This window comes from Drosophila nasuta, chromosome 2R (genome assembly GCF_023558535.2).
Source record: "Drosophila nasuta strain 15112-1781.00 chromosome 2R, ASM2355853v1, whole genome shotgun sequence".
In the NCBI taxonomy this organism is placed as follows: domain Eukaryota; kingdom Metazoa; phylum Arthropoda; class Insecta; order Diptera; family Drosophilidae; genus Drosophila; species Drosophila nasuta.
The window spans coordinates 20050099-20313667 of record NC_083456.1 but is presented as its reverse complement, the minus strand read 5'-3'; the positions used below and the strand labels follow the sequence as shown (position 1 = coordinate 20313667).

Here is a 263569-nt window from a genome sequence, read left to right as displayed (position 1 = left end):
CTCTTTATACATTGTTCTCTTCTTCGATTATTTTCAACGTTATTGGTTATTGACTTTTTACGCCGTTTGTTGTTTCAAAAATTGCTCATTTCATGCACATGAGCGATCACACGTACCCCATTTGATTTTTTTCTCAACCACTCGACTATGCCCATACACAACACACCCTTACACACACACACACACACACACACTCGCACCACACACACTTGTCAACAAAGGGCGCCACTTGAGAGGGGCATGACAGCCCTTTGACTGCTCTGCTCTGCTCAGCTCTGTTCTGTCTGTATTGCAGTTGACTTTTGAAGTGTTTTTTATAAAATGGACAGCGAGCTGATTACAAAATTGTGGCCATCGGGGTCGACAGGCTACTTGGCTATGCAGGAGACAGCACAAAGGCGCTAAGTGCAGGCCATGGTCGTGGCATATAGATGAGGCATGCGGCATGCGGAAGTGGCAAGCGGCTCGATTACGTGCCGTCGCAGGTGCATGAAATTGCACATGAAATTGAGTTATGACACATGTCTCATTGCGTGGAAGGCGTTGAGGCATTGCTTCGTGTTGATTGCGTGTAAATGATGCTGTCCAAAAAGCATAACATAGTGAATGAGCTCTGCTGCTCAGGTGCTCTGCTCAGCGAACGGTTAAATCAACGGCTAAATCACAGCTGCATGAGGTTGCATGATTAACGGCTCAACTGACACAACACAGACACCCGAAAAAAAAAGGAAAACAACTTTTAAGTTAACAACTTGCAATTTGATTGGCAAGTATATTAAAGGAGTCTGAGCCTGGAACGTATCTCACTCACTTGCTTCACCACGCAGAAGGGGCTTTTGTTTCATCAACTATGGAATTTAATTAATGAGCACAATTTACCTTCTAATTAGTGCAACCATTCGCAAGGCACCTTGGCGATATTTGTGATTGATATGCCAACATTCAAGTGTAAATTTCGTTATTTAAATCCCGGACGTTTGCTGAAGTTTCCTCCTCCTCCTACTCCTCCACCTCCACCAACCCAACGCCAGGCCGAAACCTCTTTTGCTCGGTAAATTAATTCAAGTGCGTAAATTACTTGGAGCTACCTCAGGTGATTGCCACTCGACGCGTGTGCCAAAGTGTGAGAAGGTCGGGCATAATGGTAAATTGGAGGTTTGCCTGGCGTAAGAGTGAGTGAGAGTGTGTTGATGATTTGCGGTAGACGAGTAGATGGCAAGCTCTCAATCCTAGCTGAACTCTGAACTTGGAAGTTGGGGAAATTATTCTCCAACATCGCAACAGCTGCGCCGCCTTTTGCAAGTAAAGTTGTTTTGTTGTCTGCAAAAGGAAATGGAATCGTAATTTTTTGTGGAAAACAAACAATGCTTTTTATTAGCGACACAATATAACTTGAGTTGCATCTTGAGTCAAAAGCACTTGCAGTCAGACTATTAAAACACGATTTCGTGTACCGAAAACAATGAAGCTTTGTCCAGAAAGAAGAACACTTGCATTCGCATTCGCATTCCCTTAACATTCCGCATTGCACATTCCGTTTGTAATGCATTTCTCGGATTCCTTTGCTTTTCACTTTGTAAACTGCAATCAACTCAAATATTTATTAATCAACTCAGACTCTGTATATATGTGTTTGTCATAATTTTTCCAGTACACATTCAAGTATACAAATATACAAATATGTAATGTAATTCATTAAATGAATGTGGGATCACTTCATTTTCATGACAAAGGGTACTTCAAATATTTGTCATTTGTATTACAATTTATGCTATTCCTTTGACAAATTCTTTGCACTAAAATGCAAGATATACAAGAGTTTTCTTTTTATTTGTAATGAAAATTGTGTGTTGTGACTTCTTAAGGGTCTTAAATGAAGCTTAGAAAATATTTTCAACAGTTGCTTAAAATTTAAAATCGATTTAATTTTTTAATATTCGTTATCGTTTTAAAGCAGTTTTGGTTACGCGAGCAATCGCCGATAACCGATAATTTCGCAATTCGCCGCTGATATTTTTAGTCGAAGCCGCCGGCGAATTGGGAAGTCAGTTGTATTTGATGCATTTTCTGCAGCGTCGTCGCGAGATTGCAGTTGCGTCAAAAATTGTTTAAATTAGCTGTTTGTGTTTATTAGTTTTAAAATATAAACATTGTTGTTGATAAAGATTATACAAATTGATGGAGCTGCGCGTTTAATTCGTTCGTTTTATTTGTGATTACTTACGATCGTCATAAATACGATGAGAGCTCAAGTAAAATGGAAAAGAGAGTGAGACAACGATTGTTGTTTTTGGAGAGTGGCGTCCAAAAAGGCGAAAATGTAAGAGAGTGAGAGTGAAAGAAAATGTGCGATTTTTAGAGAAGCTGAAGCTGCTGTTTGCGTATAATGTGTTTTGTTTTTGTTTTTTATTTTTGCGCCTTGCTTGTGCCTAATTCTTCGTCAACTGCTGCGATTGAAATGGTGAGTAAGAGAAGAATTACGAATATGAAACAAAATAGAGTAAAGTTAGGTTAAATAAATCACTACTCTCCAACTAACTTTTATTAATCTATGTATCAGCTATTACGTTGAATAGACTTGCGGACAATTGCGCTCACTTTGCTGCACTTTTGCCCAAACAATGTGTGCTGGGATTAAGGGAAGGCTTACAAAATGTGAAGATGGCTAACATATGTTGCCGTTGGCAGCAGCTCTTACAAAGAGGTGAAGAGGGGAGGGCAAAAGGTTATTTTATTTATTGCATTAGCCGGACATAACGGACAACTCTGATGCCGTCAATGTTGACCCTGGGGCTGCTGCTGCTGCTGCTGCAGCATGCACCATTGAACCTTTGCCACATTCACACTGACATGTTAACCTTTCGCTTTTGCTTGTTGCACGTTTGTGTGTTGCACGTTGCTCGTTGCTTGTTGCGCGAGTCGACTATGAATTAACTGCGCTGTCCACACTCGAATGCATCCTGATGATGGCTGCAGGCGGCATGAACAGCATGAAATTATGAATGGGGGGCAAATTGACAACATGATTCAAGTATTATGACAACAATTGAGTCTTTTGTTGGCTTGTCTGCATTGCATTTTAATTAACTGGCTGCCCGCAAAAAGTGTATAACAAATTAGTTGGCCTTAAAATGTTGCTAATTAATTATGAATGTATTTGGAAAATTATTTTAAATGCACTACTCTCATTGGAAATGCAAATTCATAACATAGACAAAGTTCATTTCGGCATTAATTTATTAATATAATACTAATATGCTCATGCATTATTTATGCATATCTATGCGAGAACTGCAAAATTAGCATCACATATTATATTTATCACAATAATATAGTAAAATAAATGCAAAATATATTAGTTTAATTAGCTCAAATATTATGCACATTTAATAGAGTATTATAAAGTCGTGCATTCCTTACGCCAAGTTGCTAATTACTAAACAACAGCACACAGAAAAAAAGGTGTATTAAATATGCAATTTTCAATATGTTCATGTTGTTTTCTAGCTAATTGTTGTAAAGTAGTAAAAGTATTTAAATATTCCGTTTGTTTGTTAAATGCTGCAATTAAAAATACAAGCATGAATTAAAATGGCTTACACAATGCCCAGACCAGACAGAACAAAAAGGGAAGCGAGCATCAAAATGCATACATATATACACCATACATATATGTTTATATATAAAACAAAATCGGCGCCCGGCTGACTGAAGCACCCACTGATATTGTGCGAGAGAGAGGGGGAAGGGACTGGTGGTGAGGGGGTGAGGAGTCGTAGCCGGATTTGGTGGCGGCAACAAACGTAAATACAAACTGATTAAATATGCACTTTGCAGCATGGAAAACGCGGAATAAATTAAAGTGTTAATTTAACATGACACATTAGTGTTGCCCATCCTCACACACACACAGAGAGAAGTACACGAACTCACACAAACACATGCTCAGTCGCAGATAAACACACACACAACACATACTTAGAGAAGAGTCAGCTTTAGCTTTTGGCTTGGATTTTAGCATTGGTCCGTCTACGTTTGCTAGTTGATTTTTGTGTGTCTGTGTCTGTGTGTGTGGGAGTGTGCTCAGGTGGATTTGTGTGCGTGTGTTTTTGGGGATTCGTATGCGCTGCTAATGAGCTCCACTGTTGCTTCTGGTTTGAGGCTGCGTGGCATGGTTGTGACTACACAACTACAGTTACAGCTACAGCATAGGGATTAAGCACACAAACGAGCAGCATCCCTTTGCCGCCCACTTGTGTGGCAAGGTGTTTGAAGTAATTACGCGTACGCTGATGTATTAGCATTTTCAAGCGTAATTATTGTTACTGCATTTTAAACTGAAAAACTAGAGTGGCATGAAGCAAACACAACAACAACAAAAACAACAACAACAGCAGCACGAGAAAAAAATGAAATTAAATAAAAAACAAATGAAAACAACTTTGAAGTTGTTTTAATTGAATTAGCGGTTGTTTTAACTGCCACTTGTAACTCTGCAACTGTGTTTAAGTGTACGAGTGTGTGGGTGTTGTGTGTGTGTGTGTTGACGTGTGTGTATCAGTGTGGTCGCTGATTACATAATGCGTTTAGTGGTGTACTACGAATCATTATGTCGCTATGGATGACATGTCTGCCTTGTTGAAATGTGTAATTCTTGTATTTAAATTACAGTATTATCAACTATTTTCGAAATATAATGAAATGCTTCTATCAAATTATAAATTCATTAAGTATTTTAGGTGAAAAAATTTATGAAAAATAATATAAAAAAAAGATATTTACATATATTTTTTATTTGACTTTTTATCAGCATTGAAAATACTTTTCTATGTTTGTGTTATGAGAGATAATTTTGCTAAGTATGGAATTTATTTATGTATATATATATATATATATATATAAATATATATATATATATATATATATGTATTAATTCGAAGCTTTTAAGTAATATATAATATTTATTTTATGCTTATTTGACATACTTTAAATATACTGTGTAATTAAGTATTTGAAGACAATTTATCTATCAATTTGAAATGAGTATTTAAGCATTCATAACAAGTAAGAAAGCTACAGTCGAGTGTACTCGACTGTGAGATACCCGCTACCCATTTTGAATTAAAGCAATATATTTTGCGGTATTATTCTCAAATTATACCAAATACATATACTACAAAAATACTAAAAAATATACCAAGTGGTATATGTAGTATATACCGCATTCAAAATATACCATAGACGGCAAAATATACCAGATTGCCAGCCAAAGCAAGTAAGACTTCTGGTAAGTTGGCGTTTTTGCCCATACAAAAGTATTTCTTTAATAACTTCGACAATTTTTATCTGATCGCAACCAAATTTTCAGGAATCATAACTACTATAGTTATTACTGTATATACCGAAATTCGCTCTAGCTTTAAAATTACGCTTGTTATTCGATTTTTTTGATTTGCGGGGGCGGAAGTGGGCGTGGCAAAAATTTTAAACAAACTTGATCTGCGTGCAAACATAACAAATGCTGTCGAAAAAAAATTATAGCTCTATCACTTATAGTCTTTGAGATCTAGGTGTTCATACGGACAGACGGACAGACGGACATGGCTAGATCGTCTCGGCTGTTGACGCTGATGAAGAATATATATATACTTTATAGGGTTACACACATTTCCTGCCGGCACAAAGTTATAATACCCTTCAATAGCAGGTATAAAAATAATTAAAAACTGCAAAATATGACTTGCAATATTTGAGTTATTAAATTTCTTTTGAGTATTCAAATAAAATAATAAAAATATTGATATGTGTTTGTGAGTTTTGCGAAATAATTGAGTTGAGTATGAAATGGTAATATGAATGCCTATTTTTAGTAAACAATTCGCAGCATTGAAATATTAAATTTGCTGTTTGAATTACATTGAAATTTCCATTATAATTAATTTCATGTATTTAATTAAAATACCATTCATAATAATAATAATAATGTATTTGAAGGTAATTTTCCTATGTATAAAACACGGAGTATAAACTAAGTAAATAATACTATTTAAATCATTCATTGCTTCCAAGTAGTATGTTTTATGTTTCAACATTTTAACTCTTTTCTCAGCGCAGATATTATTTTAAATTACAGTACTTAAGCTCTAAGCTGTAAACTGATAACTGATATCCAACTGCAGCTCGTATTTCGAACACTCTCAATTACTGTCCGGATGGTAAATCGCACTGCTAAACTACGGATGGCTATAATCTCGGCTTTTGACTGCAATGGCTAGTAATTTATGAAGTTGTCAATGCAAGTATAGTATTGTGCGAGCAGAGAAAGTAAAGTCTAGAAAATCCTAACGGGAATGTGTGTGTGTGTGTGTGTATTTAAACTGGGGCGTGATTAAATGTCAGCGCTATCGTTTTATGTGCACTGCGCGCTCTCTCTCTCTGGTTCGATGCTATAAACATGTGCGAGTGAAAAGTGCTAGAGCAATTGGTCACGCTTAATCACCTGGTCGAAGGACAGAAGAAGCAGAAGCTGTGATTGTCAGAGAAGCAGCGAGAGCAATGGCAGGAACATCAAGTATACGCGTCGTGTACATAATTCTACGCAGAGGCAGCGACACTAAATTTGCAGGCGACCAGGGACTGAAAAGCGTGAAAGGGAACCAAACAAACTTGCATCGTGCTGTGCCACACACACACATACAGACTGCTGCTCTGCGACAGTTCAATGAAAATAATGAAAAGCAAAAGCACCCTGGGAGTTTTATTACAATTGATCACCTGTTACGTTCATTGGTAATTGCACCCAGAGCCATACTAAATATACACACACACACACATGGATGCAGAAAGAAAAGCACATGTCGGAACGGTTGTCCGATCAGAGTGAGTGAACCAACGAAGCGCATGATGCGCAGCACCCAAACCAATCCACCATTTCTAGCCCCGTAGCGAACAACTCTGTTGTTGGCTTTGGATTTTGTGCATGAGGTCAGCTTTTGTGTGTGTGTGCTCTCTCCTCTGACTGCCTGCCTGGCAAATTGCTAGGTGGCAGAGATGCTGCCTGGGAATGGGAATGAAGTGCGGTCGAGAGCAGAGCCGAGGCAATTGAGCGCCGTGCCACCTCAGCTGCTGCTGCTGTTGCATGTTGTTGTGCCACAATACAGTCATCGCCAGTAGTTGCCGTGTGTGCTCCCAATATAGCCCCAGGACATTTGTTACAGTTGAAATGCGCTCGTAAAATGTTTTTGGACCGCTCTGCTCAGCTCTGTTCTGGTCTGTTCTGTTCGGTGTGCTGTTTGGTTCCCCTCCACGGGGTTAAATGCAAGGTGACTGGCGAGCGAAGCTTGTTTTGCGATTGCCAACAAGTAAAATAAATTGTTGCATTTTAATGTGTTGGCTCTGCCCGCCCCTGGATTTATTGAATTTTTAATTTTAATTTGCTATTCAAAAAGAGAGCTAAACGAAACAATTGGCGCAAACGTTAACGAATTCCCTTCAGTTTCCATTGAGAAAGTTGCAATTACGTTTGTTTTTTTTTCAATAACAAATAATGCTTTAATATGCAACACATGAATTAACTTTAACTACTGTTATCAACGATATCAAATTACAGTACTCAAGTTATTCCTTTTGCTGTTGGGTGTCACGGCCAGAAGGCAGCCTTACAGTTGATGTGTAGTGGCGCACAGCAAGCAGTGTTGCAACAGCTGCAACGTCGTTGTCAGTTGTCAAACGTGTTGCACTGCTTTGTGGTCCGACCTGGCGTTAGAGGCATTTAGTGGCAATGACAGGCAGAGGTTTAGAATCGCAGTTGGGAGTCAGTGCCTGAGTCAGAGTCTTACTTATTATGCGATTATGATTTACTTGTTGTGCACAGAGCTAATCTCAACTGTCGCCTAAAAGCATGCTACAACAAACTTTTGTTGCAAGCGCGCTGCAGAAAAACAAAAGCAGCAAGCAGCAAGCAGCGAGGACATGCTACATAACTTTTAATGAAATCCAAGCAACCCAACGCATTTGCTTGTTAATAATGAAATGCGACAGCAAAGAGCATGAAAATTATGTTTATTATTTTATATTACTCGGCCTGGAATTTTTCTTATTACTGCAAAGGAGTCGCACCTTTTGCCAGCCAAGCAAAGCCAAAGCAAGCAGGCAGGCAAATCAAAGCCCGGCGGGCAAGCGAATGCCAAATGCTTGTCAACATCCCTCTCCGAAGCTTCAACAACGTATTCTTGCAGTTAAAAAAAAAAAAAAAACTTGTGCCAACCCCCTCGGCACATTGTATTATTCTTTTATGCGTTTCTAATTTCATTTAGCGACATTCGACATTCCTGTTCCCTGGCGTCTCGTGCAGGTAGCTTTCAAAACTTTGATAAACATTTCTTTGCCTGCCTGCATTGTTGTTTTTTTCTTCTTCTGTGCTCACTGTATTTTCTTTTTATATGTTGTATTTTTTTTTTTTTTGCTTTCTGTATTCAGAGTATTTTCTTTTAATTTTTTTTTCCCCATTACCTAAGAGGACTTTGGCAAAATTAGATTAGAAATATTGCTACCAGCATTTTGCTTGGCTCTTTTCTTTTTGTGTGTGTGCTTTATTAATACGCATGTTATACTTTTTGCTGTTTTGCATGCGCCACCGCCACCGCCACCGCCAAACACAACAGCAACTACGATAACAACAATAATAACAGCGGTAGCGGCTGCTGCCACGAAATGGAAAATAAAAATTGTTTTTATGTTTGTTTAATAATTGAGATTTCTCTCGGGGTGGCACAAAATGTCCATGGATGCTGCTGTTGCTACTGCGGGTTCAAATCGTATTTTAATTTAGTTGGCCGTCTTAATGTTTTATTTTGCTGCAGGCTGAAAACGCTAAACGCTTGACAGCAATTGGTCTGATCAGCTGCAGCTGCTGCAAAATGAAATTTCTTTCAATTTGTCTTTAAGAATCGCAAAATTTAAACTACTATTGAGCTGAAACTAAATATTCGAAAGCATAATTAAGCAAATGATAGTCATCTGCTTGAATTACAATTTGCGTTAAATAACGCCCCCCAAAATGGGGGCAAAGGAACACATGAACAAAAGCAGACATGAAAATTCGCTGCCTTTAACCCTTGAAGGACTAAAGTTACCCATTACAAAATTATTTGAATCGCAATTTAGTGATCAATATTTTTGGATTTTTTGTTCAACTGTTCTATTGACTGCATTTTCATACTATTTTAACTACAACATCAAATTTCCTAAAGTCCCGAATTTAAATTCAGTTCTGAAAAGGTTAAGCGTTAAGTTGCCTTACTTAATGCACAACAATTTGTATTTGAAAGGGTATTCTAAGTAATTGATATATCAATTAAAATTTAAATATGAGTAAATTTTGCATATAAGCAATGCAAACTGGAAATATATTTCTCTGATATGAGTGAGACAAGTTGGAGGCCATCATTAACGTATGCATCTACTCGATATTCATTATCTTTCGAATTTGAGTATCGATTGCAGTCAAGGGGAGATGCTTAGGTCATTATGCAATTTCACTGAGAAGGGCTGTTTTGTTCATGGTTAATTTCGACCATCTTTGAAGGCATACACAAATACAAATACACACACACACACATAGCAAATGGCATAGACAGATGGCAATGCATGTGGCTTTATTTGGCTGCATTCATGACTAATATACTTACCAAAGGAGACTTTGAGCATTGTATGCAATCTGTTGGTTACTTGCTTGCTTGTTGGGTGCTTCGCTAACTTCGTCGATTCGGATTTCAGATTTCGGATTTGTTGTCCGATGTCGATGTCTTCGAGGCTTTATGCCAGTTGGGCTGTAGCTGTGGCAGCGACTCTGTGGTTGCGTAATGAATGTGTTTTGCGGAGCTTAACATTTGTAGGCTGTTTAACAGCTCATATTGATGCCATTATGTGTGCCCCTCTTGTGGTCCTTGCGGTCATCCTTTCGCAGCCAGCTTTGTCTGTCACTCCATCTCTCACTTTCACGATTTGCAGCTTTGTTTGTTACATTCTAATTAATCCGAATACCTGATGTTGTTGTTGTTGTTGTTGCTTCTGCTGCTTAGGTTTGGATTACATTTAAAACTTAAACTGATTAATGTGTATCATTTTTCAGCTGCATGTAAATTACATAGTCATTTGTATATTTACGTATTTTGCGAGTATTTTGGGTGAATTGCTATAAGGCATTTGCATTTGCGAATTAGTCACGCCATGAGCAATACTCAAATCAACAACGATGTGTGATTATCTATAATTATTTTGAAATAATTGAGAGGGAATTATTTGAGTTTGAGATAACAAATAGTTGGTGAGATATTAAGTATACGAATAGATACATTTAAGTATACAGCATTTCATTTGTTGCCCAGTTATTACCATAACCATAATTGTTTGCCCCTTTGTGTCAGATCCCTTTCAACATTAATGCTGACCGAATGCATTAAACATCATTTAAAATGCTCACATTTATATAAATTAATTAAGAACTTTTCTGTAATCCGTCAAGTGTGAAAAAAGCAAACTCTAGGCCTCAATTAATTCTCATCATAGAAAAAGCCGTAATCAATTTAAAATAAAAGTCTTAAAACACTTTTGCCAGACCCTCACAAAAAGGTTTATAATTTTGTGCGTGTAATTTTCAATTTTAAAAGGAAATAAATTCACACACATACGCTCACATGGAAACAAGGAAAGAAAAAAGAATTGAAAAAATGGAGAACGAAAACGTAACAATGCAAATTGAATAGAGGGTCAGGTTTTTCCTTTTGCTTTTTATTTCCTTGTGCGGATGCATGAAGCAACCACACACAAAAATACACACATAAAAAAGTATTAATTAAAAGTAAAATTATAAGGCAAACACACAGATGCACACGCACATATTTTGTATACATATGTTTAAATGAAAGTTCATAAATAAAAACACATTCAGAGAAATGTTACAGTAGCGCACAAAGAGATTGAAGAGTGAGGAGGCAAGAGGTGAAGGGAATGGGAATGGGAATGGAGCTTAAAATCCAAAACCCATCCCCAGTTTTGGCTGCTGCCCATTTGGCAAATTGAACTCGTGTCCAAGTTTTAAGCAGATTACAGACCATTAAGCATTTTTTCATATATAATTTGCCCTCTTTGCGAGGGGTGAACAATTTCTGCGTTTAACATATGCGAAGTCATATAAATATTTTGATAAGGGTTGCCCTGGCCCTGGCCCTGGCTTTGGTTTTGGCTTTGGCCAAAGGCCTGTGAACATGTTTTCCTCTCGGCGATATGAGCACGTGTGTGTCCGAGTGTGTGTGTGTATATGTGTGGACGAAGGGTTGGCTGTTTAATACACATCATGACTTTTAAGTTATCTCTTTTAAAATTAAAAAAATGAAATAAAAAACGAAAGTTGCCAAAGATAATGTGACGACCCACAACAGAAACAGTAAAAAACAAACTTCAAAGTGTATTCCCTACTTATAAGTGTACTAAATACATCGTGGGTGCATATAGTTCGGACCTTTTTTTTTTTTGTGAGTGAAAATCCCTAAAGTGCCTGCCAAAAAACGTTGTCATATTTTTGTCTGTTGACAAATTGAATGGCTAGGAAAATGAGAGCCCAAAGAGCTGAGAAGACAGCAGAAGCAAACTGTCAGTCGCACTTTTATGCTAATTCGCTTCATTAAAATACGCAAAACAAATGGAACAAAATGTGACACACATTTTTGTGTGAGCCTTTTCACTTGAAACATATTTTGCATTTTAAAGTGAAATTTTAATGGGCTGCGAATTAGCAGCAAGCTTTTTAAAACAGCTTTGACAGACGACGGTTGATACTACAAAAACTTTAAGTGCGCGTTTGCTTAAGAGACTGAGACTTAATTCACTGATAGAGTGGGGAAAAGAACGATGCCCAAACCTTGTCTCATCATGGTAAATTGCATATGTCAGTTACAAAAGTTGCGAATTTCATTTCTGTGCGTCGAAAAAAAAAACGAGAAAATCCAAAACGCAAGCAAATAAACAGAATTCGGTTTATGTTTGCCAAATGGGGTCAGTGACGGGGGGGAAGGGGAACAGGGAGAAGAGGAGTTGTTGTTCTCTGTGGTTGGCAAATCACAGTTGCAAAAACTGTTGGAAATTCCATTAAACTTCGCGCAAATAACCGAAGGCGTTCAATTCTAGTCGACGTCGTTTATATAATTTTGTTGTTTGCCATAACAAAAACAACAACAACAACAGCAAAAACAATTGCAAGGGCAGCAGATTCCAAGCTAGGAGTTGGGTTGGGTTGTTGGGCTACCCAAAGCCATGTAGTTTCTCTCTCAGTTTTTGGGGTAGGCAAAAAAGTTTTACACGAAACTTAAAACAAGCTAGGCGGGAGTCTCGTCATCGTCATCGTCGTCGTCTCCTCTTGGTAAAAGTTGAACATGTCTGACGTGCGTCGCGCGCTTTTTTCACCATGTTCCGTCAGCGCTGCCAAATTCCTTGTTAAATTAACTAGAGCGCATACTTAATAATAATGCCATAGCCATGACTCACGTCTTGAGCTGTCGCTTCATCTTCAGCTCTGGCGTCTGACGTATCTTGCCCAGAACATAAACGATGTTCATATACTTTCTACTTATTCCACCTCAAAAGGGAAAAACACATCACACAACCGAATGCACCGCACTGTTTGAGGAGAGCTTGTTGCACATTTGCTGTTATCGTTGTTACTGTTGCTGCTGCTGCTACAACTCACATGTTGCTCATGTTGTCTTCAAGGCATCCTTCTTGCTTTCTTTCTTTTTCTTGGTTGCTTGGTTGCTGCAACTGACTTGCTTCATACGAACATATATACTACATATATGTGGTACTTATTGTTTCAAGAATCCCCCAAAAACTTGCGAAATAATTTCATAATATTTCTTAAATTAAAGTTTTCATAAAGTTCTCTCACCCGAATGTTGCTGTCTGTCTTACCAGCTTGTCTGCCTGCCTGCCTGGCATTTAAATTAACAAAAACTTGTGCACTTAGCCAACTTTGGGCCAAAATAGTTGACTGGGTAGCCAGCTTTTATTGTTGTTCTTGCTGCTGTTGTTGTTGTGTTTATTCTTTGTTATGGCAGCTCTTGTAATTCACTTCATTAAGAAGTTTATAATCAGATATTTTCTATGCTTATTTTATTGCCACTTTTTTTTTTGAAGTTTTTCCGATTCAGGTACTTCAACACAATGAGTACAAAATCTATTTGCTAAGGGCGAGAAATAATTTACAACTTTAGCTTTTGACTTTTTATAGAGTTGGAAATATTAATTCTCAAATATAGATAAGTATTTTTCTAGTTTTTTCAAATTGCATCATCATCATACATTACATATGATTCTTATAACTATTATTTATAAATTCGAATTGTTAAATTGTTTTAAAAAGTAAATTTATTCAAATGCTCAGTTCATGTGTAACTTCTTCAAGCTTGCGCATTGTTATAAGAAATATAATGAAGTAACATTTAAATAAATTGGAATTGTCAAATTGAGAACCGAAATACATATAATAAAAGTCTTTACCAATTTAGACTAACTTTTGCACATTGTTTAAGTGTAAGAATATTGAATAAAGACCTGACAATATTAATTAAGTGTTATAAGAATATTCACTGTATTTTCTACGCCTTAAAATTTAGTCGAACTTTGCTTAAACTATAGAATATTAAAATGGAAGAATATTGAATAAGCCTTTGACAATATTAATTAAGTAACATTTAAATAAATTTGAATTGTCAAATAAGAATCCTCACATTTACGCCTTGTAATTTAGCTTAATTTTATGCGTTGTTTCAACGAAATAATATTGATATTATATATTTTGCGAATTAACATTTTTATAGACCTGACAATATATAATCTTTTCCCCATTTAAATAAATTTAAATTGTCAAATTGAAATCACCGCCATTTTCTACAATTTCAAATTTAAGCTTAACTTGAGCTCAAAATCGACTTTGCATATTCAAATTGCGCAGAATTTTGTATTAATTAAGTGTTGGCCAAGGTCTGTAAAGGTCTATTGAAGTATTGGTTATTAACAAATGCATAGTACTTTAGCATTGATTCGAATTGCTAATTCAATTCAAACATCTTTGGCTTACAGCACAAGTGGCGAGGCTCGCAAACTCGATTAAAACTAATAAAATGTCTGCATAATTTTGTGTCTTAATAGAGCAAGCATTGGAGCAAGTATTGGGCTGCTTTATCTAGTTCAATTCAATATGCTTTATAATATGGGATGTTAAGTGTATGTTGTCTTAACACGAAGAACCTCATTATGAAATAAGATTGTGGACAGTTTTGTGGCTATGTATACACTCACTTTTGAGGGGGGTGAATGGGGGGGATGCTGTCATAAATTTCGCCTCTATGCAAATTGTAATTTCAATTGAATGATAATTAATTGCGTACTGTTGTTGTGCGTGTGTGTGCGTGAATGTGTGTGTTGTGTACATATACACACACTTATATATACAATTGCTAATACGGCAAAACCGATAATCAACAGAACAACAAGCAAATACAAAGCATGCACAGCCTCTGATCTGAAGGGCAATACAAGGATTAGTTGCTCTTCAAATGCATAGCGTGTACTCACTGCATATGTATTTGTGCATAAACTTATACTGCATATGTTGGTGTATGTGTGTGAAGTGTATGCTGAATGGCAGCTTTAATTCAAAAGCATGTCCAATTATGTGCATATAAGTATACAAGAACTTATCAATATCTTAATATCTTCATATATATCTTGCGGGCAGCATCTGCAACAGAAACAGAAACAACTTTTTCAATTAGTTCTGACAATTATATATGGCAGTGAAGTGCACTAGAAACTTTTGTTTGTTCTTTCGTTCTCGTTCTCGCTCTCAATCTCACTCTTTTGCTTTTGCTTTTGTCTGTGGCATACAATTAAGACTGTTTAATTGTTAAGTTATGCAACAACACAGCGCGCACAGCACCTGATGAGCTTTGCATTTAATTTAGTTATTGCAACACATTTAAATACACTTATTTATCTTTTGTTTCTTTCGGTTTGCTTTCGTTCTTGGCTTTAGTTTGTGAGTTACGCAAAATGTCTTCGTATTATTTCATCATTTTACGCTTCTCTGCACTTCATCAAATGCTTAATTTCATTTTGCGCTCCTAATTGTCATTTCATTCTTATTGTTTTAACATTTTTTTGTCGAACAGTTTGCTGCGTAACAGTTTGCTTCTTCAGCTTCAACAAACTTGAGCATCTGCTGCTCCTTTTGGACGCTGCGCCTTGGGGGCGAAACGTTTTATAGCGCAGCGCTGTAATTGAAATAAAATGTTTCAAATCAAATATTATTCTAATTATCCACAAAGAAAATAATGGCAAAATCTTTTGTAGTCTCCCCTCAACAAGACAATGTCGAATAGCATTTAGAGCAGAAACAAAATGAGCCACAAGCCACAAGGTGCACGTCTTGCATAGTTTCATGTGAAATTCCTCTTGCTTCTTTTCATACCCGGTACACATGGGGTAGAGGGGTATTATAAGTTTGTGCCGCCAGCGGCTGTTTAAGTCTAAGTTGCTTTGATTGACCAACTGGTATATTTATAAATTTATCGATATACCAAATATTGACTTTGGTATATTTTAGTATATTTCCAGCATATTATCTTATTAACAATAAATTGGACCAATTGGTATTTAATGTACTTTGAATCTAATAGTATATCGATATACCAAATATAGCCATCGGTATATTTTAGTATTTTTCCCTCATATTACTTTAAAATTAGACCAGCTAATAATATATTTTGTAATCTATGGTATATTTGGAATATGATAGTACATCGATATACCAAATATAGACATCGGCATGATTTAGTTTTTTACCAGCTAGTATATTTTTTATTCTATAGTATATTCTGAATTAAAATATTCCCTTCGGTTTTTTTTTTATATTAGTTTGACATTTTTTAAGAAAAATACCTCATTTTTTTACTTTCATTGAAATTGGGTAGCTGGTATTTGAAAGTCGAGCACACTCGACTGTAGCTTTCTTACTTGTCTTTTGTGTGCCAGTGCCCAAATAATCTTTTTGTGATTTACTTACTGCGGTTGCAAACTGTGGTTAAATTATAACAAAGTGATATTTCTTTTCATAACCACAAGATTGATTTACTAATTGTTCATATGACATTGCAATTTATAAATATTGCTTGCAATTATTCAAAACTTCCATTAGACATATTTTAAAAGCTTGTCAGGCTTTTAGTGTATGCAACTCACGTCCGCTGTATTAGCTGACAATTACTTAGCCATATTCGAAGTACAAAGCGTGCCATTCTAAGGGCACAAAATAAAATTGAATTTTCGCACACTTTACGACTCTTTCGCTTGCGTTTTGCACTTAAAGCAAATTAAAAAAATTCACACTTTGCCACGCCTTCCATTGGCATGCCAAATATGCCATTAACTTTAATTCAATTACAATTTTTATATAAGAAAACATTTTTTGTGTGTGTGTGTATGAGTGTGTGTATGAGTGTGTGTATGAGTGTGTGTCTGTGTTGAAGACGCATCTTCAACGTGTTCACGTGTCTCTCAGTGTTCAGGATGTGGATGTGCGGACCGGGCCAGGCTATTCAATTGAATTCAATTTGCCATTAACCCATTATGGTTGAGCGCGCAATAATAAGCGATGGCATTGCTTAGGCAGAGGCGTGAATGAAGCGGAGGCGTGGCATATGTGGAACGAATATGCAATAACACATAAAATGCTTTTTTGCCAGAAACTTGGCCAACTATTGAATACTAATACACGCCCGTACGCGTACACACAAAGCAGTCCTTTGAGCGCTTCTTCCTCGTCATGTCGTTGTTGTCATCAGCCTGGCAGGTGCCGTGGGGGAAATTGCCAGAGAAGCAGCGGCGGCAGCGGCAACAGTAACAGCAACAACAACGATGGAGAATAACATCAACAGCAACAACACCAACAACGAAATCGACATCGACAGTGTAGAGAGCATGAAAGGTGTGACGCGCATTAAAAAAGGGGTCGAGGGAGAGGAAGGTGGTGCAGAATTTTTCAATTTTCCAGCTTTTGTGTGTCAATAAACGTTCAATTCACGAGCATCCGCAAAGTGCCTACAACTGCCAAAGCACACAACACAGTTTTGCCCCCTCGCCTCATATGCAATGCCAACGTACAACGTTTTTGCCCGCTAACGTTGCTTTATAATCATTGCATCATCTCTGTTGCCACCCCCCAACAGCAACAGCAGCAGCAGCAGCGGCAGCAGCAGCAACTACCAACAATGCCAACAAAAAGCAGCATCGTTAGTGGCTTTGCGCTATTTTTTGCTTGACATTCGTAGAGGCTTCGTTTTTCCATAATCCTTTTTTTTTTTGCCTCTCGCTTGCTTTGCCAACGCCCTGCCATTTTTCTTCTTCTTCTATGTTGCTCGGGCTCTTCTCATACTCATCCTTGATGCTTTGTAGATGTCGAGCGTTGAGTGTCGCTGTCGAATGTACCTAATAAGCTGCTTTCAAGGCGTGAGCCGAGTGGCTAAAAAACAAAGCGAAATTGTAATTGCTGCACTGCAGGCGTTGTTGCCACACACACACTTGCCACACTTGCCACACTAGCCTTGGCCAGCAACGTCATCAGATGGTCAACTTCAACGACGTTTTACGTGCGCCTTCACAACCACCACAAAAGTTAATCAATTTTCGCCTTTTTGTCGTGCTTCAAAGTAGTATCAACTATGTGTCGTCGTACACCTTTCACACGATTGGCTTTCAAATTCTGTGACCTCAAAGCGAGTCTTGAGCTCGTTTAACTGCAAGACAAAGTCTTTGTATGCTTTTTTTATGAAAAGGAAAAGGGTTTTAGATGAAGAGTTTCCGTATTTATTCAACTGTAATACTAGTTTATTTAATTTTCTTACATATTTATTAATAAAGTGAAACTAATTTATGCTATTACATTAGACATATTATTAATGCTCTTTATTTCTTACTACATTATAATTATTTAACATAGAATGTTAATAAACAAACAAACTGAGAAAATCACAGAGTATTTTTTTGATATTTCAAACTAAATTACTTAACTATTAACGAATAGATCGACACCTAAGTCATACACATTTAATTGTTTATAAATCTTAAAATGTACACAGAAAAAATGTGCTTCAATATAGAAATAATTGTTGTAATATAATAATGGAAAAATGGAGGAAGGAAAAATACATTTTTGAGTAATTTTAGAATAGTTTTTTTTTAAGGAATACTTTATTTAAAAGTGAAGAAACAGTAGAACAGAATATATACCTTAACAACACAAGGAAGAACATCTGTTTGAAGGCCAAACCATGTACAAAGAATATGTCCTTAGAATAGCTTTTCCTTAAATTCAAAAATATATTTTGAACTCTAGAATATCCAAAATTCAACCCATAAATTTACATAGACTGTTTTAAAACAATATTTCTGAATCTTCTTGAAAATCGAATTCGTTTAAAGAATTCAGCAATTTGGATTTCGTGTTTCAAGAATTGTTCAATGTTTTTTTTATCCTTTTTATCTCTTTCTATAGTAGCATGAAGTCGTAAGTGCTTTCCTAAGAACCTAATAACCCTTCCCTTCTATTTAACGAAAGAAATTATGACACTTTTTTTTCGTAGCAGAGTTATAACTCCCATTTGCATTTTTACAGAGAAGAGATACGCCATCTCTTGCAAATCGACTGCAGTCTTTTTTGTATATCTTACAGTCTCGCTTCACGCATTTGCAACATTTTTCCCCCATGCACATGCTTTGCCAAAGGCATAAAGAGGAAGGGAAATAGTGCACTTTTGTGCACAATACGTGGGACACACAACTTCCGCTTTTGAGTAAAATGAAACAATAATTTTGTTTTGCAGCTACTGAAAGCAAAGCTGAAAGTGGGTATGTGGCATTTGATCCAACGCTGACATATCAATCAGGATTTAACAAGTAAATTTATGCACTTGAGTTACAAACACTAACACACACTCACACACACACATATGAGTAGTGTGTAGTGTGTAAGTAAGTAGCTATCACGCTGCTGGCGTATGCTGCATTTTGAATTGTGTTTTGCATATTTGAATAGTTTTTATTTACTTGAACTCACAATTGCACTTTTGCCATTACTTTGGCTATTACACTGACGCTTTTAACGACAATATACCAGGCGAGTGTGCGTGTGTTGAGGGTGTGTGTATGCTCATTATTTATGCATAGGTGGGTGGCTTTCTCAGCACAGCTCTTGTGTCTGCCGTGTGTGTGTTTGTGTGTATGTGAAGCTTTTCCTTTGCATATTTAAGCAACTGGAACCTGCTGCTGCTGCTGCTTGTGCTCTTGTCTTTTGCTGTGAGTGCGATGAGCTTGTGAGTGTGTGCTTGGGCTATATTATAGTTGATGCTATTTATCCTCCCTTTGCATGCAACAAAGAGTTAACAGCAACAGCAGCACAACTGAAATATAGAGACTACAGTGTACAACACTACGTATACGTAATGCAATTTTAATATGTTTTGTGTTGCATTGCCTCATCTATTATTTAGTCTTTACACACTCGCTGTGAAAATATTATTTTAGTGTACGTTTTTTTGACCCGCCCCTAAATTGAATAATGCAATAAAATCTGTTGACCGCACATATAGTATATGAGAGCTGTAGATGCATTTGTTAGTTCACTACGCTGGGGTCATAACTCAGTGAGACACGCTAATTGCAAACTATGGCAAACTAAAGCGCAACTTTTTTAATTAAACGCTGCAGCCAGCAAAAGATTAACAAACATCCCCGGCTATAGGTTGCCACAAATCTTGGTTAATGTCAGTCTGACACTTGCCACAAGTCTTGACAAATATCCAGCATCGTTTCGCCCCAGCACTTTACATTTCCTAAGCAATTTATATGAGTAGCCGCCATGCACTTGGCCGTTATCTTGCGTAATTACGCTTTTGCCTCCGCAAGAAGAGGTGCAAAGAAAAAAATTGTTTATTGTTGCTGCATGCGGCCACAGAGCATCATAGAAGCAGCAAAAAGTTAATTGAGTTTACTTTGGCTAAGGGTAAAAACGTTGACAAAGTTGTAAAATTACAGTACGTGGCAGCGTTTTACTGTTGCAAACCCAGCAGGAGCACAAAACTCTGTTAATTTATATGAAAAAGTGCAGGAAAAAAGCGACTCTCGAGCCATCAAGCAAATCGTTCCCCGTTATCCCCTCTCTCTCAGATTCGTTTCGATTTTCATTTAGAAAACGCACAAAAAAAAAGATTTGCTGCAAATTGGCTGCCATTTTAATGATATTGTGCAAAGCTCTGTGTATACTTATTTTGTTGCCTGTCGCTTGTTGTTTGACGAACAGCAGCAGCTCCATTGCAACTGATGTTACTGTTGCCATTCGCCAATGCCTGCCAACGCCACAGGGGCAGAATAATCGAACTATAGTCGCAAAATAATTAAAATGCTATAAGGAAAACCACTGACGAGCCCCCACCATCTGCCTATCAACGCCACAGCCACTCGATGTTTCAGCTAATTGCGGTTTACGTTTGTGTGTGTGGGGCCTTGAAGGCCATTTACCTTTTGCCTTTCATGTTTGCAAAGTTCGAAACAAAAAAAAAATAGTTACCATTCTGCATACGCTAATAGAATGCACATTTTTGGTGAAACACAATTAACGTAAGTACTAAGTGTAGAGTATATTGCGTTTTTCCTTTGAGCGTGAATAAACCTAATTTCTGCCTCTGCTCGGAAAATAGTAATGCATTTATAGCACACATATGCCAATAATATTTTTAATCAACTGCCAATCAAAATTATATTTTTGGCGCACACCAAATTTATTTTTAAAATTTTGGCATTGCCTTGGGCTAAATACCTCAGTAAAATTGATAAATGCGCCAAGTAAAAGTTAAAAAGTAAACCACCAAAATATGATGCACAAATATAAATTTTACTGGGTTAGATATGAATGAATTTTTGGCTAATTCTGAATTTAAATGTAGCTGATAGACAACCGAAAAACTACGTATTGCTGATTAACATACGAAAAGCATGTGCACTGCTTGTTTTGAAGTGCAACTGAACTGCTTGCTATGCTAACTACACTCTGAAAGCAGTGTTCTTTTGGCTCTGCTATTTTTGGCATCAGTTTAATTTTAAAAGAAGTTATGTTTCTCTGTACATAAATTGAACTTTCTGATCATTTAAAGCTAAAATCAAAAAAAGCCATTATATTCATACTCTTAAAAGTGTGTACTCGTATTTTTTGAGTGGGTAAAGACATAAAAATGCTTTTACTGATGCCCCACTTGTTAGTTTTAATGTGAAGTAAGCCGCTTCCGAATATCGTTTCACATTGAAAAATGGCAAAATATTCTTCCTAAGCGCCTTTCAATATTTTCGTTTTTCTCAAATATGCAATTGATTGCATTTCACATGCTGTCATGCAATGCAATGCTGCTGCTTCTGACTGCAGGCAGGCTCCACATCAATTGAATGGAATTCGTAAAATGCGCATTTAATAAAGGTGCAGCATAATGAAGTCAAGGCTAACAGGGAGAAATGCTTCAAAACGAGTACGTTCCATTCATCTGGCCATCTTGGTGTGTGTGTATTCAAGCATTTGCAGGACTTCCTGTGGTGTGCCAATCGCATCTCTTTGATGACGCACGACGAGGCTTTGTGCTTAACACTGACTGCAAATCAATAAGCGAATTGCATGTAGGTTTTTTATTAATCTTTAATAAAGACAATGGAACAGCTTGAGAGAGAATTAATTAAAAAGTCAGGTCACCTACACAGAATACAATGCTATCATACGTTTTATTTGCAAATATTTTCACTCGCACATGCAGCAGACTTGGTTAGCATATGTGTGTGTGTGTGTGTGTGTGTGGCGTGTGGCAAGTGGAGGCAGCAACCAAGGCAACGGTAAAAGCAACAGCAACAACAACAACTGCTTCAATAATAATAACAATAACAATAACAACAGCATCGTCTATAGCAACAGTCACGTAAATCCTGAAAATCGTTTGCCACACAAAGTCTTCACAGGCATCTTTAGCAAGCTCTAGTTGTGTGTGTGTATTTGTTTGTGTTTATCTATTTCTTTGCACTGCTTAGTAGTGTTGTTATTGTTATTACTGTGTGTGTGTGTGTGTGCTTTTTTATTTTGCTTTGGGCTTTGCGTTTGCTTTTTTGCTTGGCTGTTTTAAGGAATTTTGTTTTGCAATTTTAGTTTTCTTGCTATGTGGCTTATGCCATGTGCCAATGGCATCTGATTGTTTTTCTTTGCTCAATTTGATTATTGTTGTTGCTGTTGTTGTTACTGTTATGGGTATTGCTCAAGAAGCCATGGAGTAATTTATGTAGCGAGAAGCACTACTGACACTTGGTCGACACTCAGCTGAGATAAAGAGGATAACAAATTGCGCTCATGCAACAGATTTCCATGCCAAAATGGTAACACACGACGCACACACACATACTCACACACACCCACGCACAATTTTACAAACATTCACTCGCTCTCAGACAGCTGTGCGAGAGAATGAAAGCTGAGCTGAGCAAAAGCAAGAGCGAGAAATGTCGAGCGAGAGCGTCTCGCAGTGAGCGTGCGCAAATCCAAATGTTAATTTTGACTCTCGAGTGTGTCATCATTTTTGGCATTTAGAAGCAAACGTGGCCCAAAAACTTGTACAAAACTATAGTGTGAATACTTGATTAATGCATTAGCTACACAAATTGCCAGTTATTGCCGTTAATTGGCAGCTTGTGGCGCCACAATGTCGCCAGACATCGTCGCAGACATTCAAATTGTGCCCAAATGCCGCCAACAGCTGTTTGTGTGTGTCCTGCGACTGGCGCAGTCGAAAAACGTCAAAGGACACCAATTCACCACACGACGATTGAGCAAAATCAGCGAGTATGCGCTGCGTTCAAACACACAGAGACCGAGAGAGAGAGCGAGAGCGAGAGAGAGAACGCAAGAGCCTGTGTGGGCAACTCTCGCTGTGAGTTGGGTTTAGTAACGAATAGTCAAGGTGCGAACAAATCAACGCGGTTTGCACGCTGCACGCTGCGTGCCATTGAAAATAAATTCTAAAAAATTAACAAATTCGCCGTTAAATGTGCAAAACTATTGCCAACGTGTGACGTTAAGTGCGGCGCATCCAAGTGTCTACGCCAAAAGTGTTTGCAAACGTGTCAAAAGCTGTCAACGTACACAGCAAATTACGGCATCGGCCAGGACATACGGCCAAGGAACGCGTCCAACGCCACAAAACACACACACACACACACACATACAGACACACGTATAGTGTAAGGTGTGCGTGTATATGTGTATTGGTGTGTTCTCTCTGTGTGACAGAGAGAGAGAGAGCGTCGTTGTACGTTGCATTGGTGTTGGTGGCAAGCGACAACGTGCTACATGGCGCGTGGCACAACACTGCGAGTGCTTAAATAAATAATTTCATTATTAAGTCAAACTATAAACAACAACAACCACTGTCAACAACAACAACAACAACAACAGACACAAGCAGAAGCAGAGCAACAAATAATAATAATAACAATAAGTAAAACAGTAAATTGGTCAAGCGTGCGTTAATTGGGCAGTCGGAAATCCCCCGACAATACACACAGGCAACAAGGCATTAATCCCTCCCCTCGCTTCATCGCTCCCTCGTTCCACCCATAGGCGTAACTCTATAAAGCGCGCGATATTACTCATACGCCGTCGCGGCCGCGCTGTCGAAATGTTAGCATGTGGCGTCGTCGCCGTCGTCGACGTCATCGTTGTAACGGTTTAGTGCCGCAGCCGTCGCCGTCGTCGTCGTCGTCGTCTCCGTTGTCAGCATATGTGAGTGCATGCATAATTTAGCATTTATTATCAAGCTATGCAAATATGCAAATGCATTTAACGCCGCCAACTGAACTTAATTACTTGCCCGAAACGCGCCCAAAACTTAGCACAAGCAAGCATACAAAATAATTATAAACATAATAATAATAGAGAAGACTTTGCCTCGCTTCTTCTTCATCTTCTTCTTCCACTTCCACTTCTGCTTGTGCCTCGTGGAACATCATCGACTGAGTCATATGCTGTCAAGGCTATAAGTCATTGCCGCTTATCTGTATGTGTGCAGCAGCAGCCAGTGCCAGCTAAAATTCATACTAACAACGCAAAAGCAACGCAACGAGCCAAGTGCCACTTGGCAGGTAAGAACAACAACGTCAACGTCGTCGTCAACTACTGCAGGGGAGGAAGGCGCAACGCGCACGTGCAACGTGTGCAGCACGCAGCAGCAGCAGCCCAAAAAGGAAAGTGAAAACACTCGAAAGTGACTTTTCAGCACGTCAAGCGTCTGACTAGTGAAGCGTAGGTAAGCCACGACGTTGCTGTTGCTGCTCCTACGATATCCTTACACGGCCAACGACATTACCAGCAATCAGGACGAACGCCCACAAAACACACGCCCAACCCAACACACACACACACACATACACAACCCACCTGACCCACTAGCCAGGCACTGAGTTAACCGCCAACTGACGTCGCCAAGCACACGTGCATCTCGGAATACGGCCACAAGCGACAACAATAGCAACAGCAACTGAAACTGCAACTGTAACAGCAACTGCAACTGCAACTGCTGCAACACTCTCGAAGCAACAACAATCCGCATATAGCGAGCAAAACAAAGAGGTGAGTGAGCTGAAGCTGAGACTGAGGCTGAGCCATAACGAGTATTTCAACAGTATATTGAACAGCGTCTGCATAATTGTATGCGCACAGTGAGTGCGAATAGTGTATGCACACGCATCAAATTATCATTTGCTAATGTTGCGCTAATTAACACGCAAATCTTTGGCTTATCTTCTAGACATGGTAAATGTAATTCCTTCACTCACTGTAGGCAACAAAAGGAAAAAAAAAAGAAAACTACTTTGGTCAAGGCATTTTTTGTGTGTGTGCGTTGGCGTGAATGTTCATGTCCGTGTCCTACTATTCATTTCCGTTTCCGAGTGCTACATCCGGTCGCCCATTGTTATGCTAGTCGTGCTTTTTGCTGCTCGCTGTGGCATCTATCTTCATTATATTGGGCTCAGTTCTCAGTTCTGTTGAAGGCTTGCGGTTACTTGCACTTGCCAACAGCAGCAGCATCAGCAGCAATGACATCCACAGATGGAACATAGAGGGGGCGGGGGCAAGAAGCAGTCGTGGCATTTCTTCAGCTTCACTTCACTCGAGATGCGTCTTGTGACTAGCTAGCTGATGTTCTCTCTGTGCTGATGCTTTGGCTGGCAGGCTACCCAAATGTCATGTCTTGCTGTCAAATCAAATCAACTGTCGTGGTCTGGGGGACTGCCTCCGTCTGTCTCTCTGTCTGTCACTCTGTCTGTCCGTCTATCCGTCTGTCTGTCTGCCTGCCTGCTTTGCTGGCTTGCCAGTCAACGACCACTTGTTAGTCTGTAATTTACGCTCACATACTCAACCAAATAACCAACCCCAAAGCACATTCTCTCTCGTGCATGTGGCGTCAAACACAGACACAGTCACTGAGGCACAAAGCGCTTACGCTTTTTGCTTTTTGCTTGCCTGCCATCCCAGCAGCTGTAAGCAGCTTCGCCTCTCTCTTTCTCTTCGCTACCCATTCTCTATCGCTGTCTGTCGCTGTTGTCGTCGTGGCTTCTGTCATTTGTTGAATCTTCGCGCACTTTGCCTTAGTCATTCAAGGCGCATAGCTCGCGTTATTATTATTTTATTCTGCTTTCCCCCTTCTTTATTTTTTTTTTTTTGTCATATTTTTCAACGAGTTTTTGTGGCTCACCCGCATGGATTTCTTTGTTTTGATGTCGACTCTCGCTCTCTGGTGTGCGGTGTGCTCAACATTTGCCATTTAGCATTTGCCTTCGCTTCGCCTTTCGCCTGGGAAATTCACCACAGCCCAACAGCCCAAGAGCTGAGCAACAACTAACTCTGCCAACAGTTGAGTTCAGTTCAGCTGAGCACAGCTCAACTCAGTTCAGTTCAGTTGAGTTCAGTTGAGTTCGCTTTGGGCCAAAAGCATTTGGCGATTGCCATTGCGATTGCATGGTAAATTCAATTTTGATTTTTTTCCCTTTTTGCAGCTTGAGCATTTGATAATGTGTCATGCAGCTGTAGCAACTGCTAATGGCATGTTCTGTCCTCCCTTCCCTTCCCTTCCCTTGTCCACTACTTAGATCGGTGAGTGTGTATGCGTGTGTGTGTGTGATTAGTGTGTCACTGTGTGCACGTGACTGGAATTTGAAATTTGCTTTTGCATTTGCGTTTAAAGTGCTCTTACAGTTTTTAGCAGCTCATTGGCAAACAATTCTAATGACAATTTCATCTCAGCCAGCAATTCAATCAACGCACAGCCAAGACTTAGACAGATAGAGAGAGAGAGTGGGTGGGGGAGAGAGAGAGAGAGAGAGGTGCTTTTAATTTGTGTGTGGCACTGTCAAAAGGCGTCGCAAACTATTTGGACAAGGACACGCCACATGCCACATGGCGTATACGTCATGCCGAGCCGAAAGCAATATCAATGCTGGCGGGGATGCGTTCTGGCGCCTTCCAAATGGCCAACAGTCAGTCTCTCTCCTCTCGTTGTTGTCTATATTGTTTTTTTTGCACACACACATTCCATTTGTCTCTTTTGCCTTCTGTGTGTGTCTGTTGCTGGCGTCGCCTCCTGTTGCGCCTTATGCTGTCGCGCCTCTGGCCGACGCCACACGTAGGCATCGCATCCGCAACGAAAAATGGCGCGCAACAAGCATTTTTATTGTAGTGGCAACAGCAACACTACTTGCCACGGCTGCTGACTCTTATCTCTGCACGCTGCTCTGTGGCAACTTCAATTCGAAATGAATTTTATGTGGGTCGTTGTCTGGCCAAAAAAAAAAAAGAGAAAAGAGAGGAGAGAAGCGAAGAAAGCAAAAAGTTTCACTGCGTTTGTCTGACATTTCAATTGTGGTTTCATTTCAATTCGATTTTGATGACACAGTCAAGACGTCCTCGTCAGCGGCGTTGTTGCCACAAGCCACAACAACTACACTACACTACAGCGGCAATAATAACAACAATACGCTGGTGTCGTTCGTAATATGGTAGCAATTTCGTTATGCTGCAGTTGGCGGCAACAACAACAACAACAACACCAACAATAACAACTACGGCAGCAAACAACAACGACGACTTCATTGCAAATTGAGTTAAGTGCCATGCCACATGCAACGGGGGCCTGCCTGCCTGCCTGCCAAATGGCAGGGCTCATGTTTTAGTTGTTCCTCGTTGTTGTTCGTTGTTGTTTGTGTCGTTGTTGTTGCGCCTCCTTCTAAGTGGGTCATATTTTTTGGCGCCAGCGGCACTTGAGCACTGTGAACTGTAAGCGCTTTCCTGTCGCTCAACTGCCTTGACAGTTGCTTCTGACTCGGATTTTCTTTCATGCAGCATATCAATAAACTCGGACCAAGGCCAAACGCCCATGACGCTATACACGCAGTGACTTAATTAAATCGCCCTCAATGCGGTCAAAAGTGCTAAGAAAAATAACACAAAAGGCGACCCGTCTATAAAGACCATCCATATACATACATACTATAGAAACCATGCTTATGCGCTTAAACCCATTCGGAATTACCTGACGCCGGGTGGTAAGACCAATAAACTAGCACCATGGAAACAGAACGAATTACGCTCATAAAATTCACTCTCCTTAAAGTTGTAAACTATTTATAAACTTTTATTAAATAGTTGCAGATATGAATTTATATGCCACACAATAAAACACTGGTTGAGAACATGATTTTTATTTCTTAAAATTCTGAAAATTATTTTATAACTACATAGTACTCTAATAAATCTTTAATTTAGTATATTTTTGATATTCAGTATATTAAATATACAACAAATTTAAAATTTTAACGAAAAAAATATAGTTAAAGAATACGTAAATTTAAATATAAAATATATACAGTATATTTTCATTTTTTAGTATATTAAATATACCATACATTTTAAAATAGTCTGCAAAATAAATTCCTCAAAGCTTGGCTCTCTTAGTAACATTTGGAAAATGTAGGACTAATGCGAAAATTCTTTATTAGCTTTTATGTTTATCTTATGTATACAAAATATATAGTATATTTTCGATATTCAGTATATTAAATATGCATAAAATTTTAATAAAAACTACAAATGAGCAGAAATTCTTTATAAGCTTGTATCTTCAGCTTATGTATACAAAATATATAGTATATTTTCGATATTCAGTATATTATATACAAAATACATTTTAATATATACTACGTAATAATTTGCTGGAAGCCTCCCTTAGATATATCTGAAATATCTAAAATTACTATGTATTAAAAATTCTCTATTAGCTTTCATCATTTTCGAACATTCCTTACAGTCCTTAGCTTTATCGTATGCAAAAGCAAATCATTTTAATAGTTATTCTGGTAACTCTCATAAATCTGCATAAATATGTATTTTTGCTTGTTCAAATTGCTATGGCAAATATAATTCTGTTTTACTGCTGCTGCTGACAACGACTCAAAATTTTTTTGTGAATTCCAAATGGCAAGTGAAAGTTGCAACAAGGCCTGAATAAATATGCGGCATAAAGTCCACGCTTATTGGCAATCGAAAGAGAGCAAAAATGCAAATGATGCTCATCTTGCCAGTGATGATAAAGTTTTGCATTTTAAGCCGTTTTTATTGTAACTCATCCATTGTGCTTCGCTAGCTTGCCACTTTCATTACAATGCGCTGTCGCTGCCACAGCCATTGCTGCTGCCACTGCTATTTGCCCCTGCTGCTGCTGCTGCTCTTGCTGTTGCTGATGTGGCTGATGCTGATGCTGATGATGAGCGCCCGCTGCGTTTTAGCATTTTGGCGCAAAAATTCTAGCAGCCAACCGAACATACATATCCATTCATGGCGCCCCAGTTGTGTGGCGCCAAACCAAGTGTGGCACAGAGCGGCAGAGAAGGCCAGAGAAGGTTGCACATCCAGCTGCTGCTGTTGCTGTGGCTGGCAATAGCTCATTATATGTGTGCAGCAAGCGATTCGCCTTCTCCGGCTGCTGTGCTCGCTGCTTGTGCCTCAGTGTGTTTTGTGAAGCGGCGCAGCAAAGTATGCAACAAATTTGGTTAACTTTGACTAGTGTTAACTTTTTAAACGCCTCCCACGCCACAACACGCCGACTGGCAACGCAACGCAAAGTCACGCTACAACAAGCCTCTTGTCGTCCTGTTGTCGTCCCATCACCATCATCATTGCTGCTGCTGCTGCTGCTGCTGGCAACTGAAACTTATGTTTTCCATAACAAGTTACTGCCGAGGTAAGTTTTGGCAGCCCATTCGCAAACACTCTCTGTCTCTCTTTCTCTTTCCTTCTCCCTCTCTGTCTGCAATAAAACAAACAACTCGTTGTCGCTGCAAGTCAATTCTATTCTCTGCAGTTGACATTTACAGGCGTCTGACACATTTTAAACCACAATTACCGTGCGCCTAATTAATTTGTTGTCACCTGTTTGTCAGGGTTAATCATAAAAACTTCGTGGCATTTGCACTGACATATGTTGCTCACATGCGTTTCACTTCAGAAATATGAGTAAAGACAGATTACTATGAAAAGGTTGTAAACCAGAATGAGTTTAAGATATTATTTTAAATGGTTATAAACTATAATGTGTTTTAGAGATTGTTTTTCAGCTAATCAAGTTGAAATATATCAAAATATGAATGACCTATGTTTTCTTTTCGCGTTCAATAAATAAAGAATATTATTATATATATCAGAATATGAACGATCTATGTCTTCATTTCGTCTTCAAAAAATAAAGATTATTTTAATCTAATATTATTTATAAATTCCATTTCAGTTTTTAAGATATTTATTTGTTTTTTCAAAATACATTTCCTTTTTGTGGAAGTCAGTTTGCTTAACAAATTGTATTGTATATTTTATTTGGCATTTTATTTTTATAATATTGCTTTTACTCGTAAGATTCTGTTGGCTTGTTAAGCATTTAATTGAATTATAAAATAGAAATGTTATCTATGCCATATACCCAATTTCATATAAAAGTACACTTTCATTATTTGTGCAATGTTTCTAAATAACTTTTACCTGAAGTCGCCAATTGTCATTAAGTTAAACAAAACAAAATTTAAAAGAAATTTATCTTCAGTATTTTTGTATTCTGTATTTATACATTGACAGTTAGCTTATAAATACAATTGAGAAGTTTATTTATTGTTACAATAGCAGGTATCTCTGTCATTATCCAATTACTTTTTCTTGTAGCTCTATCTCTCCCTGACTACTTCCCGCGTTGAACACGTTAAACAAAGAACAGTCATTATCGTTAGTTACTTTAAAATTGGCCAAGGGGTATGTCTGGGTCGATATTGAGCCCACGGCTTTCCCATTTGTCGCGTAATGAATTCATTAAGCCGCAAGGCGTTACAAACAGGCAGTCACGACGCAGCACGCAAATGGTTTTCAACACTAATCAGTTGCAGTTCAACTGCCGCAGACAAGGTGGGAATGGGACGGGGGTGTCGAGGGGGGGACTGCGGAGTGTTGAAAAGTGTACAAAAGAATGGAGGGAGTTCTCACAGTCTCGGACCTATCAAAACAGTTAACCAACGTGGCATGTCAATTTGGGTTTTTCAACTGTTTCGTTTTGCGTGTCCGCGCACTTTGACTATTGTTTGTGTGTGTGTGTGTGTGCGGTTGCAAGTGTTCCTTCAACTTGACACTATACCACTCTGGTCAATAGCTCTGCTCCCTTCTTGCTCTCGCTCTCTAGGGTTAGCTTAACAAAGGGATATTGCACACAATTTCCGTTACGCGAACGGATGTAATGGTAATCAATTGATTGTTTTATTGTGAATTAATTGTGGGCATGCACATGAGCAATGTTACGGCCCCAAAGTGTACTATACGAGTACGCTCTGCTTTGTATATGTGTACTATATATATATATACCATATTTGATCCCTCATGTTGCCTGGCTCCACAGTCAACCCAATCAGCAGAGCTGGTTGTTCTTGATTGTTGTGTTGTGCTGCTGCCAGCATTGTTTATTGTTTTTACGCAATTGTTTGTCTGTTGGCCTGAGCGGCCTCTGTTGCTGTTGATTTAAAACAACCAAAATGCGAAATGAGTTTTCAAACGGAAATTGAGTTTTTGGTTACCGTTGCCAAAGCCGGTTATTTGTACAGTTTTTTATTCTCTCTCTACTCTCCTCTCCTCTCTTTTCTCTCTCTCTCTCACTCCTCACCTTTGCAGCAGCTGCGTAAAGTTTCCTTAGTCAGCTAGAGGCCAAATAGGTTTTTATCAAGTTGAAAGTTGAAAGTAGTAGAGAGCGAGCAAAATTTTACTGCCACAGACAGCAGTGAAGCGTACAATCAGCAGGAGTCTGTAAGCATTCAAAAACTGAACTATGAAAAGAATTACACATACACAGAGAAAATATACTTGCATACAAATTACAATCGCATACGAAGCAGTAAAGAAAACTCAACTCTCTCTCTCTCTATCTCTCGCTCTGATTGAAAACGCATAGTTTTACTGCTGTTAATTATGGCCTGGGAATTTGTCCTTGGACATGTCACACAAAATCTTCTGCTCATTCATAATGCATTTATGCTGTTTTATGGACACATTTCCCAGAGCTCCAATCAAGCATTTATCATAATTATCTGTGAATCTTTTTCGGGGCCAGTTACTTATGGGTCATTTTGTGTTGTTGTTCGATAAACATGATTTTTATGAAGCATAAGCCAAAACGCAATGAGCCTCCTTCTTTCATCTATGTTCAGTTAATAACGCAACAAAAGTTCTTAAAACGAACTTTGGCTCTGCTTGACTTAATTTTTGGCATATCCAATGTCTATCCCATGACAAATGACAAAGTCGTTGCGAACTTTGGCCATAAAAGAGATGAAGACTGGGAGACTAAGAGACTGAGAGACTGGGAGACTGGGAGTCACCACCATCTAGAAAGTTAACAAGCAGCTCATCTCGTTGCGCGAAAGCGTTTGACATTTTGTTTGTCCTCCAACTGAGTGTGAGTGTGTCTGTGTATGTGTGTGTGTGTATTTTCGCCATCATCATTAACTCATCAATGTCAAAGTTTATCAATGAAGTCCTGCGGCTGGCTGAAGTAAAACAGATTTAGCGTAAAATTAACACAATCTAACGTGGCACGCTGCTTATTGGAAATCAATTTCGTGCCTGCCTGCCTGTCGCCTCTGACTGTCTGACTGTCAGCTGACAAGCTCTACTGTCACATGGTGCTCTCCGTGAATCATCCTATCCATCTACATACAGCAAACGTGTCAAGGTGTGTGTGTGTATGTGTGAGCTGTGTATTATGCTTAAATCAATTATATGCTCAGTTTACCTTAAGCGCTTGCTTCTCTCTGTCACTCGCTTTCTGTTGCCAATTTTTCTTGGCTGCTTAATTATATTAGTCGATTTATCAACAGAAAATATATATATTTGTTTATAGGTTTATTTTAATGAAGAAATTGAACTATAACATATTTACATCTAATATATAAAGGAAAGCTTCCGAAAGTCATTTTCCAAAATTCTTTCATTGCACTATAATTAAAGTTTTACTAATATAAATTATATAATAATAGTTAAAGTTATACTTAAATATAATATATTTCTGACAATAAAACTTCTTATATATTGAACTAATAAGATATATATTAAATGAGCGCAAGCTTATAGAAAATGTATTTATATTCACTTTTTTTACAATTTAAATAAAACTTGTTATTTTGATGATTATACAAATTTGAATTTTTTTAAATAAAAATTATAGAGTTTCAACTTGAATGCCCAAAATCTATGCAACAAATATTATATGGCATATTTAACCTTCAAGTGCATTTAAAATTCTATTGGAAATATAACTTGCTGTAACTATTGAACCTTGCGATATCTTTGCAGTCAATCACTTTTGTCTAGCGCATTTCTTTGTTTAATGGGTTTATTCATGCATTCTTGAATGTGTTGTACGTGTGTGGGTGAATACTTATTTGTAACACTGTCACTGTGGCTTGTGTGCCCCATTGACAGCTGCTCCTGTCACGTGCGCACCGCGATGTGTGCTACATTTTTACACTGTGCTGTTTACTTTTGCGTTGCATTTACAGTTGCATAAACACGCACACAAAGACATGCACACACACACACACACACACTCAGTAGACTCACACATACATATTCATATATTTAGATATGGCACACAGCTGTTTCGCATTGGCAATACACAATTGTATTTGTCATCGATTTTTTAACGTTATTGTTTTACTTGTCGAACTGAAAACGACACGTGTTATGCCTTCTGCCTTTGCAACTGTATCACTTATATACCACATATATATATATCTAAATATCTGTATATATATGTGTGTGTATATCTGATAAACATGCCTAACAGTTGCAGTTGTTTTCGCATTTCTCGTTTTACGAATGCGCTGCATTACTTTTGGTCTGCTGCTGTTCATGACATAAGAATTGCAACAATTGTAATTGCATTTAATTGAAATTTAAACGCTTACAGGCAAATTGAAAAGCCAATTGCCAAATGACGCCTGCAGATGTGTAATGATACCTATAAATTTCTATGTATACATATATTATTTTTACCTTTCTGCATTATGACATTGCATGTTTTTATTGCCTTCAAACTGTTGTCATTAAAAAGACACATGAAAGAGCGAAACTTTGCTAGCCATAAATCAAATTGAGTAGCCGACTTAAAAACATATAAAACAACTAAGAAAGTGGAGTGAACTCGAATGTAAGATACCCGATACTATAAAAAACAAAGCAGTGCGGTATTATACTTAAAATATACAAAATTAATATACCGCAAAAATACTAAAATATACAAAAGGTATGCCAAATACGACATTTGATGTATTTTAGTATTTTCTGTATACGCAAAAATACAAAAATATACCAAAGGTATGCCAAATACTACATTTGATGTATTTTAGTATTTTCAGTATACTAAAATAACCCAAAGGCAGGCCTTCGGTATATTTTAGTATTTTGCGGTATATTAATTTGGTATATTGCAAGAATACATAATTCAAAATATATAAACGATATAGTACTATTTTCAAAATATACCTCAGAGTACAAAATATACCATATTGTCAGCCAAAGCAACCATACAAAAGTATCTCTTAAATAACTTTTTACATTTTTATCTAATCGCAACCAAACCAGGAATATTCAATACTCTAGTTATTATTGTATGTACTTAGCTTGAAAACTACGCTTGTTACAAAACATTTCCTGCAGCCACAAAGTTATAATACCCATCTATCCCATGGGTAGCGGGTATAAAACTAAAATGCATTTCAAAGTTTTCTCAGTGGAATAATCATATGTAGCTTAAAGAAATTTTTGACAGTTGAGTCTTATCTTTTATGTGAGCCAAACAAAGACATTATTTCAAAGGACATTATTTCTAATAATCAGTTGATTTTATCGATAATATTTATTTGATTGCTTTCGACTATTATGCATTTGACCCAGTTAGCTGAAAATCCTTGAAAATATCAATTTCGATTGCATTTGGCATTGCTTAAACATTGGATTGACTTAATTGGTAAGCTTATCAATGCGGCTTTCAATCATCCAAAAATTATCGCAATTAATCTATGCGGTGTGTGGTCTGTTAAGCTGCTCAATTGCTTGCGCTAAAATAAATTCATAAATAAAATGCAAATGCGCAAATCAATTTTTAATTAAAATATGCGCACACAATGCCTACAAACCTGAGCTGGGCTAATTAGCAATGTTCAATTGCACAAACACACACACACATACACACACATAAAATATATATTCGTATACATACAAACGGATATCCGCTTATCAGATTAGAAGCGGAACGCCATTAACAGCTGCGACGTCGTCGTCGTCGTCGTCAGTCGCTTCGTCATCAGCAGGCTCAATAATATTGGGCATAATTGTTTGAATATATCGGAGGCTGCTTAGGCTTAAGCCGCAAATTGGCCAAGACCACCAGATGGCCAAAACGCGGCTGCTTATTACCGCTGACAACACACGATATTTGGAGGGGGAGAACAGGAAGCAAGTCATCAGTTGCCAAAGCGACGCAGATTTTGTGTGTGTGTGTGTGTACTATTGACGTCAGTTTTGTTTTGAACGTTAATTAATTAAATTGGCATCAAACACGACCAAAAAAACTGAGGGGAGAAGAAGAAACTCAAGTACATAGCTTGCCCCATCATCATTGCTCAGTTGCTATTCTCTTCACCCCTTTTTGGACAAGCGTTAATTACCAATTTTTTTTAGTTCGCTTTTGTGTTTTGTGATTTGCGCTTTGGCACTCGACTTGTAAATAGAATGGAAAAACTGATTAACATTTGGTTTGCAGCTGCTCCGGCTGCTGCTTAATGAACATTGAGCGCAGCAGCTTGGAGTTTGCGGTGAAGCCAAGTGGTGCTCATATTTCGCTTGTAATTCATTTAAATGAAATGCACTCAACTGCAGTAAATGCGCCAACAGCAGGACAGGACAGAGCAGAGCAGAGCAGGGCAAGGCGATTAGCATGAAATGCGTTCTTAATTGGTCAGACGAAACTCTCTGGGAGTCGCTGCTGAAGTGGCAGCTACAAGCTAACTGAGCTCTAACAGCTCTGTTGGGATTAGAATTTCGTGGTCATTGGCCAAAACCGAGTTAGCTAAAACATCTCCTCCACCAGCATCATCATCTACATTCACATCATCAGCACTTTGCTTGGCAACTGTAATTGTTGCACTCAACTCTCTCTCTCTCTCTCTCTTGAAATCAACTCTCGGGTCGCAGAACTGCTTTAACTTGGGCGCTAAGCGCATTATTTGTTAAGTTGTTAAAGTTAATGTGCTTAACAGTCGAGCTTATGGTTGGTTTTACCGGCCCATTGGTGAAGTGCGTGCAACTTGGCGTATACTTGATCAACCTGAGTGCATTAATCAATTGCATTAATAAATTAACAGCCAGCAATGTGTGTGTGTATGTCTGCTGTTTGGCAACATAACATGCAAGTTTGTCCACTCTGTCTCGCTCTCTTTATCTATCTGTGACTGTGTCTCACTGTTTGTTGTACACACATATATCAATTAATTATTACTGTGCGGTTAATGTGTGCCATGGCAGCTGCAATAACATCAGTAACAGCGACAGTGTCCCCACATTGTGTGTGTCTGTGTCTGTGTTGTCTGCCACATTTTAATTACACATTACATATTGTGCGCAACGACCCACAAAAATGGCAAACAAAACTAACATTTTGTTCTCTGTGGTTTAACAAATGTGATAGCCACGCTAACTGCACGCAACTAAAATACAAAACTGACAATCGTCTAAGCCAACACCGAGATTTGTTTGCTCTAACAAAAAAGTTGTTTAAAAAAATGTGGAAAATATGTTTCAATATTTATATCACCTATTTGTATTTACTCTTTGAAAGAATTCTTTAAAGAATTCTATAAGAATAAGCTTAAAAATTCTAAATAAATTTATTACTTTACTCTTAGAAATATCTCTTTATATGATAAATGCAAAAATACAAAACTGACAATTGTCTAAACCAACACCTAGATTTGTTTGCTCTTACAAATAGTTGTTTAACAAAAAGGTAGAAAAAAATGCTATATTTTGTTATTCTCTCTTAGAATTCTTTAAAAAATTTATTTTAAAAAATATGTTTAAATATTCAAAATAAATTTATTCTTTTACTCTTAGAAATATCTCTTTATATGATAAATGCAAAAATACAAAACTGACAATTGTCTAAGCCAACACCAAGATTTGTTTTTTAAAAAAAAATGAAAAATATATTTCAATATTTATATCTCATATTTGTATTTACTCTTGGAAAGAATTCTGTAAAGAATTTTATAAAAATAAACTTCAAAAATCTAAATAAATTTATTACTTTACTCTTAAAACTACGATATCTCTTTAAAACTGCAAAAATACAAAACTTACAATGGTCTAAGTCAACACTGAGATTTATTTGCTCTTACAAATATTTGTAGAAAAACAAATCTACCAAAATATGCTACAGTATTTATATTACAACTATTAATTCACTTAATATTCATTAAAAAAAAAAAAATTATAAAAATATGCTTAAATATTTAAATAAAATTTATCAGTTTACTTTTAGATAAATCTCTTTAAAAATGCTGAAATATAATGCTGAAATATATTCGAATATGAAAAGGGATATTTAAAAGTCTACTGTTAAAAAAAAAACAATATAAGAAATAACTAGTTGATCATTATTTTGGAAACAAAAACTTTACCTTTTATTAAATACTTTTAAAATGTTTCATAAATGGTCAAAAACGTATTGTGTGTAAAAATTGTCATACCCCGTTTGGTTAGTTTTTTAAATACAATTAAACATGTTTTCAACTTTTGCTGACGCTGTGGGCAAACAGAAAAAGTTTTGTTATTTCATTTAACAAACACGGCGAGAGTATAAAATAAATTAAATAATTAATATAATACAGTGCGGAGCGCTTGTAATTGGTTGAGCATTTGCGTAAAATGTTATCTTAATTAACTGCGACACAGCGGAAGTCAAATGTAAACCCATTTGAATTAATTCATCAATACGTGCATAATCATTTCGACTAATTATGACAATGCAGCGGTTGTGTAATCATTATTCGATACTTGTAAAATGTGGCGATAAAATTGTTAAGTCGCAATGTAATTCGGGAATTTATCAATTTTATTTTTATTCATCTCTAAATTGTGGCGTTAAAATTGATAAGTCAAAATGTAAAGAAGGAATTGGATCAATTTTTGTATCATTAATTTTCTTCATTGATTTTCTTCTGCTTTTATTCTGTTCATCTCCATTTGCATAAATTGGGACGATCAAATTGATAAGTCGAAATATAATGAAGGTATTGGATCAATTGTTTTATTATTAATATATTTAAACATTGATTTTCTTCTGCTCTTATTTTTGTCATCTCTAAATTGTTTGAATTGTGGCGATAAAACTGATAGGTCGAAATGTAATAAACGAATTGGAAGGATTGTTTTATTAATGTACTAAAAACTTTTATTAAGGAATTCGATCATTTATTTTATCATGAATGTATTAAAAACTTTTATTTTGTTCTGCTCTTTTTTCTGTGCATCTATATTTGCATAAATTGTGACGATCAAATTGATAAGTCGAAGTATATGTTAATAAACGAATTGGATGGATTGTTTTATTAATGTACTAAAAACTTTTATTTTCTTCTGCTCTTTTTTCTGTTCATCTCTCTTTGCTTAGCTCAGGAATTCGATCATTTGTTTTTATCATGAATGTACTAAAAACTTTTATTTTCTTCTGCTCTTTTTTCTGTTCATCTCTGTTTGCTCAGCTTGTACATTAAACATATAAAATAAAAGTGTGCTTTAACCACCTCGAGACAAGGCACAACTATTTTTATGTGCATACTTAATGGGTTTCGACAGTGCCTGCTAATGAATATGTTACATTCACACATGTTGTGAGTAAAGGGTAAAAATAGGATATTTGGCCAGCGAGCATATACATAAATAAGAGAAGCATAAACACAAAGGTATGCAAAAGGTTCAGAGTGCCTTTTGGGCATCCAGCATCGGGCATCGAGCTGTGCTTGTTGCTGTGTTGGCGCACATGTCGTATGCTTAATATGCCCTTCGCATTGAAATGCAAGCACTTAATTATTTTTTATTCGCTTTATAATGATTTTCATTTCGTTTGGTTTGGTTTGCTTCGGTTTGGTTTGGTTTGGCGCTGCGCACGCAAATAGTTTATGGGCGGTTTTTAAAAGTTTCACCGCCTGTTTGTTTGCATTGGTAATGAGTTTACTTTGGCTGTAAGTTGCGCAAACAGAGCGCGGCAAGCGGCAACGACAAGGCGACGGCTGCAAAGGGGTAAGGGAAGGGGACGGGACGCTGCCCCTCAAAGCTAAGCCCGCAAAACGTCGGGGCCAAAAACTTGTGCATTAAACTTTCGTTTTATTGTAAACTTCTGTCAACAAAATCTTTCTGCCCGCAAAAATATGTGTGCGTCCGGATGTTGTGCACATGCGTTTGCTTTGCCGCATATGTTTTTAGTTTTCGGTTATTTCGGCAAATTGCTTTGCCCTCTGCTGTCACGCTCTAACTTTGATAAATATACAATTTTTAATTAGTATCAAAAAAAACAAAAAATGCTAGCGCAAATATGAGCCTGGGACTCGACTTCAACAACTGCAACAACAAACATACAATTTTTTTTATGACTGAACATAAAAGTCAGCAGAATTTTCAACTGTTTGTTTTTACGGTTGAGCACTTTAAAATGCGCTTTAAAAGCCAAATAAATCACAGTCTCCACAACATAAGTCAACTGTTATTCTTCGCTTATCAAAAGGTTTTCATCACTACGTTTCAGTTTTGCTTGGGCCAGCAAAATATCAAGAGCTGTCGATAAGCTACTTTCCGCCTTACCTTCAGCTGCAGATAAACATCGACATCAACATCAACATCAGCATCGAAAGTCACATAAATTATTTGGCCACTGTGCCAGCGGGTCAACAAATTCATTTGATGAATTTCAATTCTGAAAACAATATCAATTCATTAGTTTGCTGAGTGCAAAACCTAATGAGATTAGCAACGACCACTCAAAAATATTTCAAAACTCTCCCTCACTATGCAGAGTAGGGGAGAACACACACACACACTCACACGCATGCAAACACACACACCTATTTACAAAATTCAAAGAACTTCAAACAGGTCTCGGCCCCCTTGGCTTCTGGTCTGTGCCATGGGACTTAATGCATTACCTGAGCGAGAGCCCTTGGGTCAGAACGTTTGCTATAAAAACAAAATCCGCCACTAAGTAGCGGTGCTTATTACATAATAGCTTTCACTCACCGTCGCATAGAGAAACATAAATTTACGGTATAATAAGTAACCAAGCAAATTTTCAAATTCGATTTTTTTATGACATTATTACCAGGTATTATATTGATTCTGTATTTTGTACATTCTATACATATATTATAAATTTATTTGCAAAGCACTTATGCATAGTCTATTGTAATTACAAAATTGTACTGATTCGCATTTAAACATTATTGAAAACATTTCGATTTGAGTTGCTATTATTTTTGTTTGTAATTTAATAATGTAATATGTTCCTAAAATTTATTTATTTATTATATTAAATCTAGTATTTAATACTACATTTAAATAAAAAAATTATATTATTATTATATTATTATATTATTATTATTATTATTATTATTATTATATTATTATTATTATATTATTATTATTATTATTATTATTATTATATTATTATTATTAAAATTATATTGATATACATATGTATGTATGTCGATTGCAAATATTAATTCCAATTCTTTCATTTATTTAACTCTTGACTACACGATACTTTTAATTTGTTCCTAAAACAATTACCGAGTATTAATTAGATTTGTTAATATTTTTGATAATATTTAAAATGAAATGGCGTTCAATTCGCTTTTCTTTAGCCTCACTATAATTTAAATATTTTCCACTGTTATTTCAATGATTATTCTATGACCCCACAAATTATGTGCAAATCAAGTGCTTCACGCCCACAGTGCTTCGATTTGTGTCATGTCGTCAAAGCTACCCAAACTCAATGCCTCCCGCCCACAACTGCTGTGCATGTAGCGTGGCTATTTTGTTTTGGTCATAATAATGCTGGTAGTTGGAAGTAGTAGCAAAGTCTGTTTATGTGTTGGCAGCATTTTAGGTAAATTAAAAAATAACATTATTATTGGAGTGTGTGTGTGGGTCAGACATCTTGGGCATGTTAATATTTATTTATTTTTATTTTGAAGAATGACAAATTTTGAAGCAAGCTTGTAAATTACTAAAAAAAACGAAAATGATTTATAGGGGGCGCAATTTGTGTAATAGCTTTGGCCCTTGGCCAAGTGTCAATAAGCCAAATAGCTTAGACGACGTTGTGTCCAATCAGAGGCAGGACACACTGTACTCTCGACCTCTACATATCATTATCAATGGTAATTGTTGACAATGGAGCCGTAAGAACCTGCAAACTGTTGTTGTGCGTTGATCTGACACTGACAAAGCAAATGTCAAATTAATTTGATGCTTTACTTACACTCGAACACCTTTCGACCAGATGTGACTCCCAACCCCTCCCTGCCCACTCCCCACTCCACACTCCTGCCTAACCGATGACCACCGCAAACTTCAAAGCGAACCCAAATGCTAGAATGTGAGCGAAGGAGGTGGAGGAAAGGTGGAGTCAGGCAACGGTGGCTGGACACCTGGCATGCTGGCTGTCAATTTCATTTATGTTTTCAATCGATTGTGCCCGACGATAGCAACGACAGCCACGCCCCCTCTTCACATAGACGTGCACATATACGCATCCAATATTGGTTAGATTTTTGACAGCTCAAATTGAATTTGCCTTTGCCTGCTTTCACCACTATTCCAACTGGCGTGTCCGTTTCCGTGTCCGTGTCCTTTTGGCAGTCAGTCCAACACATCGCATTGAGGCTGCACAAAGTGAAATTTTGTTTGCTTGACCAACTCCTCCCTCCCCACACACAACTCTCCTTCCCTCCCGTCCTGCTAGCTAGCTAGCTGTCTGTCACGGTGCGAACACATTTGGCTTTTGTTTATTGTACAACGACAGTCACACGATGATTTGTCTAATTTTTTGATCGATTGTTTATCTCGTGTTTGCCCGGCGTCAACATCTTGACTGCCAGCCACACAGCACACAGCACACCGAACCACACCGCACACAAAGCATATTTGTCACCTGACTTGTATCTTGACATGATTGGCTCAAGACCAATCCAAGGCATTTATTTGCTTATATTTATTGTTTGCTTAGCTTCCGTCGTCGACGACTGTTTGACAATTGTTGTGACCGTCATGTGACGTCTGTAAATCGCAGAGAGCATTCGGTATTCATCACGAAAGTTCTCCTTGCGATACGGTTTTGGAAATGCGGCCGCAAAGCGTTGCATTAGCTGCTTTGCCTTGTTTCGCACTATCTCCACAACCATTTGATTTTTCGACCCAGGGTTGACAAAGCGACACAACTTCCCAATGGACTCCACAGCCTTGGGACTGCGTACGAGCATCAGCTGACTTTGGGGCATCTCGAGTAACTCTGCAAACGCCTGCAATGCCATATTATAATTTTGACTTGTCTTTGTGAGAGAGCTGCGCAGTTTGTTGATCTCTGCAATGAATTGCGGCTCCACCGACAAAGTGTCGTGTTGCTGTAGCATTTGGTGCAGCAAACGCAGATCATCATAGATGGGGAAAGTGTTGAGCTGACGTTCGGTGTAATAAATCGCTTTTGCGAATGCTTCATAGCTCAGATTTTCTTTGGTGATAAACTGTTTTTTGTTCGCATCGTTATACAGCCAAATATTCTTGTAAAGCACATCAGATTTCTCCTCTGTAAGAATGTATTCGACGCGTGCCACGGTTTTGTTGACTCTGCCGATCATTTTGGCGGGCCAGGCTATATGACCACGTGACTTGGCAAACACAATGTCACCCACTTTGAGTTCATCTAAAAAAAGAGCAAATAAAGCAAACTAATTAGAATTGAAAATAATATTTAATATTTATAATGCCTTCGATCCATATCTATCTATATATATAAAAGAATAATGTGAAAATCGCCAAAAAAAACGCCAAAATTTTGGAAATTAAAAAATTTTAAAATCGGCAAAATTTTGGAAATTGAAAAAAAATAAAAATCGGAAATATTTGGAAACTGAAAAAAAATGTAAAAATCGACAAAATTTTGGAAATGGAAAAATCGTAAAGTCGGCAAATTTTTGAAAATTAAAAAAGTGTAAAAACCGCCAAATTTTCGGAAATTGAATAAATGTAAAAATCGGTAATAATGAATGAAATAATAAAAAAAGGACGGAACAAAGTTCGCCGGGTCGACTAGTAGTAACATAGTTTTTCTTGAAGTTCTTTTATAAACTTATGTATGTACATTTTTTTGTATTTTAATTCCTTTCAAATTCAATGGAATATTATCAAAATCAATATGATAAAACTTGTAGTCAGTTTACGCTAGTGTTCTTTTTTTTTATTGCAGTCTCTCTCTCGGATTATTTAAAAGCGTGAAAATAAGAATAAAGTTTAAGTTTTTCGAAGTCACTTAAATCAGTAAATAAAATATAGATCATCTCGGCTGTTTATCATCATTAAGACTCTCGAATTATTTACGGTTTACATACAGAATATTACTGATATAATTAATTAACTAAAAACATTTTCTTTTCTTTGCAGCTTAATTTGATACTTTTGTAAACGGTAAGTTTTGCATGCTGCTTAAGAAGATTTTCATGGTTTTTTTTGTTCAATGAGTTGTTTGGCACACAGTATGTTAAAAGTAGCTTCAACGCCTTCATTAGCATTTATTAAATAACTGTCTCTGCTCGAATTAAACTGCTTTAAATGTCGCTTTAGTTAAGTGCTTGTTTATATTGTCCTAGCTGAAGAAGATGGAGACCGTCACGTTGACCAAATGGCCGTGCAACATGTGGCTGCTGTTGCTTTGGGTTTGGGTTTGGAGTGTTGTGTGCTTCTAATTTGATTTATATTTATAAAGCCGGAATCATTTGCTTTCGATTGCCGTAATAATAAAGCGTCGTTACATTTAAATAATGACCGGATGGCCGACGACAAGAAACGAAACGATGAGAAGGACGATGAGTAGCGTCGCCAACATCGTCATCGTCGTCGTCGTCATCATCGTCGACGTCTGGTAATGGCTATGAAAATTCAATTATAACCCAGCCGCAGCATGATGGCCACAGCGTTTGGATGGCTTGGCCATTCGTTTCAGAGTGGCAGTTGCTGCCACTCGAAGAAGAAAGCAGCAGCAGAAGTAGTAGAAGAAGAAGGCACATAAAACACGTTGCAAGATTAATTGTGCACGCTGTCGTACATTACGACGCGCATACGCCGTGTTGTACATGTGTAAATAAGAGAACACTGAAAGGCCTCACAACATTGTCGACTGCTTTTGCTGCTGCTGCTGCTGCGACTGCTTTTTTGGTCATCATATTTAATTCAAGCATAAATTTTTGCACGCATATAAAAAAGGACGCGAAGCGAGGCGAGTTGAAGTGAGGTGTGAGACGGGACTGAGAAATAAAAAGAATTAATACGTTTCGGTTAATTTATGTGGGCCGAGGACGAGGACGCGCCACGGATGGCGCCCATGAAAAATTACCCAGCTCTTGCCACGTTCAACGTTCAACGTGAACCAATGAGCCACAAACGGCCGTGACGAACGCACCCCCAACCTCAACCTCATCTCAATCTGAATCCCCATTTGGCATGTCCATGTTCATAACCATTACTATGGCTGACGATGCCAGGCGAACAACAACAAAAACAACAACAACACGCCGCGTGCTTTTGTCTCGTCACCCTTTTTGGGCCACCATTTGGCTGCCTTTTGTTATTGCACTGGTCATGGGTAATTACGGACGTGTGCGCATGTGTTGGCATCGCAGCCATCGCGCCATCGCCTTCTCCCAGTGTCCACTGGCCACCTGCCATTGTTATACACGTCGTACCTCGTCCCTCTTTCAACCCTGCTGCATTTTAATTTGTCATAATTTTGCTCGTTCGCTGGCTAATTAGCTAGTCAGCAGAGCCCTTCCACTCCCTCTCTCTTTCGCATCCTTCACTTTACTTACCAGCTGGCGTCGCTTGGGCCATTTGGGATGCTTTTCACAATACACTCGACGCTCGTCCTTCGATCAGCTACTGAGATTAAATGTTGAGCAGAACTTGTTTCGGTATCGTCTTCTTAATCCAAATGCGATCAACTGCAATGTTATGGAAATTTAATACAATTCTCAACAGTCTTAATGTTTATGTCACAGCATCGAATTACGTTTGTTTACTTGGCGTCAAGCTATCAATATGACAAATTGAATTTTTGTTGTCGTTGCTTGCAGACAATCGATATGCTTACTTTTCTCTTATTGTAGTGATCAAAATATCACTTAAAGTGATTCTTTAAAACGACTTCTTCTTTGATTATTTAACAAGATTATTTATACGACCCATACAATTTAAGTGGAGCTCAATTAGTTAAGCATGTGCTTATTGTGAAAAACTTGTTGCCAAAAGTCACTTCAATTGCCAAAACCAGGGTTGCGTAATCATCAGCTTCTTACAGTTGCTAATAAAATATCGATAATTGATAGTTGCAAACAATTAATAAATCGCCAAAAATCCAATTTTAAATTTATAATCATTATTATATGTAATTATATTACTTATTCTAAATTATATATAATATATATATTTAATATATTATTCTTCTAAATTTGAATGATCAGGTTAAGCTTTTCTTCTGTGAATCGAAAGTAAGTTACATATGCCTATCGATAACAGAAAATGTCGATGACTAAAAGCTGATTTGATTCTATGCATAGCTGTGCAATAAATTTATTTGAATCAAAATACAAATTCAGACAAGTTAAGAAATATGAAGATCAGATGTATTAGTTTTCAAATAAGATTAACAATTAGTAATTTAATAACAATTCAAGTTTAATTTGAAGTTCTTCATGAATACAGAAACAAACCTAAATGATTACTTCTTTAACAGTGAATTAAAGTTAAATTCCAATTCGTTATAGTTAGATGGTACTTACCCGACTCAGTTGAGTAAATTAAAAGATATGTAACTTTAATGAGTGTTTTGTGTTTAATTTTAGAGCAGTTGATCTTACTCTGCTCCTGAACTGCTCGATTAGCTAGTGTAGCTTGTGTGTGCATTGCAACTGATGAGCTATTAGCATCATTTTGGCATTCCATGAAAACTTGACTGTGCAAACACATCAGAGAATGAGAGAGAGAATGCGGAACTAGGAAACCATCATCTTGATGCCTCATCACTTCCGGCCGGCACATTCAACACTTGCCACTACCGACTTAATTTTTCAGCCAATAAACGAAGCAACCGACAACACACACAACACACTCACGAACACAACAAATAAACTCAGTCCCAAGAAGAGCTGAAACCACATAAATCAATGTCTGAAGAAACCGAACTACCCACAATAAACCGGAGTCGAATCAACTCAACTCAACTCGACATGGGTTGGCTTTGGCCATGCCCAAATGCCATTTCCATTTCCCATTCTCTGTTACCCATTCCCATTGGCAATTCTATTTTCATTTTCACATCCACACATAGCCCGGCAATGGCATGCAGTGACAGAAATTGCAAAATATTTGATTTGTGCTTATTTAATTTGAAATCTTCTACACGAATGCGAAACCCAGAGACAGAGAGACAGAGGCAGAGACACAGATGAAGAGACAGTGCCACAGGCAATGGAGTGGAGTGGAGTCAAAGTTAAACCCAAAACCGCACGCCACACATATGTCATATAGATATGGTGTGTGTGGTGGGTGGATGAGTGGGTTGGAGGCAGAGTTTTGCACTGATTTAGATGGATGACACCGACACTGGATTGCTGAATGCTCGGATGCTCGAATGCCGTAGCTGGAGCTGGAGCTAAGATTGCCATGCCTAAGGCGCAACATGCAGCTCTTCAAGTGCGTTGTGCAGTTTTCAAGTGCTGTCAGCTGCACTTAGACTGCATCACAATTCGTGCTGATGAATTTTTGGGGCACAAAGAGAGAGAGAGAGGCACAGAGAGAGAGGGAGAAGTGCAGCACGATTAGCTACCACGATGCTGTTGAGCACAAGGATGAGGTACAAGGCATTGCTATGCCGTTTCATGTTCAATTAGTGCACAGCACACACACACACACACACACACACGCACAGCTCTGGACTCTCTCTCTCTCTTCATATAAAATGCCTGCGAGTCTAATTAATTACGATGCGGCAGCAACAACGGGCAGCAGCAGCAACGGTATCTTGCAGCGTGCTCCGTTTGTGGTTTCGGACTGTACTTGTCCACTTGACCAATCCATTCAGCACTCCCCCCGCCGTTGCTTCCCCACGGTAAAAGGCCATCAACAACATTATTATCAATGTCAAGCCGTTTGCAATTGAAGCTGTGCGGTTGCCACGCTGCCATGTTGCAATGCCCCAAACCCAAACTAATGACAAAATATGTTGATGCCCCCCCCATCCAAATGGATTTTGGTTAGCGGCGCAATATTAGCGATATGACATCCCATAACAACTATCCATAATCAGCAGCTGGAATCCTGGCAAGCAGTTGCCACATCCTCTTGGATGTTGCATTGCAAATTTGATGTGGGGGAAAACAGCGACGAGGAAAAAGTAGAAAATTGTTGTCAACAATTTGCATATTGAATTACATTCATTGTTGATGCTCGCTTGTGTTAAATCCTTCAACTACATATAGTACAATGCACCCCTCTCTCTCTCTCTCAGATCCTTGCTTACATTTTGTGTTGCCTTTGAGTGACGCTGACAATGCTGACAATGCCGCCAATTGGCAGCCGCCTCTCCATGCCACGCCAAATGGCAAATGTTATAAAATATTCAGTTATAATAACAAGAGGAAACACGAGACCCCTTTCCTGTAGCAGTGTTTTTTATTTGAGTTCATGAATGCCACAAATATTCCTTTCATTTCAAACTCAAATAAAATTGGCAGAAAATTGCAGGCCTCAAAAAGGATGTGGCACAATTTTCCTGCCACTAATCAGTTTTCCTTGTTTATGTCAATGCTTGATATGTTGTTAAAATTTAACTAGACTTTACAAAAATATATATCTTATATATTTACTAGAGGTGGAGAACTATCGATAGTCTGCGCCATCGATAGTGATTGATAGTTTCGACGATAGCAACGAAAATCTAGTTGTCGATAGTGCAGTAAAAGAAAATAATTATAATTAGTTTTTAAAATAATCCATATTTGTTTAAAGTATGAGAGTTTGAAATTGGTTCCCCAATCTTTATCTAAAAATAATAAATAATTATTATTATTTAAATAATTATTTATTTTTTAGGTTTACCTTAACTGCTATTTATATATTTATTTTAACCAATAATTTTGTACGCCTATTTGAAATGGTATCTATATAAAGAAATTTCAAAAAAATATCGACCACTATCAACGATAGCGATGGACCACTATCGAGAGTGCGCGCCGCTATCGAGAGCGTGTCGATAGTGGCCAACCATCGATATTTCCGAAGGTGCCATCGATAATTCTCCACCTCTACTACCTACAACAATTTGCAAATTTAAAACAAGAATTTCCTTTAAAACAATTTGTTTACTTGACTGTAAAAAGGCAGTAAACTTAAAAGTATGCATTAAAAAAAAGTTACGCAATTCGGCAAAAAATATATTTTAATTAATATTTCTTGATGGCAACTGTTTAATTGCTGCTGAGAAAGCAGTTTTCACCTTGCTTCTTTTAATTATTACACATTGTTTGCTGTTGTTAAAAAGGCAGTGAAGAGTATGGAAAAATTGCGTATATATCAACATTAAAATCATATTAAATTGGCATTTTAATTTCCATAAAAATGTGAGCATTTTTTAATGTTATTATAATTCGAAATATGTTATTCAAAATTGTATTTATTGGCGAATTAAATTGGTTGTTTAAATCAATTATATATTGTAATTTATTTTTATTTATATAAAAAATCGTTTTTGAAATGAAACGTTTCAAGGAGATTATAATAACATTAACATTTTATTTATTTGAAACAATTATTTAATGTGAAATTTTCAATTCATTTCAAAAAATATGTAAGATTTGTTTTAATTATAAATCTTAATATATTACATTTTTAAAATTTCATTTTTTTACTTCAATTACTTTTCTATTTCAAATAAATTTTATTACAAAATAAAAAAAACACACTTTACATCTATAATTTCACTTGCATAATTGGAATTTATATAATTTTTAATATAAAGTCATATAAACACTTTTCAATTATATTAGATTAGATATTAAATTATTTTTTTAAATTGCATTTATTTGAATTTACTACATAACATTATAATATTTTGTTTCAATTTAATTTTAATAAAAACATTTGCACTTATTATTATTTTAATTGTTATAGGAATTTAATTATTATTTGTTTATATTAATTACATAAAATTGAAATTTAAATATAATTTCATGAAAAACATGCATTACTACTTAAATTATTATACTAAAATATTTAATGAATTTTTTATTATCTTTAAAATTAATTTACCTAATATTGAATTTTCAATTTATTTTCATTAAAATATGCACACTTTCCTGCAAAAATATATATTTGAAAATAATATAAAATCAATTTATAATTTATTGTAATTAAATCTAATTACTTTTATATATTTTTGTGAAATGCATATTTCCATTTAATTCAAAAGTGTTAAATTGACTGAAGCAAGTCAAACGAATTTCTCCAATTGACTATTTAGAAATTAATTGAATCAAGTTAAGTTCATTTGAGAGGCAAGTCAGCTTAATGAGTTTAACATTTATGCAGTTTGCTTGGCAAATCGGATTAGGCCAAAGTTTTGTGCCCAAAGATGCTGTGAAGCATTTGTCGAGGAGTGTTGTTGGCCAAGTTGCTTGATGTGCATTTCTGGCCAATTGGCCAATAACGAAGCAGTTAAAACAATTAAAATTTCATTTACAACTTTTTCTGATTCACATTTCCGGTTCACGCCCCCCACACCCCCAAGAAGACATTTTCACAGTTTGCCTTTTTGGTTTTTTGGTCAAAAACGTATTACAGTGATTTCATTTAAAAGTTTATACGAAGAGAGACAGACAGAGAGAGAGAGAGAGAGAGAGAGAAAAGAGTTGCAGCAATTCAAGTCAAAGCACATGCAGTAAATGAAATTTTTTAACTTAATATAGAAAACGATTCTCATTGCCGGCTGAGATTTTTTTTTGATTGGCAGCAGCAAAACAGAGAGAGAGAGAGGGAGGGGGAGATGTTGGCTGTGTTGGCCAAATTGCCAAGCATTTTTGGCATTTGTGTTTCATTTTACCTTTTTAGTCGCAGCCAGCACCACTTTTACCTTGGCATCGCCGTGTTGCAACTGTTGTTGCAGTGCAAACTTTTGAGCGCACATTAATTAGAAGCTGCCACGGTCGGCAAGCACGCGTCGTGCAGAGAGCAAGAGAGATGGAGAACCCCAGCCAAAAAGTTGCATGCCCCCTTTCAAAAAAAAAAGTGCAACATGTACGAGAGTGTGCCCAAGTTCGTTTGAGTTGCGTTGCAGTTTGAATTCAAGTTAAAGTTAAAGTTCGCTTCTGCTTCTGTTTCTTTTTTGGTAAGAGGCGATGCCCAAAGTTTATTTTTTTCCCTGTTGTTGTTGGAGTGTGGGGCTTGCTTTTAATTAAGGCCGCCGACAGCGTCATGCAACCATGCACCCATGCAGCATGCAGCATGGCGGGGGCGTGGCATTATGCAGGCACTCGCAAACGTTCAACGCTGCCGTCAACAAGGTGTTAACATTTTAAAGTTCTCTTTAATTTTGTTAAAAGCATCGGCAAACATATGCCAGGAGAAGAGAGGAGAGGTGAGGTGGGGACAGAGGGTCGAGAGACTGCCGCCTCTGTCTGTTATAAATAACGCAATCTTCACGCACGTAACTCAAACGCCAGCTAATGGGGCAGCTGTTAGTGTGTGGCATTGGACGGGGGCATGGGGCACAGTGTCAGTGGGGCGGGGCAGTGGGGCGCAACACTGCGTCGCGTCTCATTTAGCGCACGTAACCAAATAATGACCCAAAATGATGGCGTTTAATTCAAATGAAGCTCGCAATGCTGCGGCTGCTGTTGCTGCTACTGATGATGACCAACGCGAAGCGTTTACATAACGCCAAATAAAAAACGCATGCACATTACAAACAAGCTTTTAGTCGACTACGGAGTACCCTGTAAATGGGAGTTAAGCAATTGAAATTGAATTGATCTAATCAAAATGAAAAATCTTGTCTTATGTTATTACAGATGCAAAGGTAAAAACAACAACAAATTGGATTTCTTTTATTAACGTTAAAGATAAAAAACATTTTTTAAGCTTTAATTTTTTAGATTAATAAATTTTAAACAACTTGGTACAACTTTTTCAGGAGATTAACAAATTAAATTTAAAGCACAGTGCCTTAAAATGGAAACATTTTCATTTTTATTTTTGAAAACTTTTAAATGGTTTGATATCCTTTTAATTTTATAAATGAATTTTTTTTTTGGTTGAAATCAAAGTGTGAATTACACTTCAAATTATTTATAATTTCCAATTCTACGCAATTGCTTTAAAAACATTATTTTCTTTTTAATTTTACATATTTATTCTATAATTTCTTATATTTATGCACTTTTACGTGACTAAAAATTCTATAAAGTTTTTAAAGATTTTTAAAATTATTTTAAATTTAAATTTCTTAATAAATATTGTTTTATTTATTCATTTAGTAAATAAGATTTAATAAATAATAAATTTATTAAATGTTTCAAATCAATGTAATTTAATTTGTTTTATGAGACACAATAAAACACTTTTTTATCATTTTAAATATTTTATTTATGTATTATTTTAAATATTTATTGATATTGTAATGTTTTTATACAAATTGTAGTATAGTGTTTTCTACTATTTTTACAATAATCTTTCATCTTCTTCATCTTCACCGATCTTCTCTTTTCTTGGCATTGCTCCTCAATTAATTTTGCGGCCGCCCTAAAAGTATGCTGCAATTTTTTTTGTCGCTTTAGTTATTTTGGGAGTTCACTTACAGCCTGTAAGTTACAGGGTATGCGGCGACACTGCGTGCGTTTTGTAAATAAAAAGAAATGAAATGAAATGTTTTATCAACGTGCCGAGCGCACTAAGCAGACAGACTGAGAGACAGAGATAGCGACATCTCTTGCCTGCTCGGCTGCCTGGCTGAGTGATGGGCTCTCTTTGACCACGTGTACGAGTATATGCTGCGAGGGCTGTTATTATCGCTTTCCCATCCCCATCCCCATCATTCTCCCCGCCTCCCCCTTCGAAAAGTACATCCACCTTTCCACTCATTTGATATTTGTTGTTGTAATTGTTTTGTTGTCGTAAATGCGGAGATAGATTGCAATTGCCACAGGCCATTACCAATGGAAATTACGACAACGAGCGTACGAAAACGAATACGAATACAAATACAAAACGAATGCGAATGCGATTGTGAGTGTTGCGAGTACTCAGAGTCGTAGAGATAGAGACGGATGGGGACTAGGTCCATTCTACACACTGGAAGCGCGCACAAATTTCTTGTCATTAAATTAAAAATAAACGACAATATTTTATGCGCCTATAAATATGCAACGCACCAAATGACCGCCTCCCCCTCTCCACTGCTCATCCCCTTGCTGCTCTAACGGAAAGTGAGCAGCTGTTATTTTATTTTATTGTTGTTGTTGCTGTTTTAGTTATTGTCTCAGATTGTTTGAGAGCGAGCACAGCTTCAATACTCTATCGTATAATATTCTTTAATTTGTCATGAATTATGGAGCATCTAGATTCGATATCATAAGGAGAGACAAATCTCCCTTTATTAATAATCATTTATCAAATTGAATTGTAATTCATAAGCATTGTTTAATAAGTCATGAATTATAAAGTAGATTATTTGTTTGGAAAATCTGAAATATTGAATCGATATCATTAGGTTATTATTGGGGAAAAATCCAATTTCTTAAAACACTATTAAAATTATAGTGTTTTCTTCAGACATATGAATTGTAATAATAAATAAATTGATATATTTTGATATTTAATATAACATAATAACTATCCTTATGTCTGAAGAAAAAGTATAATTATATATTTTATGATCGTATAATATAACAACAATGTTATACTTTATTAATATAATTAAAATCCGAAAATCCGAAATATTCGTGAAATATTTCCATTCTTGTGGAAAGTTAATAATCGAAAAGCTTTTCAAAGATAAAGAATAGTTTCCTTAAGTCTAAAGGCAATAAAAAAATAAATAAATTAATACCTTAATACCTTATAATCTAAGATAGTGAATTGTTCTATTTTAACCCGAAATTCCTTAAAATCCAGTATATTTACGTTATATTTGGAATATTCAAAAAAACCTTTGCAAAAGCTTATCTTTCTATAGTAAAGTTAATAATCGAAAAGCTTCTTAAAAATAAAGAACAGCTTTCTTAAGTCTACAGAAAAATAAAAAATACTACTACAAAAATAAATAAATTCTTAATGCTCAATAATCTAAGTGTACTTTTCTATTTTCAATTTTCACCTCGAATTTCCTTAAAATATGGTATATTTACAGTAACTTTGGTATATTAAGAAAAACCCTTGCCAAAGTTAATCGAAAACTCTGTCTCAAAGACAAAGAGCATTAAGACTTCCACTTTGTCCAAGCGAAATCAATTGTTTCGAGTTTTTTTTATGTCTTCTTTATGCAAGCATCGTTAGAGTTGAAGTTGTTGCCACAGGAGGCAGAACAACGCAGGTGTGACCAGAGTAGAGATTGAGTGCCACTAAAATGAATGGCCGCCCAAGTGATTTGCCTAAGCCTTGTTGTCCTTGCTTGTTGTTGTTGTTGCTGCACTGCTTGCTGCCTGAGCTTAACGTGCTTACAGCATCTCAGTTTTCTCTCGTATATCTTGCAGATGCATAAATAAAATGCAAAGCCATAAATTGTGATTAAAAACCTTGCAAAACATATATTTGTAGTCACTTGTGCAAAAGTATCTACGACTTCATAAATAAAAATAAAATATTTATATTCATTTGCCTAATGCTTACACTCAAAGAAAACATGCCAAGAAGTCTTCCCCACAAATCCTGTTAAATTCGAAATAAAACAAGGATTAAAACATTTTCTAAACACAAGTTTGTTATTTATTTTTCCGAGTATTTCGACAAAGCCAATATTTTATTAAGAATTTGCCGAAAAAAATATTAAATAGAATAACAAAAGAAATTCTTTTACTTAGTTCGGTAAATAAAAAGGAAATTCAATAAATGATTGGCTTTGGATTTCAGCGAAAACAAGCCAAAGATTTATATTCACAGCAAGTTCAAAGTAAATGAAATAAATGTGTGTCGTTTTTTTCTGAAAATATCTTTTATTTAAAAAAACGTTATTAATTAAATACTATTAGGAAACAGCATAACTTGAGCAACAAAAGGTGTTAGAGAAGTAAAAAAAAGAATTGCAAAAAATGCAATCAAAAAAAGATGAATAATTTGTTATTTGGCATTCAGTTCTTCGCAGCGTTAACTATAAATCTGACCTAACTCACATTATAAATTAATGTATATTAAGTTAAATCGAACACACACACATATACAAATTTAATTAAGTATTTTATTTGCATTTGTATTGGCATTCGCATGGCCATCAATCTCAAGTTTGGCATCCTCAAAGTCCAACGATTCCCGCCTCGATTCGCTGTCATTCCATGGCTGCGTCTCCGCCGTGCCCCAAATGAGATAGATCACGTTGCCACCAAAGAGCACAGTGGCCACAATGGTGAACACAACTTGCCACTCGCTGCGCTCCGTTTGATCTGTGACCAAAACGCCGACCACCAGCGGCGTCAGCATTGCCACCAGATTGGTGAAGGTGCACAGAATCCCCGAAAGAATGCTCGCATGCACTGGCGACAAATCAATTGTGTTCAGTTCGCTGCCAATTGTCGCTGCACTGCTGACGCCCACACTGAGAGTGACCAGGGCCAAAGCCAGAGGCTTTTGTGTCTTGTCCACAAAGCCCAAGGCCAACATGATGGCAGCCGGTGTCCAGAGTGCAATGCTGTTGTACGTCTTGCGGAGCGCTGTCAAGCTGAGGCAACGACGTCGCAGCAATAAGTCCGCAATCAACAGATACACATAACACATGCCCCACATCAGCAGAAAAGGCAGCGCCGAGAACAGAGCATTCTTTTGCATCTCCAGTCCCAGAACGCCGCTCAAATAAGACGGCAACTCCGTCTGCATGGTGGCCAAGCCCCAAGTGTCCGCACAGCGGGCACAGAGCAGGGCATAGAAGGGCGGCGATGTGAAGATGCCTCGCCATGGAATCGCCAGGCGACGTTCTCGACGCGCACATCGTTGATTGTCCCCGATGATGTAGAGCTTCTCTGCCTCGCCTATGCATGGCGCCTCGTTCGCTCGATTGGCGCCAAAGATCAGCCAGAGCAGACACCAGGTCAACGCCATGCCACCGGATACATAACTGATCCCTGGCCAACCCCAGCCGGAGCTGGCCAACATCCCCGCTCCGTACATGGCCATCACATTGCCCCAATCGAAGCCGGTGTAGGCAAAGGCCCCAAGACGTGTTCGCTCCACGGCCGGTGCCCAATTGGCCAGATGCTGATGGATGCAGGGCCATGTGACGCCTTGGCACAGACCCTGCACAAAGCGGATGCCGCAATATGCTCGCCAGCTGGCCACGTAAATGCTTTGGGGTGTCCACAAGGTCAGCAGCGCCGAGCCGATGACGCCCCAGAAGAGCACGAGCTTGGCCCCGAAACGCTTGCAGAGGTAACCGCCGGGAAATTGCGTCAGTGCAGAGCCCCAGTAGAAGCTCGAGAGGATGTACGATTTCTCTGCTTCCGTCCAGTTGTAGTGCTGTGGGAGAAGGGAAAGTCAGCGAGAGATATGGAGTAGGATTTAAAGGAATTAAAGGATTCTTAGGAACAAAAATTCTTAAAGTATTCAAAGAAGCGTTGTTAAGAAGAAAGGAATTAAAAGAATTATAGGATTTTTAAGAGCAAACACTAAATAATTTATATTTCAAAATGGAATAGTATTCTTAACAAAAAAAAAAAACAAGAGAAAATTTTTCAATTTTCATCCCTGAAGAAATATTTTTTAAATAATATTGTAGTATTCAAAGAAGCGTTGTTAGAAAAGAACGATTTAAAGCAATTAAAGTATTCTTAATAACAAACCCTAAATAATTTATATTTCAAAATGGAAAAGTATTCTTAAAAAGCAAGAGAATATTTTCCTAAAGAAATATTCTTGAAATAAAATTGAAGTGTTCAAAAAGATAGAATTTAATGGTAATTTTTTTTTTTTAACAACGAAATAGTATTCTTCAAAAACAAAATAAATTTTTTGAATTTTAGGTACCTAATATTTTTGAAATAAACTTGAAATATATTTAAAAAATAACCTTTGTTAAAAAGGAAGGATTTGAAGGAATTAAAGGATTCTTAGGAACAAAAATTCTTAAAGTTTTCAAAGAAGCGTTGTTGAAAAGAAAGGACTTAAAGAATTCTTAAGAAAAAACATTCATTTATATTTTAAAATGAAGAGGTATTCTTCAAAAATGATATACAATTTTTGAATTTTTCATTCCTAAAGAAATATTCTTGAAATAAAATTGAAGTGTTCAAAAAGGCAGAATTTAAAGGAAATTTATTTAAAAAAACGAAAAAGTATTCTTCAAAAACAAAATAACATTTTTGAATTTTACGTTCCTAATATTTTTGAAATAAACTTGAAAAATGTTAAAAAGGAAGGATTTTCAGAAATTAAAGGATTCTTAAAAGTAAACAAGTAATTTATATTTAAAAACGAAAAATTCTTCTCAAAAATCAAATTAAATTTTTTGAATTTTACGTTCCTAAAGAAATATTCTTTAATAAAACTAAAGTAAAAACGCGTTGTTAAAAACAAAGGACTTAAGAGTTTCTTAAAAACGACCCACAAAATAATTAATATTTAAAATGAAAAAGAATTTATAAAAAATATTTACGTTCCTACAAAATTATTTTTGAAATAAGGTATTAGGTGAAAATTGTTAATTAGCATTTCCATCAACGAGATTTTAAACCTTAACGATAAGATTTCCTTCTTTAACAGAAGAGGAATGAAATTCTTCATCTCAGAATTTTGGGTTCTTTAAACAAATGGAAAATCATTTCAAATTATTTTAAATGTATTAAACAAGAACTTCGTAAAAACTTAAAACTCAAATATAAAAATAACAATTTTAGGGTTGAAATTTGAATTTAAAAGTTGCTGAGTTGAGAATGTTTTCCCATTCACTATCAGAATAAAACAATCGTTTTTCTAGAGTAAAGTAAAGAAATATGCTATTGCATCACTTTTAAACTTTTACTATGCTTTGGTCTTGAGTCATGATTTCATAGTTGCGTTTTAGAAAGTTAGCTTCTCGCTATGTAATTTATAGTGACAAAGAGTCGACTTACGGGTATCTCAGGATAAGAGGATGTGGCATTTGTCATGGCAACCACAGCCACGCCCACATTGAATTGCAGTATCGTGGTCACGACCAGGCCCAGAAAAAGCAGCAACGCCTGCAGGTGACGCAGGCCAAGGCGTGGCACTGAAATGCAAATCAGACACTCAACCGTTCGCATCACATCTCGACACCGAACTCACCTTGCTCTGGCTTCACATCCATATCGGCATCGACATCGACATCCGTGTTGTTCATAGACTTCGTCTCCTCCCTTTCTTTCTCCATCTCGTTCTCTTTCTCTGCTGATTTGTCCTTGACAATAAATTTGCTGAATTCTTTAGTTGATTTAGTCTGCTATCGTTAATTTGTAGTTAACCCGTGTTCATAATTTATTATGTGTTTAGTCTACAACAAAAAAAAAAACACACACTCAACCAACACGCAGAGTTTTTTGTTATAATTTTTGTTGTTGTCAGCCGCCTAATTGTATTTGTGTGCTACGTAATAATTATACTTCTGGGAATTATTTAAATTATAGTAAAAAAAAAACATTCGTTGCCATTAACGACAAAACTATCCAAATTCAGAAAATAGTGCAGAGCATGATCGACTTTTTGATACTCTACGAATAATTTGAACTTTATACTAAAAAAGCAATTAAAATTATTTTCAACTCTATACTAAATGTTTACTAAAATCAATAATATTCTTCAAGTCGGGAAAGTAATATATCCTACTGAGAAAAACTTAATACCCAAAAAAATAATAATGTTCCAAATTACCATTTATATATTTCCTTCTTAATTATTTTTGGCTTTTTTGTTAAAAGAGTTGAGGTTCACAACTTTTTGTATAGTTTATGCATAAGTTCTGATTCGCTTATTATGCGATAGTCATGAAATTCTCAGAAACTTAAGCTTACATAAAAAGTGTCCGACTTTGGCCATTGTTTTCTCAAACGTTTTGATAACGATCTTGTAAATAAACTGTTCTAGAAAAGAATAAATATTTGAAAAACTTTGGATTCATAAATAAAAAAAAACATTAGACAATAACATTGAAAGTTAAACCAATAAACTTTATTGAAATTCTTGATCCAATTAAAGCAAACTTTATTAAAATAATGAAATTAAAGTGAAAACTAATTAATTAATATAATGATCAAATGGCTACCAATTTGTTTTGACTGCTGTTCTCTATTGAGCAAAACAACTGTTGAATTCGATCATTGAAAGATCACTGAAAAGATCAACGAGCTCAAATCGAAGTCACAGCAATAAATTCCATATTCAGTTCTATGCAGTTTATTCATTATTATCATCCCGTTTTGATCATTTGTAATGCATTCTGTGATCGTTAACAAAGCAGTTTACCATAATCAATCAAATTGCGCTTTTTGCTTTATTAAGTACCCTGCACAGTGGGCTGAGATTAATACGAAATTTTCTGAACTTTAGTTATGTAGCAAAGTGTAAGTTGGAAGATTGAAGTGGAGATTTCCATTTGGTCAGCGTCTGAAATGAAGTTTATTTGTTTGCTTTGCTTTGTTGGTTGTTTTGATTTCAGCAAAAAAATGCAAATCTCACAAAATACAATTCTACATGCGGCTGCTAAAAAGATACTTTCACACACTCTCTGCTGAAAACATATAGAAACACCCACACATACACGTGAAGAAACGCAAACATTTGCAATCCAAACTAGCTATATTGTTCTATCTCTTTCTCTCTTTCTCACTTGTTGTTTGGTATTTTTTCAATTGTTCTGAAAGCTGTCAATCGCATAAGATTTTCTGTCTGTGAGGGAGCGAGATGGTCTGATCTGGCGCTTACACAGCCTACTAATGCCGCAAGCATCAGCAGCAGATGCAGTAGAAGCAACAACAAAGAGGCATGAAGACAACAAAATCGAATGCAATGCTGAAGCATATTTTTGGGGCCCATGCAAATATTTGCAAATTCGAATTTTTTGTTTACATTTTAGTGCAAATTTCGCAAATTACTCGCATTGCAGTCTGGCAACGCCCGCACATACAAATGTATGCTCGTTGCACTCACACCTTTCTCCCCTCAACACCCATCGTCCACCCACACAGCATCGCACAGTGCATCTCACAACCTCAACCTGGGGACCTCGTGCTGTGCACGAAATGTGTTCATTTTTTTTTTGTTGCTGCACATTTAATTTAAGTAAATCTCTCACATGTGCCGCTGCTGCTGCTTCTGCTGCAGCACATTTTTGCAGTGGCGTCGTTGCAACAGCAGGGGATTGTTGGGGTATATTGAAATCAGTTGGACATTCATTGATGAGTATTTCCTAAATACAATTTTGGTATATTTAAAAAATATACCTCGATATGTGAAATCAAAACACTAATAATCGATTATCGCATTAATCGATAAGTGTAAATTTGGCACTTGTTATGCAAAAGCTGCAACAATGTAAGTTGTAGGCGCCCCCTGTAGATGACGCCACTGTCGCAACTAGTCTTAATACAATGTCTAGCGATTCGTTTTGTTTTATTAAAAACAAATAGACAAATACACACTCGACAAGCACACACACTTCAGCACACAGACACACACACACATATATATTTCGTCCAATATATTAGTGCATTTTCTTTCTGTCATTTTAATTTAAACTATCTGACGAATTTTTGTGAGAATTTTCGAAAAGTTTATAAGGTCGAACGAGTAAACATTGCGAATTCGAAAATATATATTGCAAACACTTATACACTCACACACATATACATTTATTTGCATTTGCAGAGCACAATTACAATGTTGTTTGGATATGAATAATGAATGAAGAAGAGCTTTAAATGCTAGTTACCCAATATCCAACTGAACTTTGGACTCTCCTTCAGAATGCGTGCTCGTTTTTTTTTATATATTTTTATTTCTAATTTGTTTTTTTTTTTCGAAATCGGTTCGCACAACAGTTTTTCTATAAATATCAAATTTTAGTAGTAGTTTCTCGTTTGTTGTTTTATTTGGTTTCGTTCTATTTTTTTTATATTTTGTTGCCCCGTTTTCCGTTTAATCGTTTAGCGCGTTCGCTTTTCACTGGCGTTTTGTTCAACTGCGCTTTGTTTATTTAAATAACAACTTTTAGAAATTGGCTGCCAGTTGGCAATTTAATTCTTGCTTAATGAAGTCTTGCCTTAAATTATTATTATCATTGCCACGTGTGAGTGGCAGCTGCCATTCTATGTGACTATCACAGTTGGAATGGAGCATGTGGAAATCTGAACTTTATTGGATGCCGACGCTGCCCTGTTTAAATCTGCGATGTGAGAATTTCTAAGCAGCGTTTTATTAATCATCAAATTTTTGCACTATTTTTATAGGGTATTATCAGTTTAGACTTATTTAATGCTTTGTTAAACAGTCACATGTTTTCTCTATTAAAAATAATTGCATTAATGACATAAATAGATTTTAATAGATACTTATGTTTAATAATAAATTAAAAATAAAAGTCGCAACGATCAGCATTTTTCAAATTGTAACGTTTCTCCAGTTGCACGTTGTGAAAAGCTGCCTGCTACAGAAGCGTGTGGATCAGCTGATCACTTAACATGCGGTGTTTCTGTGCAATTTGAATAATTACTGCAATTAAATATTTTGCATTAATATATCACATTTTAGGATAAATAAATTACATCATTCTTAATCCAATGCAGCCGTCATACGCTTTTTAAAATCGCAATGGGCTCCAATTTAATTTGAACATTAACGGCCGCTATAACAGCTGTCTGTTAAAAGCAGCAACAGCTGAGCGCTAACAGAATTCAGACATGTTAAATAGCTCGACTGGTTCACAGCTGAACAGTGTCGCTCTGCAATCGGTTCGTTTGCGATCGCTAGATCATTAATTCTCTCCGTATTTACTGTTCATTAACAACACATTTGTTGTACGTACACATGTGTGTGCGTGTGCGGACGGCGAAACATATTCAAATTTTTTGGGTACTTGCGACTGCTCAACAAATTTTTAGACTGCGTATGCCGAAACAACATCGTGCGTGAAGTGTAATTGTTGATAGATCAACAGAAACATACAAAGAGCGGCAATTGCATACTGCAAAAACCAAATAACACAAATATATGCATATTATTTTATTGTTGTGCCGACAACGAAACCAATTCGACGTCGCCCCGCTAAAAGAAGACGCGCTAGCAAACAAACAAATTTGCGGCCGTCATCTCGTCTAGTGTACGTGTGTGCCTTAGTGTGTGTTCTTTGCATGTGTGTGTGCGTTTACCCGTTGCGTGTGATTCAATTGTTTAAGCAAATAGCAACAACAACCGCCAGTGGGCAATTGTATATGTTTAACCATTTAATTGAAGTAACAAAAATAATAATAAAAGTATATAAATCATACAATCATACAACAAGAGCAACAAGTTCAAGCAACTTAAAAAGTTGCACCAAAAAGCGCCAAATAATAATACATAGCGTGACGACAATAATAATAAAGAAAAACATATTTATACAAATTTATTAAATTTGCTTTTGATGTCAAAATTCGGTTTCGTTTTTCATCAAAGTTTTTGACATAAAAAATTATTGTGCTGTGCTTTGTCTCGTTTTGCCTCGAGTTCTTTCTGTTTCTTTCTGTGTTTCGTTTTAAGCTTTTCGGCATCCTTTTTCCATACAATTTCGCGCGTGTTTTTTTTGTACTATCAAGTAACCTTCGGTGGTCACACTCGATCGGTCGCGTGTGCTTTACGTTGTCCTTAAGAGTATGGTCACACTCGTCGTCGTCGTCGTCGTCTCTTTGTCTGTCTGCCGTCGGTCTTTTGAAAGTGAAGAAAAGTGAACACGCGCGCGATTTCCCCACCTCCTTGTATCTGTCTGACCTTTTCTTTCTTCGTGTTTCGCATTTTTGGCATTCTTATTGCATTCCACGTGCGTCTCGTGTTTTTCGAATATCGTATGCTTTTAGTATCAAATGTAATTCGTTTGCTAATCCTTGTGCAATTTGTTCTGTGCATTTCCTTTCCCCCTCTCCCCAAAACCTAGTTATCCATTGTAAAATTATCTACGTTGCGTCTTTTATGAACGTGTCTAAAAATTCAAGTGAACAAATTGCAGCAACAACAATAAACAACAAAAGTCAAACCAAGCTCAAGTTCAACAATTTATCGCTATCGATATCAACAACTACAACAACAACTACATCAAATAGCAACAACAACATTTGTCCCGCTGTTTTGTAAGTCTGCTTGCATGCATTTTTAAGTTATTTTTTATTTCACTTTTGTTATTAATACATTATTTTCTTGAAATTGTTTCACTTATTTCGCCTTCTGTTGTACATATCTTCACATACACACACAATTACGCTCATATGTACATACATTATTTACCTGTTGCGCCTTGTCTTTGTTTCATATCCGTCTGTCCCCCTCGCACTTACTACACAGCCTATTTGTACGTTCATTGTCAACGGTTATTTCATGATTGCGCTTTGCTGTTTCCACTCGGCAACAAAATCTTTGAGTGGAGTGTGCCAAGTTAGTGGCAAAATTAAGTACTTTATGAAGCATAAATACAGAAAGACGTTTATGCAATTGTGCAATTAAAATAATAGAATATTTTAGGCATATTATCGTATTTTCCCCAAAAAAAAAATCGATCGATATTTTTAAGCCAATAAGAGACGTTGAGCAAATTAACTGATGCCTTAAAAACTATAAACTTAAAATGTGCAATTCATTAATGTGACGGATTTACAGTCAATAAACTACATTTGCCGATGTTCATAAAACTATCTTTGACGTTTAACTAAATGTAAACGCAAAATATGCAAAAATTTTATTTCAAGCATCTACAAGTGGGGAAACAAATTCGATCTTCTGTATCTTAATTTACGATTATTATATTCATGAATTTCATGTACCGGGTGCTTGGCTGTTGATCACTTCCGACTGTTGTCTTTTTATTTTGCCCCTTTCAGTTTCTGTTCGTGTACATTCGAGCATCTGAGTATATGTATGCATACTTGTGTGTATTCCTTATTGTAAAAGCCACCACCACTACTTAATTTGGGGTTACCTCACTTTTGCTTCTTCTTCACGTCGCTTCACCTCACTTCGCTCAACCTCAGATCATCTTTGATCGTAATTTGGTTGCTTCTTTGCGCCCTGTTTTTTTTTGGCTCCCTCTCTTTCTCTCAATGCTTTAACTTGACTGACTCTTCTGTTTGCATAATTTCGCTGACTCATTTGCACGTTGAGAATGTTCATAACTTTTATACTTCAACTCTTCTTTTTTTGGTGCGAGGTGTGCGTGAGTCTAGCTCTTGTTTTTGTTTCTCATTCACATTGAGTTTTTTTTGTTGACCACACGCATACTAAACACTGTGTAGGGATTTCATGTTTATTGTTGACTGTGAGTCTGACCTTTAATGAGCGATTTTAGAGACACCTTTTTCAGGGTCAAGCGTCTGTTTAATTTGTATCATAAAGTTGTCTGAATGTTTCAGAAAATACAACAATATACATATGTACATATATATGAATATTGGGGTTTCCAATTGGACTACTGACGTAATTGAAATTCTGTGAAATCCTATGCGCAATTTTGTGCTTTATTTATCAAATCGTTTGAGTTTCATTTATTTTGCCTTATTTATATTATTAATTTTTGCTTAAATTAAAGTGCCATAATCTATGTTCTTATTGAAAATATTAAAAATTTTACTTTTTAAAATACAATAAATTTATCGCAATTAAAAAGATTTCATTGCGATATGTCTCTGATAGGCGGTAATTGGTGATAGTGTGTGTAGCTCTGATAACAGTGGGAATCACAACAACGTGGGGTTACCATCAATGATAAAATTTGGCGGTTTTTCGAGTGCACCTAACCTTACTTCTGAATTAAATAATCAAACTGCAATTATGTCATATTTAGCTCAATTCATAATATATTTGTTTCTAACAAGATTAGACATAAAAGAAACATTTATCAACTCTTTAACTAACTTAACCAAACCCAAAACACATCTCTGATGCATCTATGTGAAACATTTACGACTCATTCAGACTAACTAAGGTAAAACCCCAAATGCAGCTGCATTTCCTGGCTATAACAAGAACGAAACCAACAACAATAACAAAAACAACAACAACAATAGCAATAGCAATAGTAACGTCAACTTACATGCGAGAGCGACGCGTAATTTGCAAACAAAAAGTCATTAAAATATCAAATTAGCGTCTGGCGTTGAGATTTAGTCAAGTTTCCGAATGATGTTGACGCCAGTTGTGACTCGATGACTGTTAACGTCTACAAACAACTGAGAATGACTGGATATATGTACATATTATAGTGTGTATGGTTGCTTTCGTGCCAGTCAGAAGAAAAAACTGAAAGCATTGCGAAATGTGGCACCCGCATAAGCTCTCAACAATTTGCTGATTAGAAGCAAAGCAAAGCAAAGCCCAGCCAATGCCCAGCCCGTCTTTTCGTCTAGCCAGCACTTATTAGTCCACATGTATGTGCTTTACGAATTGGTATCGTGACACGACACGACACGACATGCGTGTTTTTTTAAATTGTATGGGCAACTTTTTAATTGGTTCAAAAGTTCTTAATTCATATGTCTTGTAGATTTGATTATAGTATATTGTAATAATAGCTAGAAATGATTTCCTTTTTGACATGTGTTTTAAAGCTGTTGCAATATTATATCTCTTATTTATATTTTACTTTTTTGAATGTAAAATTCTTCTTTGGGAAATTGTCTAATTGGTTTAAAGTTTCATAGATCATATGTCTACTAAGTTTGATTATAATCAAACTTTGTTAAAATATCTAGAAATAAAACTTGCAAAATAGTATTAACAATTTTTATTTCAAAGTTAAAAAGTTCCATCTCTAATTTTTATAGTTTACTTTTCTGAATGGGAAATTCTAGTAAATTCGGAACAAATAGAAGAATGAAAAGGGAATTTTTGTAAACTTTACAAATGTATGCTGAAATTCTAGCGTGTGCTTCGAAGTTTCAAGTATGTGTCATCTCTAGTCGTGTAGTGTGCTCTCCAACTTCGGAAATACTATCATTTCGTAGCGCTTATCGGAAACAAAAAAAGCCGATAACACAATTTACATGCGACATATTCAGTGTGTGGTTTCATTGTCTAGGCAGGCGGAGTGACGAAACTGAGAGGAACGAGGGGCGGTGTGACGGAGGCGATGCATTAGTAGTTAATTGAAATTTTGCGATAAAATAACAGAGAGAAACACGTTTTATTTTTGTTACCTGCACACTGGCACACTGACTGACGACTGACTGTGGTTGTTGTTTCTGAGTCAGCTGGGTTGAAGGAACTCACTCGATGCCGGTTGCAATTAGTATTAAAAAGTACCGAATTCGCTACCAGTTTAGGATTTGTTCCACTGAACAGAGGAGGAGCAACAACAATGCGACCGGACAACAACAACAGTGACAGCAACAATACATTGTTGTAGTAGCAATCAAATCATTAAAAGTTAATTTATGATGGCTTTAAAAATTGCGCTGCGCTTTGCTCCGAAAAACTCGAAAAACTGTTTAAAGCTTCAGTGACTTATCGGCACAACGATCTTTCTTATAATGCGGCCACACATCACATCACATCTCTATCTCTTGCTCTATATTTGGTCACACACACGCACACACTTTGGAGACCCCAAAAAATGTTGTATCTGTATCTGAGCAAAGTTCTGTACGCTTGCGCGGCGTCGACGATGTCGAAGCTTTGACTTACCCTTCACCAGTTATACACGAATGCGAACGCGTTTAATAAATTATCAAGTTGAATGCCCAGTTTCGAAATTTGACCTTGAGCACAAATTTTCGGTACTCTGGAGACTAAATATGACTGTGTATGTGCACACATACATCAGCTCATATATATCGTATATATCTGTGTGTGTTTGCTTAGCAATCTCTCTTCAGCTGTAGTTTCTTTGAGCTCTGATGCGTTACGAATGTCGCCCGGCTACAGTCGGTTGCTCTCCCATTATGACTATATGACATGGAAGTGGGAACTACTCTTTCCGTCATTCTCCAGCAAGTGCGTAAGTCTTCTTCGCTTTGCTTAATTAGCGCAACCATACAAATTAACTAACGCACATGCGTAACTCAGACGGATACAACAACGTTCAGATTGTTTGCCTCTGAATATGATTAATGTTTTCTTATTCTTTCGCTTTTTTTTGTGGCGTGATTGTTAGACGCTTTGAACTTGGCTCTAATGTTTGAAATAAATTGCTCTTCGTAGGCTTGTTGCTTTGCTCGTCAATTGTAAACCGGTTGAGCTCATGTATTTGGCCATCAAAATTAATGATAGAGCGGACAAAGGAGAGGGGAGAGAGTGCGAGAAATAGTTAATGACAGAGAGGCACCTAAAGGGAGCCTTGTTTGAGCCTAAGACCTAGAAGAGTTTCTAGTAAAATTTTCAAAGTTGTTCGGTCTGCTGATAGCTCTGTTACTTAGTGTTTACTTGGTAAGTTCTACAAAAAGAATTCCTAATATTTATCGTCTAAAATCGTATTAGAAATTCTATAGTAATAATTCCTCGTGATATTTTCATTGAAAAACATCGTGTATCCAAAAAAGATACATCCAATGTACAATATTTTATGTATATGTTTTCTCATTAGTATTTATTTCTGTTGGCTCTACGCAGCGCTCGTTAAACATTAAAGCTAATCAGCTCACGCTGTTAAATGTTCAAAACTGAACGCAATAATAAACACATGCAGAGCATCTGTCTGCATAAATATTTATTGATATTTGACATGATCGATCATTATGTGTGTGTTAGGGGGGGTTAATGGGGGGCTAGCTTGGGCCTAGTGTTAAATACTTGACGCTGATGAGCCAATTTGTTAAGGTGTTGAAATATGCAAATACAAATTTTTGTGTGTCTGAATCCTGATGATGCTGATGATGATTTCTCCCTGTCACATTATGAGATATTTTTGTGGCTAGCTATTGCTGACTGATTTGTGCTATACCTTGCACTGTGCCCCACCCCGCCTCCCAACCACAGAAAAAATAATAAACACATTGACGAATCGTCGCGTCGGTGATGTTATGGTCAGCCTTTGATGGTCTCCGTTTCACCCCGCACAATTATTATCGTTGTCTGCCCCCCGTGCCGTGTTTATATCACGGCGCACGTAAATGTCAAACATAAGCCGTATGGTTTTAAAATATCTTCCGTGGAATTTATACGTGTGTGTGTGCATTTGATTGATAAGAAAATGAAACGACAGCTGTTTGAGAAACACAATACGATTGATACCAATGATACTCTGCGATCCTATTGGGTATAATTCCCTAAGAAAGTATTTCTATTTTTCAAATATTCCCATTTCTTTTTTTTAAGTTTTTTTTTTCGTCCTTGAAAGCAGCGTATTTCACTGTCGACTTAGCTTCCGAAATTTGACTGCGTTGTCAAACGTTCGTTTGACAATTTGAAGATGTTGTTGCTAGGGCGAAATTTTTGGGGTGCTGTTTCGATCCGACCTTAACTGGATAGTCTGGATATGTAATTAGGGTTGCATTTGTCGGTTTTCCCTGTGACGTCTGACGTCAGAAGAGGATAGAGGATGTGAGGAGAGCGAGCGTGTGATTTGTCGTAACCCTTTTTCGCCGAATGTGATTTCTATACATTTCTATACATAGTACAATTGCCTGGTGTGAAGATAGGTCCTCGGGGACCCGTGGATTTGATATTGTTTCGTTCTATTTTTGAATGGAATTTGTGACAAGCATAAATTATAATTTTAGCTTTTATATTTTCTGGAGAATTTCAAAGAATAGAAATTACTTGAGAAACTGTGTTTCAACTTCTTGTGAATTTCAAGTTTAAATTAAAGTGAGCTCAAAAAAACAAAACTTGTTCTACTTTATTAATAATAAAACTCATTTAATATGTTTACATTTTTATGCTTGCATGTCAGTTAAGACCTTGATATACACATTAAAATATTATGTACAATGTTAATCAATAGCTACTTTATCTTTATATCTATATATTATTACCTATTATTACTGACATCCTGTATTAACAGCTCTATAAAAACAAACACTTCATACAAAACCAATAATTCTTTTGGGAACTACTGTATTATATATTGTTTATACGTACTTATCTATTTAAATTAACTTTTTCACACACTTTTACTCGATTGTTTTGCTTATGCGCTCAACTGTAAACCACACGACCACTAAATTAAAAGCGATGATCAAACAAATAAACTGCATAAAAACCAAATAATAAAACAACATTTAATAAATGAAAAAAAAAACTACAATACGTCTGCTAACACACATCCACACACACATACCTATATTTACTTATTTCTGTATATCAAAAACAAAACAAACAGATATATTGTTATACTACAAATATATATATTTTCCCTATTTTATGCGCTTGTTGTGCTGTGAATTTTTGTTCTATTTTTTTATTCTCTCTCTCTCTAGTACTCTCTCTCTCTCTCTCTACTATATTTCTCTCTGTCTAACTCTTCCTGCCTTCCTCTGTACGGATTCCCCCTCACTTGTATCATTGTGGTTATTTTGAAATGTTTCCCCAAAACATTTATACAGAAATTTTTATGTCATTTTCACAATAAATTATTGGATCTATCTTTATAACTGTACATGCATATTTTCCCGTCCCATTCTCGATGCGTTAAATGTGCAATCGCCCACACTCAATACACACTCACACACACACACACTCTCATACAATGCGAAAGAGTCTCTGTAAAATCTGTTGTTGCTTTCATACACACACATTTTCTTTCGTTTCACCAACTTTTCCGCAGCTAATACTTGTGTCAACTTTTTGTATTGATAATTTTTCCGGGCCAAAACTATTTCAATGTTACCAATTTCAAGTCTTTCTTTGGCTCACACAAACACAATATATACATGTCTTCTATATTTTCTCTTCCTTCTCTGTCTTCTGTCTCCTTCTCTCTCTCTCTCTCTCTGTCCTCTGTCTTCTATCTTTCTTCTATCTCTCTCTCTCTCTCTCTCTTCTTTAGCTAAGCTTAGCTGCGCTTATGCTTGCATCTATATTATACTACATGTATCCCGAATTTTCCCACAAAATATACTATATATATGAATATATACCGACTTGCTGTCTTATATCGAAATTGTTTTGTTCTCTTTCGATTCTTACAGGCGCCCGCCCCCTCATCACCAGCACGTTCGTGTGTCGTGTGCAGTGTCGTTTAGCTCCTCACAAGCCAACAGCGCATAAAACCAAATATACAAAACAAGAATCAAATAAATATAATTAAATAAAATTGAGAATAAATACGATGCGCGAAAAGCAAACAACTTAAAACCCTTTAGCAATCCATTACGAAAAGTAATTCAAGTCGAAAATCTTAGCCAATTATTCGATTTAAATTGAAATTGTTTCAGTGTTAACCCAAAACTGGTCGCTCTCTATAAATACACCAATCCGACGAGAGCTATACGAAAAGTATATGGCCACTTATAGATATAGTATATCTGTATAGTCTATATACATATATATGTGCCCAGAGTTGTGCTGAATTTGCATATCTATAATAGCATTGGGTTAAAGCTTTAATGTTCAATACATTTCTTCGGCTATTATTCAGTGCTGTGGTGTGGTGTGTGTGACCGTGTTTTTTTTTTGTTCCTCGTATTTTATATTTTGTTTACGTTTTTGATTTCGTTTATGGCGCAATTACTTCACAATACTACAACTACTTATTATTTATAAGTACAAGTTGTGTGTTCACCCTTATCGCGAGAAGATAAAAACAAAGAAAACAAAACAGAAAACAAAAAACAAGTTCCAAAAACATAAACTAAGAACATATATATACATATATATTCAACGAGAAAGCTGCTTAACACGAACGCGCCAGCAAAACAAAAGCCGGCTCACATGTGTGGGTTTCTCTAAAGTGGGTGAGTAATCTGCAGCGAAACTTCTTCTTCTGATTATTATGAGCATATAATATTTAGCAACAGATGTCTTCCCCACATTTACCACAGACACCAGCTTCAGTTCCATATCCATATCCATTACCATATCACACACACACACACACATCCATTCATAAGTCATTTTTATAAATGCACCATAAATTCATTCATGCATTTGACTTTGACAATAAGTCAAGAGCAAAACCCTCCTTCTTCTTCTTCCTTTCTCCCCATTCAACAGGCATTTATGAAATTTTTATTTTCCAGTTCTTGACTTCGGCATTGTCTCTCTCTTTTGGCCAAGCAAAAGTGCGTTGACGTTGACATTAGCATTAGCATTGCCCTTGCTTGCCATCTTTTCCTGCCATTCTCTCTCCACTGGCTTGATTCCTTTTTCTTGCCACAGTGACGGCGACCGCCTTTGCATGCTAAATAGATTTTGGTAAGCATGTCACATTGGGTGGCTCGGTTGCTCGGTGGCTGTCGCCGTATTTCAACAAATAGTTAAACACGCTAAGCGCGCGCTTCTCACAGAGACACGCACATCATCATCATTATTACCAAGTATACCATACTATAATATATGATGATCATGTGGTTAAGGCGGGCGAAAACTTTGGCTTGCCATCGTCTTGGCAGTTATTTCCAACAGCAACAGCTGCTGCCAATCGCTGCACTTTGCTTCTGCACTTGCAAATGCATTTGTAATTGACTTTCTGGTTCGAGGTTTGACGGAGTTACTTGCCACTAACGGAAGTTGCGTCTATAATGTGCTTTATAAATAGAGTTTGAAGGAGTTTTGACAACAGAGAGTGATGAAAGTAATTTATTAATTTCTGCATTTAAAAAATGATCAACCATAGGGTAGAATGGTATAATAACTTTGTGCCGGCAGGAAACGTATGTAACAGGTAGAAGGAGGCATCTCCGACCCTATAAAGTATATATATTCTTGATTAGCATCAATAGCAGAGACGATCTAGCCATGTCAGTCTGTCCGTCTGTGTGTCTGTCCGTATGAAACACTGGATCTTAGAGACTATAAGAGATAGGGCTATAATTTTTTCGACAGCATTTTTTATGTTTGCACGCAGATCAAGTTTGTTTCAAATTTTTGCAACGCCCACTTCCGACCCCGCAAATCAAAAAAGTCGAATAACAAGCGTAATTTTAAAGCTAGAGTTACGAATTTTGGTATATACAATAATTACTATAGTAGTTATGATTCCTGATCAGATAAAAATTATGGAAGTTATTAAAGAAAATATGGGCAAAAACGCCTACTTGTGCCGTCTATGGTATATTTTGAATGCGGTACTATATCAATATACCAAATATACTATTTGACATATTTTCAGTATTTTTTCACTATATTCGGTATATTTTGAAAAAAATACCGCAAAATATATTTCTTTTATTCAAAATGGGTAGCTGGTATCTCACAGTCGAGTACACTTCAAATTAGTTTTGTCAAAAATTCATATTAATGAACTTGCTACCTTTAACTTCGAATTTGAGATGATCAAAATTTCTTGTAACTTTCAATATTTTTATTTTCTTTTCATTTAAAATAATTTGATCTAATCTGAAATTTTCTTTAAAAGTATTCACTCCTCTTGTTTATTATTTTAATGTGAATTACATTAAAGTTTCACATAAATTTTCAAAGTAAAATGCATTTCAATTGAATTTAATAAGCGAACAGCGACTTTGGGGTTGTTTTCATTCGCTGTGTTTGCTCAAATTACAAGAAGCGTCACGCTTGCATTTCAAAACAACTGAAACCAAACAATCTAATTATTTATTTAATTTTTGTTTTGCTTTTAACTATTGCAACGTCGTTCGTGTGGTTTTTGTTGATTTCTTGCGAAAACTGACGCGATATTTTTATAGTGCGGCACTGCGAGAAATAGAACTGAAGCAGTGAGCAGCGTGGAGCGATGATGGCACAATAACAATAACAACACAAACACAAGCACAAACAACAAATGCAAAGCTTAGATAAATAAGCTTGTTACTTGTGTGTTGGCTTGTCAGCTCGTCAGCTCGCCAGCTCGACAAATGACAGGTCAGCTTGTTTCGAGCCAGTGTGTCTAATAAGTTATGGAAGGAAGGGAGAATGGGGACCACAATGGAGAGTCCCACGCGACTCTCATTTCGGTCAGTCAGTCAGTCAGTCAGTCAGTCAGACTGTCAGTCACGACATGTGCACAAGTACACAAATATTACTATAGAGCTGATTACTTGAAACTCCAAGTCGCTTGCGCTCTCTCGAGTGCCAGCCAAACTCATTCCCCCTTCGAGTATGACACAATTTTTGTGCTGTGCTCAATGGCCAACTGAAGACTCATTTAAAGTCTGCCCTGGCAGCAGTTTTTAAGTGCATTCGCACATTAAACATATTTCAGTTGTAACCAACAAGAACCAGCTCTGATTCTCGATTACACAATCTTGAGGGGAACTTGAGAGAGAGAGAGAGAGAGAGAGAGAGAGAGAGGAACGGGAGAGAAAGAGACTTTCTGTCGTGCCATTTGCCATTTCCTTACAAATTTATTTCAATAGCCCATAATCGCAATGAATGATGATTCTCGACTGTGGGCGCAGATCAACAGCAATAGCATCATCATCATCTACATCATCGTGTGGCTCGTTGTTGCGTCTAGTACAATTCATTAGTAGCACCCACGCATAATGAGCACCACACGAGAAGACAGGTTGCTCAACATGTGAATACACTTGCGAAAAATAAGAGGTTGCTTGGAGCTTAAAACTGGATTAGCTTCAGAAATTACCGCATGCATTAAAAATAATACAAGTTTAAACAAAAATAAAATTAAATAAATCAATGTGAAAGAAAGAAATTAGTTGATAAGTTTGTTTCAACTAATCTATGAAATAAATTGTGGTTTGAGATCTTTACGGAATTTTGTTAATAAATATAAAGTATTAAATGAATAATAATTATATCAGAAGCATCTTTACCATAGAATCTACGCCATCTTTGTTGACTAGAACAATTTGAACAGCGGTGTAAATAAAGACACACATTTTATATTCCGAATTAAGTCTTAATGAATGGATATAACAGAATAGATTCTTTCTTTTCATGGCATCTCTATACAATAAATAAATGACTTTAATGTACAATTTTCTATACGTAAAGACCCAATTAATTTTCTGTTCTTAGCCTACCACAATTGCAAAATATGTGAATATAATTACTTGACTATTTCCACAAATATTTCAAACAAAATTTTCACTTGTTGAAGCTTTCTTTCTTAGACACAACTAGAACAGACAGCGGAACTCTTTGGCAGTGACTTGTTGGCTACACAATAAAATTAGTTGTTCAATTTAACAAATTAGCAGCAGGAAATGCGAAACGAGAATTGGCCATTGCCACCTGTTGTTGCTACCAACAAAAACAAAAAAAAAATAGAAGAAAAAACCCCAAAGTTGGCCTGTAAAAAATATCATTAAATTTCACTTAAGCTGTGCAAGCAGCAAGTCAACTTGAGACCACGACGGCGACGACGACTCGCAAGGCAACAAAACGGGGCAAGTGGCAAGCAAGAAGCGGGGCAACTCCAGGCAGCAAGTGCCAAAATCAAAAAAAAAAGAAAAGAAATGTAAAGAAAGAACGAATCTAGTTTAGTTTTGCTGGCTTGTTTTTCCGTATTCCGTATTTTCCGACGCGTGCGGTGTCGTCGTCGTCTTGGTTTTCGTACTGTTGCATATCTCCCCAGTTGCATCTTTTCACCATCTGTCGGTGGTGGTGCCCCATGCAACTTCCCCCAGACACCGTCGTTGTTTGCCGTCTGCATTCTGCCGCTTGCTGTCTGTACTTTTGTGTGTGTTTGTTTGTGTGTGCGTGCGTGCGAGTTGTTGCACTTTGCACGCTTGCGACCCACATTTGTCTTTGGCGGCCGTCGCCACGTGGATTTTCCGAGGATTTCCACCACTTGCGCCAGTGCTGAGCATTTCCTTGTGCATTCTTTGGACGTCGTCCGGACTGGAATTTGTTTCTTTTGTGCAGCGTGAATTCAATCTTTGCCAGCGATTTTCCTTGGTCTCTTTTTGGCTCACTCAGTGGCTCTTTTAAATTAAGTTAAAGTTGCTTTTGCATAATGCAGTGCCATCTTTTGCTCTTCTTTCCTTTTTTTTTTGGTCAAGCACTGTCCAATATTACCTCTCTTTATGTGCCTTCTGCTGCTGGTATGTGGCAAGTGGTAAGAGAGCATTCAAGAAATTTCACTGCGCACTCTAGCATTGCAAATATGCATGCATGCTGTTTATTTTGCAGTCTACTTATGATGTGGGCTATGCAAACAAGCCGGGCTGCAAGTGTAACACATATATAATGGGTGCTAACCTGTTGACACTTGGGGAATTTTAGACCTTAGGGCTATTTATTTGTAAATTCCGACAGCTCGACTTGAGCTGCAATTCATACTAATTGCCAAATATAATTGCTAATAGTGTGAAAATGTATTTTGTTTGCAATTTAAAGAAATCAAGTGAGCTTAAAACAGAGCAAAAAAAAACAGGGGCTTTAATAAAATGCGATTTAATGCAGATTAAGTTTGCTTTTACGCTTTGACGATGGGGCTTAATGTGAAATCAATTTGATTGCTTTTTGCTTGCTGGCCAAGCTGTGGGCAGTTTTTCCACTTCTATGCAATTTTAATCTGCAATTCGATTTCAATTTTATATAAATAATAACGAAATGCTAACCACAAAGATTGCCAGTGGGCAAAGTGCTTGAGAAATGTAGTGTAAAACAAACGTTTGTGAATAGTTTTCATATTGATTTGATTTCATGCTGTTTGCCACTTTGCTTAAGCGAAAAAATCACTCAGAATGAACGGAGCACGCGTATCTGACGGATTGCCAAACATGAAACGCATCTATAGCCAACACATGTTTTGCAACATAATTCAAATATTCTGGCGCAGCAATGGCAATTTCTTATTTTCTTTCTTTTCGTTTTGAAAATATTTCTAATTTGGATTTCATTTCGTACCAAATGACATCGAGTCTCGGTGCGCTGTTTTGTTTTTCTGGTTGGCACTTTGCCCAACCGAAAGCCATCAAATCACATCAAATAGACGAGAGAATGCTGCTCGCTGGCTGACTTTGGTTTGGGGGCCCTTTTGTTATAAGTACAAGTATTAAAGCGACAAGTACATAAGTGTATAAATGACTAAGTATTTGCTTATCTTGGCTGTCGTGTTTGGCATTGTTTAACGTTTGTCTTCTATTTTGGGTGGCCCTTTTGTCTCCCTCCTCCCTCGATTGGATGCGATCTTCTGGCGATATGACAGCCAAGTGTCAACGCTCTTAGGGCGCGTGGTAATTGCCATGTAAATCAAATATGCAAAACTTGTGTTAAATAGGCGCAAAGATGATGTAGCTAAGCGTGCAAAAGATAAATATTTTCTAACATTTTTCAGGCACATGAGCTGTTGAGCACAGTGCACAGTTCATTATTTGCCAACATTTTGTTGTTGTTCTTGTTGCCGCTCTCATTGTTGTCACTGTTGTAGTTGTTGTTGTTTTCTGCTACTTGAAGTACTGTGCTCTTAAGCAGACAATGAACCGCCGCTGCTGTTGCCGGTCTACGATCTGATGACATCAGTTGATTGTTAAAGTTGGGCATACATTTACATTCAAGCTAGAGTTTGTGGGACTTGCTTGACGTGGAGATACCCTATACAAAGAGTGGGCATTTTATGATGATAGATAATTGATACCATGAATACTGATCATTAAACCAAATTTACAGATTTGTTTTGCTTTATAAGGTCAAGTGGGTTTGCCTGAGATAAAGATAAATTTATGAACATTGATTCTTTCATTTGTCATATCAATGATTGACTCATTAAACAATTGCTATTTTTGGATCTACGCCAAATTTAGACAACTTCCGTGTATGAAGCTCTATAATTCATAATACTAACATAAGTAAAGTATTAATGTTGATATATTAATCTTATCTTTCGACGTTATTTAATCACATAAAGATTTGTTATCAATTCAAATTGTTGTATATGTATGTATATGAATGATTCTATTTGAAATCGATATTTTTGGATCAATGGTAAATTTTAGGCAGCTTCTGAGTATTAAGATTTTTAAATTATATAGGTGTTATATAGTCATGAAATATTCGATTTTTCTTGTCCATTAACTTGAATCAATAATTATGATTCGTTCTATAAAAGATATCTTTTCTATCAACCCGAATTTTCTGAGCATCTAGATTTAAAATATATAATATTAGAGAAATGCGTTTGTTTGTTCGAATTTTTTAATTAAGCAATTTAGATAATAATAGTAGATAATTCTTGTATCAACCCAAATTTAAGACATTAAGTTTTAAAGTGGATGCTTCTTGGTTGGTCAAATCTTTTTTAGAAAGCAATTTAGATTGTAATATAAGATTATTCTTATCACAATGTTTCACAATTATAAACTGAGTCATTAATATTGTTCCAATAACTATTCTAGCGAACTTCTAATAACTAAGCATTCTTGGTTTGCTCAAATCTTTTAAGAATGCAACAATTAGATAAGCTGTCACATAGCTTAACACTCACATATCATTCCCTTTTAGCTACAACTATAGGGTACAAATATAAGTTAAAGTTGCCGCTCACTTGAGTGTGTTCTTGAATCTTGCTCTTTCTCTCACACACACTTGAGAAGGGCAAGCGTCATAAATTTTTATCAATTTAACTAATAAACTGCATTTCATTTTGATTTTTTCACTTGCTTTTTTTACTCTGCTTTGTTGTTGCTGCCTGCCACACATGCTGTTGTCAACTGCGCGTGTGTGTGTGTGGCGCTCATTAAGCCGCTGCTGCCGTAAAAATCAATAACAATTTACACAGATTTTTAACATGCCATATAACGATTTTAGATAACCACGCTGCAGCGTATGCGTGTGTTAGATTAAATGTTTGCCAGTGTATGTGTGTGCGTGTGTGTGTAGGCTTCTAAAGCTTTTGTGTTTGCTTTTTTGTTTGTCGGGCCCACAATAGGTAAATAACAACAAAGTTATAACAAATTAGATAAGCGGTTTATTAGCGACGATACCGTCATAGCAACAACAGCAACAACAACAATAGCCATATATAGCACACAACGTTACAGGCAATTTACACAGATATAACATATTATGCTTTATTTTTGGGTGTGTTAGTTTTCTCTGCTGTAAATGGAATTTTTAATTTTCACACACTATTAAATGGCTCCTCGATTTGCTGCAGTGGAAGAGAATAAGAGAGCGATAGAGCGAAGAGAGAAGAGAGAGGGAGCAACTATAAAATGGTGTGAAAAAATTGTTTGATATTTAATTAGTTTGTGATTCATAGATTGGCTAGCGACCGAGAATATTTTAAATGCTTACAAGCTGAGTTATCGGTATCGAAATCAAATTAAAGTAATTTAAACTATTTTGTGTTTATAGATATGCATAAAAACAATAAAGAAAAAAGAGTATGCTTGACTGTGAGATACCCTTTACCGATTTTGAATAAAAGCAAAACAGTGCAGTATTATATTCAAAATACACCACAATTAATATATAAATTCTAAAATATATCAAGGGTTATATTTGGTATATCGATAAAGTACTACATTCGAAATATACCATAGAGTGCAAAATATAATATTTGAATAAAAGCAAAATAGTGCAGTATTATTCTCATAATATACCAAATTAATAAATAAAATACTAAAATATACCAAGTGTTACATTTGGTATATCGATAAAGTACTACATTCGAAATATACCATAGTGTACAAAATATACCACATCGCAGCTACCCTATGGGTATAAAAATACCACTCAATATTCACCTTCTTCCATTACAGATGAAACTCAACTAATTGAATTTCAATCGCTTGTGTTTGTTTCCAACTCAAATATATTATTTAGTTTTCTATTAACTGAGCTGGCTAGCTCGTTTTTTGTTTTTATTTGTTTTGACTCACATTGGAGAATCATTATTTATAGTTGTGCATGCATTCATTGTATTTTTAACAAAAATTTATTTACTTTCCATTCTTAATCATTAGACTGTCGATTTCCGCTTGTTTGCTTGTGGCATTTCCACAGCTGTGTTGTTTATTTACATGTCCAATAAACTAAAACATGAACGGCAGCATAAACAAACAGCTGTGTAGAGCTTTAACAATACAGAAGTTTGCATGATATTATTGCATATAAGGATATTATCTATAGTAGCCAATATTTTGATTTCTGTTTTCTTTTCTTTCGTTTTAGGTAAGTTTATGTTGGTATTGGGGCGAAAAGTAAAAGAAAGAAAGTTCTTAGCATGAGCGCTGTAAGTGTTAACTTTTTCGTTTTCTTTTTTTTTAAATTGAATCTTCATTTTGTCCTAAGTAGTTTTTAAGAGTAGCTCCCTAACATGTGCTTCTGCAATTTGAACTTTCGAATGTGGACCATTTGAACTGCAATTGGTTTCCAGCTCTGCGACAAACTTTGACACAAGGGATAGAAAAAATAAAGAAAACATCGAATAAAATAAGAAACCAAGAATTGTACACAAAACTTATAGAGAATGTTTAACATTTTGCCGAGCAAATAAATTATATTTTTTTCTTTTCTGTTGTCGGTCTGTCGACAGTCAACAATGTGATGCCTCTGGCATTGTTGTTGTTGTTGTTGTGTTGCTGTTGCGCTTTTCTTGTTGCTCCAATTTCCTGAATATTTTTCATGCCATTTGGCATTTGCTATTTCAATGGAAAATGGAAAGCATGTGTGAGCGTGAGCGAGGGAGCGAGTAAGTCACAGTGAGTGTTTGGTGATCTCTCATGGACAACAACAGCGACGACGACGACGATGCTTTACATTTAAATTCATTTTATTTGATTTGATATTCAGTTGCAATTGAATTGCAAATATTTGTGCGACAATTTGCAGCAAAAACCGAAAAGATAACAAAATCTAAAAAAAAAATCGTATATGTACGTATTCCAATTGCATTCGATTAGCTGCTGTGATGTGAATGGTAAATAAAGTTTCAATTTGTATCCATTACGTATACGACGTGTGTTCATTAAGCTGCCCTCGTATCAAATATACCATAAACAAGGCATTAAATGAATCTCAAAGCACTCTCAGAGTGTGTGTTTGTGTGTGTGTGTGCCGCATTTCCGCTGAAGAAGTAAACCACTAAAAGTATCTTCTTCCACATTGGTGGAAAGTTTTTGGCTCGACGATTCCCTTCTTTCTTTAGTCTAAAAATAATATTTACGTTTTTATTTCATTTTCATGTTTGCGCTTTGTAAGTTCTTCCTGCTTTTTCTTCGCCTGGGCGCTGGACATGGTTGCTATATAATTAGACGACGCGCTTTTGTGTTGGCATTGCTTCTGTGACTCTGTCTCTGCCTCTTGTTGGTCATAAGTCAATAGTTGGCGACGTTTTAATGGCCGCCTATCTCCTGCTCCTCCTCCCTCCTCCTGCTGGCAGACGTATCTAAGCGCTAATGAAAAATTATGAATTTATGTTTTGCTAGAGACACATTCTGCCGTGTGTATGTTTGTGTCTTCTGTGTCGTGTTCATTCGGCCTTTGCATGCCATTAGAAGATAATTCATGTTTATGCCGCCTCTTGAAATGTGGCAAATTAATGTGGCAGCATTTCGTCAGTGATATTTTCGCTTTTACTGCTCGGATTTATAATGCAATTTTTATTAGTTGTTGTTGCTACATGTTTTTAGTGTACAATTGGGTAATGGTTTATTAATTGAATTATGCCAACGACATGGGATTACAATTGGATTGCAGACTTTGTATTTTATTTACTATGCCACATGTATCTGTATCTTTTAAATGTGGGACAACTTTAATGACTTTAAGATACACAACAACAACAACCTACTTAAAGAAAAGCAATTAAATTTGAGTACCCAAATCAAATGTTAAAAGCCGACAGATTTTTAAAGAATTTTAATAATATTTATATTAAAGGCCAAAAGCTACAGCGACGTTTAAGATTTATGGCATATTTTGTGTTTTGCACGCTCTGTGCATCTCTCTTTTGAAGTTCTTAATAAATTTTTTACGATTTATTTATAAATAACCGGAAACAGCGCTGAAGAATTTCACGTATAAACAATGTGGACAAGAGTTAAAAGGTATATTTATTTGTACATAATTATAGAAGCGATTTGTGAATGGTCGCACTACAATTTGCCACATTAAGACGCCATGATATCGTTTAATCCGGCCCAAGATTTATGCGACAACTGTATAAATCGATTATATGTTCACGTTTATTGAGGAGGCGCCGTTCGCCATTCCCTGTTTGCTATTTGTGAGCTTTAAAATTTGTCACAGACATAAAAAAAAATACACAAAAAAAAAGAAAGAAAATATATAAGAATAAAAACAAGCGGAAAGGCTACTAGTGCGCTTTTAATAATATATGTATTTGTAGAGGAATAAATGTTATTTTAAATTTGGTTTTGTGCTTTTTGTAAACTTGACCACTTGGCGCTCATAAAAAATGGGTTTTTTAATATTTTATGCCCAGACAATATAACAATATTCACACAGTAGCATTTTCTTTATTTGCGTGGGTCGTTGGAGCGTGGCCAAGTTATGCACTTCTTTTCGGCGCCCCAAAAATAAACCGCAACGTACGAAAATTTTCAAACAAAAATAAAAGAGCAGAAAAAATAGAAATAGCCAGAGACAACGAGAAAGGTCTGCCAAATACTGACGACGATTAAACACACTCTAAAGGGATTTAATAAAAGAAATGAAATCAGTGAAAGTATATTAATTAAAATATAAATTCAATTCATAATTTCAATATTGAGTAATGATGTTAAAACACTTTCGACGAAGTGTCTAAAGAACTTGAATGAAATGATAAACGATATCTAATTATAACTCTTTACTTTCAACTTTAACTTCAATATGATTTTAGAAGTGTCACATATTAAATGTTGAATACTAGAACACTCCCACGAAAGTGTATAAAGACCTGATGCAGCTATAAATATATGTATATGTTTATGCTATATGAAAAATATTGTCTGTGAAATTTAAGAGCAAAGTCATTCTTCTTCGCAAAGGCGGCAGGCATATGTTGTAGATTATAAATCATCTATGCTATATGCAGAGATAGATATGTATCGCTAGCATATGTAAAATGCTTAATTAATTTACGCTTTTTATCGATGCGCTCGAAATGATCTATTAAATCATTTTGTGATTGTGATGTTGGCGCTTCTGCTCACCTGCCGCTTCTCACCTGATGCTCTTCACCTGCGCTGCGCCGCGTGGCTTATATATATTCGAAAATAGCCGCAATGAAAATGTTTTCTGTGTATTTGTGTGTGTTTGTGCTCTTGTGGCACGTTGTTGCTATCAATTAGCCGGGGCTAGACTAAATCAATTGCGGCAATTGAGGCAATCAATTAGCGTCTAGCGTCAAAAGACAACGTTCTCAGCGTTCTGGCAATTCGAAATTCGGTGCTCTTTAATTTTCAACGCTTTGCCACCTTTTAGCTAATGAATTTTTGGCCATGCGCCTTTGCAGCCAGCCAACAAACATAATGAGCTATTATGATGATGCCTGAGTTGCATAAAATCAAGTTGCAACCAACATTGAATAGCATAGAATATGGAATTAAGCAATGTCCATTACACATTTCAAAAGCTCACGTGCCACAATCCAAGTATTCCAACCACATTGAATTCACATCCACAAACACAAACACACACACATTAACTTGTGAGAGCAATTTGTATGCAACGCTGCGATGCTGCAAGTTGCTGGCTTGCTGCTTGGCAGCACGTTGAACGATTGCGCCTCAAGTGCACCGAGGTTGCGACGTGAACACACGACGAAGGCATCTTGGACAGCTGCTTAGCGTGTTGTGTTAACCTTGTTAAGCAGCCAGACCCCTCAACTGCCAAATGACCTATGGGCGACCTGGGCGATTTGTTTCTCCAAATCGAAACGAATCGAAGTCGATGTCGATGTCGAAAGTCAAGCACATGTCCAGCGTATTTAATTGCATTTAAATGGTCACAATTAGCACAATTATTCGAGATGATGTGTTGCTTGAAATATTTTTTAGCCACTCTTTTTGTTTGTTTATATATTCTCAATGCATTTTTCATTTGATTGCCCATAACTTTTCGCTAGAGCACGAGTGCTCAGGAAATTCGCTTAAGTGTATAACAAAATGTTAAAATTAAAAAATTAATGATCTGCTTCCGCAACACAAACATATACTACGATGGCAGCTAAAACCGCAGAGCGCAAACTTGCCTTGAGGTGAAGCGTGTGGCGTAACAGCAAAATGGCAAAACCAAAAAACCGAACCGAGAGAATCCCCAAAAACCCAGTTACCGACATGCTGTCGGAGTGAAAATAGACTGTGATCGAAGTGTAGATACCTCTCTGCTGTCTTGAGATATAAATCTGTCTTTGACAAAGCTGTTGCTGTGAAAATATCAATACATTTTCTCTGGCTATGCGAGGTATTTTGAAAATAACTAAGCAGCCGGGAAGTTGACTCAACTTGCAGCCCCCGAGTGAAAACACGTGGAAATATTTTGGCTCGAAACTGCAGCGAAGTGGAATGTATTTAGCAGTACGTGCTGCTGTTGCTGTTCCTGCTGCTGTTGCTGCTGGGGCGCCAGCAATCGTAATTTGAAGTTATCATTTATTTAGGCATCCATTAACGCGCACATATTGATGACCAGCAGAGAGCTAGCACAAGGACCACCAGGACTAAACCCTGAAAAGAGAGTGGGAAAACGTAGACAAAGTAGAGCGACGTGTAGTGAGTGGATGCGTGCAATTGCTACACGGACAGCAGAAGCAGCTAGCAATTACTTTTGAGTTAGTTGGCTTAATAGAAATTCAAGGAGCGTACTTTGTTTGCCCTGCTTGCTTGCTGGCTCGTCCCAGAGCTCACTTTGATTTTCATAGGTAAATGTTGGACCAAGTTTTGTGGGTCTCGGCCTAACGAACTAGTCCCGCGGCACTCGGCCGCGTCTTTGTGTGTTTGCTCAGCGCAAACAGCAGCAGCGGGAGTAACGACAGCATCGTCTTTGGTCCTGCAAATCGATTATGAATTATTTGACTTGGAGAAATGACTTATGAGACTTCCTGCAGGACAAAAGCGACTTAAGCGCTGCTCTGCTACGCACAATGGCCACATGCCGTGTGTCCACAATTCGCTATCATTGTTGCACACACCCACATGTTCGTACGTACGTGTGTGTGTGTGGGTTGGCTGAGTGAATTGCCATGATAAATGTTGCTCAAGACACGTTACAATGTTGTGGTTGTGAACGTGATACGCTTTATTCCCATACAATGCATGCAGCATCAAGTTTCAATCGCTATCTCGGGTTGAAAGGATACTCTTTTTTTTTCTTCCTCTTCCTTTTGTGTTGGCCTTTTGACACTAATAAATTTAAAAAAAAATACTTTGTTGCTTCTACATTGAAATTTAATTGTTGCGCTGATTTATGTTTCATATGTATTTTAAATCGTTTAATTCAATTTGCGCTGCACATAAATTATTTGCACATTTTTAAATTTTTGTACTGCATTTAATTAAATTAATGTTTTCTCTTCTCTTTTTCTTTTGTTGCAGGTAAGTTGGAACTACGACGAGAAAGAAAACGTAAGTCGAATAATAACACGAACACACAAGAACAAGCACACACATTTGCAGGTAGTGTCGTCAATTTATATGCGACCTCGAGGGGATTGAATGAAGGAAGGAAGAGAGAAACTTCCTGTTCATTTGCCTCGTCCTTTTAAATAATTAATGCGCAACGTAATCGATTTTCATATTAATTGAGATTTATTTCATGGCAGCAACAAGAGAAACACACACACAATACAACAAAAATAGAAGAAAGAGCAAAAAAAAAAAAACTACTGCTAATTTATTTCCCCAGTTGCGCATTTTTATAGTGCAATTATCACGCCCGTTGAGTGGGTCACTCAAGGGTCAAGCGCAACGATGGCGCTCGCTGTCCTGATAAAAATCTTATAAATTAGTTAAAGAGCCAAAAGTTTCGGTGGCCTCCCCTTCCCCCTCTCCTTCACACACAACCAGCTATTTAGACAGTTGATTAATCGCCATACGTATTATGGTTTCGTAATGCGTGCTAAGCTGCCTTTGTGTAGCTCCTTTTGTACGAATGTGTTTGTGTGTTGCTGCTGCTCTGCTGTTAATGTCGTTGCCTGGCAACCTCTAAGCCAATTAAGTTGTCGGTTTTTGGTAGCTGCTCAAAGTGTCATCAATGGGCCCAACACAATTGGAAATTAATAGCCAGCAAATTTGCTGTATCTGTTTTTCCATTAACATCGTCCATTCGTCGTCGTGTGGTCGAAACTCCACTCCTCCACTTCTCTCTTATCTTGAAGCTATTGATCAATGGTTTTCTATTTCGTATTCAACAGGCTTTTGTCCCCACAAGTGGCCCCACTCGTGGCAATTACTGTCAAGTAGCCACACCAAACCACACCACACCGCAAACTAATTTGCGCACCTTGCCTTTTTTAACGCGCGTGCATCTTCAAAGCATTTTCATGGTGACTTAAATCAGACGTGTCAGAGACCCTTACAACAGACCCTGCACAGATATTGCCAAGGCAACGCAGAGCAGCACTCCATCTGCCTGCCACTTCACTTCTACTTCCTCAGCTCACCCCCAACACTCATAAATCTCTTTTTTTGTAGATGCTGTGAATGCATTTCAGCTCAATCAACGCTGGGCGGTCCAAGTCAAGATAGTGTGGGCAATTTACACAGACTTTGCATGGTTTGCTACTGCAGTTAGTCAAAGAATTTAAGTAGTTGAGATACATGAGACAAGAAATTTAAGAGTTTGAAGAAGTTGGTTCTTTGAAGGATACTTTATTTAAATGAATGTTTTTATCCATGAAAAGTTAATTAGCAATTAAATATTTATTAAAGGAAGGCGGGGTTCTTTTCAAATTGAAACGACATACCCATTAATGAAAAGCTATACAACAGATATTCTAGATATAAATTATATTTTTATTATTAAAATGTATATACGATATATATACGTTTTTCAGTAAATAGCTTTGCTATTTTATAGCATTCCTGAACAAATATCTTATTTGCTAGAAGGTTATTATAACTTTGCGGCGGTAGGGAATGGCAAAAGGAGGCATCTCTATAAAGAATATGTATTCTTTATGAGCGTCAAAAACCGACACGATATTACCATGCCTGTCTTTTGTATGGCATATTTTGCCTACTGTAATCGGGTGTCATTGTAATACTGTAATTGTCTGTCAATATGGTATATTTTAACCTCTGAGATATATTTCGAATGTAGTACTATATAGATATACCGAATATGGGTTTCGCTATATTTCAGTATTTTTGTTGTATAATAATTTGGAATATTTTAAGAATAATACCACACTTTTGGCTTTATCGGCTTTATAAAAATTGACCTTTTACTTCAAAGATAAAGAGAAAATGATTATATTTAACATAGTTCTGAATTATAGATTAATTATGAAACAGTTGAGGTTTGTCAAGTTGAGAAAACATCAATTCATTAAGAGTTAAACCTAATTAATTCTCAATAATTTGATATTATTCAAATTGAAAATAGTCCATTTATTCATCAAAAGCTACAGAGAAAATATCGTTGTTAATTCTTAAAAATTGTGTTTTTTCATGATAAAACAACAGATCTATTCTTATAGCAACCCTCGACATGTGTCTGTCGCAGTCTGCAATATGTTGGACGCTCTCTAACTGACTGACTAGCCAGACAGTTGCCTAGTGTCATATCTTGACATCTCTATCACACCCAGGCTGTCTACGTTAAATGCGACGCACCGTTAGCTTTCCGTCACTATATTATTTTTCTTATTTCCATTTCAATTTTTTTTACTCAATTATGAAAAGAAATTATTAAGTGCTAGCTGCGCTGAATTAGCGCGCAATTGAGTGTGGCACAAGATGGGGCAAGACCCGAGGGGGAGGACAAAGAGGAGGATGAGAGGAGAAGCAGCATGTTGGGTGAGACTGTGTCTCAGCTGGCAGCGAGAGCAACTCGTGTGCAATGCTCTTGTGCAATGTCTTTTTGCGGCCTGCCTGCCTGCCTGCCTGTGGCCTGTTGGCTCATATTTTTGCCTCATATTTTTGCCCGAGTTCTTCTTCCTAGGCAACCTGCCACACGTCAGCGGCAACACTAGGGGCAAGGCACAGGGGATGGAAAGGGAAGGGAGACTAAGGCAGGTCGTCTGCATGATATAAATGGCGCACATTTTGTGCATTTCATTTGCGTGATTTGCCAGCCAAAATGTGTAGCATTTTCCTCGCTCATATATCGTGGTCGTCGTAGTTGTTGGTGCGGCAAGTGGCAAGTGGCAAGGGAATGAAAACTGCTAATGTTGCTGCTGCTGATGAGCATGATGATAATGTCTGGCCCATAAGTGACGACCTGCCCAGGCAATTGTGTGTGGCAGACGCAACAGGTTGCAAGTGAGCTACTTAAGTGAGTTCGCTTCTTTTTTTTTTTTATGTGGGGGAAGTTTTAGTTTCTGGGCATTTGCCAGGATCTTGTATGCTGATTGTTGCATGCAACGTCTGCAACATCTCTTTTATCAGTCGTGCTGCTAATGAGGCATTTGCATTCCGCTGCCAATTCGCCAAAATAAGTTAATTATTATTTTTTGGTCTTTTAATTGGTTTGCCTCTTTATCATGATCGTCATATGCTTTGCCACGTTTTGCGCAACGAATGTGTGTTTGGATTTCTAGCAATTTGCACAAAAAATAAGCAGCTCTTCTCTCGCATTAAAAAAACAACGAAAAGAGAAGACGCTGTGCACAAATAAACAGAATAAACGGCACCATCTGCAACCCACTCACATAGTCAGTCAGTCAGTCCGTCCGTTGAGGCAGACACTCCATCGTCCAGGCCAGGAGAAGCTATGAAGCAATGAGAGGCTACTCTCTAGTCTCTCGCACCTCATTGCTATCTCCGCATCAAAGCTGATCAGAAATCAGATCATTCCGTCGCGACGGCGCGTCGTCGTCATCAACATCATCATATGCCAAACACTACCTAAATATTTATGCATGAGAATGGAAATTACTGCATCGAGAATGGGAATCAACAACATTTCATGATAATTCCCGGGAACTTGAACAACGTCGTATCTTGCTAGTTCTTTTATTTCTTACTTTTATGTACGTAAAAGATCATGTGCTTCTCGTGTGATTTAAGTGTTTTGAAAGGCAAAATTCAATTGAGTCTCAATAATTGAAAGTGATAGATATGCATCATTATTGAGTTGTTTGGTGAGAATTGAATAGAAGTTGCTTAAGAATATTATCTTTATTCTTATTAGCATTAACCTCATTACATATTCATTCATAGTTATGTTTCCTCTGCGCCAGCAGGTGTGAATGATTTGCAATCGCTGCTCCAAAACAGTATAATATTTTCGTCTTTTCCGCTTTTTTATTTTGACCTGTTTGTTGTTGTGCTATATTTATTATGCGGCGCAGCAGAGCAGATCATTAACACACTAAGTGAGTGTGTGCGGGTGTGCGGGTGTTTTGCGTTTGCCTTACTTGCAGAATTAAACAAAAAGTAGAAAAACAACCACAACAAAGTATAAAAAAAGCGCATAAATAGTGACGATGGCATACAAAATCTAAACAATTTCGCCACATGTGGCGGATGCGACGAAAATGGGAAGTCAACAATTAATAACAAGCAACAACAAATAACGAAAAGCAAACCATAAAAAGCTTTAAATGCGTACATTTGGCAAACAGCTGTAGCCTTGCGATGCACAGCTAGATACAATCGTATCTTTAAGATACGCTCACTAATGATCGTCACAGCTGAACTGCATCGCGTGCTCGCTTTGGCAGTCCATTAAACACACACCATGTGTGCGCGTGTGTGTGTGTGTGTGAATACCTGATCTAGAAGTTCAGTCGCCATAGATCGCGCGTCGGGGCCATTGTCCAACTGACACACATAATATATATGTATATTGTATGTAGTACTATGCTCATAATGCCGTCAATCCGCCTACAAGCTGCACACATATTGCGATCACATTATGACGCTTTCAATTACGACAGAGAACAGTTACATTATGCTCTAGGTTGACACAGGGTTTTATTATTTTGTGAAGAGATGTGTAACAAGGAAAATCAAAACAAGTCATAAATCATTATCTGATCAGTAGGCTATTTAATTTTGTGAAGAAATTTCTGACGAAAGGAGAAAAGATAAATTATAGAAAATTTTTATTAATCAAATATCATTCTCTTAGTAAACTTTTCAATTATTAGCTTTATTCATTAATCAATAGCAGGTTTAAAAGATGTGATTTAAAAAAATAATCATCAAGCAATTATATATTCTTTTGCATTAATCCATTTTAATTATATTGAGTGCAGTATGCATTTTTATTTTATATAAATCTCTAAAATGTTGAGCAATGGTATCAAACTTTCTTCTTCGAAGTTTTTTGCATACCTTTAATTTGAAACATTAACAAAAAGTGTTACAAATGGAGAAAAGTCTCAATTAGTTTTAGTAAATTTTTATTGAATCATACAAGAAGATAGCTGCTTAAAAGAAGATCACTTAAAAATATTTAGTATCAATGTATTTAAATTATGTAGTTCTATTTTATGCATTACGGTGTTTGCATTAGAGTGGATCTCTTTAGCAGACTTTCTACTATTAAAAATGATAACCAAGAGTATTAAGTCGTCGTCGTTATTGTTTCTTATACAGTTGCAGCCATTGCTCCCTAGTTGAGTCAGCGATCGCCGTTTGGTTGAGCTTATTTCCGCTGCAATGCATTTCTAAATTGAATTATAACGTCTGACGGATGACGGGTGTGTTTGTGTGTTGATAGCGTATGCACAAATTATGCAATTGCTGTTTAGAGATATCTAGATGTATTAGACAGCTCGACAAAACTTTTCAAGCATTTTGGCTGACTTCTTGGCACGATTTTGCCACCTTCTGTTATGCTTGTGCGGCATATGATGTGCGATGTTTAGTGTGTGCCGGAGTTTTTCGCATTGTTTGGCATTTTATGAGCGTGAAATTAAATTAATTAAAACTACACGACCTCGCCGCATCTAAGAGTAGACAGCAAGTCAGCCAGGCTTGCTGCCTGGCATGGCAAGGATACGTTGCTGCCCTGACAACATGACTCGCCTTCATATTCCGCTTATTGTGTGGCATGGCATAGATGCTGCTGCTGCTGCTGGCTGCACATACCATGCCACAACCAACGTGCAACTCACTGTCACTGGCACGCTGGGCCACCTGTCGAGTGCGAGCTCGAATCAGGTTACAGGTTGCAAAGCTTTCATTTGGCGCTGCATTGTCTGCTGCCTGGGTTTTGACCGTTCTGTGATGGTCCCAAGCTCAGCTCCAGGTCCGAGGTCCAGGTTAATAACTGACGATTGTGTGTAAATGCAGCTAACAAAGTGTGTGTGTGAGTGGCGGACTAAATTAATTATAGAGTTTGGTTGCCAACGACCCTGGCAATCACCAAACTGCTAAATCCGATTTAAATTCTGCAGTTGCCAAAACTTTGAACACGCAATTTTTTTATTGTATTTATAAAAGTTTTATATTTAGCTTTTAAATATCATTTTCGTGTTTGTGGTGGAGCTGAACTATTTAACAATTTAACAAACTTTTTACTATGGCTACGCAGCTCATCTGCTTATTGGCCATATCTCTCGTATGGTTTCTTCAGTCTTTAAAACAAATGACAAGTGCGCTTTTCTGGCTGCCGTCGACTGTTAATAAACTAGATTATATGCGAAGCCTTGAATGAAAATCATACGTGTGTTTCGCTTGACATCCTTAAATCTGCTTTAAAGCATTCGCTTGCAGATCCAGGCACAAAGCCAGCCAGCTAATTGGCCAGAGCTACACGTGCTGCGTGGGTGAAAGAGCTGAGCTCGCTCGTCAGCCAGCAATCTATATGTTCTTACTATACTATAGCTACATATATTCATGTAGGGATTTAGTCGCTGTCACGAGTGCAACAGTTAAAGCGTTGGGCATTCAACACGTCAGCCAGCTGACTGGCTTAACTTGTTGCACAATGTGGCATCCACCACTGCTGCTGCTGAGTCAACCTTGAACTGGTCGCAAGGGCGTGGTCAAGTGACAAGCGACTTTTGCGATCCTTTGCGGCAGATGAGGGATGACATTATAAATTGTAATGTACATAAATGATGTAGAAAGTTTAAAGACGTCGATGCTGAAGCTGAGTGGAACACGTTTTCTGTCAATTTAATTCCTAATTAGTCACGGCCACTTAAAAGCTGCCCCGCTGGGGAAGCAGCCGCAAATCTTGTAATTGAAATTGACAGCTGGTAACGTTTGGACCTCAGCAATTTGCACGTGCTCTTCTTGCTAATTATTTCGTGAGAAGGGCGCAGCCACAAAAGTGACACTTATGGACATTAATTTACGTGTTAAAACTGACTTTCAACATTTGAAAATCACACTAAAACTCCACGCTAATCGGTTATCAAACAAAAATTAAAAATTCTTCAATAAACATTTGAAATGTGCATCATCACCTTGACTAGTTGTTGTTGTAAGTGTGATGATGATGATGACGACTCCATGTTTAGTTGGCTTCGAGCCGCCAGCTGGCGAGTAAATGAGCCACGTTAAGCTGTGATTAATTGCTGAAAAGCCCGCCGCAAGGTCGCCAACTCAGCTGGCTCTATGGCAAGTGTTTGGTTTCCTTGGGCTAAAGCGATTGTTAAACGCTGAAAATTAACCACATAAAAAATGAAATTACACGAACAACTACCAGACCCCACTGCGTTTACTCTTCGGTTTAAATATATATACTTATATACTATTATATCTGCCCCCTTTTTATAAATGGATGGCAGCTCAGTGCTTGTTCAACATTTTTTGGAGAGACCATAAAAATGGCAACAAGTGTCCAAGTTGCGTTTCCTTCTCTTTTTTTTGGGAGGGGTGTGGGGGCAAAGAAAAAGGGGAATAAAAGCATTAAAACTTTGCGGCTGCTTCACATGTCTAACGAATTTGCTAGTGCAGCTTTGGGGCCACTTCATGGGAAATGTGGCAAATTGAAGCAAGGCAAAACCGAAGTTGAGCTACGCTGCAAATAATGTAGCGTAAATTTAATTATTTAGTTTCGGAAATTTTAAATTGCGCAATTTCTGGTTAATTAGTTCGAACGTCAAATGTGCGCAGTTAAGTAAGTTCGAAATTTAGTTTAAAGTTTGTGTTTTAAAGTTTTTATAAAATAAATAATAAAAAAAACATGTAAGAAAGCTGCATTGAAATGTGTTTGATTGTGAGATACCCGCTGTCCATTTTCAATAAAACCATATTCTACAAATAAAAAATAGGCCTATATAGCCCATACTTGGTATATCGCTATAGTACAACATTTCAAGTATACCATAGAGTACAAAATATACCAGATTGTCAGCCAAAGCAAACAAAGCAAGTGCTGTCGAAAAAGAATTAAAGCTTTGCTTTTATAGTATTTGAGATTGAGTGTTTCACGTTGTTGTTGACGCCGATCAATAATACATACTATATTCTATATTATATGGTACTATACTTTATAGGGTCATAGTTACAATACCCTTCTACCCTATGGGTAGCGGGTAAAATAAATTTCATTAAGGGTTGCCAATCCAATGACAAAGTTGTGTTGTCCGCTTTAGAGTATTTCAATTATCTGGCCATATAACAAAGCACAGAGCTCTATTGTTGCTTTTATTATATAATTTCATGCAATGCCATTATGCTGTCTTGTTGTAGTTGTTGTTGCTGTAGTTGTGGCATGTTGTAACTGTGCTATGCCGGCCGGCAGCCGGTTAAGTTGTTTGACAAGTTTTTCCACTTGGTCGGCCAGCCGTCTGTTTGTCTCTCTCCCGCTCTCTCACTCTCTCACTTTCTGTTGTGGCGGATGAGCTCATCGTGGCTGAGGTAAACACATGGTTTGTGATCACATAGAACACACAGCTGATCACGGTGGCGCAACTTTCAACTCTTGATCTTTTCTGCACATTCTGAGCTGAGCTGAGCTGACTTTCAACTTGAACCCAATGAGGGAAACGTGTAGAGATTGTGTTGTGAACGTGCCGTGCCTACAACTACGACTGCTGCTGCTTGGAAAGTTATGGGCCAACGTTGTGGCATTTGCGAGTCATTAATTTGACGATGTTAAATGAGAATTTATGTGTCTGCTCTTGCTTGTGTCTACATGTGTCTGCTGCACTCGGCAGCGGCTAAACAATTTCTCATGCACAAACATTTCTCAACGCGCGCTTGACAGACAAGTCGCCAGCAAAACCCCCTCGACACTCCACTCTTTTACTTCTCAAAAACAGCAAAAAAAAAGCAAGTGTCATTAACACTTGTTCCACGGCTTGGTCATGTCCAAAAGTGTTTTTGTTTTTTTTGGTTTCGTTTTTGGATAAAAATAGTAAAAATTAAAGCAAGTTTTGTGTTTGGTTTTGGGAAACGAAGCGAAGCCGGATTTGGTTATGCAATTTATTTAAGAACATTTACAAAACACAATATTTTATGTTGTCGCCAACTCTACATAAAAGGATCGTTTATGTTGTACCAAAAATATACTCGTTATTGCACAACTTGCTCAGCGCCTTAAATGGCTCTCGGGCATAATGCATTATTTTTCAAAGAATTTTGTGCATTTATGGAGGGCAAGCGAGAAGTTGAGCAAAACAAAACAGCTGTCACTTGATCTGCCCTCAAGTTGAGAAGTTGAGAAGAGTGAAGTGAAGCTCATTTTATTGATGCTTCGCGTTACGTTTGACTGCCAACAGTACCGCCAAGCAATAAAATTGCGAAGGGGAACGACAATGAGAGGTTGGATGACGACTTTGCCAGAAGTTTCTAGAAGATTTTTGCGCTTTGGTTTCTTTGTTTATGCGATGCGATGGAGGGGCAATCTGATTCTCATTTGACAGCTCAATTGCGCAGTCGCAACAGCAACAACGACAACAACAAAACAGCTCCCAAGGCCAGCCGTGACTTTAAGTTGTTGTTGTGTGTGAGAAGATATCGTCGGGGGGTTTGGGCACAAAAGGCAAACTAATTCCATTGAAATGTTTTGTGTTCTGTAAACTAATTTTTCAATACATGTGGCGAGAAAAGCAAAACGAATACGCAAACGAAAACGAAAACAGCAAAGTAAACAAGAGGCAAATGTGGCTAGCTGGTTGCTAGTTGTTCGTTGTTGCTCGTTGCTGGCTGCTGGTTGCTGTTGGCTGCTTCCATTTGTTTAGCGCTTCAAATTGGCTGCCTTCGTCATGGTGTTGTTTTGTTTATGTGCAATACCCAGTGCCAGCTGCTCTGTTGACCAAAGCGGGTATGCTCAGCTCTCAAGTAATTCTATGTATGGCAATTTTTTTAGCTTTCTTTGATTATTTCAGCAAATTGCAGCTGTGTATTTTGCCAAGCTTTATTGCTGAGTGTCTCACAATTGAAGTATTGTGTTTTACATTTCTATCTTTTTTGTTGTTGTTGTATCTTTTGGGCCGCCTGCTGCACAATGCAATGGCACAATATTTGTTTTGGCTGTAAGAAATTGCTAAAACGGACAACACAACGCACAACAACAGCAACAGCAGCCGCCACACTTGAAGCAGACGGAGCAGAAACAGAGAGAGAGAGAGAAAAAAACTTCCGAAACTATTGCTCGTAATACTCTCGTATCAGCAGCAGCACTCACATGTTATTTGGGGGCGCGAGACTCATGAGAGAAGGATGAGGATGGATGTCAGGAATAGTTCAAACATCATCAGGTGTTTTCATTTAATTTGCTAGAAATGTTGTCTGGCTGCAAAACGAAAAAGAAGAGAAAAAAACTCTTGGGGAAAATGATGAAAATGTGCGCATACTAGACGAGCTGAAGTGCCAGAGCAATTCGCCATAGAATTCTCAATGTTTTCTCTCTCGACTTTCGCCTTCTACTCTACACTGCAAGAAATCGCATATATCAATAATGTGCAAGATTTCCGAGAATTCTTTTTGACAGTGTGTGTTTATTTACGCTTTTTATCAGCAATTGCTCAGGTAGTGCTTAAAGATGCCAATATCTTAAGCTGAATCAAAGCATATGCCATTTTGTTGTTCGTTCGCTCGTTGCCGCTTTCAAGTTAATTAACAGCATGGAAGACTGATTGCTGCCAGCTGGTTGTGTGTGTGGCACGTTATTCTCTCACCATCAATTGCCAGAGGATAACGGATGCATTTTCAACTAGTAGCTGCAATTTTGCAGCCGCTCTTTTGTTTCCATTCATTGTCCGCGCCAACAACAAAACTTATGTACTATGTATGGCTGGAAGCTGTGCTGCGCTGCGCTGCGTTGCAACCTGATTGCAGTGTCACCTAAACCATTGTGCGTTGACATTTTTAATTACACACAAACACACGGTCTGTGTGCTGTCAACAAGGTAGAGGTGGCATGCTAAATGATAAATGATAGCTGCTGCTGTTGCTTCTGATGCAGCTCGTTGCAGCATGCAACACGCATACGTCACGTTTGCCAGCGGCATTCAACTCCATCAAGCCTTGCAGCAGCAGCCGCACAGAAAGCTGACTCTGTGTGTTCCTCGAAGGCTTAGGCCAAAGCTAGGCACGCAGAATTACGGTGGCTCGGGATTGAGTTTTGCAATTGGGCCGTGCAACGAGTGTATTGCATTGTTCCTTAAGCGAGAGAGAGTGAGAGATGAGCAAAAAGGGGCTACAACGTTGCGACAGCATCAAAATGCAAAGCAAACAAACGCAAAACGCAACTCATGGTGTCGTCGGCGGAGACTGAGTTCTGAGTGGCGGGTTGTGTCTTCTTTCTGGTTGTTGCGGCTTTCAGCAGTAATGCAATTTGATGCGGCACAAAACCGCACAAATGCACAACCCTCACACACACACACACACTCCCACACACATGAAACATTTTAGACTCTGAGCAAGTTGAAACCGTCGCCGCTGCTTCTGTTGCTCTGGCGGTTGAAGTAAATCCTTAACAGAATAGGATTTTCAACACATTTGCTGGGCTCGAGCTTGAGCTGTAGCTTGAGCGTTTTTGTGTTGCATAGTTTTAGGCGTTGCATGCACAGCGCTAAGCCAGGCATTTGCCGACTTGAAGAGCAGATGGGGAAGGCGGTGGTGGAGGGGGCATCAACATCCCCAGCCAGTCAGTAGTCAGCACAGCACAGCACAAAAGCACGCTATTATTTTGCACGCTTCACTCCTGTTGCTGATCATGATTATCTTGGTGCTTCCGTTCAATAGCCAACACCAAACACGGCATCGTCCTCATCCTCGTCGTCATCGTCGTCGTCGCCGTCGTTGTGAAGTGAATTTATGCAAATGCTGCATTTTGCTTTTCAATTTCGTTTACTTTACAATTCCCTTTCAGCATTACCGCTTTCTTCCCCTCTTTCTCTTTGAGCATCGACCAAGTTTTGTGTGTAGCAACTTCTTGCCGTGTTTTCCTCGAGCATTAAGTTTTTGAGCACAGTTGCGAGCTGGGTTTGTGTAAGAAATATGGACGCCATTCTTTGCATAAAGTGTTGCTGCTGCCTGTCGGCGAACTCCTCCTCCTTTGCCTTCATCTTGATGGGGATGGACGATTTTTATTTACTTTCACTGGCTTTCTTTTTCTTTCACTTCTCATGCGAAATCTGCACAATTCAGTTTACAATTCTTTGGGAGCAGTAGTTGCCGTTGCTAAGTGTCACAAATCTAAACGATTTTAGCTTTTTAATGCGCTTTCCTGGAGGGCTTCGATTGATGCAGTCTTGCCGAGTGCACGACATGAAGCCAACGAATCTCTTGAGCTTCTTTATACATCCTGTGTGGGGGTTTGTGTGTGTGTGTGCATGTCGAATGGATATGGAATCGACTATGCAAATCTGTGGGCTTATAGCGTAAATATATGCAGACATCTTTCGTTTCTTTTTTATGCCAGTTTTACACACGTTTTTTATGCGTTTTCTTTTGCATTTCATACCTGCTAGATTGTTGCTTTCAATGTGTTAAAAGTTTGTCTAATTAACATAAGTAAGTAGATACTGACTATTTTAATTAAATTGATGTTAAGTTACAACTGGCAAATAAATAGGTCATAAATTCCATTAATAATTGAAGCAAATATGCGCATAAATAGTATTGGAAAATTTGCAAAACGAATGACAATAAATAATTGACAGAAATTAGTTAAGCCAAAGCGAAAAATAGTAATAAATAATTCCCAAAAATGTAGTTAAAATTTAATACAAAAAAATATATTAAATTGCGAGAAAAAAATAATGCAAATTTTAGACGGAAATCAATTTTTGTTTTGTTTTTGTTTTTCTGCTTTTTGTCACTCTGATTTCTTTCCATAATTAATATGAATACTCTTTTGAAAATCCCTTTAATTTGTAAGCTGCAATTTTCATTTGTACACACGCAGTTTTTTCCGCAATAAGTGAAGCCCAAAAAGTTAACATTGCATTCGCATTCATTTGTCATTATTTGCGATTAAGTTCAACGCGCTGTGGCCACTGAGTCATTCGGCCGAACTGAGTGACTGAATTGCAGTTGGCAAGTTGGAGCCCCGCCCTCGACTATGACTAGCCAATCCACCTGTTCATTAACCTGTGCGCTATTGTGTACAATATCAGTGCCAGGGGCTCATCGATGCAGTCGCTGTTCCGCGCCCTTTCCCACGCCCCCTGCTTGCCCTGTTTCCCCAACATTCAATTTGACGTGTGCAAAAATGTTCGCTTCATTTGCTGTGTGCGGCTGTCACAGCTGTTGTTAATGTTGTTGTGTATTGTGGGGGGGTTTTCCTCATTGTTGTTGTTGTTGTTGTTGTTATTACTGTTGGCATTGCCCCAAAGCGGTGCACAGTGCAGAGGAGTCAGCCGAGTGGAAAATGCAACGGCAAATGCCATGAACTTGTTGCAATGACAACACCGTGACAGGCCGCTACTTAGCTTTGGGCTTCGCCATGCTCTGTGCTGCATGCAGCATGCTGTTGCATGATGCATGATACATGCAAGTTAACAGCACATTAATCATGGTATGGATCGCATTTGCAGTAGGCAGTGCAGCAGTGTGGCATGCCGCCCCTAGAGCACATTTTGTAGCATGAACTGTAAACTGTAAACTGAACGGTGGCGTCTCGCTCTCATTGCCGTTGACATTTATTACGCTGCTTAAACGCCAAACGTAGCAGGCCACAAAAGCTGGACAAATTAACGTGTGGGTTGGACCAGACGGGGGTGCGGTGGGGGGATCTCTCTCTTGGATCTCGGATCAGAGTCATGCATCAATGTCAATGTTGTGAAGTAGTTGAACTGCAAAATACACTTCTGACTTGCAACAGGACGAGTGCACTATAAGTGTGTATGTTTATATGTACATATATAATCTTATATACATATGGCCAGCATATGTCTCAGTTGGCTCTTGGGATTGTGGTTGTGTCGCGTGTCACCATAAAAACGTTGCAACATTGTTGTAAGTCAGGCAACGTCAATTTCCGTTTGTTGTCGTCATTAAAATGCAAGCGAATCGGGCCATGCCTGGCTGCACTTTGCCACTCAAAACATTCTCCATTCTCTCTCTCTCTTTCTCTTCATTCTATGTGCCACATTTTGGAGGTGGCAACAGCGATGTGTTGCTTGCTTGCTCCCCGCATTAGACTGTATTCTATTAATTAGTTGCCAACCCAATAGCAACAACCGAGTCGAGAGCACGCGCGACACTTTTCCTAGCACTTAAAGCAATTTGCGTTTGAAAATGTGAATTTTGAAATGTGGTATGCGGCAGCGTGGAATGTTTGCTGCCCCCCCTCCACAACCCCTTTTTCTCATCGCTGTCAACTCACAAAAAACATGGGAGACTATGCGTAAACAAACTGACAGCTGGTTGACAGACAGCTAAAGCGAGAGTGAGTGAATGAGTAACTAAGTGCGGCGGAGGCAGAGCTATAGATACTTACCTGGTAATCGATGCCGCCGTCTCCACTTAGATTGACGCGTCGCCTTTTGCTGTTTGTCAAATTGAAGTAGACCACCTAGTTGGTAATGTGATTAGAAATAACTCGTGTTTTAACATTAACATTTCTTTGGCATTATACCATCTACAATTGCTCACAAATTGCTTGAACGCGAAGTCGACACCGAATTCAAGGCCGGAAATTGAAATGTTGTAAGTGCATGCAACACTTGTTTCTGTGTAGCATTCTGAGAATCGTTTTTTGGGTGGGATTTGGTTTTGGTTTACATTTTTTTTTATGGTGTCTTGGCTGTTAATGCCACGGGCAATGCAAAAGTTTTGACAACATTTGCCACTTTGTCATGCAATTTTAATTTCCAACGTTCGCCTGCGATTTTACTTTGTAGTTTGTCGGACTCAAAAGCATTGCATTGCGTTGCGTAGCGTTGCGCTCGTATTTCTGACAAAGTCGAAAACTTTTTATACGTTGCTGAGGAAAGAAGAAAAAGGGTGTTGCAGGCAGTTATGATTTACTTGCCACACGCTGTCCCCAAAACGAAATGCAGCGCAACGAAATGAAGCCATCAAAAACGTTGACGTCGTTACGCAAAAGCGGAAATGACAATGATCATCATCATGATTGAGATTGCGATGACGATGACGATGATGATGATGATGATGCCAAATGAAACGTTCGGGCACAAGTGTGCCAAGCAATGGAATGTGGTTGTGATTTTGCTGCCCAGTCCCTAGGATACAGTCGTAGTTCCCGGGCTGCCTTCCACGACTGCTATTAAAACGCGCGAAATTGAAAAGGCGAAAAATTGCAATGCCAACTGAATTGGCAAACTGTTGGACACCAACGAGCAGCAGCAACAGCAGCAGCGAGGCGACAGAGAATACAGTTTATGGGGATGCAGAGTGCTCAAAAAGCTGTCAACTATTTGATGATCCATGTTGTTGTTGTTGTTACTTGTCGCTGCTTCCCCTTCTGTTTCGGCATTGTTGAGCAACTGCTGCTCATAAAAGTTTGCAACCTATATACCATATTTATTGCTGTTGTAGGGCTGCAGCAAATCAATTGTAAAGTCGATAAACTCTTTCTTAATTATACTCGCTACCTATAGGGGAGAAGCGTATTAGAACTTCTAATCAGTGCCAAAAGTGGAGACGAGATGTATGCCAAAATAGCTGTTTGTGTAGTATCTCAGTTGCTTTGGTTCACAATCTGGTATATTTTGTGCTGTGTGATATATTCTCAATTTAATAGTATATACATAAATATACCAAATAAAGCTTTTGGTATGTGTTAGTATTTGTTGTATGCTTGTTCGGTATATTTTACGAATAACGACAATTTATAAATATACCAAATAAAACTTTCGGTATATTTTGGTATTTTTGGGTTATTAATTTGGTATACTTAACGAATAATGTCAGTATAAATAAACCAAATGAAGCATTCGGTATACTTTAGTATTTTTTGGGTATATTAGTTCTGTATATTTTAAGTAAAACATAAGTTTATAAATATACCCAATAATGCTTTTCACACATTTCAGTATTTTTTGGTATATTGGTATGGTATATTTTACGAATAATGCCGCACTGTTGCCTTTATTCAAAATGGATGGCGGGTTCATACACTTGAATGTAGTTTTCTCACTTCTAGTATTTATTATTTTAGTCTTAAATTAATCCCCATAAATTTTGTGTTATCAGCTAAACGTCTCATCACAACTAACATGTCTTTCTCTTTGCTTATCACTTCTATTCACAGGTAGCGACCATGATGTCCTGCCCCCTTCCTATGCCATTACCAATACCAATACCTTCAATACACAAAGCTGAATACACACCGGTTCATATTGGAGTCAAGGTGAGTGCTCATTCCGCTGATATAATAATACTAAATGATATGATGGTAGTAATAACAATAATAATAATGCTAGACAAAAGAATGAGAGAGAGAGTTTTGCGTGTCGCCCCATTATGAAATAGTAAATTAAGCGCATAAATGCGAATATCATGCAAATCGCGACCTCCAACACACACACAAAAAACAAAAAAAAAAAATGAAAGCCAACAAGTGGAGCAAAATGCTAAATGTAAATGGCACACACGGCAAGCAAGCAGCGACTTCAGCGAAGCGCCGCCACAGACAGGATGTGACAGCATTTTGAGTGGGGTTGGTCCATTGTTGACATTATTGCAAAGCACATAGAGCACACACACTCGCACACACATGAATATGTATGTGTGCGTTTGTAATGTGTGCCACTAAATCAAATTGTTGCCACCAAGATGGTGTCCTCATCCACATCCTCTCATTTGACTACAACTTTAATGCGCAGTGATCACATTTTAATGATATCAAAATGCAGTGCATCTTTTCCATTGTTGTTGTTGTTGTTGCTGGCGCTGAGGGGAATAATGATGTCAAACCTGGAACGCGTCACGTTTGATAAATGCTGCAACATATTTCTTGATTTTGTTTGTCCTTTCGTTTAAATGCCACACATAAATCTATTTTTGAATGAAAGCCCAGACCCGTGGCAAAACGTGGCGTATGCGCAATATATATTTGGCTCCTTTTGCTTTTATTGTTGTCTCTCGTCTGCTGCTGCTTCTGCTGCTTTTATCTGAAAGGAAACGGTGCTTATTGTTTGCATAATGGACGCTCGTTAGCGATGTCTCTATCTCGCTTGGCTCTGCGATCGGCGGGTAGCTGCTTTTAAAGCCGCATTTGCAAGTCTTAACCAATATAAATGTATTTTTAATTTGTTTCATTTAAAAGTGTCTCTTACTCGCGCCTACAAAGACATGCCATTCATCTGTCCAGCTGCTGCTCTTTATACTTTTCCCCCTTTTTTGCGGCTGCAGTCAAAACTCTTTGTCAGTTGCGTTTAATAAATGAATTCCTGACCACCAAAAAAATGCATGGACAGTCCCCTGTTTTTGTGTATGCAATAGCCGGCAGCTATAAGGCAGTGGAACGTTGGGCCACAAAGAACATTTAGTTTATGCAACACTAAATTAAAATTGTTGACAGTAAACCCAAATGGAAAATTTTGTCAAAAGAGTTGAGCGGCTGCAGGGAAATCAAAGATAAATGTTTGTGAAATAACTTGTAGGGAACATATTGTTTGCACACACACTTTGGTCACCAAAGACAAACAGATTTATTGTGCAACCGACCAACGATTAAACCAGCAAACAGAAATTTATGCATTGCAATTGAATGAAATGAATTCATTTCACTTGGTCATAATTACACTTTGTGTTCGCATTGCAGCATTAATCAGGCAATTAAAAATGGTTTGATTTTTAATCGCTCAGTCGCCGCTTCGTGTTGCCACAAAGATCACAGGTTAATTGGCAACCCATAAATTTTGTTTACAATTCAATTTTTTTTGCATCTCTACATGGATTCTTCTTTTTTTTCCATTTATTGTTATTATTATTATTATTATGCTTTCGTTTACGTTTATTTAAAAATGCGTCGGCAAACGGCTTAAACCGCAACTGACGCCTAATTATGAGGTGAAATGAACTGCCGACGCGGCTTGGATCTGACGCGACTAATTAAGGCAAATCACAGCACGCAAAGTAGTCCTGTCCTGCTCCCTGGCCTCAGGGTTACCTATCAGCCGGCCGGCCGGCTTGTCTGCGATAACGGGCCAGTTGCCAGTTGCCAGTTCATAAAAAAAAAACGCCCCCGAACGTAGGCAGAAATTATTTAATAAAACGCCAGACAACAACTACAGCAGCAGTAGCCAGCGACAGTCGCCTCAGCGGGGTCAAATTTAACGAGCTGCCAGCCGTGGCTGTTAAACCCAATTTCCCATCCTCATCGTCGTCATCCTCGCACCCAACTTACACTTGACCGCACGGCATAAATCACCAAGGAGGGAATTGTTGGCGGCTGACTCCCCGGTTGTGATGGCCAGCAAAGGGGGGTTGAAGTAGAGATTGTAGATGGGGAATGCAGCAGCAACAGCAACAGCAGCGGGTTGCCCAGTGGCATCTTCTTAGCTCATAAAAATGGTATTTTTAAGAATTCCCATAAAGGTGTGTGCGCCGGCCAAATTATATTTAATAACAAAAATAAGACAATGAAAATGAAAATGAGAAGAACGCAATTTTGAGCCAAGGGAATGGGAAGTCTGGACATGATAAAGCATTGTTATCTAATTTTAAAGGAAATATCTTAAAGGAAGCAGCGGTCGTAAAACGTTTAGAATTAAAGCAGAGAAAATGTTTGTGGAAAGCGATGTAGAAATTGCAAAAATTGTTGATATAGCTAATATGGTAACTTTTAAGATAATCGAAGACTACTGACTGCCACTCAAGTTGATCCTTATGCATTATTCATGTAATCGATCAAATAGTCTGTGTTGCACTCGCGGCAAGCACCATCGATAGATTTTGCCCTTAGCTTTTTTGCATTTTTCGCCAAAGCCAAGAACTGTCCAAAAAATGTAGTACATTTATACTCTGTAGCTGTGTTGTTCTGGGTATGCTTTGTTTAAGGCAATGTTTTATATTTAGAACACTTTATTAGAATAATCGAAAAAGTAATTAACTAAACAGATTCACTTGATAAAATAAAACAATGTAATAAGGGCCAATAAATGTATGTGAGGTATGAACTATTTTTTAGAGGTAGAAAGTATACATAAAATTCTCAATTTAAAAAGAGATAAAAGATTTCTTAGAGCTAAATGTTTTTACAAAAACTCAATATAAATAAATATAAATTTGTTAGTGATATAAAAAGTTATGGCGAAGATTAAAAAACATTTGAACTAATAAACTTAAAATGGTTTTATTTATGTCACAATGAAATTTCGGCAGGGAGAGCTAATATCGTATTTGAATTGAAGAAAAAGTTAATGTGACAATAAAGTATTTGAAATTAAAGAGAATTTCATAGTTTATCAGCGCTCCAAATGCAGTGATTCCTCTGATAGATACACTACTTTGCCAGTTGCTACAAACGCGATTTTTTTCTCTCTTTCTCTCGCTTCTTTGGCGTATTTGCTTTTCTATTTGGCCAAATCTGCTGGCTAAGAACTGCCGGTTAGTTTTCTTAGCTGACACTCAGGTGGTCTGGAGTGGAGCAGTAAACCTTTTTACCTTCACTTTGTGTTTCTTTTTTCCGTCTTGGTTCTCATTTTAGTAGTTGTAGTAGTAATAGGAAATGTTGCCCACTTTTGCATGTCTATGTCTAGCCCTTAGATGCTGGCTATTGCATTGAGTGTCTTGTCGTGTCCAGGGCATAAACCTCAGTTTCAACTGTGTAGCCGCTTTTGACCGACCAGAGGGCTTCCGGGTGCACACGACGACGGTGTGCCCGAGAGTGCCGTTGGCTGTGTCTCAGCTGCTCCTTTGCGCGTTATCCTTTGTCTTCTTGGTTCATTCGCGTACATTTGTTTTTCTTATGCTTGTTATTAATAATTTAAGTTGCGCTCTACTTTGGCATAACAGACGATGAGCCAGAGAATGACGACGACGTCGAGCAATCGAGCAGCATTGTTGTTTGCCTCGGCCGTATTTGTCCGACTATCTGTCTGTTGTATAGCAGTTGCTGTTGCTGTTGCTGCTTATCCTTACAAAGGATTGCGTTTCAGTTACATTTCGGGGCGTTGTGTTAAGCGCTCATTTCCCGCTGCCTTCTTCAGCTCTCATCTGTACTTTGTTTTATTTTTTATTTCCACTCAAATTGTTTTATTTGCAGCACAGCCAGCCGAGTTGAATCCCTTTTGCCGTCTTGCCCTCCCTTAAACAGACGCTCGACGCTTTATTACGGCGATTTTTCTTGAACGCATTTCGTGTGTTGTCGTTTTTCTTAGCTGTCTCTTACCTTTTGTAATTTTTATGATTTTATTTCCTCCTTTCACCTTGCGCGCTTTGAGTTGCCTCAATCTTTTCATACGCGATTGCGACTGAGAATGAGAATGAGTCTCCGACTGCGATTGCGACTGCGACTGTGGCTTCTCCTTTGTTTGCTTTTTCATTTTATTATTGTAATTCATATAAAAAAAGCGCAGACTTTGCTTGTTGTAGTTGCTGCTGATGTTCGTTCGCCACCCCAATCTTGTGTGTGTGTTAGTATGTGTGTTCCATAATAAAAACCTTTTTCAGAAATTAAAAAAGAAGAAAAAATAACAACAACAAATGAGATGCGAATCAAATTGCCCGAAATCCGTGCCATACAATTCACAAGTGAAAAAGGAAGGTAAAGCGCAAGGCAAGGCAAGGCATTGCGTATGCGCCACGTTATCCCCAAATGAGAGCAGAACACAACACAAATGCGCAGTTTTTGCACGCCGACATTCGATTTGATTTTTGCCTTGTGGCTTTTGTTATTGTTGGCTGTAGCAAGCGTTAAAAATTATAGTTATTTACTATGTACAATGATTGTTTGTTGTATGGAGGAAGAGGAGAAGGTAATTCGTATTTTTACCAGGCCTCAAAGAACAACTTGAACACATTAGACATGCACACACGCCATCCTTTAAAATGGGAATTGCCTTGCCACCATTCACTTCTTTGTTCTCTCTCTCTCTCTCTTGCTCTCTCGTTCCTCTTTATCTCTCTCACCATTTGCGGTGGGCCATTACACAAGAGTAACTCGTAAGCCGTAACTTCAGCTGTAACTGTTACGGGTAGCAACTACAACAAAAGGCTAACGTCTAACGGCTAATTATTCCCCCGTTTACGGGCTCAAGCACACAAAACAATCGTTAAACAAAAATATTATAGCATGCTCCTCATTTTCTGTGCGTGTCCAAACTAATGCGAACGAGGACATGGATAAGGATAAGGATTTCGAGGACTGTGAGGACCGACGACGACTACCAACGACTACCAGACGCATTATTCTTGGGCAAAAACATGCGTGTCTTGGTAGATATCAGGAAACGGATTAGTTAACAACACAGAGCGAGACTAGCAAGCTCTCTTGTAGAGAGTTGTAAGTCAAGCAATTTGGCCACAAAAAAAAAGGAGAAGAGACGACGGGCAAAAACTATGCTCGAGTACAAGTACAAGATGGTTTGTGACGGGGGAGGGGCAAGTTGTCAGAGAGTGGTGGGTGGAACAGCTTCCATAGAAATCGAAAAGGGATAGACATTAATTTCAATTAGGGCGTGTCGCCTGCTACGCCCCAAACGTTACTCAAGTTGCTTGCAACAGCAGCAGCAACAGCAACCGAAACAGCAGCAACAAGACGACAAGTAGCTTCTGTTGTTGTTGCTGCTTGTCCTGTCGCTGCTGGCCCTGCGGCTGTCTTAGTGTCTGTTGCCTCTGTTGTTCTTTTAAGCAAGCGTTTTGTTTACTATTTTTGCGTGCATATATGTTAGATACACACACACACACACACATACGCACACGCAGACTAGTTGTATGCGCATTATTTATTTTAGTTGACACAAAGGACAACAAGGACAATGTGCTCGTCACACAATAATAGCAGCAACAGCAGCAAGCAGCAACAACGACCAGCACCAAATTGCACGAAATGATGCAATCCCCAGATGTCTCGTTAAATTTTCAAAATAGAAGGGCGGAAGCTAAAAAACCATAGCATACTTTTGTGGGTCGCCTAGCGGAGAAACGAGAAACGAAACGGAAAGCCAAGAAAAACCAAACAAAGTACTGCGAACGCTGAGAGGCAACAAGTTTAAGCAGTTATATAATGTATAAGAAAACACTTGAAAATTTGTTGTAATAGCGAAATTGAGGGAATAAAATCGTATTTCTTATGAAGGTTACACACACGCACCAGTCCAGTAGGGAGCCATTTCATTAGCAGCAACAGGAACATGTATTATTTTACAGTCTCTCTCCTTTATTTGGGTGCCAATAAATTTGTGAATATGAGCTTGTAAATACCATATTTACTACTATATTTCGGGTTTACTGTGGGTTTTCTTCATTTCATTTAATATTAAGAACTCGCCACTGAGAGCGTAAATTGTAATCTTGGCAATAAACCCTTTTTCTATATGTGTTTTCCTTTTTTCCTCTCTTATTGAAATAGATAAAGTATCATATAACTTTGGCATCTGCGGCTGCTGCTGGAATTGCTTGTTTAGTCGGGTATAATTAGCGTGTCTTGCTTTCATAATTTATCGATAGACGCAACATGGCAAAAGCTTTTGTTTAAACAGTTTGTGTTGAGTTTTGTGGGCAGAGAACAACAGTTGTATGTTTATGTGCGTTGGTTGCTTTGCGTTTGCATGTAACAACAAATCAGAAGCAACAGCTGCGGCTTAAAAACTGCCTCTTAACTCTAGCCTCCCCTGAGGCGCAAGCGTTGCACAGAGCAAAGTACACACACACACACACACACAACAGAAACTTGGCACCGCACATTGTTGACTTTGGCTTTACAGTTCAATATTTATTTTCGCGATTTTCACGCTGTGCAGGAAAAAGATTACCTTTCGTTTGCCCAAAAAAAGAAACGCAACGAAACAGAAGAAGAAGGAAAGGAAGCTTTTGTCAACGTTGTCATTGGCTGCTTCACTTTCTCGTAGCATGTGGACACAACAAACAAAACGGAAAGGACACATGCATTAGTTGAGCTTAAATGTCGTCCACAGTTGTGTCCTGTTGTGTCTCACTTCCTGTTCTGTTGTGTCCCTCCTCTCCCACTTCGTTATGCTCTTGGCAAGTTGCAGGTGCGCGCGTCGAAAACTTGTTGACCAAACTCGAAAGATAAACACACTGTAACACACACATACACACATAGACAGAGACTCAGAGACAGTGAAACGTAGCGCAAACATTGTCCAGCCAAAAATAAGCATTATAAAATTCAGCAAAACTGAAAGTGAAAGCTGTCAGACGTTCAAACTACACAAAAGTTGTCGTCGTCTCCCAAGATATCGGTATAAATAAAAAATAAAATAAAATGACACAAGAGCACCTTTGACGAGGCTGAACAGAATATGAAAAAAAAACCGAGAAAACACTCGCAAAACACGCATGCTTCAATCTCCCACACTCTGTTTAACTTCTGGCGATTTATTTGCATGTGCGCCTATAAATTCGTAATAAAAACTGCAAACGACCCAAAAGGCTGGCAAATGCCATCCCCCTTAATACAGTCATCAGCGAAAGGGTATAACATACGCTCCCCCTCACTTTCCTCTCAAGACAACCCCAAGAAGAAGTAGAAGCGAGAACTTGGCTGGCTGGCTGGCTGGCTTTTGTTGTAACTCATTTGACATTATTATGTGCGCTTTTATGGGTTCCAAGGCTCAACGTGTGAGAGTCTCTCGCCTTCTTACTGCCAATTTTTGGGTCTTGTCTCTGTATGTGTCTCTGTCTCCGTCTCGGCTGTCTAGGCAGAGGCACATCACACGCACATCAATAAATTTCCATGTGTCTCCTTTTGGGTGTTACACCTCGTGTCTGCTTGGGGCTTGGCTTTTGTTGTAAAGTCCCTCACAAAGCTATGGGTAATTATTATTTTGGTTTATGATTTGAGCACTTTTCGGCATGTGTGCGGCATCTTTAGAATTTTGTTTATTATGCCACAGCGGCGAGCTTAGCCCGCCGTCGCCGCCGCCCAAGTTATAAGGTTAAGGTGCTTTTCTCTGCCTGGCGACATTAAATTTTAACTTGATATCGTACGTGGTCTGTCTGCCTGGCCCTGTGTAGGCCGCTTATTTTATTGCCCTCAACGTTTACGGCTCGTCGAATAGTTAATGCGCTTTTCTTGTCGCCTCCTTTCCTTTGCTTTTATTGTAGCTGCCCCCTTTTTTGCACTCATAACAATGCGGCAAATCCTTTACGCTGATTGGGCTAGTTAGCCATAATATCTATGGATAAAGTCATAAATAAAACTTAAGACTCGCTTTTGTATGGCTAACGCAGACGCAGCGCGGCAAAGTCGTCAACTAAATGTGCAACTGCAAAAGCACAAAACACCTGTGAGCTGCAATTGTCATTGCTATTGCAACCAGTGGCAAGCACAGTGGTTGGTGGCACACCTTGAAGTAGACTGAGATTTAACTACAGCAGGGATTGAGATGGATAAAGAATGCATACTAAAAATAATTCAGCTACGTGTTATAACAAGAAAATTAATTTGATAGAGTTTTAATAACATAGTAAGTTAAGCAATAGATTTCAGCTGACTTTCATCAAAATATAAATATAAAATGTTTTTTAAATATATTTTTTTTAAATAAGAATTTAAGTGAAATTTAGACACTTCTAGACAGTATGTTTTTGCAAAAAATACAGAAATTATTTTAAATATGTATATTGACCGAGCTTAATAAAGGTTTCTATTTGATTAGTAATATCCGTTTTCAAATAAAATACACAGAATCGATTTTGTTTTAAATATATATAATGAACTTCTACAAAAAAAGTTAAGATCATGTATGCATATACAAAATTAAAGAATATTTAAAACTAAATGCGGTCACGTTTGTTATTTTAATTCTGAAACATCAAATATGGGCACGTTTACAACACTTTCTTTATAAGGGAGACTCTACAGACAAAGAAACACAAATGTCTATTTTAAAGAAAAGTTATAACAAAAGCGGCATTAAAGAAATAATAAAATAGCAATTAAATTATTATAGGAAAGGCCTTTTTGAAAAGATTTACTATAGAAATAATGCAACATAAGTGAGGACTATAAAAATTGTAAGAAATTGAAGAGTGCATTATACAAAATATTTACTGCAATTTGGCAAATAGTTTTGTTAAGGCCAATCGGGCAAAGTGACTAGGCTACTGCTAGTCTGCAAGTAGAATAAGTTTAAATTGCCAGATAAATATCGCATTCCCTTTGGGCAAACATATCAGACAGAGAGCCAGGCAGCCGGCAATACGCGTATCAGCGACACACGCTTAGCCGTCGATGCCACAAAATACTTTCATTGCACTGTTCAACTGCTGCCCCCTGCTTGCTCACAATGCTCTGCTCTGGGTGTTTCTTTTGCCTCCTCCATCAATGCTTCAATGCCCACATAAACCCCAAATCGTAAAAAAAAGGGAAACCAACAAACGGGACGAGCGCCACTTGCACACAGAGCTCTCATAGAAAGCAAATACAAATATTGACATTGCATATGCGATTGGCGCGCTCGGCGAGCTGCCTCCGACTGCCAGCCTCTGCCTCTGCCGCTGCCTCTGCTTCTGCTTGTTGAGCCTTTTATATATCCTTAGCAAGCAACAGCGGCAGCAGCAAACGGTTGATGTGAGGGAGAATTGTTGGGCACGTAAATGTGTAAGGAGTTGCGGCAAAGATTTTTACCTTTACGATGTCAATATAAATTTGTATTCGCATTACAACAATAAAAGGATACCCACGACATCAGCATCAGGGCATCGGCAACAACAATTTCTGATTTATGGCGCTAAAAGTGCACTCAAACACAGCCGCAGCAGCCACAGCAGTCGATGTCGATAGCGATGTGGATGTCGCTGCTGCTGCCGCCATCCTAAGAGCTACGCTCGTCGTCGTCGTCCTGGCAGAGCGCAATATGGCGACGTTTTTAATTCCACAGATAACAAAGCACTCGTGGCAAAAGCTGAAAGCCAACGGTGCAAAGCGGCAAACGGCAATAGCAAATGGTAAATGGAAAATGGCAAATGGCTATGGCAAATAGAGCACACAAGAAGCAGCATGTGAACCCAATAAGCCGAGTCGCGTCGAGTCGGCCTGTTGGATCATGGCGTCCAAATAGAGCGCGATTCGCATGCTCGATAAAAATCGAACTTTAGCACAAAAGAAAAGGAGAGAGTACTGTGCATTGCTGCTCCCTTCTCTCTCTCTCTCTCTCGATGAGGATGCAACAGGCGCAACGATAACAATTTCTAATAAAACCGCATGACAGCCACCAAGGGCCAACACACACATAGGGAGACACACACATGCATAAGCCCTTTTTAGTAGTTGCGCGTGCAGTCGCCAAGAGGCGGAGAAGGAGGTGAAGGAGGAGGATTATTGCAGCGCTGAGAAGCGGCTTCTTTTGCTCCATAAAGTGGCACATAATGTTCGCCCGAATGTCGCTGGCAAATAAATCTGCGATATTATTGCAAAGCCGCATGCCACATGCTGCCTGCATTGCGTATACTTGATATGACTCCTCTGCCAGTCTGCTTGTCCGCTTTTCAACTAATTGCTTAATTACTCGAGCAGATTGAGAAGCCGCTCGAAACTTCTAGTGGAACATTAGCCACAATATTAATAAGAAAATAACTTGAAAACTTCTTGTGCTCAGTTTTCTTTACTTTCTCTCGCTGTGCGCTGTCTCTGCCCTCGTTTTAAGTTCAACTCTCGAGGCAAGCAATTGAAATGGGCGACGCTCGAAACAAGGCCGCAAATCGGCGTGAAATACTTGAGCACTCAAGTGGGTTGCCGTTCAGCGTTCAAATTGTTCTTGTTGCAGCACAACGTTTTGGGATTGGGGCACGAAACGTTGGGTATTATTGAAAACTTTGCGGCATACTTTGCACAAACCCTTTCTGTTGTATACATATATTTTTTTTTCTGCGCTCTGAAATTGTATGCAGATTCTGGCATTCTGACGCCGCAAATTTCCTGCGCTTCTCCCTTATTACCCATTGTATGACAGCAGCAGCAGCATCGAGTCTGTGAGCCAGCCCCTAAAACTTTCAATGGGGTATTTATTTATATTTTTTGCATTGAGTTTGCTTCATTTTCTCCTTCTTTTTTTTTCTTATCATTTTATTTATTTTGTTGTTGTTGTTGAAGCTTTTGCCTATTTACGTGGGCGCTCTACTTGTTACCCGCAATTTGTCTTAAGTGGCAGTCAGCACCCAACCAAGCTCTCAACAGCAGCGGCAAGGCGCTTCCCCTCCTCCTCCTCTTCCTCCTCCTTCAGGGCATTTCCATTCATCGCGTGCGCGGCGGCAACTGCTTAGGAAAGTGTGAAAAAAGCGTACAAAACGCCATAAAGTATGCAGAGCATTTGCATTTGGCATTCAACAAGACAAACACAAAATGAAGTGCGAAGCAGAAGCCGCGACAAATTTTCAACTAACCAAGTTCGAAAAGCTTTCGTGTCGTTACTAGGCTAGACAACGAGTTACTCTGTGAAGTTGCAAGAATGAAATATTGAGTTGAAGTACATGGTATAAAAGAGTTGAACTCCCTTTAGTGATCTGTATAAAGTTCATTTTACATTCAGTTTTTTTGGAATTTATAATTTATTGCAAAATAAGAGAAATATTCTTATATACAGAAGAGTTGAAGTTCTCTGTTGTAAGTTAATATTTAATATTTTCTTAAATTGCATTTTATTATGAAAAAAGCAATTTTGGTTCAATTCTTGAACATTATTTCAACGTTCTTATTTCATGAGCTTAGTACCCAAAGTTCATTTAAATTTAAATCTTTTCATTTTTAATTTTGTAATATATTGAGCATGAGGTTAAAAAAGAACTCAGATGAGGTAATGAAAAGGGATGATACTTATATTAAAATATTTTTGTTATCAATATATTTTACTATATATATAGATTGTAAATGAAGAACTTTTTAGATTTGATCTTTAATATACCTGATCTGCAAATATTATCATATTTATATCAACCTTTACCGAAAGCAAACTTTGCCCTTGCCAAGTCTATTTGCAGGGTATTTAGAAAAAAGGAGAAAAAAGAATGGAGAAAGAAAAGGATGCATAGCGGGGGGTGCAGGGAACAACAACAGAAAGGGTTGCTTCCTTTAGAGTCAGCCGCTACATTTTTTTTTCGCTCGTCGTGCCTGGCTTTTGTGCTGACAAATTCAGGCGTGATAAGTTTTATGTGCGCTTATTTGACTGTTTTTAAATAGACCAGCGGGGCAAGGGTTCGCGTGGGGCAGTTCAGCTTCATTTTTGTTGTTGTTGTTTTTTTTCGTTTTTTGGTTGGGTTTGTCACGCAAAAGTTAAATAATTGATGTTGACAATCAACAAAGCAAATAAAGAAGCTGCCGGCGGCAAGAAAATGAACGCCTTATTCAATGCCTTAGATGAAGTGGGCAAACCATGTTTTCGCCTTTCATTTCCCCAATCCGAGAGGGTTTCTCTGTCTCTGTCTCAGCTATCTTCGTTTTCGAAATTAATAAAGGCATTTTTCGTGAGCGGTTTTGTGCGTTTCAAGTGGCAACACGGGCCAGACGAGTCGACGACCCGTTTAACTCGAGCAATTAAATAAAATAAAATTAAATTTATTAATGTCTGCTCCGATTCCTTAGCCTCTCCCCTTAGAACAAAAGTTTTGACAAATATGAGGCTAAAAAGCATGAAATATGCATATTAAAAACGTATAATAATAAGTTTTGCACTGAATAATTCACAATCGAAATTAATTTGCCCCCAAAAAAGCTGTGGTGTGGAACATGTGCAGCAATTGTTGTGTTTTGTCCTCATGCCTATAAATATTAAAATCTTATTAACAAGAAGCTGAAGTACGTGCCTGGGCACAAAATGGGAAAAAATGGACAAACATTCACTCATGCAAGCAATTTGGCAAGCAAGAGAAAAGGCAAAGGAAAATATGTGTCAATTGGGAAATCTATTTTGCGGATTTGCGCGCTCCACTCAATCAAAGGCTCTGAGACGTTTCAACTGCGCCTAAAAGTATGCCCCAGCATCGCGCACATATCAATACTGAATCAGAATTGCAGACAACAAACACACACACACACACATACACATACATCTCTACCTTTACACCTGAGCAGTTACATTCTGACCAGAAGGCAAGAAGAGATGGCGGCTGATGGCCTGCTACGCATATTTAAGTAAAACTTCTGCCGCCGCCAACGTTGTCCACATATAAATAAAACATTTGCGGGCTGCACAAAGGATGAAACGGTAGATGGATGACCCAATGGCGCAAGATGACAGCAGCAGACGGTTGGCAGGATGCAGGATACAGGAAAATCCCTTTACGAGCTGGAAGGGCGGCTACAGCAACGGCAACAGCAACGGAAGTGCGTACAAAATGAAACAAACGTTACGCTACTGACTAAGAGAGTGGAGGAGAGAAAGAGAGCGAGAGAGGTGGGTTCATTTTGGGCGCCTGGATAGCTTCAGACTTCTTGCTCAGCCTGCTTCTCTGCTTGGTCAAGCAGATGTACATCATGCCAAAGGGGGAGCAGCAGCAACAACAGTAGCAGGCATGAAAAGCAGCAGCTACCAAACAGTTTTTGAGGCCACATGAAGATGTCGACGACGATGATGGCGACGTCGACAGCGCCATTTCAGCGTATTGCAAATTGAAATTGGAATTGAAAGAAGCGAAACGAAAAAGGGAGAGAGACAAGGCGAGGTTAGGTGAACGTCAACGAAATGAATTCTGGTCGCTAACTGGCCATCCAGCTGGCTTCCTGCTGGGCAGCAGGCCGAAGAACGTCGAACGCATTTGCTGGTGGCATAATTGGCGCTTATTTCCTGGACAGCTGCCGACGATGACGATGACGACGCAACGGCGACTTTGTCAGAGTATTTCATCAAATGTTTTGTGCCTCGATTTCTTGTTGTTTTTCCTTTTTTTATTGGTCACTGGCCGATAAAACTAGAAGCAGGGGGAAGGAAGAAAAGTGCGGGAGCAACGCTGCTCAGTTCTGTGATTGACAGCTGCAAAAGTTTTATTTTTTGCGTGCGCCAGATTATGCATAAATCTCAATAAATTTCAATAAGCAAAGTGAGCTTCGTCTCCCTCGCAGATTTGAAAGTTTTTTTTTTATTTGAAAACGTTTTGTTGCAGGCAAAGAGATTTTGAAGAGGGAGATCGACTTGTGGGTGCATTGCGTTTTGCATGTGACGAAACTTTTTTAAGCCACTATCGGGTGCACTCTTCTGACAGCCTGACGTGCTGTGACTTGCTGTCTCGCTCTTTATCCCTCGAACGAAAAGTTGAGCAAATGAAGCGTATTAGGAGGAAAACTTTTAATTGGTCAAATGGCCCAACATATTGTGCACTTAAGTGACTTACGCACACAAACACCCCGCACACACATACACACACACAAAGTGCAGCAAACACACACACACACACATACTAGGTTGACTTTTGAACTTGCAACGAGTGCAAGAAGAAGAGCTAATGCTAAGCGGATTTTGCTACAACAGACACAGACTCTGAACTTTCGCTTTGCCGTCGTGTGCTTTTTAGTTGCCCAAAGAGACAAAGTCGCCCACAAAGAGAGTGACCTAAAAGTATGTTATAAAAACGTGATGGTAGAAAGGGTTTTTCACAGTTTTTCCACATTTACAATGTGGCAAGCGAGCGTTCAGTAATTTGAATATTTTCTACCTGTCAATTATATAAGCGAAAATATGAGACTAAGCTTTTTGATATGACAGAAAAATTCCTTGACGAGACGTCGGCTGTCGGCTGTCGACTGTCGACTGTCGTGTCGCTCAGCCAAGCAGTCAACAGAGTCAAATAATCATAATCATAATGTTGCAGAACAACGTCACAGCAATAGCAATAGCAGCAGCAACAAGCAAATCTCCAACGACCACTTAAATCCAAGCACTTCAAGTCAATCAAGCAGCTTAAAAAGCGTCAGGGAGCAACAGAATCGTGGAGGGAGGGAGGGAGGTAGGAGGGGCAGACAAACCGTCAAGCCAAGTTGAAACTCTTGTGCTGATGACGCACAAAATGAGAATCAAATCCTCGAGGACCGCAGCCAGAGACACAGAGAGAGAGAGAGGAATCTTACACAGCCGCCTGTCAAGGAAGCGAAAAATACATATATATATATGATGTATATATATATTTATGTTTGATAAAATATGCTAAAAATGAGATAAGTAGCAAAAATCCCATTGGGGCCTACTGAAGAGACAAGTGCACGCACACAAATTCACACAGAGATACACACACACATACACACACTGACACAGAGAGATACTTCCATCCATCCACTTGTAGATAAACAAACATGCGATTGCTTCGTGTTAGTCCAGCATGCCAAGGATTCAATTTCTCAAAAGGAATTTTTGAGCAGGGCAAACAGCAGGACTAGAAGGAGCAGCAGCAATGTCTTTGCAAGGATTGGGAGGGGGGGAAAACGTGTCAATAGTGGCCATCAGCTATGCTAGCACATTGCAAGTAAATTACAATTTAAGTGAATTTTTCATGGTGTCGACAACAACGAGTGCGGCAAAAAGGGCTGAAAGAAAGTTCAGCATACAAACGTAAAGCAACATTTTAAGCGTCGAATGCGGCAGCAAGAAATTCGTCAAGATACAATCATACCAACAAGAGAAGCAACTGGGATTCGTCTTCGTATTCGTTTGCGGGGCTTGGGTGCAAATTGAATGAAAGTGGCAGAAAAAATGTTGCTGAATTATGCAACAAGATTCTGATGTATCAGATAAGCTAATTTGCGCACATGAAAGCAAAGGGACTTGAAATGTAACCAACTTCAACGGGGGGGAAGTCAGAAGGAGTTTGTGTGTGTGTTTGGGAGAGTTTGGAGCAGCTTTAAGGCGACGACAAGCAAGTAGTTTGCTCGAGCGGCAAGTGGCAAGCGGCAAAGCGAGAGACGCACGCAAAGTTTGCCACTTTTGGAGTGTGCTCTTGTGTTGTCTGTCGCTTTGTCCCTCGCTGTCAGTGCGTTTTAAAGCTAACAGCAGTCACTTCATTTGTGTCACTCGATGGCACTTCACACGTGACAATGGCAACAACACACACAAATGGTGTTTACTAATGTGGGTGTGTGTGTTTGTGTGCTTTGTGCGAAACGTGGCTGCAAGTTTACAAAATCTCCAAAATAAATACAGCAGCCAAGCAGAGAAAGACAGTCAGACACGGACTTGAACTCTTGCTGTTGTTGTTGTTGTTGTTGCTGGCAAGAGTCGAGAGTTGAGAGCCACGAGGGATTTGCATTAGCAGCTGCCTGAATGCATATGCGTGTAATGGGCCACCATTACATATGCAAAACTAAAGAATTAGTTACACATACACAACATTTGACACATCGTAGCAGCCAGTGTTAAAGGCCCTTATCACGGATGTTAAGTGTCAGCCAGCAGCAACAAAGCAACAGCAATTGGCTAGCTTAATCCTCAACTAATCACGTTGAGATCAGCTTGAGATTTGTTGGCATTATTGTTGAAACAAAGCGAATTACACGAGTGAATAAGTTTTATATTAAAGAGGTTTTGCTAATTTAGAAATGAGAAAAATTCAGTTGAATCTGGATGAAAATTGATAAAGAAATGATTACAGAATTTTCGTTTTATTTTTTACCAGAATTCATACTTTCTTGTAAACATTCAATTCTTCAAGTTTTAGTTGGAAAATGTTAAAGAATCTTTTTGTATCTGTTAAAGCTAATTTGATTTAATCTGCTCATAACTTCAGAATATTCATTTAATATTTTAAAAATGAATTTCAAATTTTAACAAAATTATACTTGAATATAAATAACGAATTCTTCAACTTTTAATTACTGGAATTGTTATTTTATTTATTCAAAAAATAAATAACAATATTCGTTATAATATAGAGCTCATTTAAATATTTTTGTAATTTATTAAACTTGAAATATTTATGGATTTCTGACTAGATCATTGAACTTATTTTTAATGCCATATTTTCTGTCTGTCAATGGCAAATAAATTGGCGATACTTAGATGACTGTTTCTAAGTATTAAAATTTACATTAATTATACATATTTAAGAAACGTATTTGTATGACTTTTTGAATACTGGTTTTTAACAAAGGAATTGCACTTGAAAGTCTTTCAACTGTGTTGTTTATTATACAAAACCTGACGCAAATTCTCTTTAGCTTGCCTTTCTCTATCGTCTAATTTGTTCAACTTTGAGCTGTTGAACTAAGTAATTTGAACGCTAATTTGCCGCTGTCAACGTGTTAATTGAACAATGTCAATTTTGTGTGTTCTTTTAATGTGAAATGAATCATAAATAAATGCAAGTGAAGTAAATGCAATGAATTGCCATGCGAAAAAGAGTGTTGTGCATTGAAATTGATGTTAATCGATGTTCAATTAATTATAAAGCGACATCAACTGCCGGCAATTTGCCAAAAACAACGACGTGCAGCAGAAACTGCAACAAATTCTTAGTGCCATTTGTAAGAAGCACGCTCCTCATCATCATCATCTTCATTATTGTCGTCATCATCTTGTGTTGCCTTGAAATTAACACTTTGCAACCTAATTTGATATTCATGCACTTCTCATGGGGGCGCGTCGCGTCGGCGGCAAAACTTTTGCCTAGCCAAGTGACAGGCAAAGTGACTGCTGCAATGCCGAGGAAAACTCAGCTCGCATTGAAAAGTGTGAAAAATTATAATTCCCCAACTGAGACGTGGACGACGATGACGACGACGACGTCGTTGCACTGACTGCCGCCGCTTGGCTGTGTTTTTCCGTTAATTTGAAGCCATGTTAATGATAAAAGCCAACAAAGGAAAGGCAGCCCAAGTCAGTCAGCCAGCTTCGGGCATCAGGCGCTCTCTCGCCTTTAAGCCGACTGATTTTAGTCCCTTTTGCCAGCCGCGTGTTTGTCTTGCCACAGTTGGGAGACGGGGGACGGGAGGCGGGTTGTTGTAAGCCTTTTGACGACCACCTCCCAACATTTCTTTGCATATAATTAAAAAAGAATGAAACAAGAAAGTGCTGCTGCAACGTCCCACGTTGAGCATACACGACTGCAATATACTGCACGAGTGGAGGAAAATTCCTACAATTTGTTTGTAATCTCCAGCGGAATTTTCCGCATCTCAAATGCCGGTTGTGCATTGACTTTTTGGCCGGGTATGTGCAGCAAGTTGAGCAGAAAAATTTGTAAGCTCTCATTTTTTTTCGGTTATTGTTTGGCCTTGTTATTGTTTGTGCCCCTCTACTCCCGCTCTATCTCTGACACTCTGTGTGCTCGTTTTCTTTCGTGTACTGGCGCTGTTATTATGTAATTTAAGCCACAACATATTACGCCTTTAAGCCGTTTTAATGCCCATCATTGGCTGTTGGCAACATTGCGTGCAAGCCTTTTAAGCCTTTCATCTTAGCAAGGACCCTGAACAGCAGCAGCGCGTGTCCTTGCTGAATGTCCAGCTATGCTGCATAGCTACGATACTCTTATGGCATACTTCGTGCCCAAATGTTTTTCAATAATTTATGCGCACAGCTTTTATTTTTTATTTTTCTTCAATTTCTTCGCAACATTTTTTTTATGGCAATTTCTCATGAGATTTTCCGATTTTACTGCAGCTAATTTAGCTTTTATGTGTACGAGGGACTATGGCTTAGCTATTAGCGGTAATTTTTTATGCATGTGTGCTTTGTTTCATACGCTCCCCCACTCTTTCCCTCTCCCATCCCCACTTCACGTGATGCTGCGTGCTTATTTTAATTTGCATTCTTAGCTATTTTTTTTTCTTTCGTGCTTTCCTCGAGTTGTGTTTGGGGGCGTTACAAGGTCTGTCACAATTCAATCAGGGCGTTGCTTTTTCGGCTTTAATAAATAAATACGAGTAGAAAATTACATTTGGCCTCCAGGGGGCAGCACACAACACCCCCGCTCGTTCAACCCCCAGCCCCCCGAAGAAATGAGAGAATGAAGAAAAAAGTCATTTTGTGTTCAAGTGCTGCTGCTCATATGTGTATGGAGAAGAGAGAGAGAGAGAGAGCTGCGATGTGATTTCAATTTGCCTGCTACTTGTTTTTCCGTTCTTGGCCAATTTGCAAATTTTCACGAAGGGGTGCGGAGCAAGATTAAGGTAGCCCAGAGAGAGAGAGAGAGAGTGGGGAAAGGAGAGCACACAAGCGGCAAAGCAAATAAACAGTTAATGCTTTTATGCAAATTTATACCATTAACACAAATAAGCAGCCAGCCAAAATTTGAAAACAATTTGTCACTCAAAAGTCACTTTGGCTTCCTCTTCCTGTGTGTATGCGTGTGTGTGTGCGCCTTTTTTATAAACAACTGTGTGGAGAGAAGGAAAACAAACGCAAAACCAAAATCAAAGCATAAATGACATATGCAGAGTACGAAAGAAATGTGTATGCTGTAGGCTAAGCCCAAAAGCAGAATGTGAAAAACACTGGGTGCAAAAAGAAATCTCCGTGCAAATGATAATGAAGATGCCTAGTCAGTCACTGAATTGGCCCATCAGCAAGGAGGGAAGGGGAGTTTGTGCTGTGGTTTGGGCAAAAATCAAAGTCACCAAAAATTAAAAGTGATTTGTTTGCTAAAACGCCCAAGACATTAAGGCAGCCTTTGGTTGTTGTTTGTTGTTGTTGTTGTTGGTGGTGGCGGATACAATTTGAAATGTGAGACTCATGCAAGTGGCGGCAGACAAAGTGCCAAACGCCAACTGAGACAGTTATAAATAGAGAGCCGCACAGTGCTGTTCAATTGTATAGCAACAGGCAGCAAGAGGAGAAATTTGTGCTACCTACATTATTGATGCACCAACTACACACGTTTCTACACACATGGCCAGCACTGTGTGGCTGTGTTCAGCAGGAAATGCGTGTGTGTGTGCTGATTTCTCACTGCCAGCCTGAAAGTATGCAATGAACAGAAGCGCATTAATAATTGAAGCGCTTTGGCGCGCTGCTTTTTGCTCTTGCCACATGCTGCCTGCCTCCTCTTGTTGGCAAATTGATGCCACCAGTGCAAGTGGCAAATATATCAGAGCGAGCGCAACACTACACAATAATAAATTAGCTCTACATTTAAATTAAATTGCAATTTAATGTATTTGCTGCAACATTATTATTTGATAAGGTCTCTTCTCCGCCCAGCTAAGCAAATATTTATACGCATTTCCTTTTTTTTTCCTCTCTGTCTTTTTCAGGTGAGTGTCGAAGAACGTTGATTCTGTGTGTTGTTCTTTCATTTCCGTGAGTATAATATAAATCAACATGCAATATATAATTATGATAAATGAACAATTATTATATGCTTCGGCGAAAGTGAAAACTCGAATTTTTCTTTCTTGTCTAAAATAACAAATCTATTCTCATTATGTTGTGCTCGATGTTATTGTTGCTGCCTTTGTTGCTGCTGCTGCTGTTGATTGGCTCTTTGTTTATTTATTATGCTAAACTTTTGCAAGGCATCGCAAAGTTTGGCATATTTTGTAAACTTTATTATTAGCTTTGGCAGATAACCAAGATGATGACGAGCCTTAAAATGGGGGGCAACAAGAGCAAGAAACACGCTCTCCTTTTCTGTATGTAAAATACAATATATACATAGAATATGCGTGTTGTGCATTTAATTTGAATACTTTTCGAATATCTTTGATACTTTTGTCGTCAAGCAGCAAGCATTTCAATTAAAATGCCAAATGGCAAATGGATAGCAACCCACAAAAGAGCCAAAGCCAAAGCATATTCTATATTTCATATCAACCGCAAGAAGCCAAAAGTGCACACAAGAGTTGCCTTTGCCTTTGCCTTTTAAATGCTTTTGTGGTTGTGCTTCCAACGGCGACGCAAGACAAACGAAAACTGGTTTCCGATTGCAACTACTGCTGCAAGAATAAAATCATCGTCTTCATTTGGCAAAATGCAAAAAAAACGCAAAGCCAAAGACTCACTTGAACTTGGCCAAAGTTGTCGGCGCCGGCGCAGCAGCAGCTCAACTTAGCTTCAGGCTAAGAACAACTCCCTTCTGGCTTGTTATTTTGTTAGCTGATTTGTTTTCTTACTTGCCGCTGCCGTTGGGCAATTGGCAACACGCCGTGGCATTGTTTAGCTTTGAGATTTGAATGCCGCCAAACAGTGAACAGTGAACAGTGCAAGGCGTTTGTTATGCTTAGATGCAAAGCAGCATGTGAAAATGTTGCTGCAATTTCATTTAGGGTCAATAAACGCCAGCGCCAAGCAACGACGAGTATAAGTATGAGTACTACACTCACTCATCGCTTCTTGGCGCTCTGATCTTGTGACTAGCTTCATCTCTCTCCCCCCCTCTATCTCACTCTCTTTCTCTCTCTGTGTGTTGTACCTTGAGTTGTGCGACCATGTCCGTGATCGTGACATGAAGTTGAAGTTGGAGCAAGAATTGTGAAGTTGTGCTTGGTTGCCGCCGAGTTGCCAATTGCTAGCTAAGCTCTTGTTATGCTTGCTGCACGGCGGCGTCACTGAGAATCAGAAATAAGTAGTTGAGCATGATGATGATGATGATGTTGATGTATGTACATATCTATTGCATCACCTGTGAATTATTGCTGCTAAGCAAGAAGCTAGCGAATGATGAATTTGAAATTTAAGCGGCAATTTAATGAAAGCCTCTTACGTTCCCAGAATCTGCTATAATTCAAGGTGTATGTTGCAAAATAAATAACGTTGAATTCATGTATATTTCATTCAGTAATTGTAGAGTTCAAATTTATGAACTTGCTGCTTAAATTTTCACTTAATAAATTGTGTTTTTGATGTGGAGTTGCTCTAATGCAACTTCAAATTTTCTCTATACAAATTGCAGTGCTAATTTCGGCATAAATAAAACTTGAATTTTATTAATAATAGTATATACATATATATTGAATAAAAAAGCACTGGTTTGCTTTTGGTTTATCGAACACACTCAAGTGTAGCTTTCTCATCTGTTTTAATAATTCATAAAATATATTACTCTAAACATTCACAATTTAATTTTGATGGCCAGTTTGGTTAACACGGTACATTTTTTACCTACACTTTTTTGCTGGAAACTATTTTCGTTATGCCAAAATAAGCCGTAAAATTGTAGAAATCTTCTCTACTTCCCGTGACAGAATGAAGAATTTGCAGAACGTTTCTTTCGCTATCAAATCTTACTTTTAATGCCAACAGCATTTCAGATTTAGATTAGAAGCGTGTACAGCAATTTTGTGATTGTAGAACGAGTGACTGTGAAGAGATTACTCCAATGATTATGTACTCAAAGCGCTGACAGTTGCCAGTTAGACAGGGAATTTATGTAGTCGGTGATTGGCGGCAATTGTTGGATTGCACTTGGATGCAAATTTGCGTGTAGATTTCAGATTTTTCGCTTGTCTAATTCACACACACACTTCCTGGCCTTAACTTGGCTGAGATGACGCCACTATTTTGTAACCAGTTGTGTGTGTTTTGTTATGTCTGTTTTGGGTCAGGTTCAGAGCGAGACGATGTTTTTGTTTGTTGTCTACAAATGTGACTTTTGTTACAAATTTAGTTGCAATTCATGAGAAATGACCAACGACAACGACGACAACATCAAGTGCTGTAATTTTCTCATGACGACAACGACGACGACGGCGTTGTAAAGAACGTTGTGGAAAGCAAGAAAAAGAAAAGAGTTTTGCCAAAATGGTCAATGTACTCTACAAGGCGTCGCACCCGTCAACACACAACACTACAACACACACACACACACACACACACTCAGACACACAGCTAGCTAAAAAGAACACAACTCGAGTGGTTTGACTTGTCTAGCGGCTTGGCGAACCGTTCTTGGCCAGACATTGGCATGCGTGTTGCTGTAAAATCTGCATTCTTGCGAGACCATTTAAATGCTGATGTGCGTCAGGTCTGCAATCTCAGCCAGCCAACAATGCAGTCAGTCAGCCAGCCAGCCAGCCAGTTAGCCAAGCAGCCAAGCCGTTGCCAGTTGGTCTGCGCATCAGTTGTTGGCTTGTTGTCTGGTGCGCTGATTTGCCGCCGGAAGTTCGTCTCGATTGGCAAAACGGATTTCAATTTGCCGCCGCCGTTGCTGGCTGTGCTACATTGTCTTATACTGTTAGCCAACAGAGGGACACAGCGCGCAATGTTAAAAGCCCAAAAGCTTTTGCCCCTGCGCGCTCGTCCTGTTGGCTAACAGCGGCAGCTTTTATGTTAACGTCGCTTCCCCTTAGTATAACACTTGACACAGAAGGGAGAAGTCTCTGGCTCTCTCTCTCTCTCTCTTTATCGCTGTTGGATTTCCTAAAACCGGTTCCTTTGCACACCAGTTGCGCATTTATTATGCATAGGCTCCGACTTCGACTCCGACTCTGACACCGACTCTGACTCTGACTGTGACTTTGGCATTCTACCATTTCCTGGCTCTTCGCACGCTTTTTGCAGTCGTATGTGTGCCAAAAGTTAGTTACCAACGTTGCCAACTTAATGCCAATTCCCTCTCTTTTGGCTTGATTTTGATCAGTTTTTCGTCTGCTGCTGCTGCTGCTCAAACCTTGGCCTTGAGGCCCTTAAATGGCGCACTGGTCTTGCAACTTGGCCAAGCCCAAAAGCCTGTTTGCTGTTCGCTTGCCATGCCTGTTTTATTTATTTCGTATTTATGATGCTCTGTTTTTTATACTCGTATAGTTAGTAATTCCCTTCTTTCTTCGCCGTTGACTTGAAATCAAAGACTGGCCTTCGCTTAAAAATGGCCGAATACAATGAGAGCTTTGGCGCTTTTGATTTCACTTTGGCGCAAAACTTTGTGAGCTGCTTAACACGCGCCTCATTAGCCGTTAGTTGCATTCAGCTAACCCACCAAAAAAAAGGAAGCAAAATAGCTCTTGTTGTAAACTCAATTTGAGCAGCGGCCATAAATACGATAAATCACAATTTAAGCAAGTAGCTGCTGCTCCTTGTTGCTGTCGAGCATTGTTCGTGCCGCTTCTTCTATCTGGCTGCAGTCTGGCTAAATAATTCCAATCAGCAACTGCAACAACGCGGGGCAACAACGCGAAGGTCGCTAAAGGTAAATGGAGGCAGCAACAACCAGCAACAGTGCCTTATTATCTATCCCATTGTTCTTGTTTTTGTGTAGCATCCTTCTGTAGCTTCTCCTCCCGTGTTTCCCCTCCCTCCCATCACACACAAAAAACTGGATTTCGTTGCATCTTCTCCTTGCCATGAAATTTTATTCCACGCTGACTTTTGGCTTGCGCTTTTGGCCAAGCTCTCGGAGTCTTGTTTTCGGGCTCTACTCATGGTTAGCAAATTGAAATTAAAATTGTTAAAAACCCCTTTCTTGCATTGGTTTCGCTTGCTTCTTTTGGCTGCTCTCCTTTTCTTTGTGGCCAGTGATTGTCTGAGGTTTACCCCCAAAAAATCTTTGTGCATTTGCAACAATTGCAACGCTGTTGCTCTCATAGTTTACTTTGTGTGAAAGCTGCGGGTTTACGATTAGAATTTAGCATCTATTTCGGATTTGAGTGGACTTAATGTTATGCAGGGTTCAAGTTTAATGAAAACCAAAGCTCAATTTAAGCACTTTTCATCAAAATATACAAATGCATGCACATACATACATTTGCATAGATTGTGTTTGTGAATTGGAAGATGTTGTATCGAGAATATAGAGACTGGAGTTGCCTAGGTCAAAGCTAAAGTCACAAGCAACAGGGAGAAATCTGTTTAGATATCAGTCGAATTTTACTGGATTTCGCATCTTTCAACACTTGTGTAAATAGTAAGGTATTTGTTATAAATAGAAAGATCTATTTATAAATTTATATTAAGTAGAAGCTGAAGATGGTATGGAAACAGTTATTTTTGTAAAAAAAGCTATTTATTATTTTAAAAATTATTTGCTGCGAGATTATATGAGAAAGATCTATATATGATTTTTGCAGTTTATTAAGTAGAAGAGAGTATAGAAGAAGTTGAACTTGTAAAAGAAGCATATTATTTTATAATAATTATTATTTCTTCAAGATTCTGAAGATAACGAATATTCAAGTATCTAAAGATGAAGAGTGAAATAATTATTGATAAAATTATAATATATCGAATTGGATTTATGTAATTACATTAATGTAATTTTACAGTATAGGTGCGACAAACTGATGATGCAGAATTTTATTGTTATTTAAAAGTGATAAAAACAATTGCACAACAATTTTTTTCCCATATAAATTTTGGTAAAAAATCTTCATTTAAAATTAGAGTTTAATATTACTATATAAAACAGTAATTAAACTATGCTATAAATATTGATGGAATTAAATCATTTTCCTTGGCATCATTAACATACAACACTTCCGCTTAACTCTTTAATTTCCAATTGACCATCCATGCCCTTTACATGCATAGCACACTTGTTAAGCTCAAATTAGACAAATTTACTCTGAAGGGGAAAGAGAGAAAAAAGGAAAACGACAATAGTAGAGTTGTCGTTTATATTATCCTTTATTCGGCTGCATAAGTATGTGTGTGAGTGTGTGTCTGTGTGTGGCCGCGTCAAGTGGCACAAAATAAAACATAATGATCCTGTACAAATCACGCTAATGAAAAGCCTGGCGTTAGCGACTGGCATTTGCCATTCACGACAACAACAGCAACAACAACAACAAGGACAACATCAATAGAGGTGGCACTGGAAATGCCAAAGCTCGAAAAAAGGACAAGTGGCAAGTAAATAAACTTGAAAGGAACCACTCGATGCCAGGAGAGTGCGGGGGGCGGGGCAATCAGTTAGCTATGCGGGCAGTCAGTGTGCCACAGGATATGCCAAGTAGTTGTCGCCGTCTTCTGACCTGTTCCGAAAGCAGTTGCGTGCGCTGTGACCCAATCCGCTTAGCGGTCTTTGCTGTTGACCTTATTGGTTGTAAGTGGTAACAATGAGATTATGCTTCATTACACGACTTCGAGAGCTGACTGACTGAGTGACTGAGTGACTGACTGACTGGTTGACTGCTTGACTGAGTCAGAGCAAAACTGGTGGCAATCATAACAGGCTTTATGCGCACCATTAGCGTCGCGGTTGCTGGCGATAATAGCAAAAGTGCTTCAACTAATGGACATCGTCCTGTCGTTCAGTTCAGTTCCTCTTGCAGCTCCTGCTGACCTGCCAATCGATTTGTATGGCTGCAATTGTAAAATGTTTGCAACAGCCGCAACCACACTCCTTCTTTCTCTCTCTCTCTCTCTCTCTGGGCAACACATCAATGCAAAGTGAGTTCGCACCGGAATCTCAAAAATGCTGCAGTTCGAGACTTTCCACTCGCCCGCCATGGACGCCCGTCGACGACGATGATGAAGCTGTTGCGGTCGCTGTAATGCCCCATTCAGGCTTCAGGCAGTGCTGCAACTGCAGCAGGGAATGGGAATGGGAATTGGGAGTCGACTGGCACTGGGTCTGGGTCTGGTCCTCACAGTCTGGAGTCTGGCAATGGCTTTTTGCCTGTCTGCTGCTGCTCGACTGCTGCCATGGCCACAAAATGCCTGTCGTTGTTAAAGTTGCCAAACTTGTTTCATTTGCGGTGCAAGTATAATTGCGGCTGTGACGGGCAGTCGACTCGACTTCGTTCGCGCATTTTACTGCCCTTTTTGCTGGAATTTTATTATTGAAAATGTTTCGATGCATGGACGCAATCCTCTCTCTCGTACCTGTTTACCTTACCTGTGGTGCACTTCTTTTTTTTTTTGCTGTTGCTTTGCTGCTTTGCTTTATCTGCCTTAATTTTCAAGGCATTCTGCCGCGCTTGCCCTCCCCCCGCGCTGATGCAGTGGGTCAAGGGTTTTCATTCTCGCCCTGCGGCAAAAATGTGCAGCAAAGTTAAATGTGCTGGAAGGCAAAGGCAGCAGCAGCAGCAGCGAAGACGAGAAGTGGAATGCAAATGCCGCTGCCAGGCCTTTGTGACTCTGGAATGTGGCGATAATAAACAAAAATGTCTTTAGCCATGCAACAGCGGCAGCAGCGAATGAAAGGCGAAATAATTAACGATGTAAACAAACGTCAAATGGCAAAAGGAAGAAGAGCGCGAGGTTGCAGGTTCACGGTCAAGCCAAGCTGCAACACGCCAACTTCTTGCTGCTGTGCTGTTGCATGCTCCAGAACACTTGTTGCAATTATCTGCCTATCATTTCCATATCAACAACCATTGTGTGACAGGCAACAATTGTGGGAGTTGCAGCTATGCAATTAATATGCTAAATTCCCGCTTTAGCTAACTGTGGAATCTGTCTGCAGATATTAAAAATATTTGCGCAACAGGCGCATAACTTGCAGCATTGCTTTCACGAGTCCTTGTTGCATCAAATTGCATTAGCATTTTCCTTGGCCAATGGAGAGGACAGAGAAGAGAAGTGAGACTTCTCAGCGACGACGTTAGTGGTAATAAATTCAGCTTAAAATAAACCAAAAGACACCAACTGACTGTAATTCTATTGCCAGAGAGTGAGCATTGCAACGAAAGGAATGCGGTGTGGCAACAACAGCCACAGTAAGAGTCAGAGTCACTGCCACTGCCGAGTGGCGAGTGCAACAAGCGAGCCAAGTTAAACGCAAGACAAAATAATAGAAGAAGAGACAAGCGCAGACATTCCAAGCCTTGGTCAGAGCCAAGTGCAAAGCAAAGCAAAGCGAAGTTGCAAGCATGTATTTGTATCTGTATGTCTGTCTGTGTGTATGTTTGTGTGTTGCATGCAATCTTGCCGTTTATGCCATTTGCAATAAGAACGACGAGCAGCATTGAAACAGAAGAAAAAAACTGGCCAAGAGTTGTTGTGGCAGCAAAAGAAATATTCGACTGAATTAAAATGTGGCAAGTTGACTATTTCGTGCGTCGTTCTTGTTCTTTGCTTGGCTGCTCGCTTGCCTCGCTCTCTCGCCTGCAACTTTTGCGCCGCTTTCCGCGCTTGGCCGCCGCAGCAGCAGTCGGGAACTTGGCTCGCTTTGCTTTGCTGGCTAGTAAATGTTGTTACCGCATTTTTCTCTCCAAAACATTCAAGTTGAAGTTGAATGTCGTCTGCGGCTACGCTTGGCTTTCCTGTTGCTGTTGCTATTGCTGCTGCTGGTCGCGACTGTCTTGGCTGTTGCAAGTTTACCAGTTGCAAGTTGCCATTGAATTGCCAAAGTCAACGGCATGAGAGTTGCTCCTTCTTCTTGCTGACTCTTATTGGGTTCGCTGTGTTCTCGCTGCAGCAGCAGCGACAACGTTGCCGAGATTGAGATTCATTGCCTGTTGCATGCCACAGCCGTTCAACTGACTGCATCTGCTGTTCCCCCTCCCACCCGACTGTTGCGCTCGACTAGTAAAATTATGTCTGTCTCTCTGTTTTGTATGTGCCCCCTGCTTTGTTTGGCGGGGAGTTTATTGGAAGACTTTTGCTGCCTTCTGCATTCTATGAGTTTGTACTCGTATTTTTGTGTAGTGTACTGTACTTTTTGTGTATTAGGTTTTTGAGACACACACACACACAACTTGTTGCTGCAACAATGTTGCATGTTGTGTGGGAGTTGAAATTTGCACAAGCAATTGAAGCCGTTTTATGCGTGCCACTTGAAATGTTCTTTATTTTTGTTTTTGGGGGAGAGTTTTCTTGATTTTACAGCTTAATCAATATTTATGCATAAAACGAAAGTAAATAAATAATGTGCCTCGTTCTCATCTGTGCACTTTTCTCTCTGTTTCTTTTTTTATGCTCGTTGCAGGTAAGCCCCATTTTACATTTTTTTGAACTACCAACAACGAGAATAACAGCTATAGTCAAAGAGGCAGAGCCGAGGCTAATGCGGCATAAAGAGCGTGAGTAAAACCAAACGCAAATCATTTAACGAGCCCAGCTTAGACTGGGCACATATTGTTTTATATGCCCCACTGGCAACAACAACAACAACAGCAACATCAACGACAACAAATTCAGTAACAATGAAAGTTGCCAACAAATTGCGCGTAAATCCCATAAACCGTTTACAACTACAACAGCTCAACTCAACGCGGGCATCATCGATGATGCCGCCAACGTCGTCGTCGTCGTTGTTGTACTTGTTGTTGTTGTTCTCGACATCTCGCCGCCGCCTGCAACAATAACAAAGCGATTTTTATGCACAGCATCGGTTTATGCTCTTAGAGCATGGGGCACAAAGGTGGCATCCATCCACGGCAGCCAAACGTAGCTGACAAAGCTAAAACGACCGTTAGCTTAGGGCCGATAGTCTAAAAGTTGTAAAAAAAATAAACAGAAAAACATGACGAATTTAAAAATATAAAAAAACGAAGAAGAAAATGCTATGCGACAGCTGAAAAGCACCCGAAAATTGCCGGTAAATGAAATTTATTTTTATCACTGCGAAATCATACGGTCAAATCGACAGGATTATATCATCGATGGGGTGGGCGGGGGCTTTGGAGGGTTATATTGTCGATGGCAGCATTTGCATTCAATGGTTCGCTTCTCTAAGGGATTTGCTTTGGCAAGTGCTCAATGAATGAGTGCGGAGGATGCATAAAACAGACAGATGTTTTATTGTGGCTAAAACCAAAAAAAAAAAAAGAAGTTATTGCGAAACTATCAATCATTTTGTTGTGTTGTAAATTTGTTTGTTATCGTTTGATAACAGTTTGTACAAATGTAAAATATCGTGTAATTCTAAGCGATTTGTAATTGATTTTATTCGCTGGTCGCAAATTTGGGTCGACAATTGAATATGAAATTTGAATGAAATTTAAATTTAAATATGCCACGTATAATTTCGCGTTGTTTGTAAGTGGAATTATCATAGAAGTTGTAGTAGAATAAACTATAACATTTTGGTATAATGAAATGCTTGAAGTTTACCATGCATTTAAGGTTTTATGAATAGATGCTTTTATCTATAAAAGTTGCTTTCGGATTTGAAGTTTACTTGACAATAAGTGCAAATATCAAGTATGTTATTTATTTCCCATTATCTACAAAAGTGTTTTCCTTAATCTGTGGAAGATCATCTACCAAATATTCAGCTTTCTCATTATATTATTAATATCAATAGATCTATGCATATTTTTATCAGTAAAAGATCATTTGACTTGGGACTTCTTCTGTTACTTATTTCCCTTTATTAAAGTTTAAATCTATATATCTTTATAAAAGTTTTTAGATTTCTTATATTTATTTTGATATATAAAACTTAGATAAGATCTTTAAAAAAGTTTTTGGATCTCAGATAATTTATGGCATAAATTTAAAACACATCCAGAAAATCTCCTCTCATTACAACTCATGATTTTCTCATGAATTAAACGTTGTTAAATAATAACAATTGATTACTGGGTTAAGTGTCTTAATTTCTACACAAAATCAAACCAATTAACACAATCAAGTCAATTCAGAAAGTACAAATTATAATACCAATTTTGTCAAAGTTTTCTAGTGTTAGGGGTTGGCTGTGTCTACGCTTACCAATAATCTAAGCTGTTGCTGTGTTGTTATTACCAAAATACAAATTGTGTCACATGGAAAAGCTTGCCTTCGAAAGCTTTGAGTTTCTAACAGAGTAAAATGTTAACAGCAATACGAAAACTTCCCCTAATTTTGTACCCCTTACAACAACAAGCGGAAATCAACCCCTCAATGTTATGTGTGAGTGTTTCCCCTGGCTGGCTGGAGAGTCCGAGTCCGAGGCCGGTGGCCACCCACAACTGGGACACCGACTCATTCACACCTACGCACAATTCGCACCTTGGCGTCATGCGCTCTGCACCCGTTCGGAATCTCCCACAGCACACGAGGGGCAAAACGACGCCGTCGATGGCGAAGGGGTGGATGGCGAGAGGGTGAACGGGTGGGCAGCATCGGCTCGTCAGTTGTACGTCGTGCGTCGGTTGTGTGCTTCGGCATTTCGTTCGGATTTCGGGGGTGGCAAAAAAGCGTTTGCCGCTTTTCAGGTGAGCAACGACGAAGCAGCGTTCGTTCATCGCTGCTGCTATCGTCGTCGTCGTCGTTGTTGGTCGTGTGTATTGGGTGGCTCTGTAGCCACCCTTTGCGCGCATTTCCGAAGCAGGTGTAACAATTATTATTTTCTCGTTGATTTTGTCGTCGTCGTCGTCGTCGCTGCTGTTCTGCTGCTGACGACGACGACGACGACGTCGCTGTCGTAGTCGTAGTCATCGGTTGTTTTGCCTTTTTTGCGCTGCATGCCACGCCGTTGCCTCATGATTTTCCATTTTCCATTTCTCTTGCACGCATCGTCTCGCTCACACAGCCAACACTCGCACTCGCTCCCACACACACACTCACTAGCAAAGGGGGGACTTGGAGGGCAGGACGCGCACGCATGGCGCTTGCATTTGCTGTCTCACATGCTCCACGTGTTTGTCTATGTGTGTGTGTGTGTGTGTGTGTGGGTGGCAGTAATGTTGTTACTGCAACAATAGCTGCTATTACAACAATAGCTAAAGGTAGCAAAGACAACAGCAACAGAGGCAAAGGCAGAGGAGCAAATGTCCCTCTGTGTTGCCCCAGCTGATGATCCTCAAAGTTAGTCTTATACTTGTACTTATACTTGGACAACTTTTACTTCTTATACGTTCAAGTGTTATATAATAAGTAGCAGCAGCAAAGTCATGACGAGCTTTGCTTCCCAAAAAAGCAAACTAAAATAATGAAAATAAAAACACAAAAAACACGCGCCCAGCAACGACGGACGACAAACGGGCAACAAAATGATGAAAATAATGAACAAAAGACATTCAATAATTGCGCACCTGAGGCACCACACAAAAGCCGGCCCCGGCCCGGCCCAGGCCGAGCCTCGAAAGAAGCAGCAACAACAGCAGCTAAAGAACCTCGAATGAAATGCGGCAGGTAACAAAACAACAGCTGAGAGCGAGAACGAGAACGAGAGAGCAACAGAGCCAGACAGAGAGAAACAACGAGAAAGAGAGAAAGAGAGAGAGCAAAAGGAGAGGAAATGCAAAGGTGTGCTACGCGCTCCGAATATTCTTCTTTCGGAGTTTTCGCTGCCATCAGGAGAAATGCTGCCCCGATGCCAAGTCGTCGTCGTCGTCGTCGTCGTTGTCGGCTGCGTCGTCGTCGTCGTCGTCTCTCACACGAGCTGTTAGCATCATCATGTTGTTGGTCTCTTGGTCTTTTGGTGTCGTCGCTGTCGTTGTCGGTGTCGGTGTCGAACTCGTCCGGTTCTGGCCGCTTCTACTACTGTTGCTTTATTTTGGTTAACACGCGTCGCTGCCGCCGCCGTTCGCTCGCTGCCAACGTTAACGCTTACGCAGACGTTGACGTTAACGTCGCTGTCTCTGTCGACGCTGGCGCAACAGATTCAATCTGACAGCCAGGCAGGCAGGCAAGCAAGCAGCGCTGCCGTACTCCGAAACAAAAAGGTATATTACCTTAGAATGCCAGTCGTTCTTACTTCAGTCTTCGTACAGTCTTTGCTTTAACCCGTTCCAATTCTGTCCGCCGTTCGTACGCTCGCTCGCTCGTTCGCTCTATAGAAATCATATATATACATATATGTAGTATAAAAAGGCACAACAACAGCAACAACAACTACTTACTACTACAACTACACCTATATAATATTAAAACGACGACAATTCGCGGCAACAAGAATCATAATATTTGCAACAATAACATCATCATCATCGACAACAGAAGCAGCAGCAGCAGCAGCAACTAGAGCAACAACACCTGACTAGAGTCACAACAACGCGCAACAGCAGTCGGTCGTCGTCGTCGTCGTCTCTCAGTCGAGTTTGAGTTCTAGAGTTTTTTTTGATTATCATCATCAACAGAGTAGCCGCTTCGCCGCCGCCGCCGTCGCCGCTGTCGTCGCAGTCGTCGTCGCCACCGTCGCCGTCACCGTCACCGTCGCAGCACACATCACAAACCAACCACCACACCACCACCACCACCACCACCACCATCATCATCACCACCACCACCACCACTCTCTACTCTGCCACCAACGCAGCAAACCCCCATAACACTAACAGCAGAAGCAGCAGCAGCAACAGCAGCAAGCAGTCGCAGCAGCAGCAGCAGCAACAACAATAACAGAAGCAGAAGCAGCAGCACACACACACACATACACTCAGTGAGACACCGACGCACACACCGATACACTCATACGTTCGCTCACTCACGAAAATTTCAATATCCAAATCAAAGTTGAGTTCAAATCGAAAACAGCCGCAATACCAGCAACAACGTCTCGCAAATAGCACGCGGATAATAAAAAACACACGCAGCATATTAAATAGTCAAAAAAAAAAATACAACACACAAAAATCGCCAAGTATAAATACAACAAATATTAGCTGCATTATAAAATACAAATATTTAAAAACAAAACAAATCATAATAATAAAACAATTTAATACAAGAAATATTGATAAAAATTACGAACAAAAATCCGCAAGCTTTTTTAACACGGCTTTTTCCCTGTTTTTTCGGTAATCTCGAGTTTTCACTTTACGTGTGTGCTAAAAAAGATCGACTCTTAACTTCGACTTCGTCTACAACTAAACTGAAAATCAAAAGCTATCAGTGTATCGCAATTTATATAGTTACTTCTGACACTTGACAACAATCTAACAACAACAACAACAACCATCAACACCACCACAACAACATCAACAACAACACAAGATGTAAGCAAAAAAAAAATTCAATAGGCAAAAAAATAATGATACAAAAGAAAATACAAATATATAATAAAACAAAAAATATTTTGTGCTCACATAAAGCAACCGAAATCTGTAAGCAATAAGCGCACAAAAATTATAAATAATATAATACACTCGAATGTACACACAATACAATACAAGCAAAAAAAAAAAAAAAACAATAAAAAATGAAAGACAGAGAACAAATGAAAAAAATAAGAAGAATGAAAAGAATTGCTGGCCAAAAGTTCGTTGCTCGCATCGCGCTCGATGCTTGCCAGTTTAAGCCATAAGCAACACGTTCTTAGACTCAACTCAACTTTAGCTCTCAGCTCCACAGCTCTTCTCTCGGCAACAACACAACACAACTTATCTGCAGCCCATCCAGGCGTATAGTAGGCTCAAAAACCTAAAGAAATTTCAAAGCCGGCAAAAACAAAAAAAAATACGTAAAAAGAGCTGAAATTTGTTGACTGCTGGAGACGCGATGTCGAAGTCACCAGAGCCAGAGCTCTGAGAACAGAGATGGGAGCGAGTTGTGTGTGAGCGGCAACAAAGAAACACGTTTTTGTGTTTGCGGGCCAAAAGCAAAACACAGAAAATACAACGAAAAAAAAAAAAGTAAAACAGAAAATGCGGCGGCCATTCAACGTCGTCGACGTCGACTCCGTCTGACACTGCCGGCCATAAAACCTTATGGCCAACGTTCCAATAGGCCGCACACTCACATTTGCTTCTCCGAGTCTTTCTCTCTCTGTCTCTGTTTGAATCCCCTAACTCATGTAGCTCGCTCGCTTGGCCACTTGTCGTCGCGTACTTAGAGTACGCATAGAAATAATTCCCGTAGTTTATTTTTATTGTTGTAATTACACGTCTCCAAGTCAATCGCGAGAGTGCCAGAGCTCACATTCATTCCTTTACCTTTACTTCATTATATCTTCTTCTATCTTCTCGTGCATATTTCTTACTTGGCAACTCTCAGCCGCTGCTGGTTTTTTTTTTGCACGATCCCAAGCCAAAGTGTGAGTCAGTGTGTGTAAAAAAAAAATAAAAATAAAAAACCGGTAAAGGCAAAGAAATTTCGTGCGTGCTAATCACGATGAGAGAGAAAAAGAAAGAAAAAAGAAAAAGAGAAAGAGAGCGAGCAACGCATTCAGACAATTGTTAGAACCAGAATTGACTGGCCCAGAGAGAGAGATGAGGAGATGGCTTGACAGCAGTCAGTCAGTCAGTCATTCAGTTTTGTTGGTCTGAAAACGTGTTTTTATTTCACAAAAAAAAAATATCACTTAAAGCATATTGGCAACAAAAATTATTTACGCACACTTGAAAAAAATGGTCAAAAAAGAGCACAAAATATTCAAAAGGAAATTTTTCGTTTTATTTCAGAGCCATAATTACAAGATACTGAACAACAACAACAAAACGCATTAACAACATTTAAAGCAGCAAAAAAAAAAGAAACAATAATTAAAAAATCAAAACTAAAGACAAACAACCAACAACAAAAAAATAAAAATCAAAAAAATCTTTTGAACACAAATCAAACATCAACGAAAAGGCAACAACAACTTTTTACCACAAAACAAAAACCAATAAAAAAAAAATAACAACCATCACTTCATCTATTTCAACGACTTTGACTCGACATTTAATTGGTAATAAGAGCAAATTATTATTAACTATTCATGCCCATTGTGTGTTTTTGTTTCTTATGTTTTCTTTTGTGCCATTTTATTGTTAATTGTTTGCGCTTCATTTAGTTTTTCTTTTGTTTGTCTATCGCAAAAAACTTTTCGTTGAGTTTCAAGTTTGGCTTTGAATGAATTGGCAAAAAAAAAAGTGTTTGAAAGCATTTACCCACCACGAAAATCAATTGAATTGCAGCACAAAATGTTACGCAATTCTTATAATTTCCCATTGGCAATTACACGAAAATTATTCAAAATTGTTTTGATTAAGTTTCCATTTGAAATGTATTATTCCTTTTCATTGTACTCTCGTGAACAAAAAAAAAAACAGAAACAGAACTTATTATAATCACGCAATTTGTAATTTTTCCTAACCAGAAAGATCAAGAAATATAATTAAACGAAAAAGAGAATATATATATATACAGAACAAGAAAAGGCAACAATCTACAATAATCAACTGGTATTCTTCTGTACCCAACCATTCGCTTTCCCACACACCATTCCGATATAAACCCAGAACCGAAACAGAAACAACCAAAAAAAACTAAAAAACAGAAACATTGAAACTGAGCGCATTGAGAAGACATTAAACATTTGCGGCACAAATAGGCAGCAAAAGAGAGCGAACAAAGTGGCAAATTGTTGTTAATTTTAGTGAATAAGGAAATCACAATTTAATTTACTTTGATTTCCTGCGCGAGATAAATCAAATGCAAAAACAGTATTATCACAAAACTAATTCTCTAGAACTGCAAGATTTTAAGAAAACTATTTACACGAAACTTGAAATTTTAAAGAGACGTGTGTGTGAGAAGAATCGAAATAATTGTTGACGATTTTTACCATGAATTATATATTTTGTTGTTAATTTTGAGCGTAATTTAACCGAAACTGAGGGAAGACAAAAGTATATCGGGCAAATTAATTAGGAGCTTAATCCACACTCCTCCCACTCGCCCCGCCCCTGGCATAGCAACCGAGTACAGTATAAGAAGAAATAATAAAAAAAAGGTGATAGCATTTAAGACGAAACGCGGTCAAGGGTTAAGACAAGCATTTTTTGTGCAGCTCCCCAACCCAAAAAGTAAACCCCAAAAAAAAAACAAGAGGGAAAAGTGAGAGAAGGAGAACATAATATTTAGCGTCCTTTTTTTGTGTCTGTGTGTGAAGTGTAGAATTTGAATGAATGCAAAGGTTGTTAAATTGAAATTAAGTATAAATATTTACAAAAGGCGGCAATAGCAATCCTGCAAATAGCAACATATCATAAGAGAGAATGCAAACAAGTAATTAGCATTTTTTAATTATAGCTACAAAATTGGATTCAATTCAAAGTGCAGATCAATCAAAGAAAATTGCGAAAATTACACAATCAAATCCAAATACAAAGTAAATACGTTTAATAAAAAACAAATACACATATTTTATGTGGTAATTGTGTGTGTTTGTGTCTGTGAGTGTGTTTGTGTGTTGTGTAAATTATGTGTCTATCACAAACACAAAAATTGGTTGTAACTAAATTGAGCAAGATAAATAAAGCATAGATAAAAAAGTCAATTGTAGAGAAACCTTTTCAAAAAAATAGAATTGAAAAAATAAACGGTGTCAATCAATAAGAACATATTTCGCATTAGCTTTTCATCAATTGCAATTTGGCAATTGTCGAAGATTATTTTTAAATAGAATTAAAAGACAGAAATCGCCAGGTTTTGATGCCTCGATCGACGACAAGAGTACGCGTTTTGACAATCAGCAAAAATTAGCGTATATATTTAGGGCCGAAAGTGAAGCATTCTCATAAAGGCATAAAGCATTCTCTATCTATATATATAGATTTATCTAAATAAATAAACACACCCCACATATATTAAAATATATATTTATATTTCATAACGAACTTTTCGCAACTTTTGCTCTCAAGTCAATCAAAACCTCAAACTACAAAATCAAAAAAAAAAACAAAGAACTTTATTCTACTACGACAATCTCTAAGGCAATTCCCCTAACTTAAGGCTTAATCAATCAATCAATCAATCAAACTTTAAACAATCTTCAAACGGTTTTCAAAACTTTTACTCTATACACACACTTGATATACTAAAAAACTTATACCTTTATACTATATAAATCTATACATTCGATTATATATATATACTATATACACACACATATGTATTTATTATCTACAATATACATGTCTAATTAATCAATCTCAGTAGTGATATATATCATAGCTATATATATATAGAGACAGACCATAGACTATTAGACAATCTTTAAAGAGAGAGAAACTACGCTCAAAATACACAACTCAGTATATTTATGTGAATACCTTGAACTTGTTAGCGCAATTGAAACGTGTTTCAAAAACGTAATTTAGAATTAATTTGTAATCACTTGGCAACAATTTGCGTAAAACTTTTCGCGAGCACAATTGGCATTTGAAGCAAAATTATACAATTGGCATAAACGGTATATATATTTATTTCTTGATAAATAAATATATTTCAACATTTATATATCTGACAGTAAAACAACAACAATCAGAACACAAAGCACTCTTTAAACTTGACTCTCCACCAAAAACCAAACCCCTGTGCAATTCCCTCAACAAGAAAATACCAAAAACACGCAAAAATATATATATATATATATCGACAACCGTAATCGCAACCGCAATCGCAACAATCTTCAATTATAATACGCAAAAAGAATAAGAGATAAACGAAACGAAAATCAAAATACAAAGCAAAAAAAACACACTCGCAAAAAAACAAAGTGCAGAATCTAGATATTTTTCAATCAACATTTGTTGCCAATAAAATTGTCATCATTGCCGCGTTAACAGAAACCACGGCGTCAGCAGCGATTGCAGCGCTCAGTATCAGCAGCAGCAGCTCTCTCAAGCGTCGCTTGCCACCGCCACCAACGCCAACGCGAACAGCAGCAACGCCGCAACGCCGACAATCGCTGCCGCCGTTGCCAACAACGTCGCCGTCGCCAGTGCAGCAGCAACAGCCGCAGCTACAGCAGCAACTCCATCGCCGCCGTTAACGGTAAAAAGCGAAATCGTTGCATCTGATTCAACAGCCGAGTCCTCCCCTATACAAGATTTAATTATGGTAAGCGCCGCCCTCATCCTAAGCAAACAAAAACCAAAAAAACCAAACAACAACCAAACTATAAACAAAAAAAAAAAACAATGCACAAGAAAATGCACTTGAAAGAAACGCAAAATATATGAAAATTTAATAATCAAAAAAAAGTTGACGAAAGTTGAAACAATTATTGACCCAATCATATTGAAAATTCGAATCGAAACGTTTCGTTTTTGTTAATACTATAACTACTACTACCACTATTACAACTACTACTACTCGTACATACCTAATAATATAATATAATACCATCGAATCGAATCAAATGAAACTACTACATATATAATCCTCATCAAATGAAAATTGTACAGTTTATACTACTATGTAAAAGAAACTCTTTCTACCACTCTCTCTCCCTCTTCTTCTTCTTCTACTCTTCTCTTACTACTCATGTTTTTAGTTCACCTTAAAGTTATATAAGTACTCTGTCACTTACCTCTATAAGCAAACCAGTTACGAGCTACGCGAAATCCAACTCAACAAAAGCACATGTCAATGGGTTTTACTTTTCAATTACTTTAAGTTACGTTACGTTAATTTTAAGTTAGTTACTTAATACTTTAATTATTTTTAGTTTTTGTTGATCACTCAAGTTACTGTAAATACACAGCAATGTTTTATCATTGTTTATTTCTTTAAGTTCTAAAATTGTCCATTGACATTTCATGTGTGGCCTGCGGATGACTTTCCCAGTTTCATTTTCGCTTCAAAATCTCCTCAGGCTGAAAGTGTTTCATCACTTTTGGTGTTCGAGAGCTCGTAACTTTGGACTGTTTAAATTCGAGTTCTGGTCTTGCAAAACTAGCTACAACTTCTACTTCTTTTACTATAAACTATGCTTCTGCTATGTCTTAACTTATGCTCTGCTTTGTCTCAAATTCTTCTCTTGCTCTCACTTTCGATCTCGCTTTCTCTCTCTCTCTCTTTCTCACTGTTCTGTCTTATGTAGTTTATAAGCCCACTTAGTCACTGCTAATTTTGCCACTTTTTACTGCTCTCTGTCTGTCTCTATCTATCTCTGTCTTTTTCTCGCTCTCACTGCAAAGCAATTCTCACTTACTTTGTAGTCAAATATGTATTTTATAATTTAGCTATAACTATAACAAATAGGCGTGGCACTTTCACGTGTCAAGGCGACTTAAAGCAACTTAAAGCGGCGTCTCCCCAAAAATTCATCAATTTACATTCGGTTTTCAGTTTTATCAAAAATTCGAACAAAATTTATAATTTTTATTTTGCCAATTTGGCTTGAATTATGATTTATATGTGTGCTTATCAGTTTATTGTTTTTGCCAAAATCAAAAATTGCCAAAAAAAAAGAAATGTAAAAATTGTGTCCAAAACTCAAAACCAAACTGAAACTCAAAACTTCAAAAAATCAAAATAGACCAGAATAATCTGAATGCGCCTCAAAAATTCACACCACGCACAGCAAATGCAACTGTTGCAAGCACCGCCGCCCACGCATCCGCATCATCTGCACCTGCCGCATCCAGCTGCCGCAGCCGCTGCAGCAGCCAGCGCCTATCAGGCGTATCCAACTGGCGCCGCCACTGCCATGTTGCAGCCGAGCAACATTGTCGCCGTCCAACAACAACAACAGCAGCAGCAGCAACAACATCATCAACAGCAGCAGCAGCAACAACAGCAGGCAATGCTAATGCATCAGCAAGCGGCTGCTGCAGCCGCGCATCAGCAACAGCAGCAGTTCCAACTGCAGCAGCAGCAGCAACAACAGGTCGCACAGCAGCAGCAACAGCAACAACAGGCCGCCCAACAGCAGCAGTTCCACTATCAGCAACAGGCGCAAGTTCAGGCTCAGGCCATGCTGCAGACGTACATGCAACTGCAGGTGAACAATGTGGCTGCAGCACCGGCCACGCCCACCAAATACGCGACGGCAAATGGGCCGCCAGCGGGCGCACAGTATTTTGCGGCACCAACCACACCGCTTACGATCATACCGGCCTGCAGTGGAGCCGCCGCGGTGGCTGCTGCCGCCATGTTTGCCACAGCCGCAACGCCGACATCGGCGGCAACAACTCCAATCAACAATGTAAATAATACAGTTAATCTATGTGATGTAACTAGAACTACTACTACTACTAAGCAGCCCGCCGCAGCTGCCCCCCTCGACGTTGCCCTCACGACCTTTGGCGATGCCAGCAGCGTCGGCGTCAACGGCGGCGGCGGGCGTCTGGTCTCATTGCTGGGTCCGCCACCGCCGTCGTCGTCGTCGTCGTCGTTCTCGTTGTCGTCGTCATCGGCGATCGTTCATGGCAGCGCCGTTGGCTGCAGCAGCGGCAGTAGCGGTTGCAGCTCTGCATCTTCTGATTGTTCTATGCCATCGCCAACTTCACTACACTTATCTTCTCCTAAAAAGGTTTGTGTGTTCACTAAAACGCTAACAAAACAACAAATACAAAAAAAAACATTGCATTCCAAAAAAACCAAAAAAAAAAAAGAAATGATTTTAAAGCTAATCTCTGCTTTTTTCCCCCCTCACACAATTTCTCATTACTCCTCCTTCTCATCCTGTTCCTACTAGTTCCTTTCCCCCATTTTTCTTTCACTTTTACTATCTTAAGTCTCTCTCGTAGTTTTGTATAATTTCCTATAAAAGTTTAGATTAATTAGAGTCGAACTCTTTGCAATCTCTTGCTTAACACACAGTACCAACTAAAAATCTCTTTCTCTCTCTCTCTCTCTCTGTCTATACTTTCTCTCTATATCTTCTATCTTCCAAGTAGTTCTTCACTTCATTTGATGTTGTTCTCATAGTTGCTGTTGTTGTAGCTACGAATTTATTATAAACTACACTGTACATAAATATTTTAAAATACATTTAAGTTTTGCATTAAGTTAATGAACTTTTTACATACATTAATATTACAATATTTCATAAGAAATCACTCAATTTTATACAGCTGACTTTTTCACATAATTTTCTCGGGGTCAAAGATCCTCTTTTGTGCCATTTTCTTGTTTGTTTTTTTTATGCTATGCGAAACGTATCAGTTGTGGGAATAATTAATTGCAATTTAACTGCTATTAAATAAGTGCGAGTGTCTTCTGTGTTTGTTATAGATACGTTTCTCTTTTTTTTTTTCGTATCTAATCTAATTGTTTGCGATTCGATTTGTGCTTGGACTTCTTGTCTATCTACCTTCTGTCTTTATTATGGACACACGTACATCAAGAAGAGTATTTGTGGGTGCCCATCGATGGGCGTGACATCGTGCGACTCAATTGTGCGTAATAAAATAATGTGCAACCGCTTGACCATGCGACCGGCATACTGATGAGAATCGAACTCTCTCACTGCTTCCTCGTTCCCTGGGTGGTCTGTGGGGGGGTCAGTCGTGAATATATTTATGGCACAGCCCTTTTTTTCGCCATCCTCTCTGCTCCGGTTCCTTTTTTCTTTTTTTTTAATTTGTACGCTCCCTGGGCAAACCGAGAGCAGAGCTTAAGTGGGTGCCACATGATTGACAGCTTGTGGCAGGGTTCATGAACAGTTACGCTTAAAGCGCCATGAAAGAGGAGCGCTTAATAACATAACTAACTAAAGTGATTGTTGATTGAAAGACAATTCAATCGGTTTAGTATCAGTTTGTGTTTTTATAGAAGCTAAGCTTGATTTGATGGGTTTGTGTTTTCTACTTTTTTGTATCATGTTCTCTAATTGAATTAAAGAGTTTGCTTGGGGTTAAATAATTCACAGTTATCACGCCTTTTGCTTCTTTTATAATTCCATACTTTTAGATACAATGTTTCTGCTGAAATCATTAGGAACAAAAGCATAGAGAACTTTGCCGCCATCATTAGTTGTTGCATAAAAACTTTTTGGCCTCAATGTTGCTGGTTTGCTAGTTTTCGCTCTCTTTGTGTGTGTGTGTGTGTGTGTGTGTGTGTTGTTTGATCGCACAATTTATTATTTTATCAGTCATAAATATCGCTCATGCGAACATTAACCGCAATTGTTTGGCGTGCACTTACGCCTTGACGTGCCAGCAGTTGCACCCCTAGTCGACTACTGCTCCCTCTTCATCTGCCCGCTCCCCTTCGGGCACTCTCCTGACCAGCGACCGCATGTCGCCCATATTGATTAGTTGGCGTTGAAAATGTCGCTGCAAATTGTTGCAAGTTGCACATAAAAACGCTGACCAGCAGCAGAAGCCTTGGGGCAGCAGAGAAGCACAAGCAGAGCTCTGCTAACTGTTTTTAAATTTATTTGTACCCGTGGCAACATCAGCGTTGACTGTGGTGCATGTGTTGCTCGCATTTTTATCCGAGTGCATTCGCATTCATTATCGATTTGTCCACACACACACACATGCACACTCTCTGGTCGTATCCTGGCCGTGTCACAATTGCGAATGTCGTTAAAGTTTAAACTGCTCCTAAATGACTCTATTATAAGCCGCGTCCGCAGAGTAAACAAACAAACAATTGCATTGCCGTCGACGTTAAATTATCTGTAATTGATTTTGTTTATCGGACCAACAACAACAACAACGACGCCACATTAAAGCTTTAACCCTTTTTTCTCGCACATCATGGCTAATACCATGGCCAATTAATGCCAGCCAGAAAGCCAGCCAACGGCTGCAACAAGCAAAATATGTTTCACGTTTTGTTATTTCATAATTTTGTTAAACACAGAACACAGCATTCTGCTGTTGTAATATGTAAATTGTTGCGAACCAGGCAAAAAGCCAAAAACAAGCCCAACGCATGATCCAAATGCAATTATTTGCGAATGTGTTTTGTGCAACAGCAACAACAAAGTCAACAATTACGTTTTGTAATATTCATAATTATTATTGCCAATGGCTCACTAATATTTTATAGTTTGTTGCACTTTCACGGGGCAATTATTATTAATATTTTCCTGTGCCTGCTTTCGTGTTGACATCTGGCTGTCTGCTACATTTTAGAAAATATATTTATTTTTTTGGGGCAAATATGAGAAAAAATATGAAAACAAAAGCCTGAGCATTGCCTGAGGTGTTAATAAAAAACTCAACGGGCTTTGGGCGTTGGTTTCACTTGGTAAACAAAATAGAAAATTGCGTTTAATGCGCAGAAATTTCACTTTGTGGCTAACAAACAAATAAGTCAGACAACATGCGAGCAAAAAACAGGAACAACAAGAACAAAGTGTCGTCAAAGCCGCCGCATACAACGCGTTTGCTTTGAAGTGTGAGTGAGCAAGGAAGTAAGTTAGTTAAAGAGAGTGAGAGAGAGAGAGAGAGATGGGGCAAAGGTGGGATTTATAGGGCGGAAATGAGGTTTACTGTTTTCCAGCGTGCACTTCTAATAAGCCCCAGTAACAAACACAACGTCCAACTTAGAAATGCACAAATAAACTTTTTAAATTTAAAAATTCATCAAACTTTTGAAGCGCGCCTGTCAAACAAACAGCCCGCGGAGGGGTCAGCGTCCAGCTTTCGACCCCGACCCCCTGTCCTGTGCACATAAGTTAACAAATGCGCGCTCGCTCGGTCGTCGTATATATAGGAAAGTCCATAGTAAAAGCGGAAAGCAGAGCAAAAAAAAATATAATATAAAATAAAATAAAAATTACATTAATCCGTAATCGGAAAACTTGGCAAAAGAACACGGCGCAAAAGTTTTCCGGCTGCGCGTAGAAATTTATAAGAAAATTTATAATAAGCGATTTACAAGCAACGCGGCAAAAAAAAATAATAATAAATAAATATACAACAACAGAAAGTGTTTTCTAACTAAAATTTCAATTATTTCGGCGTGAGCAGCAATAAAATAATTTGAAATTTAAATGCACTAGACGCGACGCGCATCGTTTCTTTCCATATAACTAGGGCAGACAATCTGTTGCCCAGTCGCATTTGGATCGCAAGAGGATGAGGTTGATTGAAGTTGGTCGCAGGGAGAGAGGGAGAGGGAGAGGGGATGAGGCAAGCTTTGGGGAAGGGACAACGGAGAGTTGACAACAACACGCACATCAAATTGAGATGAGAAAATAAAATTCAATAAACTCTTGTTAAGCACGCAGGGCGTCCAGAAAAGCCAAGTGGATGAGGAAGAAGCGAGAGAGGGAGAGAGATATGGCTTGAGTTGATGCTGTAACAGCATCAGCAGCAGCAGCAAGGACAACGTTTTAAATATTGACAGGCTGCGTTCTCCTCCCCCCTCTCTCTCCCGAACTGAGTGACGACGACAACGTTGTCGATTAAATAGATAAATCAACCCTAGGGACATGTACTACGTTGGGTGGAAAACATTTTTGCATTGATCAAAAAGATGGGCAAGCGTTATCCGACATTGGGCCTCTGTGCTCTGTTTTGGGGTCTCGCCTGATGCTTAGGCATTGTTATGATTTGTAGAGATGGCAGCGAATGGGCCATATCGATTTTGGGGGCTATTGAAAATCATAGCATACTTTATGTATGTCTGTGTATGTGTATGTGCATGTGTCGAGGGGCTGCTGTCATACAATTATCGTACGCATGCGGTCGTCTATTGAGCTCGTCGAGTGCCACATTTCAATACAATTGCGCTAATCAGACATTCGCCGTTTTGGGTAGTATGCGTGAGTGTGTGTGCGACGCCTAGAAGCAGGCAGCACTTTTCTTGCCGCTTGCTGCTTCTGACAAACAAATTAAAAAGTTATGACTAAAAACGTTTGGATTAAATGAAATTTGTGCCCGCTTGGCCAACTCAAAACTCGCGCTCGCACTCACACTCACTCACTTTCTCGTAGTCTTTCCTTTTGGCTCTCAGCTGACGCCGTTGGCCAAATTTAAATTGCTTTTGTTGCGCTTTTGTAGTTGGTTGCATTTCTCACTCACAGTTTGTTGTCGTTGCTTCTGCTGCTGCTGCTGCTGCTGTTGATGATGATTTTCCTTTTTGTGCGCAAGTTTTCTTTGTTGTTTGCACAAATAGTTTTTTGTCGCCATTGCCATAAAAAATAGGAGATTTCCTTTTGAAAAGCGGCGTGACGCAAACTAACACAAAAAAAAGGAGAGACCGAAAAGAAATGAAATGAAATAAAATAAAAAAAAAATTGTAGTACGAATGTGAATATGAAAATGAAAGAAATGTAGAAATGCGAATTAAGTTTTTGCAGCTAAGCGGCCGCAGCAAAGCGCATTAAAAAAGTTTTTCGGGGTTAAAAAGAAAAGTTGAAGCATTAAAGGCTTTAATGTGGTCTCAGAGAAACGAATGGGAATACGCACACGAATATGATTATGAATATGATTATGAATATTGAATAGAGTAGAGCGGGAGTAGTAGTAGTAAGTACGTAAATGTGAGTGCGAGTGTGAGTGCGAGCGCAACGCAGTCACTTGACTGTCAACCCATTAAAAGTTGACACGCTCTTCAACCCCAAAGCGAAAGCGAACTTATGGGGTTGTAACTTTGCCATTTACGAGCACAAACGTTTGCCCTTAAGTGTAACGCTGTGTAACAAGCATATGTATGGTAAATGTGTAATAGTGTGAGTGTGTGTTATAGTGTATACACTAATCCACACACATACACACAAAGCATAAGCTATGCTAGCGAAAAGGGAGCGCGTTGACCAACTTTTTGGTGCACTATAAACTAGAAGCGACAAACCTTAACTTATTAATATGCAATGCACACTTTGTTGCCGTATTAATTGCAATATTAAATTTCCACTAATACTCGCTTAGCCAGTCAACCAAGAGTGGCTGCCAGAGGGAAGCGAAAAAGGGAAGATTGGAAGCGAAGGCAGCGACGCGCCGCGAAGTATGCTCTTAAAAGTTGTGCACAACTTTCAGCGAGTCGAGTCGAGTCTCTCTCTCTCTGAGTCGAGTTCAACACACACACACACACACTCACCTTAGAGCGAAGTAAGTAATTATTACATTCTAACGTGTCTACGTGTGTGTTTGTGTTTGTGCAACACATGCTGCTTGCTCGACATCGTCGTCTCACATTGCTGTTTTGCTTCATTCACATGCAGCATGAGTACGCTGAAAAGCGATACTAATGATGAGTTCTGCCGGCAGCAAATGAACTCAATTTACTACGTTTTACATTATGAACACACAGGATGAGAGTCTGGTGTCTGGACGTATGGATCGCCACAGTAGACTAACAACTCGTACACGTGAAGTAAAGCGTAGTTCTAGTTCTCTCTGTCTCTGTCTCTGTGTTGCATGATGATGTGAACTGCAACTGGCAGTTGGCAGCTGGCAGCTGGAAATTGCATATATGCAACCTCTGTGAGTTCACATTTATTTATCCTGCACACACACACACACTCATACGTTAAGCATGGCAAAGGTGAATCCAAATTACAAAACGAAACCAGACAATAGGCAGAAGCAGAAGTCTCTGCAGACAGCAGAGCACAGATTTTCTAGCAAAATGCAGCAGGCGCCTCTGCTGCTCTGGTTGCGCTTCAACGCCCCCGCAACTCGTAATTCTGGCTTAAGTTTGAAGTTAACAAAATTTTCACACACGCGCGAACACGCGCCGAAAAATCATGAGACGACGGCGGGGAAGACGGGGAAGCGCAGTTGATTACATTAACTAAAGTTTGGCATATGCAAACAAGCCAAGGCAAGGCCAGGCAAATGCAGAAAAGAGTGCGGTAGAGTCAGCAGCGTGTGGCAGCCACTTCTACTGGCTGCAGCGTAGCACTGGTTGCAAAATTAATTTGTTGAAAATAAGTTGTGCTGGAAAAGTTAGTTGCTGCTGGCAGAAAGAGCTTTGCTCTGCCCCTGTTGTACATGCGCGTGTATGTGTGCTCTGATTAATAAATATTTTAACTATTCTCTTGCTATAAAGTTGAGTGTGGGGCGCAGCGATGGCTGTTTAAGTCTAATTAATGTGTCGCTGCCAGAGCGAGAGAGAGAGAGTTGCAGTTGAGAATTTTGGTTGCCTCCAAATTATGCATAAACTTAGATGTAATCTCTGATTAAGGGTACACATAAAATAAGCTTTGATTTGACTTTGGCAGTAAACACATGTTTATGTCCAATTTGTGGCATGGCTCTTAACGAGCTAAGTCGAGTCGAGTTACTCCACGACAAGACAGGACAGTCCAGTTCAGTCCAGGCCAACAGTTCAACAGTCCAAACAGGGCAAACCGTCAACAGCAATCAGAAACGTCAAAAGTGTCAGTTCGTCTATTCAGCTCGAGCTTCCAGCTTCAACTCGAGCTCGTCTCTATTAAAAGAGCCTCTATTTTCTGCTGAAAAACAGAATTGCACTAAGCCTCAGCCTTAAATGGAGTTGGAGTCGGAGAACTGGAGCTTCTAAGCTGATGGCAATTGTCACCTTTGTCAACATCAAATTTTCCGCTAGTTTTATGTGCATAAATGCGAAATGCAAAATGCCAGACGACACAGACTTTTGATGAGTTGCGCAATTTCTGGCCAGAAGCAGCAGCAAAAAACAAAAATAAAATACCATTCCTAGAGGCTGAAAAAATTGCCAAGGCACACACAAAAAAAAAAGAAAAGGCAAACAAAAAATTGTCATTGCAGCAGCAGCATTGTCACTTGAAGTCTTTGGGCTCTCGCTGCTGCTGTTTCTCTCTTTCTAGCTTTTAAGCGTTGCTCCTTTATGCTCTATGGCTGTAAATGTGTTTGATTGTGTGTGTAAATGCGGCAAATGTGCCGGCGCCAATTTTTTATGCTCATAAATGCAGCCAACGAGCGACGAAGACCCAGAGAAACACTTCCTCACTCGCTTCTATCCTGCCCCCTCAAGTCAAGTTCATTGTATTTGCATGGCCCCTTGCTCCAAGTCGACTCTTGGCATATTTTTGTGCTGTTTCATCATTTTCATCAGCAGCGGCAGCCGGCAGAGCAGCAACAGACATTGCTCATACGCCACGTTCGTCAACAAAGGCAGCAGCAGCGCAGCATCATCAGTTCATCTTTTTCTCTTCATTTGTTTGTTGTCGTTGTTGCTGTTGTTGTCGATGTGACCAGCTTCTTGGCTCTGGTTTGTTGGCACACGCAAAACGTTAACAGTATTTTCAGCATTTTCGAGACAGTTTGTCATAATTTCATAGAATCTTCTTTACGTTTTTCATTGTTTCTTTTGCATACCTCGTCGACAACGACGACTGTTGTGCCAACATGACAAATCGTCAAGTGTCAGGAGGTTTCTTTATTTAATTTTGACGTCCTTACGTCCTGAGAGTGGCGGCTTTAATGGGTTAAATGGCATGGCAGTTAGAGTCTCAACGACTTTGTCCTTACGTTTTTTTTTCCTTCTTTCTGCTTCTTTTTTGTTGTTTGTTTTTTGTTTGCCTACTTTGTCTACCTTGAGTCTTATCGGCTCACACATAAATTCCCTGCGAATGGAATTGCCTGCTACCTGCCTCTGCCTACTCCAAGACACGCTCTGAACGCTCAATTACAATATTTTTGGCTCTATGTAAATTTATGAGCATTTTCATTTCGATCAATTTACTTTCGGCCCCATATCTTTCGTTCGTATGTGTGCGTGTGTGTGTGTGAGTGTCTGCCTTACTTATTTATGCCTTTTACGAGATGACCCAACAGAAAAATTTATTCATTGAAGTTTTTACAGTCAACTACACCTTTTCAAAATGTGGATTGAAGATGAGCACCCGTCTGGTCCTATTTCTCATTTTCATCGCCTCTTTCTTGTCTTCTTTCTCTTTCTAACTGTTGTGCCCTGACGTAATCATTCATACTTCATCAAGTTGGTCGAGTCTTGACTGGACTTGGTTTGGCTTTTATTCGAGTTTCTTTAGCCTGCGGTTGTCTCTGGCCCCGTTGGCTTCATTGCTATGCAAACTGCTCCCAATGGCTACGTTTAATGGTCAAGTGTGTAAAATTGCATAGCAAATCGTAGCTTCGTCTGCTGTGCCATATCACGCTGGATAGATGGATGGTTGGATGGATGGATGGATGTGCTTATGTCCTTAGATAAACATCCTTGCTAGCCACCACACCACACCTCTCCGATGCTGCTTGCTGTTAGCCCGTTACATATTGATGTGATTTACCACTTATGTCTTTGGGGCGTCCAACAGTTTACAGTGCAAATTGTTTGAAATTCACTTTTGAATTAAGCAACAGTCAGTCCACAACACCCACATGTACCTATGTGTACGTGTCTTGGTGTTTGTTAAAACAGCAAATGTCGAGCAATACATCGGCTCAGTAGTTGATGTGGCCCAATCGCCACAGCAAATTATACCTTCCATATTTTTCTGATGATCCTTGGCTACTGAAATTGACAGACGGCCAAGGAGCTTTGCCCAGCATCATCATCATCATCATCGGTCGATACATTTTCAATTTGCCGTCCAAGTTTTGACATGTTTTTCGATCAAATTTTCCGAAAACAAGTCCAGTCCTTAGTTTTCATCATCATCATCTGGCAACCTGTTTTCCTCTCCTCCCTTGTCCCGTTCATAGTTGAGTTGTTATAGTTGATTTCATTATAATTTCGATTTGCATAAGCAAATGTCTAAGCAACAATTTGATAGCACCCCCCTCCCGTGCTGATTCTCGGACCCCGCCCACAAGCGAGTCGGATTGAATCGCCTGGGATTTACTTGACATCGTCAGGAGCGACAGTTCATCAGCATGCGAAATAGTAGCTGAAGGAGTGTGGGGTTGCTCTACTTCAACTTGGCTCGTCAAGTTGCGACAGTGTATCAATTTTGGGTTCTATTTCTTCCCCTCCCGCCTCTGCCTGCCACTTGCCCTTTGCCCCCCTGCGTTTTGTCACAATCCCTCAATCCCTGAATTGCCAAGAACCTGCTCACATTTCATTAGCTTGTCAACATTTGTGTAGCTCAGGCCATGTCTTTGACACTTCAGCCTGCGGCATGTGGGACGAAGATGAGGACGAGGACGAGCAATTGGGATGAAGAGCAAATTGAAGTTGCCATAGAAGCAGCAGCAACATTGTTGCTGTTGTTACCTTAAATAGTTAAACTGCTTAGCGGAACACTGGCCGCCATATGGACGAATGGCTGACTCACTGCCAGAAGAAGAGGCTAAGACGGCGACTGAGAGTTGAATTGAATGAATGAATAACTGAATGACTGACTGACTGCTCGTTCGTCCCTTTTGCCTTTGGTTGCTATGCAAATCAATTTACTCTATGCTGATGCGGCTATTTGTCTACTTTGTGCGGTTCTCGCTTCACGTTGTTGTTGCTGTTGTTGCTCTGGAAAATGAAACGTTTCTTGGCATGTTCATTAGTCTCATCAACGGCAGCAGCAGAGCACCAGCAACAACTTTGTTTAGTTAACTTTATTGAGCGGCGTTTGAACTTTGATATCCCATTTTCTTAACTTCATCTGCAACTGCTGCTGCTTCTGCTACTGCTTTAGCTACTTCTAAAAAACTGTGAGAGAGCTGGGGAAAGACTTCTTCTTCAAGCTGAAGCTCGTCTAGATTTAATTTGCTTTAATTGCCATAATTTAGCAAAACGCTTTTTGTTGTTGTTGCTGTTGTTGTTATTGTGATTGGCCTGATTTTGATATTCATGCAAATTTAATTGACGCTACAAATTTAAAGCTTATAAATTACGAGCGAGCAGCGGGCGTCGGAGTCCAGGTAACAAGAAGCATAAAGAACAAATCCTTTGAACAAAGCGGCGCCATGAATAGAAATCATAAATTTTGCCAGCAGCCATAAAAAAAAGGATACCCCTCACACACACACACACATAGAAGCACATACTCTCAGTGCTATCGATATGCCAAAATCTATACAAAATGCTATACAAAGGCAAAAGGCTGCTAGGCAGCTTGGCTTCCTCCTCTTCTTTCCCCCCATTGACAGTCAATGCGTTTGCCTAGAAAAAAAAATACACACAGGAAAACGTGAAGAACAAGAAAAAAAAAACAGAAATCGCAGCACGTAGAGCGCCATGAAATATGTGCAGATTGCTTGGCATTTTCCCTTCCAGCTAGCTTCTGCTCTGTGTGTGTATGTGTGTGTGTTCAAGTTCTCTATGTGTGCTGCCATTTTATTTATTTTGTTGCCTTTTGCTTTATTGTCAGGCGCAGCAAATTTTATTAGGCAGCCGCCTTAAAGCATGCAACAGTTTTTTTTTGGCAACAGGCGGCAGAAGCAACAGTCGCAGTCACAGCCACAGCCGCAGCAGACAACAGCCAATTAGGCAACAGCCACAAGGCAAGTGTGGCAGACAAGACGGAGGGGAGGGGTTTTTGGTGGCAAGTTGTGGCAAGTCTTTTGCCAAACTGTTGCGGAAGGCTTTATTACAGTTTAATAGTCGTTGCGCCAGTCAATGGCAGTTAGCGCGATCGCATTAGACTAGACTTTCGAGAGTAGCAGATAGTAGAAGAGTAGAAGGGGCAAACTGTTGTCGACTTTTCACGCATTGCTTTCAAACCACTTAACGCAAATGATGTTGATATAGCGCACAGCACAGCACAGACTTCGACTCAGTTCAACTTCATTTTTTTGTTTTTCTTTCTTTCTTTTTTCGGGGAAAACTTTGCGCATAAACACACACTTGCCACATAGCACTCGCTCTATATTCTACGCCTGCCTCTTGCTCTTGTTGTTCTTGCGCTACTTTCACTTTTCCTAAAAAGTAGGCAACAACAATAACAACAAAAAAAAGCAAAAGGAAAAAACCAGCAAGCGGCAAAGTCGTTGAGCGCTAAAAGCTACGCAAAATGTAGACGAACAAATTTTTTCTTTCTTTTTCTACAACTTTTGTGGTTCTATGTGTGTGTGTGTGTGTGTTGTTAGAACAAGTTAATGTAAAAGTATTTTTATGCTTTGAAAAACATTTGCCAAGCCAAAAATTGTAAAGAAAATAAAAACAGCAAACAACAACAATGCGAAGTTCGAGGAGGGGAGAGGTGGGAGGTGGGAATGCCAGGCAGCCAGCGAGCATCTTGGCTTGTGGCAGGCTAGTCGAAGAACGCGAAAGCGAACGCGTCCAAAAATTTGCGGTTGATGTTCTTGTTAAACAAAATACACGAAATCGCATAAATAAAATCAAACAAAAAAAGCGAACCAACTCTCGTTCACATCATCAATGTCAGGCGGGGAGGCAAAAGGCAACAGAAGAAGGCAGGAGGAGGGTGACTACGAGAAAAACCCGCACATTATCGTCATCGTCATGGATCAGCCGCAATGCTGTAATTTTGTTATAGGCAACGGCACGTGTATCTATGTGTGAGTGTGTGTGTGTGTATTTGGGTGTGTGGGTGCACAACCTGCGCTGTCGTTTCGCAAGATAAATGTCTATTTAAATTGTCCTTGTTTCGCTATGTGCCCGGGTCGAGCCAAGGAATGAGACCCGGACTTGGGACTTAGGTCTGGGGACTGAGACTGAGACTGGGCTTTGTGTCTAGCGGCATGCCGCCTGCCACTTCACGGGCTCCTCTAGTTAAATCTTTATTGTTATCATAATTTGCTTTTATCCATGCTCAGGGCTTGTCACAGGACTCTTCTGTCTCTCCACCTCCGGACAACCTGTCCTAACCTACTTACACACACATAGACGTATATCTATATATATATATATGTATACGTATATATTTTTATCGTAATTGTTTTCGTGCATTTTTTCAACATTTCGTCGTCGGGGCGGGAAACAGGGAAACGGAAAGCGAAGCGAAAAGCGACAGCGAAAGTGAAGAGCGACAAAATGGTGCGTAAATAGAATCAGGATCGCGTTCCAGCTTGTTTACCATCTGTGCTTTGCTTTTGTCGTTTGCTTTTGCTTTTGCTTGCTTTGCAAATCAATAAAAGTAGATAATTGAGATTTCTTTAACAAGATTTTGGATGTCATGATATTAAAATTATAAGTAGGCAGCAGACAATAACAGCAACAACAACAGCAGCAGCAGCAACGCGGCATAAATTACTCATAATTTGATTGCAAGTGAGACCTTGAAAATGATACGCCTCGAGGCGGGTTTTGGGAGCAGCTCTCCTCATTATGTGCTTGAGAAAATGACACAAATTGTTGAGGAAATTTAATCTTGCCTAAAAACAATTTGTATAGTTAAAGAAATCTAATAGAAATCATGTAATTATTAGGCTCATTAAATTGTATTCATTTGTTTTAAGAAATCTATCTTCGATTCACATTTTGATTTAATTTGTAGCGTAATACAATATTTATATTTTACTAATTTATTGTACAACGAAACCCAGTAAAATAATTATAATGCATATTTGATATAATCGTGTACCTTTCTATCTCTCTCTATATATATATTTAAAACTCTCTCCATCTCCAGATATATTGTTGTGCAATTGTCCAATTGTTATTTAGAGCTTAAGTGCCGCATGAGTAAGCTTTGTATTTAACTAATAAAATTTTCCATTTACTTTTGTTGCAGGTAAGGATCGATGAACAATTTCTGTATAAGCTCAATCATTTGGTAAGCTCGAACTCAAATTAGCAAACTAAACTATTACATGCACTTCGAGTAGAGTGTGTGCTTGATGGCTAGTTAAGTTGATATATAGTATTATATAAAAGCCACAAAGAGAGTAGGAAATTAGAATATCCTTTTTTTGCCTTTATTCAAGTTAAAGGCGATTTAGTTCAGTGGATCTCACTCTCATTTTACAGCTCTCTCTCTTTCTCTCTGTCTTTTTGTGCGGCATAATTGAATTTTAAATAAACTTACTCAGTGACACACACTCACGTGTTAAAAAGAAGAAGGAGTCAAGTTCTTTTTCGGTCGCTTTGCACTTGTCTGCTTTTTAACTGTAAATAAATTTCATCGAATTTCCTGCGCTGCTTTGCCTTTGAAGCTCGGCCCTACGACGACTACGACGCTTTCCCTATGCTCTGCAGCCGCATCCTGCCCCATAAAGTATGCAATTTTATTTCAGCAGCAGCGGCACTTACCTGCTTCACTGCCTGTCCGTCCGTCCGTCTCTCTGTCTGTCCGTCCGTTAACCCGCCTGCCTGCTTGCTGCTGCTCTGATACTTTTATTTGTTGCTTGAATGCCATAAAATATTTAAGTTTACATTTCTTACACACACACTCACGTGCTGCTGCCTTGGCTCCTGTTTTCTCCTGCTAAGTTCAGGATTTGCAATGTGTGTGGTATCGTTGGATGTTGGTGTTGCTGTTGCTCTCCTCGTTTGCCGTTGTCGTTGTCCTTGTCGTCTTATTGCATTGCATGAGTTGTTGGCTGACCATTTTTATAACTGGATTTTCAAGCAGCATCTTAGCTCAGTCCATCCCAACAACAGCTCAACGGCTTGCCACTTCACACAGCAGCTAGTAAGCCACACACACACACACTGAGTGTATGTTTGTCTGGCTTTAATATTTGTTTTGCCATTGTCGTCGTCGACGTCGTCGTTGTCGTCTCGTGAACTGAACTCACCTGACCCGACCTGTGACTGACTCGGAGTATTTGTGCAGCACTTGCCACTTGGCACTACTGCATCTGTGATCAACTGCAATTTTATTTTTATCATCAAATATAATTAACTGCTCGTATGTGAGGCAAGTGTGCGTTCGACTCTCTCTCAGTCCTTCTCTGTGTGTGTCCTTGTGATCTTCAACCACATTTTATATAAAAGTTCAATAATAAAATTAAAAAAAAAGAGTGAAACGAGAGGCGACAGAGAGAGAGGGAGGAGTAGTTAAGTACCGAGTAGTCATTAGATAATTAATTTAACACTTACTAGCCCACAGCATTGCAACTAATTGGCTTTCATTTGCCAATTCAATAAAAAAGAAAAGAAAAAAAAAGGAAATGGCAAAGGGCAAAAAGGAAACCAACACCAAACAGACAGATAGACAGACGGACAGACAAGTCAGACGGAGCAGAAGAAGGCACAACAGACAGCTTAAGTCAAAGTCAAAGCAAAAAGCTAAAGCTAACATAAGATAGTAACTGCTGCTTCACTCTCTCTCTCTCTCTCGACTCGGACAGACAAACGACGAAGTCATTAATGCTATTTGCGGCCCATTTAGGGTTGAACTTAACTGAGGACTGAGTGCTGAGGGCTGCCCTTGGCTATGCGTCTTTACTTCCCAAAAACGCTTCAATGAACTGGTCAAATGTTCAAAAGGTCGACAGGTGTGCGAGGTGAGCGAGGAAGTGGTGGATGGTTGCTTGCTTCCATGCTTTTTGCCTGTTCAAAATCACTGAACCTGGGCAAATTAATGTGCCAAGCAAAAAAAAAAGGGTAATTTCTGTTGTCAAATGCAAGGGTTTTTTGGCAAGCCAAAGAATAATGGCAAAAGGCACACAAGTGATGGCCCTCAAACATACCCTCGAAACAAAGTAAAAGTTGTATCTAAATTGAACACAATTTAGATATAGAAACCCTTTGCTTCACTCTTAAACATACGAGGGTATCTAAAAGAAAGAACTTGCCGCACAAACTTGTTGCGCGTTCTTTGTGCATCCTTGGCCGCTGTCAAAATGAAGTCAAGTGTAAATAAAAGTGAAAATAGACAAGACGAACTTTCAGGCAGAAGCCTGATGTTCAGCAAACGGGGTGCTCCTCATTAGTAGGAAAGCACAAAAAATACAACAAAAATGGGAGAATAACCAAGTTTGTTAAAAAGGGCGCTAGAGATGCGTTTGGCGGCGCCTTTGGCATTAAACTCATTAACGGTAATTGCAACCTTTTCCTTTTTTTTTTGTGCTTTTCGCCAGCTTTTTTCTATTTTTATTACTGTTTGGTGGCTGTCGCTGAACGCATCGCATCGCGCGTTTGCTTTGCTTTGATAAAAGTGAAATTCTGTTAATTAATTTTTTCCGCATGTGGCAAAAGTCTTAAATAGCAACAACAACAAGAAAATCTCGTTAGCACTAGCATTTTAGTTGATTTGGCCTGAACTTGTTTGTCAATCAAGAGCGCGAGTTCTTGACGCAGCTCCACGCTTCGTGTCTGTTATGCTGCTGCTGCTGCGTTTGTCACTTTTGACTTTTCACGCTTTTCAATTACGCATTGAAAAAAGCAAAAGAAAAAACGAAACGAAAAAGATTCTCTCCGCCAAAAAGAAGACAACTTCCTGTTGCTGACACTGATTGTCGTGGCTGCTGGCGGTGTCTTCAGTTCACATTACGAACGCATAATTTGTCCTACGGCCAAATGTTCTATTATCGCAGCTGTTGTGTGTGTGGGAGACGCACTCAAAAGATTGCCCCAGATAGCAGAGCCGCAGGCATTTAACTGAATTTGAGTGAAGAATAAAGGCGAAAAAGTGAAGAGGAACATAAAGTAAATCGAAGCCAAAAAGCTGCTTAAGAAGCGCGCCTGTCGATGGAGACTCGCAGACAGGCCTAATCAGCATATACATCAGCAGTTGCCCGCCTCCAGGGGCACCCCTTTATTGTTGTTGTTGTTGCTGTTGTTGGTGCAACAACATGGTTACTTATTGTAATCAAGTTAATTGCAAGAGCGAAAGAGAGCGCGTAATTATGAGTAATAGCTGTTAATGTAATAAGGCTGGACAAAAAAAAAGGACACATGCATAACGCCAAAAACGCACGCAATGAATATATAAAAATAACTACGAAAAAAAACATGGAAAATAAAAAACACAACTAGCACTCTGCGCTCTGTCATAGACAAAGCTGAAAATTGATATTAATTTTTGCAGCGCAACGCGCAACGTGTGGAATGTTCATAAAAAAAAGCAAGAAAACAACGAAAAATTATATTTATGCCTCTCTCACTCTCTCGTTTTTGCTATTATTTTGCTTGTATGTGTTCTTCACTGGAAGTAAGAAATGTTTTATGCTATTTTTGCGCCTTATTACACCGCAGCGGGCAATTTGCCTAGACTTCTCTTTCGCCTTGGCATTCTGTGGCCAAAACAGCCAAAGAATTATCAAATTAATTAAGCGTCGCTTTGTTGTCGTCATGCTCCAATAGCAATAACAACAAAGGCATTTAACTTTGCATAAATGAAAATCCCATTTGCAAAAGGGACACAGACACAGAGACAGAGAGAAGGATATTATTTTATATACGTCGTAGATGGAACAATTAGATCAAAATCATGGGGAATGCAATTTGTCAAGCTCAGCTCGGTTCGACTAGCACAAAAGATTGTGCATCCCACAAAAACATTTTCTATTTTACGTATTTTAAATTTAATATTTCTGTACAGTAAAGAATTTTACTTAAAGGCCTCTCCTCTGCTCATTGACTTTGCGGCATATTGAAGTCTTTTCTTCTCGCTCAAACGATTTTGTGATTCCTGCGGCAATTGAAGTCAAGAATTTTCTTTGGAAATTAAATTACAATAATTATGGAATTAATTTAGAATATTTTACTAAACGAGACTCTTAACATCTACTTAAATTTCGTGAAGCTTAGAAATGGGAAATTAAATTGCAATAATTTAAATTTGCTTTTGACTTCTGTTTGGCATTCAACGAGTTGCGTTTATTTCCCATTTTATCAACGATTCACAGTGAATGTCTTATCAATCTCTTTGGCACAAAAAGCAAAATAATGAGCATGAAATATGCGGCGATGTAAATAGCATAACGAAGGCTCTGCCGTTTGACGTTTGCCTGTTGCCATGACCAAGGACATAATATAGCCGCAGGACATATGCGAATACTTGAATTATGTTTGCGTTGTTGTTGTGCTTTGTTGTCCTGCCTTGCGGCTTAACGCGCTTGACTTGTGCCGCCCAATGACTTAATTATATTTCGTTTTTGTAATTGCACGTAAATCACAAGTTGTTGCCAGCCATAATTGGATCATAGAGCAAGATGAGGTATGCAGCACTTTTGTTTTGTAGTAAAGAACAACAATGGCAAATGAAGCAACAGCATTCAAGACAATCAGTTGCAAATCTGTCTATTGTTGCAAGTTTTGTGTTGTTTGCACACTGCTTAATAAAATTTAACTGCTGCATCAGTACGCGGCATTAAAAGCAAGCAAACTATTTCAATGCTCACGCAAAAGCCAAGGAAAAACCAAAGGCAACAAGGAGGTAGAGAGAGTACAGTCAAACTTTTTAAGTGTTTATTTCAATTATTGTTTGTATGTGTCTCAGTTCAGTTCAGTGTCTGTGTTTTTGTTTTTTTGGGTTCGTTGGTTGAGGGTGCCCGAACGAGGGCAATTTAATTTTCCGCATTTTGTGCACAGCACACGAAGGCGAAGGCGACACAGCAAGCGCCAAAAAACAGCAGCAGCAACAACAGCAACAAAAACAACGATATAAAACCAGCTAACAATAACAAAAACTAGTTAAGAAATGCGAAAGTTTTTAGCGTGAAAGTTGGTCTGCTTTGCGCCCCGCAATTTTGCCGTCCATTGTCGTCCTTCTTGTGCGCCGTGCGCCTTGGCTTTGTTTTCATTTTCATTCACGTGCAGTTACTCAATTTTTGTGCTCAACGAGAAAAAGTTGCAGAAAACAGAAACAATGCGACTTAATGGCAGCGCACTCCAGCGCACAATGAGTGCAACCAAAAGGTGCTGGGGCATTGCTGTGCGACCCTTCGCCTCCTTCCTTTGAACCCAAACAAAGCGAGACAGAGTGAGAGACATAGATGGACGCCTTTTGGTATAATTCCATTTTGTGTGCGCGCCCTTTTTAGGTAACTTTGTTTTTGCTTTTGTGTGTGTGTTGTTTGCAACTAAAACTAATGTTGACTCGCTTGGCTCGACTCGGCCAGTCGCTTGACATTTTGTTGCAGCAACATTGTTGTCGTTCTGCCAGCGACAACAGTTGACAACGCGTCGTATGTGTGATATTCGTGTGCAGAACAACAAAAGTCGTCAACGTCGTGTCCATGTGTCCGTGTCTCAGTGTGTGTGTGGCGCTTTCCTCATCTGTTTAGTGTTGCGTGTCGCCATATTGTTTGCTTTATGTCACACACTCATACATCTACACATAAAAGGCTGGTTTATTTGCTCTCCCTTCACCCCCGACGCGTCGTCTTGGCTCATTGCCATATATATTTTACTCGCTGGTAATTGCGGTTTTTATTTCACAGCACAGCACAGAGAGCGAGAGAGCAGAAATACTCGTAATAATAGCTACTGCCAGCGACGGCAACTGTCGGAAGTTGTCAGCAGCTCGGGCGCGCGCACAAAAGTATGCTATATAGAATACGCAGACTACCTACCGACTATAGACTTTAAGACGTTGCGTTGCCATTTTAAAGCAGCTCACACAGCTCAGCAATCCCCCTTTCCCCCTTTCTTTACCCTCCTCACCACAACCCCCTCGGACTGGCCATGCATGTCAAGCGTGTGCTCAATGAGTAGCATGCGGCGCCGTTGTTGAACGCTAATAAGACAGACGGACAGACAGAGACAAAGACACAGAGAGAGACAGAGAGGCAGTTATGAGCTACCTCCTTGCCAGCCAGCCAGCATAAGTGTGTATGTACAAGTGTTGTGTGAGCGTGCAATATAAAGCCTGTTAACACACTTAACAACAAACAAAGATACAAGCAACGGAGACAGCTTGTGAGAAACTACTGGATGGGCATAACTTTAATGCTCATTGCCGTTGGCACTGCGCCAAATTTTAATGAACTGTAAAACACCTTTAGCCCCGCACAGCAAAGTGAATCTAGTTGTCTTGTTGTACATAAAAATAAAAATAGAAATAAACTAGTTATATAACTACATACAGAAAGACATATAGATATTTAATTAGGCAACATAAAATAAAAAAGAAATATTAAAATATGCGGTTAAATATACATTAGAGAAAGAAAGAGCTTAAACAATCGACAGCAACATAATTAATTGATTTCATATGTCAATTAAGTTTAATTTTGGGTATTAATCAATTCAACTCTGCATTCAATTATGCCAAACTAGCATAATCACTTATTATCCTAACAAAAAAACATATTATGAACAACATTTATTATTGTTTAGTGCAATTAAAAAATTGACGCATAATTATTGTTTTATTATAATAATTATGACGAATTAATATCTTTGATAAATTGCAAATAAATTCATTTCAATTTGGTTGCATTTTAATAAATGAAAATTCATATACAGGGTATCAAATTGAGGTCTCGCTGCGGCTGAAACTTTTAATTACTGCATGAAAATGGCAATGTGAATCAGAATACCCAACGGCGTGAAGAAGCCCCAAAAAACTTGAGTGTGGCAGCCACAGAAATATACAGAGAGAGGGGGAGAGAAATACGGTTGAGTTTATCTGGTTTATAAACAATAGTTCATTTGTGTCGGTTCGTCGAGAAGAGGAACAGGATGAGCTAAGCAATGCGAGAGAGATGCAGAGAAAGAGCAGAAGGGAAAGGAACAAAAAAGCAACCCGCATAATACGCTTATGGTCGGATCGGTTGTTCATTGTCTGCAGTAGTTGTTGCTGTGGCTTAAACCAACCGCTCTCTATCGAGTGTGTGTGTGTGTGTATTTGTGTGTGGCTTTTAAATTGCTTGGCAAGTGTGTATAGAGGAAGAGGTGTATGCATAGAGCAGAGAAGAGGTGGAAATGCGTAGAGCCAAAAAATGTTAATGCAAATCATTGGGGAAATCAAAAACGGCGGCGCGCAAGTGCAAGTGAAAACTGTGCCAAAAGATTTCAAGCGCCGCTCTTGGCCATGCAATTTGCAAGGGTTTCCCAAGTGGCCAGTAGTGTCTATGGTCTGCTGTCTGCTATCTGCTATCTGCTGTTTGTCGTTCGCCCCTTTGGAGTGCGTCTCTCTCAGCCTCATTGTCAAATTTGCACAGCCGCTTCCGATTGCAGCCTAGGTTGGAGTTCTGGCCAAGTCATTAGCATAAACGTAGAGCGCGGTGAAATGTAGCAAATCCATTAAGCGATGCCCAAAAAAAAAAGAAAGCACTCGAAATAAGAAACGAGATAGAGACGACGCAGGAAAAGGTGGGAGAAAGGGCGGACTGAATGCTGGCATAGCAATAGCTATTGCTGCTTTTGGCAACTCTTTAAAGATTTATGAAGCGTCAAATATTTATTATGCTCGCTTTGCAATATAAGGCACTGAGACACGCAAGACTCGCTACAACACGAAATAGAACGATGGCCGCCTTACCTCCTCCGACTACTACTATGTATATAAGGCCAGGCCAGGACAAGGCTCAGTGCAGGCCAGGAGATGATTAAAGGAGACGGGATGCTGCTGCCGGGCTAAGCCAAAGCCCCTTTAGTCTGCTGCTGTTGCTGGCTGTTGGCTGTTGGCTGTTGGCTGTGGGTCTACACGCGAACACTTTTTTCAAATTGCAAAGCGGCGCAAATAAATAAAAACACATAAAAAGTAGGCAATGGCAGAGCAGAGTCACACACTCACTCGCACACACACACACACACACACACACACTCATAAAAAATGAAAAGCAGAGCATAAAATAAAACGCAAGACGAAAGAAATGAAATGAATGAGCGCAGCAGCCACGACGACGACAAGGCTGAGCAAAGAAAGAAAAAAAAGAGGAAAAATCAATGCGAGGTCCGCCTACATTTATGAGCGCCCATTCTTACACTTTTACTTGTTTTCTCTCCTGTGCTGTTGTTGAGACACTTCAACCCTTTCAACAAGCGACCGACTGACTGACTTGCCAGCCAGCCAACGAGAGTGTGTCGAGCCAGTGAAAAATGTTACGGGAAATATGAAAAATCTTTGCATATGTTTATGTTGTGACGCGAGCGCGTTCGCTTTTGAATGCAGGGCACACGATTTCGTAGGTAAACTGTGCCAAATATGTCAAACATCTTCGAAACCATTTAATTTGACGCGGCGCAAATGCTTAGCATATTTTTAGGCACAGCAATGGCGGCGGCGGCGGCAAACGCAGCGACCTGTGACCCGCTACTTGTGACTAATGATGATGCTGCCGCTGTTGCTGTTGCTGTGACTGAAGGTGAGATGATGATGAGAGTTACATATACTACTCGGCAGAGGCTGGACCAACTAATGAGGCGCATAAATTCTACACAAGAAAATTGTACAAGCCCAAAAACGCTCACACACACACACAGATAGAGACACACGTGTGTGCATATTCAAGCAGCTTGAAACAAGCTGCAAATTTGATGAGCTGCCTGCTGCTTGCTGCCTGGCGAAACAAGATGTCAGCGCTTAGAAGTAGGCAACGTAATGCGATGCGTGGGCGTCTTATGTGTATGTGTGTGGGTGTGTGTGTGTTGGCGAGTGTGTCCCTTTGGGCTTGTCTACGCATTCAAGCAGTTAGACAAAATTTAATTAACGCATTTTGAGCAAAACATCGTCTGTTTGCCATTTGTCAAACGGAAAAAAGTGTTTTGCCTACTTTTCAGCGCTGACAACAAACAAGATTAATTGCTTAGCATAGATAATACGAGAGAAGCAACATCTGAGAGTGTGCCAGAGTATGTGTAGAGATCTATGAATGCTGATAGTTTCAGCTGGCGATGGGCATAAACCACTCAAGTCAAAACTTTAAGATAAAACCATCATCAGCTTTTGCATTTCAAAGCTGTCGAAATGCATGTCACGCTCCAATTTGCATTTTACAACTATCCACTGCTGTCCCTTTATACCTCCCTTCCCCTCCCGCATCCTTCGTGCATGGCAATGCACATATGCGCCGTACAGGCTGACAAAAATATGAGAGAGAGCAGAAAAAAAAAGTATATTCAAGCTGCCTGCACACCCCGCGCTCCCGCTTTGCTGTCCATAAACAAAAACAGAAACCAACAAATCCACCAACCTAACCGCAATTTGTTCATGTCCAACTCAATTTTCGTTACGTAAACTGCATCATATGCCACGCCATCGCCCGCACTCTCTCCTCTCTCCTCTCTCTCTCTCTCTCTCTCTATTGCTCCACACGCCGTTAGACATAACTTTTTCGTGCTGTGGCAAGCGGCAAACGGCAACGACGACGGCGACGGCGACGTCGGCGCCAACAACTCGCATGTATTTTTGTATTTTGGCGGCCAACAAACAAAAAAAAAAAAATAAAAGCAGAAAATTTCCCAAGCCGACGCAGAGAGAGAGAGAGACTCGGTTGGCCGGTTGGTTGCTCTGCTCTGGCGCTTCAAATTTAATTAAACATGCACACGTGAGCAAATGCAAATAAATAAAAACTTTATGGCTTTTGGGCCACTGAACGACGACTGAGCAGGAGGCGGCGGCAGGAAGAGCGAGGGGGCGGGGCCGTGGGCGGCCGTGCGTGCGTCTCAACCGTCAACAGTCGGCGAACATTCGAAGCGAGCGAGCGAGCGACCATTGCATACAACAACAACAACAACGTGATGCCGCCGCGTATGGCGTGCTTATAAGTTTTAAATTTGCTCGCCACTGACCAAATGTTGTTATTTGTTGTTCTTGTTGTTGCTGTCGCTGGAGAGAAACGAAAACTGAATTTGCAGCTAGGCGCAGGAAAATAGAAATAGAGAAAAAGGCGCCCAAAATCCGTCGAATTTTAGTTTTTGATGTTTAGTCCGAGTGTGTCTGCTTTAGCATTGAGTTTGTTTCACAACACGTACCAGATTGAACAGCTTTCATCACTCGAGTTGTGTCTGTGTGTGTGGGCTTAGGTGTTAGCATACATGATTTATGCAACGGCAGATACAGCTCAACAATTTTTGTAATTGAAATGCACTTAAGTTCTTAGTTGCGCGTTGCGATTTTTCAATTATGCAAATCTCACGCAGAACATTACAACTGATTGCAGCTACTGTTGGAAGATGATGATGATGATGAAAGCGAACAAATGTTGCAGTGAAAATGCCAAATGTTATTTCTAATTTGACAACTGTCGAACAACAACATGAAATACAATGAAAAACAATTGTCAAATTGTAAAACAGAAACAATTAAACTTTTGCCTTGGCGAAAGGGAAGTCCGTCCCAGCTCTCTGTTGTGTATGCTGGCTGTATGCTGTCGGTCGCTCATGTGGAATTTTTGTTAAAAACTGCATAATTCATATGCAACAGCAGCAACAGCAGCAGCAGCGGCAGGATGATGACAAGTCTTTGCTCTGGACACAGACCAGAGCAGAGGTTGACCAGAGCCGCAGTTGTCGTCAGCTTTTGGGTCGTCAACGTCCTTGCACATGGCCTGCTGCACACACACATATTTCATTTAAAATTTACAAGTTAACAATATTAAATATTAACAGTTATTTATGCATTTTTCGGCATAAATCCAAAAATTTCGCATGCAAAAGCACACAAAGTTGAGAGTTGCCAACGCCTCACGCCCCTCGCCCTTCGAACCCGCAACGAAACCAAACGTTGAGATGATGTTGCACAAATCTCCGTCCTCTGCAACGTCATGATGTCCTCAGCATTTTTCATATATGCATATGTACACACACACACACACACATCAGTCTTTGCCTCACTTCTCCCCCTTCAAATGTTGTTGGTTGCGTGTAAATTGTATTTGCCTTTTACATTCTATTCAACAATATTTTGTTCTGTTTGCTGTTGATTTAAATAATTTGCTTTCAGCTTTTGTGTCGTCGTCGTCGTCGACTTCGTTTGCACAATACATTTTTGGCATATTATTTACTTTTGACGCATTGTTTGTCTATTTTATTGTTGATTTGCAAAACTCTCTTTCTCTCTCTCGCCCAAAACAATTCAATCTTAATTTAATGCAAATTTATTTGACTTTTTAACCCTAAAGCCTTAAACCCAAAGAAATTAAGCGGAAGTCGTCTAGAATTTAAAATGATTTGCAATCTTTTCGAACAACAACAGCAACAAATCCTCTCCATTATTATTTTTAGATTCCCTCTGTCTACAGTTGTTAACTCTGTAATAGTTTTGGGCAACATTTTTGTGGCCATTTAAGCTCATGTTTGGTAGACGAGGACAAACAAGAACTTCGTATGCGCTCCGTTAGTTTGTTTGCTGTCGCTGTTGCTGCTTCTGTTCATTAAGTCTCGATCTCTCGTAAGCTCTTGTCGACGACTCACACGCTAATTTTGCACTTCTTAAAATTTCATGAACATTTTCTAGTCAAATTGTTGTGTGTTGGGCGGCACACAACCTCAAAAACAAAACTTTTGCATTAGCTTTTTTGGGGGGCAGACAGTACAGTAAACACTAGAAAAGCCAGACGCCTCCTAGAGTGAAGAGAGGCGGCAAATGGAAAAGTTGAGCCAGAGAGTTGATGACGACGATGCCGCCAACGTAAAGGATGTCGCGTCGTCGTCGTCGTCGTTGTTGCTGCTGCTCAAATATGCAAATGAGAGGCGTAGGGCCAAGTCGATACAGGCGTGTAAAGTGCTCTAAAAGCAGCAGCCACACAGCAACAACAACATCAAGAAACCTTCAGCAGAAATAGCATTTAGCCTAAAAATTGCATTGCCTGTTTTGGTTTTGCGCCCTGGTTGCCTGGCAAATGCATTTGCAACCAACAACCAAAAAAAAAAAAAAACAGCAAAGGAGTAACAAGAGGATCAGGAGTGAGCCTTTTTCGACTTGCGTATAACATTTGTTTACACTACAGACAGAGAGCCAAGGAGTGAAAAATAAATGGAGTGTGACTGGCAGAGGGAGGAGGGAAGGGGGAGCTAACGAAAGCAGCCAGGATTACATTTACACACAGCCTTTGGTAATACGATGATGTGGCTGCTGTTGCTGTTGCTGCTGATGCTGTTGCTGATGCTGCTGCCGTTGCCGTTGCTTTGGCTGGTTGTTGCGGTATTTAGACAACGCTGGCTAGTTGGTTGGCTGACAGGTTTTGGCTTGGAACGGCGCAAATGCCAACAAATCATTGCCAGGACAACGTGGAGGCAAAGCGAGGACAACCAACGAGCCAGCTACAGCAGCCAGAGCAGCAGCAGCCAGCAACAGCGAGCCAACATCATCATCAGTCTGCGCCTAAGTAAGCCGCATTTTGTGGATTCAAATGACACCCCGGCATGCCTCCGCTCCTCCCTGGACAATGTGTGTGGACAAGACCTCAACACTCACACAACAAACGACGTGGTTGCAAAGTGATTTCTGGTTTAATGTTTTTTAATGTTGCTCATGTTGCAACTGACCAATGTCGCTCTTCTTGTTCCTGGTGCTGCTGCTGCTGCTGTTGCTGACGCTGATGATATTGTTGCTGTCATCAGCAGCGGTTGCCGCCTGGTCAACTGTTGGTGGTCGCTCTCATTCTCTCTCTCTCTCTCCGTATGTTGGCAAGTCAAACATGAGCCATGTGTGGCAAGCTCATGTCCGGAACGCAGAGTCCTTGTGTCGTCGCTCAGTCCCCACTGTGTTGCCTGTCATGTGGCCACTTCTGCTGCTGTTGTTGCACCTACAAAAAGTGCGACCATGGCTAATTTTTCGCTCTCTTTTGCTCTCAGTGTGTGTGTGCATTGAGTCCATTAGCTGTTGACAAAGTTGTTTCTATGGTCGTGTCTGCCGCTGTCTCTCGACTGCTTCTCGCTACTCCTCCTCCTTCTTTCTCTCTCTGTGTGTTTGTGTGTGCTTTGTGGCTCTATAGCCGAATTTGACACAACATTTGTCAAACCACAAAATGGCCACCGCAACGTTACTTTCATTATGCAAAAGGTCAGCAAACAGGCAACAGACAGACAGACCGAGAGAGACGGGCAGTCTGCCCAAAATGACATTTGACTTGGTTGTGTTTTGCTGCGTGGCTTACACACACACACACACACACACATACATGGTTTGTCTGGTCAGTTGCGTGGCAAATAAGCTGTGATTTATCAGCTAACAGCAACAAATTTACAGCTTTATTCAGTCAGTCAGTCAGCAGAAGCAGAGTTTGGGGGCCAGCATTTTATATTAACAACAATTGTTGCAGTCCACTGACCAAAATCAAATCACACACGCATATGCATAATCTCTGCAGCTGCTGTAGCTGACAATTTTGCCAATTCCAATTGCAATAGTGATTTCTATATACATGCATACAGTTATTTGGTCGTATGTGTTGTGTTGCTGTCGCAAATCAATTAGACTCGATAATTGAGTTGAGGCGTCCTTTGGGTCTTTAATTTTGTTTGTCTTCGACAACATTTCGTTGTTGTTGTTGTTGCTGTTGTTGTGTGTGTGTTTTATTTCATTTTTTTTATGTCGACGCGCTAATTTATTTATAGCCAAGCCGAAGTCTATTGAACTAATGTGCATAAATGTTTTATGCCAGTTGTGTATTAACGTTTATTGAGCAACAATTAGCAGCTTTAAGTGCAGGCTATTGATTTTTGTATGCGCCATAAAGTATGCAATGTTTTCTATATCTGTTAGCTGTTGTCTATGTTTGTGTTTGTGTGTGTATGTGCTTAGGCCATAATTAATAATTTAATTGCTTCTGTTTATCTCTTAATTAAAAGGGATTTATTTAAGCCGCAGCAACGTACATACATATGTATGTGTGTCTGGGTGTGTGTGAGAACCGCAGCAATTTCAATCAGAAACAAATCGCTGCACTTTACTTTTTATTACTTTGCTAATTAAGTTCATAATTAATCGCATTTAATGCGGTTTTTGTGGCTATCAAACAACTGCATCAAATTTGACGACGACGATGTCGATGGCCACAAAAACTGATTGGGAGGCAGCTTAATTAGATTTGATTGCTCAAAAGATTTGCAATTGAAATATGCTAATCAAATTTGTTTTGTTCTTTCATTTATTTACAGGTGAGTCCACACGATTATTACCAAATGCCGACGCAATTTGTAAGTAAACGCAAAATTTAAGTTTTTGAAAACCTGTCAAAGCCATAAACATAAAATTTGTGCTTCGATGAGTCCCCCCATTTTGTGCTCTTCATATTCCATATTTTGGAGAGCATAAGTATTTGTTTGCCGCATCTTCTTTTGCCAATTTGGCACAAACTTAATTGGCCGTCAAAACAATGGTGTCAGTCCTCTCTCCCTCTGCCGCCAAAAATATATCATCCCCCTACTCGGATCGCCCTAATTTTCATAATTGTTATTATAGAAATTCAACAGCCATAAACAAAAGGTTAGTTACTTGCCTAATGACTTGAAGTGCTACGGCTGCTTCTTCGGCTGTCGATGCTGCCAGTCGGCAAAAGTTTTACAGTCGCCTCGCTTGACTTGATAAACAAGCAAATGCGCTTATCACCGCGCCCAACTTTCTTTCCCTCCATCAGCCCCACCCTTCTCCTTGTTTATAAGGGGGTAAACCGCGCACTCATAACCAACTCGCGTTCAATGCGAAAATGATAGCCGACCGTCGCAAGTTCACAACTTTTCAACTATTTGTGAAACCTTAGCTCAGAGTATCCTTGTTTTCTAGCATCCTGTCTCCCAACTCGCTTCACTGCCTTCCTGCGTTCATTTCTCTGGCGGTGGCAGCTAAACAGCCCAGCACTAATTACAATGCCGTGGCGTTGATTTTTATGTGCACAAAATTGAAATAGCAGAACATGGAAACATCTTAAACGCTTTTAAAGATGCCTTTAAAGCGCCGCCACAGCAAAATATCTTTTACGAGCATAAAACTTGCTTTTGCCCCCTTCCTTTCCATTCCATGCCATTTCCCTTCCATTTGAGGCCTACAAAGTTGCAAGGTTGAAGTTTACAACTTTTCAGTTTGGCAGCAGTGCTATTTCTGTGTTGCCATCTTTCGTCTCGTCTCATTTCGTCTCGTCTCACTGTTTGTTTGTCGGTCGCCATTGGCCAACAACAAGTTTTTCTGCCATGTCCCGTCGCTGACTTCAACCGGACGCCTTTCTATTATTAATGCGGCTTCTGCTGCGTAGTTTAATTAATTAATTTGACAAGAGTTTTCAATTGAACTTCAGCTGTCGACAACAACGAGCTGCTGTGGCAGTCGGCTTTAAAGCTGTGACTAAAAAATAAAATCCTGCATGAAATCAACAATACTCAAAACAATGGCACAATTCTAAACAATATAAGCGAATGAAGCCAATAATAAATTTATTTTTAATACCTGGCTTCAAAATGCAAATAGTATAGACCAATGTCTACGAGTGTTTTCTTAAGGATTTCTTTGTAGTCACAAACAAAACGCAGAGCTGTAGAAAGAAAACGCACACAAACATTATACGTATACACGTATGTATGTATATGGAAAACAATGCCAAAAGCAGCTTTTGCCACAATTTCTCTCTTATTTCATTTATAAATGTGGCTTGTTTCCCACACACACAACACAACGCACTCCTCATGCATATTTCATATATACATTTAATTAACAGACACAAGCCGCAAACTGCAGCTGCGGCATCAATTGCAAACAATTTTCTTAACAAACACTATTTGTGTTTGGAAAACAATTGCAGCAAGTTTAGCAATTTGTCTTTCTCTCTCTCTCTCTCTTTCTCTCTGGAAAATATATTCTTTTGATTTATGCAATCAATTGTGGCTCCCTGCTTGCCACACACACATTCACACACACACCACCCTGTTGATGACTGAGTGACTAAGCTGTGAGAGCATTTAAATTTTCATTAAGTAGCATTAACAGGGGGCAGGTAGGATTTTCTCTGTGTGCTACGCCTATCGCGTAGAGAGTCTTCGGCTCTTGTTCTCTCTCTCACTTTGTGCATGGAACAGCAAAAAGGTTTGCCCCATAACCTCAAAAATGTTTATGCCACACTTCCGCTACTTCCGATGATTGTTGCTGTTGTTGTTGCTGTTGCTGCTGCTTTTGGCTGCCCGCGCATGAGTTGGCTATAATTAAAAATGCTATTACTGCCAACTTCATATAAATTTTTAATTAGCAATTTTTGCTATTTTCCTACTTTTGTTGTGCACCCAACAGCAGCAGCAACCTTATTGTTGTGGTGGTAATTCCTCTTCTTGTTGCTGTTGTTCTTGTTGTTGTTGGCGCTTTGGTGAACTTTTTAAATTAGCACTTTGTTAAACACTCTGACGAAAAAGGTAGCAACAGCCCCTCACAATGTTGGCATAAATTGTTTTTTAAAAGGATTTTGTCCATTGCTCGTTCGCTCTCGCTCTCATTCTCCATCCCTCCACTCTCCATCGGCTTGTCCAACATCCCTGCCACAGCAGCCGCGACCACAACAGCAGCAGCAGCAGCATCAGGTTTGGCGGTAACGCGTGACACGGCAGCTGCTCACACGCATTAAGCACCACAGCACCGCAGCCGGCTGTCATAAATTTTTAGATCTATCTGGGAAAAAAACAACAAGACTTAGTAGCTACCCTGTAAGCAATAAGAGCGAAAAGCGACTTCAATCGCATTTCTAGTAATCCTCAACAATCATTCCGTTTTGCTGCACTCGTAAAACAAACACTTCACACTCTTTACGATTGTGTCGACCCCTTGCCGCGGCTTTATACAGAGTATTCGCGCATTATTAGCGAGAGGGAAAAAAGTGTTGCCTACTTATTTGCGCTAAGCGCGAACGCTCCAAGTTGATTAGCATGGCAAAAGGTTCAGAGTGCGGGTTTTTTTTTAACTTTTTGCTGCTACTGTAATTATTAGATTTTATGCATGGACCTCGACACGCCCAACGGCAAAGCAGGAAAAAAAACGACAACAAAAACAGGCGCAAATATTGACAATTATGGCCTATAATTTGACACCCATCGAAAGCAACACAGCGAGCAAGCGAGCGAGCGTCGCAGGCGAAAGCTATGCGGCGGCTGTCAACGCGCCATAAAAGTGACAGCCAAAGGGTTGACAATTAAAATTAAACCAACCAGCACAGCAGCACATACGCACATGACAGTCGACAGAGTTGAGCTGGTGAGAAGCAACGCTTTATGATTCAGCAAATGTGGCAGATACACACACACATCCACACACATGCTGCACGCACACGCACGCATTTTTGTCATGCATTTTAATTAAAATTAACTTCATTTTTATGACGCCGCCACGCTCTCGCTGCTGTTGTTGTGGCATGTGTCGCATTGTCTCTGCTGGTTGGTGGCTGGCCAAGCGGCTGGCTGCTTAGTTAGTTGCCACAATTTATACAATTAAATAAAGATTTTATTATCATGCCGTTGACTTTTAATGTCTTCAAGTTGTGTATATGTGTGTATGCGAGACTCTCTATGAGTGAATGTGTGTGTGTGTGTGTTTGTAAATATTTAAGCTGCAAGCATATCAAATTTACTGCTGTAGGTGTCGCGTCGGCATATTTTAAAAGCTTTTCCTTACACAGCCGCGTTTACTTAGCTCGAGCAGGAGAAGGGCGAAGACAGGGGAGGGCGAAGCTGCAGCAAGTCTTCTTTATGTGTGTGTGTGATGAGCATGTATGCAAATTTATGTGACATTGTGGCAAGCACGCGCTCACTCTGGCTTAAGGCTTGCCCAAAGGAATTTCCCCGGCTATGGCTTTTGTTTTCTAGCTGACGCTGCAGCCAGTCAGCCAGCCAGCCAGCCAGGCAACAGCCAACCAGCCAGTCAAGCAGCCAGCCGGGGCGCCAACATTGTCCTTGTTTTATCCGAAATGTATGCAAAGCTGTGTTTAAAGTGCGACAGCACTTTGTGTGCGTATATGTGTATGTGTGTGTGGCATGTTGGCAATTTAATGGGCGCGACCTGCCGTTGTCGTTTATGCATATTTAATAGTTGCTATTTTTGCTAAGTGCTCCAAAATTGTCGTCAGCAGCAGCCAAAGCAGAGCAGCCTCGAAGATGCTCAAAATGTTGAAGAGCCGCAAATCCGTTGAAAAGCACATTTAGATCACTGTGAAAAAGGTTTTTCCTATCATTTAGCTGGGCTCTTGCGCTTGCCGTCTCCATGTCTCTATGTCTCTTCGCTTCGCATACAAACTAATTACATTTTTGCTCAATTGGCACAAGTTGCTCGACCTCTGCGCTGACACTGAGAGCAGCAGCCCAAGTTATACAATTAGCATAGAGAAACCAAAAGTTGCACAGGCATTTCAATGAATTTTCAAATTTGCCAAGCCAAAAAACTTTTCACAACCCCTTCTCGTCCGCCCACCTCCTTCATCTCCATCGTCCTGCGTGTGCTGCGTAGTCAGTTGCTAATGAATTGCTGTAACTGAATGTGCGCTGAGATTTATGCAACGAAAATTAAAAGGTAAATAGCAAAGCGTCTCCTGGCTTCCATTTGCTGCAAAGCAAGGATAATAGTTGTCAGCCTGTGCTGTGTCCCTTCTATAACTGCTTCTCCTTGCTAAGTTTAATCAAGCGCTATTCTGTTTGCCGACACGCCCTCCTTTCTCTCTCTGTCTATTCACTGCAGCAGCAGCAGCAGCAGCAGCAGAAGTTGAATCAACTTTGCATCAATTTCAATATTCCCACTGTTTTCATTTAATTTTACCAACTTAAAACTTAATTGTGTACTTCCGTCGACTGCAGCGCACTTGACTGCTCGCCCCACCCACTTTCCACCACCCACGCAAATGGAGCGCAGGGCACGAAGCGTGAGTCCTGCTGCTGCTGTTGCTCCTTGGCGCATTTTTGCATTTAAAATTGCGAAAAAATTAAAGTCGCTGGGGCGGCGTCAAGCGCAACAGGTGGCCGGGCAAACTCATTTAGGGTATTTATAGAGGTTCTGGGTAGGTGGGACACGGACTCTGAAGCGCGTACTTTGTGGCCGGATGTCTGGGTCTTGTAATTTGCAGAGCAGCAGCAGCAACAGCAGAAGAAGCAGCAGCAACAGCGTCAGACAACGACAACGGCAATGATAGTTTCCCCAGTTATGAATGGCAATGGCAGCAGCTCGATGATGTTGTTGTTGTTGCTGGCTGTTGCTGCTGTTGTTGCAAAAAACAGCGACCCCAGCAACAGCAGCAGCAGCATCATCATTTAAAAGCGCATTAAAAACTTTTTAGATTAATTTCACTGCTGCGTTTTATTTTTTGCTGCGATGTTATTTACTCTTTTATCCTCCTGCTGCTGCTGCTGTTGCTGCTGCTTTCATTCTTTCGACTCCTCCCCTAGATGTTGGTGTCGTTGCACGTTTTGTTTTTGTTTAATGTCGTGCATTTGAATTGAAACTGCAGCAATTTAAGACAGCAGCAGCTGGCAAACAAACATAAAACTATGATATTTAAGCATATTTCTGAGATGCAGAGAGAGCTTCTCATTTTTTTTTTTTTCGGCTTACTAATACGTTTTTCGTGTATCATTGTTGGCAACAAGATCCTGGGATAGCATTCATACGCAAATATTTGAAATGCAAAGTGCACTCGTTGTTGCTGTTAGCAACTAGTTACAGGTAACAGGTGCTGTTGCTGTTGCTGCTGCTGCTCCTTCTGTTGCTTCAATTCAATAGACTCTGCCAACTTTTCAATACACATTTGCCAAATCATCAATATTTTTGCAGAGAAATTCATGCATATTGCATTTTGGGGTAACATGCAGTCGAGCGATATAAGCACACGCAAACACTGAGCCAGAGAAATAGAGGTGTATAGTAGAAAGAGGAGAGTGGAGAGAGGGGTAGACTGGCTGGCTCACTTCTACAATCATTTTCAATAAATTTATCTGCAATTTTCGTGTGTGCTCGCATAAAGGTCACCCATACGCCATGTGGACTTACTCGCTCACTCAGTCAAAGAGCCTTTTGGTCTGTCTGTCCGTTTGCTTCAAATTCAATTCCCAATCTCCATTTTTTTTTCTTTTTCTATTTCGTATTTGCCCCTTTTGTGTCCCTGGCGTTCATAATTTTGTGTCAGCCAGTAAGCCATTCATACAAATGCTGCTTAGATTTTAGCATTGAACTTGCCCATTTCAATCGTCAAATGGGGAAAATCTTTGGCTGCATATGGATTTGATTTAAGCCACACCTGAGTTGCTTTTAAGGATTTACGTTTCTCTCTCTCGCTTGAATAGAGAAACCTTGCTTCCTGCGCCCAGCTTCCTTTCGAATTGATTTTGATTTCTATGGTGATCTGAAGATACATAAATCTGCGGTCGGACCAACCAACTGTCTGACTGACTGACCCTTTTTTTTTGGAATTTCTTTGGTTGTTGTTTTGTTATTTTGAGCTATGGACCGACCACAAATTATACGCAATTAAGCAAATTTGTCTAGGGCCTTTGATTTTGGTCGTTGTCGCTGATTAACAACTAAAGGCACAAACCAAACGAAACGAAACGAATCCGGAAAATAGGAGAGGTGGCAGAGTTGAGAAAAAATAACGAACACAAACAGCATGTAAATAAATAAACGAGCAGAAAACGAACTGAACTGAGCTGAACGTAAAGCAGCATACAGTAGGGGAGGAGGGCGAAACGGAAAGACAACAAGGAAACGGGCAAGGACAATGCGACGCCGCCGCTCTGTCCGGGGCAAGTTCATTTAACTTGCGGCGCACTTCCGATTTACCGCAAATTTGAAAACCAACAAGCAGCCAAAAATTTGCCCAAAGGGCAACACAACACAACAGCAAACGAATCTGAATGCCAGCACCAACAAAATCCAACAAGTAAATAAAAGTACGAGTACACAGAGTAGCATAAAGGTTAACCCTTGTCAACGGGGCGAGGCAAAAGAAAGAGGAGAAAAAATAATAATCCAAAAAAAAAAATGAAGCCAAAAGAAAAATTCTAGGGAACACAAAAAAAATATATATGTATATACGAAATTGTAAAATTCAATTTGAGCCCTTTTGCTATTTTTAACACTTTTAACTTTGATTTATGCAAAAATTTCCACTTCACTTTGCACATAAAGTTTTTACCCCTTCTCCAACTTCATCGCTTGCTATTTCTCATCCTGTGTGTTGATTTGTTGATTTACAGCAAATGTTTGTAAGCATTTCCAATATAGTTCCCTCATTCCCCTCGTCGATGATTGTCAGTGTCAGCTCTCTCTCTTTCGGTCCGGTTGAGCTTCAATGAATCATGCCGTCAATTTCTACTATTTTGTTTTTTTATTCGATGGCGATTTCCTGCAGTCATTCGTCATATTTTTGTTAACCGCTGTTTTATTTGTTTGCTGTGTTTGGTTGGTGTGTTTGCATTGTCATAGAAAGCAACAGGAGCAGCAGCAGCAGCAGCAGCAGTCGTTAATCAGGCACTTAAACTGCAAGTTGATTAACAGTCGATTAAAAATCAATTGAAATTTCATACATTTAATTACAACTGTCGAATGTGGAATGTCGGAACTATTGCATTATTCATAAGCCATTAAAGTTGCATTCATTCATTCGTGTGTGGCATTCATGGCATTCATTTTAATTGCCATTATTATTATAAATATTGCATAACACTTTCGTGATTGCACTTTTATTACGTTTTTTGCACTTTATTTGTTTACAGCTTGAATTCCACACAGTTCAAGGCAGAGTACATAGTTGGAAGTTGGTTTCAGTTCATTTAGAGAGTTCAGCCCTCCGCAGTTTGGTTTGACAAACAGACGGAAAAAAAAGGCGAAGAACCAACAGAACATTGCATACTTTTGGGGGCAATGCGCAAAAAAAAGGCATTAATAAACCGGAAGCCCCGAACAAGTCCGAGCGGAAATGAAAGCAAAAACACACACACTCTCACATGGGGCATCCGCAGGGAGGCGACTCGCTGCTGGAAATGTGTTGTTGCTGTTGTTGTTGTTGATGCATTGCTTAATACAAAGTTTGCCCGCCCGCCGCCAGCTCTCGGCCATGTTTATCTGTGCGCGAAAATGCATTTTTGCATACAACAAAACCGCAACAGATGCGGTCGCTTCAATATAAATGCAGTTACAAATGATGCCGCCAAACCGTTCTGCCCTCCGCTTCCCTCTTCCCTTCTCTCCCCTCTCTCTCTCTGTGTGTGCGTGCATTGTGGTCATTACAACGAAATTCGTTTGCAATTTAAGCGCCATACGTAGTTTTTTATGACCATATCTGGTTGGCACCACGTTCATTCGCTCATTCGTGTCTGTCTGTGTTCTGGCTTTTGTTGTTTTTATGCTTTGGTCATTTCCGCTTTTTTGCTGCAACTTGCAACGTTCGTTGTTGGTGCAGTTGCTGCAGTTGTCTGGCCATTACATTGCGCTGTCATCGCACTGTCCGCAATTGCTCATCATTGCCGTGGTCATTTGTTGACTTTAACGCGCACACCACACACGCCAAACTCTTTCTCTCATTCTCTACTATAACTATGAGATAGATTCCTGGCCAAACTGATCAGCTTAAGCTGCCCGTTCATTTGCCAAATGGAAGCGGTAAGCTGCTTGCCACGCAAACACAATCAGAGTACAGCTTGCAACTTGCAACAGCAGCAACAGCAACGGCAGCTAATGAAGGCCAAAATGCAATGCGGGCCAAAACCAAGCCAAAATCCACTCACATTCACACACACACACACACGCTCAACCGCGCGCAACTCTGACAACAAACTGTCCAGTCCCAGCGCTCATTAATGTGCATAATCAAAGCGACGCAGTCTGAGGCTGGCAACATTGCAACACACAAGCGAACATACACACTATCGTGACAGCATATTTGTCACATGATTACCGCATCCAATCACACGCTGCTTGCTCTATCTGCCTTGACATGGATTACATGACATTGCGTTAAGCCATAAGCGAAGCCCACCGAAAAAGGCTTCAAATCGCGTACGCAATTGCGGCATGGCAAAATGTAGGTGGAGGAGGCACCAAAAAAAAAAACGTTGCAGCATAATTTGCAGCTGGCCAAAGGCAAGGCAAGTGCCAAGTGGAGGCATCCAACCAGGCAAGCCCCTCTGGCTAAGCGCCAATAGACAATGTCCTATGCATATTTGTCAAAACGAAGCACAGAGTGGAAAACAGAGAGGAGGAGAAGACAGAGAGCTCTCGTTGTGGTCCTTTTCAAATGGTGCCAGCCACAGGAGAACACACACACACACATATTCACATGCTCCACATGCACATCCATCCAACTGAAATTGAAACTGTTTAGTGCTGTTGTTGTTGTTGTTGTTGTTGCCCGTGTGTTGTTCTCTGCATTGTCTGTGTGTTGTCGACTTGGTTGCCTTGTGCCATTGGCTCTGGGCAGCCAGATAATTTGCTTGGAAATCCATTTTCCGCTTGTTCTGTGCGACGTTTGTATAACAAACGACCATATGAGTTTTGCTCTCTCTCTCTCTCTATCTCTCTCTGTGCCTCTCTCGCTTTCTGTGTGTTGCACAAACTTCATTGTGCCAATAAGCGGCAGACAATTGCAGCAGCTTGAAGCGATGCATACGGTTTAAATGCCAAACATCTCAACTATCTTCGGCTGAACAGCTAAATATATGTACTTGCGATAAACGCTACGATTTGCGCTACAATTTTTGCCTTTTTTGTCAAGTCGCTGCTAATGATGATCAGCCGCAGCAGTAGGCAAAACATCATCATTGTCAGCAGCGACGTCGTCATCATCAGTGGCACTTAGCAACATCGTTGCCAGCGGCTTAAGTAGTCAGCATCGTTGCCAGTGATTACTGGGGACATCGCTACTGCTAGTCATGGTCTAACATTGCCATTCCATATTCATAATTGCTAATGGAATATGCTCCGGCAACCACGACAACGACAGCGACAACATGATGATGATGATGATAATGATGATGATGATGTGGCCGCCTTGTGCCTTGTGATTATTATGAGGCGCAGCACAAAGTGCTGCCTGTTTTTGGGTTTTGTACCCGACTGCTGCTGCTGCTTCTCTATGCTGCTCTATGTATTTGTGTTTGGCTTGGGCATGTGGGCGTGTGTGTTTCGCCAGCCATCACTTGAGGGCCCAAAAGCCCGGCAGCTGACACCGCTTCTACTGCTGCGACTAGAGCGAACGTCGTGGTGTTCAGTTCCTGGGAGAAATTAATTTGGAACTTGTGAGACATTTGGCGTTAGCGTCTATTTACATTGTGTACATTACGTATACGCCCAGCTGGCCCAGCTGCCTGCGTTGCTCTAAAACTGGCTATGCATTGAGGTTATGTTTTAGCGAGCGCAGCTGTTCGCTTTTTCTTCCCCCTCGCCTGCTGCTACTGTGGTCTACGATAAAACAAAAAAAATGAAAAAAAAACATTGTGAAAAGGGAAAAGTTTAAGAAATGTGTGAGGGGAAGGTATATAAGGTGTGTGCTAATTTCTAGTCGCCCGACCGACCGAGCGTCACCTGCAGCAATTTTCACTGTTTTCAGTGCTTGTGGCAAAGTTTTTCGCTTCGTTGTCTGGCAGCTTTTTGTTAATTGGTTCAGTCACCTGTCTCTTGATCTGCCAGTCAGGCGCACACGACCCGTGGCCACCACATCACACCATCAGCAACCATCGTTTGCCACCTTTTTGAAACTACCGAAAAATGTGATGGGACACCAAAAACGGAAAGGAAGGAAGTTGGCGCCCAAAAACGCTCAACGCTCGCTCGCTTGCTTGCTCTCTCTCGCTTTGCTTGTGACAGTTGCCCATTGCCCAATGAACGTTTTAGATTACAATAGCGTCAGTTCTAGGCGGCCATTGGGCGACACATTAGCCCTGTGGGTAGTGCGGTGAGGTGTGTTGTGCTGTGCTGTGGCCGCCCGGCGAGTTTGGATCGACCGCAAAGTTAGCGCACGCCGTCGTTAACTTAATTGGCCATCACCACCCACTTTGCGGGTTTTTATGACGACGCCGACAACGGCGACCAACTGCCCTGCCCTGTCCTGCCCTGCTCCACTCTGCTCTGCCCGGCCTCAAAAAAACAACAGCAATAACGTTGACTTTGTTAGGCGACGTCAACGCCGGCGTCGCTGCCGCTGCTGCTGCTGCTGCGTCGCCATTGCCTGTCACATTTTTGACATTTTTATTCTACATTTTTGTGTTGCCATTTAGTTGTGGCTGTGGCAGCTCGGTCGCCTTTTACTTCTGCTCAGCTCTGCTCAGGTCTGGAGTATTTTCTATGACTTTTTGTTTGTTGCTGTCACCTGGGCCATAATATTTTCTGTTGCCTACTTTTAAGCGCCAAGCCAAAAGCAAAGAGAAAAACAACAGAAGCGTCAACGTTTGCACTCAGTTTTGCCACGGCTACGACTTTGTCGCGCTCTCTGTCTCTCTGTGATTAATAGGTGTGTTAATGGATGTCATTTTGATGTTTCCGCCAGGCGCATGTCCGTCTTCCCCACCGTCCTTCCATCCATCTTTCCGTTCTCCCCTTGTGGCCGTGTCTTCGTCTATATCGACTGCTGACCCGCTGCTGCCTTTATGTTTAATTTGAGCATTTCTCGCTAATTTTTAAGGCTCGTCATTAAATGTAGATAATTTTTTATATTCCACGGTGCTGTTCGTTCGCTCGTTTCGCGTTTCGTTTGGCGTTTGGTTGTCTGTTCATTCTCTAGGTTTACGTCTATCCCCTGCCTGCGCAGTTTTCATGGCCTCAGCCTTAGGGCGCGTCGTAAAAAGTAAATGTAACGAGCCAGCTACATGACCAAAAGGAACGAGAAGGGGGGTGAAATAGACATAGAAATATAAACCGAGGGGGGAAGATGGTTGAAATGCCGCAGTTGTTAAAGGCTTTCATTTGTTGTGCTAGACAAATCGTAAAGGTATTTTTAATTAGTCACAAAAATGCACTTTTTGTCCGTGCTTAAAGTTAAGCATGAAAGCATGCAACAGAACTGAAAATGTTGCCACCAAAAAGCTTAAACAATTTATCAGCATATGCGTGACAGTGAGTACTTGTAGTGTATGCTTGCAACATGTTTTTCTCCGCCCCCCAAATGGGCCACGCCTGCTCGATTTTATTGCCCAACACACAGAGCAAGCCAGCGAGCGAGCGAGAGGCGAGTGAGAGGCGTGCAACGTGCAACGGGAGCAGCGGTGGCGCAGTAATCGATATGTAAACATGCGGGTTCACTACGCTGTCGTTTGTATTGGATGTGTGTGTGTGTGTGTGTGTGAGGGAGAGTGTATAAATTTAGACAACAACAAACACACAGCGGCAGCAACAAGCTGCAGTCCTTTGACTCTGCGCGCCGTGCAACATGTTTTTATATAAATCAATTACTTGCCAAACACGACGCGCACATGCAAATGGATTTATGGCCACATCCGGCAAGTGTTCTCTCTCTCTCGCTCTCTTTCGTTCTCTCTTAAAATGCATTAAAGCGATGGCAAATTTCGTTTAAAATTTAATCAAAAATAAATGCTTGAACACGACTAACAAAAAAACAACAAACTCATTAATTAGTGTCTCTAAATCGCCAAACTCTCTGCATTTTGCATACTAATAAATATGATCAACGCCAATCATTTAGCTAAAAATTTTCTGACATTCGCACACACACAAACACACTCGCACACAGAGACAAAGCAACAGCAAATCGAATTATCTAGCTGGGGAAATTAATTGAGATTTGTCTGCTCAAATTGAAATTGACGCGCGAAAATTGTGAGCTGACACAAAAAATGGTTAGTAGCAGCGAAATGACGATGGCGACGATGGCTTGTGGCCATTTGTGGCCAGAATTTGGACAACATGCTGGCCACAGTGACAGGAGGCGACGATGGCAATGGCAATGGCAGGCAGCATTGAAATTTGTCACAACACAACAAATTTTTGGGAGGCCATGAATTGATATAAACGTCCGACAGAGCCCCAAAAATAATGCGCTAAATAAATTGCGAAAAATTACATAAAATATTTAAGCGCATTCAAGTGTGGCGCCATAAAAAATGGCACGGCATTAAAAATTTTCGAGCGAAAGCAAAGCGAGCGGCAAATGTGGCAGGCTGTAGGCGGAAGGCGCAAACAGCAGCAGGAGGGCGTCAAGGTGGTTGAAAACGCCATTTGGTTATAGAAACAGGAGTAGGAAGCGGAGTGGGAGTGGAAGTAGCATCATGGAGGGGGAAGAGAAGGTGGAGGGATGCTTCTGGTGTGTCGGGTTGACGGCGTGTCAGACACGCGAATAGACAGTGGAGCCAAAAGACGAGGCAAGGATAACAACAGCAGCAGGAAAAGCAACAGCAAATTATATGTATAAAACGAAATAGCAGCTGAATATTAGACATTTGAGAATTGGCATGGCAAATTTTTCATTGACTAGTAGCTGTTTGTGTTACCCAACAACAATGCCAGCTGCCATGCAAAAATATAAGACATGTTGTCTACCCTTCACCTCCTGCCTCCTTTTTTTTATCCAAATGTAAACGGGCTACGTTTTTAAACTTGAGCAGACAAATAAACCGAAATGTTTGTTATGCCTTGGTGCTGTGTGTCCTCCGACTCAGACGTTTTTAATGCATTTTTTATTTGGCTGCCGCACAAAACGACTAGCAAATAGATGCACATAAAAATAAATAAGGTACACCCACACACACACACTTCTACCCACACCTCGGTCCATGGCACAAAAAAAGGTCGCCCATATTAACACACACCCAACTTCCCTTTCCAGTAAGTTGGCACAAAACGCGAATGCTGCAAATTTTTGCTATTGGCGTTGTGTGTCCAGCCGCCATAAATTTCAATCCTGCTGAATTTTGAATGAACCCAAAAGCCAACAGCTCTTGACCCCAACATGGCATAAGGGTTTGTGTGGGGTTACGTACATATGTGTGTGTGTGTTGTGCTCTACGTGTGCTTCACCTTTGCTTTAAAAACATATAATTTATTTTAAAAGAGGCCCCTCAACAACACAAGGCAAATGCCCAACGAGATGCCCACAAAATCAATATGAGAGACAAGATTTATACGCCTGGTAATCGCTGCTCTCTCTTCCTCTCTCTCTTTCTCTTAAACCTTGCCAACAATCTGTCTCTGGCTAAGAATCTGTCAAGGTGCAGAATGAAGTAAAAACGTTGGACTCAAGCTCATTAGAAATGCCAAACAGCAAATGCCTGACATTTGCATACACCTCAAAGCAAAGGCAGAGAGATAGACAGATAGCTAGCTAGAGAAAAAGTGAGAGGGAGAGAGAGTACAAAACACACGCACAACTCTTTATGTATGATGTCACATTACAGCAGAGTGAATATCTTAATAGACCCATTGCCGACTCTCGACTCTCGAGTGGCGGAAAAAATTGCTAAACTTTCGTCCGTGCGTGAGGGCGTTCTTGCCAAAATATCAATGAAAATGTCATACACACACACACACACACAAACACACAGACAGACAAATGTAAAAGCCTAAGATAAAAAAGGAAAACAACAAGAAAAACAGCAAAACAGAGAAAATGAAATAAAAAACAAGAAACTGTTGCCTACATTTCTGTCGGTCGCAAGGCACTTTTTCTACTGCATTTGCAGCAGCAGCGGCGTGTAAAGAAGTCAGCCAGACTCAGACGCTGGGAACACATGTTTTGAATAATTTATGCGGGCGAGCGCACGAAATGTGCCCGCCAGGAGTTGAGCCTGTTATCCAGGCGCCATCGTCTCCCCCTCCCTTCATTCATCTCCCCTACCTTCTCTCACTCTCTCACACTTGGCACTAGGCCAGGCAAAAGTTTTGCCACTCACACACACACAGTCCAACTCGCACTCTCGCTAAAGCAAGGAAAAAAAAAGGTGATAAATGCATAAGCAGAAAAGTTTTTTCGTCCTGCGACTTTGCTTCTCGATTTCGCTAGCAGTGGGAAAGATGACTAAGGTGGGAGCGAGAGAAAGAGCGAGAAGGAGAACGATGCTTGGCAACGTACTAATAGCGAAATTGCTACAAATCGTTTTGGCCAAACTTGCGCAAGTTTATTATGTCCCCACACACACACACACACACACACACACACACACACATACAGCGAGACACGTTACGATTGAGGGTCTGTCGTTATTTTGCACCTTTCCACATTCTAATTTAGCTGCGCTTCAAATATTTATGCAAACAAATTGAAATAAAAAGAGTTTGCCGACTCGACTCGACTCGACTCGACTCGACTCGACTCGACTCTCGAAAGCAATAAAGGCCAAAAACGTAAATATTTAGTGGCGTCGCATCAAAGCGAGGCCCAAACGATGCGTTATAACGCACACCGAGTGTACACCACAAACGCAAAAAAGAAACGTGGATGCTTGTTTCGAAAATCAAATAAAAAAATTCAATTTAAAATGCAAAATAGAAACAACAAAAGGAGCGCAACTTTATGGCTTAAACTAGAAAGAAAAGAGTGTTGCTTACTATTTTTTTGGGGGGACAATTTAATCACATGAATATTTGAGCACTACTTTAACTCTTTTGTGGAGTAATTGTAATACATATGATTGATTCGCTAGTTACAGTGATTGTGGCAACACTTTTGCTTCATCATCCCCTATTAGCAACCCTTATGCTTATAGTTAAATATGTAACTAAAATGAAATGTAAATATGGTTGAATTCCTCCCAACTCCTCTCTCCATATCTTTATTACAACTATTGCTTGCTTGCTTCATAGTTATAGCCACGGCAAGTGGCTTGAAGTTTAGGTTATTGCTGTGCCATCTCAGGTGTGGTTATGGAAGAGAGAGAGAGTTTTGGCAGCAGCCGCAGCTGTTACACTTTGGCGGCATTCTCATATAATTTATTGCCTTACACAGACTGCTTTCAGGTGAGGGTTGTGTATATACGTATTTGTATGTGTGTATCTATTGCTCCGACTTTGTCTATGTCTATCGCTTCGTTGTGTGGTTGTGGCAATGGCTGTAACTGTGGTCGGGTAACTAGGCCGCAGCTACAAGTTGCGTTTATCAACTGCCACAACTACTCGCAAACAAACAAGTGACTAAGTGGTGGAAGCAAGGGAGAAGCGTAAAGAGATTGCTGCGTGGGCGACTGTGTTTCAGTCTGTCTCTCTGTCCAATTTGAGCTTTCTAATTAGAATTTATAAGCTTCTTGGCGCTGGCTTAAAGTACCACAACACAGCACATACACACACACACAATTTAAAGAGAACACAGACGCGCACGCGGCTGCAATAATTGTTATTTCAAAGGCTGCTGCTTTGTTATGGCTGCAGTTGAACTTGCAGTTCCAGTTGCTGCTGCTGCTGGTTAAATATGTAGGGAAAGAGGAGGCGACATGTGCCGACAGTTTTCCGCTGTTGTTATTTTTACCTACATACGCATCATATTTTTTTATTTTTTTTCGTTTTTATTGCACGATGCGCCAGCAGTTTCAAGGATGCCAGCGCATTCTGTCGTCATCATCGCGCTAAAGTGCGGGGAGGGGGGACTACAGTGCCGCATATACTCGACATCAATGGGAGCGATCCGTAGCCCCAGCATTGCCGCACAAGCGGAAATGTCGAGTCGTATCTGTGTCGCTGTGGGGGCTCAGCATACACAAGAGGGAGAAGGGCAGAGAGAGAGAGAGTGGGAAAGGGGTATCGTATCAGAGGCAGACGAACAAACGACCACAATTGCAACGAGCAAAGAGGGCGAAGGCGGGGAGAATGGAGTTGCACTCCGGAGTCCGGACGAAAAGCCTTTAATCGACAGCAACATATTCGATTTTAATATTCATATGCCGCCATAAATTCCCAACAACAACAACAAGAGCAAGAACAGAAAGAGCGATGCTGCCTGCAATATATGAGGGTGTTGATATGGTCACACACACACAGAGACACACAAAGAGACTACCTCATATTATGCTATGTGATATATTGGATACCTTTGGACAGCTGTTGCTGGCACTTCATGAAATGCACTTTTCATCAGCCGCCACCGCCGCCTGCATTTCGGGCGATGCAATTAAAGCGGAAGTTGCCTTTGTCTGCAGACAGAGAGATAGAGAGTGTGTGTGGGTAACTTATTTAGTAAACATTATTATAAAGATACCCGCCTAACTTAATTATAGCCAACATTGTGCGTATGGAACATGTGCAATAAAATACATGAGCTTGCTGCATTCCACCGTTAAACAAAAGCTGTTATTAGCATGGCAATCAATAGTGGAAAATACTCTACACTTATACGCATTTTAATTGATATTTTGCGTACAAATCAATTGTCGGGAGACCTAATCATGGGCTAGCAAAATCAGTTGAGCATTGTGCGCAATTGTTTGCGACGCTTTAAGAAGGCGGCAGCGTTTGTCGTGTAGAAAATCAAATGTGGAGCAGCACATGCAAGAAATTAAACAGACGCCCCCCTAAATTGGACCAACCAACGTCACAAGCATGAATGAATGACGCACTGTGTGTGTGTTTGTGTGTGTGAGTGTTCAGTGCTTGCTCATTACAACAAAGGCAAAAAGGCAAAGGCAGGCTGATGATGCCTTCTTCCCCGCTCTTCTTCTTGCGTCCTTCGTGGCGCACTTCAAAAACTTAACCGTTAGGCATATGCGTGATTATCTCTTACTCTCTCAGCCACTGTCCGACAACAACGACAACAACGACAACGTCGACGACAACCCCCCTCGGTTGAAGCAACAGCCCTTCAACAATTGCGCGCTGACCCAGTTACCCGGCAACAAAGGCGGAAGCAAAGGAAACATGCTGAAAGACCCGAGACACACACACACACACACACACAGAGGAAAGGGAGAGGAAGAAACGAGAGACAGACAGAGAAAGAGAGAATAAAAAGGCACATGTCATCATAGAAATCAGTGAGTGCTGGGCAGCGACGGCAACGACGGCGGCCTCTGGCTATGTGAAGCAAACGGAGCTTATGGAAAATATAGAGAAAGGCAAAAAGGCGCTTGGAAAATTCATTAAAATGAACCAAGGGATACACGAGATGCTGTCTAGAGTGAGAGAGGGGTGCACAAAGTAAAGGCGGGGAGGGGGGCGGGGCGGTAACGAAACGGATGCCATTGCTGCTGAGGCAACAATGGACAATGGTCCAGTTGGGTCTTGGGAGCTTATCGGGCTGTGCCATATGTGTTGCGCACACGCGTCACAGAAGGACACAGTTAATAATCAAATATTTAGCATACTTTTTAGAGCAGAGCTTCTGCATATTACAATAGCATTTCCGGTCAGCTGGACATTCATAGCAGCGCGCCCAGTTGCAGCACACTTTGGTGTGTGTGTGTGGAGACATTAGCCGAGTCGAAGCGAGTCGAGTTGAGGCGAGTCTGTGAACCGTGTAATGCAATGAGCCGCAGAGGCGAATCCCCAATGAATGTTAGTTGTCCGGCACTTGGGAGCGTTAATGTGCCATAACGAATGCATTAGAGACTCTCTGATGTAAGCGCTGCCAGGGGAGACCATTTTAATATTTAATTACTTCACGGCAGAGACAGAGACAGAAACAGAGAGAGAGAGAGAAAAGACGAGTGCATTGTGTGTGCAAGCAGGCTCCGAAGGGTTGTCCAATAAAACGAAGCCCCAAAAAGTATGCTACAAATTCCGAGTTGAGCTGCTGCCATATGGCACGCACACACACACATACAGAGAGAAAGACACACATACGCTCCGACACGGAAACATATGTTCTTGCCTCCATAGTCATATAACAATAGACAAAGAGCACAGACGGCGGCGGCAGGAATGGCAACAGCTTCACTGATATCATTACTCAACCAACAAGCCACAAAAACACTCGCACACACTTGCACCCACACGCACACATACACACACACGCACACGCATACACACAGACGTGAAGTCATGCGAGTTTCCGTTTTGTTGGGCTCGGTGCGTGCCTTGTTCGTTTTTTGTCTGCGCTTTGCGCGCTTTTCTCTCACTCACTCAGACTCCCTATCTCTCTGCTGCTGTCTCTGTCTCGCTGTGATATTATCAAGTGAAGTGCTTTTGCGGTTTTTGCCATTGCTTTGTCTATCACACTGATATATTGCACGAGTGTGTGTGTGTGTGTGTGTGCGTGCGTTTTGGCTTTGTTATTATTACTATTACCACATGTTGTTTTTGTATTTAAGCTAATTCTTTTATGTACATACAACGTGCAGCCACATAAAAATAAAAACCAAACAGCAAACAACAAACAACAAACGACAAATGACAAAAGCAAAAGCGAAAACGAGAACGAAAACGTAAATGAAAGCAGAAGTAAAAGCAAGAGGCACACGATGATAAGCCAAGTGGCGAATTCAAGCGTAGTCAGCATTGATAGCAACACACACACACACACAGAGCACAGAGCAGCAACCACCACCCTCCGCCCCTGCTATGATAACGGTGTATAAAGGTGCCTACTTCACACAAAATTACCCTTTTCAATTTGCCGCCATGCTGCAGACGCTCATCCCCCCCTCTCTCTATGTGTGTTTGTGCTCGTTTATTGACTTTTTGTCATTGCCGCTAATGCATAGCAGTAGCCAAGAGCAGCAGCAACAGCAACAGCAGGAGTAGCAACCACACACACACACAAAGACACACTCGAAGTCAGCATCCGAAGCAGCTTTATTTTTATGGCTGGCATTACGTTTAATGTTTGGCTTAACTTAGTTACTCTCGATCTGGCTTCGACGACTCCATCTCTCTCTCTGTCTCTGCTCCATTGTTGCCACACTGAGTGCGGTAATTAAGTGTCACAAGTAATTACAATACACTTATGCATGTGTGCTGCATGCAACATGGCTTTGTAATTAGAGTTTAGCGCCAACACTCTCACAAGGCAATCACACAACCACACCACAAGAAATAAACACTAAATGAATAAAAAGCAGAAAGCTAAGCAATCGTAATCGCAATCACAGTCGCATTTGCACTCGCAACTTCTTCTTTGTGGTTAATTTCAATGAATATTCTGTGAGCTTGTGGCAATTATTTGCCAACTAGAGGTAGAAAATGCACGAAATGAATTTTACACAAATCAAAATGCTCTGCGCTATTTGAGCGACCAGCTGTGTGTAATGCGCGCGCGATTTTAAGCTAAATTTAATTTAATAAATAAATAAATGTAGTAGCAAACCTGGCTGCTTTTGGGAAATGCCAGCAGTAAGTACCACAACCACTCTCTCTCCCCCTACAAAAAAAAATATATATATCTCTTTTATGTCTCTCACTCTCGACTGTCGCTACTCTGTCTCTGTCTCTCTGCCTCACACTCTGTCTCTCTATCTCTCTGTCTGTGTAGCGCACCCCGCTTTTGTTGTTGACTCTGTTAGCTAAACTAGCGCCAACCGAAGCGTACCTTAACCAAGTTAACCAAACAGAAATGCAAAGCTCGCTTAAGCACCACTCAAATTTCGCAATGCAGCAACGCAAAAAATAAAAAATACCACACAAAAAAAATAGGGGAGAGGAGAGTGCGCTCACCTCTCTCAGTTGTTGCCATAAATAAGTAGAATCGCTGTAATTTACTTAACTTGCGTAAATATTAAATATTTATATTGTTCTCTTCTCTTTTATTTTTCTCTTTTTATGTACCGTAATCGTATATACTTCATCTACTACACACACAACTACAAAACTTGCCTACTCAACTCAACTCAACTCAACTCAACTGAAAATAAAAACATCTTCAACTTCTCTGCTGTGCTGTGCCTCTGCATCATCAACTACAATCTGCAACTTGAACTCGCAACAATCATAAATAATTACATTAAATAAACGCGGCCAAAACTATCTGATGAATACCTGAATGCCTCAAATAAAAAATATACTCTTTGTTGTGCCATGTGCAGCGCGGAAGCGACGAACTTTTGAGTCAAGCAGCAGTTATGGCGCCCGCTTCCGACAATAATAATCAGGATCTGGCCACAAAGAAGGCCAAGCTGGATTCGAGCACCGTTTTGGCCGGCGGAATTGGTAAGTTTTCTTTCTCTTTCTGCTTTCTCTCTATCTTTGTTACACTATCTATCTATCTGTCTGCTGCTTGTCTGTCTCACACAACAACTCTTTTATCTATGCCTTTGTTGGCTTTACCTTTACCTTAACGTCTGCTCGCTCGGTCGGGTTGTATTGTGGGCATTTAAGCCCATTTTATTGCACATTTGGGCCGCACGACTTAAGTGCATTTCCAGCCAGCAAGCAGTCGTAGTCCTGGACTGCCTGGACTGCCAATTAGCCAACGATTCACGCGTTAGGCCAATGGCAGATGTGAGCCCAAAAGCCAGCTTAAGTTGTGCTCTGCCTCAGTCTCTGTCTGATTGCCATTTGGTCAGCTATGAATGGAGTAGAGTAGAGCAGGCGTACATTATTGTGCGGGGGGCGGGGCACGACGCACACTTGTGAGTCCGGGTCTTATAGCCAATTAACCCGCTAATTAGCATGGAAACAAACATTTCGGCTGGCACACAATATGGAAAAGTATGCCGCGTTTGCATTATGAGCAGAGAGAAGCCCACCACGAAATTCTAGCACATTAATTAGTCCCACACACACACACACGCACATACACGTACACATAGTCGCGCACTCACACTAGCGCATGTTTGGCTTGCGCAAAGTAATAAAGCTAATCAAAAACCGCTCGCGCCAAAAACCAGAAACCAAAAAACCAAACCAGAAGCTGAACCACACATTAGGCAAATATTTGACAAGCGGCCGACGCCGCTGCCGTTGAAAAGCGGAAAGTCGAAACCGAAAATCAGTGAGCCGCAAAATGATTTTAAATACAAGCAAATCCATGCACAACATTTTCAGCATATAAACACAGTTGCCGATTGCCGCGAATGCGAATAGCGAATAGCAAAGCGGGCGAACAGTGCGTATGCTTAACCCCAGCCAGCGAGTCGAGCAACCTGTGCATCAGCCTCCTCCACATCGCTTCACAAATGGCTAACAAAGTGAAATGCATTTTAATTTCATTAGAATTCCACTTCATCTATGTATCTGTGTGTGTGTGTGTGTGTGCGTTCAAAATTAATATGCTTTTGGGTTTTCCAATTAGCAGCCATTACGAGAGACAGCGGAGTGTCGATGCTTTCAAAATGCTTGTAATTAACTGCATTTGGTGGTTCGATTGAAAGAAATGAGCAAGAGTCAGTTAGCAGATACTCAAAGGATACACAAGCACGTCTTCACACACTCGCACACTCTATTACACACACACACACATACACCTCGTGAAGTGAATGGCAATCGAGAACGAAACGAAAATAAACGCAAAAGCAAAAGCATAATATTTATTTATTACTCTACAAAGGACTTTGCTATTAATTAAAAAGCAACAAGCGCTGACCCCACCACAATCGCACACACACATACAAACTGTGGGCAGTTAACAACTGGCAAAGAGTTGCAGGCAACCATTGTCCAATGTTTTGGGATCCAGACGCAGAAGCAGACGCAGACTCCGAGTCTGCCCCAACGGCATTTGAAGACCAATTCATGCATACGAATACCGAACGAACGAACGCAGCAGCCAGCCATGGAGAGCAGGCAATTCTCGACTGCTTGGGAAAGCAACGCCACTTGACACCTGCCGCCAGCCGCCTGGCTGCCTGGCTGCCGCCACCTGCCTGCTGCCTGCTGCCTTGCCACATGCCAGCTGCCACCTGCGGCCTTTTTAATTTTCCACGCAAAGTTCATGCGCAAACACAAAGCACACGGCACACATTTTTAAAGTCGTGCGAACAGCTTAAAGTTCGTGCCAGACAAAGAACAAACCAAGAAGAGGAAGGAAGCACCGAGAGGTGAAAGTAGTAAGAGAGAGAAGAAAAGTGGCAAAAATCCAATGAATTCATTTCTCTGTGCGTGTGTGTGTGTGTGTGTGAGGACCACTTAAAGCTGACGCACAAAAGCAAAAATACGTTGCTGATGCCGAAAATAATAACAAAAGAAATTGCTAAATAAATGTGTAAGGACACTTTTATTGCATTGCAAACGCCAGCACACAGCAACAGCAACAACACGGGCAACAACAACAGAGGCCAGACAAGTAAATAGGCAGCCGGCAACAAAAGCAACAATAAGCATTGTGTGGCCAGCCTTAGATAAACACACGCAACACACAGATAGAGAGAGAGACCGAAAGGAGACGACGTCGAGAGTTGTTGGGCTGACAAGAATGCCAAAAATTGTTTCTTTTTCGCCTGTGGTTTGTGGCACGCACCACTTGCCACCATCACCTCGCTTTCTCGTCCATCGAACAGCGTCTAACGTCTAACGTCCACCGTCCATTGGCCATTGCCCATTGGCGTTGTCAATTGTATTTGCTGTGCCTCAAAAACCAATACACTGACTGTGTTCTCGACAACGTTTCCGTTACACAAGCTTAGCCAACGAACATGCAACAAATTCTGCACGTAAATGTAATAAAAACACTCTTCCCTGCCTCTCCGCCTCCTTCTCCTTTTATTCGACATATTCCACGCCCAGCCACTTCACTGTATATGTGTGTGTTTGTGTGTGTGAAGCACACTTGTAGTAAGTGGCCACGCTTCGTTCGGCTCATCTCACAATGCAAAACTTAGCCCTTATATCACGCATACGTATCGCAATTTGTATATACACTCTATATATATATTCTTTGTTAGTGTAACTTCGTTTTGGTCATGCAATAAATACTCGCAATTTCTTAGTGGCATTTGATTTATTTTATTTTGATTATTATGCATATTTTATGCAAGCCAAATTAGACCCCAGGGAGACTCAAGACTCGAGACTCGAGACTCGACGAAGACTAATTCAAACCACGCAACCTGTAACTCGACTCCGCTCTCCTTCCCTCTCTCTATATTCACTCCATTTCAATCTCATTCCCAATCCAAGCGAACCGTGGCAATGTCGCGTGTTTGATCTGGGAGAGCAGCATGTGTTGTTGTTGTTGGTGTTCCTGCTTGTTGTTTATTGTTTATTGTTACAGCACTCGCACACACACACCACACACACACACCACTCTCAGTCTGTGCTGCCCTCCTTGCGGTGTTTGTATAGCCCGCCAATATTTGTTTGCTTATTGACCGATTTCGGGCAGCGTTTGGTCAACAGCGAGCCACAGAGAGTTCAAGGTGTTAAAACGCAACGTTAAAAAAATATTCAATAAAGCAGCGAGACTGAAAGCGAGTGGATAATACTTCTCGAACACAACTAGAACATAATATATAAACAATAAATCGCAAAAATCTGAAAAATCCCCAAAGCATCGATTGAGCGCAGCTCTTTGTGCGCGCTTCTTTTTTTATTGTCATATCCAAAAAACATAATCAAGAGAGCAAACGACAGTTTTGCGCTTCCAGCTGCCACTTGTCAGCTGCGAGCTGTGCATCCAGCTTGCTGTGTGTGCTCCATTCACATTGTGTGTCAGTTGAGCGCGTGCCGCCTTGTCTCTGCTCTTCTATCTGTCGTGTCGTGTCGAGTCGAGTCGTGTCTGTCTGGTTGTCTGCCTGGCGGCGCCTCGCATTGCGTGTAAATATTTTCGCAGTCAATAAAATAATATTGTCATATATATGTTTTTTTTTGTTTTTGTGTTGCCATTGCTGTCACATTGTCTGCGTAAATATTGAGACAAGCAGCAGCAGGAATAAAAATCAGGATTTGCACTTGGTCAAACGCCAGCAAAAAGGCAGCTGTGCGATCATTTATGACTGCCACTGTCACACACACACACACAGACAGTACGTGTGGTTAGTTTAACATGCACTTATTGTCATTAATTATACAGCCTGACTTTTGAGCTCGTCTCGTGTCTCGTTGTGTGTGTGTTTGGTACTCAATTAAGCATACGCCCCATAGGCTTGCATCTTTCATTTTTTTTTGTGGCATACTTATTCGGGCGCAGCTGCAAAAAGAAAAGTGCATAATTTTTATCAAAGCGCAAATGAAGTGGAAAAAGTTATGCATATCACTCGCTTTTCCCCTTTCACTCTTCGCAGTGTAATTTATACAATTGATAAACCTCATAAAACTCGAGTCGCAGTCTAAGACTTCAGTGACTGCTGCTGCCGCGGCTGCTGCTGCTGCTTTTTGCCATACGCCACTTGACTGCACACACAGGACATGGCAACTGCAACTGCATCTGCTTAGCACACACACACACTAGCGATTTCCCCCACTCCTTTCTCCTTCTCTCGCCGTCTCGCTTGAAGAAAAAACTACTCTCGTAATTGAAATGCAATTAAAATTTGTAAACGTCGTCATCCAAGAGCTCAGCAGCTACCGGCTGCGTGCGTTGACTTATTCCACATCCCTCTCTCTCTCTCTCTCGCTCTCTTTCTATCTCTGTGCAGCTGTCTCTGTCTAACGCATTGCTTAGCCTTCGTGTTGTCTATGTGCTGACAAATTTTTTAATGAATTACATTACTTGCGGGTGTTAGACTCTCGGGCCTTGGCTTGGCTGCAAAAGCAAAAAAGAAAAAACGTAGCAAGAAGGAAAATCGTTATTTTCAATTATGGCCTGAAAACAGAAAAAGTAAATTCAAACATGTCTGCAGTCGGTTGTGCTTCAGTTATTCAAAACTTGCGCTATGATTGATTATGCGCGCAGACAAGATGTTTAAATTAAAGGCAAAGCAGCGGCTCAGCAAAGTAAATATCATTAAGTCCTCACACACACACACACACACACACACACACACTTGGTGGGGGAGGAAGGAAAGATACTGGCCAGCAATTTAAAATTTATGATGTGTGAGCTTGTAAAAAACCTAATTTGCTGTCGCATAATTAAAGGCAATATGTGCGTGTGTCTGTGTATTTAAATATGCCAATGCTCGCAACAATACACACCCCCAACAACATATACAGACACTTATGTGTTGTCGGTGCCACGCCTACATTAAATCATTAAATGTTGCCACATAAGCACAAATTTAATTGTTATTAACAATCAGCACTTTTTCTTTCTTGGGTGTGAGAGAAAGGCGGACAAAGAGCAACTTGTATTTGGGGCCGAGTGTGTGTGGAGCCATTTATCGTGTATTTTTCGTGGCTTTGTTCCAACTGTCGACGCTGCGAAGCGCGCTGCGCGTTTTCCATTCATTTTCATTTACCTCTTTCGTTTGTTTCGGCTTTTTTGTGTGTTTGCTTTATGAATTTAAATTGTCATTAATTAACTTCATGGATGTGTTTGGTCATCAGCAAGAGCATGAGAATGGCCAGAAATATGGAATATATACAGAGCGAACAGAGCGTTCGAATTATTACACATACGCCGCATTGTCCATATGAACACGTACACGAACATGTCGAGCTGCTGCTGCTCTGACTCTGCTGACCATCCATTATTTTGCCACTGACCGCCACAACGAGGCGGGAGAGGCGGCGACCCAACTCAATTACAGTTTGTAAACTTTTCAATTAGCCATAAATAGTTTATGTATATTTTTCATGCAATTCATCGAAGGCCTCGACATGACGCTGCATATGTGTATGGACTTAATTGAAAAGTGCCGCCAACGCCAGTTTCCCCTTTCCGCTCCTCTCTTCTCTCCACTGCTTTCGTTGGCAATCGAGGGAATACCGTGCGTGTCATTAATACAGTTAAGCTTTAGTCGCGCCTCCGTTGCAGCTCATTTTAACGCGCAACAGTGCGTATGATTGCTATTTATATCCATGTCCCATTGACAGCCGACACGCAACAAGCATCATTATCGAATGCAAATTTCTGTCTTTCTCCCTCTCCCCCCTCTTCTCTTTTTTTGCTGCCCAGCTCAACAGTTAATGTGTTGTCTATCTTACACACTAGTTTTTTCTACTGCAATCTTAGTTGTTGCTCTTTTCGTTTTTATCTATGCAAAAATGTGAAGCAATCGTTCTCGATTCAGGATTATTTTCTAGATAATTTCATTTGAAAACGTAGAAGATAGAATCGAAACCCTTTAAAGTGGCCAATGAAATGTGCGAACGTCTGGCAGTAGCTTCAACAAAATCAGCCGCAGGACATGAGGCAACAGTCGGATTGCCTCAGTGAGCAATCCCAATAGTCCTCTTTTTTTTCGTTTTCGTTTTTTCTTTTTTGTACTGCTTCAGTTTGAACTGCAGCTGCATGCTTCAGGGGCTTGTTGGCTGTGTTTCCGGCCGTCGTTGACTCGTCGCCATCTTCCTTTTCAATTATACCCCGGCTTGGCTGCAGGTCAGGTTGATGATGGGTGGTGGTTGGTTCAATGCAGGAGAAGAAGGAGCTGAACAGAACCCGAGGCTGAAACGTTCCGTTGTCGATTTTGCTCATTGCACTGACGGTTTTCGTTTTCACACCATCAGGCAGCGTTTGTTGCGATTTGTTACAAATCTAGCAGCGGAATGCAACAAAAACTTCGAGAACAACAACTAACAACCAGAACCAGCAACAGCGACAGCAACAGCATCGTTTGCGATTGCCAGCAGAAAACAAACCGAAATTGAGTTGTTGATGGAGGACGTCAAAAAATCCACAAATTTCACGTCGTTGGCTTTTTTTCGTTGCTCTTCGATGTCATGTTTCAATTTTTGTTTTATTCGACTTGTTTTTTCATTTGTATGAATGTATCCTGGCTTTTTTTTTATTGTATTTCATTTTCGTTTTGCTGCTCGTTGACAACGTCATCATGCATGATAGATAGTTTTACGTATTTTCGCTGCTGTCGTTTTTTCCGGCAGCTGCCCAGCGGCACTTGATTTGTTGTTTGTCTTTTGCAACACGTTTCCGCCACTGTACACTTTTATTTAGTTTTCCTTATACCCGAACCGTGTTGAAGCCGAAGCAGGGTAAGCTTGAAGTGTGCCTACGGTTTGAGTATCCATTGATGTGTTCGTATTATATCATTCTGAAATAAAGACAACTATTGTTAACAAACTTGGCATATTTATTCGCTCTTATTCTCAGATATATTTTAAATCATTTTAAAAATTGTTACCGCGTATTTTGTAGTTGGCTAGCTCTGTTTTGTTAGTCAGAATTCTATGTCTAGTTATTTATGGCACAGAAGACATAGAGCGAGAAGCGGAGTGAGCAATAGAGAGCATCGGCCGGCACTTGATCATTGATTTTTAATAAATTTGTGAACTGCCAAAAGGTTGAGAGAAAGGCCAAAATACCGTGCACTTTTGCCAGCCATCGTTGCTGCTGCTGCTGTTGCTGGTTGCATAATTTCGTTTCAACTTCATTTCCGTTTCGAACTAATCAAAAAGTGTAATTTCCGATTAGTTGTATTCAGGCATCGAGTGCTTCACTCTCTGACCGGGAAAAACGAGACCGGACCAAAGCCGTGCCGAGCCTCTCTCTTATAGTTTCGATATGACTTTCTGCCTCAAGAGTTGGCTTCAATGAAACTGTGCGGGAGGCGAGAAAGGTCTGTGCCTACTACGCTCCCTTTTTATTTGCTATTTTCTGTTTTCAGTTTTCTTTTTTTTTTGCGCATTGTTATAAATCGGCACATTGACCCATGCAGGTTGTCGGTAAGTCAAAGTTGCGGTTAGTTGAACTGGGACGAACAGAAAGTGGCACGGAAACGCACAGAGACAGAGAGTGAGAGAGAGAGGTAAAGAGTTACAGGGTCGGGTAGTTGACCCTTTTTATGGGTGTTGTAAGTTATTAGTAAAGGGCTAGTGAAAGCGGTTAACAACAGCATCAGTTTAAATAAACTGTGAACGCAGGGAAGGAAGGGGGGCAGGCAACATACTCTGATGGATGCGACAAACTGATAACATCGTGTTTGGTGCGGTAAGGACACTCGCTCCATCTCTCCGACATTAGCGGAAGCTCTAACGATACGTGAAATCAACGGCAAAGTGCCAAAGAAGAGTAGCAGGAATTAAGAGCTTACGAAGAGATTGTTGTGAAAGCAGCAGCAAGCAGTATCAAAGCTCAAGCTGAGCACACACAAAAAGCACTCGTGGCAGTTCTTTAAGCACTCCACACGCTTTAAAAGCGATTTCAACTGGCACACAATTAAAGTGGCAGCTAGCAGATAGCCATTTGGGCTATCTCTTTGCCACATGCCACATACCATTGTCATATGCTCTCTGTTTGTTTGCTTGTTTAGCGAGTGTGTGTGCGGTAAATACTGCAAATACTAGAGCGCGAGAGAGAGAGCTGAAAAGGAGGTAAAAAAACTGCAAAACTGATGCTGCAACGGTGTTGCATTTGCATATGGGGTGGGAGGGGAGAGGTGGCATGCCACAAAAAACAAACCAGCACATTAACAGGTGTTGACTAAGCGCCAGCCCAGACAGAAGCCTAACTGTCTTTACACCCCTCGTGGTTTCAGTTTCCACTAACAATATATGTTTTTTCTACCTTACGCTGTTCTTGTTGCTGTTGTTGTTGTTGTTGTTGTTATAAAGCATGTGGCATGTGCTATGGCAAATTTGTTTGTTTGCTTGTTGCTGTGTGTGTTTATAAAAAATTTAAGGCACTTTGGACAGATGCAACGGGGTCGCAGCCAAATCCCCAAAGCAACAACAACAACAACAGCAGCAACAAAGTGTGGCAGCAGCAGCCTAAAATCCCATTTGTGCGGCCTGCTGCAATGCAACTCGACAGCGAAGCCACTTTATTTATGCAAAAATAACAAACAAACAAACGAACAGCAGCAAGCTGCACAAAAAGCAACAACTGTTGTCTATGACAGTGTGTGTTGTGGTGTTTGTTGTGCTTGAACCTGGCCGTAACCGGACATTGTCGCTGTGCGGATTATTCACAGTCGTTGCAAGTGTGCAATGAATGAATTTATGCGCCACTCCTTCACCCAACAACAGCAGCAACAGCAGCGCCATCTAGCGGCGCTTAACTGTGCAAAATGTATACAAAATGCCGCAACGTTTGCCATGTTATCAGCTTCGCAAGCTGCGATTTGCAAAAGGGAAGAGAGAGAGTGCTATGCAAAGCAGCGAGCAGAGAACAAAAAGTGTGCAAATTAAGCGAAGCACAGCAGCGGAAGTGCAGACAGCAGCCATTAAACGGAACAGACGCTGCTGGCTGCCAGCTGTTAATATTTTAAGCGGTTTATTAATTAGTTAGGTTCCCTCCCCCCCTCCCCACACACACACACACAACCGTCAATAAACTGCATTAAATCATAGTTCAATTTGGCTAACAATTGTGTTTATTTTCTGTACTTTCAGCCAAGGCCTCAAAAGTCGTTCACTTGCGCAACATTCCAAACGAATCTGGGGAATCGGACGTAGTTACACTGGGCATACCATTTGGACGCGTGACCAATGTGCTCGTGCTGAAGGGCAAGAATCAAGCATTTATCGAAATGGCCGACGAGATATCCGCCACATCGATGGTATCCTGTTACACAGTGAATCCGCCACAGATGCGCGGACGCATGGTCTACGTGCAGTTCTCCAATCATCGTGAGCTCAAGACGGATCAGAGTCACAATGTAAGTAGAGTGGAATTTCAATTTTAATTGCAACCCGAAATATGAATATGAATAAGTAAGTGAGCAGCCTGCAGCCGCATCCGCATCATTTCGTTGTAAAAGTCGAACTGTATCTTTATCTGTGTATCTATTGCCATAAGTATCTTAATCTGTCTGTCTTAAGTGTTATTAATGTGGCAATTAAGTTTCGGTCAGAGGCAAACAACGATTTATATGCAAATGCCGTCTCGTTATTATGTGGGTCGCTTTCCTCTCTGATTAATTACAATCTCAGAGAGGCAACTTAATTCCCCACACACACAGGCAAACACACTCACACACACACATGGGCAAATAGAAGATATACCCACATGTGATGTTGGCCATTCATAAATACTCTGGGATATTTGTCAGTGACGGTCCAAACCAATTTCTAATTTTAATTTCGTAAGCCACAAAGTCAGTGGCAAAGTTTAAAAAGCTTTCAAATAAATACACAAGCTCACACACATACTCAATGTGTGTTTGTGTACAGATACAGATACAAAAGCCAGAGATAGACACATGCCTGACAAAAGCAGTGAAATGCATAGTTTTTGGGGTTTTGTGGTAAACACACAAACGTACAAATGAAAGCCACAAGGTTTCCCAGCCACATACAAGGATTCACAAGCAGGCAAACAGACGGACGGACAGAGGGACGGACAGACGGATGGTGGGACAGCTGCTTAGCACAAAGTCAAAAGCATATTTTGATTACTTAAATGAAAACAGTCGCAACAACAAAGTGCGCAACGTTGTTGTTGCTGTTGTTGTTGCTGCCGACAAACCCCAAAACGGCGTTGTCACCTTCTCATACACAAGTGAGCCCCTTTGTATGTGTGTGTGTGAGTGTGTGTGTCACCTGATGGCACGGCACATACATAGTTACCTTTTGCCTGACGAGCTGCTGCTGCGCCTTTGCCTTGTAACCCCAAAATGACCCCAAGCAAAACTACTTAAAAAGAGATCGTCAGTCGTCATCGTTGGCCTACTGCAGCAGAGCCCCAAAAACCAACAACAACAACAGTAGCAACAACAACAAAAAGAAATGAAAAAGGTTAAGAGGCTGCAGTAGCCACAAAAACAGTAGGCGTGCCTATGACTTAGATGACACAACAACACAGCAACACAGCAACAATGAGGCAACGTCAGACGGCAGGCGGCCAAACAATACAGTTACATTTCACTGATTACCTTTTGGCTGTGCCCCTCCGTGCGTGGGTGTGGCCAGAGATTTCTCTTGTTAACTACTAATCCTGGTAAAAGGCCTTGTTGCTGCCAAGCCTCCAATCCTCCACTCCGACTACATTCCTCCTCCAATCCTGCACTCTCTCCATTCTCAGTGACAACGCAGACGAGTGGAAAAGTCAACGGCGTTCTGTGCCTGTCCTCTGCTCTAGTGGAAAATCTCTTAAAGTGCATGAGTGTGCGTTGTGTGTGTTGTGTTCTGTGTGTGTGTGTATGGGCTTAATCTTGTGTGTAGAGCTGCTTGACTGTTAGCTGTTGCTACTGTTGCTTTTGTTGCTGTGCCGCATGGCCAACATATTTATACAATTTCTCATTTCATTCACTTTTTTCTTGGTTTTTTTTTTCCTTGTTGCTGCTTCTGTTGCCTTTCACCTCGCCCTGCTGTCCTTTGGCCTGTCCTTCTCTCGCCCATTGCCCATTGTCAACACATCTCTCAATGTGTTTGTGTTATTGTTTTGTCTCGTGGTGCTGTTACTGTTGCTGCTGTTTGGCCTCGCATTTTAACAACTGTCTTCATTGGCTTTTGTATGGCGACATCTTCGTCTTCGTCTTCGTCGCTGTCTGCACCTGGCGCTGATTGCTCGCAACGTCTTCGCCTTGCACTTCTGCTGCTGCAACGTTGCAGATAAGATGCTCAGCGAAAAGAGAGCAAAGTAGAAATAAAAATATGAAACGCTCAAGGAGTCAAAAGTGAGCAGAGCGACACTCTTGACAGCAACATCAACAGCTGTCTCTGAAATATTGTTCAACTTCTTCTGGCCCACAAAAAGCTGCTTTCAGATTATGTAATAGTTTTATTAGCCAACATACGTTGGCTTTACAGCAGGCAGGCAGCAGGTCATTTGGCTTCTGGCCCCAAAATGAGTGTGCTTTAAATTGTTCAATATGCGTTATCCTTAAAAGCCGAAGCGAGAGGACGGTCAGGGGTGAGCCAGACCGTAAAAGGGAAGACGCAAATCCATTGCACGCCTTAAGGGATTTAACCCCAGAAGCACCTGAAAGCAAAGCTGCGACGACAACAGCGATGGCAACAGGAGCACCAAATCAGCAATACAGGATTTTCAAATCATCTGCTCACACACACACACACAGATTACACACATACTCGCACACACACGGCACACACATTCGCAGATTTCAACGCCTGAGTGATTGCGTCGCATAGAGAAACCAGAAAATAGAAATAAAATAACACAAAAAACGTAGGAAACAAAAGTAAGACGTTGCAGGTGTGGGAAAGAGAAGGGCGCAGAGGTTGTAGTGGAGAGTGGAGAGGAGGGGAGGGAAGGGGAAGTAGTGAAAACGTAAACCAAGTGGCAGCATCAGAAATGAAAAACCCTGTAGCATACTTTGCTGCGCTGCTCCGCGCTCCACTGACATTTATGTTGGCAATTTGGCAGTCAGGCAGCGTTGTTGCCAGAGTCTGAATGTGTATCCGTGTGTGTGTGTGTGCTGTGTAACAGGATTCTAATATGTCATGTCGGCTGGGACGTCCTTTCACCTATGTATGCCCCTCGGCGCTACAGTAACAGCAACAGCAACAGCAGCAGCTACTCTTCACTTCGGAGGCACTTCAGGCAACAGTTGTTGTGACTATTTTCGTTGATGTCTTGCTCTTGAGCATCTTAGAGCGTCGTCGTCGTCGTCGTCGTCGTCGTCGTCGTCTCCCTTTTCACATCCACTAACTACGCACGCATGTCACTCGCTTGAGCGGACAGGGCAACAGGGAAACACTGTGTGTGTGTGTGCTGCCGAAACGCAGAAATGAAGATAAATGCACTGGAAGTTCACGTGGTTACAACCACAACAAGCTGGCCACAAATCCACAAGAACCCAAAGCCCCAAAGCGGCCCCTTGTCGTTGTTCTTCGTTGTTCTGCCCAGCTCAGCACAAACTCGGCAAGCGCTCTTCTTCGTTCCTCTTCGCTTGTGTATTGCTTAGAAACTGGTCTCAAATTTGACATGTGATTGTTTTTTGTCTTTTTGCAGCATCTGCGCTCCTCTTTTGCTATGGGGCTGCCTCTATTTTATACCATCGAGTGTGTGTTTGTGTGTGTGTGTGCGTGGGTGTGTTTGTGTAATTTTGATAAATTAATTTTTTTAGCCGCTCTCCCACAGCAGCTCGGAAAAGGGTTGACATCCACTTGGGACTGAGACCGAGAGTGAGTGTGCCGCAAACAAAACGAAATTGATTGAAATTTAATTTCAAAACAAAAACCCTTGCTCTTCCACTCTCACTCCCACTCACACTTTCGTCTCTTGTGTAACATTTGGTTGCGCCTAAAAGTCGGCAATGCATTCCATCAACAAAAAGGGAAAATCTCTTGTTTCAGCTGTTGTCGGTGCCGCTGCCTCTGCTGCTCGATAAATATGTATAGTAGACTTTAATTTCAGTAATCGTCATAATTGGCACTTGCAAACAAACAAAAAGCTATAGTAACAGGACACAAACACTCTGTTATAGGTCAAGCGAGGTGCCTCTCTGTTCTCCTCTCTCTCTCTCTCGCTCTCTGCACTCTGCACTCTGCCTCTATCGCGTTTTATAACACAACCATTACGTGGCAGATATGAGTCTCGGTGTGTGTGTGTGCAGCAGATGTTGGTTTTCCCTTTTGTGTGATAGGGCTGCCTTGTGATTAAATTAAATTGCCGTCCACAACGTAACTGAGTGACAAAGCCCTGACTCTCTCTCTCTCGCTCTTTTATTTCGCAACACATCAGCGCTGAAACCACAAAAAATTACTTAATTAATAGTTAAATATGGCGCTGAAATTTCACCATATTAAAGCACAAAGTCTCTCCCATTCGTTCGTTCGTTTGGTTTCCCCCCCTGCATTGCGTTCAATTAATAGAATAAATATCAGGAAAAAATCACGCGTCAGCATTAGTGCCAAAATACGAAATGAGATTAATGTGGACAGCATTTGACATGTGTTTCCTGCTCTGTTGTGCTTCGTTTGTGGCGGAGGTGTTAAGGTGCCCAACACAACTCTAATACAAATGTCAAGCGATTAAGCCACAAAAAGGATCAAGCTGATTAGCAAAGGCTTAAACAAATGCGAAGCAGGAGACTGCGCTCCCATTTCGATTTGCTGTTAATAATATAAGCCAAGCTCGTCCAACTCGCCTCACTCGCTGTTTATTTAATTTGTATCGCCAGCCAGCCAGCCAGCCAACCATCTTTGGTTGACAGTTTTTGGCGGAGGTCCTGCGACGACAGCTGGCGGCTTTTCTATTTTCCGAAAGAGAGAGAGACAAATTTTCCACGTTTCGTTTGCTATTTGTCCAACTCTTCAAGCTGATGCGTGTGCAGTTAAAGGATTTCGGGTGTGAAGTTATTTCGTGTGTGTGTTACTAAGTGAGAGTGTGAGTGTGTGTGTGAATCTATCTGCATGTTGTTTATTTTTCTATGCGTAGCTTTTGTTTTTCTTTGCCTGTTGTTTTCTCATTTTATTTCACGTTTACTTTTGCCTACGTCGCCTCCTCTCGCCTCGTCTCGTTTCGTGAGCTAATCTTATTGTTTTCACAACAACGTCGCGAACGCAACTTGGCCAAAAATGTTGGCAGTGCTCGATGCTCACATGCTTGTTGATCCTTTGAGTTATGCGACAGGATGCTGTCTTCCCTTTCCCCAGCCCCTTTCCCCTACTCACATTGTTTGCCAACACTCGACGGAGTCGCGTGAGTCGTTTGCCACTTTTGATTGGTGACGCTGGCTGTGCTGAAAATGGATTTAAATTACATTGTTTCACACACTCGTCAAGAAGTACGTGAGCAAATTTGCACACTTCAAGATGGGGGAGAAATAGAAACGAAGAGAGATACTAACAACAACAACAGCAACATCAACTGACAAGTTATTCTACGCTTTTTGTGCTGTGACTTTTCAGCGTCAATATTTTCATTGTATTGATTAGTTCTCCCTTGCTCTCAATGTGTGTGTGTGTGTGGCAAGTGTAATCCTTGTGCTTGGCTCTATTTGTTTTTTTGGCTGCTTAATGTTTTCCTATGCATATTTGTGTTTGCTTAGTTTTAGGCAAGGGATAACAACGGATTTTCAACCAAGTTCAGTTCGTTCCCTAGCTACTTTACCTACTTTCTCTCCAACGTCTTGTCTTTTTCTCTTTTTTAGCGTATTTATTTATGCAAAGTTTTTGAGCGCCTTCAACGCATTTTGTGAAGTCCATATTTGTTTTGGCCATAAATAAGCCAAACAGAGTTTTGCTCTGTGTGGTTGCTGCCGTCTATTTTTTTGTGGGGTGGGGGGGGAGGCAACAGCAGCAGCAACAACAGCACTCATCTCAGTCCACTTTGAGCCCTCTGGTCTGGTCTGGCTGGCCGCAAAAAGTATAGGGGAAGCCTCAAGAAGAAGAGGAAGAAGAGGAAGAAGATGAAGAAGTGGCAACAACCGCGGCAAAGTATGTAGTAATACATAATCCAGAGCTTAGCCTTAAAACTTAACTGCACAAGTTCATAGCTTGTGGCTGGCTGCCGCACAAAAGTGGCAACTTGCTGCTCACTTCTGCATGCTTGTGTTGCACGCATGCGGAACCCTAGAAGAGGAGCAGTGTGCTCGCCACTTAAGCCTGCAACCTGCAGCCACTTCTGGCCTGCCCTTTTTGTGTGAAGTGTGTGCAGGGCCTAGCTTTAAAGTATTCCCCAAAAAAATTGTTGAAAGGGTTTACTATATATATATTTAGTATATAATTCATGCAGCATTTTGTGTGTGGCAGTGTGACAGTAGTGTGGAAAACAAGTATGAAAGAATAATATTGATGCAGCGATCTAAAGTAAAGTTGTGCTGCAATATACCGGAGTTTTTTGCTTCAGTTTTTCGTTTGCCAACCAAACCGAGCAGCCATTTGGCGACTTGTTTCTTATGCAAAACCCGTGCGACAGGTGGAAATGGTTGAAGTGGTGGCCCGTGTCCGTGTCCCTGTCCGTGGACAGCGAGACAGTCGGCGAGCAGACGGGAGCTAGCTGAGTCCCTTTGTCGTGTCGCTCTTTTTTTGCGTAAATATTGCAAAAGTTTGCTTAAAAGCTTTTAGCATCCTTTTTTTTTGTTGTTTGTTTGAGATTGTCTTTGTCTTCTTCTTGCGCGCTGGCAGCTTTTCGACTAGTCGCAACAATTCTCTGGGGAACTGACAAACGTTTTGACTTTGCATTATATTTTTTTTGTTTTGTGTGTGTTATGTGTTTTCTGTCTAATATTTAAGATGGCACAAGTCCAGCGGGAACTGTCAAATATTGCAGCTTAAAAATTTGGCGTTTGATATGAGGGAGAGCTAACAAGAAAGAGAGAGCGAGAGTGACAGAGAGAGAGAGAGAGAGAGAAGGGGGGGAGTAGAGATATAAAGATAGAGGTTGTAGCAACAATGGATCGATAATTGAGCTTATCAGCTCATTTGATATTTTTGCTTATCAAAGCAGTTTAGTTTATCAGACGACTTATCATATTAAATTATAACAATGTGCTGAGCTTGTGTATGTGAGTTTGTGTTTATGTGATGTATGTGTGTGTGTGTGGGTGGGGGCAACTAATCAATGCCACAAGCCGCCCACAAACTACGCACAACAGGATGAGGAGCAATAACAATAGGCCAGGGCACAATTGACTCATTAGGCGACTAAACCGCGACAAGGGAAAGCCAAAAGACACCCACACATACATACACAAACATACACACACAGAAACACTCTCACCTACACATATGAATTACAAATTATTATGTTTAATGATGTTGAGCAGAGTTGGCAAGTGGCAAGTAGCAGCTGCTTGCTTGTGCTTCATAAATGTGTTGCACAATATTTGGTTGCAATTATCAATGCAGCCTCTCGTTCAAGTGCCCCCACTTGACATGTAGTTAATACGAGCCAAGTTTAAATAAGCGGCAGAGCGAGAGGGAGACGATGATAAGAGGGAGCACAAATATTTGCTCTACAATTACATTACAATTTTTACACAATCAACGTCATCCTCATAGTAATAATAATCAGCCAAAGTGAAGTATCAAATTACAGTCATAGACTGCGTATGGAACTGAATGAGAATCGAAACAGTCTTCGTCTCTGACTCCGCCTTCGTCTTCGCCCCCGCACACGTTACACATACGCCATGTTGAACGTGTAGGCAGACAGAATAGCTCGATGGCTGGCTGGCTGACTGGCTGACTGGCTGGCATCGCAGCAGCAGTTTCTGCTCACACACAGCGCAATTCTAATCAATTTTTATTATTTTTATAAACCTTGGCAGCAGGAATGACTGCCTAAAGCATTGAGAGTCTGCCGCATCGTTCGGCTTTTGTTTCGTCTGCGGGAATTTATCTTGCTGTTGCTGCTGCGTGTGTGTCTAGAACTTTTGCCTCTCTGTTGCTGACAAACGCACAAAAAAAGAAAACACGCCGCATGACTATGGGGGAAAATGAAGAGGACTTTACGAGAACGATAGAGAGAGAGAGAGGGAGAGGGAGACAGCGACGGAAGCTGGCTGCTAAGGACGGTCGAATGTGTTTACGTTATGATTTTCGAAATCAAAATTCAGCACGAATAGGAATAAATTTACTTCCGAATGTCATTAAATTGTTTTCCGATAGAACGTGTATATTTCACGCAAGAAGTTTTGCGCCGCTCAGCGGGGGCAAAGTGTGCGACGTCTTCAGCCATCAGCCATCAGCCATCATAGCCAAGCGCTCCGCACTTTGATTTCCTTTTATTATTACGGTACTTGATATTATTGATTTTGATTGAGATTTATGCTGTTGCTGTTGCTGCTGCTCCGTCTGCTCGGTGAAATGTTTTCTTCCTGTTGCTATTACATATCCCATTCATTGCTGCTCCTATTAGTGTCTGCTCCTGTTGCCCGGTTTCACTTGTAAATGTTTAGCATATTTTCGCCCAGTTGCCCTGCATAAATTGTGCGCCAACTCAACTTTTTTTATTCCTCGCTCTCTTCTTTGAATTTTGATTAATGCACAAAGTTTTGTGCCATGTGCAACGTTTAACTGATAAACTTTACTACTAGCCAACGATTGCATTAACAAGCTTTCTCTTTTCTTTTCTTTATTGCAGCAGAACTCGTCGGTGGTTCAGAGTGACTATCGCATTCAATCGCCAGCCGGTGGCTCACCCTTGCCACTCTGTGCTGTGGGCAATGCGAGCACCAATAATGCCAACAACACCGCCGATAATAACTGCAGCACTGTGGCCATTCTGCAGAACAACACAAGTGCAGTGAATGCATCTTCGGCTGGCAACAATACCAACGCTGCTGGCGGTCCAAATACTGTGCTGCGTGTCATTGTCGAGACGCTGATGTATCCGGTGTCGTTGGACATTTTGCATCAAATATTCCAGCGCTTCGGCAAGGTGCTCAAGATAGTCACCTTCACCAAGAACAATTCATTCCAGGTGAGAGAACGAACTTGACTTTACAATCGAACTAATTAAAATTCTCTTTTTGTAGGCTCTCATTCAGTATCCCGATGCACACTCGGCACAGCAGGCCAAGTCTATATTGGATGGCCAGAATATCTATAATGGCTGCTGCACTTTGCGCATCGACAACAGCAAACTGACCGCCTTGAATGTCAAGTACAACAATGACAAGTCGCGCGACTTTACGAATCCCGCGCTGCCACCGGGTGAGCCTGGTGTCGATCTCATGCCCACCGCCGGCGGCCTAATGAATACCAATGATCTGCTTTTGATTGCCGCCCGCCAGCGGCCCTCACTAACAGGTGATAAAATAGGTAACACAAACTGAACAATTTCCCCCTCTCTATTTTTTATAATTTTGTTTTCGCTGCCAATAACAGAATAACATAATATTTAATAGCCTATTGCTCTAACACACACACTCAACTCGAACACTGCTTTGGTTTTAGACTCTTTTTTGGCTATACACTCGCTATCGATTCGTTTAGTATTTAAGCTGCTGCTGCTTTTGCTGCATGTGCAAATAACTTATCTTTAAACTGCTAATACCTCATCGATCTTGTTCTCTCACCTCTTCTCTCTCGCTCTCGTTTTAGTCAACGGTCTAGGCGCACCTGGCGTACTGCCGCCCTTCGCTCTGGGCCTGGGCACACCACTGACCGGTGGCTACAGCAACGCCCTGCCCAATCTAGCCGCCTTCTCGCTGGCCAACAGCGGTGCCCTCCAAACCGCCGCCCCCGCCATGCGCGGCTACTCGAATGTGTTGTTGGTTTCGAATTTAAACGAGGAGGTAAGTTCCCACTCTCTCTTGTTCTCTTTTTATTGACCGACCTTTAGATGAAACTATATTAAGTAGCGACCCACAAACGAATGACCCACACACTCCACGCCCCACTCTATAACTCCCCCCAACTATATTCGTACATGACCTGTAATTAGTTTGCATTTCGTCTATGCATATTTTTCACTATTTACATTCGCATTCATATATATTTAAATATTCATCATTTTATTATCAGTTTAATATTATTTTTCGTGCCAACTGTTTGTATAACTTTTCAAAAATATATTATATTGCGAGTACTCTCACTCACACGATATTTTCACCATTTTGTGTTTACAAAACTTTTGTGTATCACAAAACACCGACAAAGCAAAAGTACAAAATAAATAGAGAAATACTATAGCAAACGCGCTACTACTGTTTTTAATATTATTTTATGATTTTCCTGTTTATAATTTATATGATTTTTAATACATCTCAAAACAAAACTCTCGCTAACTGACAACAAACTTCTATTTTCTCTTTTTTCTCTGTAGATGGTCACGCCTGATGCTCTATTTACCCTCTTTGGTACGTCTGCACAAAAACAAAAAACAAATACTACAAAATAATACCAATTACCTACAGACTTATTGCTATAAATATATATGTATACCATATATATATTCTACTATATATTTTATAAATACTACTATTTTGTTTAAGTAATGTTGAATAGTGGCACCCCAAGTGCTGTCTGCGTTAACTGCATCCAATCTCTAGTAGAACACTTCTCTTGCTATATCATTTAACTTCGCCCTACTCCAACAGCTTTGCGGCTGTGCCATTGTCTCGAGGTCCTTGACCATTTTATAAGTAGTTTACTAGATTATTCATTGAATTTACACAGCTGCCAAAAAAAATACTCGAAAACAAAGAGTCAACCAAAGGCACGAACCAACCACACATTGTAGCTGCTCTTGCTCCTAGAATTTAACACTCTTAACTCTCGAACTTCAACTTCCACCCTTCCACTTCACTTCACTCCTCCACCATTCTCTATGTCACTGCTTCTGGAGTTGTTCTGTTGTCCCTTAAGCGCAACTCGTTGGCGTGCTTCCGTTTGAAATTTACACCATTTACGTGCAATCAGCAAAAGTGCCATGAATTATTTATTTACACATCGAAGACACACTCTGAATATACTCGGGAATAGAGAGAGAGAGAGACAGCTTTGTAGTGTGGGTGAACACAACAATTGCAAAACCGCAAATATTGACACACAAAAAATAGAAAACACGACACACACAACAACGAAAATGTTTTAAATATTAAATAAATGTAAACACGGCAAAAGGCAAAGGGGAAAACAGCATTGTTGGACATGATGTTTTCACATCCAAATCCAAAAAAAAAAAAAAGAAAATGCCTGCGCTTTTCTCTAATCCTTTAAACAATAGAAAATTCTATAAGAAATTGAAGTTGCTGGCGATCAAAATTCCATTATGTGAAACACAGCATTAACCATAAGCTTTATACTGATCAACGTAATCAAGCAGCTGGATCCCTGACTGGACATATTAGAGCGCAGCTTAACTGTGTGTGTGTAAAAAATAATGGCCTGAGGTGGCAGCAACAACTATAGAAGTTGCACAACGGAAATGTGCATTAAATAACAGCAAAACGTTCTTACTGCATTTCCATTTTCATTTCGATTCGCATTCGCATTCCCATTTATATTTATATTGCATTACACAGAACATGAGAAGCAAAGTCCAACAAAATGCTACAAATGGCTTTCTAATAGCTTTTTGCCCAACAGCAAATCCATCAGCTTGAAATTGAAATAGTTTTGCTTGGTCTTCTGGCCTGGACACACAGAAATCTTCTCTCAGTCTTTGGCAATCACATCGAGGAAAGAGGAAGTGACACACATTTATATACATATACATATACATATGTATATATGCAGACGCCGTTGGCAGTTATCCTGTCATAAGTTGTGCTTACAAATTGTAAAACAATGAAAATGAAAATATATGCACTTGCATAAATCTACACACACACACACACACATGTATTTAAAAAGCATTCTGTGGCAACAACGGGCAACAAGTGAGACCGCACTCAGGCACACACTTGCATGGCATCCTGTTGCTCCTTCGTCGTTTGCCGTTGTCTGCGACATGCTCGTGTGCATGTAAAATTACATGAATTAAGTGCGTTCGTGGCGCCACCAACAACCGTTCCTCCTCCACCCTCTTCCCCAACAACAACAGCAACAACAACAACAACAAGAGTCACAACAGCTGCAACAGTTGCCTATTGTTGCTCGAGTAGATGCGGCTCTCTCTCGCAGCTCAGCTCGGCTCTAGCATGCAGATAGTGCTACAACAAAGCACATGCTTTAACATGCTGCTCATCCTGCCACACACACACACACAAACACCAAAACACAGCAACCACACACGCACACACACACACATTCGTTCACACAACAAAAGATTGAGTGCGGAAGTGCATAGCTATAAAAATGTCCATTTATTTAGTTATCATTGCGCTTGTTGCTGTGTTCTCTCTGTCTCTATCTCTCAGTTGCTCTGTCCTTTTCAGTCTGCATATTTGTATGCATTTTATACACTCCCTCACACACACACAGTACAGAGAACACATTCGCACAGTTTGCAGTTTTTGCTGGCTTTACAATTGAAATAAAATTTACTTTTGACTTTTCGTTGCTTCGTTGTTTTGGGTGGTTGAGTGCTCCGACTATTGTTGTTGCTGTTGTTGTTGACTGTGTTAGCTGGTTAGTTTAGTTGGGTTTTTGGCTGAACGAGACTTTTTGTTCTGGTCTCTATTATTGTCTCTTCTCGCTCGGTCTCTGTCTCTGTTTGCCAAATGAATTTAACTAACTTTATAAAGTTAATGGGGTTTGCTGTTTGAATTGCAGCTTCAACTTCCAAAGGGCGGCTAACCTGACCATAAAGTATTCTATGTGTCTGTGTCTCGACTATTTTACAGCATTTGGACTTGACTTTTCACATGCCTTGTATGTGTGTGTGTGTGTCTCCATCTGTTTGTTTTATTTAATTACCAAAATACTTCGATTCCTGCGAGTGCCAAAGGCAGTCGCTTTATCCTCTGCCCAGTGTAGCGCATAATTGCAGCATAATGGATTTGTTGCTGCTGTCCCTTGGCTTGCCAACTTGCATTTTTGTGCTGCCATAACCCAAACACACACACACACATATACAATCACATTCTCACATTCACATACTCCACATTTACCACACTCATAACATTCTCCGAGCAAGTCTGTTGAAGTCTGCATGCAGCCTGCCTTTGTCTCTGGTGACACAAAACGGTTTGTTTGCGGCTTGTTTACATGTCTATGTATGTGTGCGACGAGTGTAAGTAAGTGTGTTGTGTTGTGTTGTGTCTGTGCGCCTCTTTGTTTGCCTGTAAATGCATTTAATTTGAGTTTAAATACCCAAATATAAACTTTTGCCAAACAAACGCAACCACACGCACAAAAGAGAAGAGGAGGAGACTGAAGCAACTGCTGCCTCTGTGGTTTAAGCTGCTTTACTTGTCTTCTGTCTGTGTGTGTGTGTGTGTGTGGCCTTTATTTACAAATTGCATTGGATTCTGTCAGCATTTCGGGCTTATCGCTCATAAAGTAAACAAAAATTTGCCAAACGCATTAATTGCTTAAAAATGATTATTGTTGTTGCTGCTGCTGCTATTGTTGCTGTTGTCGTTAGTTGACGTTATTATGTGCATAAAGGCAAGTCTGACCACAGACACACAAACAACAAGGGCAACTAAGGGCAGCTTAAAGCAACTGAGCCACAGTAAATCCTATCAGCAGCTCGTTAGCCACAGTTAAGACTAACTGCAGCCCAGTCAGGCAGTCATCCAGTTAGCCTGTTAGCCAGTTGCCATTTGCCAGTTGGCAGCTGCCTGCAGTGCTAATAAAGCTTCGATTGCTGATTTAACGCCAAGACCGAGACTGAGAGCGAGAGCGAGCGCAAAGCATGGAGCAGAAAATTGTTAGATGTAGAAGTGTATCATATGCCCCGTTGCACACAGCAAGCCAGCTGCCCAGCTCGCTGCCTGTTGCCTCAAGTCAATGTCGATGTCGATGTCGTTGCGGATAAGCTGAACGCTCTCGCTCTCTTAAGCGTCTTATTATTGGCTGGGCCATGACTCGAAATGGCGTGCCAATAGATTTAGATAAACTCGCCAAGCTGCCAAGCTCCTCTGCCTTGACACTGTCACTGTCGGCGACTTGGCAGTCGGGCAACAGTCGGGTCTCTAAACGAGCAATCAGCTAAAATGGCAGAGCTAAAATTTTATGTAATAACCTTTGAATTTCCAAGTAGCTTAACATGACGTCGACTCGAAGAGCGCGCGCCAATGTGTGATACTTGAGGAAACTTGTACGACAAACAAGCAACGGCAACGCGACTGGCGATTGTCACCCACACACACACACACACACACACACACAGCGCCTTTTGTTATGTTAATGGCAAACAGGGAGAAAGGACACGTAACCACAATTTCCACATGACGGCGACGTACCAACGCCAGCGTTTTGACGGCCACGTTTAGCTGGCAAATTTTGCACTTCAATCATGGGTTGGCAAACGTGTGTGCGCGCTGTGATGTTTGCCTAAAAGCTGTTTGCATATCAAATAATAAAAGTGGCAAGCGTAAAGCTTGTGCAACGCCCCCCACACACAGAGAACGGCGCACTTCAAACGTTTACAGCACCTAGAGATTGATCAAGCCCAACGAGGAAGAGAAACGCAACAAAAAAAGAAGATAGCAAAAAAAAAAAGAAAAAAGAAAAAGGTTCAGAATGTAACCCTTTCTGACTCGAGACATTTTATTAGTTTTGACAGCGCTTTGTTGTTGGCCAGCCCAACAACTCAATTGAGCGAACCATGAGGGCGGAACTGAGAGCTGCCAACTGGGAGATGGGAGATGGGAGAAGGGAGACGAGCTGTTGCCCTGCTCAATGCTACTTTGACTATGACACGGCTCTTTAGACACTTGACACATGCCGCATGCCAGTTGTTGGCTGTCAGCCGTTCAATAGACGCCGTTTTAATAGAGCATTCATTCCCTCCCTTCCCCCCATCCAACGATCTTATCCTTTTTGCTAGCAACTAAACTGTTGCCTACTTTTTGGGGCCCAATTCAGATATTTGACCCTCTTTATGGAGTGTGGCATCAGTTGTATCTACATCGACATCTACATATACAATAAAAACTTAATCAGTCTGCAAATCGTCTGGCAAACATATTGATGTGTGTCCATGACTGTGCGTGTGTGTATGTTTGTGGAAATCCGCTAATGTAATTGTAATGGCGTGCTAAAAATTTATATCATTGCCAAAAATATTGTTGAAACGTGTTTAATTGAATTTTTATGAGCTCGAACTGTGTGAACTGCGAACTGTGTGTGCGTGATTTCAGTGTTGACGCTCAAAATAATTTCATAAAATTTTATGAATGTGCTAGCAGATAGAGGGCGACGACGCACAGCAGGAAGGCAGCGAGAGGCAATTTGATAAAGTGGCGTGACCGGAAAAAGGCAAAAATGTGTGCAAATCATCTCAATGGAGTTTTCGTTTTCGTTTTTTTTTTTCAATAATTTAACATGTTTCGTTTATCTGAAATTTTTGGGAAATTAATGTCCGCATATGAAATGAGTTAGCTTAAATGGCCTGTCAATGGTTTTCTGATGGTCGACAAATTACTTTTGTTATATTTTTGAGTATTGCACTAAATACATAACAAAAATCACGTAAATTTGCTGCTGTACACGTGCTTTCTCTCCCACCCAACAGTTACTCTGTCTCAGCCTTTTCAAGCTCTTCCATTGCCTTGAAGGCCACAAGCCACAGAAATTTGCATTAAACGACGGACGAGCGGCGATATTTTTTCATCTAAAATATGCTCAAACATACGACTAATGGGCCGCCAGGGAATCCTCCGAGGCAGAGAGTCAGAGTCGAAGCAGCGCCACAAGAAAAGTATGCAAACATATTCAAAGTCAGACTGCTTGGTTGGTTGGCTGGTTGCTGGCTGCTCTATGCAGCTAAATCTTTTTGCGATAATAAATTATTATAAAGTCTGGCTAAGGGCGGCATCGCAGCAGCCGCTTTGCATGGCAACCGACTGTTGGCTGTCGACTGACGGCAGCAGCAGCAGTTGCGCATACGCCCAGTTGGACGTCAAATTGTGATGGTGCTGGCCAGGAGACTGGCATTCAATATGCTTCACTGCCAATGCCTGCAGAATACCGTATTCGTATTCGTCGACGTATTCGTTTTGGGCAGTCTCTTCTTCTGTCTGACCTGTGCTTCGACTTGGCTCGCTTGGCTTGGTTTATTGCTGCAATTGTTGCTACTCTTACTGCTGCTGCTGCTACTATAACTGCAAAGCCAATTTTCAAGCAAACGAAATTTTTCGGTGTTTGGCATAAGTCAAGTTTCAGTTCGCAGCACAGTTCTTTCAGTTTCAGTTTTTGCACTGTGCAGTCAGGCAGCAGGCAGAAGAGGAAAGTCAGGCATCCAGTCGACTGTATAAAATGGATTTACTGCCAACTGTTGAACTACTCTACGACGAGTATGCACCGCTTGCTCTCGCACTATTTACTACCTGCATTTCTATTGCTACTTTTGTAACTTGTTAGCGCTCCGCTTCATTCGTCTCCCCGTTCGCCCCCGCTTTTCATGCAACACACACATTGAACCTTGCAGCTTTTTTGCCCTCACTTTTACTGCCATTCGGTTTTGAGTTTATTTTTATTTTTGCTGCTTTTCGTTTTGGGGCAAAGTAGAAGGGAGAAGTTGGCTAGTTGAAAATTTACTTTTCGCATTATTCGATTTGTTGTCTTGGGCAACCGAGGGTGCCTGCACTTTACATTGTTTGCATTGCTGGACAATGACAGCAGGCGGCAACTTGACAGTGGAATGGGGGAACAACCTTTTAGCTACCAACTATTTTTTTTATGCTTGATGGCAATTTGCGCCCTTGCTGCAAATTTGCCGCTGATTGGCTACAATCAGACAGAGGACAAGAGCTAAAAAGAGGACTGAGCGTATGCTTTGCACCTGTCAAAGCAAAAGTCCAATGCCCAAGCTAACAAATCACAAGCAAATGTTTTTGTTGTGCTTCGTCCACCGACCACTTAAAGTTGCTTTAAATTTTCGCCACTGCATATTGCATACTTTGCGGCGGTTGCGCGCATAAGTAAAGTCATAAAATACAATTGAATAACGCGTCGCAACATCAAAAACTTGTGCGCTCGCTGGCAAGCATCTTCTTCAATATTGCAACACACCTACACCGTGTCTGACAGCTGTAAAACCAGCCGCGTGGCGCAGCCTTAAAAAGTATGCAACCGAAGAGATCCGTTGCCAAAGCCACTGCCAGAAACTGCAACGGGAAAGGACTCGCTGGCTGCTCGTAAAAAATAGCCGAGAAAACTTATTGAGCTAGTTATGAGTTTCGTACATGATACTAACGGCTCCGTCCCGGCAATAATACCTAGCCGAGGAGCTGCACCTGCCAGAGAGAGAGATTGGATAGGAAAAGGGGTTGAGTTGCTTGGCTTGGCTGGGAGCAGCAACGTATGCCTGGTTATGGCTTTTTGGTGGTGTGTAAAACTTTGGCAACATTTGCGCGTTGCATAAAACTCCAGCGCCAGCTCCTTTGCTGTCCGAAATTTTCGTGGCTCGCTTCCGCCGTTTAAGTCGCGTCTTATGACCGCTATGCGGGCTCTACTTTGTAGATTGCACGCGCTTAAACTTAAAGTTGCTTAAAGTATACTTCGACTGCATTTAATTAGATATTTTCATTAGTCCCATTGGCAGGCAGGCAGGCAGGCAACCACAAATATGTCCTTTAATCTTACGTATTTAATGTTTTTTTTTCTGCGCTCGGCAATAAAGTGCAACTCAATGCTAATAATCTGAAATATTTTTACGTAATTCACAGGTGTATACGGCGATGTGCAACGTGTAAAGATTTTGTACAACAAAAAGGACTCGGCACTCATACAAATGGCAGAGCCGCAGCAAGCTTATTTGGGTAAGTCAAACATGGCCAAAGCCCAACCCAAAAGTAATGAAAAATCTGCAGCAGCGAAAAGGGGCATCAGATAAAAATAAAAAACAGAAATACACACAAAAAATAAAAAATAAAGAATGAAATGCGAACGAGCAGCAGAAGCAGCGTGGCAACTGCTGCAAAACAGGGGCAGTTAGCTGCTGGGATGGCAAGTGATTCGTGGTGGCAGCAAAATGGAAGGCAGCTGCAATTTGCAGCTTGTTTAAAATGAAAAATTCCAGCAACATGAAATTCCAAACGTTGCATACCTTTGGCAACCAGACTCGTTGTTACCTCTGCTGCTACGCTGCAAATGCAACAAACAAAATGTATTAATAATAAAAATTGTTAAAGCGAAAGAGATGGCCAGATATAACGACCTCAATGAGGCAACAACCAGAACAGTACAGAACAGAACAGAACAGAGCCGACAGACAGAGCAAGAGCGAGCGACTCGTGCACATAAATGAAATTTTATAAGCGCTTTATTACCAGAGCCTGTCCAACACCTGGTCGCAACTGCTTGTGCTTGGACTGCAGCAACTCCCTGTTGCTACTGAATCCCTGGCTGGTGACCCAAGCCGTGCGCCTCAGCGGGGGACATGCCAATCATTTTATTGCATTTATTTGTGTGCACTTTGCCATTGTCAGGCAGGCAGGCAGGCGACCTCCATTCGTTCCTTCCACTCACCGCTTGACCCCTTTGCCTTTGGCTGTTTGTGTTCGCATTAAACGAAATGAAAATCGCCGCGCATTGCGAGGCGTTAAGAGCACCCAACCGACGTGCCAAATTCCACTTTATTACAAAAGCAAAAAAAAAAACAGACAAACACGAGCAGTTCGCGCGCTGACAGCGACACCTTTTCAATTTCGATTTGGTTTTATTCCATTTAATACATGGGACACAGGACAGGCATTGGCATTGGCCATTGGCAGCGGACGGCGGGCAGCGTTGTCTGGATATTTCTTTTCATTTATGCGAATTCGAAAAATAACTCAAAAGCTGTCAAAGCTCCGCCAACGGGGCTCGCTTAATTGAAAACGACAAACGCGACATCGAATTGGACTTATAGTTCTCTCTTCTGTTCTGTTCTGTTCCGTTGGGCGTTAAGTAATTGCACGCATTGCGCATACGCAGCGTTGGCGCGCTAGCCATTGTAAAAACTGCAGGCTTATTAGCTGCTTATGCCGATTGATCATTGAAAGCGAACGCTTTCGCATATGTATGCCGTTCGTTCTCACTTTAAGCCGCTTTGCTGCAAGCTGCTAACGCTTAAATACTTAACAAATAATTTCCCTCGTTGCCAGTAAAACGCATTGGTTTGTTTTTTATGCTGTATTGCCACTGCTAACAGCAGCAGCAGCAACGAACAGTAGCAACAGCAATGTTGTTGTTATTAATAAAGTTTAAATAAATTTAATTAGTGCAATGAATGCAATGCTACGGAAATTGCCAGCAAATTGCACGACAGGCGGCGGCATTTAAAACCACTGCACGAAAAAAAGCGAGTGCAGCAGTTTTTTATATCGATTTATATTAATGCATATAGTCACAAAAAAAAAAACACAGCTAAAACATACCCTGCAAGAGAAATGACTTTAAATTTCGTGCTTATTTATAAGCTTACTCTAAAAGCGTAGTTTAAAAATGTAAATTAGAAATGCTTCTTTGCTTATCATTTAAATTTTTAAGCAGAAAGATAAAAAAAAAAAACAATTTGCATAGTTGGCTTTGATGGGCAGTTAAAAATATGCTTTGTGCTGCACTCAATTAATAATGGCAATTATCATTGCGTAAAATTTTTGCTGTTTTCAGTTCAGGTTCAGTTTTTTCCTCCCGCTCTTATCTCCTGGCTCACTGCCTGGCTGCAACAATCTCCATATTTGTCGCATTTTTGTGCGCTCAAAGGCATTCCAACTTTGTGCAGAGATATTTGTAAAATTCTTAATGCAATCAACTATCCCGTACAATGCTTTTGCATTTTCATATTCTTTGTATATGTTTTTGTGTCTCTGTGTTTGGCTTCATTATTTTTGCATTTTCGGACTAATCAGCTGCAATCAGTTGAACGCAGTGAACAGCGGCAAAACAGTCAAGCAGAGACATCGCGTCGGATACGTAATGTTGTTTATTGAATTTGTCAATAATTTGACAACATGCCGACCGCAGCATGCGGTGCAATGTGGTTCGGTTCCATTTGCAATGCGATGCTACTGCACAACAACTTTTGCAGATATGCAAACAACAAAATGCGTCGCTTTATTTGTGGCAACAAAACCAAAGCTATTCGACAAGCAAATTATTGTACACACACCACACACGCACACACACACACACACTTGCTCACAACACATGGATGTACACACCCAATTGCTGTTGGCATGTGAAAATATTAATGGCGCTGCGTCAACATATAGACTACTAATGTGCCGCGAGGGCTGCCAAATGGCAAACACTTCCGGCTGAATTCTCTGCACTCTCTCTCTTTCTACCAGCCAAGCATATTTCTTATTCCATCCGTTGTCCAATGTCCGTCCGTCCGTTCGTCCGGTCAGGTAACTACTTTGGGGTGCGAGTGTTGTTGTGGGTGTTGTTGGAGTTTGTCGGTGAGTGCGCACTTATGCACTCATAAAATATTAACAAATTCATTCGTTACTTTGCCCAAAACTCACTCTCTCTCTCTCTTTCGTTCGCAACTCTGGCAGAACAAAGACGATTACAGGCGACTCCCCCCAAACAGCAAGAGCAGTTAGGGCAGCAGATGTCCTGTGCCCCCTTTCCCCCGTTGCCAAATCGCATGCCGCCCCCCGCCCACTCCATGCATATGAAAGTGTCTCGCATGGACGATACGAAGAGTAGACAGTGCGCACAAAATACGGTTACAATTGCACACTCAGCATACGAATTACAGCGTAAAGGCGAAAAAAAAGCGGAAACTTTTTTTTTGTTCCGGATTGGTCTAAATGAAGTCAAGACTAGAGAGACACAAACACAGTGCGACAGCAATCAAGTGGCAATGGTCAAAGCAGAAATAACAAAAACTACAGACACACAGAATGTTAAAACAATAAGCATATGGGCGGGTTCGTTGGTTGTTGTTTCACTCGGAGTTTGAGACTGAGTCTGATACTGAGTCTGAGGTGTGTGTGTGGAAATATTATAATGGCCCCAACAATGGGCGAAGCTGGCTGGCAACGAACGTTGTGCAAATGGATGCTGACCGGACGCGCGCCATTTGTTGTGTCTGCCTTTGTCGGGATTAAGTTTTTGCACAACTTATTACAAACTATAGACACACATACACACTTACACATAACAGACTCGTATAAATTTATAGGCAACACGCACAGCTGGCACAGCAACGTAACTGTAACATTGTTGCTGCTGTTGCTGCTGTTGCTTGGGGAATTTTTGGGTAAATAAATTTCTGTGCTTTTTTTGGCGCAACAAATTCCTGCAAAATATTTTGCATGAGCAGCGTACGCATAAAAGTATTTACAACAAAAACAAACAAATATTTGCGCATGCTACACACACACACACACATCATCTATATATACATCGCATCGCATCTATATATTATGAGCCGATTACGCATACGTCATGTGAAACTTGTAACAGAGTTTTGACAAAGTTTAGTGCGTTAAGTGACTATTTGAATGACTTAGACGCAGTCAGGCAAAGCAAAACTTTCTGATGAACTGACTTTGCATAGTTTCCCATTTGACAAATGCTGTGCATACAGAGGAGAGTATTATTGTGTTACAAGTACTTTTGGTAGTAGTTAGAGCTTAAGATGTGCCTTTGGCTTGTGTTTATGAGATCAATCAATCTCACCTGAGCCCAACAGCAATACAGCTAATGCAAACTTCGGGGACTTTGTAACGAGTTACGAGTTCCGTGTTGTTGTTCTTGTTGTTGTTGTCGTTGTTAACCCACTTCATTCATACTTAAAACACGCATAAATCCTTTAGAAGCGCCGCATCATCTACAAGTCACTTTTGGGGCTAAAGCACAAACCCAACTTTTTGTTTTTTTTTTATATTTTGTAGAAATCCTTTTGCTTGTGTTTCTACGGTGCTCAGCTGTGCGTGCAATCTTTTTGTTGTGTTCTTTTTTAATGCCTTGCACAAGTTAATAATGATTTGTTGTTGTTGTTGTTGTTGTTGTTGTTGGGGCTGCCACTGGTCAGGTTGGTAATTAAAACTTTAAGATACTTTTTGAGTTGGGCCTCAGTCCCTCAGTCCGCAGCCGCAATTGCCGCAACGAGTGGCAGAAGCAACAGCAGCAGCTGCAGCACTTTGAAAGGCGCTGAGATGATAGGCAAAGTTGGTCCTCTTTCCATTCTCCCCCCCCTCCTCCGCCTGCTTTTGGCTAGCGAAGCGCCGTCTCGGTTGCACATTAATCTTTATTACAAGTGTTTGTCATATACTCGTACACGAACGTCGACGCATGTGGCAAACTGGCTCTGAACCAGAAGCGTTTGTCACTGCCTCTGTCTCTGTCTCTGCCTCTGTCTCCGTCCCTATCCCTATCCCTATGCTTGTGTCCTGCCTTTTATTTAACAATTTATTACATTTTCAAGCCTTATTTTTTTGTAAAATCATTTAATCCATTAGGCAAACAATAAACGGCTGAGTAAGCATATTATTTCACAATAAAACATAAGCAACTTTACACGACTCGCTCCCATCTTCTAACCAGTCCACTGTCCATGACAACTGCGCACAATGATAAAATGTTATATAATTTATTAAAATAATGCACAAAGAGAGCAGCCCAAAAGTGGGCGACAAGTGCGTGTGTCAGCTAAGACCCAAAGCATGACTTGCCCAACTCAAATTGAATAAAAATGTAATCGAAATTGAAATCGAAATCACAAACTCACAATCGTCGCAATCGCAATCGCAATCGAATCGAACCGAGATGAAATAAAAATAAACTGAATGTGCAACTAAGCCTCAGGTGTTATGACTATCGAGGCAGGGTAAAAATGCAAAACAAAAAAAAAAGGGAAGAAAAACAAGAGAGGGGAAAAAACGATAGCATACTTTTGTGGGCAATGCATTTTATTGCGAGTCATTTGCTTGTAAATCACCAAAGGCAGACGACATTGATAAAGTTGCAGTTACATTTTAGAATGTAAATATTTGCCTGCACTTATTGCTCACTCCGTCCATGGGGCATATATGTACATATGTTTGGGGTGGAGTATGCGACGCGAGAACGTTAGCGAACATCGACTGGAGGGAGACTGAAGCCGAGGCGCGCCAAAGTAATTTTATGGCTTGTAACGCAGCATATAAATTGCATCTACACATGTGAACACATGTAGACATGTAGTTCCGTCTATGCATACAAACATGAACAAATATTCTATAACACCCCAGCATCCACAACACACTCAGACAGACACATACTAAGAGATGTTGAGGGAGCTATTGGATAAAAGTTTACCACTAAATTCGTGCATTCGCCATTCGTTTTAACGTGAGAATTGTATTTCTCGTTTTTGTATTTTTATACATTTACAGCCATGTCTCACCTTGATAAATTACGTTTATGGGGCAAGCCAATACGTGTCATGGCCAGCAAACATCAGGCCGTGCAACTGCCCAAGGAGGGACAGCCGGACGCGGGCCTGACACGTGACTACTCACAGAATCCGTTGCATCGTTTCAAAAAGCCCGGCAGCAAGAACTATCAAAACATCTACCCGCCATCGGCAACACTGCATTTAAGTAACATTCCGTAAGTATCATCATATCATATCGTGTCTAGCTAGCTAGCTAGCTGCCTAGCGTTTAAAGATATAGTTCACCCGATACACCCGATGCGCCGTGCACAGCTGGAGTTTGTATTTTCATCAACGCCACGCGGGCAATTACAATTACCGTTATGAGCAACAGCAACAACAGCAGCAGCAACAGCAGCAGAAGCCCAGAGCAGAGCGGTGGCAACTCAGACACCCCGTGTCGCTTTTGTCTGCCAAATATGACAAAGCGCCCCGCCAGGTTCTTATGGCGATGCTCCGATGGCAAAGAGGGTGAAGCTGCCGTTTGAATTTATGTGTTTATGCTCCAGCTTTCTCTCTCTATCTCTCTCTCTCTATTGCCTCGCTTTGTGGCTGTGGCAATTTCTGCTGCCTGCTGTTCGATGTGCTCGGTGTGCTCGGTGTTTATGCGATATCTATAGACGCACAGCATGCCAATTTAAATCGATAGCTGTTAATTTTACGAATGTTTCTCAACAGCTCATCCTGCACTGAGGATGACATCAAAGAAGCCTTCACCTCCAACAACTTTGAAGTCAAAGCATTCAAGTTTTTCCCGTAAGTACACAAATTTGTGTTTCCCCAATTTTAAACAGTTTTAGCTAATTAATAATAATTGATTTCCATTCGCAATTTGCAGTAAGGACCGCAAAATGGCGCTGCTGCAGCTGTCGTCGGTGGAGGAAGCTGTGCTGGCGCTGATCAAAATGCACAACCATCAGCTGTCGGAGTCCAATCATTTGCGTGTGAGCTTCTCCAAGTCGAACATCTAGAATCCGACCCGGGGTCAGGTTCACTGAACTTGACTGAGTGCCAACAGCAGCAGCTATCCGCTACGGCAGCAGATCTTTTGGCAGCAACAGATACAATCTATAATTCGTAGTACAAGCGGCGTGCAGGGCAATCGCCACAACACCCACTTCAACTGACAACCAACAGCAACAACAACAACAACAGCAACAGCAACATTTAAAGCGGCAACCACAAGCAAAACTAGAACAACAAACAAACCCAACCAATCCCAACCCATCAACAAACAGCAGCAAAACAATCGATGCAAGAGCTATAGCTAATCTAAATAAAATATATATATATATATACACACATATATACAACATACAAATTCTAAAACAAAGAAAAACAAATACTGTTTTCCCAATATTGATCGCAAATTCAAAACAAAACAAAACAATTAATTATAGACTCCAACTTATATGATGAATACCAATTCAAATGTTTGCCACAAGTGTGCAGCAAGTAAAAAAAAAAAACTAAAAACAGATTTAAATAAAGCAAAGCAAAAGAAAAGAGCCCACTAAACAATCAGCGACGTCGTATAATCATAAGCTTAAAGTTAATACTATATATGTAGTCGATAAGTCTAGTAAGTTGCATTGAGAGAAACAAAAACAAAAGAATACAAAAAAAAACAAACAACAAAAACAAAAACAAAATTAGTTGTAATTTGAGTGCACTGTACTGTGTTTTGGTTTTAAAAAACATCAGCAGAGAGAAGTCAAAGCGAAACAAAAAAAATCTTAAACTAAAATTATAAAAAAAACAACATTTATGTTTAAACAAAATGATGATGAAGTGCGCAAACATTTTATTATGTATGAGTATTTACTGTTATTATATTTTAAGTGATTGCAGCACGATTGATTGATAATCCTGATTTCTACAAGTGAAAAACAAAAAAAAAACAACACAAAAGAGTTCAACTTAAAAAGCAAACGCGCAAATAAGATGTTTTTAAACGTTTTATTTTTTTTTATTAAATATTATTATTAATTTTGTTAGTGGTACGATTAATGTTAAAAGTAAATCTCAATATTAGATCGAAAACGTGCACACTAATTCCTAAGTGTACTCGTAATTGAAGAAGCCAAGCAAAAAGGCGCTGAAAAAAATGTATTACATTTAACATAAAATAAAATCAAACTATTGTCGGGCGTGTGAAGAGAAGAGATCCCATCATAAAGTTAGTACGCCTATTCGTTTAGCATTAAATCAGACACAAAACAAAAGTAACTCTTTTAAAGGCAGATATAACAGATAAAAAAACAAACAAAAAAAAAACATAAACAAATTGAAAGTAAAGCGTACGTAAAATCTTCTGTGTGTGTGTATATGTAAATGTTGTTAAATTAGAAAAATATTATTATATATACACAAAATGAAAACAAAAATATATACTGTATAATGGATATACATATGCATACAAAAAAGGAAAAGAAAAAAACATAAATATTTATAGTAAGTATATATATATATGAATATATATTGAACTACAACAAAAACATGAAACAGGAAATAAAACAAATTTTAAGATACGAAAATAAAATCTCAAAAGAATCGTAATTATATCTAGGCCTAAGCATACCAATATGAAAGACATATAAGTGTTTTTAGCAAAAACGAAAACAAAAACATACAAAAAAAAGAACAAAAAGCAAAAAAGAAAAAAACTCAATGATTTTTTGATAATTTTACAAAATGCCCACACTCACACAAACACACACAGAGACACAACCACACACACACACAGAGAGACACACACACACACAGAAACAGACAGGCACAGGACTAATTATACACACATCAATGTTTATATATATTTAGAAAGTGAAAATAATTATTTATACTATGTTGGCGCAAAAGAACAAAAAAAGAAAAGAAAAATAAAAACAAATATGATTAATAAAAAAGTAAAGTAATTGTAATTGTAACTAAATGATATGGATTTAGTTTTTAAGCATAAGTAGCAGTGATCGTAATTTAAAATTAACAATTAACAAATAACAGAAAATGGTAAATTTGAAAACTTAAAAAAAAAAAACGTGTACGAAAAGCAACAGTAAAATTGTATTGTAAAATGTGTAAAATTTAAAAGGATATCATTCGGATAATTGCAGTTATCGCGAGTCAGCTGCCGCTAAGTATTTAAACTGTCGGCAATGAGTGGAAAAGTATGACAAAACTCGACCACAGAATAGAAGCAAAAGATGGAAAAGGATAAAGGAAACATAGTTTAACCATCAACAACCACATTTCTCATTCAACTCGAAAGCTTAAAGTACATTTTTTTAACTTAAAAAAAAAAAACAAAAACAAAAATCAAACATAACTAGCGTTTCATGTATACATTCTATCCTAATCTAACTTTACCTAATTAAAAAAACTTAATCTTATAACTTAACTTAACATATGCTCCATGTCTATGCCTATGTCTATGTCTATGTCTACTATATATAGATACATACATACAAACATATATACACGTTTTGTTAGCGCATCGATACAAGGTAAACAGAGATATACATATACATTATATATACATATATATTGATATATACAGATATATACATATATATATATCAAACCCACGACTGCTAGAATTTCAAATGAGAACTCTTGACAAATCAAAAAATTTCATACAAGTATTTCAAAACAAAACAAAACAAAAACTACTATAACTACTAATTACAGCAAAACAAACAAAAACAACCAGAATCCAAGCAAAAGAAACTTCAAATCAATATGTGAAAAGTTAAATCATAATACAACCAGTACACACATAATAATATACAGACAGACAGACAGACAGATTCACATCAAACTGCAATCAATCAATCCAAAATGCATAGATAGAAGGCGGCTGTACTCTGGTACACAGAGCGTTCAAAGCGTAATCAAATATTTAGCCCAACGATAATATAGATACAATTTGCGCTACAGCGTGTTTATGTTGATAATGAAGAACACACCGAATAAGCAGCATGCGAATTAATAGAACTACGTACACATACTCGTACATATACATACAAATACTTATATACAAAATGCATAATAGGCAAATGCAGCTATTTGAAAAACAAAAAACGAAAAACGAAACAAAACGAAAGATAAAAAACAAAACAACACTAAAAGTATTACTTTACCATGTAGAACACACAGAGATACATTGAAGAATTTAATAATTACAAATTTATCACATAATTGAATACATTTAATAAACAAACAACAAAAAACAATGAATGAAAAAGAATATAATCTAAAATAACGAGCAAAAACAATTGCCTAGGCAGCGTCAGTTGGAATGCAGAGTGCAACCTCAACTTTCGCCTCTGGTGCCTGATTGTGAAATCATGAAAAGCAAATAGTTGCATACACTAAAAATTAACAAAAGTATATATTAAAATAAAATTTAAAGCAAAAAAAAAGAATATATATATATATAATGATAATGATACAAATAATGAAGCATAGCAAAAACAGTTATAAGTTGTACATTTTGAGCTGCAAAACGAGATTTTACCAATATGCAAATTGACGCATAATCAATTCAAGACTAAATATGAATATGAGTAACATACATACATATATACAAAAACATACCCCAAAAACATAACACACATGCATACAAACATATGTACGTACGCATTTTAGTTGTGAAGCTGAAGCCAGCCCACATATTCTACATACAGATGAACATACAAAATGCATGCGAGCTATGTCAGTGTATAAGTAATTGTATCGTAGCTATTTAACTATGCATTATTGTATTGAACAAAACAAATACTATCAAAATAGTGGAAATATGTGGAAACAAAATGGAATACAAGTAGTAGGGTGTATAATTTACAAAAAAACCAAAAACAACTTTAGGAATACAGTTTTTATTTAAACGAAAACAAAATCACATGCGCAACATACTTATACATATAATACATCAACAGAAACATATCAACAACATTTGTCACACGAGTACGAGTTGTTCATTTTTTAAAAATAGACACCACAATCCGATACCCAATTCCATTTAGATTCAGCCATTTGCCACAGAACACAACACAACCATCCAATCCACAGTTTTTAAGTGGAAAGGATCAGAGTATGGAATAACAATCGTCGAGCGTTACAAGAAATACGAAGATGAGATGAAGCTTTTGAAAAGGAAACGATAGCATTAGAAAATAAGATTTATCAGAAGTGCAGCAAAATCGTGAAAGTTAAATGAGAAATTATTTTAAGCACATGGAACGGAACAGGATGCGCGTACCAGGTCGTGTATCGTCCTTGTAGACAGTGAGTCATAGAAGGAAAAGTTGATGAATAAGCATAGAGAATTTGTTAAATATTTTGCCAACCGAGAAAGACAAAATTAATAATTAGTTTTATAGTTACAGTATACTTTTTTATGAAGTTTATTTCAACGTGTTTTTTGGTACAATATTTTATAGATTTTTGTGCTCATTATCAAGTATTTTTAGTAGCATAAATTTATGTGTGGTTTTTTAGCAAAAGTAAAAAGTGAAAAGTGAAAAGTGAAAAGTGAAACTTGAAGAGCGAAATGAGAAATGTTGATGCGTTTGTTTGTATTGAGAGTTTTATCTTGTTTACTTTGACAGTTGGGGCAAACGCATACACAACTCAAGTATAATAAAAGTAAAAAATAAAATAAATGAAAATATATATAGAAACAATCATACATACTTATATAGCTAGCGAAATCTGTGTTTTACTTGCTTCTTTGATATTGACTTTGTTAATTAGATTTGAGTTCAGTTTTCGTGAATTGAAACACACTACAAAAAAGAATAAAAAACAAAAACAGCAAACAAAAATGCATACAAGTTTTAAAACAGAAGACAGAAGTTCCTAATTTTTAGTGAAATGATAAAGCTAAAAACAGAAACTAACAAGACAATTTGCAGCAGTGAATTAAAAATAAATATACAAAACAATAACATAAAAATGAAGATAAAGAACATAATGAATAAAAGTCACATTTAATTCGTTTTCAATTGCTTTACCATTTACTTCAATTACAATACTTTTCTTTACTTTCCTTTCATTTCATTTCCTTTCGTATCCTTGGTCTGTCTATACATTTTGTGCGCGATAGTCGCAAAATTATGGCAAAATTCAACTAGGGTCCAAGATTTAAATATAATAAATTATATTAAAAAACATTACATAAAAAAAGAACTACAAACAAAATGGGCTTATGATCTGCCAATTGGTACCCAATTTTCGAGTTCATAATATCTTATCTACTAAATACTGAAAACCAGCGAAATGCATGCACAACTCTCTTTCTCTCTCGCTATTCTACAGGCACATACTTACTCACACACTCGAACACAAACACATACACAAACACTCATTCGAATATAGACACATCACAGTTTTTACAGATATTGCCAAAAAGAAAACGAAAAACAAAAGAATGCTAAGTAAAAGAAACATGTATCCCTGATTCTGAATTGCTTATCTAATGAAAAACTATGAATAAAATCACGCGAAACAATCAAAATCGAACTTTGAAACATTTGTTATAACCAATTTCTTAAATTTACACCAAGATAAACACTTTTAAACATTTGTGCTCTCTAATTGTACAACTTACTCGTAAAGGTAAATCAATAAAAACAAAAATAATCATTTTATGCTCTAAAAAATGAAAGTAAACATTATGTTTACGTAACGCAAGATTTTCCTCACCAAATTTTACTATAAATCTATTATGTGTATTGTATATAAAACAAAAATAATGAATAAGTATATTGATATATTAAAAGGAAAACAAAAAATTGCGGTTGCAACAATGAATGAATCCAACAACAACAACATCTGAGCGACTTCAATTAAATAATACAAAGAACACAGCAAGAAAATGAAACGTAATGAAAAAAAACTATAAGCTAAAATATACATTTTCGATTTTCACGTGAATTTGAATGGGCACTGCAAGAATAATAAAACAAAATGTTTGAATTGAGTATTCCGATTCAGCTTGATAGGTAAACCAAACAGCAGTCACACTTTGAGGTGTGGTCTCAGACGTGAAAATTACTTAAAAATTCAATATGAAGCATGTGGTAAACTGAAATAATGAATTAACAAGTAAATGAAAGAATTGTGCGCGGAGGATAAAATTTCAAACAATGAAATGAGATGAATATTTGTTATGTTACAAGCATTAATTAATTATTATAATATTAATTATTATTGAGAATATTTGAGAAATAAATACAAAATAAATGATTCAAATCATTAAAAACTATACATTTTTGAATGTGTTGTACTCAATTTTAATATACTTAGGCGCTGAGGGGAACTTTGTCAGTTACTTCTCCGATTACTTATACATTTTTTACATTATTGTTAAGTTTTACATCATATTTTTATTATTAATTGTATTATAAAACATAATATGAAATAATATGAGTTGTTACACAAAAAACACAAAAACATTTTTAAAATTGTTTAATTTGTTTCGCCTAGACACTATCCAAATTAAACATTAAATATCACTAATTTTAACTGCAATTACTTTAAGATTTTATGTTTATCAGACAAAAAATGTAACATGTAATATTCTTATATTTTTAATTTTGTATTCAGAGCTAAATCTTTTCCTTTGAACATATGTTTAATTTACACAATGAAATACATACATAAAACGTCTATGTTGTTTATTATTTCTGATTTCTAGTCCTTGCGATGATAGCAATATATTGTATTCTATGAAAATGCGGCAGAAAATGTCCGGGACATAGTTTGTTTTCGAAAACGGATATTAGTATTGTACTCTTGGAGTTATTACGGATTATCAAATTAGCTGCGAACGGCAAAAAGTACCGAATCAGCACGTGAAATACCAGGCGATCATGAATAAGCAGTAAGCAGAAGTTACTTACTTACCTGCGCCATCTACCGACTGTTCTCAAAAGTTAACGTAACCCCCAATGTATGCTACACAAAATTTAATATTTCGAATCAAGGTGACACTTGCTTTTTAATTATATTCGTCTGGTATTTCAACTGCCCCACGTGAAAGTTCGCCAGCGATCTCGTCTAGAAAAACCGTTGCTGTTGTTGGCTCCCAATGAATGCGAACTGGATAACAGAATGTGACCTACGTATCACTTATTTTCGAAAAAGCAGATTCATTTTTAAGCCAGAATGTGTCCGAAATACTTTTTTGTAATCAGAATAACAGGATAATTAATGAGCCTTCAAAAATTTCGATCTCGGGTCTACCGTCTTAAAGAAATTGCGTCGACTTGGCACATTGTATACACGATGTAAAAATAGAAAGCCAGGCATAGGTCAAGAAAATTGAAAATTCGAAATTAAGCCTTAGATTTAAGTCGCCGTTGTGAAAAAAGTTTTTCGATGTTTGAGACACAAATGAATTTTTGTTGTCTTGTGAATTCAAAATCTGTTATACAACTATGTTGTTTAACATTAAGCGAGGACAACCACCAGCAACTACCAAGTAAAGCAGTTAAGCTGCACTGCTTACCCAGGCTGCACGCTTTCTAATATCACACTGCTTGGACAGCGAACACCTTATCAAAAAGTTAAGATGCGTAAATGTATTGGAAGATTAATCTTGCTGTTGATTTCTGGTCGCCTGGTAATTTAACTCGTTTCGACTGTTGTCTACAATGTGCTTTTCGAACTCAACCACTGCTTTTACAGTTCAGAGGTAAGTAGTTGTATTCTTAATGTGGCTGTATATTGTACTGAATTACTGCTTGCATTTTTATTGTATTTTCGATATGTTTCGTACATTAATAATGTCTAGATATGTATATAATTTATCATAAAACTAAATAAAAATTGTCTGCTTACTTACCTAACTTACTTTTAGAGATGAAAAAAGAAAGGCCGTTTTCTTTATTATATGAAAAATTTTTCCACAAGATTTAAGTTTCCTCCGAATAAAACAAGAGTTGTTTATATTTTATTTATATGTATATATTTTATTAAATAATGTAACATCGCTTTAATCTCACGCAAAGAACTATTTGGATTTAGTTAATGCTGTTTATAAGATAATGGTTTTTATTGTTATCATTGTTATTATTTTTTGAATAAATAATAAGTTTAAGTTGACTTATGTATTCATATGTATTTATTATTAATGCTGTTTATGCAACGTATGCGGATGCCTTACTGCGTTTACACGGTTCGAAAGACGCATATTCATATTATGTAATGTTATGTATGTAATTGTAATGAATTTCCTTGTCCCATATACTTGCAAGTATATACGTATGCATGTATGAAAGTATATTTAATAATAAGTACTCGTATATACCACCTACATATTGAATGTGTTGTATATGCGCGGTATGTTTATGACTATAATAACGTTAACGATAACGTTCACTTGTTATTTTTGTTTTTGTTTTTGTTTTTGTTTTTAACTCTTTCTTTGTGGCAGTGGTAAATCAGAGTATTATCTGTTCTCGCTTGGATTGGTTTAGCTTTGTTGCTGCGCATATGTACATATATGTATGTATGTATGTAACTCCGATACGTATGCATATGTACATCAAAAATGTGAATTCAATTTCGATCATCGTTTTTTTTTTGTTTGTTTGTTAAACATTGAGATATATTGCTGTATCTATTTCTCTGTTGTATTTTGAATTTGGAAATGGGAAAAGAAATCGATAAATAATAATGCGGACATTGTTGTAGTATTTTTCATTTGAGTTCTATTTTATTTTATGGTGGGTTTCGAAAAACATTTCCAAATTCAAAGTTCTTGTGATCGTATGCCTTTATTCTCTAGTCGATATTTTTACGTTAAAGTACAATGCCACTTGCGTTAATACGATTCTCAACTAGTATGTATATTGTAGACTATCATTTATATTTATTATTACTTGTAATATTATTATTATTATTATTGCATTTTTGTTTAGTTATAGTTTGTTTGTAGCAAAATGCTGGTGGTAATATTTGAATTATTATTTTTTTTTTGTTTTTTGCTATATTTGACTATTTTGTTTTTGTATTATGAACGCGCTAGAAAAGGTCACAAAATAAATAAAGTTCTCTTGGAATGTTTCTCTAACTGAAGTTTTTCTTTCATTTGGGGATTGCAGAAAAATGTTTGTCATTTGATATGAAAACTCTCTGGTTGCTTAGGGAGTTGTGTTCTCTTGATTTATTCATTCAGTCTTTATAACAAAATTGATTGCTTGGATTTGTAAATTTGTTTTCTGGATTGTTCTTGTTCTTCACGTTGTTGTTCTTGTTCTTGTTGTTGATGTTAATGGTGTTGTATTTGTTGTTGTTGTTGCTGTTGCGGCTGTTGTTGAAGTTGCAGAATGACTAAAGCCAATAATCGCAAGTGAAATGCTTAGTACTTGTTAACTATAATGGAGCATGCTCATGATGTGTGTTACAATTAGTTCTTAAATAGGTTTTGCATTACATTGTTTTTGGTTGTTTTGTTGTTGTATATTACTTTGTTTATAATAACTCGCTAAGCCCTGAGCATTTGGTCTCCATCTTTTTGTGTGTGTGTGTGTATTCTAAGTTCGTCAAAAGAAATCGTTGCACAAATGTGCTGCGAATCAAAGTTGTTCATTCAAATTGAATCCCCAAAAAAGTATTTGCATGTGTGTTTTGTGTTTTGTATTAGGTTCAAATCGAAGAAAAGATCTCCCTGCTTTTTCACAAAAAAAAAAAATGATATCTTTAGGCACATTTAATACATACGCACATAAATTCACATACTTATTCATAAGTCGATACTTATATACTTAACTTGGGTGTATTAACTATCCAACTTATTCAAACTATTGTACAACTGAGCTGTTACGAGTACTCGTATGCATGGACACGGATTCCGAAACAATACTCATAATTGTATGGGTGTGTGGATGGGTAAGTACAATATTTCCAAAATAGGATAAGAAAAATTGACAACAAAGGCTTGGGGGTACGGTCAGGGTTCGAGGGATCTAGGGATCTACATACATATAAGTATTGTTCGCTAGCGCTGCTGCTGCCATCGTATTCGTTTCTATTAAGTTTTAGTTACTTTTCACTAATATTTATAAGTGTACAATATTGTGCAATACATTTCAATAAATTAGTTCGTTTTTGTTTTTCCCTCTTTTTGTTTTTTGTTTTTTCTTTTGCTTTGTTCTGGTAACTAACATTAATTTCATGTGGCTTTTTGTGTACTCATATTATTATTTATCAATTCATATTTGCTCACTAAATGCCATTAACATATTTCTTCTTCATTTTGCGTGTTTATTTTTTCCTTTCTTCTCGTTTTTTTTTTAATTTTTGTGTATTTAATTATTAATTATTTAGGCTAAATTAAATGCATATACAATTTGTAATGGTTGTTTTGCCAATTGAATATTGTTTTTTGTTTTGTTTTTTATTTAACTATAGTTGCTGCTTTGCCGCTATTAATTTAGTTATATTTCTTAAGGTTAAGTTGCTTTTGCTTCAACAAGTTATCATTTGATACTCTCCCCCAAAACTTGGCGTCCCCTACTTGTTATACAGTATGTACGATATGACACAGTGATATATTTCCATAACATATATATATTTTGTTTTGAGAAGTACAAGTATAATTATCAAGCAGATCAAGCCCAGAGCACAGTCCAAACAATAAACATACGCAGCAATTAAAGCGCAAACCGATCGATCGCATGCAACAGCCTCTCAGCAAGCACCACCTGCACCACTTGCACCACATGCACCACCACCACCACTTGCACCACCACCACGAACACCACAATTAACTAACACTAACTAAGCCTGCCGGCAACGCTTGTATCTTATCTAAAGCTCAGCTATTACTAAGAAGCCACAACAATTTGAAAATCAATTGAAGGAGTTTGTTTTTGTTTCCATTAAGAATATTTGATCGAATTGTTACAATTTTTTAGTCGTTCAACGATTAAAGCTTGATTAAATCAAATAAAACTAAAATGTTTATTAATAAATTCATATTGAAATAAGGCGATAGCGGAAATATTCATATTTTTTAAGTTTAATCAAATGAATGTCAAAAAAGGAGTTGTCGACAAATTGTTGTTAGCTTAGTTGTTGCTTTTAAAAACACTACGCGCTATATTTAATAATCAACAATTTACTATACTCGTATATAAAAATTAATTAGCTTCAACTAGGTTTTCTTCATGTTGTTATGTTTATTGTTGTTGTTGTTGTTGTTGTTTTTAACTCTTTGGTATTTCATGTATAACACTTAAAATGGTTTCTTTTTGGTTTTCTTGTTTCGTTTCGTATAAAATAAGTGTGACAACAATTAACCGAATAATTTGCTATTTAAAATCGCGATCTTCATCATCATCATCGTCGTGGTAATAATAATAAGATCTCTGCGCACATTTACTTAAATATTCATGTTTAATATCAAATAATGCACTGATTTGGCTATACGCGTAATTATCTCTTTTATTTATGTTTCTCTAATTGATTTGAATTTGAATCTGATCTGAATCGGAATCTAAGCTGCAATTATGTATTATGTAGTATATTTGTTCATTGAGTTTATAGAAAGTTGTACTTTGATGAAGACGAATGATTATGCTGGTGTTTCATTAGGTAACTAACTTAAATTTCTCTACCTGCTACACATACTCGTATCATATTATAGACATACACATATATGTTAGACTTCACATAAGCATCTAGTTTATGCTATGCCCATGTTTTCATTTGGTGTTTACGCTTTTTCATAATGTTCGGTGTTTCTAATTTGTTGGGAATATATTTATATAATAGTTTTTTTGTTTATGTATTTATTGCTTACAATGCTCCCTGGCTTCCTAAGTCAAATAATAATTCTTTGCACTACAAATGCACTAGCAAAAGCCTAAGGTTAGGTTCGTTACTATTCCTATGACTAGAAACTATAATATAAGTGTTTATGTGTTGAACTGGCAAACATTGACTGACTGACTGACTGACTGACTAGCTGAAAAGTTAATTTGATGACTATATCGGATCAGTTAACTAGTAAATCAGCTGAATTAGCAGATTTGTCGATCGGCTGATCGACCGGCATGAAAGCACAAGAGTTTTAAGTACATTGTGGGTATTTACAGTTTAATAGGAATTGTTATCAATTATAATTATAGTATATTTATATTATTTGTTATGTAATGATTTAGTCAAGTTAGTTCTGCATACGCGGATTACTTGCTTCATTTTTCGTATCGTATGCCAGTTTATAAAAAGCAGTAAAGTATTCAAACACAAAAAATGGCTGTAAAATTTGTAGACTCTTCATTTGTTATAGTCGCAAAGCGTGTTTTAGTTTTTTTTGTCACTGTATATGTATATATATATAGCTATATAATTATAGATATATATATGTATGTATATATATGTATATTTTTTATGTTTTTTCTTGTATATTTATGTTTAAGAATATTATATACCGTATTCTTGTATATTAGTGTGTATATCAGACTTTGTTTCATACAAAAAACTAAGCACATCGATTTGTCAATAAATTCATGTATGTTATTTTATGTATGTATGCCGTAAGTAATTGTGTTTTGTTTTTTTTTCGTTTTTGTTTTGTGAATGAAACAGGACAGAAGCGAACTTCTGTGGAAGTAGTATGAAGTGTAATAAATGCCTTTTATCCGTTTATCTGGGTGAATGATGTGTATGTAAGTATATATTTAAGAGAGGCTTAGAGAGAAACACTGTAGGCAAATATATTGCTCGAAAAATTGTCCAATATTTTAGCTAAATTTATACGTCTTTAATAGTTAAGAGATTTGGTCGTCGTAGTCGTAAAATAAGCTAACATACTCGTGTTGAGAGAGGAGGGCTGCTATGGGGAGAAAATTGTTAATTCGTTCCATTTATGCACGCCCCCCCGTATTATCAGCAAATCTGTATCATTCGTTAAGTGTTCTATGTATGTATAAGTAAAAAATAATTAAATGCGCGCTCAACCTTTTGTGTTTAGCTTTTCTAAATGTTTAAATGTTTTCTCTTGTTTACTTATTTTGTATACTTTTCTCTTTGCTTTTTTTATTTTGCCGGGTATCGAATATCGTAAATCGTTAATCGGGTTAAGCTTTCGTTTTTAGTTTTTGGTTTTTGGTTCGAATACTGTTCGTTAATGTTTATGTCAGTTTAATAAGTAGTTGATATATTTTTTCGTAGCAACAAAATGGCTGCCAACTGTTGAGCTTAACAGATATGTAAATGCTGCTAAGGCAAAGCTGTTGAACACAACACACATACACACACACACATGCACACAAATATACTCACAAATCACACTGACACTTAAAGCTTGGCAGCCATTTTATGCAGCCGTTGCCTCTGCGTATGCGTAATTTAATATGATCTTCAAAATTCGTTAATCTTTTTCAGTTTCATTATAGCTTGTTTTCTTTTCGTTTAAAGTTTAGCTTTGAGTTATTTTTATTTTATTTTATTTTTTTTTGTATTTTTTTGTTTTTGCAAATATGTGTGTTTTGTTTGTAAATTTGTAAACTGTAAATACTCCAAAAGAACACTTTCAGCATTTCTGTGTAACTACATTGCCCCCAAAAACTATTTTCGGCAACTTCCGCTCTATGTGGGACATTCACTTGAGATCATCGTACTCATCGCTGCCGTTCTTTGAGTCGCCCGACGATTGAAAGGCTGCCACCATGGAGGCACGCTGATGAGTTGAAGAGGACGTCGCTGCCGCCGTCTTCTCGCTGCTCAACGCATGTTTGTCCTGGCTGGCATGACCATTGCTGGGCTTCTCGTCGAAGGCATCGAGAAAGGGATTGGTGGCCGCATATTGCGCCCGATACGTGCCCAACGTGTGATAGTTGTTGCCCCCGTTGGCCAATGGCCGTGAGCTGCTGTGGCTGCTCGAGCTGCCGCTGGTATAGAAGTCATAGCTATTCGTGGAGCCAGTCATGGAGCTAACGCCACTGCTGCTGGCAGTGCCGCTGCCCGAGTGATAAGAGGAGCTCGCCGAGCTGCTTGCCCCAAACAATGTGGCACCGGCGCTGCCGCCGCCGCCGCTGCTGCTGCTGCCATTGGCAACACCATTCTTGGGCAGTGTGCCATACAAGTGCATGGCATTGTGGCTGCTGCTGCTGCCATTGCCATTGGTGCTGGCAAAGGGACTATTGTGGTTGTTGCTGCTGGCATGACCATGGCCATGACCATTGCCATTGCCCAGGCCACTGCTGCCAAACAGTGCACTACCAAAACTTCTGTGCTCTGATCCCGATCCCGCTGCTGACCCTGTTGATTTGCTACTGCTGCTGCTGGCTAGATTTCTAGACTCGTTCGTGGTGTAGGTTGTGGTGCTGCTGGAGCCGCTGGCAACGGTGGTGCCGCCAATGTAAGTCTTTGTCTCCGTTTCGGAGGACGACGACGAGGCGAGACTGTCAAACAGCCGCCTGCCGCTCGACACCAGCGACGAGGAGCTGGTAGTGGAGCTACTTACTGCGCCGCCGCCACTCGACTTGCTATCTTTAGTCAGTCGTGATGGCGACGACAATTTGTTGCTGCTGTTGGTGCTCGTCTCTGTGGCTGCTGATGTCGTGTATTTGCTGATGGCACCCGTGCTCGCCTGCGGCGGCTTGCTGGCCAGGCAGCTGGTGCTGGAGCTGGGCGTCACCAGTTGATAGGTGCCCTTGGGCAAGCCATCTCCACCGCCGGGCGGCGATGGTGACTCCGGTGACTTGATGGGCGTGAATTGCACGCGTGGCTCACGCTTTAGATATTTCGACATCAGTTGGCTGGTGGTCATCGCCTGCGATTGGGCCAGCAATGCGTTTGTGGAGGCTGACGATTTGTACGAGACCAAGTCGTCGGAGTCATCGGATGAGGTGGTCGGTGCCGAGGTGGCTGTGGAGCCAGCACTCAACACCGTTGCCTGCGATGAACTGCTGCTCGAGGTGGCACTCGACTTGTTGCGTATGGCCTTGTAGTCGTCGGTGCCATTGGCATTGCTGGCAGCTGTGGAGGATTTGCCATGCGAGTAGCTGCTGCTGTTGTTTGTGTAGTTGTTCTTCTTGCTGGTGGTGTCCAAGCTGCTGCTGATATTATTGCTGTTGTACTTGGAGCTGTACGTGTCCTCGCCGGATTTCGAGATCGATTTGTGCGGTTCATAGAAGTCAACGCCCTTGCGGTTGGTTGAGCTGCTTGCAGCTAAACCTGCCAACTCTGACTGGCCAGTGGGTGTGGTTATGTCAATGGGCGCATCCTTCTGTAGCGGCGGTTTCTTCTGGACAATGGAATACGGGCTGGGCGTGTCAATGATCTTCACTTGCTTAACAGAGGCTGGCGAGGCACCACGTTTGATGGTATCAGTGCCTGTTAAATGATACGAAATGATTTAGAGATCTTTCGAAAGAGTTGAGACTCCGTTACTTACTCTTGCCGGAGCCCGAGCCCGAACCGGAGCCCGTCGACGCTGAGCTACTGCCGGGGGAGGGTGTGCCTGGAAGTGGCAGTGGCGATTGGTCGGGAATTGCTGAGACCGCTGAGGCCGCCAATTGATAGGGCTGCAAGAGATCACGCGAAACAAAGCAAAGGCAAAACATTGGCAATTGATACAATACACAACAAACTTTATATATGGACTAGGTGGTAATATTTGCTGGGGGAAACAGGAGACAAACGTTGTACGAGTATCTTTTGGGTCTTTTGGTGCAAATTGTGTACGTTTTGAATTTGAATTTTGAATTTTCTTTGTGTGTGGTTGTTGTGGTCAGTGCAAGTGTGAGTGTGTGGCAAAAAGTACATATACAATAGACAAAATACACACTTTATAAAAAACACTTGCACATAAAACGAGGTGCGGCCAATTTGTTAACGAATTTGTTACAATCCAATCCCATGAGTTTTGATGTGGTGAGAGGTTTCGTTTATGTGAATAATAGTGGATGGTGCAAAGGGTGTAGCATGCAAAACAGGGTGACTCGGCAGTAATGTGCCGTTAAAGCGTGAATAAAAGGGGGCGGGCGGGGACTAAAAAGGAGTAATAAGCTCACGCCTAGAGTTTAACTCAACTCGTACTACAAAACGACTTCTACTGCAGTCAGTTACAAGTACTTTTGTGTTGGGGAAATGAGTTTCACAAAAAAAACACGGACAACTCGACTGCTGCATTAGGATTCGAACGGAACTCAGAGTTGGTTAAGATAGTCAGATAGTGCAGATTGTGGGAAGTTACTCTAGTTCTCTACGCTATCTGGAGGGAGAGTTCTACAATCGGCTGATGAGATTTGTACAATGTCAAAATTGTAGATGTAGATGGTTGTGTGTGAGGCGAAATGTTAACATGGTAAGTACGATTGAGAATGAGTGTACATTGAGTATACGAGTAGTATATTGGATTGGCATTAAAAGTATACGTATACGTAATATGCGATTAATACTATATCGAGATGTTACATTTTTACCAGTAGTGGGCCAATCATGCTTAACACGCCGTTAACAATTATCACATCGCTCATCATCATCGTTATCACATTATTTGTTATCAATTAATATTTATGATTAGTTTTTGTTTTTTTTTGTTTTACATGTTACAGACTAATACAGAAATACGTATATATTGGATATATATATATAGAGATATAGTTCACAGTTACAACGTCGATCAAACTTTTTGATGGCAAATCATGAAAATCATTTTGTTTTCTTTCAAAAAGCACAAATCAAATGAACAAGAGTTAATGCTTTATAAATTATAGTATATAAAGTTGTTCAGCAAGATTATTTGAGATCATAAATATTTTGTTTTGAAATGAAATTACGCTTTTACAAACGGTCAACAGGAAAAGTTAGAAGAGCAAGAAAGAGTTGTTTGAAAATGTTGCACATGTTTGTGACTGTGTATGTTTAGAGTTCTTGTATCTGTGTGTAAGTGTGTGTGGCATGTAATTCCCATAGAGAGACACAGATTGAGTATCGGACAAAAAGCCATAAGCGTGGCAGAGTACAAATCGATAATCGGAAGTTCCCTTGAAAGACTTTTGTCTGCTTTGTTATCAAGTGTTACTTTGTTGTTAGTGTTGCATTGTTGTTGTTGTTGTTATTGTTGTTAGTGTTTGTTTACCTGTTGCACCGCTTGTTGCAAGGCTCGATGCGATTGAGCTAACTGACCCACTACTGATTGATACAGATGATTGTTGGCTGTGGCTGAGAGCTGATGATGGCCTTGGGAGAGTATGTTGGTTACCGAAGTGGACGAGCGCAGTAGGTTGCCCTGTGCCGCCATGAGCTGCTGCTGCTGCTGCAGTAGTATTTGCTGTCTGTCCGCTGGCAACGCACTGACTTTGCTTCCACGCTGCCCTGTTGACTCGCCGCGCCGACCTGTCTACATAGGACTCTGTATTAATCAATATTAATGTGAACGATCATTTTGTGGCTGAGGGACTTTTGGGGGCATGATCAACAGTGTTTTGTCTGTGTGTGTTTCAATGTGTATGCGTGTGTGTATGTGTGTGTGTGTGCACGGTTTATGTGCCGCCTTTAAAACAAAGTGTGTGTGTGTGTGTGATAATTCAAACAGGGGATCAACTGCTCTTTGCTTGCTGCACATTCAAAGCGGAACGAAACTGTTGCAAGTGTTTCAAAGTGCCACTAAAACTTCTTCTTCTTTCTCTCTCTTTTCTCACTTCCTTCTCTGACTTCTCTTGTGTTTGCGTGTGTGTGTGTGTATGTGTGTGTCTAGTGTCTGTGTTGGTGTATTACTAGGACTGGACTGGACAGAGTTGGCTTTGGCATTGACATTATTGACACCGTGATTACGTTACCTGAAGCAACACCCGCCATATTGCTCATGCTGCTGGCATTGGCCATGCCACCGCCCATGCCGCTGTGCTGTGCCAGCTGCTGATGCTGCGTCTGCGTCTGTGGCTGCGGCCAGATCTGCAGCAGATACTTGAGCACTGCTATCGGCTGGGCGTGATCGATGTCAGCGCCCGGCTGCGCACTCGCCGAATGCAGCATCAGCGGTGGACCCATCACAGTGGCCAGCGCCTGAGCGGACATCTTGTTGCGTTCCGAATTGGATACCACCAGCGACAGATGATCAAGCAGGAACACAAGGGTGGCCTAACAAAAACGATAATTAGTTAATGTTGACTGCTTTGTATGTCAAGAACTTACCCTATTCGCCCTGGGCAGACAGTCGAGTATGCTAAGCATCAGTTTCGCATTGCCCTCGGGATCATCTGGCAGGCAAACAGCTGTTGGGAGTATAATAAATTAGTTAGTCTGTCAATAATTCAACTCTTGAAAAGCTTACCCAGTGCATCGACTGTCATCTGGAAGAGACAACGCGTGAACAGCGGCTCGGGCAGCTCCCTGAGATAGTCCTTGAGCACACCGGTTATAACATTAATATCAGGAACGTGTTCCGGGCTCAATTCCACGGCACGACTGTTGCGCTCGAAGGCCTCCCGCAGCAGACGCTTCTTGGTCGCCGAGCCGCACAGACGATACAGTCCGATTATATCGAGACCGCGCCGTTCCACCTCCTCCACACAACGTCGCAGCACCACCGGCACTGGTGCACAACCCGGCGCACCCTTCGACTCCCTGTTGACCACCGATTCCAGATCTGCACCGAATAGTGTTGGATAGCCTGCCCGTAAGCTGGGCAGTCCGCGTCGCTTGTAGAGCGCCAGCGGATCCGTGTGACGCATGCGTATGTAGATCGTGCCACGCGGTTCCACTTTTAGCGCCAGCTGATGCAAGGGCGACTGTCGCAGTACCGCGGACAATGAGATGGCGCCGCGATAGCACAGCTTGTGCCTGTGCTGTGGATCCCAGGAGTAGACGAGCACATCCAGCTGCTTGTTGCCCACCAGATCCAGTTCGAAGGACTCGTCCCAATCGAACTGCAGATCTCCCGATCGCACCACCGTTCGAGCTTTGTGCACGCGATCGCATTCAATCACACAGTAGAGATCGCGTGTCTGTGTCGGTGCCACTGGCACTCCGGCGCCTGCATGTTGTGCACCCATGTCTGGCGCTGTTCGCAGTCCGCGACCGGCGAGCAAGTGTATCCAGAGCATGCCCGAGATGCCACCAATGTCCACAATCGGTTTGTCCAGCTTGTATTTGGCGAACTCAGCCGGATTGATGTCGATCTGACGATGCGGACGCGGCAAAGTGGCGCTCGGTGTGGGCGCCGGACTCTGATGGCCAGCGGTGCTCATGATGCTGCCACTGGGACTAGCGGGACCCGCGGACAGCTCCAGCAGCTGACGCATGCGTCGTATGCTCGGCGAGCGTATGGAACCGGCGCCGCCAATGTGTTGCGAGGACATCGAACGCACGGGCAAGGCGGAAATGGGTCGCGTCAGGCCGAGATTGCGGTCCAGGGTGCCGGCGCCAAGTATGCCTGTTCTGCTTGAGTAAATGCTCTCGGTCTGTAAGAGGTATAGAAAAAGGGGCATTATTATATGGCAAGAGTATTGAGGTGAAAACATGACAGAAGTATAATGGAAATGGGGGGATTATTTACTAAGAAAATTCCTAGGGACACTTCTTGATATACAAGACATGTTGATATAACAGATAATACTGTCAATGTCAACCGAATCTTAATGAGTTTTAAAGAGTTTGTAGTAACTTCTCGTCTACTTACATTTCTAAGTGCGTCGTGGATATTCTCGGCGCTGCAGGAGAATCGATGCGGACGCGGCTGAGCGAACATATCCCGAGTCATGCGCATCTGTTCCGCAATCGCCGAGCTGCTCGGCGCTCGTCGCAGCCAAGCGCGATATTCGTCCGCCGTGAAGATCGAGGGCCCAGGACTGGCATTGATGCGTTGCCGCAGATCGCGGCCACGACGCGCATCAAACTCCGGCGCCGAAATGTTGCCATCGTTCTCATCGATCAGGCGATCGCCCAGCCTTGATCTGATGCCCTGCAAGCGCACGCCCGGACGCTCTCTGGGCAGTGAGTTGAACTTGTTGAGATCGGCGCCACCGGCCAGCATAGCTGCCGCCGCAGCAGCTGCACCGCTGCTCACGCCACTTGCGCCACGCGGCATGCTGCCAATGGCGGGTCGATTATAATAGTAGTAACTGGGCCGAGGGCCAATCGTGGCCTCCGTGTCGCTGGAGTAGTCCAGATTGGGACGCGATCGTCGCGTCAGCGACTGTGCGCCCGCTGCTGGCGGTCCGTACTTGGGCACCACGCCACGCTGTTGCTCGTAGCGTCCGTAACGACCTAAGGTGCCGCCCACGCCCACAGGCATGGGTGCGCCAGTGCCTGGCTTCAGGCTAGAGCGCAGCAGCGAGTGGCGACCCAGCGAGTTCGAGTAGTCCGCATACTCAACGCGCGGCAAGTGCTGATCGGAACCAGAGCGCGGGAAGCGCGCATGCTGCTGGGCCAAGCCCACGTTGCCGGTGCCCGTGGACATGCGACGCGATGGACCCACTGGCTGACCCGGTGCACCTGGGTAGAAGGCGTGCACCTTCTCGGCGAGACTCTCAAGTGTGCCGGCATTCTGATAGTAGGCGTGTGACGGGGCAAACGCATGTCCCTTGGTGGGCTGCTCCGTGATGACCGATTGCGAGGGCGGCGGCGGCGGTTTGTATCCCCAATTGGGTGGCTCACCCATGGCATTGACGCCGGCTCGCGTGTTATAGTACATGTCCAGCTGCTCCGACTGCGGACTGTAGTTGTTCAGCCCCAGGCCCAGTCTCGAACGTGATTCGGTCATCTCGCGGCCATCTCCTAAAGTTGTGAGTGTTGAGTAGTGGAGGGAGGGAAAGAGAGAAGGAACATCGATTAGCATTTTATACACGGCACTCATTTTAAACTACCTGTACGTCTTTCACGTGATGAACGCGGGCGCGGCATTCGATCCGTCTCATCCAGATCCTCGTCTCGCAGATCACGCTTAATCACGACCACCGGCGGGGGCTTCTGCTCCGGTCGCGACAACGTTGGCGGTCCCGGCGAACCGGCTCCACGATTGCCACGCCGCTGGCGTATGGCCAGCACCAGGCGTCGAGGAATTGACATGATGATGACGACATCATCGAGCGACATGTGTGTGACATCAACCAAATTGACGGCCAGGATTTCGTCGCCCACCTGCCAAGCCAAACAAAAGCAAACAATTTACATTTACAACCATTGAGAATCTATAATCTAAAATCCATATAAGCTATAGTCTATAATTGTAATTATCTTTGGATCGCTTTCATTAATTTTTAAGCAATTTGCCTGTCCAAATAGCAGTCGATAACAACTTTTAGTCGTAAAAGCATTCATAAACATTATAATCCTATCGTGATTTGAAGCACGCAATAGTTGCGTCTATATTATTAACGACAAAGCTGGATATGAGAGCGATTTCTGTGCGTATGGAAATCAATTGAACTACACTTCAGCTAAAATGTTTATTTGGAAAGGATTAAAAAAGTGTTGGAAATTGCAGTATTAATATATAAATATCGATTAATGATGTATCGAAACTGATATCGATTCTAAAGCTAAGAGACTATGACCACGCATAAAAGTGTACCAAAGTGTTTAACTATTTATTGATTTGCCTATTGAAACAGATATCCTAGCAATAATGTATTGAAAAATATAGCATACTCAGAAATAATGCTTGATTGTTAATTTTATGTATTGTTGTGTGATTTAGATGCAATAAATGTTAAGTTCTTCCTTTTCCTTCTTCATTTATTTCTATTTAGAAAGAAGATGAAATTGTAGCAATTGCACTCATAATTTATTATTCTATTCTAGAAAGTTTTCAGAATAAGCAAAGGTGACATTTATTGCTATACAGAAACTGTTTAAGCTGTCTTAATTGAGGTCAATTGTGATTTCAAAATAGTTTAGAAAGTTTTTATAGTATGCTAATTGCAAGTATATTTCTATTCACAATTTAATCTTCACAGAAGTAGATTCAGTTGCACTCTAGACAACTCAAATTTATAGCAGTTGAGCTTTAGTTTACTAAGCCAAAACTTACCCTAAGGCAGCCGCTGTTGTAGACCGCCGACTCGAGCGCAATGCGGGATATGAAGACGCCATCGGTGCGATCGGCGCCGTTGCCCTCGCGTATATAGAGACCTAAGGTTTGGCCGGGCCGTTTAACGATCTCGACCAGCTGCACGGTATGCCGGCCATCGGCCTTGTTCATCAGCTTGTGGGCGGCATCGACAGCATGTTTACTGCCCATGGAGCGTGGCTCCAGGATGCGCACAATCATCTCGCCGCGTCGCTCGACGGCCTCGAGTGCAGCCGCCGTATTCGGGTCATGATCGTTCTCAACGGCTTCTATCTGACGAAAGATCTCCGAACTGATGCCGCTGACCTTGCGAAAGTCGCCTTGCAGCAACACGGGATCCTTGCCACCGCCGGTGGCATTTGAGTTGCCGCTTTGATTGCGATTCTGTTGCTGGTTGCCATGATGCTGCTGCTGCTGTTGGTGTTGCTGCTGCTGCTGCTGGTTGGCAAGATGATGCTGCTGCTGGTTGCCCAAGCCAGACAGCTGATTGGCGGGCAGCGGACCGGGCGGAGCACGGCCCGGACTGGCAGTAACATCAGGAACTGATCTTCCATTCTCCTGCGGAAAACGAAAAAACAACGAGAGTTAAGTAAAAGTTTTGTATTTTAATGTTTTAATGTATGCGCGCAGCAGCTTAATGCAAATCTAAAGTGCAACGCGTCGTTGCATAAATTAAGCTAATTGTTGCGTTGCGCTGGGAGCTCTAACAGCTGTCACTGCTGCTGCTGCTACTGCTGCCACGCCCACTTAAGCCGCGCTAAAAGATTTTGTTTTGCATTCATTAGGCCAACTTCACAGCAGCTGCAGTTGAATTGGAGGCGCAATCACAAAGCTGACAGTTATTGAGTTGGCCCCAAAAAGTATGCAATAATTATTTCATTGCATAGTTTGACGTTTTGTTTGCCACGCCAACAGCAATTTCGAGTCACACAACACGGCGAATTTCTTGCTTGCCACAGAGTTCTTGACGGTGCAACTGTACCCCGAAAAAAAATGCAAAAAGAAAAAACTGTGGGACGTGAGCCTGATGATGATGATGTCACACGCCAGCAACAATGCACAAGTTTGACCACAGTTTTCGGTTCTCTCTTTTTGGTATTTGCTTCAAATGAAGTTGCTGCCACAACGAAGTTTTTAATGGATTAATGCCGGGCCAGGGGCCAAAAGAGCAAAGCAACCAGGCTGGCCAGGCAAACTTGTCGTTGACTGTGTGTGTGGCCTGCAGTCAAATCCGAGTTGAGAGAGTTCACACAGTCAAGTGTACACTTTAGCCAGTTCCCACTGTGGTTACCCAGCAAATCATGTGCGCCCCCCGGGCAAAAATCTTGGAAATTGCCAAACTTTGACATATGCTGCCGCCTCCTAAGCTCAAACTACGACCTCACATCTCGCACCTCATCCTCGACGTCTTTCGCTCTAATGCTCTTTTGCTCTTTGCTCTTTGGTCTCTGGTCTCTGGTTATTGCTGTTATTGTTATTGTGTTGATGTTGTGCAACTTTGACAAAGTTTTGCAGCTGCCGCTCAAGTTTTCTACTCAAATGTCCCATCTAGCGAGTTTCCCAGCTCTGCTCTCCGCCGCTCCTCAAATAGGCATTTCTTTCAGAGCGAGTTTTGTATATGAATTCCAGCATGTACATTAAACTATTAAAGTGTGTTTACTGCAATGATGTTTTAGTGTCGCGTTGTCGCCTTTGGCCCGCTTTGCAAATGATACTGATAAATAAATAATGCACACTTTCAGAATTGCATCATTAGCACACTTATTGTGCTGGCATGTTTATGTTGTTGCTATTGTTGTTGTTGTTGTTGTTGCTGCCCCTTGCAACACGCCCACTTGCGTGTTGGGGCGTGGCTGCGCTGCGCTGAATTGAACAACTGTATTCAATAGGGGAACATGGACGTTGCCCAAATACTTGAATAACCCGACAGTCCGAGGCCTTACACCTCACCTCACATTCTGTATGCAAGCGAGAATGTGTGTGTGTGTGTGTGTGTTTGTGTGTCTGTTATGCTATGCTTGCTGAGTGCATCGCGTGTTGAGCCATGGTCAGCACACAAAATGGACACATTGAAGTGCCAAAGGCAGCTCCACACAAAGCTCGACGAGGACTCTGCACTATATCCTCTGAGTGTGTGCCTTAGTATCTATGTATGTGTGTGTGTGTGTGTGAGCCATCTCTTCAGTGCGGCGCAGTGTCTGTCGATGTCAAGTTCAGTGCAATCATTTTTATGGGCAACTCCTTGCCTGTACTCATCGTGGTCATTCATTCATTCCGCATTCAATTATTCATTGCAATTGGCACTCTCGCGGTTTGCCGCTTTCTCTTCTTTTGCACTTCTGGATGTCTGCAGCCACTTAGCGGGCATTAATTACACCGCATTGGAGCGGTTAATTAGAAAGCGCATAGTTTGTTAACCGGCAAATCCAATAAGTTCAGCTAAAGCAACTGCCAAGTAAATGGAGCGCAGAGCACCGAAAGACGCGCTCCCTTCCTAACTTTTTCGCTACTAACTTTTTATACGCGCTATCTTTTGGGTAGAAGGGTGTTATAAGTATGTGCAGCAAATGTGTTTGGAAGAAGACATCGGGAAGCATTTCGAACCAAATAAAGTATAATATATTCTTCATCCGGTTTAACAGCCGTAACGATAAAGCCATGTCTTAGATCCTTGACTCGATCTTGTTTGGCAATCTGGTAGCTTTTCTTCTCTATGGTATATTCTGAATGAAATAGTCTATTTATACTTTCTTCTCTATGGTATATTCTGAATGAAATAGTATATTCTTTTACAAAATACATTCTTCGGAAGACTTAAGTAATTGTTTAGTATATTAATTTGGCGTATACCGCACTGTTTGGCATTTATTGAAAATGGTTAGCGGGTATCTCACAGTCAAGCCCTCAACTGACGTTTTCTTACTTTTTCCTACTAAACGACATCTTGCTAACTTCTTCACACTATTTTCTCTCCCTGCTACTCAGCTTTTTGCACTCCCCCACTGTGTTCTCAATTTGTCGCCAAGCAAAATGCAAATTGCTGAACGTCTGTGCTCACATGTGAGTCATGGCAGCCTCGTCTGTCTTTTACAAAAGGAAAAAAAAACAAAGTTACTTAAACTTCATGACGTTGTCTTTGCGCTTAGTCAGCAGCTACTTAAAGACAACCCCCAAACACTCCGAAACACACCCCCGCAACTAACTGTTTGTGCTGTTGTCTGTTCACGATGTGCGACGACCTAATTGAAAACAGACATGGTAGGCACAGCAGAGAGAGCTCTGGATGCAGCAAATGTGTTGGGGATTCTATAAGAGCTGTTAAATATTGATGATTTCTGGTAATTACTTGCCACAGCATTTTCAAGTCAGTTGCGTGGGCGAGTTGCCAGTTTGTAGACGGTAGTCGATAGTCGATAGACGACAGAAGCCATCAAGGAAGTTGCGTGACTCTACAAATCAATAAAATCAACAAAAACTTCAAACGGAAATTGAGTCAAATTGTAATTATGCCCCGCCATTAATAGACTCTATTTATTTTTGTATAGGTGTGTGTGTGAGTCCTGTTGTGTTTGTGTGTGTGTACAGTCCTAAAACTACGCGCATTTGTTTTGAAGACACACAACAACCATCCAGTAGATACATTAGTCGCCAAGCTGCTAATCGCTTGCCCATTTCGAGGCTGCGTGTGTCATTTGGCCTACTCGCTTTTAATAATTGACTAGCCATAATTTGTGAGTTGGCCTAAATAGCGGCAGGACAATAGCCACAATGTGCGATTTGATTTTGCATTTGTCGCTTCTCGCTGCCATTGTGTACTATATGTCTGCTTTAACTTGATTGATTGCCAGTCGCATTGATTGATTACTTCACTGGCCGACTGTGACTGCGACTTTGACTTCAACTTCAACCTCCAACTCCCATTTCTGCAGTCGATTGTTTTTGCAGACTAGATTGAATAATTACTTGGTTTTAGATTGTTTTTGTGTGTGTGTGTGTGTGTGTGCTTTGTGATCAGACAAAGCAAGCATTTAATTAATACAATTACAAGCTAATCCCCCGCACACGATATGAGCAAGTCATCTTATTTGTCCAAGTGATAATATCAATGGACTCTGACTGCCTCTGACTGTGATTGATTGCAAAAGTCCGACTACCACAATAAGTTTCATGTATTAAATTTGTTTGGCTAAAACATAAGTTTTACGTCTGCTTAAATCGCCTTTGTTTCGTTGGCCTGATATTCGAGTGAAATCCGAGTTGTTGTGTATCATGATGGCTGGAATTGAAATTTCAACAATTCACGGTAGACAATTAAATGTCAAATGCAAGTTGGGACACTGGTTACGTTAATAATAGTTGTCAGTTGCAGCTGCGACCATGACAATTAAGACACTGGCCCAGAATGTCCTGTGCTCGCTCAGTCCTCAGCTCTGTTCGCTCTGCTCTCTGTTGTGTGCCTCAAATTGTCCTGTGTGTGTGTGCTGGTCCTGTCTCAACTTGAGTTTACCACAAATTAAGGCAAACAACAATGGCAACAACGACAGCAGGGAACGACAACCGTAACGTTTGTGTGTGTGTGTGTACACATGTGTACCTACATATGTTTGTATATCCACCCCAAAAGTTGTACGTGGCGTATACTTGATTTATTGATTAAATTTAAATTTGCCGACAGGCAAACAGAAAGACAGCACATTTTGAATGGCATATTATGTAATTAGACGCAAAGCGCACAAAGCATAAAATCAATTTCAGTCAAGATAACTTCACGCTGATAATGCACGATAAGCAGCAGCGGACAACAAAACATACAAAAAAGATGAAAGGCCAAGGAAAAGAGCGTAAAGCGAAATGTGCGAGAAAAGAATGTGAAGCATGTGCCAGTCGAGCCGTCAATTTGCTGGCGTAAAAAAGCGAAGCGAAGGCAAATGGAAGGATAAGCTGAAATGCAACTTCTCAGGCGAGTGTTAATGTACCCAAGTAAGTGTATTTAAATGGCGCAATTGATTGAGTTGCCTTTCGGCTTGAAGGCTTGCAAATGCATTGCATTATCCGGCCCCTTGGGGGAGTTCATTAACATGCCAGCAGCGAGCGCAGTGTCACGCCTCTGACACCGCCATGCGAAAGCTGTCACAGAGAAATTTAATTATGCAGCCCCTTTTTTCCCCCCACCGAAAAATGGGCGTGATGTGTGTCTCAAATGCGCCCACAAAAACAAAAACAACAAAAACAAAACGTAAAACAAACATTTTAACTGTGTGCAAATATTTTGCACGGACGAGACAGCTGGAGGCAGACAGCAGGCAACAGAACAGAGAGTCGGCGACGTTTGAAGCCTTAAATGAAATTTTATTTCAATATTTGAAGTGGACTTCAAATGAAGAGAGGGGGAGAGAGAGAGAGAGAGGGGAAGGGAAGGGAAGGGACGCGGCGGCTGCCACTGAGCCCTTAAGTAGTTCGAGTTGCTAAAGCTGCAAATATATATTTTAAGTGCACTTTTCCACCACTCATCTCGTCTCCAGAACTACTCGAGTTTTTGTTTTTTGCAAAATTATTTAAAAGCGCAAATAAAATTGTGCAACTTGTTTGATGGCGCGTCTATAAAATATGCATTTTTATTTATTATACGCAAATTTTGCTTATGCATTCACCCGCATAAATAGCACATAAATTGTTGATGTAACGCAAAAAACACACACACACATATATATATATATATATATAAGAAAAGAGAAAACACTGCACACACACATAGAGTAAAACCCCATGAGAGTTACGCGTTAAAGCGCAGGCAGCGCAACAACAAAGCGCAGCTCAACTCGGGGTCAGAGGTGAAAAGTAGTCGCAGAACGCGAGGCACGCAAAAAAACAAAGAAACGAAAAAATATGAACAGAGAGAAAAAAAACAATATTTGCATAAAGCTCACACACAAGAGAACTTATAACCGTAGAAAACATATAAATAAATATTAAAGGGAAATAAAAATGGCATGCAAATATTTTTTGGCAAATGTATTTGATGTGAGTGAGGCGCTCGCTTCGCTAGTTTCCTGGCTGCCTGACAGCGTCAGGATACGAGCATGTGTATTTTATGCACAGTCATGACATTTTGAACAGCAGCCACATCGAGATAGACAGAGACAGAGTGAGAGAGAGAAAGAGTACAAAGTATGAACGACAGCCGCAGGACATCATGCCAGGCCAGTTGTTTGGCCCCTGGACTTTCACTTTATCATTTGCGCTATCAGATGCCATGTTTTAATAATGCCCGTCATTTCTCTCACATCTTTTGTTTGCCTTTGCAATTGCAATGACTCACATTTGTTAGTCATCGCACAAAACCGCATTTCAATCGTAAAATTACTTCACTACAAATTCCTTTGAAATAACTTAAACCCTTCGCTCTGCTTTTACTTAAAAGTCAGCATTTTATTTAAGTGAGTGTTCTTAATCCTTGTTGAGTTGTACTTAAGCAAACGTTGTGAAGTCATTTCATTAAATTATAACTACGCAAAAAGCAGAAATAATAATCTTAATAACAAAATGTGAGATTTCCGCTACCCATTGTGAATAAAAGAAAAAGAGTGTGGTATTAGTTTTAGAATATACCGTAAAAATATAAAAAAAATATGCCAAAATATTGAGTGAAAAATATACCAGATTGTCATCCAATAATTGAGAATGTTTCTCTCCCTATTTTAGTTTAAATCAATCTTATATCAGTAATATCTATTTTAGAAATATTCTTGAATATCTAATCTAGAAATATCTGGAATAAGTTTTTTGCATTTTGTGTTCAATTTCGACATTTTTCATTGTAGAATTTTTATAAAATCTTGATCACGATTTAAAAATTTGTTTTCTAGATTTAATTCTGGTATCATATCATCATGATTAAAGAACTTTTTCTACTCTTAACCACGTTTTATTCACTGTACACGAACAGCAACAAAAATCCACACAGCAAAAAGTTCTGCCACAAAATGCTGCAACATTCCCAACACATTTCAAAAACTCAAAGTTCACTTTGGCAGCTGCAAAACATGCCAAAAAGTGTATATAAATAACAATGAAAATGATATGGATTAATCCCAATTGTAATAAGACCAAGGATATGAGAGTGTTGTGCCCTTTAAAAGTAGCAAATACCTTGGGGCATATGTGCCACACATATGTACATACGTATATTTTCGTTATGATTGTAAACAAAATTGAGAATGCATAAAGGTTAATTTACAGAAAATACTCATAAGACCGACAACAAGGCAGCATTAGTTAATGTGCTATTAATAAATAAGTTTGTTGCCATCACGTGTGACAGAGAGAAAGAGAGTGAGAGAGCGGGGGAGAAACTCACCTTGCGGCCACTGCTTCTGGTCAGAAAGCATCCTGTTGTGGCGCTATCACACATTAATTTTGCTGCAGCCAGTTTGCCAGTTCTCCACGCAAACGTCAGAAGAAGAAGCGAAGAAGCAGAAGCAGCCTTGCAAGGACTTTTCGTGTATAAATTATGCGCAGCTCGCGTTGCGTGTTATGTGTCCAAGTCTTGTGTATTCAGTCTTTGCCACTCACAAAGAACACACACGCACACTCACACTCTGACACACACACGTTTGCTATGTTTCTAATTTAAATGATAGTTTTCTTTTTTTGTTGTTGGTTATGTTGGTTTGCCCCCAAAGGCGTCGATTTCGTATTCCAATTCGATTTTATTTTGTTTCGCAGAATATTTTATTTATATTTATTTTCGATTATTTATTGCATTATTATTATTGTTGATTTCGATGTTAATGTTGTTTTTGTTTGTGGTTGTGGTTCCTTTGATTCGGTGGTAAGTTGTGCTTAAGTTATAATTTGATACGTTTCGTTTGCTGTTTGTTTCTGCCATACACACACGTCTTGCTTGTCTATGGCTTAATTCGTATAGCGTTGTTTTATTCGTATTCCAGTTCAAATTCGCATTCGCAATCGTCTTCGCCTCGATACGATTCGTTTGCTTTCGTTTGATTTCGTTTTGGGTTTATCGTTTTATCCGCTTTGACGGTGTTTCTATTTTATAAGCACATAAAACTGTGATAACTGTATCTCTATGCTGCTTGTCTCTGTCTGTGTATGTTGCTCTCTCCCTTTTTTTTTGTATATAAGTATGTGTGTTGTGTGTATTTCCTTTCGAGTGATTTTTGTTGCCGAGCGAGCACACTGAGAGATATGTATTTATGTTTGCTTTTCACGCTTCACTACCATCAACCATCTCCCAGGTTTGCCAACAACATTTTAGAAATTTCTACACAATTGATTTAAATAGCGCTCCAAGTGAACTCTTCCCCCACTCATCTCCCACTTTGTGATTTACGTTAAGCATACGCCCAGTGGGCCAAAGGCTTTCGTTGTGGTTGCAGGCCATTCACTAACTCAAAAGCAAAACGCCCCCAACATGCCGGTCTACATCGGCAAATAATTTGCTTTGCACGCGCAAAAATTTCATTAATACAAAAGGTATTAAATTCAAAAGGAGCGAGAGTGGCCAGCTTAGGCCAAGCAAGGCAAACTACTTGCTCGCTTACTTGCTTGCCAGTCTTTATTTATGGCAAAGCTAAAAGTGTTGCCAGGCAATTAAACTGAAAACGAGGCAATGCGAGTGGCAATAAGTTAGACTCAAGCAAAAGCAGCAGCTCCACGGCAACAAAACTGAAACTGTAACTGAAAAAGCAATCAAAACAGAAGCCAACAACTAATTGGATCTAACAATAAATAATAATATGCAATGGCAAGGGAAAAAACGAAAAGGGAAGGAAAATGACTTGCAATTCGTTAAGAAAGCAGGGTCAATAAGCTATGACAATGCAATGTTATGGACACGATAGAAAGAGAGTATTATATGACGAGTATATCTGAGCACTTCTCAATAGATGGATTCATAAACAATGCCGTTAACTTTTGTTACCACTCCAACGACGAAGACGACACTTTCCCACGCCAAATGGTCTTAACGAGTGTTAGCAAAGGCTCACAAAGTGGGTGTCAGTTGGGCAAAGGAAAGGTTACTAGGTGGCAGCAGAAGCAGAAGCAGCAGCAAAAGAAGTTGAAACAGCAGCAGCAGAAAATGCCAAAAATTACATTTTGCCACTTTTGCAGACAAAAGATGAAACCGAAAGGGAGGCAACGCCACGTATACGCAATGTCTGTGAGTCTGTGTGTGTATGTGTGTGTGCGAGGCTCTTTGGGTTACGTTGTCGAAGATAATGGCTGCTTTGGGGGGGCCTTACGCTGTCGCTGTCTCTGACGCTGACGCTGCTTTGCCAGGCAATCGTCGGGCTGTTGAACCTTAAGTGTGCGTCTGCCTTGCGCACTGTACGTGTGTGTGTGAGTGCGAGTGTGTGTGTGTGTGTGTGCTGGAGGCGTAAGCGCGCGCATTTGGCAATAGAAATTTTGTGTGTGTATGCGGGACAGTTTTGCCTTTGGCATCGCCTGATCCAACATGTGCGGCGTGCCTTGTCTTGTCTTAAGACTTGTGTCTTGTGTCGTGTCGTGCTGCCATGCCAAATGCAGAAATGATGATGAGTTTCTCATATCTAGCTGCTGGCAAAAACGGCTGGCAAAATGGGCAACTGCCAAGTGGCGAATGCCGAATGGCGATATTGGCTTTTCGCAGACATTGCGTATACGCAGCGCACTCCCACACACACACACACGCACACACAGAGTAAATTGTCTGCGTGTAATGCGTTCATTTTATTATAAAATTTCATGTGATTTGTGTAAGCAAGCGTGTGATGAGCAGCGGACAACAACAACAAGAACAACAACAGTTAAAGTGTATTTGCTGCTGGGCTTACCAAAATGTTCCCATTGCTCTGTGCTCTATGTGTTTTTGTGTGTATATTAAGGCTATTCTAAAACAAAATATGTATTTGCACAGAGTGTTTGGTATGTATTTGTATTTGGTGTGTGTGTTGCCTTCACAAAAAAGAAGAGATTTAATTGACTGCCGTTAGACGGGTGAGAGTATTATTGATCGAGTGCTCCCGAGGCAATTTAATGTAGCATTAAACTTTTATTGGCAATTTCATGCGCTTTTCTGCAATCATTTTAGAGGCATACACCATGACGACGACGCTGACGATGACGATGACGATAATGAACAGAAATCGCCTGCTTCTATTCCGAGAAGTGCGCGCGCGTTTTTGTTGCTTGTGCGTGAAATACTATTGAATAAGTTTTTTAATGACTTTTACTACACACGCCACACACTCACACAGACACAGTCACACAGCCACAGCCACTACGTCAGTCGCCGCTGCGCCGCTCTTTGCAGGTATGTAGTATATATACACACTCGTACAATTCCAACACTCTCGTATGTATATAGCGTCGGCGGAAATACTACTACGCACACAGTCACAGTCACAAGCACACTCTCACATACACGCACACACACACTAGCACACACGCGCCACGCACACACACACACACGACGAAGACGACGACGACGACGACTACGGCGAGGACGGAACGACACGACAAACGTCCGATGCGCTCAACTGAACTTGGCGTATTGAAATTCTGTTGACTCCACAAGCGTTTCAACTCGAGCCGAGCATTAAACACGCTCCTCGTTTTGTGTGCCCGAAGTGTGGCAGCCGAAGTTCAATTGCCGAGCATCTCTAAACTGGAGCAAACGCAGTTATACACATACACACACACACGCACACACACATCGACAGCGACAGCGACTCTCCCGCTGCGTGCAAAACTTTTGTATTAAAACGGGAGCAACGGGAGCGAAAGCTTTTTTTTCGTTCAAAGTTCGACAGGCCGAACGTGCCTATAACATGCTTTGCTCTATGCTATGCTATACGTGTGTGTGTGTGTAAATATTTGTTCGTGTGTGTGTGTGTGTTTGTATTTAACAAGGAAAAATTGGCAGTCGGGATTTTGGGAATTGTGTTTGATGCGCCGCCACTAACAACGAAGGAACAGCAGCAGCAGCACTTGGAAGCAGTTGCTCAAAGAGCCAGAGAGCGTTGCCAGATCTCGCAATCGCAATCGCAACGGACTTGAACTTGTCAAAGGGAATGCCAGAATGCCAGAGCGTAGGCTGCAATGCACAACAACTGTCAGCGTGTGGGAGTTGCGATACTATTTTTGCCAGCCTATCTGTCGTATGAGTAATGCAAAGTGTTACACAGGCTATTATTAGCTGCGAAAATAATTGAAGGCAAAAAAAAGTGGTTTCGCATTTAACTGCAGCGTAACATTGTCAGATCATAGATTACGGGGCGTATGCATAATATATGGCCCAAAAATTTATTAATAGTCGCTGGGCAAACGAAGGTTGATTAAATGCCAGCGAGTTAAATATAACTGACGCAAGCTATTAAGCGCAATAGATACAAGAGATACTGTGCGATGGCGTTGCCAGAGTTCAGGAATTCTAACAATTGAATTGTTCGATAGTTTTATCTACAAGTTAATAATGTAAATTACCAACTACTTGTTACGTCAGCAGGTTAAACAGCGAGTTAAAGATAACTGACGCAAGCTATTAAGCGCAATAGATACAAGAGATACTGTGCGATGGCGTTGCCAGAATTCGGGAATTCCAATTGAATTGTTCGATAGTTTATCCATAAAATAATAATAAAAATTATTTGTGAAAACTACTTGTTACGTCAACAAGTGAAACGTCGAGTTAAATACACCTGACGCAGGCTATTAACGGATATCGCAAGATATACTTTGCGATGGCGTTGCCAGAATTCGGGAATTCCAATTGAATTGTTCGATAGTTTTATCTACAAGTTAATAATGTAAATTACCAACTACTTGTTACGTCAGCAGGATAAGCTTCATCGCTCGCTCAATGCTGATTGTCGCTTATTGCCACTTGAGCCGGACATTGATATGCTCATAATTCGACGTGCTTCAGCCTAATCCCCAGTACTTGTACGTAACCAAGCTGCCTATGTTAATCAGCATTATAATTAAGCACTTAGACAGGACGAGAGAGGCAAAAGGAAAGGTAACAACTTGTAGCAATTATGTTTTGGGACTTAAATAGCTTGACAGCGGCATCAACTATGCGCATTAGCCCTATGTTCTATGCTGTGCTGCGTTGACTTCCACCCACATACGAATGCCAATCTCAGTGAATAAAGAAATGATAATCATGTGTGTGTGTGTGTGTCTGAGTGTGTGTGTGTGTGTGTGTGAGTGGGGTTAAGAAGGAGATACCTAGCTCAAAAATAGCCAACGTGTGGCAGGGTGGCATGACAGACACGCATTTCGAGTGATTTAGGTACAACAATAGCCATAATAATAATAACAGCAAAGACAACAACAACAACAACAACAACATTGACAATGACACGACAACACAAAACGCTCAACAATTTTGTTGTTATTTTCTCTCTTTTGGGGGGCCTAGACAAAAGCGCACCGTTTGTGCAAATGTTGTCTGCTATACGTATGTATATGTATATTTTTTTGCTGTTATCAAGCTCTTCAAATCAACCTACTGAACACTGAAGCGGTTGAACGTAGAAAGAGCGAACGTTGAGTGTCCACTCTAAAGGGAATTATGAATAAGTTTAATAACCTGGCCCAGATGACATAAACAGATAAAACGTTGCCATTAAAAACGCATTACAATTGATAAAAGCTGTCCAACAGATAGACAGAGATAGAGAGAGAGAGAGTGAGATGGTGAGAGAGGGAGAGAAAAGGTATGGAAATCATGGCTGAAACGTAAACTTTGCCTGACATGAATGACACGTGATGGTGTGTGTTACACCCCCTTTTGCTAGGCCACATCATTCACAAAACCCTCTCACATAGACACACACACAAACACAAACACATAGAGACCACGCGTACTCACGAGCTGCTCACGAGCTAGTGAGCTAGTATATCGGCAGCACATTTATGTGGGTCAGTTTGGTGAATGCCGCCAACGACAAACGCGGTGACAGGCAATCAACTGTCAGTCGCTGGTGGCCATGCAAAATGGATGATGCACGGCTAAATGCTAACTCGCAATGCATTCCAGGGCACTGACAACAAAACATGACAGCCAACAAAGCCAACATTTGACAAACGCAAAGCGAAAGCCAAAGCCAAAGCCGAAGCCAACGCCAAAATCTAAAATTCCAAAAGCAAAGGCAAGACCTTACGTTACGTATACGCAACGTAGTACAGACGCTTGCGCGGATAAGCTGCGCAGTGCGCAAAAGCAATTCAAAAATGTTGCAGCCGCAACATTCATGGCCTGCCAAGCAAAATTTTTATCCGGCGCGCCACGCCAAGCTACGCCGGATGTGCGCGGCTAATAACAAACATCCGGAGAGGAAGCATTCTGTTCATTTTTTTCAGCAATTTCATATATATAGATGTTTGTATGTATGTTTTGGTTGTTGTATTTTTTTTGTCACTGGACATTTGTCAAGCGAAACAAATTGAGTTCGCAGCTCTTGGCAGTCGTCGTCGATGTTTGGCATGTAACCGAATTGAAATCAAAATTCGAAATCCCCCGGAAAGCGCTGTCATCATTGCCCATCAATGTGTGTGTGTGTGTTTGTGTGTTGCTGCTGCCTGATAAGGGGTAACACAAAAAAAGACGAACAAAATGGCAAAAAGCAACAAAACCCATTCAGATTTGATGACAAGTTTGTGTGCCCCCACAAAATGAGTAGCAAATGGTTTTCTTCTTCCATTTTCCTTTCTATTTTTTTTTTATTTTTATTTTTGGCAGTGGGCAGTTGGTTGAAAGAGAAAGAGGGGGGAGGAGAAAAGAAACCACTCTTAGCTGTTGAGCTTTTGCTGGTAACCAAATAGCTAGAGGATAAAATCAACAGCCAGCGCTAGTTTAATGCGGCTTTGATGTGTTGTGCTGTGTTCTATGCCTTTGGCCCACGCTGAATTATGCACTCAATTTGCTATCGCCTCTGCTGTTGTTGGCTCTGCTGTTGCCTCTGCTGTAAGCTGCTTTAAGCTCGAATGTGAGCCTAGTTTGCTAAATTAGCTTTTAAGTGCTTTCATTGGCAATTAATGCCACAAGCTGACGCTTTCGCCTTGGCAGTTAATTGCGGATGGCGTGAAAAACTAAGGCCAAAAAGGCCACCTGCCCACCTGTCCGCTTCTCCTCCCCCCTCTCTCTCTCTCTCTCTCTCTTTCTGTTTGTGTCTCTTACTTTGCTTAGTCAACAATTGCATCTGAAATGGAACTGACAATGACTGCGTACAATGAACCTTGACACAAATACCAAGTTCCGATCTTCTTTTTCTTCTCTTTTGCGTGTGTGTGTGTGTGTGAGATGTTTTTGGCTCTTGGCACTAATTGCTGGCATGTGTGTGCGCCATTTTGAGTTGTCGTAGTTTGGTGTGGCATTTTGGAAAAAGGCCTTAAGAAGTGCCATCAATTAATGCAAGTGGGCAGAGTTATTCATAGGCAACTGCAATCTGCAACATGGCAAACCACTCAATATATTCATGCAGCCAGTTATGTGGCTTTGTGGCAGAAACCACGCATCATTTTCTTGCTCAATTTGTTGGGCAAACACACACACCAACGCATCAACACACACGTACAGAAATAAATAAATAAAATGGCAAAATAAATAAATAATCTGTAAACCAAAAGTAGCTAAAACTTTGTAAAACTCTGGCCACTCTAAACAAGCAGACCAAGCCGCAAAAGCCAAAAACATTTCGTTTTTCTCTACTACAAAAGCTTTCGAGAGCACAACACAGAGAGAGAGTGCAAAAGAGAGAGCGAGAGAGAGCAAGAGAGAGAGTCAGAAATACGCACTGAGAAAAAAAGCGCAAAAGTGGGCGAGGAGTAGAGACCGCATACAACCCACACCCACACTTACACCTACACTGACACACACACACAGTCTCATATTGCAAATGCAAAATACGTAAAAGGTTAAAAATGTTGAAGCATACTTTGAGGCGCTGAGACGCGCGGGACGCGACAGACGAAAAACGTAACGAAAATCCACAGCAAAGCAAACAGCTTTTAACCACGCTGAAGGGGGGGGATGAAAATGCCAAAATGCTAAGGTAGCATACCCACACACACACCCCCACACACACACAGCTATGAGTATGGGTGTAAGAAACGGGTCTGAAGAATGAAAGCCACGACCTATCCACACAACAATCGTGTGTGGGCGTTTGGAGCAGAGCAAAACACTTGCAGCTGTGGGTTGGACGGGGAGGAGGAGAGTTGGGTGGCTGCCTGTTTACTTGTGAGTGGCGTAAACCGCTTTTAGTACAGTCAAGACACACAAACACGACCCGCACACACACACACACACACAGCCATTGCAATGGATGCTGCAGTAGGTTGTGAGGTTAATTTTGTTTCGGCATTGCACTTCTGGGTGTGAGTGGGTGTGTGTGTGTGTGCTGGTTACTGTGTCTGTTTACCTTTGCACTCGAGTGCTCCCAATACAAACACACACACATACATAAACGCACACTTACTTCACACACACTGTCAGACGCATTGCACTCTCATGCAACGTCAGTTGATGATTTTATTTTTTGGTCAAACATAAAATATGTCAAACGCAGCAGCAGCAGCGTTGCCATTTAAACGTCAACGTCGTCGTTAAGCTAAGCTTGTTGTTAAGAGCATTTGCTGTTGATGGCCAAAGAGCATAAGAGCTAATTCCTTTGCAGCCATTTTATTAGACACCAGCTGAGCTGTCGAGTTGAGCTCCAGGCATTTCCGGCACAGAACTGCGACAAGCAAAAAGAAAAAAAAAAAAATAGAAATAACTTTCGACTGTTATCGTTGCCATGTTGCGATGTCCATCCGCCTGTTATGCAAAAATATAAGCCAATCAATAAGCCAACTGTCGCAGGCTGCCAGCAACCAACGGCATCTGCTGACTGCTCTCCGGAAATTATAAACACATCTTCTCCCCAGTGCTCGACTCGAAGTTGTCCCAGCAGAAAAATGCGACATGTTGTGTGCAGTGACAGTCAAATATTTTACGTGCAGAACAAACAACAGACAGTAGAATGAGCTTTAATATACTCGTTCTTGTACCTGTAACGTGACGACAGCAGCAGCATCATTTGCAATTACAGCATTAATAAGTTGTGTGCGCAGCACAACAACACAATTATTTCAGCAATTTATGCAATAAATCTCTGAGTAAGAATATACAAAATCGATTCACAGGAGAAGCATTCAGTTGTCTTCGTATTATTTCACAAAAAGGCAACTCGTCAAAACCGCAAAAAGGCAATAAGAGAAACAAAAGAGGAATGTTACGGTTTCTTGTTGTGCTCAAGAATTCGAGTTGAAAATATTTGAAATATGCAAGCATATTGTCTGTCAATGACAATGTATTCAAGGCACTTCCTGAAGCTCCTCTCAAATTAATATTCGCAAAATGAAAGCGAACGCCAACAACAACAACAAAAAAATAAGGAAGAAACGCATTAATTATAGATACGAAAAGCAGAGAAAATGAAATACGCGGAGATCTGGCTGCAATCAGTTAAGCACATTTTAGTGATTAGTTAATTGAATATCCATTTGATTGATGGATGCGTCGATAACCAAACAGATTGCCCTCTTTATTGTGTGCGTTATCCTATCTCCATTTCAGGCATTTCTCTTTAACCCTTGCTCTAGCTATACTCAATCTTGTTTTTATTCTATTTTTTGTTTTTCCCTTTATCCTTCGTCATAATCAGCTATGTTATCCTATCACTGCGTTTTCCGATTCAATGCACCAAAATTACGCTTGTTAACGTTTTGCCCAGATAGTCAGAGAAAACTTTTGCACTGGCAATTAAAAATCTTTTGCCGCACCTGTGATACCAATTAATACTTTTTCCCAGTGCTCAATGCTCAATGCCAAAAAAAAAAACAAAAGAAAATAACAGACTTAATACCCTTTTATGTATGATAAAATGGGTCACAAATTGGGTATGCACACATGTTGAGTAAAGAATTCACATGTTTGTGGCTACAGAGCAACTGCAAGTCGTATATTGTCAGCCAATGCGATGCATTGTCTTCATCCCAACAAATATGTAACTCGAGGCAAAAGGAAATGGGAGAGCGAAAAGTTATTCACAGCACAGCGAACTACAGCAACTACTCATTAGCGGCATCTTTAGTCTTCGTTGTGTTGTCTCTGTTTGCGTCTCTTGATATTTAATAACCGTTTTTCAAGGATTTCTAATTATATTATTTCTATTATTATTTTTGGAGCAGTAAATAAGTTTACTGTTGCTGGGTAAGAAGCGTATTTAAATCAGCGCAAAACTAAGCTAAAAACAGAAATTGGAAGTGCTCTAAGAATGCGCAGGAAACTAAAACGCTTCACAGTTTGTTTGTCTTGGGCAACATTTGTTAACTTTTACTTGTGTTCGTTTGGTGTGTGTGTGTGAGTGTGTGTGTGTTTTCAGCAGCAGCCGCTTCAACTGAAGCAATATTCTTATCTGCATTGAGGCAAACATTGTCTCTTCCTTTCTCTCTCTCTCTCTCTCTCTTTTGCTCTCGTTCTCTCTATCTTTCTCTGTCTGTGTGTGTATCCAGTGAGCTGCTCGAATGCACTCCAAATGCACCAACTGTTGTTGGCAAGGCTCAAGGAACTGAAAGAAGCTGCCTCCCCAGCAACTGCTGCTGTTCTGCTGTTGCCTAAATGCCCGCCATTTATTTGTGAATGGTACTCGGGGAAAACACAGAGAAAACTTACAGTCAGATAGACAGAATGCTGCAGTCTGCTTCTGCTTCTGCTGCTCCATCTTCAAATGCGCCGTTTGAATGGCACAGACTGCACAATTTAAGCAACCAGCCAACAAGCCAGCCATCCAGCCAGCCAGCCAGTCAGCCAAGCGGCAAGTTGATAATTGTCTGTGGGCAGAAGACTGTCGAACTTTTGCAGCACAAAACTGCGAATGAAAATTCAGGTTTTTAAAGCAGCTGCTGGCTGCTCGCTGCTGTCTGATGATGTTGATGTTGATGATGGAAATATGTCAGTTTAATTGAATGCGGCACAAATTTCGTATTATTTTCATTTTCGTTTTCATTTCAATTCATTTCGCTTCATGTCACGTCACGTATACGCCTCATTGTGCAGCGCGATATGCAAATAAATCAAAATAATTTACTGCCACCGGAATAGTTATTCGTACTCTCGTAATGTGGAAAGCGATTCAATAAATTCATCGGCTCGCGTCCAAAAATGCCACTCAAAAATTGTTTCAAACTTTGTTGGCATGGATGCTGCGGGCGCAGCAATGAAAATTGCAGCAACAACAACAACAACAACACACACACAAAAAAGTAACAGCAACAATTCATGCCAAATGGTGTCAGTTGCAGCCACGCCCATGTTAAGCGCAGGCGAAAGGTCTGTTATTGGTTTTGTAATTCAATAGCTTCGCCTGTTGGCTGTCATTCAACACTCAACACTCGGCGTGGCATGCAGCAAATGCAGCGCCTACGGCTCGCATCCTCTGCCACATTCTCAAACGTATGCCAATAGAAATGCCTGCGCATTTCACTTGAGCTCAACTTTAACTGTTTACAAGTGGCATGCGGCAAGCGGTAAGAGGCACGAGGCAGGCAATCAGTTTGGTTCCATTAAACTTTGACATATTGCCTGGTGGCCGTGTTGCATTTCAATTAAAAATTGTTTAACAAATCAATTTACGCCGCCGGCCTCTGACGAACAGATAACTAAACAAGCAAAGCAGCAACAAGCAGCATGCCGCATGCCACACGCCGCACGCAACGCGCAACGCGCTCTGCAAATGCAATTTAAAACAAACGCAGGCAAAGCTGAATGCGCCAGCAGCGTCAATTCAATTATTTAGCCCCCAGACTCCCAC

The 263569-nt window shown here is 39.9% G+C and overlaps 3 protein-coding genes across 26 annotated transcripts in view; 1 reads left to right on the top strand and 2 right to left on the bottom strand.

The window, feature by feature from the left end:
- Positions 1 to 54325: 54325 nt before the first annotated feature.
- LOC132787646 (putative inorganic phosphate cotransporter) lies at positions 54326 to 64690 on the bottom strand. Of its 2 annotated transcripts, none has more exons than XM_060794850.1 (4): positions 64566 to 64690; positions 57587 to 57791; positions 57394 to 57530; positions 54326 to 55801 (listed from the first exon to the last, which is right to left on the bottom strand). In XM_060794850.1, exons 2-4 carry the CDS (start codon positions 57669 to 57671, stop codon positions 54521 to 54523), a joined length of 1503 nt encoding a protein of 500 aa, XP_060650833.1. In that variant the 5' UTR covers positions 57672 to 57791; positions 64566 to 64690; the 3' UTR covers positions 54326 to 54520. The 2 variants fall into 2 exon arrangements, with proteins under 2 accessions (XP_060650833.1, XP_060650832.1); XM_060794849.1 differs by lacking the exon at positions 64566 to 64690 and adding an exon at positions 60225 to 60600.
- Positions 61963 to 224345, top strand: LOC132787645 (polypyrimidine tract-binding protein 1). Of its 14 annotated transcripts, XM_060794836.1 has the most exons (17): positions 61963 to 62306; positions 62421 to 62613; positions 78671 to 78731; positions 84037 to 84066; positions 100238 to 100336; positions 153994 to 154035; positions 168201 to 168239; positions 188940 to 189063; positions 198241 to 198506; positions 206843 to 207181; positions 207237 to 207522; positions 207805 to 207998; positions 208529 to 208562; positions 215988 to 216080; positions 221634 to 221850; positions 222353 to 222430; positions 222513 to 224345. In XM_060794836.1, the coding sequence occupies exons 3-17, from the start codon at positions 78723 to 78725 to the stop codon at positions 222643 to 222645; spliced, it is 1983 nt and encodes a 660-aa protein (XP_060650819.1). In that variant the 5' UTR covers positions 61963 to 62306; positions 62421 to 62613; positions 78671 to 78722; the 3' UTR covers positions 222646 to 224345. The 14 variants fall into 14 exon arrangements, with proteins under 14 accessions (XP_060650819.1, XP_060650823.1, XP_060650824.1 ...); XM_060794840.1 differs by lacking the exon at positions 78671 to 78731; XM_060794841.1 differs by lacking the exons at positions 61963 to 62306; positions 62421 to 62613; positions 78671 to 78731; positions 84037 to 84066 and adding an exon at positions 69980 to 70362.
- A 6867-nt stretch (positions 224346 to 231212) lies between these two features.
- LOC132787642 (rho GTPase-activating protein 100F) overlaps positions 231213 to 263569 on the bottom strand; it is a 41230-nt gene continuing 8873 nt past the window's right edge. For 2 of the 10 annotated variants that reach the window (XM_060794817.1, XM_060794816.1), the window contains 9 exons: positions 244668 to 245264; positions 243502 to 243775; positions 242316 to 243412; positions 240969 to 242097; positions 240830 to 240909; positions 240475 to 240775; positions 239775 to 240031; positions 238086 to 238215; positions 231213 to 238024 (listed from right to left, as the gene is read on the bottom strand). In XM_060794817.1, coding sequence (XP_060650800.1) covers positions 236289 to 238024; positions 238086 to 238215; positions 239775 to 240031; positions 240475 to 240775; positions 240830 to 240909; positions 240969 to 242097; positions 242316 to 243412; positions 243502 to 243775; positions 244668 to 245264 — 5601 coding nt within the window. In that variant the 3' untranslated portion in view covers positions 231213 to 236288. Of the gene's footprint in view, positions 238025 to 238085; positions 238216 to 239774; positions 240036 to 240474; positions 240776 to 240829; positions 240910 to 240968; positions 242098 to 242315; positions 243413 to 243501; positions 243776 to 244667; positions 245265 to 252063; positions 252756 to 254542; positions 254937 to 263569 lie in introns of those variants that run through there. The other 8 variants (XM_060794819.1, XM_060794820.1, XM_060794826.1 and 5 more) reach the window with 8 other exon arrangements.

What these genes read in the sequence shown, in the direction of transcription:
- LOC132787646 (XM_060794850.1), bottom strand. Translation starts at nt 57,671, where the DNA reads ATGGAGAAAGAAAGGGAGGAGACGAAGTCTATGAACAACACGGATGTC. An exon ending in GGATGTGAAGCCAGAGCAAG is followed by an intron (nt 57,531 to 57,586) that starts GTGAGTTCGGTG and finishes TTTGCATTTCAG; the next exon opens with TGCCACGCCTTGGCCTGCGT. An exon ending in CCTCTTATCCTGAGATACCC is followed by an intron (nt 55,802 to 57,393) that starts GTAAGTCGACTC and finishes CTTCTCCCACAG; the next exon opens with CACTACAACTGGACGGAAGC.
- LOC132787645 (XM_060794836.1), top strand. An exon ending in CCAAGAACAATTCATTCCAG is followed by an intron (nt 207,182 to 207,236) that starts GTGAGAGAACGA and finishes CTCTTTTTGTAG; the next exon opens with GCTCTCATTCAGTATCCCGA. An exon ending in TGCTCTATTTACCCTCTTTG is followed by an intron (nt 208,563 to 215,987) that starts GTACGTCTGCAC and finishes CGTAATTCACAG; the next exon opens with GTGTATACGGCGATGTGCAA.